The 251301-nt window shown below is 47.1% G+C and overlaps 14 protein-coding genes, 2 long non-coding RNA genes and 1 other non-coding gene across 23 annotated transcripts; 9 read left to right on the top strand and 8 right to left on the bottom strand.

Annotated features, from left to right (window-relative positions):
* Positions 1 to 19: 19 nt before the first annotated feature.
* slc25a4 (solute carrier family 25 member 4) lies at positions 20 to 2203 on the top strand. Its single transcript, XM_086157198.1, has 4 exons — positions 20 to 209; positions 791 to 1277; positions 1366 to 1506; positions 1601 to 2203. Exons 1-4 carry the CDS (start codon positions 99 to 101, stop codon positions 1756 to 1758), a joined length of 897 nt encoding a protein of 298 aa, XP_086013324.1. The 5' UTR covers positions 20 to 98; the 3' UTR covers positions 1759 to 2203.
* A 44-nt stretch (positions 2204 to 2247) lies between these two features.
* cfap97 (cilia and flagella associated protein 97) lies at positions 2248 to 9151 on the bottom strand. 2 transcript variants are annotated; one of them, XM_086157196.1, is made up of 5 exons: positions 9103 to 9151; positions 5660 to 6583; positions 5178 to 5446; positions 3269 to 3432; positions 2248 to 3123 (listed from the first exon to the last, which is right to left on the bottom strand). In XM_086157196.1, the coding sequence occupies exons 2-5, from the start codon at positions 6549 to 6551 to the stop codon at positions 3117 to 3119; spliced, it is 1332 nt and encodes a 443-aa protein (XP_086013322.1). In that variant the 5' UTR covers positions 6552 to 6583; positions 9103 to 9151; the 3' UTR covers positions 2248 to 3116. The 2 variants fall into 2 exon arrangements, with proteins under 2 accessions (XP_086013322.1, XP_086013321.1); XM_086157195.1 differs by lacking the exon at positions 9103 to 9151 and adding an exon at positions 8305 to 8501.
* A 1688-nt stretch (positions 9152 to 10839) lies between these two features.
* soul5l (heme-binding protein soul5, like) lies at positions 10840 to 16133 on the top strand. Its single transcript, XM_086157194.1, has 7 exons — positions 10840 to 10938; positions 12731 to 12793; positions 13226 to 13307; positions 13400 to 13520; positions 14468 to 14607; positions 14986 to 15149; positions 15355 to 16133. Coding segments are annotated over exons 1-7 (1002 nt in total). The 5' UTR covers positions 10840 to 10936; the 3' UTR covers positions 15785 to 16133.
* On the bottom strand, positions 16132 to 32422 carry LOC147228887 (calmodulin-regulated spectrin-associated protein 3-like). Of its 3 annotated transcripts, none has more exons than XM_086157191.1 (19): positions 32127 to 32422; positions 27647 to 27900; positions 27413 to 27553; positions 26905 to 26991; positions 26186 to 26221; positions 25601 to 25648; positions 24012 to 24150; positions 23799 to 23938; positions 22355 to 22448; positions 22223 to 22274; positions 21948 to 22009; positions 21836 to 21866; positions 19274 to 21671; positions 19084 to 19205; positions 18727 to 18995; positions 18564 to 18654; positions 17844 to 17944; positions 17639 to 17757; positions 16132 to 17566 (listed from the first exon to the last, which is right to left on the bottom strand). In XM_086157191.1, exons 1-19 carry the CDS (start codon positions 32260 to 32262, stop codon positions 17234 to 17236), a joined length of 4653 nt encoding a protein of 1550 aa, XP_086013317.1. In that variant the 5' UTR covers positions 32263 to 32422; the 3' UTR covers positions 16132 to 17233. The 3 variants fall into 3 exon arrangements, with proteins under 3 accessions (XP_086013317.1, XP_086013318.1, XP_086013319.1); XM_086157192.1 differs by having other exon boundaries at positions 19274 to 21569; positions 32127 to 32320; XM_086157193.1 differs by lacking the exons at positions 25601 to 25648; positions 27647 to 27900; positions 32127 to 32422 and having other exon boundaries at positions 27413 to 27626.
* A 946-nt stretch (positions 32423 to 33368) lies between these two features.
* LOC147228886 (uncharacterized) lies at positions 33369 to 35745 on the top strand. Its single transcript, XR_015106963.1, has 2 exons — positions 33369 to 33439; positions 33548 to 35745. It is a non-coding gene; the product is annotated as an uncharacterized LOC147228886 (long non-coding RNA).
* lpar2b (lysophosphatidic acid receptor 2b) lies at positions 34096 to 45552 on the bottom strand. Its single transcript, XM_086157190.1, has 6 exons — positions 45511 to 45552; positions 43487 to 43955; positions 38724 to 39211; positions 37781 to 38275; positions 36717 to 36976; positions 34096 to 35214 (listed from the first exon to the last, which is right to left on the bottom strand). Exons 3-6 carry the CDS (start codon positions 38977 to 38979, stop codon positions 35110 to 35112), a joined length of 1116 nt encoding a protein of 371 aa, XP_086013316.1. The 5' UTR covers positions 38980 to 39211; positions 43487 to 43955; positions 45511 to 45552; the 3' UTR covers positions 34096 to 35109.
* Positions 45553 to 51498: 5946 nt separating this feature from the next.
* On the bottom strand, positions 51499 to 62195 carry LOC147228884 (bromodomain-containing protein 4-like). Of its 3 annotated transcripts, none has more exons than XM_086157186.1 (20): positions 62019 to 62195; positions 61161 to 61401; positions 60971 to 61063; positions 59986 to 60123; positions 59776 to 59908; positions 59134 to 59462; positions 58696 to 59067; positions 58476 to 58604; positions 58058 to 58279; positions 57653 to 57888; positions 57389 to 57489; positions 57044 to 57301; positions 56807 to 56905; positions 56329 to 56727; positions 55031 to 55714; positions 54507 to 54604; positions 54035 to 54355; positions 53761 to 53951; positions 53335 to 53581; positions 51499 to 53131 (listed from the first exon to the last, which is right to left on the bottom strand). In XM_086157186.1, exons 2-20 carry the CDS (start codon positions 61287 to 61289, stop codon positions 53063 to 53065), a joined length of 4248 nt encoding a protein of 1415 aa, XP_086013312.1. In that variant the 5' UTR covers positions 61290 to 61401; positions 62019 to 62195; the 3' UTR covers positions 51499 to 53062. The 3 variants fall into 3 exon arrangements, with proteins under 3 accessions (XP_086013312.1, XP_086013313.1, XP_086013314.1); XM_086157188.1 differs by lacking the exon at positions 62019 to 62195 and having other exon boundaries at positions 51539 to 53131; positions 53335 to 53578; positions 54035 to 54168; positions 54241 to 54355; XM_086157187.1 differs by lacking the exons at positions 60971 to 61063; positions 61161 to 61401; positions 62019 to 62195 and adding an exon at positions 60290 to 60446 and having other exon boundaries at positions 59986 to 60177.
* A 4108-nt stretch (positions 62196 to 66303) lies between these two features.
* akap8l (A kinase (PRKA) anchor protein 8-like) lies at positions 66304 to 73746 on the bottom strand. 2 transcript variants are annotated; one of them, XM_086157182.1, is made up of 13 exons: positions 73602 to 73746; positions 72767 to 72805; positions 72278 to 72542; positions 70519 to 71101; positions 69400 to 69514; positions 69270 to 69319; positions 69066 to 69096; positions 68864 to 68981; positions 68627 to 68768; positions 68382 to 68487; positions 68159 to 68289; positions 67965 to 68060; positions 66304 to 67394 (listed from the first exon to the last, which is right to left on the bottom strand). In XM_086157182.1, exons 1-13 carry the CDS (start codon positions 73624 to 73626, stop codon positions 66870 to 66872), a joined length of 2226 nt encoding a protein of 741 aa, XP_086013308.1. In that variant the 5' UTR covers positions 73627 to 73746; the 3' UTR covers positions 66304 to 66869. The 2 variants fall into 2 exon arrangements, with proteins under 2 accessions (XP_086013308.1, XP_086013309.1); XM_086157183.1 differs by lacking the exon at positions 73602 to 73746 and adding an exon at positions 72971 to 73001.
* A 4685-nt stretch (positions 73747 to 78431) lies between these two features.
* On the top strand, positions 78432 to 102718 carry LOC147228882 (zinc finger protein GLIS2-like). The gene is made up of 7 exons (XM_086157185.1): positions 78432 to 79118; positions 91685 to 91873; positions 92915 to 93123; positions 98433 to 98618; positions 98959 to 99096; positions 99932 to 100046; positions 100804 to 102718. Exons 2-7 carry the CDS (start codon positions 91708 to 91710, stop codon positions 101484 to 101486), a joined length of 1497 nt encoding a protein of 498 aa, XP_086013311.1. The 5' UTR covers positions 78432 to 79118; positions 91685 to 91707; the 3' UTR covers positions 101487 to 102718.
* Positions 102719 to 104846: 2128 nt separating this feature from the next.
* LOC147228881 (beta-1,3-galactosyltransferase 1-like) lies at positions 104847 to 109007 on the top strand. Its single transcript, XM_086156215.1, has 2 exons — positions 104847 to 105036; positions 107593 to 109007. Exons 1-2 carry the CDS (start codon positions 105005 to 105007, stop codon positions 108707 to 108709), a joined length of 1149 nt encoding a protein of 382 aa, XP_086012341.1. The 5' UTR covers positions 104847 to 105004; the 3' UTR covers positions 108710 to 109007.
* A 10911-nt stretch (positions 109008 to 119918) lies between these two features.
* LOC147228880 (vasorin-like) lies at positions 119919 to 137402 on the top strand. The gene is made up of 2 exons (XM_086157184.1): positions 119919 to 120121; positions 132692 to 137402. Exon 2 carries the CDS (start codon positions 132713 to 132715, stop codon positions 134837 to 134839), a length of 2127 nt encoding a protein of 708 aa, XP_086013310.1. The 5' UTR covers positions 119919 to 120121; positions 132692 to 132712; the 3' UTR covers positions 134840 to 137402.
* An 8599-nt stretch (positions 137403 to 146001) lies between these two features.
* Positions 146002 to 148442, top strand: LOC147228879 (uncharacterized). Its single transcript, XR_015106948.1, has 3 exons — positions 146002 to 146048; positions 146931 to 147071; positions 147237 to 148442. It is a non-coding gene; the product is annotated as an uncharacterized LOC147228879 (long non-coding RNA).
* A 28574-nt stretch (positions 148443 to 177016) lies between these two features.
* Positions 177017 to 183159, bottom strand: LOC147228878 (dnaJ homolog subfamily A member 3, mitochondrial-like). The gene is made up of 11 exons (XM_086157181.1): positions 182931 to 183159; positions 181568 to 181704; positions 180652 to 180735; positions 180365 to 180574; positions 180128 to 180280; positions 179900 to 180047; positions 179678 to 179742; positions 179460 to 179588; positions 179251 to 179366; positions 178783 to 178877; positions 177017 to 177496 (listed from the first exon to the last, which is right to left on the bottom strand). Exons 1-11 carry the CDS (start codon positions 183127 to 183129, stop codon positions 177387 to 177389), a joined length of 1446 nt encoding a protein of 481 aa, XP_086013307.1. The 5' UTR covers positions 183130 to 183159; the 3' UTR covers positions 177017 to 177386.
* A 16045-nt stretch (positions 183160 to 199204) lies between these two features.
* Positions 199205 to 204453, bottom strand: pdgfaa (platelet-derived growth factor alpha polypeptide a). Its single transcript, XM_086156149.1, has 6 exons — positions 204243 to 204453; positions 203901 to 203997; positions 201747 to 201854; positions 201365 to 201558; positions 200256 to 200382; positions 199205 to 199879 (listed from the first exon to the last, which is right to left on the bottom strand). Exons 1-6 carry the CDS (start codon positions 204303 to 204305, stop codon positions 199869 to 199871), a joined length of 600 nt encoding a protein of 199 aa, XP_086012275.1. The 5' UTR covers positions 204306 to 204453; the 3' UTR covers positions 199205 to 199868.
* Positions 204454 to 216738: 12285 nt separating this feature from the next.
* trnac-gca (transfer RNA cysteine (anticodon GCA)) lies at positions 216739 to 216810 on the top strand. The gene has a single exon. It is a non-coding gene; the product is annotated as a tRNA-Cys (tRNA).
* Positions 216811 to 222543: 5733 nt separating this feature from the next.
* Positions 222544 to 230358, top strand: ftr84 (finTRIM family, member 84). Its single transcript, XM_086157178.1, has 7 exons — positions 222544 to 223575; positions 223756 to 223851; positions 224766 to 224999; positions 225761 to 225917; positions 225999 to 226055; positions 226185 to 226238; positions 226467 to 230358. Exons 1-7 carry the CDS (start codon positions 223003 to 223005, stop codon positions 227009 to 227011), a joined length of 1716 nt encoding a protein of 571 aa, XP_086013304.1. The 5' UTR covers positions 222544 to 223002; the 3' UTR covers positions 227012 to 230358.
* On the bottom strand, positions 228111 to 249616 carry LOC147228874 (cytoplasmic phosphatidylinositol transfer protein 1-like). Its single transcript, XM_086157179.1, has 10 exons — positions 249594 to 249616; positions 247157 to 247501; positions 243831 to 243979; positions 234077 to 234165; positions 233717 to 233724; positions 232851 to 232922; positions 232456 to 232551; positions 231356 to 231511; positions 230921 to 230984; positions 228111 to 230498 (listed from the first exon to the last, which is right to left on the bottom strand). Exons 2-10 carry the CDS (start codon positions 247202 to 247204, stop codon positions 230161 to 230163), a joined length of 1020 nt encoding a protein of 339 aa, XP_086013305.1. The 5' UTR covers positions 247205 to 247501; positions 249594 to 249616; the 3' UTR covers positions 228111 to 230160.
* Between the last annotated feature and the right edge of the window lie 1685 nt (positions 249617 to 251301).

The following is a 251301-nucleotide window of genomic DNA, read 5'->3' as shown; positions in this document are numbered from 1 at the left end:
GTATATTAGGGCACACGTCGGGGGGACCCCCGGACACTTGGAGGGGCGTCGGGTTTCCTTGAAGAGCGCCTGGGCAGAGAGAAGAAAATCTATCAGCCATGTCGGACGCGGTGGTTAGTTTTATGAAGGACTTTTTGGCCGGTGGCATCGCCGCTGCCATCTCCAAAACAGCCGTCGCTCCCATCGAGAGGGTCAAATTGTTGCTGCAGGTATTTCAATATTATAATTTTGTTTCCACTTGTCATTGAATCGCGTGTGCGTTAGAAGAAAAAAAAAATAGGGGGGGGGGGGGGGGTTGTCGTTTGTGCTGTGGTTTAAAAAAAAAAATGCGAGTCCAAATGTGTGAAGTGTCATGGAAAAATAAAAATGAAAAAATAATAAAAATGTAAAAGGTGCTTGACCAGGAGGGCCAGGGTGGGAGGCCTCTCACCAGTGTGGATGTGATTTTATACACATGGTTCTTATCGTGTTAAGGGCTCTCCATTCAACAGAGGCCTCCATACTCATTTATGATTTTTTTTTTTTTTATATAAATCATTTATCTCGGTCTCTCTCTATATCTCTCTGGTGTGAACGGTTGACCGCAGTAATATTTAGTGAAAGTAAGGAGCTATATTTAACCTGGACGATGTAACCTGATACGCAGCGGATTCTCAAGTGACCGGCGTGTGAGGAGCCTCCATCTTCAATGCCTTGAACAAAACCATGCATTATGTTAATATCAAGGATTTCAAAACCTGTTTCTATAAAGTACAACTTAATAATGTTTGGGGTTTTTTTTCGTCGTCAGGTGCAACATGCCAGTAAACAGATCACCGCCGACATGCAGTACAAGGGCATCATCGACTGCGTGGTCAGAATCCCCAAGGAGCAAGGCTTCCTGTCCTTCTGGAGGGGCAACCTGGCCAACGTGATCCGCTACTTCCCTACCCAGGCCCTCAACTTCGCCTTCAAGGACAAGTACAAGAAGATCTTCTTGGGCGGAGTGGACCAGAAGACGCAATTCTGGCGCTACTTCGCCGGCAACCTGGCGTCAGGTGGCGCCGCAGGGGCCACATCTCTGTGCTTCGTCTACCCGCTGGACTTTGCCAGGACGAGGCTCGCCGCTGACATCGGCAAGGGCGCAGCAGAGAGGGAGTTCACCGGCCTGGGGAACTGCATCACCAAGATCTTCAAAACTGACGGCATCAAGGGTCTTTACTTAGGATTCAACGTGTCGGTGCAGGGGATCATCATCTACCGCGCCGCCTACTTCGGCTGCTTCGACACGGCCAAAGGTGTGCGCCGTCTCTTAAAAATACCTTGTTTTTTTTTTTCAATTCCACTTAACCTGATGTTTCTTTCCCACCCTCACCCCCACGACAGGTATGCTGCCAGATCCCAAGAACACGCACATCGTCGTCAGCTGGATGATCGCCCAGACCGTTACCGCCGCCGCCGGCCTCGTCTCGTACCCCTTCGACACCGTCCGACGTCGCATGATGATGCAGTCCGGGCGCAAAGGGGGTGAGCTTAACACGCAACACGCCTGTTGTCTGCACTTGCATGTAAACATGCAGTCTCACGTCACGAACTCTCTTCTCTCCCCTCCCACGCACAGCCGACATCATGTACAAGGGCACAATCGACTGCTGGAAGAAGATCCTCAAGGATGAGGGGTCAAAGGCCTTCTTTAAGGGCGCTTGGTCCAACGTGATCAGGGGCATGGGTGGAGCTTTCGTGCTGGTGCTCTACGACGAGATCAAGAAGTACACATAAGGCCACGACACTACCTCTGCACAGTCCCTGCCCCCCCAAGGAAACCCTTCACATTGATTTGAGTCTTAACCCTAGGAAGCGGTAACATCTCCAGATGAATTTGTAGTCCACAGCCCGCAGGTATGTTGGCTTATTCTTTCCAGGTGGGTCGACTTGCCTCGAAAGAAATCTGTATATATCCCATCAGCAACTTGTTTTCTGTTGTTTTTTTTTTTTTTTGCTAAAAGGCGTTAACAGTCTTAAAAACAAAAGTGACTGGTGGTTCGGTTGTTGTGCTCAATGAAATGGATGAGGTCACTTCCTTTCGTGGACGCCTCATCTCGGTCAGGATGTGCAAGCAGCTGCGGAGGCCTCCCGCCCCCCCCTCCCCAGCGTGTTGTCCCGTTGTCATTCTTACTCCATATCCAACCTCATACGTTGTTTTAATAAAAACTCTAAAGATCTACTGGTCTGGTGTTTTCTGACGCACATTTTTCTGTTTCTGAGGGAAAAATAGGCACAAGTGAAGTTTTTTTTAACCAAAAAGAACCCAACTCATATTGGGATACCTGAACCTCAAAGATAAACTGTATTTTATATGAATACATGCATGCAATCAATCATTCTTGAATTCACGTCAAAATCACTTCAAACAACCGTCTTAAGTAATCTGTCTCTAAAATTTGGATTTACAGTGACGATGGAATGCTAATTTGTTCAATGACACAATAAGTTCAAACAAAAACAACTGAGAAAAGAGCACTTATTCAAGTAAATATAAAACATTTAAAAAACAGTCTTTTATTAAAGCTGAAATCATAAAGACAATAAAGAGTTGTCAGATTTAAAGTAAAGTTCACCTGGTGACACGCTCAATGAACGATTGTCATCACTTTGGAATCTGCTCAAATTGTGGAAAATGTCTTGCAGACAACAGGAAGAACTGTTGGGAAAGAGCCACTAAACTTTTCAGAAGCCACTGTTTACACTTAATGTGATTGCATAACAAAAGTTCTACGTCCGGATCGCAATCTTTTTTGGAATAGGAGAAATGAAAGCCGTCCAAGTTGGCCTGGTAATAGAAGCGCAGAACAGCTGAAGTGCAATTCATGGGTTGAGCTTCATACTGTCTATAGAAACTTTTACATGCTTTAAATACAAAGAGAAAAGATGGATTTTTTTTTCCTTGGCAAAAAATGCTGGTTTTACATCGTCCCAGTTTACACACCTTCCGCGTTAGTCCTTTTTTCATAAAAACGTTGCTCTTCAGGAGACGGCGGTGCTCAGACTATAGTTATGGCAGAGGAACACTGCTATTTTTTTTCCAGGTCACAATTGTTCTGCCGGTGTCAGGGGCGATGGAAGCTCAGCTCGAGAGGTTACCTCCTGGTGTGGACGCACAGGCATTTACAGTATTATAAAAATATCAGAACCCCATCCTTTCTTGTGATGCGTCATTTGGGGTACATTTTTTCACTTGAATGATCAAAACTCTTGAAAAAAAGAAGCATTTAAGACATAAGTCACCCACCTGCTAGCATCCAGCGTGTAGCTCTCTTTCCTTTGGCCAGACATCAACATGGGATGGGAAGGAAGGCCCCCCAGGTATCCGATTTGCCGCTGGTAGTTTGCCAACTGGTCTAAGCGTCTCAGTCCAGGTGTGGGCTTGACGGAGTCTAACCTCTTCAGGAAAGCCTGGAGATTGACACAATGAACAGATTTTTTTGCTGACTCACAACTAATATAAACAACGGATTGGAATGTATGAGATGAGCACAGGTTTGTCTGAGAAAGATGTTATTAGCCCTTGTAATATTCTACAATGAAAAGTATTAATGTTGTATATGATGCTCTAAGGGAAATACATCTATGGTTTAACTACAAAGATGTTAGGGGTCAATGACAAATTCCACTTCATTGTGATAAAAACCATGTAGAAATGCAGGAAATCAGCCATAAAACTAAGTAGATGCAGGAAGTATCACGCATAGAAATAACAGGTCCCATACAAACAGGATAAATATTGCGCCAAGGAGTGTGGACGTGAAGCAGCGAAGGTAAAAGGGTGAGTGTCACACAGGCAGTCATAGTTCCCCATTGCAGAATTCCGAAAAAAAGCAACACAGTTAGAACATCTAAGAGAGTCCTTCAGCGATTGTGAAAAGGAGTGGCTGGCTGGAACAATCAATACCATCATTATTCATCGGATTGGAAAAGTGATACTTTTTAGTAATTTAACCATCTCCAGACACACAGAACTAGTTTTGCCTGGGTGGGACAGGGACGGCATTTTACTTGAGTATGTGTATGTGTTTGTGGACCGGACACACTGATCACACGGCATATTCAGTTACTTCACTCTAAGAATAGAGGGAGCGAAAAGAATCTGAAGCAGGGAAGACTGTGGAGGAGGACAGTGTGTTCCAAGGAGGTGCCTTGATATTCCTTGATAAGACTAACCCCATAAAAAAAAAAAAGAAAAAAAAAGAAAAACGTCACAAGAGACGCTTTTAGTGGATGTGGTGAAGGGGGACTGGAAAGGCTTCACGTACAGGGAGAATATCATTTAGCTTATCTGATAATCACCTCTGTTTTATGTTAAAAGTTTTGCCCGTCTGTTGTCGTACGGATTCAATATATATGGAGAGAGCGCCTAAAGCCGCAGAGGGTGAACTTTTCACAATGTGTCAGTCGCTGGTGGACTCCACCTGCTGCCATCTGTCGGGGCCACCCAGTGTCGCCTTTTGGGAGTGTTTCTGGCCACCACTAACTAGTTCCTAGATAACTAGTACTTCTTATCAATGGAATATAGACTAGATGTAGAGGACAACTTAGAGCCAGATCAGTGCTGCATTTTTGGGAGTTGACACAAATATTTGACATTCAAGAATAATTGTAAGAATGAAATAACCGTTAATAAGCTGCCACCTTTGACAACTGCACCGGTAGCAATCTAGAATTAATGCATAAAGCATTTCTTTGAAGAGCCAAGTGTGTAATAAACCACAAGAGGAATAAAATATCAGCAATTCAGTGCTGGGAATATAACATAACAGAGGATTTATAATCTGAACCCGGCCAAACCTCGAGAAATAATAGTAAATGATATAGCAAATTTATTTTTTGTTATTCTAGAAAATGAAACCCCATTGAATTGGGACTGAAAATAAATTACCAAGACCTGACAATATTCTGGAAGTATGGGGCTATTCAAACGTCTTGAGATACATGCTAACATTCGCAAAAAAATTACTTCACAAGTGTGTTTACAAAATTGAGTCAGTCAGCTTATGGTGTAACAAATGCACAAAGGTCCTCAAGTAAAAGAGAAAATCTGGAATCTTTTCTCCTTCTACAGAACAATATGATCTTGCAAAAACATTTGGTACATCCAAAATCCATCCTGGCACTGAAGCAAAGGAGTATCAGGAAATACTTACTTGGTTCTCACTCTCGATGCGTCTCTGGTCCCGCTGCCTGTTCAGGGCACTGTGAGACGGCCGGACAAAATCATTATTGGGTTTGGACCTTGGCCCCACAACGCTTCTTGGCCTTGTCGTGAGGCGCGAGAGCTCCCGAAGAAGTCGCTGATTCTCCCGATCAATGCGCCGGACCTCATCATTGGAGAATGAGAAGTTCTTCCTGGTTCTCCTTCCTGGATAGTGGAGAAGCAGTTTTTCTCCCAGCTGGCTGTCTAATCTTACTGAGCCTGAATGATGGAGAGCACAGTTGTAAGTGTACAAATAACTACGTAGGAGTTACATGGATTTTATGTTGCTCACTCGATTATTTGAGCAAATCTATTACATCGATTACCAGATTTTAGTATAACATTATAAAAATCTGTCTTTATCCTCCATTATCCTCCACGCCCTATTTAAAAAAAACAACACGTACATCATAAAAATAACAGTTTACTTACACTCATCCATATCTGCGTACGAGTCGTCTTCTTGGTGCATGTTATTAAGGCCACTAGAGGGTGCGCTCCCCTCCTGCTGCGTTTTTGCACTCTGGTCTTCACCCTGCAAGCTGGCCTGGGACTGGCGAGGACTTACTCCACCAAAAGAGACGGGGCTGACGTTTAACTCCGTTTCTTTGGATGTGTGATGCGGAGCCAAATCTTGCGAGCTGAAACTGGTCCTGAACTTGCTGAGGGAGGAGGATGATTTGCGGGACATGGGAGTGGAGAGGCGCTCTGAGCTGCTTCGGGACTCGGTCTCTGCGCTGGCCTCACCTGAGGTACGCGATGGACTTTTGTAGCACTGTTTGGCGATCACTTTCCTGTGTGACGTTTCATTCCTCTTCCCTGAACCCACGTATGTCGGATGGGACGGTAGGGTTTCATCCAGATTCTCATTTGAACTCCGGCGATACATGTCTTTGTCCTCTGCATCACTGGTCTCGGCCAAAAAAGCCATAAATGTTCCACTGGATTTTTTAGAGTGCCAGTTTGACTCATCGATGTCGCTGCCGACGTCGATCACTTTTTGAGATGAAGAGGCCATCGATAATGCGCTAGATGCTCTGCTCCAGTCTTCTTCCCTTGAAAGGTTAGCGCTATCCTTGCTATCTGCCTCGCTGCGAATGCCTTCCTCCCTCTGATCAGGGTACTCTTTCGACTCATTTTCTGTCTCATCAGTCCTCGGGAATGAAGCCGTGGTTGTAGCTGCATACAGACTTTGATGGGTTGGGAGGCTCTTCTTTTCAGCCTCCAAGCTCCGACCCGTCTCTTTCTTTCCGTCTCCAGGTTCATCGCAGTCACTGTCGAAAAACGAGTGATCCACTTCACCTTCTAACTCACTGGTGTCCATGGGCGTCTTTCCAACACTTCAACTGTCATAACCTGTAGGGTGGAGTCCATGTTAATTCAAAGGATAGGTGATTTTCTCATCGCGTTCAATGTCAGTTGCTGATTAAAATCATACCAATTCATTCACATTAATCAACAATTGTGAAAAGTCCTAATACATGTTTTGACAATTATTCTATTGAAAATTAAAACTTTCTCATTCTTAGACTATACTCATATATATTCATCTGCTCTAACAAGGAGGGCGCTCTGATACATTAAACTGGGCAGGCCCTCAGAGCACGAGTCAATGAGCTGGTTGATGTTCTCACATCCATCTTGAACCTCTTCTTCAGCCACAGCATTGTTCCCTCCTACTTCAAGAGCAAAACCATCATCCCCCTTCCCGAGAAGAGCTCACCTACTGGCCCGAATGATTACAGGCCAGTAGCACTGACTCTGATTGTTATGAAGTGATGTCTTTCAATCTCGACTCTTAGAGCAACATACTGGTCACCATGGATCCACAGGAGAGCTGCCTCAATCGCTAAGAACCACCCCCACCCCAAACATGGACTGTTCACACTCCTACACCCCTGCCAGAGGTACAGGAGTGTGAAATGTGAGACATCACAACTGAAGAACTCATTTTACCCAATTGCCATTAAAAGCCCGAACAACTGACAGGAGTCCATAACCATGTTCTGCCTCAGGGCAATTTGATGCACCTCATTGTTCACTGCTCTGCACTTTACATTCAGCATAGTAAGAGCTCGCCTCAACTGTCCATTTAACTTGACCGTTTAATTATCTGCATACACCTGCACCTTGTGGATTTGCACATCCAAAGCTGCACTCAACCTTTAACATTTCAATTTGCACTATTTCAACTTGCACATCCTGTTAATACTGTTTACATTTCTCTGCCCTGTTTACATCTTTTTGTATGATTATTGTTTATTGTTTTGCTACGTATCTGGCTTCACTGTGGACAGCAACATAGGAATTTAGGGGAATTTAGAGGGAAACAAGCTTCCAGATGGCACAGATGACAACAAACATTGAATCTTGAAACTGATAAAGGCTAAAAGAAAGGGGACTTTCTTGTCTATTAGTTTCATCTTTTTTGGTAATTTTAAATTCAATCTCTGACTAGCTTTACCTCCAGGGAAAATTCTTCTTGTGGCAGCTAATGTTTTCATGTGGTGAAGAACATTATTTATTCAACATGAATTGCAAGGAGATTGTAATTTCAGACTAATGTCATCCTAAGGCAAATATTTTGGAGACTTTAAAGGCTTTTTATTGCTACTAGAAGTGAAATGTCTGCCAAGCACTAGCATAAACAGAATGAAGGTTGTGATAGCTTAAATTGAATAATTTTCAAAACACGAGGAAACTAATGCCAGGCTAGAAAACAAGAACATTCAAGTTGAATTGGTGAGTAGTAAACAAGCAGAAAGGTACTGCTTTACGTATTTTTGGTGTATTACTAATATCAGCCATTCGTTTAAACAATTAATTCGAATTCTTTGCGAATACCTACTTTTGAATTAGCTTAACCATATTGCACGCTACTTTTTTAGGCGCAAACATTTGACATGGTAATTATAGTTCTGTCAGTGGAGAAGGCTGTTACTCAAAATTTAATTTCGATAACCATGTTTTGTTCTATTTTGTTATAAATATGTTTGTTTATGCTACGGACGTGTTAGATGAGAAGGAAATGGGAATAGCTACCGCCTTGCTCCGTGACAACAGCACCTTAACGTTACCTGGCAGATCAGATGGCCGTACAATAAACAGCAACGTAATAACACCTTACGGTTCCATTTTCTGCTTCGTGTTTTTTTTAGATCATATACAGTCCTACGAGAAAACAGCGACGCAACGTTCAAATGAATGTCGTTTTCCCCCCGGATTAATGATCCCTGTAAGCCTTCTCTAGATCCAGCCTAGCGCATATGATGCGTTCACGTAAAAAGGCGGAAGTGAGAAATTACGTCACATCCGTCTGCTCATAAATAAAAATTTCTTCTTCGACGACTATTTAAGACATCCACCATGCTGCCGGTGGCAAACACTGCCGCCCTGAAGTTCTATTGTGATTCTGCTGTCAATAATTGTACATCTTCTTTTTCTTCCATAATTGCCATTATTTCGCTCCTTCCCACTGAGTTAGATAAATCCCACTGTCTCTGAAAAGCTCTCTGAAAATTCCTGGTTAAAGCAAAATACTGAGTCCCTAACTGCTCCCCTATCGCTGGTGGATAGCAGCCTACTGCTCATGGTTCTTCCATGATGGGTTAATTGCAGAGAACGAATTTCCTCACAGGGATTAATAAAGGATAAATTGTTATTATTATTCCACAATTGTTGCAATAACCTGATAGCCAGTATTTCTGAACAATGCATCCAACTCAACAATGTAATCATCATCTATCTTTCAGGCACATGTTTCCTGTATGATAAATAATATTTGAAATGTTCCATGCAACCAGTTTTATATAGCACTGGGAATGAAGAAATATGAATAAATCCAAGCCAGTTCAAACCACTTAAATTAAACCTACCTTTTTTGGCAAATCTGTCTTAACATCAAGCTGTGACAGTACCGAGACGAGCACTTGATTTATTTGTCCAAAGCAGTGGGTCGATGAACAGCTTGGTTGCGCAAAAGCTGTGACATCACAGGCTGCGCGTTTCCCCTATATGACATCACAACCTGTGATGTGCACGGTTCCTGTTATTGTGCCTCCTTTGTGCGACATAGCAACCCCCCCGTGTGACAACTTCCTCGATAACATTGCACCCTGATGTGATATCATGTGACAGTTTCCCGTTGCACTTCCTGCTCCAGTGAATCTCCTCTGCTTATGTTGTCAAAATTCAAATTTACCAACCAAATTCACAGCAGAATTTCATTCACCCTCCAAAAAGGGAATGTCTCTTTTGTCCTTTGGGTTAGGGTGCGGTTAATACAATTCTTTGGATGCCAACAGCTGTAGAGCTTGGAGTAAGTCACTTAAAAGACGGTTCCATACTACTGCTATGGCTACACAAGACATTCATAGCCCATGACACTGTGACATTGTCAAATCTAATTCAAGCAGATGTACCCCAAAAAGGCAGTTATGTAGATGATTAAAAGGAATAAACACCTCAAAATCCTCAAAAATGTTTTTTTTTTGTTTTCTTAAGCTGAATAAATCTGACTTGTCTGACAGACATGAAATTACCCATATTGGACCTTGGAATGTCACACTATTAGTTTTTAGAATGTGCCATCTAATGAGTATTTACATATTGCATCACTTTCTTTCTATACAAAACCTCATGGGCCAAACATTACACAAGTTTAAATATGTTTCTGTTTCAGACTCTTAATAGTTTCAATGACAGAAGTGAAATGAACTTGCCTTTCAGGTAGACTCATCCAGACACCCAGAAGCTTGGTTTTTTCAGGCCCTGTTTGTTTTTCTGTCCTAAAATTGAAATTCAAGCATCAGATGATGAGCTGTTTTTACAAGCCCTGTGATTCCCGCGTATGTTGGAAAACTAATATGAGGATGATGATGGAAAAAAAGCTGTGACATCACAGACAATACCCTATGCCCGAGGTATCACAGCTTCCCCTTTCACAATGTCAACGGCACAACACAGATCACCATTTCGTTGACTGCAGGAAGGAGCAAGCCCTTCACGCCCAACTTCACCTATATACATCACAGTGAGGGCTGAGGACCCACTTCACTGCCCTCAATGCTCCCCCAATGTCATCACAGTTGCCCCTTTCACAGAATACTGCACTTGCCACTTTTTATCACAGTCTGTCTTTCACACATTTCATATATGTTAAAATACTATGTTTGATTTTCACAGGCTAAGTAAAAGCATCACAGAGACGTATTTCTTGAGTATTTTCGCGTGTGTGACGTCACATGCAGTGATGCTCATTGTACCCCCTCGCGGACAGAGGCCGTAAAGAAAAGAAAAGACCTGCGTGACGTCATATAGTTTGATTTGGGGCGCGGCCATCTGTGGTTGGTCCACTGGTTACCTGAAGGAAAATGAAGATAAAAAGTCAGGAAAAAATGTGAGAGGTTTACAGGAGTGGATAAGTTTAAATTTTCTAGTCAGTTCTTTTTTAATAAAAAAAAAATATATATATATATTATTATTAATTATTATTCATGGTCCCATCGCGCTCCCTCTGCACCTGCGCAGTAAGTGACCAATGGCAGGCTCTTGCCGCCCCCCCCCCCCTTCTCTTTTTCCTCTTCTTCTTTCTCTGCCCGCAGTCCGCAGTCATACCGGCAGCAGACCACATCGCCCTCCACCACGCACACGCACTCACGCACCGCAACGCACTCCGCCCGCCCGCCTTCCCTGGGAAGGACCCGCACCATGTAAGTACGCCAGGCATGGAGGGGGGGGCACGGGGGGTCTCTTTTGCAACGCATGTGATTGACAGCTGCTCCGTGACGTCACGCAAGAAGTTATTAGAAGGAGCCGATAATCACAAACATTGATAGGCCTGAGCGCGTGCACGTGCACGCGGGCGTCCTCCGGCGCCCATGACCTCGGGTCGCCTTTGTCAGCAGGATGGAGATGATGCAGCACATCCTCCCTCTATCCTTCTCCCTCTCTCCCTCCCTTCCTCAATGACTCTCTCTCTCTTTCTCCATCTCTCTCTCTCTCTGAAGGAGTGTCAGGTCTGCAGCACCGGAATGCACCACTGAGGTTCCTGCTGCTCTGCAAACACATGCTGGCCCCCCCTACACACACACACACACACACACACTGCTCCGTCATCCCACGTTACATTCAGAGACCCGTTACAGTAAAAGTCTTGTGTTATGTTTTAACTGTTAAAATGTTCTTTATGTACATATATATATATATATATATGGCACAACAATTTCCTTCGGGATTAATAAAGTCATCTCATCTCATCTCATATATATATATATATATATATATATATATATATATAAAAGGTAAGATAAACTTTATTGATTCCCATAGGGGATATTCTTTTGTCACAGCAGCGTAACAGTTATAAATCTGAATATAAATATCAATAGATAGAAAAAAAAAAAGATATCCACAAATAAATAGAAAACAGGGAGACCAGCAACAACAACAACAACATCGGGGTTAAGAATGGCCAACAGAATGAAAAAAAGTAGGGGTGAAAATAGACAACCAAAACTAAAAGGCAACATTAGCAATGATGAGAACAAAATGAGTAAGCAAACATAGTCAGGAATCGAGTGGGCTGAGACCAACAAGGATAAAAAAGACAACAGTGAGAGCATGACAAATGAATGAATGGGTGAGGTTGTGAGGTTGTGGTACCACAGATGCACCTCAAGGTTGTGTGCCGTCCAGACTGCTGTTCTCCAGTCTGACGGCCGTGGGCACAAAGGAGCGTTTGAAGCGTTCAGCTCTGCATCGGGGAGGGATGCACCGTTGGCAGAAAGAGCTGCCCATCAACCTCAGCTCGTTGTGCAGGGGGCGGGAAGGATTGTCCAGGATAGCTCCCGGTTTGTCCTTCACCCTCCCCACTGACACCCTTTGGAGATTGTCCAGGTTCAGTCCCACCACCGAGCAGGCTTTCCTCACTAGCTTGTTCAGCCTGTTTACCTGTTGAGGTCCTTAGGGATATATACACATATATACAGTATATATATATAAATTCTCATCTTTCGATGTTCAAACAGTTTTTGCCGGTACCTATTCATATTTAATAACAACATAAATGTAATGACTAAATATATGTATAATCATGTGAAAAATACTGTCAAAAACTGTTTGAAAATCTACATGAAAATGTATGTATATGTTTATCTTTTAATTTTGTTCTGCTTGCTCTAAAAGGATTTTGGAAAGGTATTCCCTGGCTTGAATTTCTTTCTTTTTTGATTTTCTTTTTTAATATTTGTACATTGCTGTTAAGTTAGTTGTTTTTTTTAAAAGCGGTCTGAATTATTCATTCACCTTTCTTGTTTTATTTTTCATTTCTTATTATCATTATTATTATTATTTATTTAATCTTTTTTCTACCAGGTCTGACTTGGGAACTGTGTCAGCTATGAAAATGCTTGCTGACACTGCGCCCTCAATGTGTGTATGTGTGTGTGTGTGTGTGTGTGTGTGTGTGTGTGTGTGTGTGTGTGTGTGTGTGTCCTCCCTCAGGGCCCTGTCCTCGGCTGTGGTCCTGCTGGCGGCTGCCTTCTTCTCAGCGGACGCCAGCGTTGGGTGAGTCTGAGCCCCGTCCAGATGGTTGGACCTTCCAGGTTCCACTGCTTGGGTTCTTCTGGTCCTCAGATGCTCACCTTTTGAACTTAAAACCTATTGGCAATGAAGCAATAAAGGAAATGGCATGACAATAAAGTAAAATAAAATGATAAACATGAAAGAAAATAGAAATGTAAAACAAATAAGAAAATTATAAACTTTAATATGAATCATTCAATTCATTTTGCAATACTAAACATGAAAAATGTTAAGTTTTTGCATAGAAAAATAATAATTTGAAAAGCCTGAAATGGCTCATATTCACACACACACACACACACACACAAACAAACAAACAAACACACACTCACACACAAACACAGACATACACACAAACACAAGCACACACACCAGTCGGTGTTGTTGATGTGTCGGTCCTCATCCTTCCCACAGGCCGTGCACCAACACCAGTCTATGCACGGAATGCAAGGAGTGTCTAGAGTACGACCTGGTGTGCAAGACGGACGAGTATGAGGTGAGAGAACCTCCTCTTCACATTCACCCATCTTTGGGTGAGAGGAGGTCCCTATAGACCCTCTGTGTGTGTGTGTGTGTGTGTGTGTGCAGGTGAGACACTACAGTCCCACGTGCTGGGTGTCCACGGATGCTGAGGCGTACTTCATGGGCGTGGGCGCAGCCATGGCCTTCAGGAGGCTCTTCCAGTACATCTCCGGCGCCAACCAAGACGGTGACAACAACATTGTTATAACAGTGTTTTAACACATTTTTATACGACAATTATTTCCTGTTTTTTTTTTTTTTATTGAATCCTATTTTTAGTTTTATTTCATTTTATTTTATAAGGATTTTTTTCTGTGTCCAATTAAAAGGCATTTTGATTTGAATCATTTCCTGGTTTTATTTATTGAATTAAAACCCTTTTTGTTCTAATATACATTTTTCAAAAATACTTGTATTGTTATACACTCAATTATTTCCTTTTTTTCTGTACTGTTTGTTTTATTTAGTTATTTTTTCTGTCCTATTCAAAGGCATTTTAATTTGAAGAAATGACTTGTTTTTTGATTTTTTTTTTATTGAATTAAAACTTGTGTTGTTCAACTATACATTTTTCAAGAAAAAAAATGCTAAAAAATATAAAATATTTGTTATTGTAATTGATAATGATTATTTCATGTTATTTAGATTTAATTAAAACTGCTATATTCAAATATAGTTTTTAAAAAATAAATAAATAAAATACATGCAACTATTTCCCTTTTGTAAATGATTTTCTTTTTTTTTTATTATTTTATTTCATTTTGTAGTAATTTTTTTGTTTCACTTTCTCTGTCCGATTCACAAGCATTTTGATTTGAAGAAACTCATTACCCTGATTTTTTTGATTCAATCGAAACTGTTATGTTCAAAAATACATTTTTCCAAAAATTCTTAATTGTTATTCATATAACAATTTTGAAGAGTTATGAAGAATTCATTATGTTCTGATTTGTTTGATTGAAGACTGTGGTGTTGAAGAATATGTAGAATTTTATATTCTACATATTCTTCAATTTTTTAAAATCTGATTTATTATTAAATATTTTGTAAACTTTTTTTAAAAATTCAAGTCAAGTTAAAATTTATGAAAACAAAACAATTCATTGTGTGTGTATGTGTGTGTGTTTGCCGCAGGCGTCAAGATGGAGATGATGGCGCCCGTCCTGGTGAAGATCCCCGAGGAGACCAGGATGTGGGAGCCGGCGATCTACACTCTCAGCTTCCTGCTTCCTGCTTCCTATCAGGAGAAGCCGCCGACGCCAGACAACCCCAAGGTGGGCGGGGCCTCTTGGGCAGAGCGACGGGGAGGCGGAGCTTCCACCAGGAAGGATGATCCCCTGCGTCACCTAGGGAAATACAAACTTAAAATCTGATCAAATCTGTTTCAAAATTTTGTAGGAATTGAAAATGTATTCATTTAACTCTGTTAGATTCATTTATGAAGAACCATTTCATGTTTATAAAAAATATTATTATTATTATATATATGTTTGAGATATAATAATATAAGATAAAATGAAACAAGTCAGGAATAAAATGAAAAGTTGGAAGTTATATATATAATATATAAATATTTATAATACATACATAAATTTAAATAATCATCACTGATGTGCATCCGGATACTGAGCATTGCGTCGTCCCTGGCTCAGGTTTACGTCACTGAGATGCCGGAGATGGACGTGTACGTGCGCAGCTATGGAGGCTGGATGCTGTCGGTGACCTCCAGGCTCCACGCCCAGCTGCTCACAAAGGAGCTGGAGAGGGTCCGGGCCTCCTACAACCACAGCTACCACTATGGCGTCGGCTACGACAGGTCACACACACACACACACACACACACACACAATCTTGAGCAAGGCACCGCCGAGCAGCATGCAAAATTTGGCAGGCAAATAGCTTAGCGTAGCAATGCTACCATCAAACACACTCTGGAAAGTTTGGCATGCTTAGCTTCCAGATGAAGAGGGGGACCATCATTCGAAGTGTGTTTGTGTGTGTGTGTGTGTGTGTGTGTGTAGTCCTTTGAAGCTCCGGAATAGGCACAATGAAGTGTGGTACGTGGCGGAGGGGGAGCCAGTGTGTAAGGACCCGCAGGAGCCCACGCCACCGCACACGCCCAGGTCCATGCACGCTGACCCAACTGGATTCCCATCCGACGCCCCCCAGCATGCAATCACAGACTCCGCGACATCCGCTGCCGCCAGCTCCGCCGATGCCTCCACCCCCCCACTGCCTAGCCCATCCTCTCCATCCCAGCCACCACCAACATCCGCTAACATGGCACCGGACCTGACCACATCCAACTCCTCCGCGCCCGTCCCGTCCAGCCCGTCCCCGGCGCCGAGGGATGAGGCCGACGTGACAGCGGCATGGAACAGCACCGCCCAAAGCTCTGTGGACACGCAAGCAGAAAGCAGCCCGGTGGTGGCGCCCGTCGACACCCGCTAGGAGTCTCCACGTAGACCATCCATAATCCCCCGCCGCCTGAATCGTCCATCGCACAGTCAAGTAGAGCCACTGTTAGCTTGCCGTTTATTAGCTTTGCGTTGATTTGCCATCACCGTAAACCTTCTAGGTATAACATCATGCCTGTCCAGTAGGGGGCGACAAAGGCACCCTACCCATCTATCATTCACAACTGCTCCCACCTGTCCATCAGGACCGGCAGATCGAACACCCCTCCACCCACGATCAGAAAAACCCGATCAACTGATGCAATAATAAGAAGTAACGCCAAGCTATCGCTTCTTTCCGTCTGTCCTTGTTCTGAGGAACAATAAAAACATACCAAACCCTTCTTTGACTCGCCGTTGTCATTTATTAGCATTGTTGCCATGGCAATGAGAAACAACAATAAGATACCCTCCTCTACCTCCCCGGTCCTCCTTTCTTTTTAATCAGTAGTTCATTATTTTTTCAACAGATAATTTTATTTTTAAAATGTATGCCTGCAATACACTCTATACCCATATGGGGGAGCCAAAGGGTTTGGAAGGCACAATAAAACCCCAAGACAGCAATGGAGTGGGCTCTGTGCGCCCCCTAGTGGCCAAGAAGGGTACAAACAAGGGTGTAATAATTAGGAGCTATTCAGTAACACATTTATTAAAGTCAGGTTTTTTTTGCTGTTGTTTTTTTCTTCACCAGAGATATATATTCAGACTTGAGATGAAATGTAAATTCTTGAAAGTTTTGAAAAGTTTCACATAAATCAATAGAAAGGGGAAAAAAAAATCATTTATTCATTCATTGTCTATTTTGCCACTACATATGCAGCCATTCACCCTTTCAATCACACGTTTGGGAGTTCAGATTTATATTCTGATTCTTCTAGAGGAGAGACTGAGTGTGTGTGTGTGTGTGTGTGTGTGTGTGTGTGTGTGTTGCTGGAAACCAATTATTGCAAGAAAGCAGTAAAGTCAGTTTGATCAGAGTTTAATCAGGTCTGCTGTTTCATTCTAGGCCACCATAATCTGCGTAATCTGGCGGTCGCAGTGCCGCTGAGCACGACACCTCGGCACAGCATCAGGATACAAAAGTTGCTCGCAGGCACTGCTTCCCCACATCCGGCTTTGTTATTACTCTGTAATAAACAAATAACCACCACCATGCTGCTCCTAGGGCTAGCATTTAAGCCTCACTTTGTCATGGCAACCGGTAGAAAAAAAAAGTGCTTTCGAGGAGCATGGCGGTGGCAGTAAAAAAAAAAAAAAACCTCTTGTCAATAGTTTGTTTATCTAATGATCCGGGTTTTACTGCAATCAAAAGTCATACTTTTTAAAAGTAACTAAAAAACAAACACTTCCTGTGTGTTTTCTCCGTCGTCAAGGAAAGTTACAATTCAAATTTGTCTTTTTCTGCTACTATTACTATGTTATTACGGTATTACTATGCCGCTCACTTGGAAACGACAGCCTTCTTGTTGATGCTTGCCCTCCTAGCCCCGCCCCCTCCTCCGGAGGCCCCGCCCCCTTGCCACAGGTGGCCGGGGATGGTGAAGGCGTCCACGCTCATGCCCATGGTTTTGGAGGGGATGGCACTGAACTGCTTTCGGTCGGAGCTGTACTTGTAGATGGCGTCCACCTGGGATGCCCCGACAGTGCGGGGGCCGACGCCAGCAAGACGCACCAGCTCCTGGGCGTCGGCGCTCATCGTGTACACGCCACGGAACTGGCAGCTGGAGTCGCGGAAGAGGATCAGGAAGTGGTTGGCGGGGCTCTTCTCCATCTCCTGAAGGTCAGAAAGAAAGGTTAAACTCATTGAAAAGCAGGTTATGGCAGTCTCTGCCCCCCCCAATGGCACCTCCACAATCCTGGTCTTCTGGTTCTCGTTGACCTTCCCCGCCAGGCAACAGCGTGACAGCGCGTTGTGAATGATGAACTTGTTGGACTTCAAGCTGGGCTCTTTGAAGAGCCGTGGACCTGGACGGGAGAGGAACGCACCGTGAGCTCACACCCGCGATCCTATTGGACGGCGGCGGCGCCGGAGATGGCGTGCCAGCCCCTACCTGTGTACTCCAGGGACGGAGAGGGCCCATTGGAGCCGCCTTCCCAGTCCTTGTCTCCATTCTGATTGGCCAGCCGGCACCCGGCCGGGGATTCAGGGCGGCTATCAGTTGGTGAGCAAAGTATTTAACCGGTTAGCAGCTTTATCTCTTTAACCCCTTTAAACCCAGGTTTAGCATATTAGCATATTTGCGTTTTAGTATCTATAAACGAATGTTCGTATGTTTGTAAGTTCGGATGTTAGTATATTTGCATGTTCCCTAGTTAGCTATTTGCATATAAGCACATAAGCGTATTTGCATGTTCACATTCTAGCATGTTCGAATATTAGAATGCTCGCATGTTAGCATATTCACATATTACCATGATCACATTGTAACTATACACATTTTGGATATTCACATACTTGAATGCTTGCAAGGAGCATATTCATATGTGAGCATGTTTGCAAATTAGCCTCTTTGTATGCTCTCATGTTAGCATGTTTGTGTACACTATTGTTAGCTCATTTGCATGTTCCCATGTTACTATGTTAGCTATTTGCATATCAGCATATTCGCATGTTTGCATGTTTGAATGTAAGCATGATTGAATATTAGCATGTTTGCATTATTCTCGACTAGCGTGTTACTAACTCGTAGTTTTCTTTAGTTTCTGCTAGGGATAAATATAAATTTCAGCTGTGAGTGAATAAATACATCTGTCGCCATGGCGATTATCACCTGTGGACTCTCTTGGGTGCGTCGCTGCTGGGCTCCTCCTCTGCCGCCAGGTTGAGAGAGGAATGCGAGTAGACTTTGGTCAGCTTGGAGACTGTGGAGAACAGAGATGTTAGTGGTCAGCTGGCGTCCGGCTGATACGGTGGGCGGCGCGGTGCAACCTCACCTGGTGCTTTCCTGGCAGGGCTCTGGGACAGCGGTGGCGGCCCATCGCGGGTCGCGCTCCGAGGCCGGGCCCGGGCCTTCTTCCCAGATGGCCGCCCATGATTGGCGGGTTTCTGCCGCAGCACTTTCTCCAGGTCGTCCATGATCCGGAGCTGCTGGCGGCGGGCGTACTCCCCGCGGGTGAAGTCTCCACGGCGGGCCGGGGTGGCGGGAGGCGTCGGCGATGGCGAGGTGGTCGCGGCGGGGGGCGTGCGCGGCGGCGACGCTTGCCTGAAGATGGACACAGGCATGGGTATTCCAGCCACAGTTCAACCACAGATGAAGAACCCTGAAGAACAACAAATATTAGCTTCTTTGCCTCTTCTCTCGTTCCTGCTCGTGCCACTGCCTCCTCTTCCTCAGCTCCTCCGTCCTCCTCTGCTGCCGCTCCAGCAGAAGCGCCCTCCGCTGGGCCATCTCACCCTCGCTGCGCATGTCCTCCTGGAAATGTTGTCCCAGATCAGTACACAACCGTATCCGGTTTTGCTTCGTTAAAGAACCCCACTCACCGTGAAGAAAAACCCGATTCCTCCTCTGGTGGCCAGCTCACTGTTCTCCTCAGGAGGTTCTGGACCTGCATTCTGGTTCTCCTGCTCCGTCGCTGGTTCTGGAAGGTCCGCCGCCTCGCCAAGGGGATCGGGCTGCTCCGCGGATTCGGCGTTGACGGCCTCCGTCGCGGATTCCGTGCGGTCGCTCATGGAGTCGGAGGAGAACTCCTGCCCCTCGTCGGTGGGCTCGTCACTGCCTCCCTCTGGCCCCCCCAGGGACGACAGCGACACCTCGATCATGCTGCAGCGTTTCCCGGGTCCGTAGACGGCGGAGAGGGACAGCGTCTCGCTCTCGAAGGAGCACTCCGAGGGGGCGCCGGAGCTGCTGCCGCCTCCACCAACGGCACTTGGCTGATCGTAAATGGGCTGCACCGGCCCCTGAGGTCCCCCGGTCGCCTCCCCGTCCTCCAGCTCCAGGCTGAACTGCGTGGGCGTCTCGCTAGAGCCCGTGTCGGAGGCACTCTCATCGGCCTGCATCTGCGGTGCTACCTGGGGCGGCTCCTGGGGCAGCCTCTGTGGAGGCTCCTGAGGGGTCTGTGGGCCGCCAATGCGGAAGGACGAGGACGTCTGCACTTGGCACTTGCTCGGGGAGACGCGGCGCAGATGCGGGAGGGTGTCCACGTTCTGGGTGGGCGTCAGGATGCGGTTGAGCGGCGGGAACTTGAGCTCGGAGGGCCGCGGGTGGGGCGGGGGCCGCGGGTGGTGCTTGGGGCTGCGGGGGGCGGCAGAGGAGGAGGCAGAGGAAGAGGGGATCTTGGTTCGAGGGGCGGGGCAGGAGGAGGACATGATGGTTTTCGGGGAGAGGCCCTGGGAGCGGTGCGACGGAGAGGCGGCGGAGGACGACCCGGCTCCGGTCGGGATGTTCCAGGCTTTGCTGGCACTGACGGTGGGGTTCTTGGTGGGGGTCCTGGGGGGCGTCTTGGTGGGGGTGTGTGGGGGCGTCCGGGGCGGCACTCTGGCATTGCTCCGGGTCGTTGCCTTGGCTTTGTGCACGCTCCTGGGTCTCTGGTTGCCCAGGAGCTGCTGCTGCTGCTCAGTGAGCTTCTGCATGTCCTTCTGCAGCGACTGCAGAGCCTCACTCAGCTTCTGCACCACCTGGTTGTATTCCACCAGGGCCACATCACTCCCTTTCTCCTTCTCTGCTCCCTTTTCCTTATCCTCCCCCTTCTTGGTGTCAATGGAGAAGGTGACCTGCTTGTCCAACCGAGGAGGGTTGCAAACGGTAACCTTGTCCCTCTCTTTGTCCCTCTCTTTCTCCTTGTTTTCGCGCTCCTCCTCCTGCTTCAGCTGCTCCTCCATGCGTGTGAGGCGATCGTCGAGACTGAGGGCTTCCTCCTCCCCTCCCTCGGCGCCCCCTTCCCCTTGCTCCCTCTTCATCTGAAGGAGAGCGTTCTTGCCCAGCCTCTGCCTGTGCTTGGTGAAGATGGCCTCAATGCGTCTCTTCTGGGCCTCGATGCTCCTGCGCTTCTCCTCCAGACGGACGCCCAGCTCCCAGGCCTCCGTTCCGGGCTCTGGGCCTCGGGGGCCGGGGCTCCCCTGCTGGCTCTGGGCCCCCGCTGGCGTGGAGGGCGTGTGCGGCGTACCTGGGGTCGTCGGCGTGGCCGCGGAGCCTGACTCTTCGCCGGGGTGTCTCCTTCTACTGTCCCGTCTCTCCGCGAAGCTGGTCATGCGTGGGCTGCCAGCCACATTTTGGTTGGCCTGGCGACTGTTGCTAGGGCGAATGTTCCCCGGGGCATCGTCAGAGGTGTCGGATGAGTCCACACTGCCGTCTCGTAGCACCGAGTCGTCATCACGCGACATGTCCGAGGCGCGCGACGACCTGTCTCCTCGCTCGCCCCTGCCTTGCTTCCCATTGTCGGCTACTGGCCGGTAGAGGAAACCTGAACGGGTGGGGGCGGAGCTACTGAGCTGAGGGTTCTCCTCCACCGAGGAGTGCAGGAAGAAGCCGGCGGGGGCCCCCTCTGGGCACAACCTGGGCTCCGGCCTCCCCCCTCGCCCTCCACCCTTCTCCCCAACCCTCCCCTTTCTGCGCTCCTTCCCGCCGGAAGTGTGAACCGCCTGCAGCGCCTCCTCAATGGTGGGCAACTCCCCCAGGGGCGGCGTGTGAGCGTAGGGCCCCCAGGAGGACCGCCGCGGCGGCGCAGAAGCGCTGACCAGGTGGCTGAGGTCCTCGGGGGGGCTGTAGGGGACCTGGGTCAGCTTCGCCGAGGTCAGCGGCGAGGTCATGGCAGGGACGGCGGTGCTGAGGCTGTCCGTGCTGACAGAGCGAAAGACAGAGTCGATGGGGTTGCCCATGACAACATCAACATCACTGTCCAGTCCGAACGGAATACTGAAAGTCACTGCTGACAGCGGACGGCTGCGGGGCGGATGACGGCGGGGCGATTGCGCGGCGGAGGCGGGGATGACCATGGAAACGGAAAAGATAAAAGCAGAGAAACGCAGAAGCCCAAAGTAAGAAGACAAGACATGGAGGCAACGCAAGGGTTACCACGGGAACCACACAGCCTCTCACATTAATACCTGATCTGCTTCTTAGTCCAGGATTGGCTCTCTGAAAACGAAGTGAACAAACCTCAGTCAGAAACCTGATTTTGTGTCGATGTGACATAATTAGGGTGCTGATGTTTCTTGCCTGGAGACACCGGTGAGGAGATGGGCACAAAGGGCTGCTTGAAGATGAAGGAAGGGGAACCACTGCAAGGGAACAGCGCATCAGAACGTTGTACTTTAACAAGTATTTTTAGATCTTCTACATGCTCCTCAAGGCCACATCTGCTTGTTTTTTTTTTTTTTAATATGCCAAGGTGCAAGTTGTATTCATTCATCCATCACTGGGGGAGGTGCAGCCAATCACAGCATGACCTGCAGCAAAGGCACCAGGCGCCAGGAAGGGAGGCTGTCTCATACCTGTTGCTATTCCCACTGACAGGACTCGTGCAGTACAGCAATCCGGAGATGTCTGAAAGATACAGATTCATCGTCATCATCGTCAGATTTAATTCCAAGACCAGCTGAGGATCGACCGAGCGGTTCTTGCACCTGTGAGGTCCACCGGCTGTATTGGCTGGACAAAGTCGGGCTTCTTAATCTCGAACCAATCCAGCAGCTCGGCGATGAAGCTCATGATGTTCAGCTGGGGGGGGGGGGGTCAAGTCACAATAATAATAATAATTTACCCTTTATTAATCCCCATGGGGAAATTTGTTCTCTGCAATTAACCCATCATGAATGAACCAAGAGTAGTAGGCTGCCGTCCACCAGCGCCAGGGGGGCAGTTTGGGGTTCAGTGTCTTGCTCAAAAACACTTTGACAGAATACCAAGGAATTAAGATTAGAGGCCAACCTATGGAAATAAATGTAAATCACATGACATCCCCAGGTCGTACTCATCATGGAATTGCAGTGTGAGAACTTGGCCAGGTAGTACTAATCCTGTAATAGTAACGTGTGAGTACCTCCCCAGTCCGTAATAACCCTGGAATAATTAAGTACAAGTACTTTGATGCCTTCCTTGTTTACAGTGTTCCGAGATCCCAACCAGCAATTCCATTCCCTGATATTCTTTGAATACTTGGTCCACAAGGAGATAGTCTTTCCCCAGTGCAGTTCCCCTGTTACCTTGCTGCTCAATGTGCAGATGCTCTACAAGAGCCAAAACTCCAGTTTCCACTCTGGGTATGCCACAAAAGATGGAATTCCCAGAATTTTTTTACACAGAAAAAAATCTCCAAGTGGTTGCTCCAAAAACCTGAAAGATTCAAACTCCATAAATAAAACCCATGCCTTCCTGGTTGACATGCTGGTCAAAGGCAATCATGGCCAACACACTTTGGGTGAATAGGAATGGAGAAACATTAAGACACTATCTCTTGAAAATATGTAACTATACAATGCTTCATTCTAATAAAATCATACAACTGCTGCAGCGGGGCACCCCTGAAGTCCACCCCAGAACACAGAACGGAAAACACTGGAAACACAGTGACAAGGTACCAGTGACCAAAGAGCATGATATCAAACAACAGTCAAAAAAAGAGTCCACCCCACTGTCTCTGTAAGCGGCTGAGTCCAGAAGATCCATGTTTGGACATGTGCTAAGGATGCAAACTGACACACCTGCACAAAAAGCCCTAGAACTGGCTGATTACGGTCTTCCATGTACAAAATCTCAAAGAACAACATGGCACAAGCCTAGTCAGGTCACTGACCTCAAGGACAGTGGACTAGAAATTTTGAGAACTTTGCGAGCTACTGAAGACTATGGGACTATGACAGGAAAAGCTACTGAGCTACTGAAGACATAGTGGAACGTCATGACAAAAGACTAATTGTAGCTGCACAAGGTTCTTTACCACTCCATACTACGAGTCTCTACCTTCTTGAGTCAAGTAAGCCCAATAAAAACTTGCCACAGGTGCTCCCTGGTACCTTTCTCCCTGGAACATTTGGGAACTAAAAGTTCCATGGGCTATCGGAAGCTTACATGCAGGACGGCCGGAGCGTAGAGGAGATCCTCCACAGGAAGGGGGCAGCAGCCCTGCAGCCGGGTCTGGCAGAACTCCTTGATGAGCTGCAGGTTGTAGAGGCTGTCAGCCACCGACATGGTGTCCTTTAGACATACGTCTGCAGGGATGTACCACAGATAAGGATTTGGAAGTGTGTGTGTGTGTGTGTGTGTGTTGGTCGGGGTCTGTACCCTCTAAGCGCAGCAGACTGGGGCAGTAGTAGTGCAGCACGGCAGCTATGGCGCAGCCATTGGACAGATCTTTGACGGCAGAGACCAGGGGGAAGGTGGGTGTCAGCTTCGACTGGACCTTGTCCTTCCTGTAGCGGATCTAGCGGAGGGGAGGGGAAGGTGGAGGAGTTAGAAAATCGGGGGGTGGCGGTTGCGTGATGGCGAGCACGGAAACAGAAACGTGCACCGACCCACAGGTTCGACCGCTTCTATGAAGGCGAGCGGTCGAACTCCAGTTCAGAAGACTCGGTCTGAGTAAGTTCCAGGAGAACCTCATGGGCTCAACCTGATTGTTGCCCTCTCAAAAGAGGCGGGGCTCAAAGTCACAGCTTTGTAAAACCTTTTCTGGCTGCAATCGGAACCACTGGTGCACGGATCTGATGTTTTCTTGCTCGCAAGCACAGCAATGGCCTCCGTGAGACTGGAGGCATGTGAGGCCCGACATCTCATTGACAGTGGCAACAAACAACTTGATGTCTTTGGGGTTTCGCTACGACACTGAGGACGTTTTCTCTAGATCGGGATTGAAAGAATTTTTGCTGGCGGAACTGAACAAAGCTCCCGATCACTGTCATTTGCTCGGGATCAGTGGCGCTACGTTGTTTTGATTCGGTCCCGAACACCTTACAGTTAGCCGAACCTGAAATGGAGTCATAATTAGTATAAGATTAGCAGTGTGTACACTGATGGTGTTTAGCGTAGCTTGCTGCAAGGTCCAACCCCGGCTAGTTAGCAACCAGCACTTCCAAAAAACTTCTGGCGAAGAATTGGGTCATGTGAACCGCGGCTCAGTTTTGGCCCCGCCCACTGAGGTCGCGGTTGGCTAGTGGTGAGACAAAAGAGTTTTTTTGTGCTATTTTGGTGAAATTGAAAAGACAGCACGGGCCAGACAGCTCGGGCCAGATGGCGCAGGCCAGACGTCTCCGCGGGCGCTGGCATAAGTGACATGGAAGGACGCCGCCATTTTAACCCCGGAAAAAAATAAACAATTTGAGATTAGCTCGCAGAGATTTGTCGTATGGGACTTATTCCTGCATTCGGAGGTGAGGAAGAGGTGGATCTTCCTGTACCTTGAGCAGGGGGTGTCTGTTGCCACATCAATAATACACACACACACACACACACACACACACTCACAGGGTGCATTTCCAACTAACAAAACAAAGGTGCTGCAAAAACATGAGAGCAGACGCACACCTGCAGCCGGAGGGGACGTTAGTCAGGTGAGGATGCAGTGTGTGTGTGTGTGTGTGTGTGTGTGTGTGTGTGTGTGTGTGTGTGTGTGGTCATGCAGCCTTCATCTGATTGGTCAAAACATACCAACTCAAATAGAAAATGAATAAAAGGGGTCAGACGGGTTTGACGGTCACTACCGGCCAAGCCCCGCCCCCCACCGCCTTGTAGCGCAAACAGATCCCAATTGTCTCTTTCCAGTGGATCCATCCGACCTCTTGGGTAGGAAGGGTTGAATCAGTCAAGGAGGGGGGGGGCTGTTGCTACCGCGCCGGAGGACGAGGGGTTGAAGAGAAGAGCGAGGTGTTATACGTTACCACTGGCGGTTTGTTCCCCGACTCCTTCAAACAAAAAGCGATGGCATGCTGGATGGGGGGGGGCAGAGAGAGGGACACAGGCGTCAATGACAAAGGGGAAGATGGAATCCCGAAAAAAGGAGGAGGAGGAGGAGGAGGAGAAGGTCAGTAAATGGCGGGCTATGTGGTCAGCGGGGAAGTGAAGGGAAGAAAAACCCTCTGAGGAACCTTCCATCTGACAGATGGAATAAAAGCCCCTGAGGGTCAAAGTTCAGGGGCTTCAGGGAAGGTGGGTGTGGTGGCGGGGCGTCCAGAACATGGGTCCACGAAGAAGCAGTAGCTAGAACCTCAACGCTTTTGCTCAAAATCCACCTTCGTTTCAGCTCCTCCTCCTCCTCCTCCTCTAGATGAAGTCAGAAGCTCCTCGTATTCCAAAACATCACCCGGTTGGTGAAGACCGCAGCAATACAAAGCTAATACACTCTTTGTAACTACATGTGTGTGTGTGTGTATGTGACATTTCCAGCAGGCACGTTAATGTCGGCCATGGCGGACGGATGGACTCAGAAGGAGGGGAAGGAGAGATGAGGAAAGGAGGACACTTACGGGAACCAGTTTCCAATACCAACGGGAGGACTGGCACTGAAGGAGAGAGACAAAGAACGAGGTGTGAGATGCTTCAGCAAAGCCAGTGCAGTCACAGAACATGTGTGTGTGTGTGTGTTTGCGCATGTGTGTGTGTGTGCGTGTGTATGTGTTTGTATGTATGTGTGTGTGTGAGTGCATGTGTTGGAATGTGTGTTTGCGTGTATGTGCGCGCACCTGGATGGGTGTGTGTGCACACACGTGTGTGATATCTGCCGGCTTGCATGTGTCTTTCTGCGTGCATGTGTGCATGTTCGTATGTGTGCGTGTGTGTGTAGGGGTGCGCACATGTGTGTGTGTGTGTTATGTGTGTGTGTGTAAATTTGCATGCTTGCATGCATATGTTTGAATGTGCATGTGTGCGTGTTTTATGTGTGTGTGTGGGTGTGTGTGCATGTGCACATATTTGTATGTGTACACGTGCGAGCGTGCGTGAGCCTGTGTTTGAATGTGTGTGTGTGTGTGTGTGTGTGCATATGTTTGTATATGTGCATGTTTGTATGTGTGCGTGTGTGTGTGTATGTACATGCATGTGCATGTGCGTATATTTGTATGTGTGCAGGTGTGTGTGTACATGTGCGAGCGTGTGTGAGCCTGTGTTTGTGTGTGTGTGTGTGTGTGTGTGTGTGTGTGTGTGTGTGTGTGTGTGCGTGCCTGTGTGTGTGTGTGCGTGTGTGTACCGTCTCCTGAGCAGGCTGCAGGTCTGTGCAGGTCTGTGTCCTGGGAGTCTCCCCCTCCTCTGTGCTCTCCCTCAGCCTCTGGTTCAGCTGGAGGCACACAGGAAGACAGGTTAACTCGAGGAGATCACCAGGTTAACCCTCTTATTATGTTAAGGGTCAATTTGACCCATTTCACCCATTGACCCAATGGGTCAAATTGACCCTTAACATAATATGAGGGTTAACCAGAGGAAAACACCTAGTTTCCTGGGCCAGGTGACCTGAATGAGATCAATGGGTTAACTAGATGAGATATCCTAGTTTACTAAATCGGACGGGGTTACCTGGAGGAGATCGCCGGGATTACTAGATGAGTTTACTGTTATTTTATTTTGAAAAGCCACCCTGTCCTATCATGGCGACTAATGCTAACCACTTCCCTTTGACCCAACTAGTTAAGGTTAACTATTTCCCGGGTTGAGATCTTTGCTCCCCATGAATGAGGATGCGAGTGTGTGTCCGACCTCACCCTGTTCACCCAGAAGAGGAGCGCGTTCTCCCAGGGCGCACCTGCGCCCATCTGCTCCGCCTCCGCCGCCATCTTCACCCGGCCCACCGTCTCCTGGGCGCCCAGAGACATCAGCGCGTCCATCAGGGCCAGGTGGGCTCTCTGCGGCGGGGGAGGGGACAGGAAGCCACGCATGAAAAAAAAATCGTCCACACACACGGCCGACCTCCAGGCGCACCAGCTCGCTAGCCGCACCGTCTTGATGGGGGCGTGGTTGAGGTCGCCCTCCGTGACATCTTGGTCCTGGACCTTCGGGCCGAGACCCTTCTTGACAAGGAGCTGAAGCAGGGCGGCGGCGTCGGATGGCGGCGTCGGCGCACGGCTCAGCCGGCCAGCGGCGCAACAGTAGACGTCGGCAGCGAGGAGCAGCGAGGAGACGGCCGGCTTCAGGTGCTCCTGCTCGTACTGGTCCGTGTAGAACGGATCCTGAAGCTCCACGGGGACATTCTCTGAGGAGGAACATCTTGGTTTGTGAGTGGAGACAAACTTTTATTCCTCTCCTTTCCACCTCTCTAGATTTTCCTCAACCTGTTCTCCGCTCTCACTTAAGATCACAATGTCATCTGCAAACATCATGGTCCATGAGATTCCTGTCTAAGCTCATCTGTCAGCCTGTTCATCCCCACTGCAAACAAGAAGGGGCGCAGAGCTGATCCCTGATGGAGTCCCACCTCCACCTTGAACTTCTCTGTTACCCCTACAGCACACCTCACCACTGTCTCACAGCTAGCATACATGTCCTGCACCAGTCTAACCTGCTTCTCTGCAACTCCAGACTTCCTCATACAATACCAGAGCTCCTCTCTTGACACCCTCTTGTATGCTTTTTCTTGGTCTACAAAAACGCAATGCAGCTCTCACTGGCCTTCTCTGTGTTTCTCTTTTAGCATTCTCAAAGCAAATACCGCATCTGTTGTACTCTTTCTGGGCATGAAGCCATACTGCTGTTCACAAATGCTGACTTCTGCTCTCAGTCTAGTTTCCACTACTCATTCCCATAACTTCATTGTATGGCTCATCAACTCTAGCCCTCTATAGGTGCCACAAGTCAGCACATCCCCCTTATTTTTAAAACGGGCACCATCACACCTCCTCCATTCTTCAGGCATCTTCTCCCTCTCTAAGATCCTGTTGAATAATCAAGTCAGAAAGTCTATCGCTGCCTCCCCTCGACACTTCCATACCTCCATAGGTATATCATCAAGACCAACTGCCTTGCCACTCTTCATCCTCTTCAATGCCTTCCTCACTTTATTTTTACTAATCTCTGCTTCTTTGTGGTCTACAATTGTCACCTCTTCTACCCTTGCCTCTCTTTCATTTTCCACATTCATGAGCTCTTCAAAGTACTCTTTCCATCATCCCATCCCTCTTCTAGTATCTCTCAATACATTTCGCTCTCTATCCTTTATCAGTCAGGCCCATTGTACATCCTTTCCATCTTTATCTCTCTGTTTCGCCAGCCTGTATAGATCGTTCTCTCCCTCCTTACTGTCCAGCCGAGCATACAGCTCATCGTACGCCCTTTGTTTTGCCTTTGCAACCTCTATCTTTACCTTACGCTCTATCTGCCTGTACTCCTGTCAGTTCTCTTCAGTCCCCTCAGTGTCCCACTTCTTCTTCGCTAACCGCTTTCTCTGTAAATCCACATTCCACCGCTGAGTCTCCTTATCTACTTTCCTCCCAGATGACACACCAAGTACTCTTCTACCTGTCTCCCTGATAGCACTAGCTGTAGTTGTCCAATCACCTGGAAGCTCTCCCTGACCACCCAGAGCCTTTCTCAACTCATCCCTGAAAACTATACAAAACTCCTCCCTTTTCAGCTTCCACCACTTTGTTCTCTGCTCTGCCTTTGTCCTCTTGATCTTCCTTGTCACCAGAGTCATCCTACAAACCACCATCCTATGCTGTCTGGCTACACTCTCACCTCCAACTACTTTGCAGTCACTGATCTCTTTCAGATTACCTCGTCTACACAAGATGTAGTCTGCCTGCGTGCTCCTACCTCCGCTCTTATAAGTTACCCTATGTTCCTGTCTTTTCTGGAAAAAAGTGTTCACTACAGCCATTTCCATCCTTCTGGCAAAATCTACCACCATCTGTCCCTCTGCATTCCTATCCTGTATACCAAATCTGCCGATCACTTCTTCACCCCCTCTATTGTCTGCACCAACGTGCCCATTGAAGTCTTCACCAAGTACCACTCTCTAATCTCTGGGGATATTCTGCATCACTTCATCTCGCTCATTCCAGAACGTCTCCTTCTCCTCAAACTCACATCCCACCTGGGGGACATAACCACTAATAACATTAAGCATCATACCTTCAATTTCATGTTTCAGACTCATAAGTCTATCTGACATTCTTTTCACTTCCAGAACATTCTTAACAAACTTCTTCTTCAAGATAACTCCTACTCCATTTCTCTTCTTGTCAGTACCATAACAGTACAACTTAAAGCCTGCTCCTAAGCTTCTAGCCTTACCACCTTTCCACCTGGTCTCCTGGACACACATTATATCCACTTTCCTTCTCTTCTCACTCTCTACCTTTTCCTGTCATAGTCCCAATATTCAAAGTCCCTACTCTCAGTCTCAGACTCTTGCCTTTCCTCTTCTCTCTCTGCTTCCGAACACACCTTCCTCCTCTCCTTCTTTGATCTACAGTAGCCCAGTTTCCACTGGTTCCCTGTGGGTCATCGGTACCAATGGCGGTCGTTGTTAACTCAGGCCTCCACGGATCCGGTATGATCTGGTTATTATGATGATTCAAATGTTTGGTTTTGGCAATAGTTTTACACCGAATGCCCTTCCTGACGCAACCCTTGGAGGGTTGGAACGGGATAAATAATAGCATGATAATAACATGTTAATATGGCTTATGATGCCCTATTATATTGGGGTATTTCTCTGATTGTAACCCCGCATCAAAAGGAGTCAAAAATACCATGGTGGCGGCAGCGGCGGCGGTAAGGGGACACGAAGGCCAAGGGATTTAAAACGGCAGCTCATTCGACATTTGGTGACAGTGAAGTGATGGATCCTGAGGAGGACGAGGAGGAATGGGGTTAATGCCATCTTCTGCATGAACAGCACTGCTAGCTTAGCCCGACAAAGCAGCGCCGAGACGACACATACTTCTGACCCATATCCCGGCTCCGGAAAAATCCCGGAGCGTCTACATCCTTTTCATTCGTCCATCCGTCCCTCCATTCACCCCGCAGCTCTGAGAGGAAGCACGATGTGCCGTTTCCAAAGTCTGCCTCACAGCAGACAAGGGGGGGGGGGGGTCGCGCTGCCACCGTGCTGTCGCTATGGGAACGGTGGAGGCAGCGAGCCCGGACCACTGAGTGGGAAACCGGGCTGACCCACTTGACGTGGCCGGGCCTGAGGAGGGGAGGCGGGGGGAGGTCTCCATTTTCCTATAACGCGACAGGAACGTCTCACGCAAGAGGATGTGATCGCCGTGGAAACGAATGTTGAGGGTTACCTCACTGTAATACAGATAAGATGTAATCCATAGCGGCCCGAAAACCCGGGTCCAAAAAAATAAAGAAAATGACCTTAAATAAGCAGGAAATGCTCAAAAGGTTCATTGTTAGAAAAGCAGTCTTTCAACCATCTTGGACTCTTTCCCCAGAGAGGGTGGGGGGCACTGAGTTGAGAGATTAAACGTATTTTTAAGGATTTAACATGGTAACGCTGAACATGGGTTCATCAGCTGGTAGCATCGGTTTTATCAGTTATTACCCAGCTATTAACGCGTTATTACACGTTACTCCACAGTTGGCACTGTGTTATGACACTTTGCTTGTGCTCACACTTTTCCCAGTGGATTACGGTTTCATTTCAAGCGTCCACCATTGCGAGGGGAAGGCGCTCAGGGCCGGCTCAGGGTCACCTCGACTCATTCGTTCATTCCTTCGCCGCTGTCTGATTGGCTGCCGGATGGGGAGCGCATCCCGGGTCCCTTACATTCTTAAATCCTTCCTGGATGCCATTAAAAATCCATGAGCCCATGAGCCGCCCCCGCCGGTGGGCATTTTCCACTCGACAGCAAAGCCAGACCCCCCTCCATCCCTCCATTCCCCCTGGGTTGGTCTCCCCTCTTCAGATCTGCGAAGACTTAAACCTCTCCTTAACTCGGATGACGAAACCCAGCCGACCTTTGACCTCCCCACGTCCGCCATGAACCGATCAGATGTTTTGATCGATTGATCGGTGATATCGATCAATCAAAACGCGGGGGACACGTGCTATTAATAAGATTTACTAATTAATAATAACAATAGATCAACTTGCACTCCCCACCACCACCACCTTATTTTAGCCGTCATATGACGTCATCCTGTCCAGCCACCGCATGCTGCACAAAGACCAGCACACGCACAAGCACACCGATAACACACTCTTCATCGTCACCATCATCGAATCCAATTCCGGATCCACGTTCGTTCAGTAGAACAGACAGTGCACGCGCGCGCGCACGTCATTGATTGGTATCGTGCAGCCGCGCGTTTTACACGCGTGGGGCGTGGAGGACGGAGGATGGAGGATGGAGGATGGAAGGGGGGGGGCGGGTGGAGGTTGGTGGTGCAGCCGTGGCGAAGGAGGCTCCATCCAGCCCCACCCAACCGAGGAAGGGTGGTGGTGGTGGTGGTCGTGGGGTCTACCTGCACCTCCGTGGGTCGTGGACAGCAGCCACCGGACGCTGGCGCGGATCTTGGCGCGGCCGAAGTCGCACTGGTCCAGCGGGGGAATCTCCGGCACCGCGGGGGTCCGACCGGGGCCGCCGGCGGGGGCCGCCATGCCCGCACCGGGTGGGGGGTGGGGGGGTAGAGGTGGACGGAGGATCTGGAGATGCGTGGATGCGCTGAGGAGATGCACCGCACGACTGTTAATATGCGTTAATTACACGCAGACACGTACACGCAGAAGCACAAAAGCCGGTCATTACCTGAGAGGCGCCGCTGCATCCGATGCAACGTGGAAACGTCACGTCCAAAACCCCGCCCACGTAACGTCACACGCGGTGCGGCGTGGGGTGGAGGAGGAGTGGGGATTCGGGGGTCACGCAAGGGTTGCGTCTCGGAGATGTTTTTCTGGAGGTGCCGTTTTTGGGGGGGGTTTGTTTTTCTGGAAAAAAAAAAATCCGGAAATGGGATGAAAAAAAAAAAAAATCACCGGCTGCAATGCGGAGTTTCTGCCACACGAGGGCGCTGTTGAGTCAAGTCAGGGAGAAGCGGTGGCAGCACGTAAAGCCACTGCTTCCGGTTCTTCAAACGCCCATCAACTGCAGAAATATGAATCAAATGAAATGAAGAACATGCATTTTCTTTTTCATTGAATATGCATTTTTTTGTTTCGTCATGTTTAAATTTTGTTTCATTTCTGTATAAGTCCTTCACTTGTGTTGTTATATTAAAAATTCAATAAATATATTGCCAAAAAAAGTTACAGCATTTTTCCCTTTATGCTGATCATAGTGATAGATACCCAGGTATTGATCTCCCTCTTAATAAGAAATCACCGTATTGATTCCTTCCGATTCCCTTTATAAAATTTTGTTAATATACTGTCCCCTGGTCTGTTGTTGTAATTCTCACAGTGGCCAGACGAGGGCGCCAAATCCAACCACTGACTTTGACTCCTCGCTTTCCACTTTGAATCCGTGTCGATCTTCGGGTTTTGTTCAACAAAGGATCGAAAGGGCATCGATGAATGGGTGCTAATGAAGCACGACAACCAATGAGACAAAAATAATCTTTTTTAGGTGTCAAAGAAGAGATTCAAATGGTAATACACATATTCCTGAGTCTTTCTGCAACTTAAGGAATGGAACCGGACTGGTTTGTCCGCAAAAAATCCGCCAAAGCTGGTTTATCAAGGCACCTGGCTGCCAATCGAATCCAATCCGTCACCTCCTTCCTCCGACGGAGATCAGAAAGACTGCTTCTTGGCTCCGAACAGCTGCAAAGGTGACAGAGTATGTATGAGCTATTTCTCTTTAATTTGGGATACTCTAGAGGTGTTCAATAATGAAGGAGAGCTTTTGTTTTGAGTAACTTTAGGCGGCTAACGCTTCCCCTCGCAGGTCCACTGATGGGCGGGTTCATGTCCAAGGTGGGTCGTGGCAGACGGCGGTCGCCCATGAGAAGCCTGCAGAGGATGATGAGGAAGCTGCACCGGAGACAGTGCCGGCACAAGAGGCGCCAGCGCAGATGGTTCCAGTTCCGCAAGAAACAGATTCGGAAGGAACGAGTGAGGAAGCGGAAGAAGTCACTGGCGGAAAGCCTGGGCTGGGAGGGCTGAGGAATCCAAGAAAGATGGCAGAACAGGAAGTCAATACTGACTTCATTTTTTCAAAGGGGATGAATTTTTTTTGCTTTGCTAAATTAACTGTTAGGAATTCAGGGCCAATGAGGCTAGCCTAGCACAGTTCGCGTAGCATGCTAACAGGGGGAGACGAAGCTTCTTCAAGCCATGACTCTTCATCCTCCAGAAGAAATGCGGTGGCGCTGATTTCCCACCACAATGAAAATAGCAGAACGCTAGCTTCAGATCGTGCAGCATTAAATTCATCTGAAGTAGAAGAGGCGGCACATTGTCAAACAAGGAACATGAAGAAAAAGCAATGTGATGTACAGGCATTTCAAGTCTTTATTGTGACAGGCGGCGCCCCCGAGGGCCAGATTGTGGACGGAGAACTGGAAAAGTGTCTTTTGGCCGGATGTCCTTTCGGTGCCTGCAGCCTTGTTTGCACTTCTACAGCGACTTTCTCAATATTTGTAACAATCACATGTGAATTTACTCTTTAAATGATTTCATGAATTTATTACAATGTAATAAATAAAATTTAAAAAGCTAACAATCTGGATATTTTTTATACATGACGACAGTGGATTTTTCACAGGTTTTTTTTTTTTTTTTTTGGTTTTAATCTAAATATCTGATCACTGACAAATATATAAATATTCTATAATACGATTCTGAAGCTGTATTTCCTCTCATTTTGAGAACTTTCTTGCTAACCCCCTCCATGGGCTGAGTCACTGGGGGATGATCTGGACTATACGTTCAAGAATCCAGATAAAGAAAAACTAAAATGATGCTTTGCCCTTGTCAGGCAAAGTAAATGTAAAATCCACAAATGGGAGATGAGGCGTTAGATCTCCTGTCCTCCGCTCCCGGCCCCAATCTCCTGCAAACATGAAGCTTTTACGCTAAACCCTTTCAGTGCGACCGGGTTCTCCCCGGCATCCCGCAAGTTTGGTACCTGGTGCCCTGCACTTTTTGCAGTAATCTTCAGAGCTTCAGAGCGATACCACATTGTGACGTCCACAGACTGCCAACAGTCCAAGTCTGCATTTTTAAAGAACCCTGGCACTACACGCTAACATGGTAGCCTTCTCCAGCTCTTCTTTTGCGGACAAGTCCGCCATCGCCAAAGCTGTCATTGTGTTTAATGTTGCCGGATGTTGAGGGCAACATGGAAGTCAGTCGTGATGGAACTGCGTTGGGAAAAGCACTTAATAAAACACTTGAAAACATCTGGATTCCTGCTAGGTCCTTCAGGTCAAGACAAGACACACTCCACCTGCTCCTGGGTCAGCTGTGCAAGTCTTTGGTGTGTGCGAGTGTGTTGACCGTCCCGGGTCAGTTCCAGCTTCCTGAAGAAGCCTGGGCGCCTTCTGAGCCTTGGTGGATGAGTGACTCCCCGTTGCTCTTCTCAAGCAGCGCGACACTGCGAGAATTATTGCTCTACGAACAGAGGTGGAGACACAGAGGGCTGGGGATCACATGGGTGCAAAAGCCACTTTATATTCTGCAGAAAATGGTAATAAAACAGTAATAACACGATAAATACTTCACACCATCTGTGGAGTTTAACTATGACGTAGAGTTTTTTTGAGGGGTGGTCAAAGTCAAAACGGGGAGGAAGCAAAGATGTTAAGGCAGATTCACGCATTTATTTGGTTACAACAACAGTTGTACAAAAATAAACCCATGTAATTTTATATATACATATATATATGTGTGTGTGTGTGTGGAGGAAGCTTTGGCACATGAAAAGTCTAGTCCAAAGGTAGTTGGGACGCACGGTGTAATCCCTGGATATTTCCAGTCTCGTAGTCTGGATGTATTTTTTTAACAGTGGCCGCCACAGGGGGTGAGCGCTCATCACGTGACGAAGATCCACCACAGAAGCGACATTGCGAGTTGTGGGGCTGCATGCTAACTAAGATGCGAACCCCTAGCCCCCATAAATGTAATTAAAAAAAAAAAAAAAGACAGGAAATGGACGGCTCCCTCCTCTAACCGCGTCCAACCACAAGAGTTGATCGCGTAAACCGAGGATTTCATTCGACTTATTCGGCTGCATTTGGTAAATCTATGTCTTTAAAAACAAACAGAAAAGAAAAATGAGAGGAGGATTTATTTCCTTCTTTCCTGTCTTTGGATTCTGGATTAAAAGCTGGGTTATTTCTCCGGGGCAACGGACTGATGTGGGAAACATAACCCCGGAGACGACAGCGAAACAAGAGGAATTCGCTGTGGAGTAGAAACAAGAAAGTTCCTGCTAGCAGCGCTAACAGCGTGTGTGTGTGGGAGGCGTGCACATTGGTATTCTATCTCACACACACACACACACACACACACACACACACACACACACACACACACACACACACACACACACACACACACACACACACACACACACACGAGGAAGGATTCAAAGACATTGTGTCGGGCGACCGCCTTGAACCACCAGCGCACATCTGGACGTGTTTAAGGCACTAATGGTTAAAATACAGCGGCGGTATGGAAACGCTGTCGCTACAAACATCCTTGCACAAGACTGTATTCACCAAACACACACACATAGCAACAAACATGTTTACAGTGGGTGTCTGTGTTTTTGAAAGATCTGACAATGACTCAGCGTCTTTTCCCGCCACATCGGGAGTTCTTCCTGCCGATAAACAACGCTGAGCGGGTCGGTGGGTGTAAAAACTCGGGCCATCAGTTGGGGTGGGCGGGGCCTGGGGTCGATCCGGTTAGCGACGACCATGAAAGGTCAAGTGGGTTGGATGATGCGCCCAAAATGTCTCCGCTCTATTCGGCTACAGTCAGCGATTTAACCGAGTCTTCGGCGTGTGGTTTTCGCGAGGCGTTCGAGGGCCCCACTGAGGGGCCGTGCTTTTTCCGCGGTTCTACTTGTGACCGAGGTTGTTGCTGCCGTTGCTCTCGGACAGTACCTCGTGCTCCAGCGTGTTAAAGTGAACATCTGACTGGCTCTTGCGGCTCTTCCCCCGCCACCACTGGCACTTCATGATCTCCTTGAAGGTCTTCCTCATCTCCGCGTCCCGGAAGCAGTAGATAATGGGGTTGACGAAGGAGTTGCATTCGGCCAGCACCAGGCAGTACTTCTCGTAACGCAGCACCTTGCACCGGTCGCAGCCCAGGCCGTCCAGCAGGAGCACCACCAGCCCTGGCGTCCAGCAGAGCACGAAGCAACCTGCGAGGAGGACAGAGGTCACAAGAAGGTCGAAGTGGGCCCGTCTGGGGAACTTCACTGAGTTCTCCTCCTCCGGGCCAGGGTTCTCCTCTAGCATTAGCTTGTCAAGTGCGAATGACATGCGACTCTGTGATCAATAAGTGACCGGGTCGGATTAAACCCCGCCCTCTTTAGGGAGCGTATCCCAGGATGACTGCGCCGCGCTTTCAACCCTCGCTGAGACGGGACGCGGGAGGACGCTCCATCGCCGGCTGCCGAGTGACGGCAGGCAGGAGTGCGGTTTGAGAGGCTGAGGAATTTGACCGAGAGCTGAACAAGGCAGAGCGGGAGGAGGAGGAGGAGGTTTACTCAAACAGAAACACGAGGCGCTAGCCGGGAAAGAAGTGCAGGACGAGCCGACTCTGCTTTGACATGTTGAGACAAGCTGCGAGCTGGGAAGGGAGAGGAGCGGAGGGGATCATGTGCGGTGGGTTTTTAGTATTTTGGGGTAAATTAACAGAGGTTGGAGATTAGAATTTGATCTCTTTGATTCTGAGAAGCAGGATTAGAGGACTCCTCATTCTCAGATGTGTTATTCCACATTTATTACAATTCACTTTCGCATCTCTGCAATGGTTTATAACTCTTTCTGGACAATTAGGCGCCGGACAGGTCACAAAAATATGACTTCTGGCTTTCATGATCAACTCCTGTCATGTGCTGGAAATCACACATAGCCTCTGTGTGTGTGTGTGTGTGTGTGTGTGTGTGTGTGTGTGTGTGTGTGTGTGCGCGCGCGCGCGCCCAGCCCAGGTGCAGTCTCACCCAGGATCATGGAGACGGTCTTCATGAGGTTCAGCACAGTTCCCCTGTGCCTGATCTGCGTGGTGTGCTGAGATATCTGCTTGCTCTTGTGCCGGACGTAGATGAAGATGCGCGTGTAGACGGCGACCATGATGGAGAAGGTCAGCAGGTTGAGCACGCCCCAGAACACCAGGTAGCTGCGGCTGTAGAGCGGCGCCATGGTGGAGCAGTTTTCCAGGTCGCACAGGCAATGCCAGCCCATGGTGGGGATCAGGCCCATGATGATGGCCACCACCCAGATGAGCACCATCAGTACAACTACCCGCCGGATGCTCATCTTGCTGTGGAGTTGCATGTTGAAGATGGTCTGGTGGCGCTCCACCGCCACCGCCAGCAGGTTGAGGACAGATGCCGTCAGGCTGGTGTCGATCAGGCTCTGCCGCAAGAACCATTGGTACTCGGTGAGCTTGATGGTCCACGGCCCCGTGTGGAACATCAAGTGGAGGTAGGACACACCTGCAATGGAGAGCGGCAGCTTTCAGGCGCCTCGGCAGAGAGGAGCTTCAACCTGGCGGACGTTAATCTGGTGTTCCCCTCCCTGTCCCCTTGCTGTTATCCCTCCCTGCCACTGAATCGGATTGTTTTTTTTATTGAAAAAGGGGGATAACTTGGGATAACGTTCACTTAACACAGAAAGATTTAAAGATACTACGCCAACTATTTCTGAGAAAAAAATTAAACAGAAAAACACAGTGAAAAATAAGGGGCATGAATCCTGCAGCCAAAAAGACTTCAAATGTCCTCCATGTTTGTAGTTTTTATGCCCTTAATAGCTATCGTGTTATTAAAGGTAATATGTTTTAGCACATTTAAAGAAAAGATGCAGGGTATAAATCAGTCATATCGGGTGGACTTGAGTACTTTGCGGTAAAACCCCAGAGGTATTTGAAGTAACGTCTGGTACCTGAGAAGAGGTCCGCCAGTGCCAGGTTGCCCAGCAGGTAGTAGATGGGAAAGTGGAAGCGTTTGTTCTTCAGGATGGCGAGAATGACCAGGATGTTGGAGAAGATGACCACGAAGCAGACGGCCATGCCCAGAGTCACGATCACATAGTCCCGCGTGCGCCAGTGGTCACTGATGTTCTTGCCGCTCCTCTCGTAGAAGAACTTGACGGTGCGGTTCTGGTAGCAGCCCTCGCTGTCGTTGGAGAAGCTGGCCATGTTTGTAGGGAGGGAGTGGGGGTGGGACGTTGGATGGACGGAGACGGGATCAGAGCAGGCCCGGCGAGGTCAGACGCCTTTCAGTCAGGGCCAGGACAGGGTGGGATTTGGGCGTCGGTCAGTTTCGCCCTCTCTGGTGAGATGAGGTACCGCATGCCATCAACTGTAAATGGGTGGGTCAAATCTGACGTCTTAATCTTAATCCAAGGGATGCTGGATGGAGGGGTTTAACCTGTGGGGGGGTTTGGGGGAGGAGCAGCGTTAGAGGCATCGGAATACTGATTCATTTTCTCTCTGGCATTTTGGAACTGAATGCACTTGGTTGGGAAAAAAAAAAACTCTTGAAGAGAGCAACGCAGGTGACAATTAATTACTGTTAAAACAGATCACGGACGCAAAAAAATAAAGAAATAATATGAGAGTTTGTCAAAGATTCAGTCCATCAGCTGAACCGGTTTCTTCAACATTAAGAGGACTCAGAATCCCCTTGTGTGTAACTACAATAAAACCAGATTTGTGTCAGAAAGCAAGAAGAGCTACTTTAGAAAACGGGCTACATTGGGCGAGTCACAGCCTCAGTGGCTGCAAACACACAGTAAGAAAAACAAGTGATTTTATGTAAATGTGCGGTTGACAGGCCAACTGAGTGGCAACTGGGGATAAGAGGTAACATGAAACCCACTGGAGTGAGCGAGAAATGTATCAGAAAAAGGGGTTCGGAATAAAAACTCTCACATCAAGGTCACTCAAGACGTTCGCCAGCACAACTGTCAGCTCGGAAAATCACCCCACCCTTTGTGACCTCCGTCGTAAACCAGAAAATCCCGACCGGCAGCAAAACCACGAGGACAGGGATCTTTTCCTGCTGGGACCCGTCGCCCCGACAAGCCCCGGCAGAACCGCAGGGGGGGGCGGAGGTGGGGGGGCGTGGAGGAGGGGGTGGCGCTTTCAAGGAGAACGGCCGAACCGCCGCTTTCAAGAAAAACATCCAAAGATGTGGCGGACGACAAGAACAAGAGTCTTCGGCCCAGAGTAAACTGCTGAAGACCGCGCAGGCTGAGAGTCAAGAGGATGTGCATGCACACTAACACACACACACACACACACACACACACACACACACACTTGCACAAAAACTGAAAAGACACGCACAGTAACATCAGTACTATTCGACAATAGAGAACGGCGGAGCAGCTCCCTGTAGCAGAGACACACCTCACAATTACACAATCCAGCTATGTAACCCAATCTCAATCCAAACATGCACGCACGCACGCACACACACACACACACGAACAAGGAGACTCGGTGACCCACTCTCCTAGAAGGGTGTGCAGAAAAAGGGATGCCAAATCTAAAACAGAAAAATGTGGGGAGCAAGGCACTTCAGAAAATATGAAAATAAAACAAAGATGGAGGAGGAACACCAGAGAACGTCCACCCCTCCGCTTGAGTCGGGCGCTGTGGCAACGACTGATGAGGGGGCTCTCACGGCTGCAGATTCTGCAATTTCTGGCAGATTAAAAAAAAAAACACTTCATAGATTATACCTGATTTCAAGGTTAGATTAATGGTGTAAGGGCGGATATCAGCCACTACAGGCGCTACAATATTCATATATATATATGTATATATATATATATATATATTTACACACACACACACACACACACCCCCTTCACAACTGCAAAATAGGAAACCTTTATCAAGCTCTGACTATGTAATGAGACTAGCATAGGGTAAAACAAACTCGAAATAAATGAACTACTTAGTCCAGCTCTGATTCTGTGATGAAGTGCTTAGTTTCAGGAAAAGACAAGAACTTCAGTACTACAGTACTGAGTACATTCCTAAGAGTAATACTAGCTGTTTGGGCAGGTTTGCAGTTAAACGAGAAGTTTTCCTTGTTTTTGACTTGTAGTCCTTAAAGAGTATATCAGTATCAGAAATATTTACTAAATTGGCCACAAATCGTCAAAATGCGAAGAGCAGATGAGCTGTTAGCTTAGCATAAGGCACACAAAAAGCTGACTTGCCTGTTCAAACCGCTCAGACTGACAGTTAGCAGAACATACTCTTAACAAATCAACTGAGGTGACCTCATAACGTTTGTTCTGTTAACCCGGAGGAGCTCGGCTGGACCTTGGACCCCAGCTGGCTAATGTGTGGTGGGTTTAAGGCTCCGGGGCTTTATTACAACAATAAAATACAATTTCAAATTAAAAGTCCTTTCATGTCCGATAAATTGGGATTCATCCTTGTTCAAAAGCTTGGGTTAATTAGGTTCCCCCCAGGCTTTGTCTTTAAATACTGCCCTTTGCAAAGGAGGTGTCGGACCACAACGGAAGATCAAACACCCCTTGCAGTGCAAACACGCTCTCAAGGGAACGTGCATGTGCGTGTCTGCAAATGAGGACAGCGAAACCACTGATGCGAGTCACGACAAAAGATTGAGGCGCTTTTGAAACTTTCAATTTAAACATGACAAAAAACAAAAAAACTGTCCGCCTTTCAGTCGGCGTTTCTGCGTTTGGAGGTGAAAAGCTGCATCTCTTCTGCTTCCGCAAAGACATTTTATAATTTCGAAGGTGGTTAACCACTGTGAGCCAGAAAGGACATTGAAAATTAAATGAATTAACAAATTAAAAAAATAGAAGATGCTGGAGCTACATTGATTGCTTTCAAACCTGTTTTCCAGGTAAAAATTTTTTTTTAATTATTTCAAGGTTACGTGCCTGGAAAATTGCCCAGTAGTTTTCCAGGATGCAAGGAAATGCCATTAAAATAATTAAGTGAAAAGTCCAGATGGCTTATGCTGTGACGGCGAGGGAGCTAGCTTAGCATAACCCCTCCAGGGGGCTCCATCTTCTGGTTAAGAATAATACAACTGCTGCGCTAGCAACGTTTATCATCTGCACAGTTGGGAGTCGTTACCCGGGAAACGGGTGCAGACCACTGGAAGCCTGGCAGCGCTGCGCCGTGTCAAATGGAAAATAAACGGGACTTTTTTTTGGACCCTGGTTTTGGTTACCGCTCCCTTGCAGCGCCACGCCAGCGCATTTCAACAAGCTAAAGCAAATAAGCGTGTTTTTCCCCTCAGAATGTCCCCGTCTAATTCAGAAATATTAAAACGGGGGCCCAATGGACGAGTAGGTCAGAGGCTAATCTAAGTTAACAACTTGCGAGATTGGATAATGTCATTGTCTGACGAAGGTTAACTTCAAAATGAGCATCTTGGGTTTCGCTTGTAAACTAGGTTCAAACTAAACCCTGTCAGAAGAAGAAGGAGGTGCTTTTGCAGCAGCTGGAAGGGACAGAAGACAAACATGACTTCAGGTTTCACGCATGGCGTGCATGTGAACGCCGCTCAGCAGACGTCGGTTTGAATGCAAAGCCATAATTACCGGGGAAGCCACACCCTCACTTCCCTCCCCCCCTTCACCACCGCTCCCTCGGCAGAGGACATTTTCACATTAGACAGTAGAAGTGGTGATCTAAGCTGGAGAGGCGGCCATGGCGCTGCGCTCAGGTTGCAGGTGAAAACAAAAAGGAGGAGGGCTCTGCTCTGGGTGAAGATCGGTGGATGTGTTTGTTTAAAACACACTCCCTCCTCTATAGAGTCTAACCAACTGTGAAGGACGCTCAGGTGGGGGTTGGGGTTGAAGGTGAGATGAGAACTTGCAGTGCGACTGGGTGCCGGGTGGGGGAGGTTGGTTGCGAGGTTGGCATTTAAAGTGCGAAATAAATCACTTGTTATTCATATCAGCGGTTATAAGACACTGTCAATGGCACCTCCCTCAACCAGTTTCACCCAAAACAAAATTATTCTTATCGGTTGTAACACCTTCCCCCCATCCCTGTCCACCAGGCCGAGGACGCCAAAAAAAAGAGGAGTCGCCGTCACTTTGCAAAGAAAACAGTGAGGGGGAGACAAGTTTGAAAGAACAAAATAAATTTCAGGCTGTCCCAAAACGGTGTCTTTGCAAATACGGTTTCCTGAAATTGCACCAAAGAAGGGGGAGGTGGTACCAGGTGACCCCAGGGTGGACCTCACCTGGACCTCCACTTCCACGGTGGAACCCCAGAGGTATTTATCAGTTGATTTCCCCCCTTTAAAAAAAACTATTTTTGCCTTCAGAGCACAACTACAAAACGCCTTGTAATTTATTGCAGTGCCCCCCCCCCCCCGCAACTCCGCTGCACAGGCGCAGTACGCATTTAACCGCCAATCCTTCATTTTTACAGGCTCCACATCCGGATGGATTCTTACTTTTGTTTTAGTAAGTAAAGTTTTTTTTAAATTTTAACAAAAGTATAAAATTAAAAACAACATTCGGATGCGCGAGCCTGCGCTGCGACCTATCAGAAGATGTATACCCCTCCCGCGAGCTCGATCTCTATGTAAAGTCCCCTGACCCCCCACGCGCGAGCTGTCCATTCACACAGCAGGAAGAGAGCGGGGGGAGGGGGGGATCACTCTTTCTCCAAGACGTAAATACTTACGCACCTTTAACTAGTTCCGGTCAATTAAATCCTCGCCGAGTTGGAGAGCTCTCGTGCGTGCTCCCGACGGAGTCACGAAAAAAAAAATCAATTTTTTTGTCTTTTAAATAAAGCTTCCCTCGGGTTCTACCGGCGGTCCATCCCGGGTCTTCTTCTTCTTCTTCTTTTGGCTCTGACCAACTCCGGTGCCTCCGCCACCTGTGCGTACTAGTTTTTGTTCACTTCCTCCGTTGGACTCTCTTCCGGTTATTACCTGCGCACGGTGAGTCGCTCGGTAAGTCCCGGGAGGAGCAAGGAAGGGTGCGGTTTGCCTCCGCTGCTGCTGCCGCCTCTCTCCCCGCGAAGGAGCGGCCGGACTCCCGGCTCCTCCGCCTCCGCCTCCTCCGCGTTTGCCGCCCGGTGCGGCCCCCTCCGTTGGATGAGCGTGAGACGTGGGTGGCCAATGAGAGAGCGAGTTCGATGGTGATTGACAGCTGGATGGTTGACACAAGGGTTGAGGCTGATGATTTGAACATTTTTACAAGTGACATTTAAAAAAACAAATCATTTTATTATTACTTTCTTCCATTAATGTTACCAATTTGTTTATTATTATTATTATCATCATCATTATCATTATGAACATTTTCTTAGTATTTCATTAAAGGTTTTTTGTTAGCACTAGCGCTTATCTTCACTTGACATCTTGCTGTCAGGGTTGTTTCTGTTACATCATTATTATTATTTTTGTCAATATTTTGATTTTATCAACATTTTATTAAGTTTATTTACCAGTATATATATTCATATTTGTTAACGCTCATTTTCACTCAACATTTTGTTTCAGCATAATAGCTGAAGGTGGAAAATGAAAGAGAGGCAAGGGTAGAAGAGGTGACTCTTGCAAACCACAAAGTAGCAGAGGTTAGTAACAGTGATGTGAGGAAAGCATTGAAGAATAGCATACAGTCATTTGGCAGACGCTTTTATCCAAAGTGACTTACCGTGGACACGCCGGGGGTTGACAGTTCTCATAATTATTATTTTATTATTTCCACTTAATTATCCTAATTAGGATTCTTGCGAATTTTGAAGTCACTGTTTACTATTTGAAAAGTACTTTTTATTAATATATCATTTCTTGCTGGCTTTCTGTAACATTGAAGTTACTGATCTGTAAAGTTGTTTGATTCTAATTGTTTAGCTTGCTGTGCAGCTTACTTGGTTTCTTAATTTTTCGTAGTTTTCTTATTGTTTTTTTTTTTTTGTTTGTTTGTTTTCTCGTTATTTGTTGCTTCACAGACTTTCTTGCATGAATATAAAATGTAAACTTTGAGAGAAACTTGTTATTTCCTGTCTTGTATATACCTTTTTTTCAATTTTCTTGGTATTTTTGTATATTTTAGGGATACTTTGAGAGTCTGGTCTAAAAACTTGTTTAAAATCAAAATAAAATTAATTTAAATCACTAAAGCTGTGTAAACAAAAGTTGTGAATCCTAGTGCTCCAGTCAAAAGTTTTCCTGTCTGAAACAGGGTTGGAGGGGAAAAGTACTGTGAAAACAATGTTGAGTACTTGAAAGTTGTACTTCTGCAAATGTACTTTCCACAGTCGATAACCCGACCCAGATACTTCAGTTTGCTGAATGTTTGACCTGGAAGGACTCACTCAAACTTTTCCTTTGTGGAAAACCATCAACACCCTGCCAGGAGGGACGCGAACAATAACAATAATAATAACCCGGGGCCAAGAATTCCATGCATTAATGCACAAGGCGTGCACATTTATCTTGGAAACGTGCGGGCAACAGATAAAGGAGAGGTCGGGGATAGCTCTCTTGTTTGCAACGAGGGGACGAAGATGTAAAGGAAAAAGGAAGATCGGGGAGAAGTTATGGAGGCCGAGGCGGAGGGGATGGCAGGAGGTCACAGCGGGGAGACTGTTTCACATCAGACGATGACAGACATCAAAAATATTTCTAACGTCTGTCCAACCAAGATGTCAACCAGACCCCTCGCATATTTGTGGTGGTTTACAAATGGCGCTTACCTGAGAGGCTGATCAGACCAGGGGCCAGGTTGGGGGTTCTTGGAAAGGGCACTCTTGTCAAAGTGAAGGAGAACGATAGAAAAAATACATAAAAACAAGTTATCTGACAGCTGCTGCACGCGGCACGTCGCTAAACGGGCCGAACCAATCCGAGCAATACCGGGTTGGGTGGCAAGGTGCGCATCTTCCAGTCGAATCGCCACTTGTCCATAAACACCACGGAAGAAGAGATGAAGGTGAAGGCCAAACGAGAGATTGGAACAGACGCTCATCGGTGAACATTGTCGGGTTTGGCCGCAATGTTCTCTTGCTATCACCAGTGGGCATCAAAACACAGGTACACAGGGAAAGTCAAAGGTTAAAGGACGTTTTGAACCCATAATGGACTCTGTCGTCTTGACAGAAAGACACAGTGAAGTACATGGATGGAGTACATGGATGAAGTACACAGATGAACTACATGGATGGAGTACAGGGATGGAGTACTGAGATGAAGTACTGGGATGAAGTACTGGGATGAAGTACACATCAGAGGAAGTAACCGAGCTGTGTAGTATACACTATAATATGTACTTTGGTATGGTTGAGTAAATAATAAAGCCACAGCTGCCAGACTGTGTAATGTCATGTATAATGTGTGAGATGAGTGTTAAAGAAAGGAAGAGACGAAAAGAAAATATGTGCAAAGACTGGTGGGAGGTTGCAGGAAAACCCGTGTCTTTCCTGTTTATGTGACTACTGGAGTGAGTGTGTGTGTGTGTGTTAGTGTCTGTGGGGGGGTCGTCATGTAATGTATTTGCACTTTGTTCCAGCTTGTTATGCTTTCCAGTTTGCCCTGAGGTCTCCCTCGTTTCCCCTTCACCCTCGATATGTCACCATGGTAAGGATGATGCTGCCCCCCCCCCCCCCCCCCCCGGATAAAACGCATATTCCCTTTAATTTAGTCAAGTTGGCGATGTTTCCAATTTAATTGTTTCACTTTAAGTTTCATCCAATCACAGCCGTCTGGGGGGGCAAAGCAATGCGCCAACACTGCAGGGGTCATAATCCGGAGATAAGGTCACTAAATCATCACATATCGGATTAAACTAAACAAGATTTGGTGATTTAGCTTCGCAGTAGAAGAAAATGTTAGTTAAAACCTCCCCAAAATTGCTTTTTTGTCCCCTTGAGTGATATTTTTTTTTTCTGTGAGAACACAGCTTTAGCTCACACAGTTAACCAGAAAAGATTTAAGAATCGCCTTTTGAAAGAGGAAGTGGGAGTTAGCATAGCATAGTGGTGTTGTGCTCAGGTTCTGCTTCTTCAAACAGACACCTGACTCTCTGTTCTCCCAAACGTCCTTGGTGGGTTTCTTAAAAATGACAGGTGGAACGAAGCATTAACACTTGGGGGGGTCGACGAAGGTCACCATGGCAACCTGAAGGATTCATCGACAGCGTAAACATTGACACGGCGACCTTGATGTTAGCAAAAGCTAAATCTTTGGTCAGGGAATATAGGGCAGTAGTCTGGTGATCGTGAAGTTTTGAAACAGGAAGTGATATCTCGCTGGTGAGTAGCTACTTCCTGTGACAGTTACATCCGACTGTTAGATCCTCAGTAGTAGCCCTGTGCCTGGTCGGGAAAGAAACAAAAAAACACAAATATAAACAGAACACATACAAATAGAATACATGCAAATACAAATGTGATACAAAAAATACAATCAAAATACATTCAAATAACAAATACAACATGCAAACACGCTGGCCCTGAATAAGAAAAGCTAATTCTAACAGAATACCTGATCCAACCTCAAGGTGGCCAGCATTCTGCCTCGACCACTTGGTGTAGAGAGAGAGAGAGAGAGAGTGCGATAGAGAATACACACAGAATACACGTAAATCCAAATCAGATACATGCAAATACAGCCCGGATGTACTCATGTAGAAACTGGATACACATAAATTCGAATGAAATAATCACACAAGACCAACGCACACGCCATCTGATATTCAAGTCTGCAATTGTGTCACCCAAATGCACATCTTCAATCTAATTATGGGCTGGTGCGTTGCTCTCAGAGGCTCCCTGCCTTCAGTCACCACAGGTGAAATGGAAACCCTGACAATGAAACCAGACAAACAGGAAGAGGAGGAGGTTGCGGAGACGGCGCCAGAAGCGGCAGCCATGAAATGCTGATGCGAGTGCAGAAGAATCTGCAAAGATGTATCATGTTTGTGCGGTGTTGTGCAACGGCTACACTCAAGAGTGTCTTCGTGCACGAATGAGCACATGAGGAGTCACTTATTGACATCTGGAGCTGATCTGGTTGGAGCCTTGATGTCCCACTAATTGCCCCCATCACCAATTTCCACCCTCCCACCACCACCTCCGCCGCTGCTCGTAACAGCGTTTGCATGATGACTTCTTGCTCAAGCACACAGGAAGTTAGTGGTGTGCTGCATGCAGCTGCTACATGTTCCTGTGCGTTCGAAGCACACAAACACACAAACACACACACACATACACACACACACACACACACACAAACACACAAACACATACACGAACACACACACACACACACTTTTTCTTTTCAAGCGATGACATCACAAGAGGAAAGGCAAGAGTCTGGGACTGAGAGTAGGGACTTTGAATATTGTAACTATGACAGGAAAAAGGTAGAGAGTTGGTTGACATGATGCACAGAAGGAAAGTGGATGAACTGTTTGTCCTAATAACCAGGTAGAAAGGTAGTAAGGCTAGAAGCTTATAAGCAGGCTTTAAGTTGTACTATCATGGTATTGACAAGAAGAGAAATGGAGTAGGAGTTATCTTGAAGGAGGAGTTTGTTAGGAATGTTCTGGAGGTGAAAAGAATGTCAGATAGGCTTATGAGTCTGAAATGGAAAGGTGTGATGCTCTATGTTGTTAGTGGCTATGCCCTGCAGGTGGGATGTAAGTTAGAGGAGAAGGAGAAGTTCTGGAATGAGCTCGATGATGTGATGCAGAACAGTGGTATGAGAGAGTGATAATTGTTGAAAACTTCAATGAGCATGTTGGTGCAGGCCATAGAGGGGATGAAGAAGTGATGGGATGCAGATTTGGTATACAGGATAGGAACGCAGAGGGACAGATGGTGGTAGATTTTGCAAAAAGGATGGAAATGGCTGTAGTGAGCACTTTTTTCCAGAAAAGACAGGAACATAGGGTAACTTATAAGAGCAGAGGTAGGAGCACGCAGGTAGACTACATCTTGTGTAGATGAGGTAACCTGAAAGAGATCAGTGACTGCAAAGTAGTTGTAGGTGAGAGTGTATCCAGACAGCATAGAATGGTGGTTTGTACAGGGAGATGCAACGTTAGGGTAAAGACAGGCAAAACAACCACAAAGGCAAAACAACGAGCGTACGATGACTTGTATGCACTGTTGGACAGTAAGGAGGGAGAGAATGATCTATACAGGTTGGCGAAACAGAGTGATAAAGATGGAAAGAATGTACAATGGGTCTGACGGATAAAGGATAGCTCAGATGGAACAGTGAGGCTACAGGGAGTGGAGATCAGGAAGTTGGAGGATTTCAGGTACTTGTGGTAAACAGTCCAGAGCAATGGAGAGTGTGGAAAAGAGGTGAAGAGACGGGTTCCAGCAGGTTGGAATGGATGGAGAGAAGTGTCAGAGGTACAAAGAGATAGAGGACTATTGGCCAGAATGAAAGGAAAGGTGTACAAGACAGTGGTGAGACCAGCAATGCTGTATGGACTAGAAACAGTTACAATGACCAAAAGACGGGAGGCAGAGCTCGAGGTCGCAGAGATGAAGATGCTAAAGTTTTGTTCGGGAGTGAGCAGGATGGAGAGGATCAGAAATGAGTCTATCAGAGGAACAACACGTTAGATGTTTTGGAGAGAAGGTCAGAGAAGCCAGACTGAGACGGTTGGGTCATGTACAGAGGAGGGATTGTGAATATATTGGTAGACGAATGCTGGAATTGGAGCTGCCAAGCAGGAGGTCTCGAGGAAGACCAAGGAGAAGATTTATGGACGTAGTGAGAGAGGATACGAAGGTAGTTGGTGTGAGAGGAGGACACAGAGAATAGGGTTAGACTGAGAAGGGTGATTCGCTGTGGCAACCCATGAAGGGAAAAGCCGAAAGGAGAAGAAGTGTATCTGTGTGTGTGTGTGTGTGTGTGTGTATGTATTAACTGGGGGGGGGGGGGGGTTGCCAGTGGTTGCCAGTTCCCTAGACAGAAAAGAAGCATTTTTCCATCCAGATTTCCCACCGATAAAATGCGAGGTCATTGTCCGTTGACGTGGTAACCTCCGGCCTCCAGGTGTGCGATTAAAACTCAACAGCTGCAACGCTGGCGAGGGTTCTCGTGCACCGACACGCCTGTAGGAATGCTACCACGTCCAGGGGTGTGTATCCCGCTTCTACGACCTGCCCCTGCCATTGCTACCTCTTTAAACTGGTGTCTCAGAATCTCATCCACGGGTGGAGCACGGTTTCCATGGCTGCAGGGTTATCTATGTAAGCAACCACTTCATAACTCTGAGCCACGCGTGATGGATAAGCCGGTTCCGATTTGACCATTTCCTGCAGGATGAACCTTCTTCCTGTGTATGCATCCAGCTGTCCCACCTCCAAAAACCACGCCTGTAATTTGAAACGTGCATGTGTGTGTGTGTGTGTGTGTGGGGGGGTAATCTGGGGCGGTGCCGTACATTAGATTAAGGGTGAAAGAGAACCTCCGGTCTCCAGTAATCTAAGGATGAGAACTGCTCCTCACATTGGCTTCTGCCCCGCTACATGTGTGTGTTTGAAATCAAGGCTTGTGTCCCAACACGCTTTTTAAACATGTGTGACATTGGAATGTGTGTGTGTGTGTGTGTGTGTGTGTGTGTGTGTGTTTGAGTGAGATTTCTTCCTGCAGGTCTGGTTTCAACTAGTCTTGGCCACAACATCCTCTCTGGTGGCTCTGGAGGCCCACCCTGGTCCACTGTCTCTCTCACACACAGGGATGGATATAGATGGATTTGTTTATAGTGAGTTTTAGACCTCTACCTTGCTCCTCCTCCACAGACATACTTCTTCTACAAACTCCTGACAATGTGTGATGTTTCCTTTTTCCTTTGTGTCAATAGTTCAAAAAACGAAAAGCAACCAGGCGGCAGACTGAGTCATGAGGGCTGAGGTGTGTGTGTGTGTGAGGATGATGAAGAAAGTGGGTCAGTGGTTACACGTTGGTTGTTCTAGTGGTATGTTCAAGTTTCAGTATCTAATCCCGTCAAATCTCATATAATCCATGATCAAATCAAGGTTGTTTGGTTTAAAACACATGTGCTCACATCTTAAAGGTTATGTTTTGAGGTGATAAGGTTGAAGGCCAACTCCTATTCAAACCCTCATCCTTTGCGACGGAGATCTTCTCTGAGGGTTCTGGACTGGAGCGCCTGCTCTTCACAGCCGGTTCCACCTGCAGGTTCTAAGAACTTCAACACTTGGTCACGTTCTTGTTCTGGTCCCTGGGCTCATTGAGGGCACCTCCTGATCTCCATCTGCGGCGGCGGGAATCTTTCTCGCTGATAACAGGCCTCAAGCCTTCCTTTCAGACAAAGCTTACAATTAGTATTAGCCTAGCCCCTTGTCATGCTGCCATAGGCTGACCCTGTTGAGGGGCATCCCATGATGCACCCCATGCATCCCATGATGCACCTCTCTCCTTCCTTCTGTCCTATCTGATAGGAACCACGAATCTTCTCCTGAGAACCTGGGCTCTCGGGCAGTATGCAAAAGGGGCATGGCTTGATCCACTGCGGGGTCTTGCTCAGCACCCATTATTTCTTTTATGTATATTGAAGCTAATATTGTATTGTTTTAGCTATTAGCATGTTAGCACTACTAATCATCACCTCAGCCACCCACACTGATGTGCGCAGGATTTCTCCGCAGTATATCTTCAACAGGGGGCGGAGACAAACATATCACCGACAGGAAGTGAAGTTTTGTTTTTTTTAAAATATTATTTTAATACTTTTTCTTAAAAAAAAAAAACAAAAAAACAAAAAAAAAAAAAACAACAGACATCTTCCTCCATAATCTGAACAAGGTGAATCTATTGACCTCAATGCCTCATCAACATACCGACATGGCTGGTCTGGATAGAATAAATCAGGGAAGAGGAGAAGAAGAAGAAGAAGAAGAAGTAGAAGAAGAGAAATCATTCAAATATGAAAAGAGAAAAAAAAAATAAGAGCGAGAGAAAATCAATGAGACATTTAAAAAAAAACATGATTATAGATTTTTTTTAAAAACACTCACGGGTCCTCAGGGTGATCTAAGCAAGGAGAGAAAGGAAGGGAAGGGAGGGAAAGGAAGGAAGGAGAGAAGAGAAAAGAGGCCCCCCCACCCACCCGTCACCACGGAAACACCTTTCCAACCCCACCCCCCTGCAAGAAAAACCTATAAAAGAGACAGGATGGCGAGCGAGAGCCGACGAAGCGAGGTGGAGAGGAAGAACATGGGAGCATGGAGGAGGGTGGTGATGGAGGGCTTTAAAAAAAAAAAAAATAGAGGGGTGGAGGAGAGGGTGCGATTCACGTGATTTTAAAATTAAATAGCGATTAAAAAAAACAAAACACAGGAGATGCTGTTTTTTTAAACATGTAGAAAAGATGAAGAGGATGAGGAGGAAGCGAGGGATGGTTGAGCGCCGGCAGGCGGGTCTGGGTCAGGAGAAAAGGAAAGGAGGGAAGAGGAACGACAGAACTGCCCTCCTCCGTAGAATCATAAAAAAGTTTTTTTGTTTCTTTTTTTTCTTCTTTACAGTAAAGTTCTACAAAATCACCCGGAGCTCCGAGGCCCCGCCCCCTACCGCCGGCCCCGCTCCCTCACGGCTTCTCCCGCATCTGGCTTCTCCTCATTATATAATATATATTCACGTATCTGTTTATATATAATATGTATAATCTGCAGGGTGGTCGCCACGGTTACAGGCCAGAGTGCTAAGGCAAAGGGGACTTACTGCCATGCCTCTCCGGCAAAAAGGGCGTTGTCGCAAAGTGTGTGTGTGTGTGTGTGTGTGTGTGTGTGTGTGTGTGAGAGGTGACGAGGGGATGTACCGGCATGTGATTGGTTCGTTCCAAGCCCCGCCTCCTCCCCTCGCTTCCACACTGCGCGTTTTACACCTGGAGTTTGGATGATTGGCGCTCACATCCCGCCTTCTTTCAAATGAAAAAAAAGAAAGAAAAAAAGGGAGGAAAAGGAGAAAAAAAAACAAAACAGCAAGCCGGACCCCTGGGCATCAGAGGTGGGGGGCAAGGGGGGGGGGGCACGGCTGTCAATCAAACCCTCCCCTATTCACATGACAGAGAGGAAGGACAGCGACCGGGGCAAGCAGCGGCTGTGTGTATCAGAGCTTTCTGTGTGTATGTGTGTGTGTGTGTGTGTGTGTGTGGTGTGTGTGTGTGTGTGTATGTGTGCGTGTGTTTACAGGTCCTTTTCCCGCATCCCCCCCACCCTAATTAACCTCACCCACCCATCAAACTCCCCCACCCGGAGATGCATCTCAGAACAGGTTCTCCTCAAAGATGGCCATGAGGTCGCTCTGGAAGTTGATGTCGATGGTGTCGGCCATCTGCGGAGGAAAACGTCGACAGCTCAAGATCATAGCGTTCATTTCGTATAAATATATTAAATCATATTTTGGTAGATAATTGATACATCATGATAAAAATACAGCTGCATTATGGTGAAAAAAAAAATTATGTTTTAGTTAATTAAATAACAAATACTGAAAATTTCTTTAATGACTATTATCGCAACGCAATATTTCCTCACCGCCTCCCTGTGGCGCCGTTCCTGCTCGCGGCGGCGCGCCATCTCCCTCTGCTGGTCGAGGGCGTTCTGCGCAGCGGAGGAGGCTGGGGGTGGGGCCGGGGGCTGGCTGGGCGGGGCCTGCGGGGAGTGGGTGGGCGGCGTGGAGGCCGGCGGCGTGGGGGCGAGCGGCGACTGTTGCTCCTGGCGCCGGCGGGCGTCCTCTTGTGCGCGGCGGGCCTGCTCCATGGTGTCCTCGTCGTCTCGGCTACTGAACAGAGAGGTAGATGGGAGGCGGGCCGTCAGAACCACTGAACTAGGCTAAGACTTTCTCCGCACAATCACAGACGGCTCACTGGCTTTGAAACACACATGCCATAATTTCAAAGCAAATTACTCCAACGGCAAACACCCCGGGGGCAGTTACTGCGCCGACTGTCAATCACCCACCGTAGCTTCTCCTGCTCTCTGCGCGCCTGCTCTGCCTGCGCCTTCAGCTGCCGCTCCCGCTCCTCCTTCTCGCGTGCTGCCCGTCGGAACTGCTCAAAGCTGTCGCTTGAGGAGCGGACGGAGGACGCCGGCGTGGACTGGGAGCGCTGTGCCAGGCTGGCCCACGAGCCCATGTTCTTTAACTTCACATCCTGCAGGGAGGGGGGAGATGGTGGGGGGGATGTCAGAGGAAGCTGCGTGTGTGAGGGGTGTGTGTTTGTGTGTGATTACCAACCGGTGTCTTCTTGGGGGCAATGGGGGTTTTGGGCTCTTGCTTGATCTTGCTGTCTGGCTGTGAGCAGGGGGGCACCGGGGGCTCCGGGAGGCGGGGCCCAGGACGAGGACCGTCCAATGGCTTCAGATCTAACCCTGCGGGAGGAGGGAGACCCATCAAACGTGAATCAGATGCAGCGCCACCCGGTGGCCGACCCAGATACTCACTGTGTTTGCTGTCGGGCTTGTGCGCATCGTGTCGCAGGCTGGGGCTGAAGGGCGAGGGGGGTAGCACGGGCGAAAGCTTCTCCTCCTTCACCCCCACCATGTTGGACCTCTGGTCCTTCAGACACACAAGCATTAATACATGTGTGTGTAGAATTCAGAATTCATATTCAACCTGCAAACCCCAGAACACGAACACACACACCCACACCCACCCCCCCCACACACACACATACACATACACACACACACACACACACACAACTGACGTGTTTCTTGATCTGTGGGGGCGACTGTCCTGCCGCGTGGAACTGAGGCATCTGCGGCGAGTGCATCATCAGGGGGGAGGGACTCTCACGCAGGCAACCTGGGGAGCCAACGACAGTTACTCCATGACCTTTGACCCCACAGCAGCATCTGTACTTTGACGCAAACATCAACTAGCTTTGTCTGTGGCCGGTGGTTATTGGGTATTCTTTAGAGCTCGTGCCGTTTGCATGGATACTGGACTTAACCATTCAGAACCCCCCTGACATGTGAAGGCTGGTTTAATTTTTTTCAGAGGAAACAATAAACATTTAAAGACCCAATCAAAAACAAGAAAACATAAAAGCTAGGAGGCCTGGACTTCCTTCGAGGATATTAACCGACTGGTGTTAGCCTGCTGGTAAAAATATCGCAGTGTAACTAATAAATCATGAATATGTGTATATGGCAGTGACAGAGGGAGAGGCTTGTTTGTGTTTCCTCCCGACTTGTGCGTCAGGCGACCTTGGTGTTTTGTGCGTCGAACCTGTGGAGAAGGGCTCGGCCTTAGCGCGCGGCGAGGGTTGCTGTTGCTGCTGCTGGTGCTGCTGCAGCTGCAGCTGCTGCACCTTCTGCTGCAGCACGGCCCCCTTTTGCTGCTGCTGTGGAGGTGGTACCAGCGCCAGTGGCGGCGAGGTGAGCGCGTGCGGGAAAGGCTGCTGTTGCTGCGGTGGCGGCGGCGGCGGCGGCTGCAGGATGTGCGTGGGGCCGGCGGCGTGCCGCTGCGTCAGAACCGGGGCGGACGTCATGGAGGCCTGGGCCAGTATGGGTGCCACCAGCTCCGCGGCAGCTTGCACAGGTGAGTGGGCGTGCAGCGTCAGCGGCTGCACCGAGGTCCGAGTTTGTAGCGACTGCAGGAAGGTCTGGACTTGGCTGAGCGGTGTGGTGTCCGAGCTGGCGGGCGCCGGCTCCTCGTCGTCCTCCAGAAGCGCTTGGGGGGGTTGTGCCGAGAGCGTGCCCAGGATTCCGTGTGACGGGGGCGAGGGGACACGGGGGCGGGGCACTGGCGGCGGCAGGGTGAGCGGGAGCGAGGGCTGGAGCTCGGGGGATGGCGGGGGCAGGACGGGGAGGGGGGCTGGTGGCGGTGGCGGTGGCTGCGAGTTCTTTGGGGGGAGCGGGGCGGCGTGGTTACTCGGCCTCGACGGCTGCTGGGGAAGCGCGTTGTGGATCGCTGAGGAGACAAAGCCAGCGGGTTGGATAAGTAGTAAAATAATCATTTACAGTAATTTCCTGACTCAAGATTGTAAATGGTTCCGTGACCGATCTCCTAACTCGATTCGCTCGTATAACAAATTACATTTCCCCTGTCGAATGAACTGAAACGCTACTAATCCATTCCAGCCCTATGGTTTTGTGACGAAAAATGTATCTTTAAAATGTCTTTATAAATGAAATGTAACATGTAAACTTTGACGGAGAGAACATCGCTCCTCTTTGTCCCCGATCAGCTTTGAATGACACTTCCGACGCCTCGTCCATTGGCGTTCCTGCCGTCCGCTGCACACCAAATCCCCTTAAATGTCTCCTGCCTTCTCACAGATGATGCTCTCCATCACGGTATCTCACCGACAAAAAGTCCTGCATCTCTTCATGGACGAGTCCACATGCTTTCCCGGGTGGCGGTGGTGTGTCAAATACTAATCCTGCTCGCTCCTAACTGGTCGCAAAGCGAAAAAACACTGAGCGACGGCTCGTATCTCGGAAAACTCGATAAGGTCAATGCACTTGTACCAAGGTTCCAGTGTACAGATGTTGAAGGTATTTTCTCTAGACAGGTCAACCTACCTGGCGAGGGTATGATGGGATGCTGGTTGAGGAAGGGGTGCGTCTCGGTGGGCGTCTGGCCTGAGGCGGTGTTTGAGCCCAGGAGGATGGAGGAGAGGGGGGGGCCGGCAGCGGCGGCCAGGGCCGGGCCAGGCTCCGGGTTCTGCGGCGTCAGGTGTGGGTTCATGAAGTGGGCCAAGGGGTCGAAGCCGGGGCCCAGCAGCTGGGAGGGCTCCAGGGGCGGGACCGAGACGGGCACGGGCGGGGGCGGGACGAACGGCGGCTTGGACTGGACCACGTGAGGCTGCGCCTGGGGCTGGAGCTGGGGGGCAACCGGGCCGGCGCCGCCAGCATGGGGCTGCTGATGGGGCCTCTTGGAGTCCTTGATGGACGAGATCTTCTGCTGCTTGGGGACCAGCCCTGAGGAGACACGGGGAGATGGTTGAATTGATCCACCAAGAAGTCTGAGAACAACTCCGCCTCTATCGCCTTGTCTCACCATTCTCAGAGTCTTCACTGTCAGAGGAGTCGCTGCTGCCCGAAGATGAGGAGCCGGTCTTCATCTTTGTCACATTTGTCATTTCCAGGGGCTTCTCTGCTGCATGGACGCACACAAACACACGCTACTGTCAGAAACTTTAGCCTTATCTTTAACGTGCTATTCTAAAACGATTGGACATTTCAGCCATGCTGTTTCACGTTCGAATGAGTCATTCGGTCTGGATCTGTGGCCCACCTGACGGCTTCTTCTTCTTCCTGAGGCAGCTGGAGACGTACTTCTCCAGCTCCCGGAGCGTGGAGGGCTTCAGCGTCTCGAAGTCGATCTCAATCTCGTCCGGGTTGGAGTTCTTAAGCGATGGCTCGCGTGTCTGGATGATGTGCACGACGCGGCCCAGCTTGTCGCCGGGCAGCTTGTTGATGTCGAGGCTGAGCTGGCGCTTCTCCTCGTACGTCATGGGCTTCCCCCGGTCTGCGGACACGCCCCCAAACAGGTCTGAGGACAGAGAGAGGGGGCGGCGGGTTGGAAAGAGCGGGCGGTTTTGTTACATGAACCCCCCGCCTACAGACCAATGATCCATACCCAGGTCGTCTTCTGCTTCCAGAGAGGCGGAGGGGACTAGCGGCGTGGGCCCAATCTGAGGGGGCGGCAACGGGCGGCTGCTTTTACCTCCTTCCTTCTTGCTGTTTTTTGGAGAAAGCCACAGCATTAGCAGAGGTGCTAACGTTAGCTCCTACAACTCACAGCTCACAATATGAGGAAAATACATTGTTTGCAGGAAGGAGCTGAACACGACTGCAAACAGAAGAACTAATTAACCTCCGAGGAATGTAAACGGCCGCCTACCTGGGCTTCTTCCGCTCCTTCTTGACCATGATCTGCTCCTTGCTGCTCTTCATCTTCTTGGAGTTCTGCAGCAGGGCGTTGGGCAGTGGTGGCGGCGGTACCTCAATGGGCTCCTCCGGCCCCTGCTTCTTCTTGTGCTTCTCTTTCTTCTTCTCCTTCTTCTCCCGCTCTTTCTTCTTGGGCTTGCTGGCCTGTGGCTGGGAAAGCGCCGCCAGCTGCTCGTGCACGGCCTTGAGCTGCGGGACGCGTACAAACGACAGCACACAAGCACGCAACGTAGAGACATAACGTTACTGTCTTAGGGGCCCCCGAACGCCGCCCATGCTCGGCGGAGCTGCTCTGCGAGGCCCACCCACCTGTCATGTCTCAAAAGCCCCCCTCCCCCTTCATTTGCCATCCTCTAACCTGTTCCTGTAACTCAGCCAGCCGCTGCTGCCGCTCGTGTTCCGAGTCGGCCGCCGACGACTCTGACTCGGAGGAGCTCGAGCTGTCGTCCTCCGAGACGACGGAAGGAGGCGGGGCTTGCCGAGTGGAGGGGGCGGGGTGGAGGGCCGACGATGGGGTGGGGACAGGCGCCGCCTCCTCGGGCTCGTCGGGCATTTTGGCGAAGCGCATCTCGAACACATCCTGCCGGGCCGGAGGGTGCAATGGTCAAGGTCTACCACATAACCGTATCTCGTAGTGACCAGGAAACACGTGTATTGTGGTGTGTGACTCACTATGCTAAGATAATGGCAAATCCAAAGACAGGTGTGTATATATCCTAAACAGAGGGTTGTGGAAACCCTCGAAGGGCACATTTAGAGTTAGTGTCAAGACTCACCTGTAGCTTCTGCGCCATGGCGACAACGTCGTGGTTCGGAGGGTTGTACTTGTAGCAGTTGGAGAACATCAACCGCACGTCGGCGGCGAACTCCTGGGCGTCTCGGTACTGCCGGTTGTCCAGCTTTTTCTGTGGGAGAAGCACAATAGCGGGCGTTTAGGTGGCTTACAGGGGAAAAAAACAACAATAAAAAACGTGAGGGGCAGCTCGGCAGCGCCACCTTGACGGTGCTAAGGTCCATGGGGTGCTTAATGATGTCATGGTAGTCGTGAAGGCCCAGGGACTTGGCGTCGACAGGCTTGTGGAAGGGCCAAGCATAGGCTAAGTGCTTTTTGGACAGCATCTCCTTGACGATGCTCATGCAGGAGTGCAGCTGTTCCTGCCGTTTGGGCGTCGCCATGCCGCCCGTCTCCAAGCCGCCGCCCGGGTGGTGCTGCGAGTCCGGCTGCAACGCGTCTCTCTTGGGCTGCTTCGACGGGCGGCTGCTCTCCCGGCGTGGCCGCATCTCCACAGAGATGGGGGAGGACTCGCTGAGCTGGTCATTAGCGGTGGGCGTGGTGGTGTCCGCTTTCCTCTTCTGGCTCTTCCGTTGCTATGGAAACACCAGAGTTTAGGAGGTGATGGGAGATTGAATCAGTGGTGTTCCAGCAGCACTCACCTTGATGAGGGCGGGGGCGCTCTGCAGCAGCTGGGTGGGGTGGAGACCCGGGTGTGCTGGGGCCGGGGGGAGCACTGAGGTCATGCCCTGAGTCAGGACAGCGGGGGCCGAGAGGGGGAACGGGGGTCCCAGTTGGGGCGCGTGGGGGGTCGGGGTGGGAGGCACGCGGGGTGGGGGCTGAGGCTGCGCCAGGGGCAGGATGGGGGGGCCCTGTGGGGATGGCGAGGCGTGAGTCTGAGCAAGGGTGGCAGGGGAGGAGAAACCTCGGGTGTGGGGAGTTGTGGAGGGGGACGAAGAGTCCTGTCCCGAGTCCGACTTGGTGATCAGACCTGGGGGGGAAGAGAGTCAACCCCCGTTAAAGCCGTCTGCAGGCTCTTTCCTTCGAAAAAAGAATCTGAATGACTGTAAATTCCGGACCATAAGCCACTACTTTTTTCACACGCTTTGACCACTGTGGCTTCAAAAACGATCCCTCTTCACATTGGACCAGTGAAATTACCATAAAATTCTGAGGCTTTTCAATTCAATTAGTGCGCAGGAAGAAGACCAAGATAGCGATCAGCTCACCAGTGCGTCTTATAGTCAAGTGTGCTCAATAGTCCAGAAATCATGGTAAACAATCAAATAAACAAACAAACCTACCGGTGTCCCGCCTGACCCCGCGGCGTCCCTTGGACACCAAAGCAATCTCCGACTCCTCCTGGGGCATCTCTGCCACTTTCTGGAGGAAGAGCTTCTCCAGGGCCTTCGCCATCAACACGATATCATCCCCAGACTGCACACACAGACACACACACACACACGTCAGCTCTCCATGGCGACCAGGGCCGCAGTTGTGACCCGGCGACTGACCTTGTTGTAGATGTAGCAGTTGGTGAACATGGTGCTGAAGTCTTGTATGCACTCCTGTGCGTTCCAGTAGTAGTTATTCTCCAGGCGCTTTTTGATGGTGCCCATGTCCATTGGGCTCTTGATGATCTTGTAGTAGTCCTTGGGTGGAGATGAGGCATGAGAACACTGGGAGAACCACCAACTGGCCTCCACCTTTAACAAAGCCATTATTGAACTACCATTCCGCCGACAACACGGATGATTGGTTACATTCCGTGACTCATGACGCCACCTGGCCGTCCAAGATGGCGGCTGCGCAACTTACACAGCGCTTTGCACTGGATGACATTCACCCAGATGGTGGTAGAGCTGCGCTTGCAAGGTGCTGAATGGACCATCAGTGCATCGCCCAAGAAACCAGGGATCAAACTATTAACCATCTGATCAGAGGTAACCTTATTTTGCTAGTCATCCATGAGGTAGGATTTGTAGTGTTCCCCCTAAATGTGGACACGGAGAAACGTCCTTTGGGCCGTCAATGCCTACATTAACACCTACATGAACAGGTGACTTTACCCTGTCAGCCAGAACTCAGAGGAGAGAAGGTGGGGTCTGTGATCCTCAACCAATCATAGGACGCTGTTGTACATGGCTGCTTCCTCTCCAACACATCTGCATTAGGGGATATTTAGTGGCGGGGGGGTTCTGATGCTTGTAGGCGTCGACCTATGTGACCCTTTTGCCTCATCAAAAACATCTAAAGTTTATCTGCTGAGCTTTTCTCTGCAATTCATTCGTTCATTCATTCATTTGTTAGCCATGATGCTAATCTGACCCCCATTCAACGGAAAGAAACCAACTACAGGTCCCTCTCAGGCGACAAAGATCTCTGCTGAGCTGTGGCAGGCGGAGATGACCACACACGCACACGCACACGCACACACACACACACACACACACACACACACACACACACACACACACACAAAGAGAGAGAGAGACTCACAGGCAGGCCCAGTTTGACTGCATCAACGGGAGCCTGGAAGGGCCATGCAAACTGGTGTTTCCATAATGTCTTCAGCACGACTTTGAGCAGGTACTGAGAGGAGGGGGGGGGGGGGAGAGATGTTAAACTCCAGTCAGCTGAATCTAGAGTCCAGATAATATTATAATACATATTCCTCGCGTGGCCCCACCTGCAGCTGATTGGTCTGTCTCTTGGGCCTGGCGGCACTCCATGTTTCTGGGGCAGGGGGGTTGAAGGGGAGCGGCTGCGGGGCCGAGGGAGGGTTCTGGCTGCTGCCCGCCTCCAGTCCGTCTCCCATCGCAGAGGCGCTTTGCAGTCGCTGAGCACACAGTTTGGGCAGGTTGGACCTGACGGGGGCAGGTGGGACCGGGGGGACCCCCCTCAGGCCATTACACTCCTGGCTGGACTCTCTGGGCGGCACAGGAAAAGCATGTAGGGCTCATTACACTTTCCACAACTGTACATGACTCATATGGCGCACCCCCCCAGGACGTGGAGGTCACTACAACAACCTCAAATGGACCCGGGATCACCATCGGCGCATAACCCGGGACAAACTACAAGACGTCATGCACCATTTTACCCACGATTCACAGTTGGTCTCCTGTCAGAGCTAGTCAAGGGCAGTGGGCATGGCTAGTCGGCATGCCAATCTCCCGTGAAAAAGAGGAGGCAGGTTGCAGGAAGTAGCGGCGGAAGATGAAAGGAGTTAGCGGAAATGTCAACAACAGTGGTGAATAGGGAAGGCAGGAGAGGGCCAACGGAGACAATCTGGACTACGACAATGGCGGAGATAGCAGATGGCTGTCGTGGTTGCTAGCACAGCTACCTGGTGTCGGCCATATTTGTTTACCCTCTAAAAACTGTTGCTCTGGCGAGTTTGATGCATCCAGTCGACCAATCACGTGGTCTGTGACGTCAACGGTCGTTAATGCTCTCAGAGTCTTTTCAACATCGGTAACCACGGTGATGGTCGTGCAGTGTGCCCTCAGACTATCTTGAAAACTAGACTATCCAGAGGACTTACATGTTTGTTGCTGTGCCGCCGTGACTCAGTTCAGTGGCGCGGTCATATCGCCGAGCAGACGAGGCAGCGTTCTCCTGTGGCTAAACGGACGGGCTGATGGCAGCGCGGGGCGGGGCGGGGCGGGCGGGGCAGGGGTTAGGAGGTTGAAAAGCGCATAGAGTGCATCGAGTAACACCTAGGAGGCAAGGAGAGAAGGAGGCACCGTTTAGTGTGCGGGGCAGAAAACGCAATGCTGATAACCAAAGAAGGAATCAAGTTTGAAGTCAAAGGCCCATCGGATGAGGTCAAGACATCCTGGTAAATCAGCCAACTGACAACCGCCAGGGTGTGAACCTTGTGAATGTCAAACGACCGAACCACTTATGAAAATGTGGCCGCATGCCACCAAGAGATACAAGCCGTAATATTCCCAAGCCTGTTTTTCAAGGCAGGACGTCATCTCAGACACGTGTAAAAAAAATAAAATAAACGCCTCCGCGTCTTTGCCAGCATTGTTTGGGGAAAACCCAAACTCAATTTGAGTCATTTATTGTGTCAACTGCTTAACGTGTGGGGGCAGAGCCAATCCCAGCTGCTTTTGCGAGAGAGGCGGGGTTTAACCTGGATAATCACCTATCAATCACATAGAGACATCAGACTATTCACGCCATTTGGAGCCTCCGGCCAATCTGCTGGTTGTCTTTGGATTGTGGGAGGAGCCCAGGGAACCCGGGGAACCTGGAGAACCACGCAGGGAAAATGTGGGGACTCCAAAGCAATGTTTCGGATTAAAAACCATAACCAGTGGCACAATGACACTGGAAACCCGGGATCTGAGTTTATGGCCCTTTAAAGTTGGATAACAACAATGGTAAATTTGTCTCTGTCACAAGGCATCAAATTCTGCTTTTTAAAACAACCCCATCTCAATTGGTCCTTTAAATAATGTATCTTCAACATTTAATATCCTGCAGCTGCTGACTAATTTCCCGTCATTGGTTGCTGATGACTCTTCATGGATTTTTTTCTTTTCTTTTATTATTTGGGGTTATTTTTGCATATTTCCTAGTTAACAACTGACCGATTAACTGATCCCAGTGTTGTTTTCGGACTCAGTACCAAACTCATCATGGCCTCGAAACCAGGACAAACAATAAGGTGGATTTATTAGCAAGGATTCATCCAATGTCTGGAGGCTAGATTATGGAAGGCAGTTAGTATGAGATTTAAAAAACATCCAAGGTACATGAAGTGCTACAAAAGCAAAGACTGAGCCGAATTTTGCCCGGGCTGCAGGATACGGTGCAGCCACACCGCTTGTGCGCTCACTGGACTCGTCTGAGCAATATGCACATCTGCTCATCACACTTCCCGATAAGAGCCGGAGGACAGCATGGTGACAGGATTGAATGTTGCGTCTTCTTAGCACTGGGTTAAAAGGGGAGGGGAAGGGTGCAGAGAAGATACTGGTGCCAGGTGATTTCACTGGTTGACACTGGGAGATGTTTTGTGGTATTACTACTCGCACTATTCATCTGAATATAAAATTATTCAGATAAAGTAACAATACAAGTCCAAGTAATCAGTATAGGTATTGATTAAATGTGCCTTTGTACTGTGTGGTATCGCAGATTATGAACACGTTATACTTAAAATATAAAATATTGTTAATTTCAAAGAAAACGTGTTAAACCGTGAGGAGGCTCCAAAGGATTCAATCTCGCTTCTAAACTGTGATAAAGTGCAAATCTTTCAGGATTTTAAAGTCACCAACAGGTATTCACACCTCTTCAGTGTCTATGAGTGATATTTGAAAGAAATAAAGGATTTAACTTCTTTATTTTACATAAATCTAAGTTATGAATTTGTGTCTGTCCTCTGGTGGCTGATTTTTTCATGTATGATGGCATTTATGATACAAGGTGTGATGGCTTAAACAAAAATTATATTTTTTTTAAAACGGGAAAACCTTCAGAAACTTTCATAAATATAGTTATGCTTTACATATCATATTAGAGTTTGGGGATCTCTGTTTGATTTTAGCAAGGACAGTGATGTGAGCTAGCTGGCTAATTACTGTCAACAAAGTCAAATGAAAAAGGAACAAGAAGAGTCATTAAGAGTAGGAAAAAAATGTAAATAAGTGTTTTAAACAACGGTATATCCGAGGTCCAACACAATTTCAGTTACTTTAAGAGAAAATATGGTGGAGAAATATCCGGGACGTACAAATACAAAACAACAACAACCGACTAGATGCTAGCAGGTATTAGCCGAAGAGCCGCGGCTCCGGAGCCTCCGGCCGAGGCGGCGGGTCGAGTCCGGCCGTCACACATCGAACCCGGGAGGCGATTAAACAGCGGTCGTTTACCAACAAAACCTTGGGAATGCTAAATAAATCAATCAGCCATTTTGCTACAAAGCCCGCACCACGTAGCCTCCGTTATCTCAACTACTTCGAGCCCGAAAAGGGAGGGGGGGCGTCGTCGGTTCGCTTCCCCGTGCCAACGGTGAGCTAACGCGGCGGTTAGCTCGTCCGACAGCCGCGGCGCTTCGCCGTCGCCCCGCTCACCTTCTGTGACAGAGCGCCGCCATGTCCGCCGCCAGCGGAGTGACAGCTCTGGACGTCAAACGGCCCTTCTCCGGAGCGACACACGACAGGGGTTGGTATTCTCGAAAGGTCGTACGTCACGCACGGCCGCGGCTCCTGCGCCACGGCGCGTAAACTACGCCGCCGAGGGAGCGTAAGTTATGTCACGAATACGGCCTACGGGGCTACAAACAAACAGCCGAGCGGTTAGCATGCTAGCGGGAGCCCGTCCTGCAGCTAGCTTGCATACACTGACAGCGCGGGCTGCCCGGCGTCGCAGGGACCGGGCCGGGGCCGCCCCGCCGCGCGCCGCGGGGACACCGACGCTGGACCCAGGCGGTGACACGGACCCACACTGGCTCAAAACCCGGGGAATACCTCCATACCGTGCGGCTAAAAAACCGGTGCTGGGCCTACGGAGACAGCTCATGCTCGGCTTGCCGAAGCGCGCACACACACATATAAGAGCTTGACAGCGCGCGAAATACGCCACCCGTGCCTGCACGGGAGCCCACCCGCGGGGTCGCCGCGGTCACGCACTTTGGCTGGACACGCCGGTGCGGCCCGCACGGCCACGCAAAACGCAACACCGTTACCTTATCCAGTCGTTCGCCAGGCGCCCGTAGACCTTCCTCGCCCCAAATCCAGAACAAACAGTCCCGTCCGACGTCGGTGACGTCAGACGCACGGGGTTGGGGGAGGAGGGGTGGGTGGGCGTGGTCAGAGACGAACGCGTCACCGGAAGCCCCGCCCCCTCCCGTCCTCCGGGGGCCATCATGCAACACCGTGCAACGATTTCTGCCGTATAGGCTCCGCTCCGCCGCAAACAAAAAAAGGCTTTCAGGGTCAAAGTCGTGGAGCGGAAAAGAAAGGTGCTTTTTTTATTTAATTTTATTTTAATTCAAAGTTGACCTCTGCATGATTTTCATGATCAAGGGAAAAATCAACTTTCGACAATACATATACACTTATATACATATATATATTTACACACACACATATATATATATATATATATATTTATTTATTTTTTTTGTTTTTTGTTTTTTTTGGAGGAGGAAGGCACATTTTTATGCACCTCAACTGCAAATATTAAGGTCATTCGAGTTTCATCACTGGCGTCCATTGGAATGGATATGAAAATTAAAAAAAAAATTTGAATTAGCAAAGTTAGAATTTGCTTTTTGTATATTGTTTGTATGTGGTACTGAAGGGGTAAAATCATTTTTTTAATTAGAAAAAAAAACAACAAAATAGAAAGTATAGATCCCTGATGACTTAATTCTGGCCAGCTCCAATAGAGAGAGCAATGTACCTCTCTGTAATGTACTAGCAGTTTAAACAGGATGTGAATAATACGAACCAACTTTTTAAGATTAGCATCTTAAATGTATTTTTCTGCGTGGTGTTAGTCATATGAGGCAGATATGAGGGTCACTCGGTCTCCGGCACACAGGAGGATATAGGCAGAGAGACAACTAAAAGTTTACAAGAGCTAAGGGATTATTCCTTTAGGTTACTCATTCTGATCCAATTAATTAGGAATTGCCCCCTCCCCAACACAGTTAGATGTAACCAACAGTATAATCTGAAGCAGATAGTCTAAAACCATCACATTCCTGGGCTAAAGTTGAGGTTCCCATACTGAGATGAACAGGTTTTGTTTCGGTCTCTGCAGAAAATAGACGAGCAGTAAATATCACTGACGAGTGAGAATAGGATGTACAAAACAGCCATTTATTCAACAAGATCATCAGTGAAACAACAGTCATGCTAACCTGATGACGCTGGCCACAGAACAAGCCCAACTGTCTCACATTTGACTACCAGTTAGGAAGAAAAAAAAAAGGGAATCATCCATTCACCCTCACCGATATCTGCAACCAACATTTAGATGACAGAGTTTGGACTCTTGGCTAAAAATGAAATTAACAAAACCTTTACAATAAAGACTCCCAGGAGACAGAAAGAAGGGGAACTAAAGTAAAGGCACAACAAAAAAAAGTATTTAAAAGCATTGCTTGACATCATGGGGAAATGCGCGCGCACCCGCCCGCACGCACGCACACACACACACACACACGACTGTTCAAAGAAATGATTGAAACCTCCAAAATGTCCGACTAGCTCAAAAAAACTAAATAAAAACAAAATAGCATTTCATAGTGAAGACAATGGAATCGAAGGGAGGAACCCTGTCATTAATTGGATGAATGTGCCTGGAGATAAATGGGGGGGGTCGTCAGGGACTTGAAGGTCGAAGGTAAATCAGGGGTCAAGAGTCACTCGTTCGTCTTGTCTTCCTCCAAAACCTCTGCGACCTCCACTCCCTCCTCCTCCTCAGCCTGTAACCCCTCGTCACCTATCTCATCATGCACAACATATCCCTCCTCCTCTTCCTCCTCCCCAACTTCAAAACCTTCCTCTTCTCCTTCCTCCTCCTCCACGTGGTGCCCCCCTTCCTCTCCCTCCAATCCGGGTTCCTCCTCCATCTTTTCCTCCTCTTCCTCCGGTGCTGCTGCAGCTTCGGCTTCTGTCGCATCAACGGCTTCTGCTTCTGCTGCCTCTACGACCTCGGCTTCTACTGTTTCTACTTCTGCCTCTGCCTCTTCTTCTTCAGCTGCTCCTTCTGCTCCGGCTTCATCCTCCACCGCCGCCACCTGCTGTTGAGCATTCTCCTCAGATGCCGGTTCCTCTTTCTCCTGGCCTTCCTCCTTCTGGCTGCTCATCTCCAGCTCCGAGACCTCCATCACCATGGAGTCCTCGGCGTCCTGCTCCTCCTGGTTGCCAATGAAGGGGTTCTCGCCCTACGGGGGGTGGGGGGACAAGGGTCAGGTATCGATGATCATTTATATCACCTCAAAACATTGTCATCGCCACCCAGGGGCGAATATGATCGGAGACAGGCTCAAAAAAATATAAATTGTAATCTCATTAAATTTAATAATCTAATAAATATCTAATAATAATTTAATAAATAATAATAATAATAATTTAATAAAAAATTAACTTAAGGATATCAAGTAATGGCTGTTTATAAATGTCATGTGATTGCTTGGATGGCAAAATTACCAAACAAATCAAAAAGACCCTCAGAGCATCTCGGTGGAAATCAATTTTGAAAGTGGAAACATGACTCGGCAAAATAACCTACTGGTCCCTTGTACAAAGGTTAGCTCTTAATTAGCACCTATGGAAATGTGATTAAAAAAACATCGCCATGAGGTGAAATCTGTTCACAACTTTGGGAACAAGGTTCTGCTCTTTAATGACCGGTTAACTCCTGATGAGCAGCTGGATGATAGCGCTGTGTGTGTCACCAAAGTAGGCAATGAATAGTCGGTCAGTTCTCACCATGGAGACAATCACCCCCATACCTTGAGGTAGCTCTCCAGCTTCTTGCCGATGAGTTTGTGGTTGAGGATGCTGCGCGCCACAGACACACTGGCCCTCTTGGACTGCTCCATCATAGCCTTGAATCAAAGGGGTGGGGGGGACAGGGTCACATGGTACACAGGGGAAGGCTAACGGCTACACCCGGTCTGCTAACAGAGTATTGAGGGGCCCGTACCTTGCGGTTGTAGCTGTGGTCGGGCGACTTGATGTGCTTCTGTATCAGGTGGTGCTGCATGGGAATGAAGAGGTCACAGGCTGCGCAGTGGGCCGCTTCCACCTTCCTCATGAAGTGCTCCATGCCAAGCTCTAAACACAAGTGAGACACATGGTCTGGATGTCTGAGATGGGAGACCGCTTGGACATGCCACTTCAGGCTCCTGTGTGTGTCTGCTGCTCACCCCGGGTCAGATCCTGCTCTTTGTACACCTGGCAGATGGCGGCGCTGTGGTTCTCCAGCTGGCTTACCCTCTGCTCTGTCTTCTTGAATTTGTTCTGGAGGTACTCCTGATGAAGCAGCGAGGTTTATCTATTTATTTACACCACCTGCCTTCCAAACTAGTTGACAATCAACTTGTATGGCAACCAAATTAAACCTCCCACCATATTTATAAAAATCAGGATTAATGATGAACAAAGGTTTCACCTGCAGGAAGTCTGTGGTGGGCTTAGACAGCTGGCCTGAGAGAAACTTGAAGTGGTCCTTGTGGAAGCGGCTGTCGAGGTGGGCTTCCATTTCCTCCTTGTAAAATGAACGAAACTTGCACACGGAGCAGGCAAACATCACCCTAGGGAGGATCCAAGGAGAAGTGTCATTTCAAAGACATGGCAGGGGAAAAAAAAAAAGACACTTTACTTAAACACCTCCAACCAGATCCCTCACCTTTCCAGGAATCCCCTCCTCTTCCTCATTTTCGGGGGTTTGTCCTGACCCTGGCCCAGGTTTTGTTTGCCTTGAGGCTTCTTCTTGGGCTGGAAACCCTCCTCCTGCTTTGGTGCAGCTGAGAAAAAAAAGAGGCAAAAGGAGATAAGCCTTTTCAGAAGGTCATGAAGCGGAGCATGTTTCTACAATGGGGGAATTTTACCTTGATCTCCGTCGTCGACAGGATTTGTCTCCTATGAGAGGAAAGCATCAAAGATTTACATTCACATCAAGTGCAGAAGTAACTGGGGATGCCCATTCATCTTATAATCGAACACTGGTTTCTGATTAGAACTCCGGATAATCAATACATTGGAGAAATTCTTTAAGAAACGAATCAGGGAAATGAGGAAGCCGTTCCGCTCACCTCAACCTCCGTCTTCGGTTCTTCTTCATCTCCATTTTTCTCTGTTTGTTCTGGAAAAAGGAACCACGGCGTAAACAGATGCTTGTGTGTTTCAAGTGTGTGTTTTCCAGAGGTTTCTGTCGACTCTTGCCTTCGCTGGCTTCCCCCATGCCTTCGGTCTTGTTCATCTTGGACTCGGGCTCGTCGCCCTCGCTCGGCGTTTGCTTTCTCTTCTTCTGGAGTTCCCGCTGAGGCCTCATCTGTTGCTGTGAAACAAACCGGCAGAGATAAATAGTCATTTGCACTCCAGCCACCAAGACACTGGAACTCAAAACGCCAGCCGCTGTGGGCCGGCAGGACCGGGCCCGACACAGAACCAAGGACTATTCCAGACTGCTGGCTGTCTGACCTCTTATTTACTTTTTTTAAATAAAATACAACCGTTTCATTGAACTCCCCACCACAAATTAGTAAGTGGGAGGAGAAAAAAAATGTTCTTTGCTTTACATCCATGCATCAATCCATCCATCCATCCATCCATCCATCCATCCATCCATCCATCCATATTTTTGGCTTTACAATACAGGCACAAATATTTTTTAGGAACATTTTAGTTATGTATTGTTTTCATATATTAATACAGTGAAAGGGTGAGAAGACGAGAACAAACCGTAGCACAGTGGAATGTGCTGGACGTTTGAATTCTCTCTTTTTTTGAGAGATCCGGGTAAATCTACAAGAACCCAGATCTGCCACGATATCGATTTTTTGAGGGTGTCAGTAAAGATCTGATTGGAGAAGTCAGAACCTCTGCAGGGAACCAAGCCCCTTTTTTCTGGTCAGTTCCTTGCCACTAGCATTACCTTCTCCCAAACACTCCCTTGGGTAGGGGCCAAAAAAAACAAAACAAGGTTGACACTTCCTTTGTTGTTACAAGACATAAACTTGAGATTAGACTAAAACATGTTAGGGACGGGGAGGGCCAGTGTTTCCTGGCGTTAACGGAAAAGAAGGGGTGGTACTTTGACACCGTTTTGGCCTGGCTGAATTAAAGCTGGGCCCAAGTGAAGGGCCAGGCCAGAAGTCAAATGTGTGTCAGAGGTGTTTTGTAGCCAATTCCTTTAGATGGCAGATCGCAGGCGCTAAACTGTGGGGCTCAGTGGCCCGCTGGCTGAAGATACAAAAAAAGAAAAAAAGGGGGGGGTCAGAATGGGCTTAAACATTGCCCAGTGTCTGAGGAGGGCTTTCCTATTTGGCTGGAGGTACTTACTTTGTTGAGGGGTCTCTTGCGGCCTCGCTGGCGGCCGGCCCGTGGGCCCCCTCCAAAATGCCTCCCAGGAAAGTCGTGAGGCCCTTGAGTGGAACCCTGATGGAAACCGCCACTCTCGGGGTACATGCGGTTGGATAGGAGGGATGGGAGCTTTCCTCTACCACCTCCTGGAGAGTGACTGCCTCCCCGACCACCTCCACCTAATGGAGCGGGGTCGGTCCTGCGGCCTCCAAACCCTCCACCAGCTCCTCGACCCCCAGCGCTTCCACCCCTTCTGGGGGAACGGCGGCCTGCTCCAGCCCATCCTCCACCTCCAGAGCCTCCTCCCTGGCCACTTGAGAAGGAGTCCCTCATATTTTGTCGCATTTTAGCGACTCCATAGGGAGAGGAGAGGCCGTCGAAGCCGCCTCCTCCTCCCCCTAGCCCCATTCCCCCTCCGAAGCCTGAGCCTCCTCGCTGACCCAACAGCATGTTGTCCCCACGGCCATCGCCATAACCATAGCTACTGCCGCCAGATCTGTAGAGATCTCGGGAGGAGGTGAGAGCAGAGGAGCGCGAGTCGAAAGACTCGTACTGGTCAAACCTGCAGGAGGGAGGAAGAGGGGTGATAGAAGAGAGCAGAGAGCAAGGGAGGCAGGGAGGGCAGTCAGGTTTGGATTTCTCCACCTGCTATTCCTTCTCCTCCATGGTTTGGATTTCTCCGTTTGTGTTCTTGTCTCTCCCAGTTTGTTTCATTTTACTTGTTACAAAACACAGAGATCAGACATTGGTGCTCTGAAACAAGGTAACACTCTGCTTGCAGTTTTCATGGTGGTGCAACTGATTTCCTCTGATTGCTGTGTTTACAGAAACTCATCCAACCAACAGCTTAAGTTGGGGATCAAATGTTATCCTGCAGAGGAGAGGAAATGCAGTTTTGAGACCTATTCCTTGGTTAAGGATAGGCAATGATCCTACGACAGACAGGGGCGCTGTCCATTAGAACCAATCATGTCTTGAGACAGACGCAAGGGGTGAAATGTACTAAGAAGTGACAGGACCATAGTGAGTACTCAAGAGAGGGGGCAAAAATAGGGGGTGGGTCTTGTTTTCCACAAGTGAGAGAGTAGACAGCAGACAACCTTCAACAGACAACTCAGTGTGACATGGTATTTATCAGGCCGACACCTGTGAAACTCATCATTTGTGCGAGACCTAAAGCCAGAAGGGAAGGTTAGGTCGCATGGATGAGAGATGAGTGCGTGTGAATGAATGAACAGCTGGGACAAAGTGGAAATGCTCAATGCGTACAACTTAAGGTGGGCTCCATAGTACGTGATACCATGTAAATCTAGTAAAAAGATTAGTATAATGGCGTGTGTGGATGTTTTGGTTGCACATCATTCAGTTTCCAGTCACTATAAGACTTAAAAAACAGAGTACAAAGACTTTCCTGGTAAAAGCAATCCATTCCAGGGACTTTCAATGTTAAATCAATACTTTTCAGAGGCACAGTGGATTCTTTGCATCAAAAAAACAATGCTTTCATGGCTACATATGTTTGAATCTGTGTGCACCCCCGACCATGTGTCACGGTGCCGCCCAAGGCGAGTTCTATCGTAAAGATCGCTAAATATGCCAATGGATGTATTCACACCAGTCCAACATCACATTTCATGATTAATAAATACCCACAGCTCTAACTGAAATGTGTTTGTAGCAGCTTATATGTGAAGATGTAATGTAGCAAGAAAAACAACCAAAGGGATAAAGATCTTACCTGTCACCACGACCCCCTTTCATACCCCCTTCCAGCTGAGTGAGCATGTCCAGGCGCTGGTTAATCTTGGCAATGACTGCATCTGCATGTGTACTTTTTCCTGAAAGCAGGGACGCTCCGGACAGCCCTCTCTTCATGTGGCCGCCGCCGCCACCACCGCCGCCGCCGCCGCCACCACCACCACCACCGCCGCCGCCGCCATAGCCCCCGAGCCCGGACATGGAGTCTTTATAACCTCCCCCATACAGGTCAAAGTTCCCAGAACCTTATACAGTAAAGAGGTAAGACATTTTACTTTATCCACTGACTTGTCAATAACTAGAAAAAACAGTATTAATATCATAGCAGTCTAACTCCATCGAATACCTTAGTTGATGGTTTACAAAGGATTATTGACAATGAGCATGACCTTGTCAACATAACTTACTTCCAGATTAGTCAGATATCAAAAATTCATTATGCATCTTAACATCCCATAAGGTCTCTTACCTCTATTGCCTGACCCTCCACCTCCCCAATTTGAGTAACCTGCAGGAGATAAAAGATGGATACAATCGGAACTGAAGGGCAATGCAAGACATCTGAGGAGAAAATGAAAATGTGGACGACATCAAGATGCCAAGAATCCCATGAAACCACAGCACAAATTAACGCTAAAACATCTGATGATCGGCAACGGCATGATTTACTTACAGTAATTTACTAACATTTACTAACAGTAGCACGGGTGGCTTCAATGTTCAAAATAAAAGGAAAAGGATACGCACGACGGTAGCCGTGTTGCAATGACAGCGACCGTTTTGCACAGGCGGCCATTTTTACATGCAACCAATCCGTCCAGATTTTCCTCAAGATTTCTCCGCAAATGCAGTAATTTGGCAGTGCAGTGAACACACCCTTCACAAAGCCGCCACAGGCCTACATTAGCATCAAATGCGAGCAAGGTTGGCAGCACTAAGCACCACACAGCTATCAGATGAGTTACAGGCTAACGGAGTCGACTCACTAAACCCCATAACGTTAGCTAGCGGGAACAGAGAAAACGTTGGGTCACGTTGGTGTTTCCTGTAATCCGACATCATCCCCACACGCACCCATGGCGAATTAATAATAAAAAATAAATAAATAAGAAGACCATTTAAATCCATGGAAACGACATTATGCGTCGGGCCCTTCGGTTTGCCGCATTTGCTAACATCGAAGCAGTGAGGAGCTAGCGAGAATACCGATCGAACGTAGCTAAAATAAATGCAATTATAACACTGTAAACGCAGCTATTTAAATATATACACAAACAATAATCACTTATGTATCGTATATTCACCAGAACCGTAGCCTCTGCCGTCCATTATGTCTTGCTTTCTTGGTCTAAGTCGATCCGATCGACGTATGCAGCTGCTGCCGCTCGTTGCCTTTTAGCTCAATTAGCTTTAGCCACCGGTAGCTACTTTTTTCTCCCGATGGCCGCAACAAGTAAAAAAACACCAACGCACTGCGTTAAAAAAAAGGCACGTGACCAGAGCTTCTGCTGTTACGTCACAACGCGGAGGAAGTGTGAAAGGGAGACAAGATGACGGGAGAAGAGAGGCGGGTGGCGTTATTTCCGGTTTAATCCACCGAAATCTAACATAGAAATAATTATAAAATTATTATACAATAATTATTATAAATATATTCAATTATAACACTAGAAATAAATCCGCAAGAAATTAGATATTTTTGGATTGGATTATGTCTGGGCGAATATTGAAAGATCTATCGTCGCACCAAAAGGGATCCCAATGGCTGTGCGTCCCCTTCAATACACCACCACTTCGAGGTGTGAAAGAAATGAGAAGAGGTTAGTTAGGGCCACATTGTTGATGATAGAATCTGTTAGGGCAGAGAAGCCCACCAAGCTCGGTCAAGCGCTGTCTTGTGTGTAATTCTGATCTAAAATTTATCTGCCACTGGTGTTTGTTAAGTCTTTTAAAAATATACTTGATTGTAATCCATCAGGGAAATAAGCCAAAAAGTAATTAAATGATGTCGAACTGTACGAACAGTCCATTTAAAAGTTAATACCACTATCTAAAAATAAATGTAAAAAGTAAGACGAATTGCTGAATCGTGGAAAAATGTGACCAGCTGGGGTAGTAAAGGGAGAGAGAACGCAAGAGAGTGATGGAAAGGGGAGGGACAGGCTCAAATCATCTATTACCACTAATAGCAGTAGCGCTAACAGTTACATGCTGATAGCAGAAGGATACATGACTGTATTTTCACGACCATAAGGCGCACCGCACTAAAAGGCGCAGTCACAGTTATGTGTGCCATGACTGTATTCAACAAACACATAGGGTGCACCTGATTATCGGGCGCAGGTTTTATATACAATCCACGCCCACACTTCCCCCTTTAACGTTCTCATGGTAGTAGTCCATGTTAGTGATGTGGCTGAGCTGGATGTGTTTGTTGGCGATGTGTTTGCTGCAGTAGGAGCAGAAGATGGACAGCTTTACATTATAATCCACTGGAAGTTACTGCGCTACCGTGTCCTGGTCCGGGTGGAAAAATGGCACTGTTTCATGAAACAAAAGCACCAAGACGGACCTCCTTGGAAATGTTCAATTTTCATTTCCTCAGCTAGTGTTACTGCTTTTAGTCGAATGGTGACCGTCAAAACGCTTCCCCCACTTTTTCTTTGCTCGATGATCCACTGCTTGAGTCCTTCCTCCAACTCGGGCCACCTCGCTTTATGTTCGCGGAAACTCAGCTGCGTCTTCTTGACCTGTAGCTCGTTTTACAGCTTCCTCCACTTGCGAACCACTGATTCATTAATCTAAAATGTATAGACTTTGACATCTATAAAAGAAATAGCAATGATGGAGGTTACTACCATGCATGGAGGAAGGGACATGAGAGTAGGAAGGAAAAGAGGTGCATTATGGGATGTCCCTCAGCAGAGTCAGCCTGTGACTACCCTAGCGCCAACTATAAGCTTTCTCAGATATGTTTTAAGCCTGTTCCCAAACAACGAGAGGTTGTCCAACCCCCAGATGGAGATCAGAAGATGGTTCCACCTACGCTCCAGCTCAAAGCTAAACTGTTTTTAGTGTTCAAAATGTCTCGTGGTTCCTGCTTTCTTGCCCCACGCCCCATTTCATGGCCTCCGGCATCAGGTCACCCAGGCGGATCTGGAGCGTTTTTTTTTATTTTTTAAACCATCATCGGAAAAACATTCCCGGGGCTCTTGCTGACGGTGCGGTGAGTGTTTGCAGCCCCGCCCCCACAGGCAGGAAACAGTCAAGAGGCGTTTGGACGAGAGCCACGCGGTGAGGCCCCCGGTTGGCCTCTTGACGGGATGGCGCTCCCGTGGTTCTCGCAGCTTTGCCGCTTTATTAACCGGCACATCTGTTTGTGAGTCGATATGATCGCGCCCATGTGGTAAAAATAAAAGCTCGGGTTCCGGAGTTCCAACGAGGGGAACGGTGTTACTGATTACAGCCTAATGTGACTCGATCGACCAGGGGTCTGTTTACCGTTGGCGTTCCAGAGAAAAAATGTGGACGCCAGAGTGGTCCTTATCTGGAGTCAGAGAGCGAAAACATGGAGACACTCGGCATTTTAAATGGAGAATCAAGGCACGGAGAAGCTTTTTGAGTTTTTAAAAATGCAACTTTCAAGAAGGAATGCCGCAAACGGACAAATGCAAACGGTTAAATACGATTTGATATTCATAAGTGTGTTTGGTGAAAGGACTAATGCTTCTTTTGAAAAAAAAAAGCTACAATCCTAAAAAAAAAAATCAGACGGAAATAACAAGCCACTGGTTTGTAGCCACGAGAGGGCGACAGAGCGGCCAGAAGGAGCCTAAAGCTGGGAGAGAGTGGAGCTTCTTCCACCTTAAGGGACCTGGATTCAGGATATCTGGATCAATATCATCTTGATGCAGGAGACGAGAAATGACATGTCGGAGAGATTATATAGAGACTTCGTTAGCAGTTTTCTCAGCGACTCTTACAAACAAATGTAAAAAGGCACAATTCACCCACCAAATTAATCTCAAACAAGGTTTAATGAATTGAAGAGAGATTTTTTATTAATTTGCCAAACTCTCCCGCCACTCTCTACTGGAATCTGACAATATATCACAACATTACTCCTTTTTTTGCAATACTGCTTCTTTGCACTGTCACAGAGAAAACCATCATACTGCTATTGTACCAGATACCATTATAGTTTTACTTATTGACCGTTTGCACTAAACTGTCCAAAAAACAAAACAACCTCTGCTGCTACTCAAAGTATTCAAATTACATGTATTTATGCACTTCAGTGTTCATGCCGTAAAAATGTCTGTCATCTTCTCATCTTACCAGCCATTTGTATCTGCATGCACTTTATACTTTATACCTTAGAGTTTAATGTTTACTGTTTAATGTAACAACGCACTTTACTGTTTAATTTACACTCTATTATTATTATTTATGTATTGTCGCTTTGGGATTGTGAGAAACAGCTTCTCTATTCCTCTGTCTGTCCAGTACATGCAGAGAAATTGACAATAAAGCTGATTTCGACTTTGATCGAACCAGAGAAGAATAGGAACCCGTGGAGAATCAAAGATTCCTCTCACATTTTCCTGAAAACTCTTACATTGAAAGAATTTGGGTGTCCAGTTCAAAGTTCCATAAAAATAAAAAAAAACTCCAGAAATGGTCATGTTTGGATGTCGAGCAAACAGAAAGAAAATAAAAATATTCTAAATATGTGTAAACGTGGGAGGCACGTTGGTGCAGCGGTTAGCACTTCCTCCTCATAGCGAGAAGGTCCCTGCCTGGATTCCCATCGGGGGGGCCTTTCTGTGAGGAGACTCCACATTCCCCCCCTCGTCTGGGGTTCCTCTGGGTTCCTCCCACAGTCCTAAAACATGCATGAGGTTCATTGGAGACACTAAAGTGCCCAGATGTGTGAACGGGAGGGTGGACGGTTGCATCTCCCTATATGATGTGAACAAGTGAATGGCTGTATGTCTCTAGATAACATGAGAATGAGGATTTATGTCTCTATTTCACATGTGAGTGAGAGGGTGAGAGGTTGAATATAAATTAATTAAAATCAAGAATACGGATAATTTAACCATAAAAGTGAGAGATGAAGGAGAGAGAGAGAGAGAGCAGGTAAAACCCTAAACCCTATATCGGGGGTGTCAAACTCATTTTCACTGAAGGCCACACCAGCATAATAGTTGCCCTCAAAGGGCCACATGTAACAGTAACACTATAAATGTAACTAAATGTAACGTTGTGGTGGATACTGAGGGGCTTGGCCTCTCACCCCACAGGACTTGGGGCTGGGGGTGTCGTTTAAGTCGGGGTTATATCTGCACCTGGAAGTTCACTGTATGCAGTTTTGTGGTTGGTGCTCCTTGATTAAAGTTGGACTCGTCCAAGACTCCCCAGACTCCGTCATCATTTCCTCGCCAAGCACCACAATATAAAATGATTGTAATTGCTCCTTAATGTTAAATAACTCTGAATTTATTACTCATTCAAATCCAAAATGTTACATTTGCATTACCACCTTTCTTGAAACAGCCTTCCATCTGCATTCACTTTTCTCTTCCTAGACATTTAGGGATCATTTGTATTTCTCAATTCCACCTGTTGAAAATGGCACAGATGTGGATAAACTGCAGTGTAGAGCAATCGCCTTTAGAATCGATCATTCCTCGTCCGATTCCCGGCTCCTCCTAGTGTGTCGAAATGTTGTTGAGCGAGACCCGAACCCCTGAATGCTCTCCTGACGCTGGTGGACGGCAGACTACTGCTCTCGCACAAATTTCCCCAAGAAGAATTAATAAACAATAAATTATTATCATTATGGTCAATACACACGTTTGACTTATTTATTTGAAGACAAGCAGACCTTTTTAAGGTCAGCATTTGGCCCGCGGACCTTGAGTTTGGCCTATATCGTCACCTGGATGCAGAATCGGTTGCTAGGCAACCAGGACTCGTCAAAATCAGCCACTTTAGTGATGCCTCTGCGGAAGTGCGTCAATAATTTCCCGTTGTTATTGTTGTTATTCGCGGTCGGTGTGTATTACAACTCCCGTGCGCTCTTTCGACAAGTTACTGCGTGTGTGTGTCTGTGTGTGTGTGTGTGTGTATGGGGGGGGGCAAACCGGAAGCGCCGATGTCCTCTCTGAGGAACCCTCACCGGTCCTCCGAGAGAAGGCTGGACGTTGAGCCCAGACTCCAGACGCCCTCCCTCCCTCTCTCTCTCTCTTTCTCTCCCTCCCTCCATCCATCCCTCCTCCTCCTCTTCCTCCTCCGTCTCCGCCCGCCGGAGACTCAGTCGACCAGCGTCGCAACTGAGCGATGCACCTCAGGAAGCCGCTCTGCACCTCCACCGCGGCGGACCGGACCGAGTGACCGCAGCCGGAACGCCTGACCCCGCCTCCGGTCTCCGCTCCTCCGCCACGGCGCGGCGGCGAAAACAAACAAACCTTGACGAAGAAGGGGGGGGGAAAAAAAGAGCAAAGAAACAAAAAAAAGCAAAAGTCTTCTCCAGGACGAAGGTTCTCAGTTTGAAACCTGACAACTCAACCAAAGGTGTTGCTTTCGCACACACACACACACACACACTCACACACACACACACTCACACACACGGGAGCGGTGTTTTATTTTACAAAGCTGAGCTGAGAACTTCGACCATGGCGCGGGAAGCGACCGAGCAGCGGGCTTGAACGCAACACCACCTCCACCTCCATCTCCACCTCCTCCACCGTCTTTTTGGAGGTTCTACAACTTCCGGAAAGAGGCTGACCCCCTGTCTGCAGTCAAGTCTCACGGTAAAGAAAATGCAAAATATATAACATCTAAAAAAAAAAGTATCTCTATAATACATGTATGTTCCAGTTGAACGGGTACTCATGGTTGAACTTTTGATTTTTTTTCACCTTGATATTGGATGAAAGTTCACGTTTGGCCATCGTGTGTGTTTTCCCTGGGCAAGCCTGTCGGGACATGTGCGAAGAATTGCAAAGGTATTTGCAAAAAAAAAAAAAAAAAAGAAAAAGAAAAGAAAAGAAAAGAAGTGGATTAATTTCCACGGAGCTCCACAGGGCACCCTCACAGGGCCTCCGGGTTTGGGTAAAAGTTGGTGTGTTCATGTGAAACTTTACCCGCCAGTCGGATTTAGCGTGAGCCACCGTTAGCATCTATTGGAAATTAGCTCAGAGCCGCTGCGCCTGACCTTCCCGGACAAAACGGATGCCATTTTGAATTAATTATTTCACAAATGCTTACGTATCCCCCATCAAATGAGATTGGTATAACTTTTTTTTTTTAATTATCACTCTCACCCTAACATGCCATTGCGTTGCGTATGTTCTGTTCAGCCCTGCAAGCCCGACTTTTCTAGTATTGTATAAGCGACAACTACTGGGTTTTTTCTTTTCTGGTCTGGAAGGCTCTGTGCTTGGACAAACGAGGGAGTGAACAATTGGTGGAATGAAAGGGTGAATAGTTGTGTGTCTCTAGATGACGTGTGAATGAGTGAGTAAATGGTTGCACATGTCTGACTGCAGCAAGCCACTGTGAGGAGCTAAATGTTGACCTGCTACGGCCATTTTAATTTATTAATGCTATATATTAAATGTTTACACATTGTTCACCATTCATTCAATCATCATTCAATTGGTGGGAATTTCCTTTTTAAATTTCAGATTTTCATACATGCTAACACGCTCGCCCTGCATGCCTGACTTTTCCTGTAGTTATTAATATTAACGACGAGAGCTGATTGGGCTTTGTCTAATCCCAGTGCGAGCCGGTCGGGACGAAGAATCATGAGTGATGGAAGATATTCGCCAGAAAAAAAAGGGTTTTGAAGTGGATTTATTTTTCCTGGAGCTCCTCAAGGCACCCTCCCGGGGCCACCACATTTATGATAAAAGTTGTCTTCTTTCACTTTCCTCCCCTCTTTACGCTGTTCTTCCCTGTGTGGAAGGCTTCGTGTTCTGACAAATTAGAGCTTGAACGCTGGCAAATTGCGGTGAAATTCTGCGCGGCCTCCAGACGGCTGTGCAGGAAGTGGCGACACGAGAGATGAGGAATCCGCTCCAGGAAAGGAGGGGAGTTTTTCGGCTGGCTAATCAATCTTTCCATACGGTCGACTGGAACCCGGCTCGCGGCCTGCAGATGTACCGACTGCCGACTCCGCCTTCTTTCCACATACTTCTGTGCGGTGTCTGCGACTCCTTGCAAAGTATGGGTTTCACGCTCCCGGCTTCTTGGATTTTATTTACCGACAGGCGCACCAGGCACCTGAGGCTAAACTGAATGAGCTAGTCGGTTAGCTTGCTCAACCCACTCTCTGAGGAACTGCTGCAAAAGTTGTTTTTACTCCCGGAGCAGTTTCGTGCACGAGCCAGAGAGCTTCCCTAAGTGCACAAAGCTCCGTGGAGGTCAAGGCAGAAATGCCGGTGTTGAGGTTTATCCCCCGCGATGCTTTGCGTAATGCGGTGAACTGCCGAGGCCTGACGTGGGCGCACGTGACATGTGCGCAGCCATTTTTTTTTGAAAACCGCTAAAGTTCAGAGAGCCACTCGATGCCGGCGAGACCAGCGCCCCGCTTGGGTCATGTGACGTATTGCCAAAGTAGCTAACAATTTATCCAGCAAACTGAACCCTAACTTGGGTTCCAGCCCAGAAAAATCTGTTTTTTTTTTCACGTGGCCCAGACTGAGGGGGACTTCCAGGGGAGACCGCGCCAGGTATTTGGTGGGAGGTCAGGGGTTAAGGCGTCGCCTGGATTGAGGCGGGGGCTCGTATGACGGCAGCGTCTCGCAGGTTGCAGGCTCCTTGCATCATGCAGCTGCTTTTTTTTCCCCTTTTTCTTCTTCTTATGTTGGAAGATTTTCGTAGATGGAGCGAAAAACATGGAGTCAAGTAAAAACTCTTTTCCTGTTGTTGTTGGGCGCGTCTGCAGCTCGGCCCCCTTCCACCCACGCTGTCTGTGCCGGGGTGGAGGATGGTGGGAGGGCGCTCATGTATACGAAGTATATGAGTGTTTATGCTGAAAGGAGAGAAATGAAGGAAGGAAGCGAGGGAAGCAAATAAAAGCGCAAGTAAACAGAAGCCGAGTGTGAAGGAAGAGAGATGAGGCGGCGGCTCATCTGACGCTTTTCCCATAGAGTGGACGAGAGACTACTCGCCGTTTTCACGGGGAAAGGTAGTGGAGGGAGGAGAAGGGGGGTGATGCCAGGAGATGAAGGGAATGAAGAGCGCTCGCATCCCAGAATATCGCAGGTGGCACAGATTGTCATGTGCAATCTGGACGGATTCATACGTTCTATCAAATATTCATATATTATAAATTTATGTTCAGTTTTCTATTGGCTTTTCTCAAATAAATAGATAAAAGACTATATGAAAATAGTCAATTAAATAGATAAATAAATGAAAATAAACAAATCAGATAAATAAATAAAAATAGATGAATTGGTAGATAAATAAAAAGAAAACTAGATCGATAAAAATAGATTAATCGATTGAAAAATCAATAGATTTAGATATATAAATAGATAGATACACACATACATAAAGATAGATGATAGATAGATAGATAGATAGATAGATAGATAGATAGATAGATAGATAGATAGATAGATAGATAGATAGACAGATAGAAAGATTCCATTTGGAATATTCTGTTCCATTCCATGGTAACTAATATCTCCGTTCTGTAAAAAAAATTGGACAGATTATTGCCCAATGGCTAAAGGGATTATGTCTTAAAGTGCGAGCATCGCAACGCGACCGACCCCGAACCACTGCTCCGAACCGACCCCTCCCACCCCACGCGGCGGCGAAGGCCTCCATCGTCTCCATAATTTCCCCGCTGTTTGTACATGATAAGTTCAGCGGGTTCAGTCCTGCTATAAAAGCACCCCCCTCCTCTTCCTCCTCCTTCTCTTCTTCCTCCTCCTCCTCTCCCCCTGCGGCGGAGGCAGGAGCTAGCTGGCCTCGCACGAGGAAGAGGCGGCGGCGGCGGCGGATCAGGCCTCCCCTGGTCCTCCTCCTGCTTGGCTCGCCGGGCCAGTTGTGGTATCTCTCCCGGGCCCAGCCCTGGACCAGACGCTCATTTTTCTCCTCTTAGTTTCTAACCGCTAACTAACCACTGGCTCCCTGCACCCCCCCACCCCACCTCCTCTTCCTCCTCCTCCTTCCCAGGAATGTCTCATTCACCTCCTCTCTTGCTTCTCACATGCGTCCGTGCCAACATCTGCAAATAAACAGGCGAGGCGACGCACAAACCCGGGGCCTCGGCGCCGGTAACGGCCCTGGCGTGCTTACACAACTCGGCAAACACGCGCAGTTTTTTTGCCCCAACGCACAAAAAGCCCCCCCCTCCCACTTACACCCCCCATCGGCATGTGTGCCGACCACCTGTGAGGGTACACACACACACACACACATCCATAAACCTCCCTTTCTTCTCCCCTCTTTTCCATTATCCTCCTGAGAGCCCAGCGCCGGGGCCTGCGCTTCCAAACCAAACATAGACCAAATTCCGCAAACCCCACCCTCCTCCTCCTCACCGTCCCCCCTCCATCTCTCCCCCGAAAACTCTCTCCTTCCTCTCGCCGCTTTCTTTCGGCCAGAGGAACGGAGAAAAAGGAAAAAAACTTCCGTTAGCGATGGAGGGAGCGTGATGTGTAAGGGAAGATAAAAACAAAACATTTAAATGAGGACTGTTGGCGTTAGCATCAGCCTCGCTGCAACAATCACAACCCGCTAGCTTAGCGGAGAACTTTCCATTCGTCATGCAAGGCGCAAACTGGATCATTCGGCGTCTTGCCTGAAGGCATTGAGGCTTTCTGATGCTCCACAAACTAGCTAGCAACTAGGGTAGCCTTGTGTTAGCTAACCGTGGGGATTGAGCCACCAGTTAAGCTACACAAAAAAAAAAAAAAAAACCCGTGTCAGAAAGTGTTTGTTTTTTTTACCCGATTTTTTTCCTATCTCCATGGCAACAGAGTTGGGGTTTGTAACAAGAAGAAGTTTTATTTAGTGGCTCGTTTTGAGTGATTCTGGTGATTGTTGTTTTCCGCCATCTTTGAAGGGGGCGCCCCGAGCGGCCTCTCGATTTCAATCCTCCGGGGAAAACTGGGATGGATTAAAGTTCCGAACAATCCTCAGCTCTGTCAAGAGACGCCATGGCGACTATCGTCCTCCTCAGACAGTCCGATGATGAAGCTCCATCATCTCGCCTCCCTGAGGACCAGGATTTGAGGCCGCACTTCCTGTTTAGCTTGGGACGCTAGCGGAGGGCTGGCTGGTGATCAGCTAGCTTTGATTGGCCTGTGCTCTTCCTGGTCGCTATGGCGACAGCCAGCCCTGTGACAACAATAGCTCTTCCAAGCAGCCAATCCGAAACCAGTATTCACCTTTCAGTGTTACTGCTGGGAGCTGATTTGGCCACCAAATATCGGCATTCTAGATCCTCAGCTCGCCCACCGTTGCAAATGGTGGCTCTCGAACCCCGGAGGGGCCTCCGTCACGATCTCCGTCATGTCTGTCCGCGCGGAAAAACGGCGCCTCCGTCTGTTGCCGTTTTCTTTTCCACCCCCCCATCCTCTCGTGATACGGCGATCTGACGGCGCCGCCATTTCTCCTCTCCTCTCCCTCTCCACCTCTTTGTCTAACCAAATGAGAATAAGAGGAACAGCCCGCAGTACAGCTGGGATTGGTTATTATTTACTGGCTTGGCACACACACACACACACACACACACACACACACACACACATGCACACACACGCACGCATGCACGCAGTGGAAACAAATTGCGTGAATCTGCTCTGCACGTAGGAATGTGAGGCGCATGTGTTTGTGTGTTTTAGGTCTGGATGACAGCGGGATGGAGGGAGGGATGGATGGATGGAGAGATGGAGGGAGAGGGAAGGATGAATTTTGGAGACATATTGGTTTCTTGTCCTCTGCTTAAAAACAAAATTCTCATCCCCCATTCCCTCTTCCTCCATCCATTCTACACCCCCCCACCCATCTCTCACTCCGACCATCCCTCCGTGCTGTCCACCTCGGCCGACCCCCCCGACCCCTGACCCCCCCGTTATGACTTCATCGGTAAAGATCAGAGGGTTTCGGGCGACGCCAACAAAAGCTTAAAAGGGCCGCGGGTTGTTTTGTAGTTTTTCGGACTTCTCCTCCGCCCATCCATCTTTGGCCCGTCTCCCTCCCTGACCCCCCTCCCAACCCTCCCTCCCCTCGGCGGATGAAAGGATCAGGGCGGGGGCTCCGGGATCCGTTGCTCCGCTGACGGCGAGGAATTACGGCGAGGGGAGAAGCGAAGGAGTCTCTGTGTTGACCTTGTCCCACTGCCAAGTGGATGGGATGGTGGTGGAGCGAGGGATTATGGGTGGAGGAGGAGGAGGAAGGCTACATGGCGAGGAGAGCTAATATGGAAGAAGGAGAAGAAGCGGGGAGAAAAGAAGTTGAGAAGTTTCAGGGCCCTGAACTAAACCGCCATGTTTTTTCATGTTTGGCTGTTTCTCCTGGGGCGTTATAGGGATAAGCCCCGCCGCCAGTTAGTTTAGTGCGCATTCTAAGCACATTCCCAGACGTGAAATGATTCGAAGCCGCCGTGCCCGCTGGTCATTGAACGCATCGTAAGCAATGACAACCGCTGACAGGGAGGATTCGTGGACAAGATGGTGCCGCTTGCTAACATCTGCACGCAAGACAGACTGATTTTGGATCAGTGGTACGGCTTCTCTTCCTGTGGCGGCGAAACAGAGTCAAAGATTCGCTCGTTCGAGGATTTTTTTGGAGGGGGATTAAGTCTTGAAACTGGAAGCTTACAGTCGTTAAAGCACCTGGCGGTGCCATTAGCTTCCAACTAGCATATGCTCGGGGAATAATAATGTAAAGATGCAGTTTACTGGTTTTGGCTCTGGCCCTGCAGAGGTCCATGACAATGTTGAATTTATTTTTTTTGGATTGGGTATCCAAACAGGAAGCTGAAAGTTGCAAAAGCGCCTAGCGGCACATTTAGCTTCTGATTAGCATCTGTCGGCCTTTGCTAATCTAAAGCCTTGGACTGCGGAGTAGCAGCTTTCGGTGGCAGTTATGCAGAGGCCCGTGATGTCCTTTCTTTTTTTTGAGTATCCAAACAGGAAGCTGAAAGTTGCTAAAGTGCCCGGCTGCGCCATTAGCTTCCAACTAGCATCCGCTCGGCCATTGCTAATGTAAAGCTGCAGAGTGACAGTCGGTGGTCCCACAGAGGCCCATGCCTTCTGTCTTCGGGGAAACGGTGAAACAAGGTCATTCAGCAGAGCCCCCATACCAGCCAGGACCATACATGGTGAAGTTTATCTTCTGATTTACGGTGGGATAAACTGGAATGAGGCGGCATACTCCTTTATTACTGTCTGAGCTTCCATTAGAGCCAGATCACCGGCACGTCCGGGAAAGGGGGGGGGGGGCTAGGAGGCGCCGCATCTGAGCCGGCGGCGAATCAGATGTGAGAGGCTATTAAAAATAAAATTACATATTTAATTCAGAAATGTGCCAGCCCTTCCCCCCATAGGCCAGTCAGCGCTACTACATCCTTATCTGCCCCAGAGTGGCGAAGGTGGTGCGATCGGAACACATGGCGGCAGGTGAAACTCCGCCATGGTCATGTGACGTTCTTTGCCAGGTTGTCAAATGTGACAGTTTTGAACGTCAGGATGACGCGGGCCATTACTAGGTTATTACTAATTAAACAAAGGCGGCTAGTTGCTAGTTGCAAGGAAATGTTTAATTTGATTTTTATCCAAAATGGACAGGAGGTGACGATCTTGATCCGGGAATGATTTAAAAAAAACTTAAGAGTTAAAACCCTCCAAATTTTGTTTTGCACGGATGGATATCAGGATCAGTTAGCGTGGATCCAGGGGACCCGGGCCTCTGCGTGCGAGGCGTTCAGGAGCTGCCGGAGGCCACAGTATTGCAGGACGCCGCTACAGAGTTGCATCACTCTTTGCTGTCAAGACGCAACAGGGAGGGAGAGAGAGAGGGAAGGAGGGGGGGATAAAAGTGAGACAAATAATGGGCAACGTCTGAGCAGAGGAAAGGGTGGGAACCACGTCTGACTCCTTTGGTTTCTCTCTCTTCCCCTCCACCCTTTCTCTTTCCCCTCTTTCTTCTCCCTCCTTTGCAGCTCTTCGCCGCCCGCGTACCCCCGCAGGCCCCTGAGGGCCCATGGGGGCCCCCGCCCCTGTCCCGGGATGCCATTTTGCTGACGTCACATAAAGCGGCGGTTTTCGTGATAGATCCGCAAAAAAAAAGAAAAAAAAAACGATGGCAAAATTTCTAATGGCGGGGAAAACACCCGAACGCACCGTCTGTTTTTCTTTCTTTTTTTTGTTCTCTCTCCGGTTTTCTTGGCCTGCAATGCGATACATTTGCGACCGCTGGACGAGGCGGCTCTCGGGTGTTGGAGATCATCGAAAACACATTGTGTGATTTTGAAGAGGCGCCATCGGCGTGGACCTCGTTTGGGTTTTTGTCTCCCAGATGTTTCCTCCGTCCCTCTGTCTTCCTCTTATCAGCCCAAGCCACTTCAGGATTCTTTCACCCTTCCCGTCACATCAGGTGTTCGGTGTCATGGCAGATGAGCTGGTGAGGATGTACGTTGATGTTGGACATACACGTTGGACAGAAGGGGAGGACATGGTTGACGGATAGGACAGATATGTTGGATTGGTATGGTGGCCACAATGGATCGATGGGGCTGAAATATTGGACGGATGGGGTGGACATGTTGAACGGATGTAGCAGACATGATGGACGCATGGGGTGTGCATGTTGGAAGGATGAGGCAGACATGTCGGACGGATGGGGCGAACCTATTGGGCAGATGTGGTGGCCATGTTGGAGGGAAAGGGAGTACATGTTGGACTATTTAGGCAGACATATTGAATGCATGTTGTTGCCATGGTGGACATGTTGGGGGAGTGGGGTGGACATGTTGATTGGATGGGACAGACATGCTTGACTGATTGCTAGACATGTTGGATGATTGTGACAGACATGCTGGACAGACATGTTGGACGATTTGGTAGGACATAATGGGTGTATATGGTGGCCAGATGTGACAAACGTCTGGACAAATGGGGTGGATTTGTTAGATCTAATGGGCAGATGAGTTGGATTGGTGCGGTGGCCATATTGGACCGATGCGGCGGACATGTTGGACCGATGTGGTGGCCATGTTGGATGCGTGTGGTAGACATGTTGGATGGGTGGAGCAGACATGTTGGACAGATGTGGCAGCCATGTTGGACTGATGCAGCTGACAAGTTGGAATGATGTCACTTTACTGATTTACTGTTTATATTTCACAAATCCCACCAAACTCTGCGGGAAGGCCCTGTGACTTTTTCTCTGACAAATGTGTTGTCACGGTAACGTGCGACAGCAGCGAACGGCGGCAGGCGCCTTCCGCTCAAGGCCTTCCACGGGGGGATGACGGGAATCGAGAGGAGAAAAAAAATGGACGGAAAATGGGAGTTGAAAAATGCGCAGGAAAGTAAGAAAGGAGGGAAGAAAAGGGAGGAGGAGGAGGGGGAGGTATGCTCCGCTGGAGGACTGGGAGAGGAAAACCACAGGAAGGCGTAAGAGGGAGAAGTAAACGCCAGGCGAGGGGAGAGGCCAGATCAGGGCGCCGTGGAAACCGAGGCTTCCTGTCAAATGTGCCGCGACCAGGAGTCGCGGGTAGGGGTGGAGGTGGAGGTGGACGTGGGGGTGAAGAAATACAAAAAAAAAAGCAGAATATGAAAATAATTATTAGTGATGACGTTCCAACCAGAACCCCTTCCTCAGAGGAGAAGCACCCCCGCCTGCCTGCCGCCGCCGCCGCACACTGAAAGAGCCCCAAAGAGCTCTCGGAATAAGGGTGTGACCGAATATCGTTTTTCGTGCACGCTCACTGCTGGTGGGTTAACTACTTCCACCGGTCCCCACACACACACGCACACACACACACACACACACACACACACACACACATACACGAGTAGCCAAAGTATGTGTTTTGCTAGGCAGTAGGGGATCCATAAGAGGTTCTGGGCATGCTGCCCGAACGCAGGTCATTGAGGGAAAAGACAAGGGAGGAGGAGGGGGGGGATCCTTGGGTGGAGGGGAAGCAAGGGGGAAGCAGGGGGTGGAGGGAGCAAGGGGGGGGGGGCTCACGTGTGGTTAATGTGTCTTGCGCATGCCTGCCGCTGTGGTTCTAGCCTGCATGCGTGCCTGGATACATATGGTCCTGTATGTGCGTGCCCTCGCGCTAACTCCAAATAGCAGTGTGTGTATGTATGTGTGAGTGTTTGTGTGTGTGAGACAGAGGGAAGTCAGCGAGGTTGCCGTGGAATGTGAAACCAGTGTGGCGAGGTGGATGGAAGGCCGGCGGAGGGACCTAAACACTGACTTCATTGTGGTTTAGCCTTGGCCTCATATTACGGTGGCGGCGGACGGCAGATGGGAGGTGCACGCCGCCGGGAAACCCGGGACGTGACACGGCGAAGGCGGGTTTGGGAATCGGACGCCGCGGTCGTCGCCTGAGGATGATCTTTGGCCGCCGCTAGCGTTAGCCCCCTCACAGCCGCCATGGCTGGAGCTAGCTCGGCCGTCAGCGGGCAGTCGCTAATATCTGGGAAGACTGACTATTATGAGGATGAAGAAAAATAAAGAAATATAAAAGAAACCAGGTTGGTTTTCCAGGGAAGGAAAAAAGAAACATTGGAAAAAAAGGAGGTTTCTGTCAGCAAACGCACCAAACTGAGGTTTTTAAGTCGTGGATTTGGAGCCTGAAAACACCAGGGCCTCTGATGGTTGTTTTCAGAGCTGTGTGCGTGTGTGCGTGTGTGCATGTGTGTGTGTATGTGTGTGTGTGTGTGTGTGTATGTGTGTGTTTAGGGGGTGAAAGCAGGGGGAACAGCTGCAAACAGCAGCCAGAAAGCAAAATAAGCAAAGATCACGAAATGTAAAACTATTCTTTAACTGATTTGCCCTCAGGTTTTCTTCTCTCCCTCCTCTTTCACTTCCTCCTTTTCCTCCTGCTTTTCCTCCTCCTCCAGCACTGAGCTCCTTCTTGCGTCTCCACCTGAGGAGGCTCAGAAGATCTGCCTCTCACCTGCATTCAATTTCTAGATCTCCCTCCCCTCTTTCTTTGGGACCCGACCAGCTGGTCCGAGATCATCTTCAAACACACACACACACACATGCACACACACACACACACACACCCACACACACTGAACTAGCTGTTAATTAGCGTAGCGTCATGACCGAGCCTTATAGCACTAATGGAAAAAAAACGTAGCACGTGCGCTGTGTCAACTTCCCCTGGCAGCTGTGGGTGATTTCCCCCTGCAGGTTTAGCAGCCCCCCCACATATACACACACACACACACACCCTAAGATTCCTTCTGTCAAAATGTTTTTTCTTTTGAAGCAGATATCTGGGCTTTGAGTCACGCCGACGAGTAAGAACTCAAAATTTGAGTCATGAACCCAGTGAAGAAGAGGAGGAGGAGTAGGGAGGAGGGGGAGGAGGAGGGTCACACCATGTGTCGCACTTCTGCGGATGGAAAACTACTGCGAAACTCTTGTTTGGCCCTTTGGTGCAGGTCGGACCGCAGAAATGCCGAGGGTGGCGGGAACACGTCCGCCTGGCGACGTTGCGCGGAGGCTCAACTTTGGCAATGGAGACGAGGAGGAAGGGGCGGGGGGGTTACGAAAAGAAAAAGACCCACAAGCGGACACCCGATACAAAGTCTCTGTCCGAAGCTGAGTTTAATTTTTAATTTTGTTTCATTCATCGATAGAATAATCATGATATTTGGTAATACCACAATACAAGTCATTATGTCACGATATGTGTCAAGCTATCACGATATGAGTCACAATATCGGGATATGACTCGTAATGTAAGGAGTCCCACTGTCCCGATATGAGTCGCATTGTTGTGATATGAACTGTGATATGAGTCAAAATATGAGTAGTGAGTATGAGTCACCTTGTCATGAGTTGCACGTTGTGATAATATGTATTATCACAAAATGAGCCTTCGTGTTGCAACATGAGCCGTTATTTCACGATATTAGTCGTGCTGTTGTCATATGAGTTGTAATATCATGATATGAATTGTAATGTCATGATGGGAGTGATACTGTCCCGATATCAGTCGTACTGTCATGATGAGTTATGATGAGATGTCACAATGAGTATTGAGTCACCATGTTGTGATGGGAGTTGCAGTGTTGCGATATATGTGCTGTCACAATATGAGATGTCATGTTGCAATATGACTCGTTATTTCATGATATTATTGTTGTGATATATTTACTGTCATGATATGAGCCCATCTATCACAATGTCAGTCGTAGTGCTGTGATATTATAATATGTATAATATGTCGTGAATGATGCATTTGTAGTTGCGCCGTCGTGATGTGAGCACCAATGTCACGATATGAGTTGTGACGTTGCGGAACGAGTTGCGATGTGACTCGCACTGTTGCGATCTCGCAATACAGGTCGTGTTGTTGCGATATGTGCACTGGTGTTGCAATGTCTTGCTATGTCAAAAAGAATCATAATGTGAGTATAATATCATGACATAAGTGATAATATCACAATATTAGAGATGATGAAAATGAGTTTGTTTAATTATGGCGTCAGTTAAAAAAAAAGCAATTTTCTAGAAAATATCTCATTGATGCGGAAAGATTAAAAGACCAACACCCAAGCCCTCCCTGCGATATTGACGCAGTTACCGGGGCAACCGCCTCCCCCCTTTCCATTTCCCGGTTTCTGCTACGTGACCGGGGACGCTGACAAACAGCATGAGTCACAGGTGACGGCGATTTAACGCGAATGGCCATTTTCGCTCTTCTCTTCCCAAGACTTGAGGCACGCGTGCGTGTGTGTGCGTTCGTGTGTGTGTTCAGGGGGTTGACGGGGGACGTCCTGACGATGCGGAGCGATTCCCTCAGAAGAAACCCGCTTGGTTTCAGCAGGGAAAATACAAAGCATGTGTCGCTCTGGCCAGACGCGATGGAGGGAGGAGTAGTAGGAGGATGAAGAAGAAGAAGAAAAAAACTTTTCTAATAAATCCCGACAGCCTCCGCCTGCATTCCTCTGCGTTCCTCCTCCTCCTCCTGTCTTTGTTTTATTTTCATGCGTCCTGCCTCTTGCTCCTTTCTTCTCCGTCCTTTTAATTTGTGGAAGTTTCCCTCTTGGCGCCTGTCCTGATGCCACCGCCGCCGTTGGGCGCCTCTGCAGCCAATCAGAGTTAAGATCGGCCATCTTGTTAAACCTGCCTGTTTTGTCCCCCCTTCCCCCAGGTGTGCCGGGGTCGCCGGGCGCCATGTTGTCCCTGGATGAGCCGCTGGACCTGAAGCTGCCCTCGGGGCGCGCCGATGCCGCCGTCAGGCCCAGGAAGAGGGCGTGCCCGTCGTCCATCTGTGCGCCACTTGGCACCGCCAGGCCACGCCTAATTTACACCACCTTCCCGTCTCCGCCCTCCTCGCCAGGTGAGAGGCGGAGCCCCAGCCCCCTTTCCCTGCTCGCCGCCGCCACGCTGCAGTGATTAGGGATTATCGCCTGTCTAATCCAATAGTGCGCTAAGTGGATTCAGTGTTCTCGCTTTGCCGGTAATCTAATCAGAGCCGGGCCGTCAATGGACGCCCTCTTCTGGCTACGTGCACGCGGACGTGCACACACGCGCCAGCGGGGCTGCTAACAAGAGCAGCGTGACTTGGACGTGAGGAGGGGCGGAGTCACACAGAGCACTGGACGCCTTTGTCCCCCGGGACGCACTGACACGCACTGTGTGTGTGTTCTTATTGTTCTGATCATGTGCTTTCTGCATGCTCTATTATGTAGCTTAATGTCTATCAAGCCACCCACCCCTATCTATCTATCTATCTATCTATCTATCTATCTATCTATCTATCTATCTATCTATCTATCTATCTATCTATCTATCTATCTATCTATCTATCTATCTATCTATCTATCTATCTATCCATCCATCCATCCATCCATCCATCCATCCATCCATCCATCCATCCATCCATCCATCCGTTTCTACCTATTCATCCATCATCCGTTTGTCCTTCCCTTTATCTATCTATATCAATCTCTGTCTCTTCTATCCGTTTTCCCATCTATCTTTTAATTTCTCTCTGTCCTTCCCTCATTCATCCATCCACCTACCAATCTATCTGTCTATCTATCCATCAGCCTGTATATTCATTCTCCAATTTATCTGTTTGTCCATCTATCTAGCCGTCTCTCTCCCTCCAACCATCCATCCATCTATCTAGCTATCCACCTGTCTATCTATCTGTCTGTCTGTCTGTCTGTATGTCTATCTATCTATCTATCTATCTATCTATCTATCTATCTATCTATCTATCTATCTATCTATCTATCTATCCCTCCCTCTCTCCTTTCCTGCATCTTTCTCTGTGGTTTGAAAATGTCCTGTTTTTTCCAAATTAAAAGCCTATCAGGACAAACAGGAAGTTGTGAGTGTTCCGTTGACGCTGTCCTCCCGCCATCCCCCGCAGACTCCCGATCCCCCCCCCACGAGCGACCCGGGTCCTGTTTCACGCCTCCGGCCATGGACCTCAGCCTGTCCCCCTCGTCCCGCCACGCTGCCTCCCTGTCCCCGTCCCCGCCCTCCCCGTCCTCGTCCTCGTCCCCACCCTCCTCGCCCCAGGAGCCCCCCCACGGCGGCAGCAGCAGCAGCAGTCCGCAGCACCAGCTCTTCTCCCGGGTGAGTCTCTTTTTCCAGCCGTGGCTCCGCCCACTCCGCCCACAACAAAGTCCGCTACATCGCTTAACTATGAGAAGAAACATGGCACCAGGAGGTGACCTCTAATCTGGCACCCAATCTGTCCGCTAATATGACCCCTTATCTGCCCTCCAACCTCCCCGCCTAATCTTATCTCTAATCTGTCCTCTAATGTGACCCATAATCTGGCCTCTTGTTTGAGCCCCTAATCTGACCTCTAATATGACTTCTAATCTGTCCCCAAATCTGTCCTCTATTATGACCCCTTATCTGGCTTCTTGTTTTACCTCTAATCTGACCTCTAACCTCCCCCGCTAATCTGAACGATAATCAAGTCCCTATTCTGGCCTCTAACCTCACCGGCTAATCTGACCCATAATCTAGTCCCTAATCCGACACCTAATCTGACCTCTAACCTCCCTGCCTAATCTGACCCATGATCTAGTCCCTAATCCGACACTTAGTCTGACCTCTCTTCTAAATAACAGCATCCCCAGTTCAAATTGAACACCACTTCTATCGCAATAGATTTTTTTTTTTCATTTTGTGCAGTATCGAGCTTGTTTTTTGCTTCAGAACACTTAACGGCCTGCTGACACACACACACACACACACACACACACACACACACACACACACACACACAGATTTGTGAAGGTTAAATTAAAGATTGGCAAAGATCAGCGTCATTGAGGAGAACAATCTCGAAGGTGTAGATTCTAATCACCTTGATGAATCTACGTCTGCCGCCGAATAATGGCAGACATCCTAGTTGCCGCAGCGACCACTCCGAACCCCATCAGTGAAAAGCGTTCTCATCCCGAATGCACCGAGCGCACTCTCACAGAAATAGCGACGCTAATTTGGTTAGCGGTGAGAATTTCCCCTCTCAGGCCCGGACTCCAGATCCTGGGTTGGAAAGCGCTTTCATTTAATCATCCGTCGCTAAACACACAAAAGGGTGTCCTGTTATTTTATTTTGTTTTACTTTATTTCCTGATGCCGTCTCTTTCATCCCCCTCCACTGGCGCCGAAAATAGAGTGAGAGAACGCGAGCCGAGCTGTCAGGTGACCGTTGCCGGCTGGAGTGGTCGTACATTCAGGCGTTTTGATTTTCACACACTTTATGCAACAGTATATTTATAAAACTAATTTAAGACCTTCTTTTATCGTTTTAAAAACTCAGATAAAATCATTTCCATACTTGAACTGATATTTTCAAATTGTTATTGTTCGTTAATTCTTTACTTTTAATTTGTTGCCATTTGAAACCAATTTTCTGATTTATTCATTATACGCTTGGTGAAAGAAATTCTTTCTATTTTTGGGGTGTCCATTTTTAACCACAATACTAACAACAACAATAATAACAACAATTCAAAGAACATAAATCAATGTTTCTATTGAAAAAAAGAAACTGTCGATAATTTCCGTGCCTGAACTGATTTTTATTTATTTATCTTGAATTTATCACCAATTGAAACCAATTTGGTGATATATATTTTCTTTGTGTATTAAAAAGCAGTGATCATCATTTTGAACTACAATACCTACCACAACAGTAACGGAATTATTATAAGGATGATGATGCTGGTGCTTATTATTACTATTGTTGTCATCATCATCATCATCATCATCATCATTATTATTATTATTATCGTCACAATTATTTGAATATTTAAATGCCTGCAGAAAATTATCTAAGTCTTCTTCTTCTTTCGGCTTTTCCCGTTAGGGGTCGCCACAGCGAGTCAACTTTCTCCATCTAACCCTATTCTCTGTATCTTCCTCTCTCACACCAGCTACTTTCATATCCTCTCTCACTACGTCCATAAATCTTCTCTTTGGTCTTCCTCGAGACCTCTTGCCTGGCAGCTCCAATTCCAGCATCCGTCTACCAATATATTCACTATCTCTTCTCTGTACATGACCGAACCATCTCAGTCTGGCTTCTCTGACCTTCTCTCCAAAACATCGAACATGTGCCGTCCCTCTGATAGATTCATTCCTGATCCTATCCATCCTGGTCACTCCCAAAGAGAACCTCAACATCTTCATCTCTGCAACCTCTAGTTCTGCCTGCTGTCTTTTGGTCATTGTAACAGTTTCTAGTCCATACATCATCGCTGGTCTCACCACTGTCTTGTACACCTTTCCTTTTATTCTGGCCGATAGTCTTCTATCACATAGTACCCCTGACACTTTTCTCCACCCATTCCAACCTGCTTGGACCCGTCTCTTCACCTCTTTTCCGCACTCTCCGTTGCTCTGGACTGTTGACCCTAAGTACCTGAAATCCTCCAGCTTCTTGATCTCCATTCCCTGTAGCCTCACCGCTCCACCCGAGTTCCTCTCATTCACACACATATATTCTGTCTTGCTGCGACTAACTTTCATTCCTCTCCTTTCCAGAGCATACCTCCACCTCTCTAGATTTTCCTCTACCTGTTGTCTGCTCTCACTACAGATCACAATGTCATCCGCAAACATCATGGTCCATGGGGATTCCTGTCTAACCTCATCTGTCAGCCTATCCATCACCATTGCAAACAAGAAGGGGCTCAGTGCTGATCCCTGATGGAGTCCCACCTCCACCTTGAACTTCTCTGTTACCCCTACAGCACACCGTACCAGTGTCTCACAGCTAGCATACATGTCCTGCACCAGTCCAACATACTTCTCTGCCACTCCAGACTTCCTCATACAATACCAGAGCTCCTCTCTTGGCACCCTGTCATATGCTTTTTCTAGGTCTACAAAAACGCAGTGCAACTCCCTCTGGCCTTCTCTGTACTTTTCTATTAGCATTCTCAACGCAAATACTGCATCTGTAGTACTCTTCCTAGGCATGAAGCCATACTGCTGTTCACAAATGCTGACTTCTGCTCTCAGTCTAGTTTCCACTACTCTTTCCCATAACTTCATTGTATGGCTCATCAACTTTATCCCTCTGTAGTTGCCACAATTCTGCACATCCCCTTTATTCTTAAAAATAGGCACCATCACACTTTGTCTCCATTCTTCAGGCATCTTCTCACTCTCTAAGATCCTGTTGAATAATCTAGTCAGAAAATCTACCGCTGCCTCTCCTAGACACTTCCACACCTCCACAGGTATATCATCAGGACCAACTGCTTTTCCACTCTTCATCCTCTTCAATGCCTTCCTCACTTCACTTTTACTAATTTTTGCTACTTTGTGGTCTACAATAGTCACCTCTTCTACCCTTGCCTCTCTTTCATTTTCCACATTCATCAGTTCTTCAAAGTACTCTTTCCATCTTCCCATCACTCTTCTAGCATCTGTCAATACATTTCCCTCTCTGTCCTTTATCACCCGGACCTGTTGTACATCCTTTGCATCTTTATCTCTCTGTTTCGCCAACCTGTATAGATCATTCTCACCCTCCTTACTATCCAACCGAGCATACAAGTCATCATAAGCCCTTTGTTTTGCCTTTGCTACCTCTATCTTTACCTTTCGCCGCACCTCCCTGAACTCCTGTCTGTTCTCTTCAGTCCTCTCAGTATCCCACTTCTTCTTCGCTAACCGCTTTCTCTGTATACACTCCTGCACTTCCTCATTCCACCACCAAGTCTCCTTATCTACTTTCCTTCCAGATGACACACCAAGTACTCTTTTACCTGTCTCCCTGATAACACTAGCTGTAGTTGTCCAATCATCTGGAAGCTCACCCTGACCACCCAGACCCTTTCTCAACTCCTCCCTGAAAACCATGCAACACTCCTCCCTTTTCAGCTTCCACCATTTTGTCCTCTGCTCTGCCTTTGTCCTCTTCATCTTCCTTGTCACCAGAGTCATCCTACAAACCACCATCCTATGCTGTCTGGCTACACTCTCACCTACAACTACTTTGCAGTCACTAATCTCTTTCAGGTTACCTCGTCTATACAAGATGTAGTCTACCTGCGTGCTCCTACCTCCGCTCTTATAAGTTACCCTATGTTCCTGTTTTTTCTGGAAAAAGGTGTTCACTACAGCCATTTCCATCCTTTTTGCAAAATCTACCACCATCTGTCCCTCTGCATTCCTATCCTGGATACCAAATCTGCCCATCACTTCTTCATCCCCTCTATTGCCTTCACCGACATGTCCATTGAAGTCTGCACCAATGACCACTCTCTCATTTCTGGGAATATTCTGCATCACTTCATCTAACTCATTCCAGAACTTCTCCTTCTCTTCAGATTCACATCCCACCTGCGGGGCATAGCCACTAACAACATTGAGCATCACACCTTCGATTTCCAGTTTCAGACTCATAAGTCTATCTGACATTCTTTTCACCTCTAGGACGTTCCTAACAAACTCCTCCTTCAAGATAACTCCTACTCCATTTCTCTTCTTGTCAGTACCATAATAGTACAACTTAAAGCCTGCTCCTAAGCTTCTAGCCTTACTACCTTTCCACCTGGTCTCCTGGACACACAGTATATCCACCTTCCTTCTCTGCATCATGTCGACCAGCTCTCTACCTTTTCCTGTCATAGTCCCAACATTCAAAGTCCCTACTCTCAGTCCCAGACTCTTTCCCTTCCTCCTCTCTCTCTGCTTCCGAACACGCACTCCACCTCTTCTTCTTGTTCTTGTTCTTCGACCCACAGTAGCCCAATTTCCATTAGTACCCTGTAGGTCATCAGTACCAATGGCGGTCGTTGTTAACCCGGTCCGCGACCGATCCGGTATGGTATAGTTTTGGTTGTCTCGCATATTTGGTTTTGGCAAAAGTTTTACGCCGGATGCCCTTCCTGACGCAACCCTCTGCATTTATCCGGGCTTGGGACCGGCACAGGGAGACACTGCTCCGTGCCCCCCCAAGGCAGGCTTGGAGAGGCACGGGCCAGTGCCGCCCTGAGGCTGCATTGCAGAAAATTATCTAAGTAATTTATGATAATACTAAAGTTTGATACTATTACACAAACATAATGTATATGCGTGTGTGTGCCTATAATATTAATAATATTAACAACAACAATAATGATAACAGATATGATTTGAAAGGGCCTTTTTTGACATCCAAGGACGTACATAGTATCATTTGTGTGCGTGTGTGTGTGCGTGTGTGTGTGTGTGTGTGTGTGTGTGTGTGTGTGTGTGTGTGTGTGTGAGGACATACAGATATGACACACGTGATACTTATATACCTAATCTATATTTGATAGATTGACACTACGTCACAGACTAAATGCATATATATAGATAGATCCAGCAATTTAAGAGGAGGAAGTTGCAGCCCATAATTTCTCCCTGCTGCGGTGTTCTCCCTCCAGGAGGTAACTCATCACCATGGAGTCGAGGCAGAAGCGTCACCTCAGGGTTTTCCCTTCTACCTGCCCATGGGCAGCCCTCCCCGCGGATACGCCTTCCCCTCCTCCGTGTTCCTGGGCCGCAGCCGGGAGAGGCACCTCTCCTCCGCCGCCTCTGCCGACGGTCAGCTGGCCTGCCGCTGGACCAAGGTATGATGGAAGAGTGGTATTAATATTGTTATTACTCTGTTCGGAAAAGGGGAAATTGACCTAGTCGCACAAGTCCGAATACCTGATTCACAAGGAATCTGCCGCACAGAAAAATACAAAGGCTGCAATGTGAACTTTGACCACTGGGAAGCGCTGCAGCCCACATAATACAGCATACATCCAGTTTGATAGATAGAAAGATTGACTAGTAAATAGATAGATGATAGATATATATTTCATATTTGCTTTTAATAGGACACTTTGTGACAGCCTTCATATTTCAAATAATTGACAAGTATGAAACTCACTCTCTCTTTCATTCCCGCTCTCTACCCCACAGTGCCACCTGCTGTTCGACTCCCTGCAGGACTTGGTGGACCACATCAACGACTTTCACGTCAAGCCAGAGAAGGACTCGGGCTACTGCTGCCAGTGGGAGGGCTGCGCCCGCAATGGCCGTGGCTTCAATGCTAGGTACCTGAACGCACCGCTACAGAGCTGTAATAAGCTAAGAGTCCCCGTCATCATGGTTACCAATGACGAAAAGGGCCAATGAGGGTCACACGCTGGATATAATTGGTCAACGGAATGCATCAAACTCTTGCGAGAGCGAGAGCGAGGAAACAAACATGGCTGATGGTTGACTAGTTGTTGCTGTTGTAAGCACAGCTATCTTGTCTTTCCTTCATATCTGTACTCCAGTTTTATTTCCCCTCTCCTGCCCCCTCTTTGCTGTCCGCCACAATTTCTGCCATGTTCTGTGGCCACTTCCTGCATCCTGCTTCCTCTTTCTCATTGGCTGTTGGTGACACGAGTCTGAAATTCCAATATATTTGACTGCCAGCGACTGAGATCTGGTCCCTCACACACTAGCAGGTTTCTTGCCCAACTAGCCACGCCAACTGTCCCCCAACTAGCCTTGCCCACTGTTCCAAACGTAGCCATACACTTGTCCCCACACTAGCCATACTCACTGTCCCCAAACACGCCATTCCCACTTTCCCGTAACTAGCCTTGCCCACAGTCCCCAAATAAGCCATACGCACTCTCCCCAAACTAGCCTTGTCAACTGTCCCCATACTAGCCACACCTTTGTCCCCCAACTAGCCTTGCCCATCCTCCCCAAACAAGCCCTACCCACTGTCCCCAAACTAGCCACAGCCACTGTCCCAAAACTAGTGCTGACTAAGAAAAACTAAACACCCTTGAACAATCCTGGAAAATTGCAATCAATTAAAAATCGATCATAAACATTGGTGTGTCCTGTGAATGCACCATTCTCCGTGCTTGACTTCCATTTTGTCGGCAGGTACAAGATGCTGATTCATATCCGGACGCACACCAACGAGAAACCCCATCACTGCCCCACCTGCAGCAAGAGCTTCTCGCGGCTGGAGAACCTTAAGATACACACCCGCTCACACACCGGTGAGTTTGGGGGGGAAATATTCAGACTAAACTGCCCATCTGGGGTTGCTGTGGAGCTTGACCTATACCTTGGACTGGTCATTCACATGTCATGTAGAGATTTAAAAAAAAGCAACCTTTAAATAACAGCAGGAAATGACTCGATAAATTAGCAAACACTGACTTTTAAATTACCAAAAATATACCACTTATCCTTTTCACTAGCCTCATAAAACAGGCAGGTGAAAGGCATTAGATAGACAATAAAAGCGGAGGTATAACAGGAATAATAAAATTATAGTTGGCTATTAGCTTTATGTCTTCCTTTTTTTTTTTTTGCCTTTAAATAAATGCAAATTTTTCTCAACTCATTTGTCGAAAGATCAGACTTTGCGTTTGCTGTGGCTGTGATGAGACACAAGTGTGACACAAGTACTGACTGACAAGGGCGTGATCACACGACAAAAAAGTCAACAGGGCCCGTGTTAGAAGCAGTGAATCAAGATGAGTTTATGGCAATAACCTCCCAGCCCAAGGAACACATTCCACTAAACCAACACACTCACACACACACACTTGACAAATAAAGGGGGTTAAAGTCGAGGTTAAAGTCATTGGAAATTCGGGGATTGTGTAACATTATGTGTGTGATGTGTGGATGGGCGTTTTAGTCAGATTGTGCAGTTCCGCTGTGATCGCCACATTTAACATTCAAATAATAAATTCCTTCCTTGGTGCCTCTCTTATGAGCTTTTGCCGTTTTATTGCCCCCCTCCAGGGGAGAAGCCGTACATCTGCCCCTACGAGGGCTGCAGCAAGCGCTACTCCAACTCCAGCGACCGCTTCAAGCACACCCGCACCCACTACGTGGACAAGCCGTACTACTGCAAGATGGCCGGCTGCCTGAAGCGTTACACCGACCCAAGCTCGCTGCGGAAGCACATCAAGGCCCACGGCCACTTTGTCACGCAGGAGCAAGGCCCCGCCCCCAGCCGGCCGGGGGCGGGGCAACAGGGTGCCGCCGATGTGGCGCCGCCCGGCGGGGCTCACATCATCATCCCCGGCGCGGCGGCGGCGCTCCTCGGCGGGCTGGGGCCTCTGTCGGCCTTCTGCCACACCCGGGCGCTGGCCCACCACCACGGGGCGCCTCTGTTCCCCCTGGGGGGGCGTGGCAGCGGCGGCGGCCTGGGGCCGCTCGGCCTGTCCGACTCCTCTCTCTTCCACTTGAGACTCTCGGCAGCTTCCATGCTTGGGCTGGGCGCCCTGGGAGGCCTGGGACGGCTGCCGGGACGGGAGCCGGCGGAAGGCGGCGAGGAGGAGGAGGAGGCGGGGGCGGACGGTGAGCTGGAGGGGGAAGCGCTGAACCTCTCCGCGGGGGTGGGGTCCACAAGGAGCGACCCCTTGTCCTGGGTGGTAGTTCCCCCCAGGGCGCTGCTCCTCAAACCAGCCGTTGTCAGCTAAATGTGCAATAGAAGGAGTGTGTATGTATGTGTGTGTGTGTGTGTGTGTGTGTGTGTGTGAGACTGGGAGGGGTCGTAGGTCGCAGTCGCATTCAAGAGCCATAAAAAAAAAAAAAAAACTTCCACCATTCCAGTCCGGGAACAAACTCAAGCCGGGAGACTTTTCCCCATAAGAAATCGCGGGTAAACCGGCCTTTTTATTTTGAAAAAACCCGATCCGGAATCGCCCCGCTTCCTCTCACGACGGTGACAATCACATTACACCCAACTACCAACTAACAACGCTTCAGGTGTTCGACGACGAACCCCCCCCCGCACAACGACTCCGTCGGGCCAGGGGTGCAAGAGGGATTATCGGGAAACGCAATAACCCCGCGCATCCCCTGCCAGGACGAACCGAAGAACGCTATGGCGGACGCTCGCACTCAAGTATACGCAGAACCTTTCGTCTTTTAGCCTCCAGCCACGTTTTATATTTGTAATCTGTCGTCTGTTATCCAGGTTATCAGTAATCCGCTAATCCCCTCCTCTCCCTCCCACCTCCGCCAGAGTTCTATATCCCGCTGCAGCATCCGCTAGGACGATGTGATTTACCCAGTCGCAGGAAGTAAAGGAAACTGCTCCCCCGCTTGCAGATTTATCGTAGCTAACCCTGCGTCCTATTAACCGCCCGAGACAAGGATCCGCCAGGATCTGCCGTGCTTTTATTTCGAAACTCAACTGAGGGAGAGGGGGGGATCCTTCTTTCTCTCCAAAGTGTGAAAGTCAGCGGTACGCAGGAAGAAGCCGAGCGCTTTGGCTTTTTTTTTGTTTGTTTTTGTTTGGTTGTTTGTTTTCGTAACCCCCGACGACGGCCGCACGCGGCCAGGAAGCTCCCTGTATGCTAATCAGCGTTTTCAAAAAAATAATAATAAAAAAGGTGTCCAAGTGCCTCATCCGGAGTATATCACGCCCTATTAACGCAAAAAATATGTATAAGTAAATAAAATAAACACACTAACAAGAAAGTAAAGTGTATAATTGTGCTCCTCGTTACATTTTGGGATTTTATTATTATTATATATATATATATATATATATATATATATATTATATATACATATATATGTATAAATATATATATATATGTATATATATATGATGCCGACCGGGGATGTGATTTGTACATCCGGGCGCCGCCTCTGTTCACGACGACGACAATGATGGAATGTCAAATAAAGACAGAAAAAAAAACTCTGTGTGTGCGTGTGTGTGTGTGTGTGTGTGGCTGCCAATCTTATAACAAACAAACACATTAAATATAAGATACACATGCATACAGGGACTGATGAAGTGTGTTACAACAGATGTGATCACTGCTACAATTACAAGATTATGGTAAAGATAGAGGTAGCAAAGGCAAAACAAAGGGCTTATGATGACTTGTATGCTCGGTTGGATAGTAAGGAGGGTGAGAATGATCTATACAGGTTGGCGAAACAGAGAGATAAAGCTGGAAAGGATGTACAACAGGTCCGGGTGATTAAGGACAGAGAGGGAAATGTATTGACAGATGCTAGAAGAGTGATGGGAAGATGGAGAGATTATTTTGAAGAGCTGATGAATATGGAAAATGAAAGAGAGACAAGGGTAGAAGAGGGGACTATTGTAGACCACAAAGTAGCAAAAATTAGTAAAAGTGAAGTGAGGAAGGCATTGAAGAGGATGAAGAGTGGAAAAGCAGTTGGTCCTGATGATATACCTGTGGAGGTGTGGAACTGTCTAGGAGAGGGAGCGGTAGATTTTCTGACTAGATTATTCAACAGGATCTTAGAGAGTGAGAAGATGCCTGAAGAATGGAGACAAAGTGTGATGGTGCCTATTTTTAAGAATAAAGGGGATGTGCAGAATTGTGGCAACTATAGAGGGATAAAGTTGATGAGCCATACAATGAAGTTATGGGAAAGAGTAGCGGAAACTAGACAGAGAGCAGAAGTCGGCATTTGTGAACAGCAGTATGGCTTTATGCCTAGAAAGAATACTACAGATGCAGTATTTGCGTTGAGAATGCTAATAGAAAAGTACAGAGAAGGCCAGAGGATTGCATTGTGTTTTTGTAGACCTAGAAAGAGCATATGACAGGGTGCCAAGAGAGGAGCTCTGGTATTGTATGAGGAAGTCTGGAGTGGTAGAGAAGTATGTTAGACTGGTGCAGGACATGTATGCGAGCTGTGAGACACTGGTGCAGTGTGCTGTAGGGGTAACAGAGAAGTTCAAGGTGGGGATGGGACTCCATCAGGGATCAGATCTGAGCCCCTTCTTGTTCGCAATGGTGATGGACAGGCTGACAGATGAGGTTAGACAGGAATCCCCATGGACCATGATGTTTGCGGATGACATTGTGATCTGTAGTGAGAGCAGACAACAGGTAGAGGAACATCTAGAGAGGTGGAGGTATGCTCTGGAAAGGAGAGGAATGAAAGTTAGTCGCAGCAAGACAGAATATATGTGTGTGAATGAGGGGAACTCGGGTGGAACAGTGAGGCTACAGGGAGTGGAGATCAAGAAGCTGGAGGATTTCAGGTACTTAGAGTCAACAGTCCAGAGGAACGGAGAATGTGGAAAAGAGGTGAAGAGACGGGTCCAAGCAGGTTGGAATGGGTGGAGAAAAGTGTCAGGGGTACTATGTGATAGAAGACTTTCAGCCAGAATAAAAGGAAAGGTGTGCAAGACAGTGGTGAGACCAGCGATGATGTATGGACTAGAAACTGTTACAATGACCAAAAGACAGCAGGCAGAACTAGAGGTTGCAGAAATTAAGATGTTGAGGTTCTCTTTGAGAGTGACCAGGATGAATAGGATCAGGAATGAGTCTATCAGAGGAACAGCACATGTTAGATGTTTTGGAGAGAAGGACAGAGAAGCCAGACTGAGATGGTTGGGTCATGTACAGAGGAGGGATAGAGAATATATTGGTAGACGGATGCTGGAATTGGATCTGCCTGGCAAGAGGTCTCGAGGAAGACCAAAGAGAAGATTTATGGACGTAGTGAGAGAGGATATGAAGGTAGTTGGTGTGAGAGAGGAGGATACGAAGAATAGGGTTAGATGGAGAAAGTTGACTCACTGTGGCGACCCCTGAAGGGAAAAGCCGAAAGAAGAAGAAGAAGAAGTATGTGTTTGTGCATCACACACACACACATATAAAGACACACGCTCATACAAAGGCCCACTCATACACAAGCAAATATCCATGCGCAAATACAGAAAAACACACACACAGACGTATAGGTGTGCACGACAAAGCGCAAGAACACACACGCACTTCCTTCCTTCATCCTCCTCCTTCACGTCAGGAGGATGAAGTGGCCACTCCCTCACTTGTGCAAAGGTCTGCTGAGGTCTTCTCTCACACGTTCTTCGCAAGGACAATAAAACACAACAAAATCCCACGTAAACCTCGTGGGAAGACGGAAAGAAACCTCGTGGGAAGACGGAAAGAAACCTCGTGGAAAGACAGGAGGAAACCTTGCGGGAGTGATGGGGGAGCCCAGCGGGCCCGGTCAAGCTGGGTGAGGTATTTTTTTATTTATTTAAACAATGTGAGTATTTATCTTTTAAGAAAGAAAATGACAATCTTGCCCCCTCCCTGGATAACCCTGGATTATTCGGACGGGATTAGACACAGGTGGGCGTTATTCTGGTCGACAATCCAGAATTTACTCGTCATTTTTTTTAACTATTTTGAAGTGGGAATACGGTGGGAGTGGTGCGCGCGCCCGACGCACGGGCCGTCAATCCGGTCGATAACCGTTCAAATAAGTTTAATTATAAGTTTGATTTTGTTCCAGGATGTTCAGATTTTTATTTTGTGATTTTTTTTTATTTACAATTTTAAATTACAAGTTTAAAAATAAATGTAAAGTTTAAAATAAAATAAAAAAAAGTTAAGGGTTTTGTGTGTTAATTTGGAAGGTCCGGTTGATGTGCTGCGTTCAGGGGCCTCTGACAAACTCTGAAATTACAGCACTAGACACGCAGTAAAGCAGACCGGTGTATTGCTCGCCCCCCGACGTGGTTTCCATTGGAGACATGATGGCCGCAGTCCAGATCCGGTCACCGGAAGGTGGGGTGGCGTAGGGAGGCGGACGCACCGGATTAAGCTGTCCCGGTTGCGGGCATCTGTTTGTCCAACTCAAAATCTGTCTTCAAACATTTCATCTGAAAGTAAGGCTTTTAATGCGATGTTCAAAGACATGGAAAAAAAAAGGAAACCTGGATCACGTTGGGTTGCAATATTGGCCAGGTCTCACACACACACACACACACCCACACACACACACACACACACACACACACACACACACACACGGTGTACAATGCAACAATGCTTAAGTATGTGTGACATCCTGTCCCCCTGCGCGCTGATTGGTCAACGATGATTGATGTGTTGTTTGTTGATACTCCATAAGTGGTTGCAACCTCCCCACACACGCACACACACCCCAGTGGATCATTTGCACAACTATGGGAACATTCAAATGTCAAAGGCATCCAAATGATTGAGATTTGGTTGAGATCCGGTGATTGCAGTTGCAGAATATTCCACTTTACTTAAAAAAAACTCCTGGGTTGCTTTTGCAATATGTTTTGGATCATTGTCCATCTTCACTGTGAAGCACAGGCCAATCAACTTTGCTGCATTCAGCTGAATCTGAGCAGAAAGTAAATCCCTATACACTTGAGAATTCATCCGTTTGCTTCTGTCACATCATCAATAAACACAAGTGACCCAGTGCCATTGGAAGCCATGCATGTCGTGCCATCACACTGCCTTCACCATGTTTTACAGAGGAGGTGGTGTGCTTTGGATCATGAACTGTTCCATTTCTTCACCAAACTGTCTTCTTCCCATCATTCTTGTACAGGTTGATCTTAGTCCCATCTGTCCAAAGAATGCTGTTCCAGAACTGGGTTGGCTTCTTCAGGTGTTTTTTGGCAAAGTCAATTCTGGCCTTTCTGTTTTTGAGGCTGATTAATGGTTTGCACCTTGTGGTGAATCCTTTGTATTTACTCTCACGAAGTCTTCTGTTTACACTAGACTTAGATACTGATACACTTACTTCCTGGAGAGTGTTCTTCACTTGAGTGGATGTTATGAAAGGGTTTTTCTTCACCATTGAAAGGATTATGCAATCATCCACCACTGTTGTCTTGCGTGGACGTCCAGGCCTTTTTGAGTTCCCAAGCTCACCGGTGCACTCTTTTTTTTCTCAGAATGTACCAAACAGTTGATTTGGCCACTCCTAAAATTTCTGCGATCTCTGATGGATTTCTTCGTCTTTTTTCATCCTTAGGATGGTCTGTTTCCCCTCCATTGAGAGCTCCTTCGACCGCATGTTGTGTGTTCACAGAGACGGCTTCCAATTGCTAACGCCACACCTGGAATCCACTCCAAACCTTTTAACAACTTAATTGATGACAGGTTACCTACGGAAGAGCCCATACAGCCCTGTTATTATGTTTTTTGCAGCCCTCTGAGTCAATTATCCAATCACTTTTGGTCCCTTGAAAAAGAGACATCTACGTATTAAAGAGCTGTAATTTCTAAATTCTTGCTCCAATTTGGATGTGAATACTCTCAAATTACAGCTGAGAGTCTGCACTTTAAGCCCATATTGATTATATAATTGTATCCTGAATATGTTTTCATAAACAGCTAAAATAACAAAACTTTGGTCATTATGCAAATATTTCTGGGCCTAACTGTACGTATGTATAACATCCTGTTCCCCTGCGCTCTGATTGGTCAGCCATGTGTTTGCTCTGCATGTTTATGTGTGTGCCCGTTGATTGAAATTCTCCGTAAGTGGTTGAATAGACCATTTGTACAACTCTGGGAACACCCATTTGTCAAAGTGAAGGGCGGAGCCTCTTCTGAGGACGTCCACGCCACGGCATTCCCTCCCCTCGGTAATTGCGGCGGCCTTCGTGCAAACAGAATGTGCCTCCTTCTTCAGGAGCCACTCGCGCCCCTTGAGGAGCCCGTTGTCGACTTTCTATCAATAACCAGCAGTCGACCTCGTGCTATGAAATCAAAACCTCACCAACATTTCTTCTGCTTTCAGTCCTCATGGCAAGAACCCTAACCCCTGCAGGAAGCAGCCGTGGAACGTCCTGTTCAAACTGCTGCTCCTGCTGTGCCTGGCTCTCATCGTCTGCTACTCGGTGACGAACCTGTCATGGGCCGAGAACAGCCATCACAACCGAATCCCAAAGGGGTTCTTCAGCTTGGCGGTGTCGGACTACAGGCCCCCTCCATACCGCGTCGATCCCAAACACAAACAGGCGAGGACCAACGCTCCGACCACTGCCGCCGCTCCTGAGCGCACTCAGTACCACCAAGCGTACCCAAAGAACTACGGCTTCATTTTGGACGCCGCTGATGCCTGCAACCTGATGGCGCCCTTCCTGGTCCTGATGGTGCCGGTGGCGCCAGAGGACGTGAAGGCACGCAACGCCATCCGTCAGACGTGGGCAAAGGAGAAGGTGGTGCTGGGTGAGCCGGTGCTGACCCTGTTCGTGCTTGGCGTGCAAGGCGGCGCCGAGGTGGAGGAGGCGGTGCGGCGGGAGGCCATGCACCACGACGACGTGATCCAGAGCAGCTTCCAAGACTCCTACCACAACCTGACCATCAAGACCATGGTCATCATGGACTGGCTGGCCACCTTCTGCCCTGCGGCGCCGTTCGCCATGAAGGTCGACTCAGACATGTTCCTGAATGTGGACAACCTGGTGGTGATGCTGAAGAGGCCTGAGACGCCCCGCAGTCACTACTTGACGGGGATACTGATGTGGAACCGGCCCGTCGTCCGCAGCAAAACCAGCAAGTGGTACGTCCCAGAGGAGCTGTACCCCGAGTCGACATACCCTACCTACGCTCTGGGGATGGGCTACGTCTTCTCCAACGACCTGCCAGCCATGTTTGTGGCAGTGTCCCAGGACATCCGCCCATTCAGCATTGAGGACGCATACATCGGGATGTGCATGAAGAAGCTGGGGCTGAAACTGACGCCGCCGCCGCAGGTCTCGCAGTTCAAGGCCTACCTGGACAAATATGACCGCTGCTCCTTCTCCAAGGTCATCACCTACATCCTGCCGTCCGCCGATGACCTCCTGAGGTACTGGGCTGATCTGAAGAAGCCCGGCTCGCCATGCCCGACCCAGAAGGAACCCCATGGGTGAAGCGGAGGTCGGTCCGCTTTTTGCCTGTGGAAGTACTGCAAGGAGTATTTGTGTATTTCTGTTTCCACACTATATGGTAACTGATTACACCTGGATTAAATTCTGTGCTGACAGGAGAGGCGGAAACGCACGTTAAAAAACTATTCATCAGGGTAATTCTTTTGCACAGCTTTTTTAAATTTATGGTGAATTTATTTCATAATTTATTCTAATAAATGAGGGTTGGACATGTAATATATATATTTATATAAAACAGAAGTTGATGACGATTACAAATAAAAAAAATGATTGTAATAAACCATTGACAGCATTTCTCTACTCGTAACACTGGCATTCACCAGGGTGGGATCAAAACACACAGGTATTCATTGGGCGAGGATCTGCAGTCAATACACTGGAATTAACTCTAGCGTTTCTTTCCTCTTCTTTTTCTCCTTTCAGCTTTTCCCTTCGGGGGTCGCCACAACAAATCGACCTTCTCCATCTAACCCTATTCTCTGTATCCTCCTCTCTCACACCAACTAACTTCGTATCCTCTCTCACTACATTCATAAATCTTGTCTTTGGTCTTCCTTTAGACCTCCTGCCTGGCAGCTCCGATTCCAGGATCCGTCTACCAATATATTAACTATCTCTCCTCTGTACATGACCCAACCATCTCAGTCTGGCTTCTCTGACCTTCTCCCGAAAAACATCTAACATGTGCTGTTCTTCTGATAGACTCATTCCTGATCCTCTCCATCCTGGTCACTCCCAAAGAGAACCTTAGGATTTTCATCTCTTCGACCTCCAGCTCTGCCTCCTGTCTTTCAGTCATTGTCACTGTTTCAAGACCATACAGCATCGCTAGTCTCACCACTGTCTTGTACATCTTTCTTTTTATTCTGGCTCATAGTCTTCTTTCACACAGTGCCCCTGACACTTTTCTCCGCCCATTTCAACCTGGTTTAACCCGTCTCTTCACCTCTTTTCCACACTCTCTGTTTCTCTGGACTGTTGATCCCAAGTACCTGAAATCCTCCGACTTCTTGATCTCCACTCCCTGTGGCCTCACCGTTCCACAAAAGTTCCTGTCATTCACACACAAATACTCTGTCTTGCTGCAACTAACTTTCATTCCTCTACTTTCCAGCGCATAACTCCACCTCTCTAGATTTTCCTCAACCCGTTCTCTGCTCTCACTGCAGATCACAATGCCATCTGCAAACATTATGGTCCATGGAGGTTCCTGTCTAACCTCATCTGTCAGCCTGTCCATCACCACCCTAAACGAGAAGGGGCTCAGAGCTGATCCCTGATGAAGTCCCACCTCCACCTTGATCTTCTCTGTTACTCCTACAGCACACCATTCCACTGTCTCACAGCTAGCATACATGTCCTGCACCAGTCTAACCTACTTCTCTGCAACTCCAGGCTTCCTCATATAATATCAGAGCTCCTCTCTTGGCACCCTGTCATATACTTTTTCTAGGTCTACAAAAACACAATGTAGCCCCCTCTGACCTTCTCTGTACTTCTCTGTTAGCATTCTCAAAGCAAATACTGCATCTGTAGTATTCTTTCTAGGCATGAAACCATACTGCTGTACACAAACGCTGACTTCTGCCCTCAGTCTAGTTTCCACTACTCTTTCCCATAACTTCATTGTATGGCTCATCAACTTTATCCCTCTATAGTTGCCACAATTCTGCACATCCCCTTTATTCTTAAAAATAGGCACCATCACACTTTGTCTCCATTCTTCAGGCATCTTCTCACTCCCTAAGAACCTGTTGAATTAACTAGTCAGAAACTCTACCGCTGCCTTCCTCAAACAAGTGTATTCTTTGGTTAATTCACACAAGCAGATATGCAGATATATTACATGTTTTATATAGTTATGACATGCAAATGAGAGGGTGAATAGTTTTTACATATCTATATGGTGTGTGAATGAGAGTGAATAGTTTGAAGTCTCTATATGAGCGGTCGGAAACATATGGCTCCCGAGCCATATATGGCTCTTCTAGTGATGGCATATGGCTCCCAGACAATTTTGAGTTGAAAAAAAATCAATTTGGAACTGATTTTAAAATACTTGTGATATTTATTCATATTACTGTGTAAACAAAAATTTGTTTTGAAGATAAATTTCACGGGTCACCCGTTTGTCAGGTCGGGAACCAATGGCTTCTGATCATGTCTGGGTCATTGTAAAGGTGAAGAAATCAATTTTATCAGATAGCCAACTAGTTTATCTGCTTCAACCCTGATGTTGAAAAAAAAAAGGCGATGATTACTGTGCATTCCAGAGTGCGTAAACAGAGGAATTTGCATTTGTGGAGAGAGCAGGATCCGCGGTATGTCTAATATGCAATGATAAAATTGCATCGATGAAACGGTCAAATATAATGTGGCACATCGAACAAAACCATGCAGCACCAGAAGTGGCATTAAAAGCAAGACATATTTATTCCATTATACGCTAATAATACTATATGGCTCTCAATGAAATACATTTATAAATATTTGGCTTTTATGACTCTCCAAGTCGAAAAGGTTCCTTTCCCCTGCTCCATATTAACATGTGTGCTGATCAGGAGTCAGCATGATGTGAAACAGTGCCATCTAGCGGTGGGTCAAATCACTGCAACTAAAATCCTGAATTCAGGCGAAGCGCCGCTTTAGAAATTACATCATGATATATATGAATGTCTATATATATGTGTGTATGTATATATATATATATAAAATTATATATAATTAACTATGCGTTAATTAATAAAACTTTAATAACAATGATGAAGGAATGCTAAATTGAAGTAAATGGTTACAAAAAAAATATTAAAGAACGCTTCCAACTGGTTTCCTGCTGAGGAACCAGAACCTAGCAACAGCAGATTTCAACTTGCGTTCACTCGGGCAATCCGGGGATTATGATATCATCTTCGATCTTGTCTCTCTGATCGACAATAAAAAACAAATACAAAAGTAATTCGTCTGAAAAAAGACGTGGCGCTCCGGTGCAGTTCCTCGTTTGACCCCAAGATGGCGGTGTTTCCCGGGTATTGTTCTGCGCTGCTCGCCCTGCCGGGGATCAACCCAAAGGCAAGACACTTATTTTTAGACGATTTAGGGTTCATTTATAAAACACGGGGAAGTTTAGATCCCACCGTCCTTCAAAATAAAAGCCTTGCAGATTCCAGCTGCTGTTCATGTGGATTCAGGGGTTCATCTGTTCTAACACCTCAGGGCACCGTGACCTGACATAAAAAAAAGGAACAGGTGATGGACGCTATCAAGGGTTTCAGGCTGAGCTTTGACAAAACAGAAGACATCACGGCTGGACAAGCTCTGCTTCCTCCTCCTTCATCTCCAGCTGACTGGGATCTGCTCTCCCTCCGTCACATGAGGGAGGATCCCTCCAGCCAAAGGGCCTCGCTCTCTGTTCTCCTGCTGACCACAGCCGCCATCAATCACACAAACACACACACACACACACACACACACCCTCCGAGCACCGTCAATCTCTGACTCGCTGCACAGACAGATATGTTTTCACCCGCTCACGATGCTTTATTTACATCTGCATCTTGTCACATGCGTATCCTGTTTTCAAAATAGGAATCCAAAACAAAGTTAATTGAAATGCGGTTAAGACATTCAGAGGTGAAGCGTGACTACCCATCGGGGGGGTGTTCCACAACTTCCTGTGACATCATAGCCAGTTTGCATGCGAGTTAACAACTTCCTATGACATCGTGGCTGTGCCGCTTATCAAGTGCACAGCTTCCTGTGACATCACGGGTAATTCAGCATACAAGTCAACGACTTCCTGTGACATCATTGGAGTGGAGGCAATCCCACTGTTGGACACGCGCTGGGTTTAACGCAGTCAGGTGTCGTCCAAACATGCAAACATTTTCCTTCTGCTAATTTTCCCTCCCCTCCAGAGCCTGCAGGGCTAACAGCAGCTGATAATACGTATGGGTGATTTATCGCGGTCATGCGGCAGTCATAACCGCGGCGTGGCGCGGGGTCGAGTCCGCGGACAAACATTATTTTTGGCGCGGGCATAATAATTCGAGCGCTTTTACGACCGTCACATTATCAGACGATGAGCGAATAATACTGTGAGCTGATGTCCAATTAGACAGAGGCAGGTGATCAATCAGCGTCTACAAAGCATCAATTTCAGGACTTTGTCAAAAATATTTTTAACAGTATTAATATATATATATTCAAAGATTATACACATGCCCCCCCACAAACACACACACAAATGTGCACTTAAGCAGAGGATATTGCTCATCATCTGCTCATCATGGATTGCACATTCCGTGTGTGTGTGTGTGTGTGTGTGTGTGTGTGTATGTGTGTGTTTGTGCACGTGTGTCTGTGTGTGAGTGAGTGTGTGCGCCGTAGGGTCATCAACCTACAGCTCCCGCAGGACTTTGAGTTTGGAAACCTGCTGTGATTCCCTCCCCCCTCCTCCTCTCTACAGTATCAATGATAATCAGTAATCAATCACATCTATTGCTAAACTGCAGTTGCTATTGGCAACCGCCCCTGTAACCCCCCACTGACCCACTAACTCATAGTGAACTTTGACTGACAGTTCAATTGAAACATCACTGTGTTTTTGAAGCTTGTTTCTGTGTGTGTGTGTGTGTGTGTGTGTGTGTGTGTGTGTGCATGTGTATGCGCGCTTGATTGGCCTGTTGATTGACAGGAAAGGAGAAGACAATTCAGACAGGAGAGAATTGAGAGGTGATCTGTCCTGGAGCCGGATTACTAGCGCTAACTCAGATTAGCATAGATTAACAGAGATTAGCAGAGATTAGGGAAGTGTGTTTCTGTTCATCATGGGATGATCAACACATCTGTCAATGGCTCAGAGACCTGCATCTTGTTTATTCAGATTATTATCTAATTTAGTTTGATCTCACTCAGATTATTTTAGTTTTAATAAAAACTGATTGTTTTAATTCTAGATTATTTCTGCGAAATATGAAAACCAGTTCGGTCTGGTTTCTCACTTCCCTTCTCAAGAAAATGTTATCGAGTTCCCCAAAAACCACAAGGACCCCCGACCCCCCCCACTCAGGTTCTCACGGCCCCTGTCAAAAAGCCCTTCTGCAGGCTGTGAGAACCTCAGAGAGCACACACACACACTCACACACACACACTAAACGGCAGCCGAGGGCCTCATGCTGTGACCCGACCCCCCCCAGCACACACACATACAAATAACGACATATCACAAATACGTCAGTAGTCAACAGCCAGCTGCGCGCACACACACACACAGACACATATACACACACACACGCACATATTTGCACACACACACACACAGTTGAGTGTGTCACTCCTCGCTCTTCCACTATTCCTGCAAACATCTGGTCGGATGGCCGCCATTTGTTTTCCAAATGGGTCACCTGACTGAGAAGAGGCTACCGTAAAAATTGTGTGTGTGTGTGCGTGTGTGTGTGTGTGTGTGTGTGTGTGTGTGTATTTGTGTGTCCTTCTCAAATGCATCTTGATGTGTCTGTTCCAGAACCCTGAACCCTCGGGTGGCCACCTCTGGCGGCCAATTACTCAATGTAAGAAATGAACGAGTTGAATTTGAACGAGAGTGAATTTGTGGTTATTAAACATTTATAAGCAGCTCGCTACTGGTAAAAGTTACCATGGTAACATTCGTGCGGTTGTTCATCTTCCTCCCTTATCCCCCCATTTCACTCTCACCCCCCTGCCCACCTGTCGACCCCCTACGCTCTCCCACGCCACTTGCGACCTTTGACCTTTAGCAAAAATCCGTCAGAGGTGAACAATGAAGTCACAGAAGAAGTAAAAACACACAGACACGTGCACGTCCACCCCCACAGACAAGTGTGCGCTATATGAAAGGCTTTTGCAGACACAACAGGTGTCGACTCAGGCGGAAGAATAGAGATGAAAATAAATGGTAATGTTGTCCTTGAAGAGACGTGTGTGTGCAAGTGTGTGTGTGTGTGTGTTGTGGCCTCACCATAGGTCCATCATGAGTTCAACCATCGAAAGTGGGCGGGGCTTGTTGGGTTTCCCTGCCCAGATTCCGCCCTCTCATGCTAACAAAGCTAATGCTGTGACAATGCAGCTATTTAGTGTGTGTGTGTGAGCGTTTTTCCCCATAATTCTTTGAGCATGATGTTCAGATGGCTTGCTACCATTTCACACACACACACGTGTACACACACCTACACTGGCATCCACATGGGCCCGGAGAGGCTCAGCGGGGGCGTACAGACGGGGGTGGGGGATCCGGGACAGGAAAACAGAGTGAGTCAAAGGAGAAAAGAAAAACAATCCTCTGTTCGGATGAAAAGCGGGAGAGAGAAAGAGCTGGATGGGAATAAAAGAGGAGAAGAAAAAGAACCCAGACGTGGACGTTCTGATGTTCCTTCGGGGTTCCTGGCTCCGAACCCAACACTCAGCGGGGTGAGCTACTCCAGGCCCGAATTCCTTCGTGTTATTTCATGTTTTTCTCTCCGCAGCAGCGCGATATTACCCCCCCCCCACACACACACACACACACAAACACACACACATCTTTGAGACAGCCTGCCGCACCAGCCCTCATGCGTTGGTAACGAGTAGGTAAAAACACCCTACGGTGCCTGCGTGCGAGAAATACACACACACACTTGTGTCCCCACACACACACACACACACACACACACGTCAACGCCTCCTTTCGACTCTTTTACTGTACTTACATCGCTGGGGAAAATGTAAATATGATAAACACAGAAGCCATTTCCGCTGAGTGTGTGTGTGTGTGTGTGTGTGTGTGAAGGGTCACCCTCCCCGCTGCAGTCAGCCCTCTGGCTGTGTGAATCACATAAACTCTCCTCCTCCGACACTCCCACCGCCGACCGCGCTCACACCCACACGGTACTTTGCACCAAAATACTCCAATACTTTGTACCAAATTACTGTGGTTGACTCCCGCTGTGAATCCCGCCTCAGGAACAGCCCATAATATTAAACATCCCTGACGACATAGATCGAGTCCTGACGTTCACTTGGCGTTCCTGCCACTGTCTTAGCAGAACAAACATGGCCACCAACAGATGATTTAATTATTGTAAAGAATCACTACATACAATAAACTGACAAGTATTTTTGTCATTAAGTAATAACTATCATATGTATTTGCATGCAATCTTAGCATTCAGGATCTCCAGTGAAGCTCCTGCATGTTTTTGGGCAGCGGGAGGAGCACAGAGAGCACGGAGGAACCCCACGCAGACCCGTGGAGAATGTGGAGACTCCAGGCAGAAAGGCCACCGGTGGGAATCCAACCAGACTTTCTTGCTGCAAAGCCGAAAGCTAACCGCTTCAGCCTCTGTGTCGCTCTAAAGGATATGAGTAATTATTTGCAAGCACGGTTTACGGATTTAATTCATTCTTTGACTTGGTTCACAAACCAAAATGTTCACTAATGTTTCCCCCTGAAATCATTGTAAATCCAACTGATCCCTTCTCAGCCACGAAAACCTACTGCCATCTTTTGAAACTTTTTATGGGTTTAATTGTGGCAAAAACACGGAAAAGAATTGAAGATAACCTAAATTATTACTGAGTTTCTGTTGTTCTTTCTCGTCTTGCCAACACTTTTACTTTTCCTTCACTAAATCAGCAAAAGTAAAGCCTTCTGACGTATGCTAACGCTAACACTATCTCCAGCAAGATGTCTGTCATTCATCCAAACTAACGGTAACTTTTCTACTTCTTCTAAGACTTGGGATCAATGCTCCTTCCAAGCTGCACAACTGCGCAATTATGCAGTGCTCGCACACTCTCAATGCACAAGAAAACCTATCCAGCGCAGTGGGCGCACAATGAATTAGATACATAACATTTTTTTCTGTATCATTTTGCTGTGTAACTCTGTGCGTGACAGGTGTCCAGCCAATCATATGATGCAATGAAATTACGCAACCAATCACGGCATTGACAGTACTCGTGCACTTGCTCTGCCCATACACGCTATATAACAATAATAACAGAGTGGCGGAATTAAGTGACGCTAATGCTAAATGCTAACCCCTTATCATGGCGAAACGAGCGGGCAGTGAATGTGATATGCCCACTCACCAAACCAAAGTAGAAAAGAAATGCGGTTTCTTTTAAGTTGGAATGGCTGTCAGAGTATTTGCAAATGGAAGAATAAGCGGTGAAACTGCGGTGAGATTTTTTTCTTTTTTGAGTGAGAAAGGTCTGCTCTGCAAAACATGCAGCGAAGCTAAAGCAGTAAGCGAGTATTGTGATGGAAAAATATGGACTAAATGGTTATGATCCTAGGTGTGATACTGCTGTGTGGCCACAGCGTGCACATCTAATGTTGCTCACAGTGGTCCTCAGTGTGCTAAGCGAGGTTGTCTGAATGCCCAAATATATGAAAAATTAGAGGGAACATTGCTTGAGACCTTTGCTTTGTTAATGTAGTCGCCTCTTTAGCCAAATCAACCATCTGTATAGCACATCTTTGTTCTTCAGGATCGTACAGATCGGATCTGTAAAACGAACACCACGCTCACATTTAGCAACTATTTCCTTCTTCAGGTTGACTGTAATTATTAACTTCTTCTTAACACACGCTAGTACTCGCATTTTTTACCTTTTTTGAGCCATAATGAGGGCTAACTTACTGAATAAAGCACAAAAAAGCGTTATTACAGAAGAACACAACAATGAACGATGTAATGATGTAAACAACACGGCGTAGCACACACGGAAAGCCTGTGACTTTTTTTTGTGTGTTCATGCACCAAGGCTTGTTCACAGGTCGATTTAAATTTGATTAAAACGCTGTTCATAGGATGATTTGTATGTGATTAGGTGTGTTCGCAAGGTCTACTGTATATAATATGTGAGAAAAATTACCATTAATAGGGAAAAAAAAACAAACTTTCCTTGTATAGGTGAAGACGTCCAAGAAATATAATCAATTAATTTGTCCCAAATTACTTGTAGATAAAAATTTATGTAAAATGCATCGCAACAATCATTTATTTTATCATTATTAAATTAAAAATCTGGGTGCTCAGGTTGCACTGATGACCTGGACCCCCACGCCCCAGAATTTCCATCTGCTGGGTTTGACTGACAGCTTGGGGGAAACACACGCACACACGCACGCACACACACACACACACACACACACACACACACACACACACACACACACAGACTCTCCTGTTGTGACTTGCCTGATTGACTGTCTCCTTTTAGACTCACAGGTGCCAAGAATGTGTCTGCGTGCATGCATGTGCACATATGTGTGTGTGTGTTCACTCACATGCGTGCAGGGCAACTTTAACGTGCTTCGGTGTTGTGTTATATTTTTCCTGCAGAGACTTTTTTACAATAATGAGCAAAATCTTTAGCTTATTACATAGTAATAACCTGAGCACAGTTACATAGTAATAAGTTAAAGTCACTTTTATGAAGATGTTGCAAAGGTTACAGGTCAGCCTTCCCCTGTGTGATGATGGCGTAAAAAAAAACAGTCGGGTCGACACGAGCGTCACTTCCTCCACGCCGTTGCGGCCTGTTCAGCGAGAATAGAGAAATAATGGAGGCCTGGTTCTGCTCTGCTTGGGTTTCCACGGGTAATGGGGTTTTTTAAATGTCCACATCCCTCTTCTCATGACCTCTGGCGCCACGGGATTATTTCCTGGATTGAGCCGCGACTGAAATCTCGGTCTTCAATCGAGAAGCTACGCAGCTGGAAAGAACAATATAAAAATACTAATTATAATCCGGCGGCAAAGCCAAACTTGGCGCTGCGCTTGCCGCTTGATTTGTGGTGAGGACGTGGAGGGGAGTGGCGTGCACATGCGTGTGTGCGTTTGTGTGTGTGTGTGTGTGTGTGTGTGTGTGTGTGTGTGTGTGTGTGTGTGTGCACGCGCACAGGAGCCCATCACATGATCTAACCAGATGGGAAACTTTTCCCTTTTGCCACCGCGGCGCCACAATCCTTGTCCACAGCTGAGGACAGTCTGGCTGACGCTGGCGGTGCAGGCTAATCGCTGGACACGTCCACACGCCCACTGCCCATGATATGACACGATTATCCAGATGCGTGGATGAGTGAATGGTTAGATGGCTCTAAATGACATGAATGAGAGGGTGAATGGTTCCACATCTCTATATCATATGTGAAGGAGAGGGTGAATGATTATTTGTCTTATTTGTTTGGGTGCCATGGAGTGATCACTGTTTGCAACCGTTTCCATGGAGCCTCAACCATTGACCAAGAAAAAAAATATATACATGTAATATAGATGGGCCCGAGTTTGTATCAGCTGGCTTTGACTGACAGCTTGAGGGAAACACACACACACACACACATATATATGTATAGATATAATATAATAATATATATACACTGCTCAAAAAAATAAAGGGAACACTAAGGTGCTGACAACAAAATCGCAAACATATTATCACTTATAATAAAATTTATTCACCCATGGAGGTCTGGATTTGGAGTCACAATCAAAATGAAAGTGTTAAAACACACTATAGGCCGATCCAACTGATGTAATGTCCTTAAAACCAGCAAAATAAATCAGTGTTGCTTCCCAAGTGGACATTTCATTGATTTCACAGAAGTGTGACTTACTTGGAGTTAAACCCGTTGTTTAAGTGTTCCCTTTATGTTTTGAGTAGTATACACACACACACACACACACACACACACACACACACACACACACACACATGCCCTTACCCATTAACCATGAAAAAAATATATGAATATAACATGTATACACAAGCATGCATGTATACTAATATGATTTTAAATCCGGTGCATCCAGGTGTTGTAGACGCGGATTAAAAATAAACATAAAAAGGAATTGTCTCCCCCATAGGAGTTCCACGGGGCGCCACTAGGGGGCGCCGTGAGCCACTTCCATTCACACTTGTAAACAGACAGCATATTTCTATATTTATATTTGTGTAAAAAAAACGTTTTTATACACATCAGAAAAAGTCTTTGCATTGGAGTGTAGAAGAGGCTCTCTACCGGAAACAGGGTTTATTTCAAGTGAAATTACAGATTACACGGGATTAGGGTGAGAGAGTGACGGGGGCTGTCCGTCGGCGTCGGGGCCGCGCATTGCGCGCTCCCGCCTCTTTTTAAACCCCCCCCCTCGTCTCAATGAGCGCTGTTGCGGAGTCGACCGCGCGCCCTGGACTCCGCCGGAGCTCGGATCCGGACCCGGACCCGGAACCGGAACCGGACCTGGACGACGCGCCTCCCGGTTCGAGTCATCCGCGGGCGGGGGAGGGGCGGGGGGGGGACCGGCTTGTGGCCGCGCACCCACGGACGCCCACGGAAACCCGAGTGGATTGAAACGGGATTACCGAGCCGAGGTGAGCCCTAATCCCGACTCCGGCACCTGCCGGGGACCCGGTTGTAACGCCTCAACACGCACGACCGGGCGTGCGTGTGTCTTTGTGCATGTGCATGTGTATGTGTGTGTGTCAGTGCAAACTCCACACGTGAAAACTTCTCCCGTGCATTTTTTTTTTAAGTTTTTCCCGGGTCTTTGTGAGCAGGAAGAGGAACGCGGGATTCGAACCCGGTAATCTAATCCGAGATAATCTAATCTGCTATATTTTTGGTCATTATTTACGATCAGATTGAAAAGTGACGTCATCCTACGACAAGTTATCCATCGATCGATCCGGGAGCCAACTGGGAAGGGGGGGGGGCGGTTTCCACGGCGACGACGCCGGTAGTGCGAGCGAGCTAACGAGTCCAGGAGGTGTGTATGTGTGTGTGTGTGTGTGTGTGTGTGTGTGTGTGTGTGTGTGTGTTGGGGGGGGGGGGACTGTCCGCGGGTCCACGTGTGCGTGGGTTAGGAGAGTGTGTGGGGGAAGAGAGAGGAGGGATAGAAGCAGGAGTGGGGCAGAGAGTTAGAGAGAGATGGAAAGAAAAGAGGAGAGAGGGAGGGAGGGATGGAAAGAAAGGAGAGAGAAAAGAGAGAGCAAACATTCCTGACTTGGTGTCTCAGCAATTTAATTAAAGTTTCTGCGCTGTGTTGCAGCAGAGCACCTCCAGGTGGAGGCTTAACCCCTCCAGCCCTCCTTACACCCATGCATCGCTCCATCAATCCCTCCGCACTTCCATCCCTCCACCTCTCCAGCCCTCCTTTCACCCCATCCACCGCTCCCCCCTGCAGCTTGGACTAATCCCAAGGGTCAGCTAATAAGTGTTCGGGTCATGCCACCATGACAACTAAATAGGGTGGTGGGGGGGTTAAGGAAAGCCCCCCTCCCCAATCAGAGAGTTAATAACCCCGTGAAGGAAGTTAAGAGGTACAAGGTGAAGAGGATTGAGTGTGTGTGTGTGTGTGTGCATGATTTTGCTTGTTATCATCCGCGCTAGCTAAAAATCCTCTCCTCTTAGAGTGGTTTAAGTGTGCCCCGCGGTGCTCTGATGTTATGCACGTGCACGTGCGCATGCACGCATTCACACACACACACACACACACACACATACACACACGGGTCAGATGTTGGTCACAGGCTGAGTAGACTTGAAAAAAACTTTGCTGTTGTTCCTCCTCAACCCCCCATATAAAAGGTCACATGACTCCGAACGCTGTGTTTCTATTGGTCAACAGAGAGTCCCCCCCCCATATTTTCATTCTGTCCATCAAACGACTGGACGCCGCGTTCAGGTGCCGCCGTTCGGCTTGTGAACGGTGCGTTCACTGACACTTAGGGAAAAGCATCACTCAATCATCGCTTGAAAAAGACTTTATATTCTCAGATTATTGAATAACAGGCCGGTATTATTACGCCAATTGTTGCTCTGAGAATCAGTTATCACCCACTGGCCCGACATCCCGTGGGATCATGAGATGCGGTGTGTATTCTCAGGTTTTTGGCCTGTTGGACTAACAAATTTGGTTGGAATGAACGGTGGATTATTAGTGCACGTGCGATGGGCTGTGCTCCGAAACTTACAGCAGAAAGAAGCCAAAGTCTGAGGATGATGAAGAGTTTCTTGACGTGTTAGCGTATGTGTGTGCGTGTGTGTGTGTATGTGTGTATATGTGTGTGAGAGGTCAGAGGTTAACATCGGTGACTGAACCGGGACAAGTTAGCTTCTGGGTTAGCGACAACCCTGCAATTCATTGACATACAAGCTAAAGTGGATAGTTTCATGACTAGCTAGTACTAGCTGACAACCTATTTTGCTAATGGCTAGAAAGTAATAACTAGCTGGGCTAATGTAAGTGCTTTTAACATGCTTTTTTTATACAGATTTAGAAAGAAGACGACCCATGATTTAGCAATTGATTGATCAGCCCTGATCGAGCCGCCTCTTCCTGTCAGAGCCCGTGATGGGGGAAGCTGCCAATCAGGAGCTTCACCGGGAAGCCATTGAGTCCTGACTTGACACGTAATCCTAAGGTTACCCTTAGGGTATGTGTGTGTGTGAGTGTGTGTGCATGTGTGTGTGTGTGTGTTTCTGCCTTCCAGCTCAGTTTGTCTAAGCCCCTTTTCCAAGCTTTTTTTTTCCCCAAAGTCCTAACACATACACACACACCCTTTCATCCCAATTCAAGAGCCCTCATTCCACTTCACATACACACACACACACACACAGACAGTAGCCTGGGGGCCCTGCTGAGCTCTTCAAAGGGCCGGGGGTCCGGACCCGCCATGTTCTGAGCACGTCGATGGCACGACAGGTGAGGACAGGCGTGGGAAGGCCGGTGTTTGTTACGGGCGGCGCGTGTGATACGCTCGCTGCTCGTGTGCGGCGGCGGCGGCGGCGGCGGCAGTGGCAGTGGCGCCGTCCGAGTCTTGACGTGCGGGGGATTACGGCTCAGACGCTGGGGAATGCAGTGTGTGTGTGTGTGTGTGTGAACCCAGGTGCTGTATTACATTTCCTCCTTTTGTCGCGCGGTTGTCATGCAAACCCTCTGATGTGCAGGTCCATATTCGCCCGTTTTGTTGTCCCCCCCTCGTTGAAACTCCATTTTGGAACGGCCCCATCTTTAAAAATATCTATATATACAAGAGCTGGAAGAAGAATCACGACATCTGGTAATCTGAGATGTTTGAATATTTAAAAGTTGTGTGCGTGTTTATGCTTGAATTTCTGCTGATAATAAGAGACAGACACAGAAATATCCCTTTTCTATTGAAATTAGCCCAACCCTCCGGCCCGGACGTCTTCATATCTCCGTGTACGACGGGACTGTTTGATTTGTTGATGTTTTGCTGCAGACAGTGTTTTCAGGACCCCCCATTCTGGGACCTCCTGTGCCTGACCCGAATCCCGGAGGTCTTTATCTCACCATCTAATCTGTTCTCTGTGCTCCAACTCTGAGCCTGGCTCACAATCTAACCACGGCGGTCCCTGTCTTGGTCCCAAAAACCTCACAAATGAGCCGATCAATAGAGGGGATTAACAGTTAATCTATGATTCGGCTATTGGACGAGATTACAGCCGCCAGTAATCCAGGAAAAGTCAATCTAAAGAGCAGCGGCCTCTTTGACAGCCCGAGTCTGGAGGCGTATTTGCCACAAACGCAGCCCTAATCCCGATTGCTGAAGGAACACGGAAGAATGGCACTGATCAAAGGGCACGTCCAGTCCTGCGGCTGACGGGGGATTAATGGGTCAGGAGCCAGAGGGGACGCCAGTCAACCCAACGGCTGCCTCCAGAAACTGACCGAGCAGGAAAAAAAAGGAGATTTGAATTCATAATCCAGATTATCCCTCTTCGAATCAAGAAACCCTGATATGGATCCCTGGGATCGGCTTTTGCTTCCCCGGGCCTGAACTCAGGAAGATGAGAATGATGACTAATAGTTAATTAATCATAAAGGCGGCCAACCTAATTTTTGGGGGGAAACACTGATAAACACCGCCTGACGTCCAACAGACCAATTAGCTGTAATCCAGTCATGACTTGATGACAGCTTGAAGAATGCAAAGATGTGTGTGTGTGTGTGTGTGTGTGTGTGTGTGTGGACCAAATATCATGCACCTGAAAGCAAACTGCAGCTGCATCACACTCAAGATTCAGAAACCTACCAATAAATGTATTGGGTATCAACGAAACATCAAGGTAAGGGAGGCGTCGCCATGCCAACGGCTGCTACGCCTCTGGCAATCTTTGAGGATTTACGAGAGCGATTTCACGGGAAACTTCGCGGATCGCCGTCCGAACTCACCGGCCGGCACCCCCTCTAGCCCGCTTCCCCCCGGCGTTTAACTTTGACGGCGGCAATTACTCAAAGGGGAAGCAGCTGTGCGGGAGCGAGATGCCGGTCAGCGGCGATTAGTGTAATTTGCTCGGGCCAAGAAAACAACAACTGACTTCTTATTAGCGTCAGCTGGTTTGTTTGTTTTCTGTTTCTTTTTTTTTGCCTTTTTTCCACCCCATAATTTTGTCCCCAAGCCGGGGAGGGCAGCATTGTTTTTCCTAGTCTTTATTTATATTGGCCAAAAGTTCCTATGGATCTGCATCACGTGACCTGCAAAGATACCCACCCCCTTTTTATAAGATTTGGTATAATCCGACGTAAGCCCCAACTCATGTCCTGCACGCGGAGAAACATGGCGAGGTATCTGCAGCGAGAAGCCCCCCCCCCCCTCGTATATGCATACCTATGTGTTAGCTCCCCTTTAGCCGCGGTCCACGCTAACACGCGCAAATCCGTTCCGACCTCGCGGCTCGACCTTCGGCCAGGTTCACCCTCACGATCGGTGCTGCCTCTGGCGGGGGAGCGGCTGAAACTGATTTAATCTCTGGCAGGGGCAGCGATGGAAGAAAGAAAGAAAAGGAGAAATTGATTTCCTGCCCATTTCCCCTGACGTTGAGGTGTTCCTTACACTTCCTGTACTTGAAGTATTGCAGTATTGAGGAGGACAATGAAGGTGTGCATGTAGTATTTTAACCCGAACAATAAAAAAAACATGATACATTTTCATAACAAAGTTTGTTAAACAAATTGTGCAAGTGGCATTAAAATGCTTTTCTTCCCCTTAAATAAAAGAGCACTTTGTGCATGACACCTACTGAGCGAGTTCAAATCAGCAATAAAATAAGTATATTTCAGCTGTATCACGTACAAAAACCTTGCCAAACTCAGAAACCTTCCTGAGGGTTGTTAGCTGGGCAACATTAGCTGGGCTCCGTCCACCTCCACGCCACCACTGCTGTCAGCACATTCAAGATTTGGGAAAAATGAGATGTATCACACTGACTCTTTTCATTGGCTACAGCCAATGGAAAGAGTCAACCTGTTGCCAGCCTGTTCGCTACTACATTAGCCGGCGACTGCATGCCAACTCAATGATGCAGCCCTACTTTGCACATTTTTTTGTGTTTACTTTGTGTTTATTTGCGCTGTTTACTCCTTTATATAAGCTATGCTACTTAGCCACACCGTAGCTATTTAGCAATTCCTGATTTTGTCAACTGCCCTTTTGGAAATTGATGCAGTGCCATTCCTGCTTTAAAAAATGAATGTCGTACAGACACTCGACGCTGTTAAAGACAGATGACTTCCTTTACCCACTGAAGGACCATACCATTTCTGAACCTAATAAGGAGAGACATTCTTCTTCTTTGTTATCGCTTTTCTTGTTGCCAAAGGCCGGTGGAATTCACGCTATCAGCGTCAAAAATCAAAAGTGGGTCACTTGTGGTTCTTGTGGGAGTGTGTGCGTGTGTGTGCGTGTGTGTTAAAACAGCGCAGTCCTCCCCCCTCATTCCAAGCATCCCTACAAACTAATTTTCCACGCCGCTTTTTGGCACCTGGCGTGTGAGGGGAGCAGGTCGTGGCCGTTTCCTTCTTCGGCACGCAAGCTGAGGCGGTGTGCCGGCGTGACCTCTGACCCCTCGCACCCCCAGTCAGTACTTGTACTGTATTTGTATCAGCGCTGCCATCACTCGTGGGCGGAAGACAACTCCCCTTTGCTTTGTGGCGAATCTCGGTAAGCGTGTTATCCGTGTCTAACGACAGGGAGTGTGCGTTACGGGTTTCAGGCCCAGGCCACCTCGCCGGTCGAGCTAATTCAGTCCTGCAGCATAGTGGGCTTCGGGGTTTCCACGTGGCGGAGGCCCCGGGATGGAGCTCGGAGTGATTGCCGGCTAGGGATTGCGGTCGTGACAAATTTTCGATGGCTGCTCAAGCTAATACTGGCTAATTCTATGATTTTAACATATTAAAAAACATTGTCTGCACATTAACAAATCTGTTTACGCTTTTTGATTCTTAATCCCCTCATGCTTTTAATTATTACCACGGGACGTGGCAGCGATTCGTAGCCGTAAATCATGGTGTGGAAGAAACAACTGGAAGAGAGTCGGCAAGGTGGAGAGACGAATCCCCAACGCCATAACATCACCAGAAAACGGGTGAACGCTAATGCTAAAGCTATCGTAACAGTTTACAGCCAATAAGACAGTATTGACTGAGTATCGGATGATTTCCATGCAGAGTCCTGGCGTTTTCCCAATCCACCCGCAGGGCTATTTTTAGACAACCATCTACTTGATCCAAATCGGAAATCAGTTCTGCATCTTCGGATTTTTCCGATTACCAGCGGGACACGGAAGCTGCGGAAATAAAGGCGCCCGCGCACATAAGGCGAGGAGGGAAAAGGCTTTTGGTGTGTTAGTGTGTGTTAGTGTGTGTTCTGCTGTAAAAAAAACACAGCCTTTGTTTTCTCCGTGAACCAGCCAAGGTCACCACACACACACACACATGCACACACACAGACACACGCACGCACATGCACACATACACACACACAGCTCAGTACGCACTAATTGATTCCCTTGTCCAGCAGACACAGGAATGACTGCCAGTGTGTGTGTGCGACAAACAGAGTGTGTGTGTTTACTTTAAAGGATCTGTGAGGAGTTTAAGTAAACAGATAAGTGACAAAGTAAACTACCGACGCAGAACAAAACACACACACACAAACACACACACTCGCCACTCTTGCTAATTCTTCCCAGCATCTCCCATTCCTCCTGCCTTCATAGTTTTCTGAACTCATTTGCCAAATATGTGTGTGTGTGTGTGTGTGTGTGTGTGTGTGTGTGTGTGTGTGTGTGTGTGTGTGTGCGCGCGCATTCACGTCCTCACTGGCAGTTTCTCTCAGCGGTAAATCTGTCCACACTTCCTGACCTAGCGCTGGGTTAATGAGGTGATCCAGCAGCAGGGGGACAGTTAGCAGAGGATTTTCAGCGTGCTTCAGGTTGTGTGTGTGTGTGTGTGTTTGTAAGTGTGCTGTTCTTGGCTCGCCAAATCCCCCCCCCGGGGGGGGGATGCTAACCAGTTTGCGCGGCTAGGTTTGGTAGCCGCAATTCCGCATGTGGCGGATTGACAGGTGGACTAGGGAAAATATCTGACATACAAAGTGCTTAATAGTTAATCTGGAACAATTTGGACAATTTGTAATTTGGACATATTGAACACTGAGACGATTGAAAGGGGCATTTGGAAACATTTTAAAAAAAAATCTAAAACACCTTTATCCTCTTCTTTTGGCTTCCTCCTCAACCAGGAACCTTGTTTTTGAAAACTAACTGCCATCTTTGTAATTTTATAAAAGATTCAATCATCTGAGTTTTTTTGCTTGTTTTGTCGATTTCAGACGGCATGCTCACGTGGATCCAATGTTAACAAAGTCACAGTTTAATATTTGGAAAGAAAGTATTAAAATAAAGGGGGATATAAAAACAGACGTGTCTTTAAGACCCCCCTCTTAATCCCAGATGAAGATTGACTATTGATATTCTGGGGATAAACAGGACCTTTAACCGTCAGCAAAGGGTTGGATGAAGATGTAAAAAGATCAGCCAGAAACTAAAATTCAATTAAGAGCTGGCCAGAAAAGCAAGGAAATATTAGAAATGAGTAAATAATCCCTGAATATAATGCCTAACAACAAATCCAGATGATGATCCCAGAACAGAATTTCAGAAAATAATCCCTGACAACTATTCCAAGAAATAATCCCAGAACAGAATTCTGGAAAATATTCCAGACAAAAATTTCAGAAATGAATCCACTTTATCTGCATTTAAAAAAGATGTAAAAAATCATTTGTGTCCCCCCGACATTTCTCTAGGTTTTTGTCATTCTTTCTCAAGAACAGCACACACACACATGTAAAACACATGCACAAGCGCCTTAACAACCCTAATTACTTCTGGCTGAGTTTTCACTGTAATAAATCCCAGTAAAGACAGAGGTAAGAAGTCAAGGATGTCTTCCTCATCCCCCCAGTGTCTCCCACCCCCCACCGACGGAGCTGGTGCGAGGTGAGACGAGCAGCGGCGGCGCACCTGGACGCTGCGCCACATGTTCGTCATCGCTGCCATTCCTTAGAGACGCCACGACACACCCTGGCGTCGCCCCGACAAGGACGCTGTCGGGTGATGAGTGATTGTCAATACGCCCAAATCCTGCTCTAATGCCGTTTATTCGAAATCCAACCGCCAAGGCCAGACTGAGAACTCGTCCATAATACTAAGTCACAACACTGGGCAACAGTACTAGTCCATTTTACCGAACCATAGTACAACTCTACAATACTGGTGCACAGTACAGAGAAACAGTGGTAGTACACAGTACTGGTCCACATTACTGACCCATAGTACTGATTCACAATACTAATTGTCAGTACTGGTCATTAGTATTCATCTATAGTATTCATTCATGATACTCCTCCACAGTGCTGGTGAGTACTGGCCTCAATCCTGCAGAACTGTTGTTCTGTGACACTTGGTCAAAGGTTTTGAGTTTACAGTATTTCCTTTGTCCTTTGACCTCTGTCCTCTCAACTCTGACCTCCGACCTCCGCACGACAGCTAAAAATACTTGCTGGGGCCGTATAGCCGCAGGGCTCGCGCTCCTTCCAGCTGGTTGTTTCTATGTTCTCAGGACATCAAACGTAATATGACCTGATGTGGTGAACAAGATTCATTCATTCATTCATGGAGGCAAAAGTGGAACAGTCAACTGGAAACAACCAAGAATGAAGAAGAAAACAAAGGAAAAGCTTACCATATGTTCCGCACTACAAGGCACAACTAAAAGCCTTTGATTTTCTCAGAAACCGACAGTACATCTTATAATCCGATGCGCCTTATATATGGGTCAATATTGGTTAATTATGGCTATTGTAGTCAGGGGGCGTTGCTGAAGTAGCAGCGGCAAAAACGGTAAAGGGCAATTCCAGTCCCGCACCACTTGTGTGTGTATAAAGACCCCAAAATGGCACCTTTCAAGAGACACGCTTACGACACGCCTTATAGTGCGGAAAATACGGTATAATGAATTTGATTTACTCATCCATACAATTGTATTAAAGATTTCTATTATATTATTATTTTAAAGGTAAAAATTAAAAACGTTTTAATTTCAAGCAAGAATTTTTAGCAGAAAAATTCATAAAACCGGATTGAGAGTAAGTATTATCACACTTGTGTGTGTGTGTGTTTGTGTGTGTTTTCCAGAATGAATCAAACTGAAGACGGGTGTCGAGTTAAACCCGAACAGATGACGATCCCGATAGAGAGCGAACAACGGTTGCCATGGCGCCGAGTTGACCACAAAACATTGAACGCCCAAAAGCTGTTTTACTTTTGTTTCTAATTCATTTCATTAGTATTTATGGATGAATTGGAAGCAGAGATTAGTAGTCACGGCCTCCAGGAACGGCTGTCCGGTCTCAATGCAGTGGAAACAACCACACACACATCCACACATGCCCACACACCCACACACACATACACACACAAAGACACACAAACTTGCAAATGCAAATTTTGGCTTCATCCGTTCTTGTTTTTGCCACTTTGTTTTTACTTTGGAAAAGCTTGACGTTGCAAAACAGTTAGCAGCTCGCAAACATACACACACAAACGCACACAAACACACACATGTAGAGATGAATGAACCACTGTGGAGCGCATTGGTAAATAAATAATTACAAGCAGATGCAGAAAAAGACCGATGTAAAAGTCCGAGGCCTTTTTGGTTGATTTTAACCATAAAACAAACCAAGTACATGATTATACAATCTGTGCATCGCATGCGCGCGCGCGCACACACACACACACACACACACACACACACAGAACTGTAGAAGAACATCTGGGAGTATCACGTCGGATCCCCAGAGCTGTAAAACAGCCATTAGAGTTTTACTTCTTTAGGTTTTTCCTTCAAAATGAGTCTCCGCCCTCTTAGAGGGGTCTCTCCAGGCAATGTGTGTGTGCGTTTGTATGTGTGTGATGCATGTGCCTCCACATCCCCATGAAGATATGTGTGCACGCTCTCAGTTCCGGGGAGTCCAGGGGTTCTTATGCCTGGAGCTCTGCAGGCAGGAGGTGACGGGAGATTCCATTGCAGGGGGGAGGAGGGGCAGGGGGGTCTAAAAGTTCGGCTTGTACTACTAACTCCTCTTTTATTTACCCTCATTGGACATGAAGTCATCTCCCCGTGGACATTTTATGAGACCCCCCCTCCCACCCCCCAATTGACTTCTTTCGAGCTTCCTCCTTGCCCCCCCCCCACCTCCCCCCAACATTGGAAGCATTGGAACATTCCTAACGCCCACTTCCTTCAAGTGGAAATCCAGGAAATCTCATTTATTTCTTCTACTGGCAAATTATCTCATATTTATTTATACGTGACTTATGACCCAATTTTTTAATTTGTCCTTCACAGGGGTATTTGGTGTGTTCTATGCAGTCTGACTTGAGCATAAATAAATAAATTAATACATGTAATGTTAAAAAAAGCAATAATCTTGTGCTAAAGCTTGATTTACTGCAGAATATGTCCAAACGTACAGTTGCAGGCTCCAGTGCTGAGACTCCCTTTGGATCAAGTACTGCTTCATATTTGTGCTTTTTACTTTTATAGCATTCATGTAAAGTACTCTCACACACACACACACTCGCAGACATGCACACAGTGTGTGTGTCCTGCAGACGGGCTACAGGGTGAGGCTCCAGATGTTGGTCTCTCCTTCCTCTTAGTGCTCCACACTTCTCTTCTTCTCCGGTGTCCCCTCTCTCTCTCTCTCTCTCTCTCTCTCTCTCTCTCTATCTCTCTCTCTCCCTCCGTCCTCCTCCCTCACCTCTCTCTTGCCGGCGGGGGGACAGAGATTTATTCGGTCTTTCTTTCTGCCTCACAGTGAGGGATGGCGGCAGTGCATTGTGGGTAACGGGATCCAGCTGTGTTCGGACTGAGCATGTTCACTGTGTATATGTGTGTGTGTGTGTGTGTGTGACTCGCCTCATGTGGCTCCGACGGGTGTGTTTCTGTTTTGACGAGGACTTTGTGAGACAGGCGGGTTTCGGAGATGCTTCATTGTGATTGTGTTTTGCCTGCCGTATTAAATATGGTCGATAGCAGCGTGCTGGCTTTGTGATGGGGTGACCCGGTCTCACACACACAGACACACAGACACACAGACACACCCACACACACACACACACACACACACATACAGACCAGTACTTTTAAATCCTGGTTTTCATCTGGTAAAACTTCACTGCATTACAAGCTGCGTAATTTACAGGGAACACATAAACCTGGTGTCTATGTGTGTGTGTGTGTGTGTGTGTGTGTGTATGTGTGAGTGCGTGTTTGTGTGTGTGTGTGTGTGTGTGTGTGTGTGTGTGTGTGTGTGTGTGTGTGTGTGCATGTGTGAGCAGACCATCGACCATCAACACGCAACTAGACAAACGCCTTTCGGTAGCAGGGAAATGCCATAGTGTGAAGCATCGAATGACAGGTGTCAATCATGTTAGATGACAGGTGTCAATCATGGCCGGTCCAAATTTTCACTTAAGGACAAGCCCACCCATGTTTGCGTGAGCCCTTCAGTAAACAGATCCTTTCACCCCTTAGCTTAGCATGCAATGCTACCAACAACAGCGTCCTAGCAGCTAGCATCGCGCATTGACACCGAGCTGTCAATCAAACGTAGACGCCTTGTTGACGGAGCTCGAGTGGAAAAGAAACCGAGGTCACTGAAACGTTTCCTTTCGCTCGAGTTCCATCGTTGCAAGTGAAGAGGGAGGACAACTTTTGGGTGTAAACAGGAAGTGACGTGCAAAACCATGCACTAATTTGTTGTGTACAACTGTCTGGTGTCAGTCGAGGTCACTGAACAGCTCCGGCCTTAATCAATTTGCAGGGGGCCATTTTTCAGTCCCCCCCCCCAGCTCCTGGACATGATTTCAAATTAAAAAGAAAAAAATAGCTTTAACCCTAAAAATTTTAGAATTGTGAAACTATTTTGTTTTGGCAGCGTCACATCTGTGACCTTCAGAATGACACTCACTCCGTCCTTATGGCGTGTGTCCATGCACTGTGTGTGTTTGTGTGTGTGTGTGTGTGTGTGTGTGTGTGCGCGTGTGCGAGGGGCTCCAGCCGGTCTGCGGTCATGCGTTTGATCCTGTCACACTCAATCACGGTGCTGGATTTCAACGTGTTAGTACACCGCGCATCTCCAACTGCCCGCATGCCCGTGCGCGTATGTGTGTGTGTGTGTGTGTGTGTGGTTTACAAATCAGTCCGCAACAAATGTCCCCAAATGGTGTGACTTGTGGATGCGCCGCTTTATCGTTTCCGACCGCAGCCAAAAGCTCGGCTGCCCCCGGAGCTTCAGAAGAATGGGAAAGTCACATGCTCTCTTACTTGACCACAAAATAGCACACACACACACACACACACACACACACACACACACACACACACGCGCGTTTACTGTGACGCTGCAAGTGTCCCAAGTCGCCCCCTGGTTTCATCAGGGTCTTCAAGAGTTTGTTTCTGTGCGTGTGTGTGTGTGTGTGTGTGTGTGTGTGTGTTAGCGTGGAGGACATATAAATTCCAATTATTTATAGCTTGTTTATTTCCCTCTGCTCCTTTCCCTCAGGGCTCCGGGCCTGACGTCACCATGCCTCCTCATCTCCTGCTCCTCTTCCTCCTGCTCTTCATCTTCTCCTCGGGTCTGGTCTCCTGCTCCGAGTGCCCATCGCAGTGTTCCTGCACGGCCGAGGACTCCATCTTCTGCATCCACCGAGATGCCGGTGCGGTGCCACGGGTCCCCGCCGGCACCCGGCAACTGTACGTCTTCCAGAACGGGATCCAGAGTCTGGCCCAGGATGACTTCAGGGGCTTGACGGAGTTGGAGATGCTGGACCTAAGCCAGAACGAGCTGACAGAGGTTCCCAACGGCGTGTTTGAGATGCTGTCCAAGCTGAGGAACTTGGACCTGTCATCCAACCATATCACCCACATCTCCAAGGCCAGCTTCTCCGGGCTGGTCCAGCTGGAGAGGCTGTATCTCCACGGGAATCGCATCCAGAGCATCCACCTGGAGGCCTTCAAAGGTCTAGAGATGCTCCTGGAGCTAAAGCTCCAAGGGAACCAGCTCACAGAGCTGCCACCCCTTCATCTGCCGAGGCTGCTGCTTCTAGACCTCAGCCACAATAATATTCCGACACTGGGGTCCTCGGACCTTCAGACGCCCCATTTGGAGTCACTTAAGCTGGCCTCTGTGGGGCTCGTCTCCTTGGATGAGGACCTCATCGCGTCCCTGGGGAACCTTCACGACCTAGACGTGTCCATGAACCAGCTGGTGGAGGTTCCCCGAGCTCTGCGGCAGGACTCTCTCAAGGGCTTGATCAAGCTCAGCTTGGCCGCCAACCCGCTGGGCGAGCTCCGGATAGAGGACTTCCAGAAGCTAACGGGGCTGCTGGAGCTGGACCTCAGCGTACTCAACCTGCAGGGGTTCCCCCAAGGTTTCTTCCACGCCTTCCCCAAGCTGACGCAGCTGACGGCAGCCGAGAATCCCTTCATCTGCCTGTGCCCGCTGGCCTGGTTCCCCGGGTGGCTAAAAGAGAAGAATGTGAGCCTCAGGAGGCCCGAGGAGACACGGTGCCACTTTCCCCTGGTGTACGCCGGGAAGATGCTCTCGTCGCTGGAGCACAAAGACTTCGGATGTCCGCCCACAACCACTGTCCTGATCGCCTCCCCCGCCGGCAGCACCCCCGTCCCCCCGATGCTAACGACGCCCCCTGAAACCCCGCACACCAATGCCATACCTCCTCCTCCGCCGCCCAGCGAGGAGGCCCTCTTCTCAGAAACCGACAGCTACCCCCTTCCATCTGAGCCTCCCGTCTCTCCGAGCTCCACCAGCGGGGAGTACGAGCAGCACATCTGCCCCGCTAACATCTGCCTGAACGGCGGTGTCTGCAACTTCGACCCGCTGGGGCAGTTGGACTGCCTCTGCCCTCCTGGGACCTCGGGCCTCTACTGCGAGAACGTGGACGAGGTGCCCGAGCCGCCCAAAGCCCCTGAGGTGGACGACGGGGCGCCTCCTCCGCTGCCCGCCGAGCTGGACGCCATCAGCTCGCGCCAGGTGACCTCCACCTCCATCCTCCTGGACCTGCACCGCTTCATCCAAATGCGGCCAAACATCCGCGGCATCAGACTAACCTACCGGAACCTCTCCGGGCCGGACCGCCGGCCCATCATCCTGAGCGTACCCGCCTCCTACCCCGAGTACACCTTGCGCGGTTTGAGGCCCAACTGTACCTACTCGGTGTGTGCCAGCCCGCTCGGAGAGAGAACACCCGTCCGGGCCAACAGCTCCGCAGAACCTCAAAGCTCCTGTACGGAGGCCCGGACCATCGGGGTTCCACTGACGTCCCTGGAACCCCGGGTGGAGACACAGAACCAGCTTACGTACACGCTAATACCCGCCCTGGCCGCTCTGGCGCTGGTGCTGGGCTTGGCCATGGTGGCAGCTTTGATCATCTGCCTGCGGCGCAGGAGGCGGAGCAAGGCAGGAATGGAGCTGGAGCTGGGCCCCGCCGACCCCGAATCCCTGGAGCCGGACGGCGTCAAAGCCTGCCTGGAAAATGGAGGGAACGGTGCGCTGCCCGGCAAACAGCCGGAATCGGACGGTCGGCGCACGCCTCAACCGCAAAACGGAGGTTTCGACTATGAGGTGCCGCTGATGCAAGGGAACTCCCCGTCCAACAACAACCTCTCGCCTCTGAAACCGTCTTACTTCTAACACCAACACTCCAGGAGACTTTGACGAGAAGGTGAAGAGATAGGGAGCGTCCCCGGCACAGCGGCACTTAGCATCCTCCGTTTCCGCTTCTTACTGGACGGCCTCTGCGGGGATGCCCAAACGAAGGAGTTTAACGGCGTGTCGCCGAAACACGCCGTGCCGACCCGCCGCCAGACTGGAAGTGGCCCCGACCGGTGAAAGCTAACCGAAAGTGCAATTGACCGCAGTGGTCTGGTAGCAGACTAGCAAAACAAAACGAACAAGAAGTGCCTTTTCCTTGCGTTGACTGTACACAATCGCTCGCTATTAGAAGTTTTTGTGTCGGGCGCCGATTGGGCGGCGTCTTGTCTTGTTTCCCTAGGTCGCTGTTGCTGGATCCAGAGGACGGCGCCTTTGGACCGCGGAAAAAGCACAAATGCAAAGCCGTACGAACAAAACTGAAAGCCCCGGCAGGCCTCGGCTAGGGTGCGCCCGGGAAAAAAAAAATTGGAATTTCAACCCGCCGATCTTAGAAGAAACAAGAACCCTCTCCAGAGGCGCCGCCGGAGGGGAATTTGCTGTGAAAAGCGGTCGAGCTGCATGAAGGGTCACCGAGGCCGGGCTCCGCCTGCGCTGGTGTGACAGGAAGTCCACTTCGTCCGACTAATGTCATCGTTTATGTCACCTATGTCTTTATTTCGCTGTGCCTTTTTGTTTCCTTTTTCCCTGTTTTCTACTCAATATTACGAACGGTGGAGCGTGACCACGCCCCCCGCACAGATCCATTCATTTGATCTAAAAGAAGAAAAGCAGCTGGGAGTCTCTTTAAGATAAACACTAGCTGCGTTTGTGGAGCGCCGGCGTGCACGCGAGGCCGCACCGAAATATCTTCTAAAAACGTTGGGACAGAAATGGTTCCCCCAATTAGAACCGAGGGAACCTGTGAAAAGAGCCGGACCGCCCGCTTTCAGACACTCTATTTGCAGCCCAGAGGACGTGGTAAAGACTACAAAGCTCCTACAAAGCAGTTTTCCTTCTCCTATGGGCCACCACAGCCAATCATCTGTCTCCATCTAACCCTCTCCTCTGTATCCTCCAGAAGCCATTCTTTGTCTTCTTTTTGGCTTTTCCTTTCAGGGGTCCCCACATCCAATCATCTGCCTCCTTCTAACTCTATCTTCAGCATCCTCCAGAAGCCAGTTCCTTTCCCTTGTTTGTCTTCTTCTTGTTTTCATTTTGGCAGCTACCTTTCAGGGTCGCCACAGCCAATCATCTGCCTTTATCTAGCCCCCTCCCCTAATCTCCCAGAAGTCATTTCCCTTTCTCTTCTTCTTTAACTTTGGCCTGCTCCCTTCAGGGGTCACTACAGCCAATCATCCGGCTCCTCCTAACCCCATCTTCAGCATTCTCCAGAAGCCATCCTTCTTCTTCTTCTCCTTCTTGTTTTCCTTTTGACAACAACCTTCAGGGGTCGGCCCAGCCCCAGGGGTCATCTGTCTCCATCTAATCCCATCTGCTGCACCCTACAGACGTCATTTCCCCTTTCCTTCTTCTTCTTCTTCTTCCTTTTGGGCTGCTCCCTTCAGGAGTCGCCCCAGCCAATCATCTGCTTTCATCTAATCCTATCTTCTGCGCCATCCATAAGCCATTCCCCTTTTTCTTTCTTCCTCTTCTTGTACCGCTCCCTTTCTCCCCAGCTAATCATCCGCCTCCATCTAACCCACTCCCCTGTGCCTTCCGGAAACCCTTTTTCGCCAACATAAGGCGCTGGCACGCTTGCCTGGTAATGGAACGGATCTCCGTGCCCTTTGTTTCCTGCCCGGCCGGCCCGCTATCACCCGAGATACCGCGCCCCCAGACCCCGAGGCTCCAGACACCCATCGGGCACATTTTGAAGCCCGGAGTCCGACACGCAACCAGAACGTGAAGCAGGGCGGCTAAATATGGCGCACGTCTACTCCTTCCCGTCTTGACCTCGGAATGTCGCACGCTCTCACAGATATCCGACTCGGGAATCTCAAGCGGCTGAGTCCGCTAGGCTTGCAGAGATGCGCCTCGGCCGCGCCGCTGCAGATGGCGTTTCATCGCCGAGAACGAGCACGCCTGAGAGTCGGCGCCGCGTCATGTTTGGTGAAACAAAAGTGAAACTCTGCGAGCTGTAATGAAATTAGCCATCAGTGCAGAATCAATTTGGACGGGGGTTTAAATATAGAACACTCTTGCTTATCAGGGTGTTATCTGTGTGTGTGTGTATGTGTGTGTGTGTGTGTGTGTGTTATAATTGAATCCATGCACTACGCCCCCCCCCCGGCCCCGCCCACTCTGAGCACTGTCCAAAAACAACGTAGCGCCCTGGGCCCAGGCTTGGGGCTCCAGTGTAAACACAGACACCGGTGGGTCCTAGATCTGGAGGTTTCCCAGATATTTTGAAATAGTCCAACCCATCTTCTTTGTGTATTTTTTTCTGTAGCGTCCTGTCTGTTTGTAAAGTCGTTTTCATGCGTTCGCTAGAAAATCATTGCTGAGAGAGAGGGAGAGAGCAGTATTAAAGAAAAAGAGAAATAAAACAATAACCTCAGCTGGCCGGCTGTGTCGTCTTTTTTTTTTTTTATCTCCCGTGTGTGTCTTTTTCACGCCATTCCGGATCTGTGACTCACTGCCGCCGTCTGCCTCGCCGTGCACTTTTAGACCTCACCATGGAAAAAAAAAAGGAAATTCCTAGCTTCTTGCTGGCTGGATTGGCCACGTCTGCCGAGAATCTTAGCCATAAAGGTCAGGAAGAGTTGAATTAGGGGTGGAGGGTCAATTGGCTCCAGTCCGGGAAGCTCCGCTTCAAACACTCACTTCGGCGAAAAAAACCTTTAAATGTACTCGTTTGGATCCCATGACCTGTCAATCATTGTGGTAGCGTGCCAATGTTGGTTAACTGCTGCCAAAAAAGGAAAGCGAAGCTTTGTGCGCTGATCAACCTCAGTGGGAACCGCTAGCATCCTCCCTCCCGCTTGGCTGGCACACGCAGTTTATTACTTTCAAGATCAGTTCAATTCGACATCGACAACCAATCAGCAATTGAACCATCATCCTGTCAATCATCCTGGGGGCTGAGTATGTTAGCGAAGGCACGGATGGTTTGAGCGAAGGCTGGATGATAGATGTATGAATCAAGAGTCAGACTAGGGTTGCCGTGGTGGTGTGGTGTGACATCCCATAATAAGTGTAAAGATGCGTGAATCAAGAGTCAGACTAAAACCAGAAGACGAAGATATGTAGCTGCTGTATGAGCAACTCTGTTGCTATTGGCAACTTCTAGTGTTGCCGTGGTGATGAAAAAACATTTTAAAATACTCACCGTAATGTAGATCATACTAGCCGCGATATTTGTACCATCCTATGATCGGTTTTAATGTCACAAATGTCCCCAGGACTACTTTCTCATCTAGAAACTACTTTGTTGTCCTTCCGCCCACTTCATCTGTGCTTCCTGCAAATGCTGATTGGACAAAATCACTCACACACCTGGTTGCAGGTGTAGCCCAATATTGCCAACCAAACAGCCTGATTGGTTGTGAGCAAAAAGAAGCAACTCTGATCACTCCTTCGCCTGCTACTTAGCTTAGCATGCTGGTTAGGTTAGTATGCTAGTTCCTGGAATGTTCTACACAAGTCATTTACCTCAAGAAGGACAGGAAGGAGTAGAAAGGAGTGCTAATCTGTGCCCCCCCCCTTCAAGGTAATTCGATTTGTTTATCTTATCAAGCTAAGTTAGCTTATTTGCATGGTCGCAGAGGCCAGTAAGCATCGCTTTAGCTCGGGGGAGAGGTAAATGGGGGGATTGCGGTTTTTTCTTCTGTCTGGCTCTCGCCCAGCCGTGATTTAAGGTTCCCTGCGGCGTCGGACAGGGCAGCTCCACCCGCTTCTTGGAAAACGCCTTTTCACAATCGTCAAAGGAAAATAAAAACAACAACATGTCACCGAAGCTGAATGACAGTTGTCAAAAAACGATAGCGCAATGATGAAAAACAACAACAACAACAAGGAGCCTGTCGGCCTCCTCAGCCACGCAATCTGGTTCTCATCTACTGGAGGGGTGCTGCCAGACGCGGGGGGAGGAAACGGGGGGAGCACAAGGGGGGGGGGGGGGTGATTTATTTGAAAAATCTGGTTGTAATGAAGGAAGGCAGGAGTTGCTGGGGGTGGATGGAAGGATGGGCGGATGGAGCGAGCAAGCAGAGGAAAGAACAGATTCGGGCGAAGTCCAACTGCAGACAGATTGCTGGACTTGATAATAGCTTAAACGGACCTTGCAACCCCATATACACACACACACACGCACACACACACACACACACACACACACACACACACACACACACACACACGCACACATATGCAAATTTACCACAGGCATCCCCCTGCTGAGCCTTGTTGCTGCTGCAATATCGGATTCCTATCCGTTCTGGGGTTCCTATGTGATATTTAGAACTTGCTGGGGGTATGTGTGTGTGTGTGTGTGTGTGTGTGTGTGTGTGTGCGTTTGAGCTCGGGTTGAGCAGTTTCAAAGAAGTCACTACATTGCGATGTTTTGTTTGGGATGGTGGCCATTCCTCGAACCTCTGTCGAACTCCTGTCACTTCCCGTCAGTCAGAGACCAGACGCTGGGAAAAAAAACGGCATCCGACACGACAGGGTATCATTAGCGCACGTGTGTGTGTGTTTGTGTGTGTGCAATCCCACGGGAGCTCGTGGGGCCAAGCAGACAGAAACAGAAGTTGCTTTCTTTCTGCAAATAAATGCCGGCTATTGTTAGTTGGCTAGCAGCTAGCGCATGAAAGCCCGGCTACTTTCCGAGCATCTCTACAACCAGAGGAGTAGTCAGTCCCCGACTGATGATATCAAGCCTTTGAAACAACCAAGTAAGCCTGGTTCAAATCTGCAAGCTGCGCGGCGGGATTAAAATCCAATTCTTTATTCAAAGCCAGATTTGGGGTGGCTTAAACTTCCTCCCACGGTACCTTCAAAGATGCAAGTATGCTAATTTGCAGCCGTAAATGCCCGTAGGTGTGAACGGCGGCCGAACGTCGATGCACGCTGGCCCAGCTTTGACCCCTCCCTTCGACGTCAACAGGGTTCAAAATAGGATTGACTTTCCAGAAGTCTCTCCGGAATCGGACTGGAATGTTTTACAGACGACAAAACAAGCTACAATGTTAGCATTCTGTGTTTTTATTTATTTTCTTCTATGGTCGCTGTCCAGAGCGCTAACTAGCAATTTGCCCGGCGGAGCGCGGCTCTCCACTCTCCGAGCGCTCAGGATGCTAAATTAGAGCATCCGCATATGAGAACGGCCCTGGCAGGAAACAAATAACCCGCTGCGGTCCTCGTTCAAGGCGCCATGAACCCGCGCTGGAAATTAAAGTGTGTGTGTGTTTGGTGGGGGGGGGGGGGTTAAAAAAAAAAAAAAAAAGATGGCGACATGTGTGTTTACATTGCCGTTTTCAGACGACATTAATCACTTGGAGGGCCTCGCAGGCACTCGGAGAGAGAACACACACTCAAACACAGGCCATTTAAAACCTAGTTTAAATTGAATTATCTTTAATCGCCCTCCATTGGCTCGGCTCTCCTCTTACCCTTAATGGCCTCCATCTTCTATTTGGGCAGATTCTCAATCAAACGGCGCCTTTTTCGCCCCCCCTGCCACTTTATCTCCAGATCAGGAGAACACACGGAGATGAAACCGTCGCTCCCTGACCAAACCGCTTTCCCGTCGGACCCCTGCCGCTGCAGGATTGCGCAGCTCCTGCCCCGGAATTCCGAACAGGGCCTCGTGCCCTCGGGCCAGGCAGCGCCGTGTTGTGATAAGTGACAGCGCAGCTGCACAGAACCGGGATTACTGGCACCTTTTTTTAGACCCCCCCCCCCCCTTTATTTTTCTGGGCGGGTTGACCCACGACAGACGAGTGTGTTCCTACAATATGAGCACATATGAGATGGCGCAGTCATGCACGTTGACACGCCATGTCCTCAGAAAACTTCTGCTAAACCACATCAATAACACTGATATACATATTTTTTTAATGGATATAAATAAGGGGTATTCAAAGTAGTTTTCATTTCAAAAACGGTAAAAAGGGTTAAATCAGCCAGAAAAATGCACAACAAAAATTTCATGGCTTATTTTTATATCAATCATTTACATTTCATAGCCGTAGAAATCATGTAGGTTATATAACAATAAAAATCACATCAATTAAATAACCAGCGAATTTAATAAGTCAGACTTTATCTTGAAAGCTTGGGTGGTGAGACTGCTGCATGGTGTGTGTGTGTGTGTGTGTGTGTGTGTGTGTGCATATTCACCTGCCTTTTCACAGAAAGTGTGTGTGTTCTCCGCCCACCCGTCGTCAAACTGATACCAATTGAGTTATTGGATTGCCCAGCAGCAGACCCCACCCCCTTTAGTGTGTGTGTGTGTGTGTGTGTGCTTGTGTCAGGCTAGATGTGAAGCAGGCTTTGGATGCGACCTGGCAGGCAAAGTTTTGCATGGAGGAGGAGGATATTTGGAAAATGTTGTGTCCTTTATTTGACAACCCTCCCTTCCCTCCTTCCCTTGTGCTGTGCTGTGTCCTTGGCTCCTCCTTTCCTCGTATCATCACCACCTGCCTCTGGAGCTCGAGACGCCCCAGAATGCTGAATAAAATAAGCGAACTGCTTCTTCGTTTCATCTGTTGATAATGATAATGAGTATATGAGATAATAATGAGAATAATAACGTATAATCATAATAATAATGCTAAAAATAGTAATAGTCTTGTCAAGAAAAACGGCTTCAAATAAAAATGCTTTACGATGATGATAATAACAAAATAATAATAATGATAATGTGATAATAATGTAGTATAATTAATGATATGAAGATTATAATGATAAAATGGTAATAATATGATACTATAAGAAAAAGAGGAGCAACAACAACAAGGGTCAAGGTAGTATTTCCTGTGATAGTTGAGCGCAGGCAAATGTCTGTGCACGTGGTCGCTGATTGCCGTGCATCGCGTCCATTTTTACTCCACGCTCCACCCCCTTTTTTTGCAATGATAAAATTAGAGTTTTCTGCACAAATGCTGAAGTCACAGCTGGAAAATGAATGTATTTAATCAATCAACTGATCGTCAATTAAGGGGAATTGAACTTTGGGGTGAGAAGTTATCACACACAAACAAACACACACACAGACATGCACACACACACACGCACTCCCGGCTCGGTATTCAGCCCATTTATTAAAGAGGACCCTCCTGTCAGCTGGAGCAGTTAGTTATGTTGTCATGGTAACAAAGAACAGGCCCGTTTTATTTTGCTTTTTTCCTCCAAGCATCGACTGGGAGGGAAACGGAAACTGCGTGAGGGACATTTCTTTAGATCTAGTGCGAAATTAGTTTATGAATCATTATCTTCAAAGGCCGGCGTGCCGAGCAGCGGGGGTTCACGGCGGGCCGAGCCCGTCTCTAATACTTTGCCCCCGCTTGCTCATTACATCTGGAAACACACTTATTCTTATTCCTCTGCTCAGAAGAAAAGTCAGGATCACTCCTGATCCCTGAGGCTGAGGAGGAGGAGGATGATGATGATGATGGCGGTGGCGATGAAGCACAATACGGGCTCCGCTTCCTGGGTAACGGCCACCACCCCCGGCTCCCGGGAGCCGCTAGACAAACTGGCGGTTATGAGTTTGTTCCTTGGCAAACAGTCGGAGGGGAGGCCGGCGAGGGCGCCCGACGCCATCTTGCGCAAACGGCGGCGGAGCAGGTGCAGGCCGGCGGGAGGGGGCGGGGCTACTTCACCTCGGAGACCAGACGGACGAGGTCAGCTATGCTGCCAGTGTTCTGGGAAAACACACTCCAAGTGCAGGCTGAGAGCATGAGCGCACGCACACACGCGCACACACACACACACGTTCTTTCAGTCTGATCCACTATTTGTTCTGAAAAGTTGCTGCCACTCAAGTTTTATTAAAAGAAAAAAAAAGGAAAGAAAAAAAACTGCAGTATTTGTCGTGATTTTCACGCAGTTAACTCCAATAAGAGTACCCGTTCCCACGCTGGGAGAAATACTCCAATACCAGCGACGGTACTGCATTCTGCAAGTACTCTGGGGATTCCCTAAGCAGTACCAAGACATACTTTATTGATCCCCTTAGGGGAAATTTTGTCACACCAACTCTGAAAATATCAATAAATATGGTTATAAATATAGAGACAATTAAAAGATAGCAATTAGCAACTAGCAATACAGTATTTGTTTTGCAGTAGAATCACAGAACTACACAGAATGGAAAGTACTTGCACTTAAGGACTCACAGCAGTCAGACAACTTGTAGCAGTTGTAGTATTTTTTAAAACATTTAAAAGAGATGGACTTTCTTCTTCCTCTGCTTCAATGCCATTTTGATTAGTCTCTGTGGATTCAGGCTCCTCAAGATAGCATTTGCACTCTCTGTTCATAAACCCTCTCTTTGTCTTCCCCTTTTTTTTTTCCAACACTGGAAAAAAAAAAAAACTTAGAGTGTAATTAGGTTGTCAGGAGTAAAACCACAACAGCAGCGTTTTATTGAATCTCCTCCTCTGCTGACAAAAAAGGATCAGATCAGTCTTGCACTTCATCAAAATATGGCGGCCCAGCTTGATGTCAAGGATTCTTTGCGAAGTGGACAAAATTGCTGCTTATACACTTGTAATAACACCCGCAAGTGTAATAACAACATTAGTGCGGGATGAACAAATAGCCCCCTTCCCTTGGTCAACAGTGTCTAACGGGCGTTTACGGGGACGGACGAACTCCGCGGGTTCACCCATCAATCCCAGAAATGATTCTGCCTGTTTATACAATACTTAACGGTCATTTAATTAGCGGATAACGCACCGTTACACCCGTTAACCGCTGCTTACAGTTAGCAACACTGATTCTGCCATCAGATTTGAATGGAGATACACATTAATGGGGAGTCTGTGCGTGTGTGTTAGTGTGTGTGTGTCCGGAGGAGATGAGGGTTCAGTCCAAAATCAGTCAGTGGAAAAATAGACTTCATCATCATCATCATCATCATCATCATCATCATCACTGTCATCCTTCCAGGCTCCCGGTGTGGAGCTGCTCGGCACTTCAGCGGGCCACACGTGCACGGACGAGATGAACTCTCCCGGGGCCGGTCTGGTTTTCTCATCGCCCCCCAACCCACCTCTCAGACCCCTTCCCCTCCCACCCCCCCCTTCCACCGCCTAGCGCTGACTGACGTCTGGAAGCGAGGCGACGCTCCTCGCTGCACCTCATCATATTTAATCAAAACCGTGGCCGGTACTTGCCCCCGACTTTCCTACACCGCAGGTCTGGCAGCGTTCTCCCGCACAGAAATTAAAGCAACTCACCCTTCCCACCCCCCCAACCCACCCAACCCTCCTCCTCGTACTGGAAAGTTACACAAAGGAGAGCCTTATCCCCGGAGCCTGCCGTTTCCCCGCTGTTTTCCAAATACCTGCAGGATGAAATCAAACTCCCCTTTTGAAAATTGCATCACGCACGTGCACACGCATGCGCGCACACACATGAATACACGCCAATCTTTCCCCCTTGCCCCCCCCCCCCCCCCCTTTTTGCGTTTCCTTTGAGCTCTTCGGATCAGCGCAGCTCTCCAGGTAGTGGTGGTGGTGGAAGAGAAGAGCAGTGATTGGTCAGAAATGATGACATCATCCTGGGGGGGTTGTTGGTTCAAAACCCGATGGCCTCCGATCTGCTCCACCCCTGAAAGTGACCCTCTCTATGTGACAGGGCGCCTCTCGTCCCAAACACACAAGTCACACTTTGTTTCCCCTTAGTGTTCCTCTCTTGGACTCATTAAAACCCCAACATCTGGATTTCACTGATGAATTTTTTACGGGATCTCGGGTTCCCGCATTGCTTCGTGCACGCCCGTGTTTTTTTTTTTTTTTTTTTCGAGTCCACAGCTTCGGACGAGTCGGGGAGAGATGGACACTTTCCGCTGCCCTCCGCTCGCCGGCGGAAAAGAGATAGCATCTGTCTGTGATTAAAACAACGAGGCGGAGGAGGAAAATGTGATTCGCCCTGGATTGTCATGATTATTTTTATCATTTCCTGCGGAAGTATTTTTTGACACCGCTCAAATGGAGTTACCAGGTGACATGACCGATGATGAAGAGGAGGCCTTCGATGGGGGGTTAGGAGGAAGCAGGCATTGGCGCCATATTTGTAGTTCAACAGCCATCATTGTTAGCGCCGCTTGCTTGGCCGCCATTTTGGTGCCAGTGTCCTACTAATTTGCTAATTGCTAACTGTGAGCCAACATGTCTGCACAGGGGAGACTAATTATAAATACATAAACATTTAATATATACATATATGACTTACATTGTATATGTATATATATTTATATATAAGAATCATAAATAAGACTTTATTGATCCGCAGAGTAAATCACAGATGCACCATAAATAAACAAATAAATAAATGAATAAATTAAATGAAATAAAGTAAAATAAATTAACAAAAATACATGAAATAAGATGAGAGGAACACACGCACACACACACACACACACACACATATATATATATATATAAAAACTCTACATAGATTCACATAGTTATATAGACTTTAAAATACTTGCATACATTATCACCAAATATATCTATTCATTAAGTTAGACTTATGTGTGTGCGCGCGCGCATGTGTGTGCGTGTCTGTGTGTGCGCCCTCTACTCGCTACATGGACAGGACTGAGGCGAGCGACTGTCAAACAGAGGGCTTTTGTTTGTTGTGTTTGGGTTAGCTGCGACGGTTGTGGTCCGTGTTAAGGGTCCAAATGTGTGTGTGTGTGTGTGTGTGTGTGTGTGTGAGGTGCCAGAGGTCCACCGCTTCCCTGCCAGTCATTACAACCAATTACCAAGGCGCAGATCGTCTCCAGGGTGAGAGACGGAGCCAGAACCCGTGAAGACAAACAGGCGGGTCAAGGCGTCACATGACCCTGACAAACTGAATCAGGCAGGCAGTGACTGATACACACACTCGCGCACACACACACACACACACACACACACACGCCCCTGACAGGACCCCGACGCTGGGCCACCCACTTCAAAGGGGTGAGGCTCCTCCCTCTTCCCCCGACTAAAACTCAGCGGTGTTCTTCGGCAGCGGCGAGGAGAGCGCGAATCCTGTGAGTCGATCTTCCTCCCTCCTCCTCCTCACGAGGCAGATCACTTTAATCCAATTTCCCACTTTTTGATGTTTTCTATCAAAAACCCCCGCGGGGGCAGATAACCGCGGAACCATCTTAAGACCGGGGCTCCATTATAACACGCTTCCTCATTTAATCATCAGCCTCCTCCTCCCAGCAGCCGTCAAAATTTCTCCATCAACTCCGGTTTGATTTACACGCCGTCATAACCCACTTCCCCCCGCAGCCCGACTCGCTGTCGGCCTCATCCTCGTCTTCATCGCTTCAACTGTTGGGACTGAATTGAACAAATAAACGTGCCGTGTTATTGGTCGCTGTCGTCACGCCTCATCTGTAACACAGAATGTTGCTTTACTGTGGCGGGACTGTAACCCCTTCCCTCCACCTCTACTTCCCACACACGATGGGTCAGAGGTCACGATTGTCTGGGTTCCTCTGGCTAAACACACATACATCCATCTTCTACTGTGTTGAAGATTCGTTCGAAGCTCCCGTGTGTTCCGATGCCTTCACCCGATAGCTGCCGGGCCTTTTCGTGAAAAACCTCACGCTCCAGGGGTCCTGACCACCAGTCCAAAACACTGGACTTTGACAATAAATTCCACTGTGGCTATTTTGCACGGTTACAGTAAAATACATCATGCTGCTACCATATCAAATACCATATTCTGACTTTTTATTCACTTTATTTTCTCACCTGCTATTGTATGGTTTTACTTAATGACTTTTTTTTTTGCACTTAACTGCACAAATAACTACTGCTGCATCTTCTTCATTCCTCTCTATGTCTGGTAATAGTTGAGAAATTGAACATAAAGCCAACTTTGACATTTTGACTTATTTTTTTCCCTACTCATTCAGGCACGACTTTACGCTACTACACCTAAAACGCTCCCTGGATGGGTAACTGCAACATCCAACCCGACGCAACCCGATTGGACTGTTCCATATCCAGGCCCCGCCAACCTGGCGGCGGTCTGTGAAGCCCGACATGCGTGAATTGTGAGTTTTTAGTTATTAGGTTTGCTGCCATTGCCATTGTGTGTGTCAGTGTGTGTGTGTGGTGTGTGTGTGTGTGTGCGTGTATGCGGGCAGATTTAAGGGGAGGGGGATTCTTGAGAGTCATGTGATGCATGAAAACTGATCGCTTTCTCCTATCTTCACCAGTCCTCCTCCTCTTCCTGACATGCTTCATTGGAACTCACAAGATCAATACTGGCAGCAGCAGTTCATCCACTGCATGATGCCACAATGGAAAAATACTTTTCTTCTCTATAATCTGCGTCACACTTGCAACACACATACACACACACACACATATTTTGCCATTTCCCTCTAAAAATAAAAGCCAGTCTCAACACACTGATCCACGGGCCGAAGTACCATGGGCCGTTCGGGAATATGCTGTCGGAAATCGGAACCCTTGGGCTTTGAAAAAAAAAGATTACCAGTTAACTTAGCATAGATTTTAGCATCCACAGACATGATAAAGATTGCAGGGTTGTCTGCCCTTTAACGCCTGACGCTAACGTTAGCTGTTGGAGCACCGCGGAAGTGATGCTAGACGTCCGGGTCAGCCGGACTCTGGACGGGCTCCAGACGGCCCTGCAGCATTTCCTGGGTGATTGGTTTTTTTTTTTGGAAATTGGCTTAGAAATGGGAACACTGAGTCTTTCAAGTTTAAATTTTTTTTTTTTTTTTTTTGCTTTTTTTTTTTCTTATCTCCGCTTGGCATGTTTGGCTGTCTACTATTTTTATCTTGGAAAACAAACTCGAGTGGCAGGGCGGCAGATCTGCTTCTTGGAAAAACACTTACAAGAACGTCAATCTTCGTGCCCCCATCCCCCACCACCATGCCTCTCACTGCAAAAACATTGCAGCTCACTGATATTAGCTTCTACCGTGAGGCGGCGAGGCTCTGGAAGAAGTGGGCGGGGAACAATGGCAGGCGGCGTCAACGTTGTGATCGATCACCAATTCTTTACTTAAGCAGTTTGAGTATGAAAGCGGTATTCTGTTCCAGGGAAGTCACATGATGCTAATAACAGTGCAGACACCAAGTCTACTATAGCGATGACTTTCAGCCGCCGTCGACGACTGCCGGTGGGCCGGCGGTGAAGCGTTACCATGGCAACAAAACGATCCTGTTTCCTGGCTCCACACCGGTAACCAGGCCGGTAACCGTCCCCTGGTTATCCCAAGGCTCTTAAACTGTCTGTTTAGGTGTCTGCACCTGTGATAGACAGGCCATTTTCGGGTTAAGAGCCGCCTCTTTGCCTGAATGCCAGCTGTGATTGGCTGAAGCACCAGAGTCCAGGGCTCGAGCTATTGAGAATGTATGAATGAATGAAAGTTGATTATTTCATTAAAGAGTTGAGCAATTAGCCTCACCTTGTTTTAACGGTTACTGTGGTAATTCTCTCTGTCATTCAGTATTCTATCTCATCGAACCCCTGACACTTTTCTCCACCCATTCCAAACTGCTTGGACTCGTTTCTTTACCTCTTTTCCACACTCTCCGTTGCTCTGGACTATTGATCCTAAGTACTTGAAATCTGACGTGTTGATCTCCACTCCCTGTCGCCTCACCGTTCCACCCAGGTTCCTCTCATTCACACACATATATTCTGTCTTCCTGCGACTAACCTTCATTCCTCTCCTTTCCAGAGCATACCTGTTTATACATATTGTTAACTCTATTTATTGTTTATTCTTAGTTCTTCTATTTTTGATAACTTCTCTTGCACTTTCCACTCTCTGCTGCGTGTGGTTGAAATTTCCCCTAGTGGGACAATTCAAGGAATATTCTATTCTAGAGACATGCTGTGTTTGCACGCTAGCAGGGAAGCAGCCGGGCAATCCTATATTCATATTTGACCACGGCCACATTGTCCAAAGAGGACACAACCTTCACTCAGATTCCAGGAAAGAGTCAGTACCCTTTATCTGTTTAGCCTCCTCCTCCTGGCCTGCAAAAATGGCTGACTGACTAATCAGCACGAGCTGCCAAACACGTCTAAATTAGCAATTACGAGCCACAGGAGTGAAGTTAACCTCATTACCCAAGCACCGGTACTAAACTTGTAAAGACGTCTTTTGTAGTCGTTGCGGTGGTGGTGGGCAAAGGGCAGCGCCGCTGAGCTCTGCAGATACAGAGTTCCGAAACAAACACCTCATTCAGCCTGGAATTGCATCCGCAGGGCAAAATTACTAGCCTTGCTCCGATTAAAACAAACAGCTGGCGGCAGGCCCGGCGGTCGGCCCAGAGCACGCCGAGGGAGACTCGGGCCATCTGCTGGACTTCACATCACATTTGACGTTCTTCAATTGCCCTCAACTACAACTCCTTCTTCTTCCCTTCCACAGATCGCTCCTTCCTCCCACTCCCTCTCGGGTAAACGTCTCCTCCAGACTGCGAATTAAAGCTCAACGTTCTGTGAAACCGCCAGCCAAAGGCAACAGCAGGAACCAGCGGGCTCCCAAATAATCGCTCAGCTAATGGCTGTCCAATTCCCGACGGTTTGATCCTCAAGTGGAGAATGGATGTTTTGGATTTAATTGCTGCGGCGTGCATAACCCCAGCGCCACCGTACAGACTCCGGAACGCCACCCCCTCCTGGCGCTACCGCAGTCCCGATATTAGAGCTGCTCTGCCAACGCTGGAGACGCCGCCGGCTCTAATAGCTGCTCGTAATTCACCCGTCTTTTGGGGGCTCTCGCTTTACCGTCATTTTCCGGGAATGGCAGTGCGGTCGCCTCGAAAATTTGCTAATTATTAGACGTCTAAGGAAAATTTCCCCCTTTTTATTATTGGCAATCAAAGCTTCTGCTTCCCGGTCCGATTCCAGTCGGGTTCCCATCCTGGTTGTCTCCCAGTCCCTCCCACAGCCCAGAAGGTTAAACTGGAAGCTCCAAATTGCATTTTATGGGTGAATATTTGTGTTTAGGCCCTGTGATTGACAGGTTAAGCCCCACCTCTTTAGCCCCGCCCCCCCAGTCTTCACAACAAACATGAAAGTTGGATTTGCTAGGAGTTAGCTTGATAGTTTTTCAAATCCGCCCCCTCTGACCTCTTAGCTAAAACATTAGCCGGATCACCGGTGGCAGCGGTGGCTCCCTCCCCTCGCTCCTGATTGGCCAGGGGATCTGGCCGGAGACATCGGGGTGCTCTTATTGGTCTTGGCAGCGCTCTGGGCGCCACAGCGAGCGAGAAGGGGGATGGGTAAAAATGTGCTGAGTAAGTCCATGTTGCAAAAGAACCGTGGAGATAGAAAAAGGCGCAGATGCTCCACCGCCTCCTCCTCCACCACCAACCTCTGTTCCTCATCTTTTTCTAATACCACAGAACGCCGCACCATCTGTGTAAACGTTCTCCGGCAGCGGTTGTGACGCCGGACGCGGGGGATGAGCGCCGCCCAACTACGTTTTCACGCCGCAGATCGCCGTTGCTGATTCGCGCCTGTTTTTTTTTTGTTTTTTGTCCCGGTTACTTCCATCTTATGAGGTCATCGCTGCGCACAGGGCCGAGCAGCGTGCTGGGTGGCGTCCTGCGGCCCTGGAGGGGTCGGGGTACAAACACACACACACACCACCACCCCCCTTCATCTTCACCTTCGTGTGTGTGTGTGTAAAGGCTTGCTGTCCATGTTGAGCTTGGCCGCCAGTGTGTGTATTTAGGTGCAGGCATTCTGTACTCGATGAGGCATTTGTATGCGTGTGCTTGTCCGTGTGTGTGTGTGCGCACATGTGGCCCCGACATATGTTTTGTGTGTGGGTCCTGCTGAGCGGAGGCGTGTGGCAATGTGTGTGTGTGAGGGTAAATTATGTGTGTTGGAGATGGAAAGGGGCAAGGGCAAAAGAATACAAAGACAAACACTCAACTCGTGTGTGTGTGTGTGTGTGTGTGTGTGTGTGTGTGTGTGTGTGTGTCTGTGAGACACCGTCCCACTCGCCCTCAACATTTCATCCACCTTCTTTCATCCACCTTCTCAGCGTTAACCTCCTGACTCGGCTCTACCGTGACCTCCTTCTCCCTTGCTTCATCCCTTGTTTCCTTTCTCCTTCCCCTTGAAATCATCCCTTGTTCCTCCGGCACCCACGCGTTTCCCTGCTGCTCCCTTGTCTTTTTCCTCACCCTCCTCATACTCAGGAAGTTTTCCATATAGGCATTAAGAGCTGCGGTTGCCACCGGTTGGCATGCTCTGCTTCGCTGACGTGAGCTTAAAAGTCTTTGGTTGTTATGCGTTTAGCTGCCGTTGCTAACAACGTAATGGTCAGTGTGCACAAGTTTGGGGGATCTAAATTCCTCAGCTTGGTAAAGGTAGGTAGATGAAGGGAAGATCTGGAAGGGCAGAGCGGTTAGCAGTTGGCATGTAGCAAACAAAAGTCAGTGTTCTGTGGAGCTGGAAAGCCTCCATACTCAAATAGGAAGTGGCGTCTTGGAAGGTGCATGTGCCAATCCATTAGCGTCGCCCACCAAACAAACACACTACGGCTTATCCAGACTTTCGGAGGGAGTTAGCCGCTAAAAACTATCCAAACATAAATGGAGAAGCCACAAGTGAGCGATGGTATGCGATTGGGCTGCACAGCCAACAAAGCACACAATGCTAACTTGTTCAAACTTGGCGAGTGGGGGGGGGCAACCGGGACTAGCTTGGGGTTAGCTAACCCGCTAACTACACCAGCCTCCTGACTAGGTGTGAACATGTTCCAGAAAGAGCAAGCTTAAATCCCACTAGCCTCGATATGCCACTTGGGGCCACTCTGGTGACACTAAAGATGTGGGATATGCTACTCAGTTGTCACAGATGACATGACTGGTTGAGCGCATCTATGTCTATTAGAGCGACAGCTTGGGGCTAAACAGACATGGCAAGCTGTCGCTGTTGTTAGCCCAGCTATCCGCTCTTTCCGCCATGAGTGTAGTCCTGCTGATTCCAGTCATCACCGTCTTCTGAGCTACTTCCTGTGCCCCCCCCCTCCTCTTTTTTCATTGGCTGTTAGCGTGTGTTAGCGATTGGGCCAGTGATCGTCACTCACCACCCCACTGAGTAAAAATCTTCTAGTGTGTCCTCAGCCTTGCCGGACGACAGACTGCGGAGGAGGCTAACAAGTTAGCAGCAGCAGTTGGCTAGTGCAAGCTAACCTGTATTGCGATTTAAGAATCCAGGGGGGAAAACCTCTGCAAGCGTTTTGCAGATCTAGGTGGTTACATGGATCGTTTCTGCATATTTGTCAGTCCAGTAGCGGGATGCTTCTACTGACAGGGTAAATTCCAGGGAGGTGTAGCTGAGCATTTCTTCCCGTGTTATTTTTTTATATGTATAATATGGAATATGACTTACGGCGGGAAAACACCAAGAATCAAGTGTCAGGCGTGAAAGTGAATCTGCAGCGGAAGGCTTTTCCAGACGGCCGGCAATAAAACCCTCCAAGTGGAAAAACATGTGCAGATTGGGATCTTTACGCAATCCTGTGCTTCATTCATTCATCCCCTCCTCCTCTTCTTCCTCCTCCACCCCCTCTAATTAGAACCAGAGCCCCTCGTTCATCCTTCGACATCTCTCTTGCTCTGGAGATGTGTGTGTGTGTGCGTGTGGTGAAGCAGAACCTTGCCGAGACTTCCTGTTTTATTTTGAAATCTAATTTTCCCAACTTCCTGTGTGATTTCATGACCCCCCTCCCCCTTCCTCCCACCCCACGCATCACTGAGCTCATATGCGATTTCCTTTTTTACTTTGAAAAGTAACCCCACTTCCTGTAGGGTTAACCCGACCTAATCCTGCATAGATTATTCACTCTGAAGAAAGTTGTTTTGTTTTTTTCTTCCTTCTTATGCTGCATTCCAGAAAACGCGGAAAACGACGATGACACACAACTTAAAACACCAACGATGTCCGTATTTTCTATGTAATCTGTGCCGCTCATCCTGCGGCGGGATTATTTACGCTTTGCTCTTTTTATTTACATATGCATGTGGTTTATTTTCAGACGGGCGCATCTTCCCATGCTCCCTCCGGCACGCCGCCAGGAGGGGAAGAAGAGGAGGAGGGCGTCACACGGCTAACGGAACACGTCGCCGAGTGTTAGCGTGATTTCCCCCGCAGGCTCGCGCGTTGCTATTTGGATAAAGACAAGATGTAACATGAATACAAACGCAATTTGGAACAGGAGGGTGGCCTGTAACAGTAGTACTTTCCAGTGTAACCTTCACTTACAGTGGAACCTTGACATTCGAGCGCATCAACTTTCATTAATTTGATTTGAGGCGAGATCTGTGTTAGGAAACTGACGTTGCCACCGCCATGAAGTGGGGTCTAAAACCAGTTAGTCATGCCAACTGCCACGAGGTAGCCCGGAAAAAAATCATTGAAAATCATGAGCGAGGTGTGTGTGGTTTGGACCTGTCCAGGAAGAGATTGAGAAGTTGTTCTCATTGAGATACCGTGACGGAAAGCACCATCTATGAGAGGGAGCGGGACATTTACGGGGATTTGATGCAGCAGATGGCAAAAATGTCAATGGATGAGGCATCACAGAAGTCATTTAAAAGCCAGTTGGAGATGGTTTGAAAAAGAGGAGCTAAATTAAGTTTAGCTTTAAAGTGTAGCAAAGAGTGCAAGTTACATTTAGCAACACATTGTAGCTTTAAGTGTGTAGCTAGTAAGGTTCAGCAGGAGAGCACCTAATGAAAAACCCGACATCTTTACCCAATCAGTGCCCTCAATAAAACCTGTATATTGCTTTGCGGTCTCCTTTATTATGTATGAATATTTTTTATACACCATTTGTTATTTATAAAGTACATTTTTCTTATTAAAAAATACGTAACAGAACCGAGGGGTCGCAACGGATCAATAGCCTTTACATTGATTTTATTCAGTTTGATATAGGAATTACTGTACTTGTAGGTAAAAAAAAACTTTAAATGTAGCTACCCGGCGAATCTTAGCTTGTTTCATTCAGAATTCATTGTTTTGTGAAACCAGAGGCCACGGCGTTGGCCGGCACACACGCCGTCTGAGCAGCGGGGAAACTGGCCTCCGTGCAAATCGGCAAAGTTGTCCTATGAGACTCTTCTCCAGATCGAGAGAAGGAGGACGTCTCTCTCTGGAGTGGAAATCGGAGCTGTCTGGCTCCTTGCTGACCCGCCGAGAGAAGTTTGTCTGGTGGCTCCTTTTTTAGATCCGAAGTTTGATTAAAAAAAAACAAAAATAAAAACCAACACTCGACAGTCCAGGAGACACGTCGGTTGCTCCTTGTACAGGAAGTGGCTCATGTCTGAACAAAATTTCACAATAAAAGCCTCTTATTTGCCAGCAAATCAGTGTCATCTGATTTCACACAAGGACGTTTGAAGACTGTCGTTATTTGACACTTGACGTCGCCGTGGTGACAGAGGGCTTCGTTTGGTATCCGGTGCGACACCACAAAATCGAGTCAATCAACAGCAGCTCGCAGAGCACGGCGTTCAGAATACGCTGCTTTTTCCTCGGGATCCCAACTGTCAAGCTGCTTCCATGGACTGTGTCCCGGTGACGCCCGGGGTTTGTTTGCCTCGCAGCGGATGCCTCAGAAGAAGCTCTGAGATGTTTACCTAGTTAAGAGCCCCTTACCGGCTGGTAGCAGGAACAGTCCAAGAAGTAAAACCGCTGGAAACTGGCTACGTAATTTGTTGCTTCTGGAGCAGGAAGGCCCTGCGGTTGCAGGCGCGGGGGGAAGGGGAAGGTTGCTCAGTACAGCTCGATATTTTCTTTTTGGGCTAATGAGACTCGTCGGTCGTCAGCGGGATCTGACCTTTTTTCCCGTCAGACGAACGGAGGACGGTCTGGTTTGGGCAGCAACACATGGAAACCAAATAAACCCAGGGTTGAAAAATAACACAGAAACCTCACAATATATCCAGCAACTCGGTAATTAGAGTGACAAATGCTAACGGTTAACGGCTCCGTCTGGATGGGACGACCTGCAGCTCACCAGAGGATTCTTCATTCACACGATGAGATGCTTCTTTAACGCGCAAGGATGCTTCACTTCCATGCAAGGCAACATCCTTCACACACACGAGGATGCTTCATTCATAAAAGAAGCTTCTTTCACACTGCAGGCGATGTCATTCACATGCAAGGATGCTTCTTAATCCACATTTAAGGATACTTCAGTCACATGAGGTTACATCATTCACACACAAGAAATACATCATCACCTGGAAGATGCTTCATTCACACACGAGGCTATGACGTTCACACACAAGCATGCTCAATCCACACTCGAGGATGCTTCATTCACGTAATAATTCACATGAGAGGCGACGTCAGTCACAAGTGAGGCTGTGTCACACCTGTGCAAGAATACGTCAATCACATGTGGCGATGCTTCATTCACAAGCGGGGCTACGTCATTCACAAACTAGTTGCTTCATTTCCCCCCAAGGATGCACAAATCACACCTGAGGAAGCTTCGTTCACACCAGAGGATGCTCAATCCACACCTGAGGATGCTTCGTTTCATGGAGAGGTCTCGTGAGAGGCGACGTCGGTCTTATGTGAGGTTACGTCTCGCCTGTAAAGGACCCTTCATTCACAAGTCAGGTTGCTTCGTTGACACGCCCTGATGCTGAATTCACGCGCAAAGATATCTCATTCACATTTGGGGGTCACTTCATGCACACACAGCCCTAGGGGTAAATCTGAAAGGAATGTGTGTGTGTGTGTGTGTGTGTGTGTGTGTGGGTGATAAATTAATCCATCAGTGCGATGGATGAGGGGAAAGTCTCCTGAAGAGGGGCACAGTGGGGTCGGGCTGGAGAAAGAGGAGCAGGCTGGAAGAAGTGAGTCAAGGCCTAGATTTGTTATTGTTGGAGAAGCAGATGTTGGAAAAGTGGCCGTGGATAGTAACTGTGTGTGCGTGTACGTCTGTTTATGCATAGGAATACTTTTTTTTTTATGTTCCACTTGCTGCCAGCTGACCTGATACCGTCTATTTTCTGGGGGGGGGGGGTTCAATTCCCGGTGGAAAATCTACGGCGTGAAACTCGATGAGTTGGAGAAAGAAAGAATAATCAATCATTCCAGCTTATTTTCTCCAAAATGTCCGGACACAGTCATAACACGATAATAACCACCTTCGTGCCAAAATAATATTAACTCAATTGCACAGGGTAATAACATTTTCTGTCCCCCCTCCTTCAAGATAAAAGTGATCCATTCATTTATTTTTTTTGGAGGTTCCTTCTAGCCTCGGAGCGCCTGCAGCCGCTGCATCGGGACCACAGGGATTATCGGGCCTTTGCTCAAGGGCACCTCGGCGGGGGTTCGATAATTGTCTGGATTTCGGCTTCACCTTCAAGGAGTTTCCTTACTCTTCAACTTTCAGACCCAGACTTTCGCTATTTTCCAACCGGCGCCATCGATTATCACGCTGCAATATAATAACATGCTGAACTATACTCGATTTGACAATTGTTTTCAAACCTACGAAGGGTTTACATCGTACCATGTGACCACTTATTATTCGGTTAGTAATTTAGCAACCATAGCTGCACAAAGTATGTGCTGCCGCATCAATGTTGCGGAAGCAGCCTTGAACGCATACCATCTAAGAGCAGCTCTGTAAGCTACAATTCTCATTTCCAGGGCAGCCAGACACTCCTATCGTGACAGCGGACAAACAATAAAAACAAGAAAAAGGACAGAGATGTCGGTATCATAGTTAAAGCATCCCATAACTCGGAACCAAGGGTGGAATATGGCTGCCCTGAGCCCCAGGTAACAACCTTGTTTGTTTCTTTGCATGTTGCTAAAAATACCTCTTGGTGCGTGAGCACACCGCCGCTCTGACGGCGCCGAAGACGCTTTTCTCACCGGTTTAGTCTTCCCACCACCTTGGCACGTCGTCAAAGACATCGAGCGCGGCATTGATTCCATCTCTGAGGGGGAGTTTGAACTCCAGAGGGGTGCCTACAGGCGGAGACAGAAAGGAGAGTGACATGTCTTTTCACATTCGTCTCCACAAAAAAACATACAAATGGCTTGTAGCTCTTTATTTGTTGTTAGTTTTATTGCAAATGTCTCCATTTCTCTATTTCACAGTGAGGAGAGGCCTTTTCTAAAAAGAGACTGCTTCCAAAAAGAATAACTTCGGAGCTGCATTCAGATTTAATTCTGCAGGAGGTAATGACACAGGGCAGCACAGAGGGCAAAGTTCATCCATGTTCTGCATAGTGGGAATAATAGCCACGCACATCAGATGTGTGTTTTTATCTTCTCCCTGCACTGCTTCACTGGATGAAGGACACTGTTAGCTAACTCCGGATTTCTTTTGGGCAAAATGTTGACATTCTCTGCGAGACCCGGAAACTCCTCTGAGGAGAAGCAGGCTAGAACAGCTCAAACCTCCTCGTCGCTCCATTTCCAGGCTGCTTCTGTACTTTTTGTTGCGAGAAACAGAAAAGCTGTGCTTCGTGGAACGTATCTGGTTAGTGGTGTGATTTATGAGCTCCACCAAGCACCTTTGAACTCTGGGGAACCGTAAAAAGACAATGACCTCGGAGCTGACATGGTTCTAGGAGTTAAGGTCAAAGGTCCCACTCAATGCACAGAAAATCAGTTTAGTTCCTGAAAAGGAGCAGCAAAAAGTTCCTACACTGGGAAAGTGTACACTCCCTGCAATACCCTTTATCACCTGAGGGGGCGCCAGAGCTGCTCCCTGTGGCAGCCTCTCACATCCCCCCCGCCAGCCATATGGAGGAAATGTAATACATTGACCGCAAACGCAGCCCGGCTGCAGCGCTCCGGGCGTAGCGGTGGCTACTCATTCCTCCTGCTCCCGATTAAGGCCAAACAAAACATGGAAAAGGCAAAAACAATTGTTTTTGAGTTGTTCTGTGAGCTTTGCAGATGTAGTTATTGCAGTATTTGACACGGCGATGTTAACAGATCCATGCTAACGAGATCACATTTGAGGAAACATGGTTATGAGTATGTCTCACACACACGCACACACACACACACACACACACACATACAGGGCTAGGAATGCCCAACCTATGCTATCCACGAGGATGCAGTGTCGGGCCTCCTAGTGCCAACTGAGCACCCCATGACACCATGACTCATGACGATAAAATAATTACATTTTTTTAATGGAAACATCTGACCTGGAGAGACCGGAGAGGTGTTCAAGAACGCAACAGTTGCGGAAAATGACATGGAAGGCTTTGGGGGGCAGGGTTAACATTCTACCTGTCCGACAAAAATTCCAGGAAGTATATTTATCGGTTTCTGGGTTGAACCCGCTACGTGTGAACAAACATGCAAAGAGAATCTTACACACACAAACACCAAATTTGAAAATCAAGTTTCAGCTCATTGGACAGCTTGTTCCAAAAAAAAAAAAGGAAAAAAAAAAAAAAAAAAAAGACACACCTCAGATGGTAACACCTTAATCCTGGCTTCATCCAGGAGGTGAGTGATTGATGATCTGAGGGATCTGATTGGACACTGGCCAGGGGAGGGGCTGCGATGTGTGTGTTCCTCTCTCGCTTCTTCGGTTACTACATGCCGACCTCCGGAGCCTGGGCTTATTTTTCCTGCTTTGGCATTCTCTTATACCGGCGTATCAATAGGAGATAAGGCAATGATGGGTAACGTGAGTGAGTCTGTATCTGTGTGTGTGTGTGTGTGTGTGTTGTCAACCGGATGGAGAGCACTGATGCGCCAGAGGCTAGTAAATGCAAACGAATCTCATTTTCTAACATAAATCACAAAACTTCTGAAACAAAACATCCTTCCTCCGCCATCACAAAACCTGCAGGGGACGAGATGATCGCAAAATTACAGTCATTAGTCTGCAACTGGAAATCCCGCCAGCATCATATACTGTAGAGACAAACAACATTCACCCTCTCATTCACACATCTGGGGAATTCTGGGTCTCCGATAAACCCACTCCATATTTTTGGGCTGTGGGAGGAACCCAGAAGAACCCCACGGGGGAGAAAATGGAGACTCCACACAGAACGTCCCATTCGGACTCGAACCAGGGACCTCTATGCTGTGAGGAGGAAGTGCTAACTGCTCTGCTTTGAAAACAAATACAAACTGAGACTATAAAAATACTCTATTTTCCAGACTATTGAGCGCATCTGAATATAAGCCGCACCGGCTAAAGATATACTGGTCTCACCACTGTCTTGTCCACCTTTCCTTTCATTCTGGCTGATAGTCTTCTTTCATATAGTACCCCTGAAACTTTTCTCCACCCATCCCAACCTGCTTGAACCTGTCTCTTCACCTCTTTTCCACACTCTCCATTGCTATAGACTGTTGACCCCAAGTACCTGAAATCATCCAACTTCTTGATCTCCACTCCCTGTAGCCTCATCGTTACACCCGAGTTCTTCTCATTCACACACATATATTCTGTCTTGCTGCGACTAACTTTCATTCCTCTCCTTTCCAAAGCATACCGCCACCTCTCTAGATTTTCCTCTACCTGTCTTCTGCTCTCACTACAGATCACAATGTCATCTGCAAACATCATGGTCCATGGGGATTCCTGTCTAACCTCATCTGTCAGCCTGTTCATCACCACTGCAAACAAGAAGGGACTCAGAGCTGATCCCTTATGGAGTCTCACCTCCACCTCGAACTTTTCTGTTACCCCTACAGCTGTCTCATAGCTAGCATACATGTCCTGCACCAGTCTAACATACTTCTCTGCCACTCCAGACTTCCTCATACAATACCAGAGCTCCTCTCTTGGCACCCTGACATGTGCTTTTTCTAGGTCTACAAAATCACAATGCAGCTCCCTCTGGCTTTCTCTGTACTTCTCTATTAGCATTCTCAAAGCAAATACTGGATCGGTAGTACTCAATCTAGGCATGAAGCCATACTGCTGTTCAAAAATGCTAACTTCTCCTCTCAGTCTAGTTACCACTACTCTTTCCCATAACTTCATCGTATGGCTCATCAACTTTATCCTTCTAAAAAATGGGCATCCCTAGACTTCGTCTTCATTCTTCAGGTATCTTCTCTCTCTCTAAGATCCTGTTGAATCCAGTCAGAAACTCTACCGCTGCCTCTCCTAGACACTTCCACACCTCCACAGGTATGTCATCAGGACCAACTGCCTTTCCACTCTTCATTCTTTTCAATGCCTTCCAAACTTCACTTTTACTAATCTCTGCTACTTTGTGGTCTAAAATTGTCAGCTTTTCTACCCTTGCCTCTTTCATTTTCCACATTTATGAGCTCTTCAAAGTACGCTTTCCATTTTCCCATCACTCTTCTTCCATCTGTAAATACATTTCCCTCTTTATCCTTGTCACTCAGACCCATTGTACATCCTTTCCATCTTTATCTCTCTGTTTCGCCAACCTGTGTAGATCATTCTCTCACCTTACTGTCCAACAGAGCATACAGGTCATCGTACACCCTTTGTTTTGCCTTTGCTACCTCTATCATTACCTTACGTTGTATCTCCCTGTACTCCTGTCTGTTCTCTTCAGTCCTCTCAGTATCTCATTTCTTCTATGCAAACAGCTTTCTCTGTATATACTCCTGTACTTCCTCATTCCACCAAGTCTCCTTATCTACTTTCCTTCCAGATAACACACCAAGTACTCTCCTACCTTGCTCCCTGATAGCACTAGCTGCAGTCGTCCAATCATCTGGAAGCTCTCTCTGACCACCCAGAGCCTTTCTCAACTCCTCCCTGAAAACCATACAACACTCCTCCCTTTTCAGCTTCCACCACTTTGTCCTCTGCTCTGCCTTTGTCCTCTTGATCTCCCTTGTCACCAGAGTCATCCTTCAAACCACCATCCTATGCAGTTGGCTACACTCCCATCCACAGTCACCTACAACTACTTTCCAGTCACTGATCTTTCAAGTTACCTCGTCTCTACAAGATGTAGTCTACCTGCGTGCTCCAACCTCCGCTCTTTTAAGTTACTCTATGTTCCTGTCTTTTCGGTAAAAAAAGTGTTCACTACAGCCATTTCCATCTTTTTTGTAAAATCTACCACCATCTGTCCCTCTGCGTTCCTATCCTGTACATCAAATCTGCATCCCATCACTTCTTCATCCCCTCTATTGCCTTCACCAATATGCCCATTGAAGTCTGCACCAATTACATCTCTCTCATCTCTGGGGATATTCTGCATCACTTCATCAAGGTCATTCCAGAACTTCTCCTTCTCCTCTAACTCGCATCCCATATGCGGGGCATGGCCACTAACAACATAGAGCATCACACCTTCAATTTCCAGTTTCAGACTCATAAGTCTATCTGACATTCTTTTCACCTCCAGAACATTCCTAACAAACTCCTCCTTCAAGATAACTCCTACTCCATTTCTCTTCTTGTCAGTACCATGACAGTACAACTGAGAGCCTGCTCCTAAGATTCTAGCCTTACTACCGTTACACTGGGTCGACCAACTGTCTCCTTTTTCCTGCCAGAGTCCTAATATTCAAAGTCCCTGCTCTCAGTCCCAGACTCAGTCTCAGTCCTCTTCTCCCTCTGCTTCCAAACACGCCTTCCTCCTCTCCTTCTTTGACCATTGTAGCCCCGTTTCCATTGGCTCCCTGTTGGTCATTGGTACCAATGCGGACGTTGTTAACCCGGGCCTCGACCAATCCGGTATGATCTGGTTATTATGTTTGATTCGCATGTTTGGGTTTGGCAAAAGTTTTACACCGGATGCCCTTCCTAACACAACCCTTTGCATTTATACGGGCCTTGGGCCAGCTCAGGAACACACTGGCCCATGCCCCCCTGAGGCTGGCTCAAGGAAACGCTGGCTCGTGCCGCCCTGAGGCTACATTACCGATAAACACAGACTGAGTGCTATTATTTTAATAACAGTTAAATACACAGAAAAAAAGTTGACTTTCTAACAACATTAGCTTGCTGCTAGCAGAGCTGCCACTGGTTCAGGTTAAACCTCACACCTCAGCCCACAGACAGCTCTAATTGGCTCAAGCTCCAACCGGATCCAAGACAATGTATGATTGAAGCATGCTGCTTGTCTGTCATGTGACAATCCGATCCGGTGGTATGTGTGTGTGTGTGTGTGTGTGTGTGTGTGCCTGCTCTCACACACACACACACACACACACACACACACACACACACACACACACACACTAGTTTCTGCCATGTGTAAATTATGCTGCCACATCTTTTCCACGCCGATGATTCCGGCCTCAGCCGTAAAAGCGCTGTGTATTTAGTTTGCCACCCCCCACCAACCACATGCACATACATATATAACACACACACACACACACACACACACACACACACACACACAAGCGTGCATGCGGATCCAGACTGAGCTAAAGCAGGTCCCTGTCTGGAAAACATCGACCATGAGCGGACCGAGACTGCTGGACGGACGCTGACGAATCAGCGCTAAGTGCGTTCGTCACACTCGCTGCTCTGAAAACTCACACACACGAGCAGCTCTAAGGTCCATACCCAGGTCTCCGAGGTCCAGACCCAGGTTCTAGCTTTTCTAGAGCGTAGCGAAGCTTAGAAAGGAAAAAATGGGGGGAGCACTTTAATTTGGAATCATGAAAAACCAATTACTCCTATTCAAATTTTATTATAAATGAAAATCTGGAGGCGGCATCCCCGTGCAGTTCTTATGATATTGATGATTCTCAAGGCTGGAGTTAATGAATTAATGCACGTGTGTGCGTGCATGCACGGACCACATGTTTGAAGCAGACGTGCGCGGCAAGCCCACACCCATCAGATGACAGATGATGACTCTTTGCAGAAAGGAAATGAGCTAATGAGCTGGATCAGTCGTAGCAACGGGCCTGTAACCACGTGAACGCCCAGTGTAAACACCGGCACCGCACGCGCTCTCTCTCTCTCTCAATCTCTCATACACACACACACACACACAAATCTGATGCCTGATATTTTCAGCTCGGGTCACTGACAGACTCCTTGCATGACCTATTACTGAACCACCATGGGTGGATTCTCTCGCAGCTTGCTAACACCACCGTGATTCTGAGACGGCAGCGGAGTGATTGCGCTTGGCGGGCGGTGGCGGGTGGGGGCGGAGCTTAAGGTGGAGGGTTAACCTGAGGGGAAGGTGATGAGGGGGCGATACTTTAGGAGGAACGAAAGAAAGATGGGCAGAGAGAGAAGGATTGAGACAAGCAGCAGGGCAACGGTCACATCTGGCTGGAGTTAATGTACGAGGGATGGATGGCCCAACAGGGGGCCTCTCACACACACACACGCACACACACACACACACACACATATAGATGCACACATATGCAATGCAAAAATATGCACAAATACAGAAAGAAGCATGTTATTATTACTACGTCTTTCAAATTTACTGATGCATAACCCATGCAGATGCACATACACACACTCTCAGATCCAAATTACAATTCACATTCTTTTCAGGCAGCATCTGATCCGAGCTGCATCGCAATAAGCTGAGCGTTCTGTCCGGCTGAGTTGAGCTGGAGTTCAAGGCCGAGCCTTGAGGTTTTCCAGGAAAGATAAACGCAGGATCTGGAATCTGTGACATCTTCAGAGAGAAACAGGATTTCAATGTGAATATATGCGAATTGAAAGGCTGTGGACTTTTTTTTCCCTGAATGCACAGCCGATGACGTTTCACACACCTGCAGGTCTTAGACAATAAAAACAGCTCGCAAAATCCCCAATTTCCCCCTGGACCTTTGAATTGAAACAGTAAATTTTTTTCTTTATATTTTGTTTTTCAATTGAACCAGATCTTTTCATGCTAATGACCGCCTATCAATGTAATACCAAAATCCGCCACTAGAGGGAGAAGTCAACCGTCACGCATTACTGTAAATGCTGATTTTCAGTCATTTTAGTTTGAAAACGCTTTTTTCATTTAAAAGCAAAAAAAAACAAAACAAAAAAAACAAAACAAAACATTGCTTTCTGAAAAATGGAGGTCAGGACCTCAGAGGTTTTAAAGCAGTCAATGCCTTGTACCTGCCCAACGTCGGCAGCGTGGTGATACTCGGATGATACTAAACTGGCTTCCTTTATCTTTAAGGTTATTTAGGTCTTACTGTTACATACTCCGGTCACAAAGGGGGACCAGGGGCCGGCAGAAAGACAGCCTCGCAACCCCACATTCAAATGCGTTGCTTCCCTTCTACTTGAGGTGATGAGAAGCAGCACTTCTGAGAGATGGTGGCGAACCTTGGTCTTTCTGACACACACACACACACACACACACACACACACACACACACACACACACACACACACACACACACACACACACACACACACAACGAAGCTGCAGCTGTTACAACAAAAGAGGAAAAATAAACCCCCTCTGCGTCCAGTATGCACAACGTTTATGTTTCCCCTCTCTCCTTGTCCTCCATCTTCCCTCCTTTCTAGCTCGGTTATTTAATTTCTTTTTTTTTTTTTTTTTTAGTTCTGCATCAGCATGCGGCCCGTCTTTCTGGCGGTGGAACTCCAACTTAATGTTCCGTTGCAGGGCCATCATTAACGGCAAAGAAACCCGCCCAAACACGCAGCCCCGGCGGTTAAAAACCAAAAAAACAACAACGCCGAAGAAGAAAACAGGGCTTTTTACGGCAGCTTGTAAAGTGGAACATTTGCTCTCCATCAGGTCATGGAGATCAGATCCAGGCTGCTCAGCTCCTACTGCCAGGAGAATATTATTTCTAAATAAACGTTCAGGTTTCACGTGGACATCCCAGAGGTGTTGTGGTTTCCATGCACAGAAGATACATTTCCAGCATGACTACTTTGACAACATTTTGACACAAGTTGGTGTGACAACAAGGCAGGTGTGTGTTAGCTTCCATTGGTCGGCGTGACAGCCACTTCCTCCCCTCCTGCGGTGCGGGTTTCATGGTTGTCGAGCAACCTGCCGTCACCTCGACAACAGATGCGCGGAGTGAAATATTGATGTAACCCAAACATCGAAACACGAAAAAGGGGCCCTGAGTTCTTAACCCTTAAGAACCCACAGCCGTTTCCCCTTAACGGATAACCAGAGGGTCCAAACTGCTGCCACCATTTATTGTCAAACATTACTATTTACAGCACATTACATCACACATGTATTAATGTACTTCTCTGATTTCCACACACACTCGCAAAATTAAAAATCCCTTTCATTGTTTTGACAATTCACTTCAACATTAAGGCAGAGCAACATGGTCACTGTGCAAAGTAAGTCCACAGTGCTGACAAATTGCTAAATTGCTAAAAATAACAGTAGGAAGTATACCTTTCACAGGGACATCTGCATTGATGTGGTGGTACAGTCAGCATTCTGCGAGAACAAATGGATCAACAGCTGCTTTGGTGAACCCACAAATGATTTTGATGAACCCATCCTCAGTCTTAAACGCTTGATGTGCTGTCACACACCATGACTTGTCGGGAGGAGGAAACACCACCACTGCGTATCACAGAGGTCTCAACCCTCCAATGAGTCCAGTGCACTCCTTTACTTCTACAAATGCCCTGTCTTCTAAGGCGGATGAGATAAGGGTAACCTCTTGGTTCACTTTCTCCAAACTTGGACCAGCAGGTCCTTCGCCCTTCCTCCCCTGTGGGACTTCTCACATCTTCACACTGTCTGGACATCACTGACAAAAATTACTGACAGTGGTGGCACTAACAAAGTGAATAAAAAAAAAACACCTGCCAAAATTTTGAAGTATCTGACAAAATTTGACATTTGACAACATTTGAACATAATGTTGAGCACATTGCTTAACAGTTCGAAGAACCCCACGACCGGGGACTTGAAATTGAAGCCTGATTGACAGGTGCAAATTAAGCACACTTCCATCTTAGATACAACCAAGATTTGTCACATGACTGAACAGGAAAGTTCAGCAGGTACCACAACGAGATTTCTTAAGTTGATATTGATGGCGGGATTCAGCACTTGTGCCCTTGTGGGCTTCATAAATTACTCTATTTTGCCTGTCTTAAACCTGCTGTCAAACCTTATATATGCTTTTCTAATACAGTATCATGATTCTACTAGTGGCTGTAAATGTTGGTAAAACAGAGAACAACCCATGATCTGGCTTTAATAAAGGAATTTATTTTGGAACTTTTGCCTGTTACAGATATAAAACAAAACTACGACACTTTTTTTTCCAAATTGCATAATTTTATATGAGAGATGAGATTTCTTCACTAAACCTTCACATCCAGAAATCAGAAAGCAAATACAACACACAAATAATGAAGCATGAATGGAAAGATAGTACCTTATCCAATATTGAAGCTCCAAGTCACCGCTAACACAGCAACAGTCCGTGTTAGAGTAAGAGGGATTGAAAAAAGCATTTTCAAGGCGAATCTTCGGAGTTTCCACGTCTGAAACGATGAACACAGACCTTTAGCGTTAAGCATGGTTAGCCGCACATGAGCGAGGTGTCCATTCACTTTGCTAACGAAAGCAAATTATAGTTACGCTAACAGGCTAACTTGGGAAAAATCAAAGAAAATAAAAAGTAGATTAACTTAGTAAATTCAGTAGATAAAACGTGGGGTATAATATGCTTCCATCTTCTAGGGAACACGGAGGAAGTGTTTTTTTAACGCAAGCAATTTCAAAAAACGACAATAAATACTACTGTAGCTAATACTTAGCTTGTCCTAACATTCACCTTCACGCACGATCGTGTCCGTTTTTCCGCCCCACCCACCGACACAGCTCGACCAATCAGAGTCCGGCGTTTGGCTGCTCTCGCACACACACGCACATCCATGCAATAGCGATGTACTCTTCAAAATAAAAACAAAACACAGCGTTTGTGAAAATAAAATAAGTAATTGGTGCATAAAATAGAATAAAATAAAATAAAATAAAATAAAATAAAATAAAACGTATGTGACCCAAAGTGGCAGAGAAACTGTTTGAAACTGTGCAAAATCTAATAGTAGTTGTAGTAATAGTAGCAGTAGTAGTAGTAGTAGTAGTAGTAGTAGAAATAATGTTTTGTGCAGGAACATTTGGAGTATGCAAGTTGTATAGCATGTCATGTATAGCATGACATAATCAAACACAACAGCACCTCTTTAACCCAAAACATCATTTCACCAAGTTACCATATTTGGGACAGCGGAAACCGAGCTTCGGAACAAAAATAGAATAAATCCAGCCGAGGATTGTGCAACGCCCTCGTTGTGCAGAGTTCATGCCTGCAACGTGAACCCTTGCTCCGATTTGTTTGGCGTGTTGTCTTTCCCTTTTCTTCGCCAGGGGAAATTGAGATGGATGTCGCAATCAGAAACACGCTCTCTCATGTGCTCACTCGCTCACTCACTCACTCATTATGACTCCGACTATTTTCTTACCCCCCTTGTCCTTCCTTCTCCCCTGTTTCACTTAACGAGAACCAAAGCGGGGGAGAAATGTCGAAATGTTGGGCCAGGTTACAGAACAACCTCCCCCCCAAACCCCTGGCTCCCACCTTCCATCCTCTCTTCATCAAGCGTCTCTTCATCACTTCCAGCAACACCCTGTCTAATTTCCACATGCACACACACTAAAGAGAGGCTCTGGATTTCATTGGGGCGCACAAAAGAAAAAAATTAAGATTTATGGTTCCATTTAGCGCATTTACAAAGGACACAGAGTCGATCTGTTGCTTGGATGTATTACACTGGAACCTTGACTTACGAGCTCATCAACTTGTGAGTTATCCAAGATAGGAGCTGTCACTCGGCGGAGTTTTTGTTTTGCGGACACGCCGCCCGCCACGAGGTAACCGAGCAGAAATCATGGAAAAGTATAAGCAAGGTGTGTGCATTGTGGACTTGTCCTTAAGGAGATGGTTAAGTTGTTGTCAGTGAGATGCTGTGACGGAGAGCATCATCTGTGAGAAAGCAGGAGACAAATGGGTGGCATCCACTCCGTCGCGAAATGAAGTTTAACCATAAAGCGTAGCAAAGTGTGCAAGTTACATTTAGCAACACATTGTAGCATTTCGTCTGTATCCAGTAAGTTCAGCGGTAGAGCAACAAATCCGATCGTAGAGGTCAATACACTCAATAAAACCACTTCAGTGCTTCACATTCTCATTTATTATGTATACATTTTTTTAAAACACTATTTGTTATTGATAAAGCACATTTTTTCTTATTTAATAACACATAACAAAACTGTGGGGCTGGAACGGATTAATGGCGTTTCAATTCATTTTAACCAGGAAATTTTGTTTGATATACGAGGGGAATTGAGTTACGAGCTCACTCATGCAACAAATTAAACTCGTAAATCAAGCATTTACAGTTATTTTAGTTGAAGAAAACTTTAAACGTAGCTACCCGACTGATCATAGCTTGTTTCATTCAGAATTAGTTGAGGTGTTGAAGTTTTGTTTGTTTTTGTTAGAGCATTGAATGAAAAACTCCATCCTCCTCTACCGCTCCTGGCATCATCATCCGATCTTACACTTAATAAAAACATATATTTATCTCTTTATACTATTATAATTATCATAATAATATGTCATAATGTTTTCCTCTTTTATTCTATTTTTTTACATTATCTGTTATTTAAAAGGTACATTTTTCTAATTCCAAAAACAATAACAAAACCAGAGGGGCTGGAACAGATTAGCAGTTTTTCAATTCTAATTTAAGATTTAAATTAAAAAATTACATTTAATTTCAGTCAAAGCATCACTGAATGGGGTCCAAATCCTTATTATCACATCGATATGAATACATGAACCAGTAACTCTGGTTTGAGATAATAATCTAAAGGCTGCAGAGGTGCCAGCTCGGCAAGCATGTCCGTCCACGACCTCCTCTCACCACCATCGTCACCCCCACCCGTATTTACACCTTGTCAACATCTGTGTACATTTCAGCCAAACAGTTGTGTGCATTGCTCAGGATGAGGGCAACCATCTGCTGTTCAAACTGACAGGGCAGACGGGGGTGGGGGTTCTAGAGTCCAACACACACATACACATGTGCACACACACGTCAAGACAAATGCTTTTGTCGCATGGGAGCCCGAAACCCCTGCAGGCCATGGCAAACGGCGCCACCACAAAGAGCCAGCTAAGGATCGCTAGTTAGCGCCGCGAGGAATCAGCAGGTGATACTATCCAACGACATCTATTGTTGTTGTTGTTTTTTTTACCGTCGTTGTTGAACGCAGCCCATTCGCGATCGTTGGTCAATTTTTAGCAACAATGGCACATTGCATGCAAACACTGCTCCGTTACGTATGATCGTTCGGGTCTTGGCAGGTCTGAGGTGATAAGTCACTCGCCAGGTGACAAGGTTGTTCAAGGTCACGCATCCCCGAATGTAGTTCCCACGCCAGTGTTTCGTCAAGATGACATCGAGCTTGCCCGATTAAGATAAAAACAACTAAATAACAAGAGTGACTGGCCTGCAGGCATCTGCGTCTTTTTCATGCCGCTCCAGTGATTGCTTCCGGAACCCCGATGGGAAGCCTGAGTGACAGCTTCACTGTTAGAGAGACAACACAACTATATTTTCACAGAAGACATGTTGCAAGAGGATGTTTCTGTTGAGATTCAGTCCCACCACTGTTGATTTATACATTTAGTGATTGACTGAGTCCTGACATGACAGTTGTGGCTGAGGCAGAAGCTCCCAGACCGTTGGATGATTTACTCATGGGCGGTCTTAATCCCCTCCATCCATCAAAGATCTTCTCACCGATCAACTAAACCACGGCTCCCTGCAGGCCCACCACTGCTATCCACTCTGAGCGCACTGCCAAATTCACAGGGAAGTGGGGAGAGGAAAACACTGTGGCGAGGAACGCCATCTGGGGCCAGACTTTAATGAGAAAATGGACATTCCCTGCTTTAAAGGTCCTTGTATGTCTTTTATTATCCACCCATCCATCCATCTAATAATCCATACATACATTACAAACATCTATACATCCACACATTCATACAATGAGCCATCCATCTATCCATCGATGATTCATCTATCCATCCATTCATCCATCGACTGATGATCCATCCATCCATCCATCCATCCATCCATCCATCCATCCATCCATCCATCCATCCGTTCATCCGTTCATCCGTTTATCCATTCATCCATTCATCCACCTGTTATAGCTGATTGCTGCAACCTGGGAAGCTCATCCACAAACTGGGATTATACAACCTTGGATAGACAGACAGCCGGCTGGATGGATGGATGGATGGATGGATTGAGAAGAACATGCTCTAACTTTAGTCATCTCTAAAGAAGAACAACAGAAATTTGTCCTTCAGATTTTTCTTGAAACGGAGGGATTTCTTCCCTCCTTTCTTTTTCTTCTGATCCTTTCCCACCCCCTCCATTCCATCAACCGAACCGGACATTTTTTCCATTTGTCTATTTTCCCTCCCTGCGACTTCAACAGTTTTCCCATCTCCATCATTCTCCGACCAGACGATCACCATAAATAATTAGCTCTTAATTGCCCGTTCTGGCTAAACGGAGAGAAAACAGAGAAGTGCAAGTGAACCAGAACCACACCTGCGTCGAGGGAACAATAACACGGGGCCGGGCTGCATTCCTGACCCGGCAGAACAGTTCTGGCCGACTGTGCCGGCGAATAAATCAAACACGCCCCTCCCAGGCTGCGCTGGCAGGCTGACCCGGCGAGCTGAGGTGTTTCCAGAGTCGCCGGAGGGGGAGACAATCCTGATCCCCACATCGGTGCAGTAATTCTGGAAACACAGTTTTGGACTGAGTTGATGACACACACACACACCCACAATGCCTACACACAGGCACACACAGGTAATGTGGCAGAGTTTCTTTAAGCGCTCCATAAAGTTGGAGTGAAATTTAACTGCTGTTTTCTGTCAAATGCAAATGGTTTCCTTGGCAACCTCTCAGGGGTCATCTCATTCACCCTTTCATTCACCCATCATATAATAGGAGCTGCTGCGATTGATGGATTTATACATGCAAAAATACATGCAACAATTCACCCTCTAATTCACATCAGTTGGAGACAAAAGTATTCACCCTCTCATTCATACGTCATTGAGAGACTCTCATTCACGTCATATACGTACATGCACAATTTAACTCTCTAATTCACATTAGTTGGAGACATAAATATTTTAACCCTCTTATTCACTTGTAGAGCGGGGTGGGCAATTTTTTTGCTGGCGGGCCACATTTCTTATCAAATTTTTATACACAGGCCAACTAGGTTTCATGTAAAATGAACAAAATGAATGTGTCATTCGTAAGTCATCACACACAAGTCATAAGAGTAAATACGAAACTCCCCCTTTCATTTACACGTCATATGAGGACAACCATTAACCCTCTCACTTTCCAGTCATATAGAGACATACAAAATTCACCCTCTCATTCACATGTCATATGGATAAATGCAAAAATTCACCCTTTCTTTCACATCAGTTCAAGACATACAAGTTTTCATCCTCTCATTCACATGTCATATGGATTGACACAAAATTCACCCTCTCATTCATATGTCATATGGATACATGCAAAACTTCGACCTCTCATTCACATTAGTTAGACATAAAAGTTTGCACCCTCTCATTCACTTCTCACATAGTTACATACAAAACTCACCCTCTCATTTGAACATCATCAAGAGACAACCATTCACCCTCTCATTCACACGTCACATAGAGACAAACATTCACTCATTTACACATCATGTGGATATAAACAAAAATTCATCCTCTCATTCAAATGTCACATGGAAGCATCCAAATTCACCCTCTCATTCAGACATCCAATAGAGGGTTGGCAGTTGGGTCATCTCAAGTCTGATGCAAACACGAGGTGTGTGTGTGTGTGTGTCCATAGATGACACCTAACAGATTGGTAACTTTCTTTCTACTGGAGTGTAACATAATAAACACATCACTAACGCGCATGGTCTCTTAAAGGGACAGTACACCTTTTCTGCTTGAGAACACACAATTCACGCCCACGTTATTTGCGTTAGCGCCTCAGCTCCCAGCCTCAGCTTCACTCCGGGTTCCCGGGCCCCCCGTCCATCATGCTGGCAGATATTTGGCCAACCCAGCGGCGTCCAGGAGATGGATTTCCTCAACCGACCGTCCGCTTTCACCTTTATATTTACCCTCCCATAAATACATGAAACGAAAACCCAGAAAGTATATGTTGGGGAGCGGGGGATTCGGTAGGCGGGCTGACGGCAACCAGGCTACTTAGTCAGCGTAAAAACATCAGCAGGGGGGAAATCTGGAAATCTGAAGACCGTCACGCGGGATGAGGTCACCGTGATGAAGCCGGCCAGGGCTCCGCGGACCGCACCATGTGGAAGACATTAGGCGATCTGGAAACTGATCGCTGAAACCTTTGGTCAGTCTTTTAATAGTCTGCGAGGCAAGAAATGTCTCCTTGACCCCTTGAGAGGGACATAAAAATACACGCACACACACACACACACACACACACACACATGCATGTGGCAGCGATCTTGAGCCCTAATTAGCCGTAGACGGGGGTGGAAGGACGGGAGGGCCAAATTGGACAAGAAGGTCCTCTGATTGAGGGGAAATGGGAAACAGGCTGGAAGCACTCCAAAAGCAGCACACACACACACACACACACACACACACACACACACACACACACACACACACACTCACACACGCCGTCACCAGTGAGGCCATGATTTCAGAATGAATCTGCGGCTAATCTGATCTGGATCGCTCACTGAATTTTTTGTTGGATTTTTTCCAATGCTCCTAGCGCACAGCAACACTAATCAGCCATATTGCAAAATGGCCGTCGTGTGGCGGAGAAAATTGCGGCACAAGCGAGGCGCTAAAGGGGAGGCGTGCTGGGACACGTGGAGAAGACATGGACACCAATCCGGGAAGGAAAGAGCGCTGGTATATTTCTCGTTTCACAAAGCAAGGTGGCGAACCAGACAAGATGTGTGAGAAAACACACCCGTTAGCCATCGGAGGGACTTGACCGAGTGTGTGTGTGTGTCTGCAGTGGGTCCAGCTGATAGGAGTGTGTTATAACCTGGTCAAAGCCAGGTTGAGGGGCCACACACACTTGGTTACCCACCTTGGTTCTCCCAAACATCCAGTGGGCTAACTGATCAATACGTCGCACCATGATTGACAAGTGGTAGGCACAGGTTAAACCCCGCCTCCTGTGCCAATTTCAGCTGTGATTGGCTGAAGGCCCCAATCCCTGAACTAATTGGACAATGAATGAATGAACGCATGAATAAATGAATTCCTTAAAATGTGCAGATAAACCTGGGAAGCCCCCTTCTGCCAACTGCCTATGTGTGTGTGTGAATTTCAAATTCCACCGCGTTGTTGGCCTGCTCTGATTGGACTCAAGTTATATTTCAAACCAGACTCCACTTGTCTCTTGCGTCATGCACGCTGATTTTGGCCTCCAGCAGTTAACGACTTGATTCTCAACACGAAGCAGAAACAAGCAAGAAAAGCTGAGTCAAGTTGGTGCGCCGGAGTTGAACCCTCACACCTGGTGATAAAACCCTCATCTTTTGCACGTGCGTGACCTTCACACTCGATGAAGACAAGCCCTGCTTATCAGCACCAAACTCCATTCAAAAAACAGCCAATTTAACAGTTGGGCCACCTCTGGGCATCAAGCGGCAAATCTTCGTTTTCTGCGGAATCGTTGCTAGGATCTTGTAACCTGTCATGAATTCAGATCAGTTCATGACAAACAGATATCTAGTGGGGTCCAATTTTGTTTTTTTCAGCCCCCCTACCCAAAGAGCTCAACCGTCGCAGGGGCAAACTGTTTTTCTAAGAAATCGATGGAAGTTCTGACTGAGCAGGTAGAATGGCAGCTTTCACTTAAGATTACATAATTTGAGGCCTCACTTCCAATGACCCCCCCCCCCCCGAATTTGTAACCCTGTTTCCTTGAGATCCTGTGAACCCACCAGGAACAAAGTGGACCAAGGCCTCTTGACATCCCCCCATTCGACTCCCTTTTCCCAAGGGACTGACCTGCAGCCCTCCCGCTAAGCCTGGCCAGGGATGGGCGGCTTCCAGACATGGAGGGTCCTAAATCTAAAATCTCACGCGGCGTTGCTAACTGCAAGACACACTCGGATACGCTCATCACCCCCCCACCTCACGCCCCCATACACACACCTCCCCAGGAGACACACAGCCTGTCACTAAGAGGAAACTATTATGGGCACTTGAGTTTTCAGTCAATCACAGAGCCTTTGTCCAAAGCTGACAGCGTTTATAAGCCAGGAATGTTAGCATAGAAAAAGCCCCCCCCCCCCCCAGTCCAATTACCCTTCTGGATCTACTTTTGACCCCCCCCTTCACACACACACACACCACCTGTGTACTGTATGACAAATGGTAACAACTCCCATCAGTGCTCCTTGTGATGCTTTGCCGCCCTCCCCCCCGGGCAACCACCTGTCAATCACAACTGATTGACAGGCTGGGGGCTTTATCCGCGGCTCTGGTCAGAGGTCGTCGTTCTTTCTGCTTCCGAGGCCCCGGACCGGGTGGCGCAACACGACTCGGCATTCAGGCGCCTCTTTTAATTGACTGTGGTCAAGTGCGGGGCCCGCGGAGGAACTCGGCGTTCTCGGCGGGGTGAAAAGGCGTTCCCAGCCGTTCCCGGTCTGCTTTTGACATAACCAGCTGCCTCATTTGCAACACCCTGGAGTTTGTCTTTTTGAAAAGTTAAGGGGATAAATAGGCGAAGGACGAGCGTTTCTACGCAACGGCAGCCATTTTCCTGATTCGGGCTCTGGTTACCTCCCCTTCTTCAGGGTGGCTTTTTTCCTTATGAAACTGCAAGCGGTCGGTCGATTTATTGTGTTTTACTTTTGGAAAATAAACAAAGCGATGGCAGATGACAATCTGTGTGTGGAACCCTCTTTATTTATAAAACCGTTTTCTTAAAATCTGTTAGAATAGAAAAATGTCTGATAAGATAACAGGAAGTGACATCATAGGTTTGTATTAAGAACAACTATCCACTCGTCATACAATTCTCCCTCTCATATATGTCATAGATATAGAACCATTCACTCTCATTCTACTTTTGGACAATGTAATGTCTCCAATGAATCTCCTGCATGAGGAACCCGGAGGAACCCCATGAAGACACAGGAGAATGTGGAGACTCGACGAAGAAAGGGCTCCTGTGGGAATCCAACCAGGGACTTTCTAACTGCAAAGGCGGTAGCGGCCACCGTCGCCCCCTTCACCGTATTCAAATATGCAGCGGTAAACAAATACACGGATCCCTCCATATTCTCCCAGGAGGCCTCACACACACACACACACACACACACACACACACACACACACACACACACACACACACACACACACAGTCGTCAATCACCATCATCATCACTACTATTTATTATTATTATTATTATTATTATGACTTCTCGACAACTTATCTCAGAAATGACATTTGTTTTCCTTTATGAATGTTATTTTTGGCCGACGTCTCCCCGCAGCCTCCGTATCCACCGAATGTTTGGTAGTCAAACACTCACACTTCGCCGCAAGGGAGACGCGTGTGTTCCTTCTCTCACAAAAGGACAAAAAAACACTCTCCTGTAAGTGTGCTTTTTTTTTTTTTACACTGCTTTGTTTTCTGTTATTTATGTTTTTTTTCTATTTGGAGACAGTTCTTCGTAACGACGCTCTGCCCTACCCCCTTTTTTTATTTTAAGGGAGTTTGCAAAAAACCACACGTTAAGAACAGAGGATGAACTGTGGCCGTGTAAAACACACACACACATGCACACGCACACACACACACACACACACACACACACACACACTCCAGTGATTGGATCTGAGTCACTGCGGTTCTGGAAAGCCCCGAAAAAAGGGAAGATGGATGGATGGAAGGAAGGAAAGGAAGAGAAGAAAAAGAATATCTGGACTGGATGGTGCTCACAAAGCTTCTGTTAAGACGCAGGGCCGAGTGGGCGGCGATGGGGCCAGAACCCAGAGCCCTTTTCTCCTTTTGTAGGGGCTGTTGGGTCAAGAACGCCCCCTAGTGTGTGGATGTGGTACTGCATTGTGATTTGATTGACAGGCCGGGAGCAGGTCAGAGGGGGCATCAGACTGGTGGTCGTATGACGAAGTCTGGATGGTACAAGATGTATGCTGGGGTGGTGCAGGACGTGGATGAGATTTGCAAGGGGTGACTCAGGCCGGACAGAGGATCTTCAGGTGGAGATAGAGGTGCATCAGGGATCATCTCAGAGCCCCTTCTTGTTCGCTTTAGTGATGGACAGGCTGATAGATTAGGTCAGACAGGAATCTCCATCGATTATAATGTTTGCAGATGACACTATAGTGAGAGCAGGAAGCAGGTGGAAGTATGTTCTGGAGAGGAGAGGAATGAAGGTTAGCCTCTTTAAGACAGAAAGCGTGTGAAGGACAGGAACCCAAGTGGAACACTGAGGCTACAGCGAGATGAAGAAGGTGGAGGGTTTTAAGTACAACAGTCCAGAGCAATGGAGATGGTGGAGAAAGATGTGCAAGCAAGTTGGAATGGGTGGAAAAAGAGTCTGGTGGAGAAGATGGAGGTGAGAGCAGAAGATGTGCAGGTCCTTCACCAGGAGCGAGGAGGACGGAGAGGATTGGGCACAAGTCCATCAGAAGGACAGAACATGTTGAATGATCTGTAGATAAAGTCAGGACTGAGATGGTTTGACAGTGAAAATCTGGGTGGGAGGAGGTTTATGGACAGAGGGAAGGAGGACAGTTAGTTAGTTGGTGTGAGAGCAGAGGCTGCAGAGGAGAAGGTTGGGCCACAGACCTTCAGACAAAGCCTTAACCTCCACCCTTTACCAACCCCAAGAGAAAAAACAAAAAAAACAAAAAAAAAAAAAACAGCGACACTTGATTGTTAAATATCTATTGCACATTTATGGTACAGAATGCTCATCCTCCCAGAACTCCATCTGGAGACACCATCTTGAGAGGAGACCTCTTCCTCCACAACGTCCAACGCGTTTGCGTGTGTGTGTGTGTGTTTGCGTTTGTTGTCCTGCCTCTGCTGTTCCAGATCTTGGGCAGTGATTAAATGTTGAAAGGGCGCTTTGACAGAAAGGTGTTGTGTCACGTGGCTGAAAAGCATCTTGGTGGCTCCCTCTGGTGGACGCGGCGCTTAAGTTCGGCGCCGCCGTGTCTTTCCGTACCTGCCGAAGCTTCAGCTTCGACGCCGGCCTTCCATTCTCTTGTTTCCGTGTTGAGATTCTCCACCTGCTCGTCAGCTGAACATCTTCTTCAGCTTGGAGAAGAAGCCACCTTCCTCCTTCTGTGTCTCCTCTGCACCGGCCGGCTTTGTGGCAGTGCCTGACGCTCTGCCACCACCCCCTCCTGGACACCAACACACATTGCATCAGAATGGCTAGGTAGTTACTTTACCGATTTCTGATTCATCGCATGTATGTGTGTGTGTGTGTGTGTGTGAGTGTGTCACAAATTACTACTTACAGTTGGCAGGGTGTGTGCATGTAATTCTACATACTTTAATTTTGAAGTTTAATTGAAGTGGACTAACGAACGCATCAACTTATGAGATTTCCAAGATACGAGCTGTCGCTCAGTTGATCTTTTTGCTTTATGATTCGAGTCAAGATCCGAATTAAGAGCTAGTGGAATGAGTGTTTGACCCCGACGTGGCCGCCACAGTCTGCGAAGTGGCATTTAAAAACAGTCGAACGCGTTGCCCGCCATGAGCTAGCCAAGCGGAAAAAACATGAGCGAGGTGTGTGTGTTGAGGATTCATTGTGGCGTCGATAAGATACTGTGATTGAGAGCATCATCTGCGAGAAGACAGGAGATATTTAAGGGGATTTTGGTTCAGGGGACGATGGGAACGTCGGAAGGCGTCAGAAGAGTCATTCAAAGCCAGTCAGGGATGATTTGATCGTTTCAAAAAGAGGAGTGGCGTTCAAAGTGTGGCAAAGTCTGCACAATATATTCAGCAACACATTGTAGCATTAAGTGTGTAACCAGTAAGTTAAGCGATAGAGTATCAAATGGAAAAACTCCCCCAACCTCCTCCGCCCTTCCCCTCCATCTTCATCAGATCTTTGAGGAAAATACATTTAATAAAACCATTTTATCCCCCCATTCTCTTTTGTTATTTATTATTATCTTTTAGAAATTATTTGCTATTTAAAAGGTAGATCTTTCTTATTAAAACATACATAGTGAAACTGGGGCTGGAATGGATTCGTAGCATGCTCCTTAATTTTAATTAATTCAATTTTAGCAACACCATGTAACATTAACAGCGTAAGCACTAAATGGAAAAACTCCAACTTCCTTCACTGGTGATAGCATCATTGTCCAGTCTTCATGGTAAATACGCTTATTACTTCACGTTCAATTTTATTATGTATCATTTTTTAACATTATTTGTTATTTATAAAGTACTTATTTTCATATTTGAAAACATGTGACAAAATCAGGGGGCTGGAGCAGATGAATAGTGTTTCAATTAATTTTAATAGGGAAATTCAATTTGATATACAAGTCCTCAATCACGGAACCATTAAAACTTATAAGTAAAGGTGTTACTGTGTAAGTTTGGAGCTTTCAGGTTTCTTCCCGTTAGTGTGTTTGGAGGCGAAGTTTCACCTGACGGAGCTGCTCACCTGTTGGCGGACTGACGCCGTTGATCGTCCCTTGGACGTCTGTTTCTTCCTCAGCGTAACTGAGTATGAGGGAGCGCTGGCGGCGGGTCAACTTCCTGCGGATGAGGAACGGTTAACGATCTCCACTTATAGAGCTCTTTCACAACTTTATTGTTTCATCTCGCTTTGCAAAGGAATCGAACCGGCAACCTGCTGATTGGAGGGGTGCCCGAATCTTACAAACCGCCCCCCAGGGAGAAACAAATAGAAATAACTGAAAAATTTTAAAAAAATGAATGATGGAATGAATATATAAATGAATAGATAAAAAGCACCGGGGATCTGTGGCATACAGATGCTGATGGACGAGTGCTAACGCTTCATTGACCACTATTCGCTAAGCTAAGCTAACTAAAAAGGCTGAATGTCTGGATCCCATTCTTGTGCGAAGAGGTCTTATTGTGCGGTTCACTTGGCTGAAGCTCCTACCTAGGCACCCTGATCTTGATGTGAGCGTAGTGATCCCCGTAGCTGTAGCTGTTCATCCTCCGAATGCCCTTCCCCTCCAGCCGGATCACCTGGTCTGCCTGACAACCGGCGGGAATCTGTGAAGGACGGGCCCGCGGGCATGACGTCAGGGAAAGGGTTGAATCTGCTGCGGCACAGGGTGACTCAGAGGGGCGGCATTTGGGTCTCACCACGATGTTGATTGCATCATGGAGGCCCGTCGCCGTCACCGTGCCGCCCAGGACGGCCTGGCCCACGGAGATCAGGACGTCCGAGTGGATGTCCACGCCGTTGCGCCGGAACACCGGGCTCCTCTGCACCTGCAGGCGCACACGTCTTCAGCGACATACCGCCACTGCCGATCCGACATCCCACAAGAATGAGTCGATGGCAAACAGCGAGCGCTCACCCTGAATGTGATGAGGATTTCCCGTTTTCCCACCGCCATGCGCACTGTCTGACCATTGTCGACGCCTTTTCAAAGCAAAAGCACATGATAAGATTAACAAGGAACAACTCGAAATATGTTAAATAAGGAAATATAAGCTTCAGGTCTAACAAGGCTGGAGAGGCAATAAGCTTGTGTGTGTGTATGAGATGGCAAAAACACGACTTTGGGATACAAACGTACCGGCAGGAACCGGCACGGTGACCGTCTGCCTCTTCTTGGTCTGCCCAGACCCCCGGCACATGGCGCAGGGCGTGACAATAATGGAGCCCTTCCCGCCACAGCGCCGGCATGTGCTTCGCATCATGAAGGGGCCGGTGTTGAGCGTCTCCTGCCGGGGCGACAAGGGGGGCCGCGTGGTCACGGGGAGGGGGAGCAGCTGAGACGCATCGACGAAAAGACCCAACCCACCATGCCGGTGCCGTTGCAGTAATGGCAGCGTGGCACCTTGGTGCCCGGCTCGCTGCCGCTGCCACCACACCTCGGGCATTCATCCTCCATGTTGACCGCCAGCTCCTTGTTGGCACCCTTGGCTGCCTCAGCAAATGTCAGCTCCATCACGAACTGCAGGGGAACATCGAGGTGTCAGGAAAATGTTCCCAGCATTGCCAGGATTCTGCTGTCCGATGGTGACGAGGCTCATCTTACCTCGGGCCGCTGCTCAAACATGCTGCCGGCATCTCCGAAGCCCATGCCAGCGGTGAAGTCCCCGAAGATCTTCCTGAAGAGCTCATCCGGGTCCACGCTGGCGCCCCCGGCCCTGTAGTACTGTTCCTGGCCCGGCGAGGCGCGGCTGGGGTCGAAGCCAGCAGCTCCGTATGTGTCGTACTGCTTTCTCTTCACCTCGTCGCTCAGCACCTTTTTCGGACACGCGGACCTTTAGCGCACAGGTTACCACATGCCCATTACAGCGCTACGCGATGAGCTTTCCCTACCTCGTAGGCTTCGGCCAGCTTGGCGAACTTCTCTTTGGCCTCGGGGTCGTCTGGGTTGGTGTCCGGGTGATACTTCTTCGCCAGCTGGGGAGGGAAACACCGGGGTGTTATGCTGCGCGTCATGCCAAACATCAAGCTTCATGATATAATGATTTGTCAGGACATTGGAGGGCAACCTGACAGCAGTTCAGGTTGCCGAGGGGCCATCTTATTTGCCGCACACATCAGCCTATGTCAGTGATCCCGACGTCACTTACTCGGTGAGTTTGAAGGCTCATTAATGTTCTACATGTGCGCAATAATAGAGCCACATATTTTGAAACACTGGGAAGAACATTCAGCAGTGTCCACTAGGGGGGGGTGCTTGGGGTCAAAAGATTTTTTCATCACAAGGAAGAAGATTGTAAAAATCCAGCAGCTATTTGGTATTTCCTGCTAAAAAGGCAAATGGGGAAGGCACAGCAGCAGACGGCGACCGGTCTGTGAGGCCACTGAATGCCTCACGACATGGCTGGAGGATCATTTATGTTGGTGGAGAAACAGAAAGCAAACGCTACTCCCTGTGTTTCCGCATATTTCCCCGTTGCTCCCGTGATTTTGCATCAACAGGTTTACGGTTTTCCAATATCTCACAGGGCCTCGCCTAATAAACATCCGCCATTTTCAAATGCTCCTGCAATTTTTTTTCTAGTTTGAAGTCAATGTTGCCCACCCAGGAGACTGACTAACAAACATGTGGAATTAACACGTATTAATGGATTCTTCTATCAGTGCCTGTCCTGTTTCGAGCATAAATGAGCCTTGACAATTAAAAAGTACCCATATTTACATCGCACTCCTTTCATTCCTTGAAACATCAAATGGGCAGACAGACCCCTGATTTCCTATAAGTAAAAAGTGAATTTTTCCCTCAGACCTGATAGTAGGCCTTTTTGATTTCCTTCTGCGAGGCGGTGCGAGCGACACCCAGGACATTATACAGGTCTTGGCTGCTTGCATGTCGCCTGCTGCTGCTGTGGAAACCACAGCTGGTTGTGAGGTGTGGTCTCGGCCCTGCAGAGAAAAAAAAATTTAATGGTGAAAATAGATTTTTGGGGGGAGTTTCCACAAATTGAAGCCATTGGCAACTCAATAACTACAGACAGGCAGGTCCTGTGTCGCAGGAACAACCTGCAGGTGTCTAGGTTCTTCCATCTCCCAGGATCTAAAGTGGACCTCCAACCTAGATGACCTTCTGTAGGAGCTCAGGAAGTTCTGCAGATTGCACCTCCATTGGTTTCACCATCCAAACAGGGACAGATTGGAACACTGATGGGGTGCCAGAATGCTGCCTATCCAGGACATACACACTTCAAGAGTTGGGAATCGGGCATCAAACATCTCTGCATAACCTGGTCACTACCTTCTCCCGTCCGGTAGGAGGTGCAGGTCACTGTTCGGCAGCACTACCAGACACACGAAAAGCTTTTCCCACAATTGCCTTCACTGAAATGAACACATATTACCATTGACAACTTAAGGAGCATGTCACACATGTACAACACCTAATCACTTTCCCCTTCTTACAGATTACACCCTAAACATTGAGTACACCTTCTCATACATACTGAATCCATATGCCTGGTGTCATAATATACATAATATATTAAGACCATGTTGTTTTAGCTCTGCATTATTACACTGACCACCGTACTCCTATGGTATACTGCATGACTGCATTTGTAGTTTGTAACATAGACTGGCCAAATAAAATTTCTTTGTAAGTGCAAAGATAAGTGGCCAATAAAGCCGAATCTCAATATTCAGTATTTGGGCATTTCTGCCAGTTGAAGATGAATAGGATTTGGTATCATCATCTTTTGAGGATCATTGTCCTGCAAAGAAAGGGAGGGACACTGATGGGCATGGCATGTACACACATTACATGACAAGGTTACATGAGTTTTACGTTTTAAAACACGCTCATGGAACCAGAGAAGAGTGTTGTGGATGTGCAAACAGTGACGGATGAACGGTTTGGCCGTGCCAAAGGTAGTTGAATGTCTGGAGGGGCTTTTAAACGCCATTACAAACGCATCATTCGCAGCTTGAACCAAAACCTGGTTTATTCGACAACCTTTCAAGTTATAAGCGGTTATTCCGCAAAAAGCAGCCCCCGGGAGCGGGATATAGGCGTCTAAACCCCCTGTCATTGTCGCCGGAACCGGTAACAGACGCAAAACTCTTCGACATGTTTATGTTATGCTAGCAGTTAGCTAGCTGGAGGCTAATTAGCTCACCGATTCCCCCTGTCAATGTCACGGCGTGCCCGTGTCGTCCGCCAGCCACCGGCGTCCCTCCCCGGTTCGTCGGCCGGCTCGATGCAGAGCCGAGCCCCGCATGTCTGACGGACGCAGTGGATAAACCGCTGCAACGGTGCCGGAGGGTTGCCGAGGCGGTGAACCAGCGTGCGGTGAACCGGCAAGCGGCGGACGCCATCTTTGGCGTCACTACCGGGGTCACGGGTTCAGCGGAAGACTGCGCAGGCGCGGATCTAAATACGACAATGTTAGTATCGCGTTATGTTAGTGACGTTATTTCTTTCTTTATTGTTCAGATTTTCTTTGTACAATTTTTATAATTTATATATTTGAAAATTTCTTTTAATGAAGAATTCCTGATCACACGATTGAGCTAATGATTGATTCATTGACTTTCACACGTGTATATACATTACATATATTTTTGCATACCTTTAACTTTATTTTTGTTTAGTTATTTCGATCTGTACTGTTCTTTTTATTTATTTTTATCATTCACTATTTTATTCTTTGTTTTTGTACAGAGTTCTATTTTGATTTTTTCCCCACTTGACTTTGTCACAGAAGCTACTTTCAACAAAAAGTTATTTCCTCCTGGGGGATCAATAAAGAAATATGATTCTGATCTGACTTGATCCGACATTTTCTTCCTGCAGACTGGAGGGTAGCGACTACAAAAGGCCAAAAATAAAAACCTGAACAACAAGCACGCAAGCAAGTCTCATGCAAATCGCAGACATGCGTTTCCCAATTCCTATTTAAATTCAAATTCAAAGGTTTACAAATGGGGAATGAGTGATTCCTGTAACTGCGGGCACATGACTTGAAAAAATAATCCTCAAAGCTTGTTGTCAAAATATTTTAGTTTTTTTTTTTTTGCTTCCATTTCCTGTAAACTCGCATGGATGTTTTTCTTGCTGAGCCCTTGCATACAGGATAAGGACTTTGTCAGAGCCCTTGTCTTGTTAGGAGTTTGGGCTTGGCTTTTTGTAATGATTGTGTAATGATGACAGTGCAGAGTTCAGCACCAGGAGGCCTTTTCCACATTTGCACATTTAAAGAGGGAACCTTACTTAATTTCTTTGATTTTATTGTTGAAATTCAATGCTTTTCATCAATTTGCACTTTCAATCTACTCAGTATTTGCCGGTGAAAGGGAGAGAACAGATGGCAACAGAGGGAATTGATAGGAAGGGAAATAAAATCTGGTCACAAGCAGAGAAATCACTTTTGGGTCTTTGCCAAGTTCAGAGTCAGGATTAGGTTTAATTGATCAGCTGATGGCGGTTCAAGCTTCGCAGAGGATGAAAGAGGAGGCCACAGCGACCCGACTGTTTAGAGAAAGGGAAGAAAAACAAAGTTGAGCAGATCCCAATTTATGGATTAACAAGAGATGGGCAGTTGATGTGAAAATATGTAAGAGATGCTGTGATTGCTTCAAAAATACAGTATTTTCAAATTCACTCACCTATTACTCTCCATCATTCATTCATTCATTCACTTTCTGGACCGCTTATCCTCTCAATGTGCGAAAGGCAAGGCTCACCCTGGATCCATCATAGAGAGACATTTAGCCATTAACCCTTATTCACATGTTATTGGGGAAAAAGCAAAATTCCCTGTCTTATTCACATGTCACATGGAGACATACAACCACCTACTCACTCAGTCACTCATTTATCAATCAATAAACAATGATGATAATACATTTTATCAAAGGCGCCTTACTTGACACTCAAGGATGTCATACAGACATACACAAAAAAAATAGATTTAAAAGAAACAATGGAATTAAACACAATAAAAGTGACAAAGTGGTAAAAAAATGTAAAAAAAATGTATTCAATTGTCTCGTCTTTAAAAACAGGTCTTTACTTAAATTGCGGATCACAAACTTTATTTTCATTCCGGAATTATTTACTTCGGTTTATCTTTAATGAGTTGATGAGCTGAAGTAGATTGGTGGAAAACTGTAACAATGCAGTATTGCAGTGTGGCCAGCAGGCGACGCCCTGTCGCTGCAGCATGATGGTCAGCGGCCAGAAAGAGAAAATCGGGTCACGGCCCCTGCAGCCAATTAAGTACATACTTAAAAAAACAAGATGCAAAAAACAATAACTGCCTCCCGCAGAGGTCAGTCGGTTCCCAGCGATCATGGGATGGCGGCGAGACGCTGACCTTTGCATCTCAGGGTCAGGGGTCAAAGGTCACTTATATGTGTGTGTGTGTGTGTGTGTGTGTGTGTGTGTGTGTGTGTGTGTGTGTGTGTGTGTGTGTGTGTGTGTACGTGTGTGTGTTTGGTGGGGGGGCGTCAGCTGTGTGTCAACACCAGGTCACGCTTGTTTCACACGATCTGTGAAAGAAGTACAATCAATGAAATACAATCAAACCATAATTCAAAAAGTGGATCAAAAGTTCGATCGAAATAGATCAAAAGGTGAAATGACAGGTTGTTCATTTGCTTATAAGTCAAATTAAAATCAATAAATATCTATATTGACGACCATTAACTGCTCCTTTGTACTTATTGGACACAGAAAGGCTGGGGTGTGTGTGCGTGTGTGTGTTACTGAGTGCATGTCAGTGTGTGTGCATGCGTGACGTGATGGAAGACAAGCTCACACTCCCTTTCAATTCGCCGCCGTTGTTCGCTCATTCCCACTGCTGTCGTCCAGGCAACCGGCGACACATCATCCCAGCTGTATCAGCAAACGGCTCACCAGTGTTAAAAAGAAGAAAAAAAATACAACAAGCGATGAGAAAATCATGGGTTTGTTTATTTGACGTTATGCTAGCCAGAAATTTGGGATTAGCACGTGAATGCTAAAATGCTACATGCCAAAGTTAGGATGATTGGGGGGGGGGGCATGTGACCGAGCTGCTGTCTGAGCTGGTCATTCTTTGCCGTTTAATCTCCCTGGCTATGGAGATGGAGGGTCCGGGGTCAAGTCATTGGATCAGCGGGAGGTGGGGCGTCGGTGCCAATCTTCTACGCGACTTCACCTCTGCAAACACACACACACACACACACACACACACACACGCAAGCCCGTCACTTTGCCACGAAGTTCAAAGCAGGAGGACAACCCGCGGCTGCAGACCTGAGAGAGTCGGCATTTCTGGAGGATGACAACGGGGGCCACCTTATTTCACCCTCGCCCCCCTCCCACACACACACACACATGTACAGTTATTACCAAGATCTGGAGCAACTCAGGCGAATCCTGCCTAGCACAGCGGCTATGTTTCTACAACCGAACGGGAACGACAGCTTCACGACCAGGATCTTGTGATATGATTGACGTAAAAAAAAGGGGGCGGGACTTCCTGTTTTGGAAAGGCCTGTGGTGTCACATGACCTTGGGGGTAAACAGCTTGCTGCTTTGGTGACAAGAAGTTAAGAAGTTAGCACAACACGTGAGCTGTGATATCCTCACACACCCCTCCTCCTCTTCCTCCTCCTCCTGGCGGTATCATGAGATCCCCCCCCCCCATAGTGATGTCACAGTTTGACGATTCCAGAAACAAACAGCTGCCGACGTGGCCAGAGGGCAAACGAGAAGTGCGCCCCCCGCCCCTCCATCTTGCTCCCCCTTCCTGTTGCGAATGGCATCTCACGACAGTCCGCTTCTGTGAAAAAAAATCCCTTAAAAGCGTTGGTGGCTCCGGCCCCGGACACTCCCGCTTTGTTTCGTGTTTTTGGCCTCTGTTTTGAGTCTGATAACCTTTGACCTCCCCAACTGCCTTTTCTTTTTTTTTTCAGTTTCCACCCCACCACCAACACATGGGGGGAGCATGGGAACTGGTTTGGAGGAAATGTGAGGACATTTTTTTATTTCGTTCATCACGAGGTAACGCTGATACATAATTTATATGATGCTGATAATGTATCATGCCAATGCGCCGTTGCCACGGAAACGCTAAACAAACAGCCAGATGGGGTTAAAATTAAAGTCAAACGCAGACATCTGTCTTCTCCGTCTCGTTACATGCCAGCAGATACATGGGACGTTCTACCCCCGCCAGTGCGTTGGTGGTCCATTCCATTGTCACAGACAGTCAACAAATCAATGTCGCGACTCAACTTTCACGTGCTTTATCCAAAAACAGTGGTGACTAAACTGTTTTCCAGGGAGCCCCGCCTCCACCCCATTTCAAATGTGATATTTTCTGAATTATGGGAAGAAACGTAAATTAAGGTTAGAAACAATATCGAGAAAGTGCTTTACACTGAGCTACATTGCAGCTTCAATGTGGAAGCCATTAAAATGTGATGGCTTTTGTCGTGACCAAGACGATAATCGGGAAAATGCCAGGCTCAAAGTCTCACGGGTGTCTCTGGACAACATCTTAGTTATTTTCTTGCTTTTCTTCAGTGCATTTTCTGAAATTTAAGGCACATTTTGTGGGATTTATGATTTTCAAGCTCTTAAATCTGTGTTTTTCATTCATTCATCCATTCATCATCATCCATCACAGAGCCACTACAACAACATTCATCCTCTCATTCACACGTCTGGATGATCAAGGGTCTCCAATACTTCGTATTCCATTGGAATCGCATGGTGCCTTTGTCACTTCCTGTCACAAGGTTTGGGCCGGTCCTCTCAAAGCCAGCATAAACTATCCAACGAGGGAGGGTGATCTCATGTGTTGAATCTGCAGTGTCGCCATGCAGCTGAAAAGAAAAACATGCACGGAGATCTGGATCTTAAACCCACAGCTGGGGTTTGGTGTTTTGTCCTTCGCCGTTGCGGTTGCTACGGACGATGGCGTCGCTCCAGAGCGCGAAGCAACCGTCGGGTCGTTTTCTAATTTTCCTTGTCAACCATTCGATATGCCGAGTTTATTTGCGATGAAACTGGAGCAGGAATCGTCACAGACACTCGAGGGAAAGAAAGACAAGCCTAATATTATGTCAAGGCCAACGAGACGTCACGCTTTCCAAAAATACCAAATAAGGAATAATCGTGATCATCCTGGCAACTTCATTGAGTCTCTCTCACCTGGTGGAAATCCTTTTCCAGTCCAAGTAGATACAGTCACTTGACTGATAACATAGCCGTAGCAGACTAGCCGCATCGCTAACGAGAACATGTATACAGCATAGCACAGGATAGCATTCATCTGTTCACCTAGCGATGGTAGCAGAGCTGCACTAAGTGCATTGTCTTGACATGAAGACGGGAGGAACCGGGATAAGAAACATCGACCTTCCAAGTGAGGGATGGCCGCTGTACCCACCAAGCCACTGGCCCTAAACTGCCATCCCATAATAACCAAACAAGGGGTTTAAAGGAGTTGCCAATGCCAGGAACCACTAAAAGGTCACATATGGAAGGGGAAGTGTCTGCTCCTCTCACATGGCTTCATTCGCTATCATTCGCAACACTCGCTAATATCCCAGACAAACAAACGGAAATGAAGCTAGCGGGATGTCAGTCGGGAACATGAGTAAAGTAGGACAACGGCACACTTTGTCGGGGTTGTTGAAAGCCACTTATTGATGAATGGAAACAAAATCCAGAAGTCGAAAGGTCATCTGAGGTCTTTGGGGATAATTTTGTTTTTAGCCGTCGGCTAACAACAATGACTTTGCATGCATTTGTCCCAACTTGTACGGCCACATACTTGGTCATTCATGGAAGCGGGCAGCGGGGTAACCAAGGCAACGCCCAAGGGGTTTTAATGGGGAGACGATGCCAAGATGCCTGAGCTTCTTGCTATGTTTAGTCAATTGGCTTCTAGAAACCAAAGCAACACATTTTCCAAAGAGACAGTTGTTGCTAAAGGACTCGTCTGGGTGTCCTGCACCCTGTCACCTTCATCAGGAGGCAAAGTCCGGAATATGAGCCCTGCAAACTTTTTCTGGTACTGTGAAGTCCTCTGCATACACCTCCCGTGTAATCATATATGTTCTCGGGGACTTCAAAGATGCTCAGGGAAACGCAGCTTTACCATTGCGAGTCATGGGGGCAGCATTGGCCGGTATGCTCAAGAAGGGAACAGTGAAGAAGACAACATGGCATCGGTATGACCAGAGAAGAATTTAATGACCACCTTTTTCTGAGCTGCCGCTTTCTTAGAACAAACATCATCAACAGCTCCATGACCTCTCCCCTGCCCCCTAGTGGATGCATCACTTAGCAACCGCAAAGAACAGCATGGGAAGTAACTGGGCGGTGAAGTTATGACAATGTTTGAGATGAACACGTCTGTTTACATTCACAACATAAGCATAAATGAGCCTTGACGTGGGGAGCAGCCATCCGCTGCACCTTGGCGCCGCCACACACGTGACCAATGGCGGCCTTGCAGCTTTTACGCCTCCATTTGTGTTTTTTACCGAGTGATCCGCTTGTCAATACAGGAAACTGAAAAATAGTCTGCGCTTTTAGAACCAGAAACCAAATGCAGGAACCAAAACAACCGAAAGGCCGTAAACTATGCGCGTATGTTTAGCTTACTAGATGTGCCGCACATTGTGCAATTAGACCCCGAGTTAAAAAAAAAACAACTAAATTATATAACAACTGTGGTTAGTATCCGGCTCCTTCTTCAGCATTTTCCCTGAACGCCACATCGGAGAAAGGCAGCCTTTGTGTGGTTGTATTAAGTCATTAATCTGTGGAGTCAACAGACGGAGGTTCCTCTGCCCCCGCCGCCCTGCGGCCGCTGCCTCCTTCACTGATGGCTGCCATGGGGCTGCTCCAAAATGTCTCTGTGGTTTAGTCGAAGCCAGAGTGTGTGTGTGTGTGTGTGTGTGTGTGTGTGTGTGTGCGGCTGATGGATATCTGCCGCTTCAAATGACAGGGTCTCCGAGCTGGTAGGACTCGGAGTTTTGGGCCATCTACAAATTATACCATTATACTGAGGTTGTGTCGTGCATAAGTGTGTGTGTGTGTGTGTGTGTGTGTGTGTGTGTGTGTGTGTGTGTGAGATTAGGGATTAAGTATAAAAGTCCAAAGTCAGCGTTGAATTCTTTGAATTGAATTAGGTCAAAACACCAATTCAGCAAGATGGAGGTAGTGGGGATGAATGGTATCTTGTAAAACTCCATACATGTTTCATGCAGGTCGTGTCAGGACGGCGTCCCATCATGGTGGACGCGGCGAAGAGGATAGAGGCAAGGGGTTGGCATTTTTTCTGCTTTGTTTTTTAAGTCTGGAGCTTCTCTTTGGTACTGCAACCGGAGATGCGTCCACCCGGAGAAGGTCCCAGCTCCTCTTTCATACACTCGGGCAACCGAGAGGAATTGTGGGTATGAACTAGTTGGAACTGGGTCAGTAAAAAAGGAAACAATGAAGATAATAATAATAATAATAATAATAATAATAATAATAATAATTCAAGATGACCAGGAGGAAGGTGTTGATACATCAACACACCATCAGCAACCGCCATGGGAGGGATGACACCTCACCTGTTGACAAAACACCATGGACAAAGTAATGTCCTGCCAAGTCCTGTGTGTGATTGTGTGTATGTGTGTGTGTGTACGTGTGTGTGTGTGTGTGCATGTGTGTGTGTGTGCCAGGCGCGCATGTCTTTCATCCCTTTCCAACCACTGCCGAGTGATAATGGAGCCCCGCCGGAGTCCAGGCTTTAAGTGAACTTGTCAAATTCCCAGAGATGAGGAGCTTTGGTGGTCTGTGTTTTCGAGCTGGAGGCTACGAGTGTGTGTGTGTGTGTGTGTGTGTGTGTGCGTGTGTGTGTGTAGGAGGGAGGCCGAGAACACCTGTAATACCCTGAGAATGCTTTCTTACCTCAACCTGACATTTGGTGCAATTTGTCTCTTTGTTTTCGCCCCCTGCTCTGCTGCTGCAATTGTTTTTGATCACGAACACAACCCAGGTGAGGGCTTGCTCCGTCATCTGGCTGGAGGCTGACCTGAAGGTTGACCCTGAAGGTCAGGGACAATGGAAATAAGCTGCAGGGAAAAGGTGGTGCAGTTTTTTTTTTCCACTTGTGCTGATTGCTTCCTCAAGGGGGAAGCAACCACTTTTTAATTGCTTCAAAAATACACTATTTCCAAAAATAATATAATTGTTAAAAGTTTAAACTGGATTAATCATGGCATTTTCATGCGATTTACTAAAAAGTAATTTGAAATTCCTGAATTGTGGCAAAACTATTTTTGATCAATATTCTCTCCTGGTGGAACCAGGGGCCTGAAAAAAAATAGTAATAATAATAATGATAATAATAATAGTAATAATAATAATAAATGAAAAACTCCCCCATCTTCTCTGCTGCTTCTGGCATCTTAACCTGACCTCCCAGGAATATATACGAATGAAACATTCTTTTTTATTCTCTTTTCTTATGTATTGTTATTTTTTAGACATGATTTGCTATTTAAAAGGCACATTTTACTTATTTTAAAAACAAATAACAAAATTGGGGTCTGGAAGGGATAAATGGCATGTCAATTAATTTTAACAAGGAAATTGAATTCGATATTCGAGCAAATTGAGTGAAAGTCATGCAACGAATTACACTCATAAATCAAGGAATTATATTGATGTTAAACGCTCAGATTATGTTTATTTGCACAAGCTTGCATCCGGAAACCCCAGCATACTTGAACTAGTCATCGCTGAATCCATCATGGATGGAGATAGCAGCCAGCAGCTAGTGAGTGTAGGGTAACCTTGTGATAGCAGACTATGTTAGCGCCCATTAGCGCCCGTTAGCACCCATTAGCACACAGCAGTATGTTCGCAGAATGGGGAGCAGGGAGTTGTCCAGCAGAGTGGGAGTCCTGGGAGCTGCCCAGCCCCACGTCTCCAGCGTGGGTGGCCTGGTCAGAAACCCACACATGTTTTTTTTTTTTTGCGCAGGCCACGCATCTTTACACGAGTGTTGGCTAAAAACACACAAAGAAACACGGCACAGCAGCAGCTTTTTATCAGCTAATATGAAAATGTTTCCCCAGTGGAAACCACCAATTTAGTGACCACAATCTGGGAGCCTGGCTGGCGGAACGCTGCGAGCGGTCGGCCCGCCAGACATGGCTGCACCGCGGCGAGGGCCCGGAGTCTGGGATGAAGGGAGCGTACGGGATTCGACGCTGCGGCCAACACAGCAACCTGACAGATTTGGGTCCCGGCGGAGAAAAATAAAAAAACAAAACATTGCGGCCTCCTTCGGTGTGGTCTGAAAGGCTGATGGTTGTGTTGAGGCTGTAAAACCCCTGGTGGTCAAACAGTGGCTTTACACCAGTGTGTAACTGAAAGAAGAGGCTGTAAAACTCGACAAGGGTTCTTTTGACAGTCCAGGTTAAGCCCCGCCCCTCACCAGGTGATCAGCGGGAATAAAAGATGGAAAAGGGGATGGCTGAGGGATTGATCTTCTCGCCACGCAACACTTACCGCTGTGCCTGGCACCATAAGCCTTCTGAATGTGGAGTCTCCTGCTCCTCCTTCTATCTCCTCCTCCCTCCACGAGGACCTGGGCTCCGTCGGTTCTGTCTATTTGCCGGCGGAGGCTTGTGGACCCGTCTAATTGCTGCTGTCAACATCACTGAACGCTTCACAGAGAACACCCTCTGCCAGATGCTATGTGCATGTGTGTGTGTGTGTGTCTGTGTGTGCACAGCGGTTGGTTAATCCCACTGGATTAGGGAATCAAGAACACCTGGATTGTTTACCTGGAGGGGTACTTCCTTGTCCCGCTGCAACTTCCAGCGTGGTTGGAGGCAGCTCCTGAGGAGCGACACCTTCCTGACGGCAGGACAAGACTTGATGCATCGGTGGAACCTGTTACCACGGAGATGGCGTGGATCGCCGGTCTGGCCTCCGAAATTCTCAGGATCCCAAGGGTGGAGCTTCACCTTCATCGGCGATGACAAATCACAGATTTATAAACATCTACCTCATCATTTCCTCTTTACCCCCCCCGCTCCCCCGCAAACTCCCCACCCCTGCCCCGCCCGAGGGCCGCTGTCCCGTCATCCCCGAGTCTCCCGGCCTTAATCCTCCACGGGCTTAGAAAACAGAGAGAACCCTGCGCTTCTTCCTTCGCTCCCCCTGGCCCTCCCTCCCAACCCCCCCACCATTTGATCTCCCATATTGCGCTCGAAGGAGACACCAGATCTCCGTTGCCGAGACGGAGATCCTCTGTTTTTGAAGTCGGGGATTATTCGGCTTAATCCAGAAGATTGAAGTTCTGATGTTGTTATTGCGGAGGGTGACGAGGGCCGGGAGGGCTTGTGGGGGGGCACGATATGAATTCCTGCCGTATCGAGGCCGGCGGGCAAATTCGATTTGCCGTCTTTATAGAGAATGATATCTCTGCGGGAGGGAGGGGGGGGGGGGGGGGGGGGGAGGGCAGACATATTTTCATATTGCCGGCCCGGGAATTTCTGAAATTCTCTGTTGAAGGGTATACGGAAAAAAAAACCTCCTTTGTCCGATGGAGACAATGTTCCCTACACACACCCCTCTGGACATCTTCTCCTGATCCCGAGTTGGCACCTGACGTGCGTACAAAGCCCGGGTCAGGAGGTTGTGTGTCAAAGGTCAGCCCCCCCCTCCGGGTTTGAACACAAAACCAAAGAAGCGCGGCGAGTCTTCTCCGTCCGAGAAGGGAACGGTCGATTTCCTGAAACGCCATTTATTCCAAAATGTTCGATTTTTCGTGGAGAATCACATGGGAGGGGGATCTGGTTTTTGCTCCCCCTGAAGCTGTTTTGGGAAAGAATGGTTGTGAGAGCTGTCTAGCTCCAGGCATTCGTAGGGAGCGGTGCGACGTGCACACTCAAAAACAAATCACGGTGAAGATGAGAGTCATGGATGAACCAAAACATTCATCCATGTTGATGTGTTTTTATCTTCTCCCTGCTCTGCTTTGCCGTATGATGAACCCGTTAGCTGTTAGCTAACCCCGGTCTTATTTTGGCAAAAAGGTTGACGTTCCTCTGCGAGCCCTGGAAACCCATCTGAGGAGCAGCGGGCTCGAGGAACTCGGGCCTCATTGTTACCCCGTTCCTCGCTGCTTCGGTCAGAAAAGAGCTGATGGGTGTCCAATTACGTAAACAGGACGCTCCAGGAAGTGTCTGCTAATGGGCTGGCTTGTGAGCGCCACCAATCACCTAGTAGCTACATCAAATGGCTTCCTGTGGAAACTTAAAAAGAGCCTTGGAGATGATTCTCAGAACTGAGGTCCCTGGTCCCTGGTTCCTGGTTCCTCCGCTGTCCGAAGGCATGAAGGTACAGCCTAGTCGCTGAATAGTTCCTACAGAGTGACAGGGGTTGTGCTTATTTCGTCAGTTCCGGGCCGCCACTTTCTTGAGATGATCAACAGAAACCCAACGTTCCCCCAGGAGCAGCCAGCTGGGAAACACTGGACAGCTCCCACCTCAACGTGGGCAGCTTTCTGCCTCGGGGTATTTAAAGGAAGCATGTGGATTGGGGAGTACTAGCGCAATGATGCCCAACTTGCAATAGCAGCGGCACTAACAGTTACACGCCAGCGAGCCATCGCAGGAGACTTATGCGGCAAAATGGATGAGGTTTCCATAGAAACACAGTGAGGTCCTGCAAACGGGGCAGATGGCTGGTACCCCTTCTGACCACCCAGGGGAGGGAACTCTCAGAGGTCCGGTAGAAAATGCTTGAAATACAGTGACGAAGTGTCACCCCCCCCCTCACGGTGTTCCGGTTAAGTCTCGCGCACTGGACCCGGCTAATTCCTGGGTTGGCGTGCAAATTGCGACACTTCCACTCTGCTGATCTTCCGTTTATCCCAGATCAGGGACATGTTCCTGAGAAAGACTGAAGCTGGGCTAAACACACGTGTGCGTGTGTGTATGCTCACATATACCGTAGTAGTGAATAAAAATAAATGCCCTGGCGGATGTCCCCCCCGCCCCCGCCATCACAATGGCGCTTAATGGCTTTGTGATAAATGAGGGATTAGAGCGAAAGGAACGCGGCTGAGTGACATAAAAATAAACCACCGTGGACGGACTTCGCCCGCGGTGTCACGTGACCTCAGGATGGGGGACTTAATCCCCCACGGCAAGTAGGTTGGAGGGAAGTCGCGTCTGCTGGGAGGATGGCGCCAACAGCTCCGGCGCACCGCCATGATCGCGCAACAGTCCCAGTATCCATGGTAACATACCAATGGGAAGGATGGCATTGGTGGGGTTGGTGAAGACCTCAAAGTAGATGATGATGGCGGGCCGGTCATGCATTGATTACTTCATCGCCCACACCTTTGTCCTATACTCGTGGTTATGGGGCGGCCCTTGTAGAGGTTCATTCATTCATTCATAATCCACCAGATCTACCTTTGAGAGGTTAATTTCTTCATTCATTTGTTCATTCATTCATTCTTCACCCAGACCCCTCGTCCTGTACTCATGGCCCAGTGAGACCGTACACTGCTGTCACCTGTGAGGAGTTCATAAATTCATCGATCATAGTTACCTTTTGGAGGTTCATTCACGCATTCATTATTCATTCAGGTATCATCTACCATAGTCACCTTTTAGAGGTTCATTCATTCATTCATTCATCACTTACACTAATTTTCTCATGGTCGAGGGGCGCCCCAGTGTGACTATCTACTGTTGTCACCTCTAATAGGTTCATTCATTTATTCATTCACAATTTAAAATAGTAACCATTTCGAAGTTGTTCATTCATTCATCTATCGTCCACACCCCTTGTCCTGTAGTCAAGGTCAAGGGGCGTCCCATTGCGACCCTCTACCGTGGTGACCTCTAAGATTCATTCATTCATTCAAAGTAGTAACGTTTTAGAGGTTCATTCATCCATTCATTGCCCACAGCCCTTGTCCTGTACTTGTGGTTGAGGGGCGGCCAATTCATTCATTCATGATCTATCGTTGTCACCTCTAAGAGGTTAATTTATTCATCCATTCATCGTCCTGTGCCTATCCGGCCAGTCTCAGCCAACACTGGGGTTGGAGGTGAGGCTTATTTTGGACGGATCACCTGTCAATCATGTGTTTCCCAGACAATTCTTGAGGCGAGCGGTGCAGACGCGGCCTTTGATGCATCCAAAAAAAAGCACCTTCACCCTTCAACCATTTACCCCCCCACGGTGAGTGGATTAAAAAGCACTTAACGCCCCCCTCTCCTCAAAGCCCCCTCCTCACCTTTTGTGTCTCCCACCGGTCCTTTTAACCGCCGCTGCCAAAGACAATAGCAGCGCTGCAGGAGCTGGCGACAGCCGGCGTCAGGGAGCAGAGGGAGGGGCGGCCATCTTTGTTGTTGTTGTTGATGAAAAACCGACATCAGGAGCCGAGAGTCACGCGTCCCACACCGGTGTGTGTTTTTATTTCATGGTGGCTTTAGCAAAAGGCTTTCACCGACGGCGTAGCGTGGCCCCTCGCCGGGCCGCAGCGCCTGGTCCTGGTTACCAAACATGTGTGCAGCAGATCGGGGCGTTCGTTGTATCGTGGGATGCCAGGTAATTTGCCGCAAGTTCACTTCTTTAATGCTCGTGCCTGCCCTTCACCTCGCATCACCCTTCTTCTCTTTCTCTCGCAGGAAACACTCGGAGCATCTAGCTAGGTGTTGATAGTTGCCATGACTACAGCAAGGGTTGCTGGTTTCACCTCACAGCTGGAAGGTCCTTGGTTCGATGGCAACAAAGGAGAGCCTTCATGTGGGGAGTCTCCATCTGTGTGGGACATGGAGTTGGAGACAGGAGACCTTTAATGGTCCAGACGTATGAATGAAAGAATGAAAGGTTGCATGTCTCAGTATGACGTGTGAATGACTGAGTGAATATTTGCATGCCTCTGTGATGCATCATTATATGAGGTGTGAATGAGTGAATGTCTGCATATGCTTTTGAAGGGGAGGATGAATGGTCGAATGCCTGTATATGTGGGTGAATAGTTGTTTGTCTGTATATGTGTGAATGAGAGGGTGAATAACCGTATGTCTCTTTTTGATGTGCGAATGGGAGTGTGAATGTCTGCATGCCTCCATATGATGTGTAAATGAACAAATGGTTGATTGTCTCTATATGATGTGAATGAGAAGGTGAATCGTTGTATGCCTCTTTATAATACGTGACTGAGTGAATGTTTTGATATGATGAACGAATGAAAGAATGAATGCTTGTATGTCTCTAATTGACATGTAAATGAGTGAATAGTTATATGCCTCTATGTGATCTGTCCATATATGACGTGTGAATGAGTTGTATTATTTTGAATGAGAAGGTGAATGGTTACATGCCTCTATGTGACGTGTAAATGAATGACTGAATGTTTGCATGTCTATATATGATTTTGAATGAGAGGGTGAATGGTTGCATGCTTCTATATGACATGTGAATGAATGAGTGAATAGTTGTATGCCTCTATGTCACATAGAATGCCACTATGTGATGTGTAAATGAAAGAATGAATGGTTGATTGTCTCCATATGACGTGATTGAGAGGGTGAATAATTCTATCTATACATGATGTGTGAATGAGTGAATGGTCCTGTGATGGTCTGGGTGAACCCCGACCTCTGCATCCCTGAGCTTAGGATACATGCTGCAGATAATGAATGAATGAATAAATGAATGAATAATTGATTGGATGTCACATAATTGTGCCACAGCCTTTGTTCAGTGCATCCTTTTTCACATCCAGTGTAATTTTATAGGGAGGGCGCAGCTTCCCTGGTATAGTTTAGCTCAGGTAAGCATAGCTTAGCATCAGCAGTGGATAACATTGTGTTTTTTTTCGCAGATTTCAAACAGCAAGTCCAGAAATATCCATGACGGCGAGGCGTGGAGGGGTAACGCCATCCCGTTGGCTGTTTAGACTGAAGCCTCTCTAGAATGCCATTTTCAGCCCGAGACCGTTTCAGCCCGAGATTGATGTCGCGGTTGCTAAGCCCTTTTACTCGGTAACCTCCCTGACCAGACCCGCTCGATTCCCCTGGCCAAGTGTGGCGTTGCGTTCCGGCCAAGAAAGTGACTGGAAAAACGTTGGCCTGCCAGCCCCCCCTCCTCCCCCGGATCGCATACACTACCCACGGCAGGATGGGGGCCGCTAGTTAGCGCCGGACATCCATCGGATTACTCCAGGTCTGCGGCCGACCTCCGAGCTTTCGGCGTTTTAGCCTCCACGCTGCTAATCTGCTTAGCTGAGCTTTGGCGAGATGGGAGTCTCTGTCACACACACACACACAAGCGCTTACATCCCGTCACACACACTCATTGTGCTGCCATCCTGCTCACCTTTCAGATCCCATCACACACATCCTCCTCTCCATCTGCCCTCCCGCCCCTCTTTGTCCCGAAAGCGTTGGCGTTAAAGCCGCTGTTTTTTTTTCACCAGAAGGTAGCAGCGATGCTACGAAGCAACCGACTGTCCTGCGAACGGGTTTCCTTCCCAGCGGCGTCCTGGACGGCTCCGTCGCGCCGCAGGCCCTCAGACAGTGCCGTCTTTGTGTGTCTCGCCCGGAGCGCGCACAATTACACTGTTTATGTATTTAAACCAATTACGCCGTCTGCCTCCGCCGTTGGCCGGTCGCTTCTGCCGCTCCAAGAGCAACAGGGCCGAGTGGCGGGTTGGTTTTCCGGGACGCGCCGAAGGGCTGCCGCCGCTCCACGCTGGAATGAGGGAAGGAAAGAAAAGAAAAAAAAAAACGGACAATGTCCTCTTTCATGTTTACAAATTGGCCACTTCTCGCAAAACCGGACTGTTCCATAAAAAAAAAAAAAAAAAAAAAAAAAAAAAGGAGAGAAGGAGGTCTGGGGGGGTGATTGTCCTGCTGCGGCGGCCATGTTGGGGATCCAAGGGGGGTCACGACCCCTTAGCATGTAAAAGTACACTCAATAACACAGGTCTTGTTTTACCTTCCTGATCATGGCTTAAACTGATGGGAATTGGACCTCAGACCCACTGCTGGCCACAGACACACACACACACACACACACAAACACACACACACACACACACACACACATTTCCACGACGAGGAGAGACAGTGCATTTTGATATGAGCTCACCTTTCTCGCCCCAGAATAGTGATGTCGTATCTAAAATAGGATCAAAACGACGTTTTGCATATGTGTGTGTGTGTGTGTGTGTGTGTGTGTGTATCTGCCCCATTATATCCCCCCCCAGCCATTATACCTCCAGATGATCTCCCTCTTCACCCATCTCTCATCATCATTTTCTTTTTTTTTCATAAATCCTGGACAACCCCTACTCCCCTCACCGACCCCTGACCCCTGACCCCAACCCCCAAAATCCATCCTCACCTCAACGCTTTTTATATAAATAGTTTATTAGTGTCTATATAACGTCAAAGATCTCCCCCCCCACCGCTCTTGAAGCCGCCGAAATACCAGCAAATTTAAAAAAACTGATAGAAAATAAGAGGTTATAAAAAGGAGAGTATGTATATGTATGTATATATATATTTATATATATATTTATATTTATTTATACGTGCATGTGTGCTTTCGCCAAAGGAAGGAGACTAAATCGTGGAGTATAAAATCCTAATCCCAGTCACTGCTGCTAGAAGGGATTCTGCCCCGGTTTATAATCCCAGTTAAAGGAGTCTCAAGATGATAAGTCCGCCGCCGCCGCCGCCGCCACTGTCAGGCAACGTTCATCGTCCAATGAACTCCATCAATGTCAAAGCTCACAAACGGAAGGTCACCGGGAGCCCAAAAACAGTCCAAAGAAGCATCTTCGCCGCTACAAAAAGTAACAGTTTTATAATGCAGGGGTTGAAATTCGGGGTGTGTGAGTGTGTCTGTGTGGAAGAGGGGGGTTGCATCTGCACCACCCACCTCCACCTCCACCTCCAACCTCCAGCACCCCGCCCCGGAAAAAAACTCTGCAGCAACTCGCCGTCGGGTGGCGAGGAAGTCGCTTCGTCCTCGTTTCCTCACCGCGCCGTCGGACGTCCGTGTCTCCTCCTCACCTGATACCTGATGGATGCAGAGTGGAGGTGGGGGGGTGGAGGAAAGATACAAAAAACATCTGAATGTTAAAAAAAAAGAAAAAAAACTGTTATAAAACTAATAAACATGTATTAACAAGGAAGTTGTGTGATTACAAAGGAATGAAACTGTTTAGAGAGCGCGAGGTTGCATTTTTGAAGGAACGTGTGTGTGTGTGTGTGTGTGTGTGTGCATGTGTGTGTGTGTGTGTGTGTGTGTGTATCCCTGGGGGGATGCAAATGGAGAGGAAAAGCATCATAAATACTTTAGATCTGCTATCAGCTCCTTTTGTTGTGACGAGACATTCAAGCCACCCCCACATCCACACATACATACACATACACACATGCACACACACGCTCACCATTGTCTGTGTCCAAGCTGGGGCTGAGGTGGTGTTTGTTGGAGCACGTGCACTCCAGATGATCCTCCAATCTCACCTGCACCTCCCTCAGCTTTGGCCGCCGCCGCACGTACTCCACCTTTGCCACCTGGTGGAAAAGTAGCAAAGAAGAGTGCTGTCCATTAACCCCCCACCCTCATCACCCAGGCGTCACCTGTCGTCATGGTAACCCCCCACCCCACCACCTGTGTGTGTCACCTGAGGAAAGTCATAAACAGGAAATGCTGATTGGGAGAACTAAACGGTGCCCCTGCAGGAATGCGCCCCCTCCCCCCCGCCCGGCCCCAGGTATTTAATAACGGCTCACACTCCTGCTGGCACGGCAACAAAGGCCAGGGGGGGATGAAAGAGTTTTTTGGGACGTCCAGCAGGAGGCCTACGCCGACCACCTGACCCTCCCCAACCTCCTTCTGTCGTCCGCCAGAAATCCCCGCCATATGCGAAGCCTTGGATCGCAAAGCGGTCAATATCGGAATATCCTGTCCGGCCGCCCGTGCCAACACCCTCGCCACGGTGGAGCGGGGCGGCGCCTCCACCCGCCGGGGCCGGAGGTCACATCCTAATATCGCCGCGTTAGTCTGGTCAGGAGCGTGTGTGTGTGTGTGTGTGTGTGCGTCTGTGTGCGTGCGTTGGGGGGGCGAACGCCTCCACCTGTCATTTCCCCTCCGCGTCTGCAGGCTCCGTCCTCCGAGCGCCGGATCCCCGGCACATGTGAGCGAATTTATTTTTGATTTCCTCTCCGGCGCAGACGAAAGAGCGAAAGGCCTTTCATGTGATATTGGGGCCAAAGCGCGGAGAATTAACCTCTCCACCTTCAACCCCCTCCTCCCCGATCATCCTCTCATCGCTAGGCTTTCAAGTCCCCGCTCCTCCCCGGCCGGTTGAAACACACTTTTCACATTTATTTGCATCAACTCACGTACGTGCACTAACCGTAAAAACACCGGGATGCTAAACAGCGCCAGCGGAAACTTATTCATGCACGTCACAGAAGAATTCTTGCTTTTCGCACTCGTGTGTGTGTGTGTGTGTGTGTGTGTGTGTGTGTACGTCATCCGGGGTCCACATACCTTGACGGTGCGGTGGTGTTTGCGGGCGGGTTGGCAGCGCATGTTACTGGTGTTGCAGCAGCCCGTGCAGCGCTTCACCTCCACGCACGGTGGCCAGATGAGGAAGTTGGCGGCGGTGGGGTCCACCTGGCTCCGGGGGATCTCGAAGATGGCCGTCCGCACCTTGCACACCGCCGGCAGCGCCTCCTCCACCACTGCGGAGAATGAGGTGATAAGGTCGGAGATGACCCCGTTCGGTCTCCCGTGGCAACCCGGGGTGCAAGGGAACTGGCCAACCATTAGCGTAGCTGTTAGCGCACCGTGTGCTTATCTGGCAAAAATCCACATCTGGGTTCTCAACTTGGCGAATGTGTGTGTGTGTGTGTGTGTGTGTGTGTCTCACCCGTGCTCCGCCTGTGCCGGGTGTGTGTGTGCGTCCTCTTCAAGTCAAGGAAGCTGTGTGAGAGGTCCTTGTAGTGAGTGTGTTTAGGCTCCTCAATCACCTCGTTTTCTGGATAGGAGACACAACAACAACACACACGTTTGGATGTCTCACACACACAAACACATGCTGGTAGATTCGTGACTCGCAAACACGCAGAGCCGAAACACACATTTTAATCGAAATCCCTCCAAAACCAGCGGAGTTTCAGGGTCAAATTGGAATTTATTGAAGCTGAATGGTGAAAAGAGTCAGAATGCTTCATGTCTGCTTTTTTTCCCAAGCCTGAATATTTTTTTTCACGTTAGTAGATGCATTATTACACCTATAAGGAGGATTTACAACAAGTATCAGGTGCAATATTCCCGACACCCAGGGGTTCTGGGTTTTCAGATACGACTGCGCTTGTGCTGGTTAGACAGCGGCCGCACAACCGCCAAACACACCCACACGCACGCAGACTCCGGCAGAGCTTCTCACACAATCGACCGACGTAATAACACTAACAAGCCTGCCTTTTCGACACAATGTGCTCCCGCAACACAACAGAGTTCGCCTCCAGCGTCACCCCCCCAAAAAACGCACACACACACACACCCCTTGACCCCCCCAGCCGCCGCCACTGCTGCCTCCCCGTCCTGACACGCAGGAATTTGGGCATGAATTATACATAGCAACCCAGCAGCCTTCCAGCAGGCCTGGCTCTCAGGGCCAAGAATGGGGCGGCATGACAACGGCATAATGAAGTGAGCCACTTGACCCCCGCCATGCTGGGGGGGGTGATTGGGAAAGGGGGGGTCTGGGTCAGGGGGCGGGAGGGGTGGGGAGGGGCGTCACACACAACATTTGCATTTCAATGATGCCAGGATTAATGGTGGCACTGCCGCCGACATGAAAAATGAATTGGCCCCATAGCCGACAGCTAGCCAGACCATACAATACGCTAGCAATCCCATGTATGGATATGCAAGCACGCCATAAGTTGCTCTATCAACGACATCATCACCGAAGCCCCGCCCCCTTAAAAAATCAGCCATGGGCTCACGCTGCGTGGGATGCCAGCCTCATTGAGTTTGGCGGGTTTTTCTTTTGAGCCTTGAACCCCTGCAATGGTGTGACATCATCAGACCCAAGCCCCGCCGCCGTCTCACCGACGTCACCTTGGTGGCATTTCTGCCGCCGGCAGTGTCCGATGGTCACCCCCCCACACACACTCCCCGGGGTTTCACAGAGGGCGCAAAGAGGGGGTTCACCAGTTTCCTAGCAACATCCCCCCGAGGTATCCCAGCGAGTGAGATGAGAGGACAGCATCCTCTTCCTGCGTACTCAGCCAGATGCAACTAATACTTCAATTCACTCTTTCAGTGAACAGACGGGACGGCACAAGGGGTGGGGGGATGAGGGTGGAAAAGAGGGCGCAACAGTTACACTTGCTAGACAAGTAGTGGACATGAAGTGTGGACATGAAATAAAACAAAATAAAATGAAACAAAATTAACTTAATAAAGTAAGAGGAATTGATATGAATGGCTATTAATTCAAATGAAATGTAATGAATTAAATAAAATAAAATCAATCGAGATTAAAATGAATAGAAATCAAATAGAATGAATTTTGAATGGATAAAATGATGTAAAATACAATACAAATTAATTTTCATGAATTAAAATGAATGAAACTAAAATACAAAAAGTACGAAATTAATTAAGTAAAATTCAACAACATTAAAATAAATTTTAATGAATTTGGCAAAATAAAGTAAAATAAAATGAATGAATTGAAAAGCATTGAGATGGATAAAATAAAATAGCATGAAAAAGTAAAAAAAGAGACAAGTGAAAAAAGAGTCAAGTGAATGGAAATTAATTCAAATGAATCTGAAATCTGACATTAAAATTAAATTACATAAAAATGGACACAATTTAAAATAAAGTTAAATTAAATATAGCAAAAAGAAATAATACAATAAAATGCATTGCATTGAGGTGAATTGAAATTATAAAATAAGACAAAATAAAATAAAATAAAATAAAATAAAATAAAATAAAATAAAATAAAATAAAATAAAATAAAATAAAATAAAAAAGAGGCCGTATTATGAAAGAAGCGCTTTACCTACGGTTTCTATCTCTAGCAGCCGCTGGAGGTCGCTGATGCTGCGGATCTCGCTGCGTGAGAGACGCTCCAGAAGCTCCCGCGGCAGCGGAGACTCCTGCGTAGATGGGGTGGAGGGGTGAGGGGGTTAACGGTTTGAACTGGCATTCAGAGATTAAAAACTCCGCGATGCGTACAAGTGTCGCGCACATGCAATGCAAAGCACACTTGCTCATAAAACGCGCGTCCGGATGCGCAAAAGGAACGCTTGTGCGTAATTACGCACAGCTTGGCGTCACCGTATGAGAATAAAAAATGAATAATAATCATAATATAAGAAAAGGAATAATCTGCAGGTATTACCTGCGCGGCGGTGCGCAGCAGGCAGAGGCAGCCGGCGAGGAGCTGGTACACCGGGACCCTCATCTCCTCTCAGGGGCGGGGATCCGCGAAGAGGCGCCCAGGTCCCGGGGGCTCAGACTCATCACTCGGCCACGGAGCGATCTGGGGCCCGGGTGGGTCCGCGGGGTGAGTCGGGGGAAGCCGCGCTGTCGCTGGGGGTCGAACCGGGGAGGAGCGGCGGGGCCCTGGGACATTTGAGGGTCCGGGCCGCCGGTGGGGGCTGGAGGGGGGTCGCCTCTTTCTTCTTCTTCTTTACCGGGATTGAACGCATCAGCTGTGGAAGCTCACCTTGTTTCTGCGTCCGAGGACCCCTGACTGCAAAAAGCGATTAAAAAGTGACCCTCCTACGGAACCGGGGCCCCCAGCATCCATTCGTCCCCGGAGTTTAATCCGCCCGAGCCCGCAGACTCGTCCCGGTCCGGTCACTCGGCATCTTGGCCCCTGATCCCGGTGGAGTGTACATCCGTTTGACTTCCAACTTTCAGATTTGAAAAAGAGGTGAGAATGAAAGAGAGAGGGAGAGGAGCTGACTGTTCGGCCCCTGCAGCCTCAAATGGAGCCGGGGATGCTCGCCGTCACAGGATATAGCCGGGCGCGTCCCCGCGGCGGCCACACCGTGAACGTGAACGCGCTTCTTTTTTTCCCTTTTTGACAGAGAGGGAGAGACAGAGAGAGAAAGAGAGAGAGAGAGAGAGAGAGAGAGAGAGAGGGAGAGAGGGAGAGAGTGAGAAACACAGGACCAAAAAAACTGACAAAAAAAATTCTTTACTATAGGTTAGAATAGGAAAAGGGTGTCATCGATGGATAACTCTGGTTGTCCAAGTCATGGAGGTCAAGAGAGGTTGGTTAGTGAGTTAGTTAGGTAGTTTGTTCATTAATACACTGGCAGGGTTATGTAAAATAACACATGGTTAAATTAAAAACTGAACTCAATTGTCGTTTTGAACAAGCTGGACAGATGAATGGATGAATGGATGGATAAATGGAAAATTGGATGGATGGGTGATGGATGAGCTAACTTTACTGATATGTAATACGATGGATAGACAGATGGGTTGATGGCTGACACAACTTTGTCAGGAGCAGTAGGATGGATGGATGGATGGATGGATGGATTTCTGGATGGATGGATGGATGAATGGATGGATGGATGGATGGATGGATGGATGGATGGATGGATGGATGGATGGATGGATGGATGGATGGATGGATGGATGGAAGGACATATGATGGATGGATAGACAGAGGACTGAATGGCTGGAGAGACAGATGGAAAACCATCTGGCTGGCTGGATGGATGGACGGATGGATGGATGGATGGATGGATGGATGGATGGATGGATGGATGGATAACTTTACTGATAAGTAGGAAAATTGATAGATGGTTAGATGGATGGACAGGCAGACAGATGGATGGATAGACGTATGGATGGAAGGATATATGAGGGATGGATGGATGGATGGATGGATGGATGGATGGATGGATGCAGATGGATGGACGGATGGCCAGATAACCGGATAAATGGAGAACAAACATGATATGTTCCAAAACACTTTGCATCATACGTCCCTTCTGATTGGCCCTGGGCTGAATATGACTAATGTCCTGGTCCAGATAAAAAGCAGCAGCAGCACGGGTTGTTTCCTAAAATACTCAAAAATAAACTTTATTATTCCTAACAGTGCAAGCAGTGTCTTGGAGTGTTTTTATTTATTTATTTTTGTTTTTCTTAGAAGAGTGAATAGGTGAGATCATGTGATGGAAAAGAGAGAGGTTACTATCCTTTCATTCCTGCAACTGTAGGTTCAAATCCATTTACCAGTGATGGCGGCGGAGCTAAGGCGCTAACCCTGCCATCTAGAGCAACGGGATGGCGGGAACACCTTGACATGCAAACTTGAGGAGCAGGAATTGCACCGCCAGCTTTTGGATTTGGATTTGTTATGTCCCTAATACACACTTACACATCTGAGATTATTTTTTTCGGGGAGGTAGGGGGCAAATAATCCAGAAACAAGAGCTTCTGGTGTTTTGGGCGACTTTCTGTTCTCATCTCGGTTTTCGGATGATTTCCATTCCGCTTTTCTGGGCGTGGCCAAAAACCTGGCCTTCGTTTTTTTTTCTCCCTCCATCTTGCTCATACCGTTTCATCCCAGAGGTGTGTGTTGGTTTTTTTTTGAAATAGCAAAGTACTAACCTACATTCTATCCTCCAAGTTTCCAAAATGGACGTCCTGCTCTGCCCCGCGGCACCTCTGGCCGCGGGAAGTCCGGAAGGAAGTCGAGAAGAAGATAACAGAACAACTGGGGAAGCAGAAAGGGGGGGCAGCGGCTTCACGGCACGCGAGTCACCATTCAACAACAGGGCTGGTTCTGACCCATTTCCCCCCCGCATCATTCCGGTTCTTTGTCTGTCTTTGTGTGTGTGTGTGTGTGTCGGTACACTGAAGCCTTTCAAGGGAGATGGAGTGAGAGAGACTGAGGTTGGTTTCTGTTGTGATGGTTTTAGCCTCTGACAGGATAAATGGGCTTTAATTGGGGGGAGTGTCTGGACCAACAGCAGCCAGATTTTCCCAACACGCATAGGAACACACGCACACACACACACTTTTTATTGACACCAAGACTTTTCCGGCCACTCAAGCCAAATCTTTTTTTATACACAAAAAGAAAAAAAAATATACCATGATTCTTGCCCACCCAACATCCCTGGCTTTTACAGTTTGTTTAATACACTACAAACACTCACACATACAAATACAAACACGTCAGGAATGGGTCTGTCAGAGGAACAGCACATGTTAGATGTTTTGAGGAGAAGGTTAGAGAAGCCAGACTGAGATGGTTGGGTCATGTACAAAGGAGGGACAGAGAATATTTTGGTAGACGGATGCTGGAATTGGAGCTGCCAGGCAGGAGGTCTCGAGGAAGACCAAAGAGAAGATTTATGGACGTAGTGAGAGAAGATATGAAGGTAGTTGGTGTGAGAGAGGAAGATACAGACAATTGGGTTAGATGGAGACCGTTCATTTGCTGTGGCGACCTGAAAGGAAAAGCCGAAAGGAGAAGAAGATACATATACATATACATATACATATACGTATACATATACATATACATATACATATACTTATACTTATACTTATACTTATACTTATACTTATACATATGTGTGTATGTGTGTGTATATATATATATATATATATATACATATATTATCATGTACATATAAACACACATACTGATATATGTATGTATATATCAATGTGTGCATGCATTGATACGTATATATATGTGTGTGTATATACATGTATATATACACACACATACTTATAAATTTATATATATGTATGCCTATGTGTGTGTATGTGTATATGTGTGTAAATATATATGTAAAAATATATACATATAAAATATATAAACATATAATTATTTATGTGTTAAAGAGCCCTTCCTATCTTCCCCCGTCCTTCTCCCTTTGCTCTCTAAGCCATTTTGGTCCAGTCATTTTAAAATCGGATGTGAGTTGGCGTGATGGCTAACGAGGGTGCTAAGTGCTGCGAGCAGCCGCAGTTCGGGGAGAACGAGGAGTGTGTGAATGTGTATGTGTGTGTGTGTGTGTGAGTGTGTGTGTATGTGGGACACTGGGCCAAAAATGCCATGTGTATGTGTGAGAGGGTGAAACAGGCAGCGGGAGGTTAAATGTGTACGTGCATGTTCAAGTGCTCCAGGCTGGATTTCCAGATTCCAGCGCTGCTTTCTGAAGCTTTAGCCGTGGAGTGTTTTCGCCCCGGCCCCCCCGCTCCTCCCCCGGCCTTGTACTTCACTGACCCTCGGGATTTTAACGCACCGCCTGGTCCACCATGTTTACGGCGAAGGGTCGTGCCACATGGAGACACGACGGGCGGGGGCGCCGGGCGATTCTCTGAAGCCTCCCAGACGAGGGGCCCCTGGACGAACCCTGGGATGCTTAGGTTGCCATGACAACATTATGGCCGCTAGTGTGACCCCGGGCGGCAATCGCCCCGTCAGGCAGGATCAACGGTCATACGACGTTTTCACCCCGAATGGGTTTTCTTTTTCCGACCCACCCGGCTGGGGTTTGGACCCCTCTCTGCCGAAAGGAAACTTCCAGAACTGAAACGGCTTTCCAAGCTTCTCGGCTGCGGGGGCCAGGGCTGGCACGGCGGGTCGGCGGCGAAGAAAACTCGTTTGAGTGACGGAGAGGCAGTAAAAGTTAATCCGGCGGCGGGTTTAAAAAAAACAACCCTTTACAGGCAGGGTGGGGCAATGTATGAGTTTATTCACAAAACCCAAGTAAGGGAAAAAATCTTTATTACCTCCCCCACCACCCAAACACACACACCCGCTTCAAACCAGCCGACGGTAAAGCCCTTTGAGAAAAAGAAGTGGATCCCACCATTAGAGCTGGCGGGACTGGACAGCGTCCAGGAGCCGCTGTGCCCCGCGTGGACGTTTGGTCACCGGCCAACGTGCGGACTTATCCTGGATTACCATCTCAAATATGTTGGCATTCACCTCGCAGGAATTCTTAAACGCCCCCCAAACCCTTCCCCGCCGTCACCTTGGTTCACAGCAGGCCACAATGTCCTGGAGGGAGACCTTCTTCTGGCTCTGCATGGGAGATTCGGCCTGCATCCGCGATACCGCGGCGCCGCTAACACGTAGCCGGTTGCGCAAGCTAAGCCCAACCACTGCTAGCCTCACGGTCGCCCAAACCTTGTGAGGTTAAGTGTTACTTTTAGTCTCGGGCTAGCGAGTCGGGTGGTGAGTGTGTCTGAGTGTGTCTCCTGTCACTCACACACACACACACACTCAGACACACACACCCATGTACAAAGTATTGTTTGATTGGACATTGGTCAGTTTTAACAGATCTTTGCCCATCTGCAGAGTTAGCTTGATCCTAGCCTGGTGAGTTTGGCCAGCTCCTGTGTTGGTGTGTGTGACAGCACACACACCCACACACAGGGTATCGTTATATTGAAAGTTGGTAACTATATACAGATCTTCGCCCTTCTGGAGTGTTAGCCTGCTCCTAGCTTGGTATGTATGGCTCCATTGTGAAGGTCAAGCTAATGCATAGGGGACAGCAGCGCCTCCCTAGGGGAGACATCGACAGATGTCGCTGCCTCCTGCAGCTGGAGGGATGAGCGTTCCCGCTCAAGCAGACAGACGCTGCTATCACCTTGAGACTAAATATCAAAGCGCCGGTCCAGCAGGAGGTACTTCCTGTCCTGGTGCCGACATCTGCGCGCCTTGTGCTGCCAGGCGGTGAAGACGCATTTCCCCCCTTCTCTTTCTCACCAACACACACACACACACATAAAGCAACATCTTTAGCATCCTTAGCCTGATTAGCGTTTCTGTTGGCTTTCCTCCCGACAGAATCCTGGTTAAACGGTTGAAAAAAAACAACTTCCTGTCCTCTGAGGGCATGGTGGTTAGAACGAAACAAACACACACACACACACACACACACACACACACACATCAACGTTGTGAATTCTAACGACGATGGCACCTCGAGCGTTAGGAGCTAAATGGCGCGGAACCATTGCCAAGCGGTGATTCACTGTCTAACCCTTCGACTCAAGTGCCGACGTTTGTTGATCCAAACAGCGGCGGGCGGGGATCTGCGCAGAGGTGATTCGTTCCAGGCTAGTAGTTTATCGGGAATAAACAAAAGACGATACTTTATTCCACGCCGGCAGCCACTTCATAAACCAAATAGACGACATGCTCATTTCAATGTCTTGGAGCGACGCTGATGTCAAGAGTCAAAGCAGGAACGAGACACATCGTAAATCTGAAATCTTCTCTCAACAGGTTCTTTGGGAACGGCTTGTTTGTTTATGACTGCATGATGTAGGGGTACAGCGGTTAGCATGTCAGCGGTTAGCTCTTCAGCCTCAAAGCATGGGTCACCATGGGTTCTCCCACAGTCCAAAAACATGCAGGAGGTTCATTGGAAACCCTGAATTTTCCAGATGTGTGAATGTCAGAGTGCATGGTTGTGTTTCTATCCAATATGTGGCCTTGTGATTGGTTGGCCACTCATCCAATGACAGTTGGGATAGGCTCCAGCACCCTCAAGCAGTATAGATAGTGAATGAATGAATAATCTGACTGAACTGCAAACCGAGGCTGTAAACCATTTAAAATAAATTTAAAAAAAAAAGAAGTTGTATGTATTAGAGGTTCCTGAACATCAGTGTCCCCTAAGAACATAAAACTTGATAAATCCAAGGTCCTCCAAGGTGAACAGACAATGTTTGCATTTTGCACTTCAGACTTAAAAACTAATTGTACTTCACCCCCGACATCAACACACACAAACCCACACACACACACACACACACACACACACACACACACGTATGTTTGAAAGCATGTTTTCCCGCCCATGTTGGAGAGAGACATGACTCAGGATACCTTCTGGGTTATTTTCAGTCTCTCTCGGCTCGGTGTGAATGTTGGGTGTCCCCGCAGCGGTGACGGCAAGGTGCTCTGGCACCTCCATGCCTCCGTCACCGCCGCAGCTGTGTCTCAAGCCCAACCGCAATGTGAACTCCGCTCTGGATTTATCAGTGTTTTTCCCAAAACATGTCCGTGAAGGAGGAAGGTCGTTCAGTCCCTGATCTGGTCTTCAAAGTGGCTCCACTCAGACTCAACAATCTGTGCTTCTGTGTTTCGACTAGCCTGTGAGATCCATCCTTTTCTGGATCGTCTTCCTCCCGCAGTCCAGAAAAAGCCGGCGGGGTCATCGAGGGCTAAATCGTCTGTAGGTGTGAAAGAGAGCGCGAGTGGTTGAACGTCTCTGCGATTGACAGGTCCGGATTAAACCCCCCTCCAGCCTTGTGCAAGCTGCAATAGACTCGGCCCCCCTGCCCCGTGCAGCCCTTGGCGCAGAAACAAACAGGATGAACTGATGAGTGGATTAACTCAAAAGGATGTGTTGCTTCAGTTCAATTTAATGGATCAAGATTTTAAAAAAAGATAAAGCATTTTCGCCTCGACCGGTCGGTGTAGAACTGGTGTGAAGGAGACAGACGGGCGCTAATGATCCAATAGTAGCACTAACAACAGCATGCTAAAAGCTGACATGGTACAATGATAGATTTGATATTCATAAAAAAAATAAGTAGCTCAAGCTGCGCTCCCTGGGAACCTGCCCAGTGAGAAAGTGTGGACAGGATAGGAAGAGTGGGCGGTTCAGATTTGGGATGTTTTGGGGACGAGTTGAAATAAATGCACCCAAAGCCCTCTGGTCCACAACCATACAGGATACAATTAAAAAAAAAAACAACATTATTATTTCAACGTAACACACGTGTGGGGGTGGAGGGGTCTTATATTTAATTTTAATTGTCTCTTTGTGTTTCCTTAGCCCCGCAGAGGACTCACGCCTCTTCCTTTTTCCTCTTCCGCCAATTCTATCACCTCTGCTTCTGGTGTTCGGCAATCGCGATGAAGATGATAAGGTGATGATGGGGGGGGGGGGGGGGGGGGAAGACGGGAAGAAAAAAAAGGAGGGAAGGCACAAGGGGGATGGGACGGGAGGAGGCGTCCCAGCTGACAGCTGTTCGGGAACCCTGCCTCACCAAGTGTGAGAACAGGTGTCCAGTGGAACATCTGATGCGAGCACCCGTCTGTCCCCAATTGTTTATCGTTTCAGTTGGGAGACCTCAATCTCCTCTGCGGAAATAATCGGGAGGCGGCGAGGGAGTTAATTGTGTTTTCCACCGATGAGTCATCGGGGAAGTGTTGGTGAACCCCGCCGACCACACACGCGCTCGCCTGTGCGCGGCCAGGGGCGGGCGTGCACAATCCTCGATTGTTTTTAATATTGAGCGGCCTGCGCGTCTTCATGTGAGGAGTTGTCCTGAGGATTTTTGGAGCAGAGCACCTCCAGGTTTGGTCCATGACCATATAAGTATGCGTCGTCGTCGTCGTCCAATGGCACGGCCGAACGATACCTCACCGAGAACAACTCAGATGATAGAATCGCTCGGTCATACCGGATGGTGACGTCACGTCTGATCACTCCGACTTGACCTTCACTGATTCAGTGAAACTTCCACTTGCTTCTCATGAGTAGGAGGAGAAGACAAACCCTTATTAGTCCAACAACGGGGGCAGGGGGGTAACACAAGTGCGCGCGCACACACACACACACACACACACACAAACATATGCATTCGCTTCCCCTTGCAAATGTGCATGTGGTCCATTGTTGTCATGATAAATGGAAAGGACTCCGGTGGGGAAATCTCCTCCTACCAGGAGGCCACGAGGTCAGCGGTATTAGAGCTGCTGAATAGATGACTCAGCGGTTGTAAATGCGGAGAGTACGATGCCAGGCGTCTTCTCGGAACGCCGATTCAATGGCAGGTGAGTCTCCTGCGGCGTCCCTGGATTTTTCGGTGGCTTCACACCCTGAGATCTACCATCATGGATAGTAAGGGCCATCAGACGGCGGCAAAATAGCAACGGCGGCGGCGGCCGAATCCCGAATCATGTTCTCAGTCTCCCACCTCTCACGCTGTGCCATTTGAAAAGATTAAGAGGCCAATTAGTAAATCTCTCACGCCGGTTATTACCACCCTGGGAACTGGAGGGAGAAGAAATCCCCTTCTCTGCTCTTCCAAAAGGAGGATTTCTGCTTCATTGTCGCCGGGTTGAGAGAGAAGGATGTATGGGGTGTACTTGGAGGGCCGATGTGGTAATTTTGGCTCGGAAACAATGCTACGCTGTCTAAAGAGGGGTAATGGAGGGGAGTCGCGGAGGCAGTGTTTTCCCTCACTGTGTGCGTGTGTGTGTGTGTGTCTGGTGTGAGCGTGCGCGCGTGTTCACATGATACGCATGCCGAAAACGCACAAACGCCGTGAGGTGACATCATGGCATCACTAAGGAGACCACGCCGGGTTCCAGATGAAGGAGGAAGTGTCGTATTAACTCCAAATCAGGACGCTGAAATGGACGCTTTGTGCGATTGTAATGAGCACCAGAAAGGACAGAGCGGAACAGGGACTGAGGCCGTTCCTCCCAGGGTGTGTTAATTCACTGTGAAGGGAAAAAGTCCAACCGGTCTTCTTACCTTTGCACACACACACACACACACACACACACACACACACACACACACACACACATGAAACTGCCACCAGATGACAAGAAATACACTGCTGCAGAGAAATACAAACCGGAAGCTTCCATGTGTCCCAATCCCAAAACCTTATCTGATACCCCAGCTTCAGATAAAAACTTTTTTACCTGTTTGCTCAACACCAGCAAATTCTGTGCTGAATGATATGTCGTGAAAATATGACTCCCTTACAGGAGAGGAGAAACGTCACAAATTTGCCTCTTGTCCATATTTGGACACCAACATTGGGGGAGCAAATCAGCGGGCACGCTCACTTTGAATTGCGATCGAAAGCATCACAACAATGCAATCCTCATGCAGCATATCCTGTTGTGCAATCCATGCTATGGCCGTTAGATGACCTGGCAGAGTTTTTGAATGGCGGAAGTAATGCAAGTAATGACCAGAGAGACGGATCCGGAGGTATTTTTCATTTTGCAGAGTAACTCACGACAGTTCGCTTGTTATTGTTATTATTATAATTATTATTATTATTATTGAGGGGCTCTGTCTGTGTGCTTGCATTATCTTAGTCAGTTGTAAACATGAATTAGATTAATGCAGTTTAGACATCACACTCAAGTGCCTTCATGCAATTTAAAGGAATTTAAAACTTGGCCAACTTTGATATGATGTCCCAAAAACAAGTCCAAATGAATTAGCGTTCCTTCCTGGATGGATAGTTTGATTTCACAGAAGTGGACTTGGAGTTACATTGTGTTGCCTTTATTTTTTGAGCAGTATATTTATTCAGTCATTTATTTATCACGAAGTCACTCCACGCACCACAAACGTCTTTGGGTAATTACCCATTACCACCACTAGGTGTCGCTGTCGAGTCGAGTCCGCCTGAGTTCAGGCCCTCAGCCGGTCAGGGTCACCACAGAGTAAGTGTGACACTCAGCTGGACGCCCGCTTGAGAAACCCCCGGTCCTGACTCGTCCACGGGTAGGTAAAACGTATTGCGAGATTAAACATACGTATACTGCTCAGCTGTCAAATGATCTTATAGATAATTCGTGTGTGAAATAAGCAGTCAAAAGCGAGTGCTTAGAAGCTGTGGGGAGTTTGTTTTAAGCTAGCAGGCGTTGCTTCCAATGCTAGCAGGCGCCATCTTCCATGCTAAGAGCCGTAAGTGAAGCTGCCATGTTGTAATCCTGTCCTAATCTGTAATGTAGAACGCTAAATTGTATCTCATCGCTTTTAAAAGGCTTAAATGCTGTTTGAGAAAAAGAAGGCACAGACATATATTTGTAAAATATTGATGTTATACATGCTGTAACAGTCAAAAGTGTCATGATGCAGGAAGCTAAAGCAGCACCTATTCAATCACAAACAAAACTGTATATATGTATGTATGTTTGTGACTGGATGTTCTCCCATGACACATATGTATTATCAGTCGTAAGGAATGTTTGTGGAGGTTCTTGTCCATCCAGGCCATGGGTTAATCCTTGTCAAAATCTTTTTTGTGGCAACTGTACTTGAATTTCTTTTGCGGAAGACATTTCACCTCTCTTCCAAGAGTTAGAATGGACTGTTGGGAGTTTTCCATCTCAGGGTTGGTCTAACTTGCAATGACTTGTTAATTTAATGTAGTTGGGATTGTACTGTTTATGCAGAATGTCCAAAAGGACAGTTTTTTTTTGTTCAGCAACTCACAACGACTACGTCCTGTTGTACATTTCATCTTTTCACACTCAGTTTTGTTAACTGTTTTGTCTTTGTTTTTGTTATCAGTCAAAATCTGAATGAGACCCTTATTAAATTAAAAAAAAAAAAAAAAAAAGCACTAGAGACCATTGTATTGCCCCCCAACCCACCCACCCCAAACCAGAGCTTGAGGGCTGTCTCTCTGTACGGGACTTTCCGCTGTAAACAAACGAGGTGGTTTTTATTTGTAAAAATGTAGTTCATTAATCAGGGCTGTGTTGTTCTCACTTACACGGCTTCACATGGATGAAAGTCTTCTGTGGATGAAATACTACCTTTCGGGGCCTTCCGGAGGCGAGCTCGTGATCTCTGAGGTTGTGTCATGTTCGTGCATGTTATTTCTTAGAATGAAAAAGTAATTTGTTTGGACACGCATTGTGTCAGTCTGCCAAGCGAGTAAATAATGTACTTTTGTTCCAAGACAGGAGTTGAAGCTCAGTGGTAGAGCGCTTGACTGCAGACACAAAGAAATGCCAAGTTCTGCTTTAACCTTTAATTCATAGATTTGATTTGCACTACAACGGTGTCATTATAATCACAGAGACATCGTGAGGATGTTTCAGATTCCCTTTTTATTCTGCCTTTAAGCTGGCTAAAGCTCGGGGCAGGCCTACTTACTCACCACCTCATATCGATTCTGCATATATGGTGTTATAGAATATTACCCTGCATAACCAGAGGCTATCAGACTCAGAGGAAGTCTGGTTTTTGATCACTGTCTCCCTCCATACACACTCAGTTATATTTCAATTCAAAAGGACACCAGATTATTGCAGATGACTGCTATGTGACTCAAGACTTTGTAGCAAAACAGTTTTTCTACCGCGCTCTGGATTGTCAGGGGGATGTCTCGGTGGCAGAGGGTCCTACTGCATATTTTTTTTCCCGTCCGCCTCCTGCAGAGCAATCGCAACACAGTAGGGCAGAAAAGGAAAAACACAGGATATGCACACTGCAAAACGTAACCCCGAAGAACGGTCACTCAAGAGTTTTACCTTCTAGCAGTGGAATGGGAATTGTCTCATCTCGAGAGGCCCCTTCTGTGACATGTAATGTCGTGTTGTTGTCGTTGGTTTATTTGGTCGGTTGTTTTTTTTTTTCACTTTTTGTGGAGATGGCCTGTAAAATAGGTTGGCTCATTTGTAAGTTGAATGCATTTGCGCTGAATATTTAAGGATTATAGTAAACCTGCAGAGTATTTTAGTTTGGAGTAGGCTTTACTGAGAGACGTTGATCAGATTACTGCACCTAGTTCACATGTGCTGGGATTGTGACCGAGATGCTGTGATTAAAAGTACTATTTGTGCCAAAGTCAGATGTCCTGGAGCACCTCAGACATTGGCCTTTTTGTGAAGCTATAGCTCAGTGACAGAGTCTGTCCTCACATCATGAGGTGCCCAGTTTAGATCTGGGCGTCCAAGGGAGTTTCCTTGCACTGTGCCCTATGTCTTCCTAATATTACTCATAAATGATTAAATGCGGATTTTAAAAGAGGGCCGTATTTCAAGTGATATTTGATTGTACCAGTTCACTAGCAGAAATATTTGTGAGATACGGGTTGATGGAGGACAGGAAGGGGGTGTAGCTCAGTGGCAGAGCATTTGACTGCAGATCAAGAGGTCCCCAGTTCAACTCTGGGTGCCCCCTGGATTTAACAATGGCCGAGATGTTTTTCTTCATTGTTATCTTTACGCTCGATCTCCCCCGCTACCTGCTCCGGGAGCAGGAGGGAGATGTTCCTTTAAATGGGAAAGTACAAATACTTGATGGCCCTTAAAGACTTTTTTTCATGCCGTTTCAGTGGACATTTTGAATGAGCAGCATTAGTGACTGTCCTTCAATACACCCCACCTCCTGTTTGAGAGACGCGCTCTCATGCTTTGATGGTCATAGAAGAGATGTTGAACCAAACCGGACAATTCTGAGAGAACTTTGTAGTGTTTGGTGATGTACCAGCAAGTGCTACTGGCTGAAGAAGCGATATGAGTTCAAGTCCGGAGATCGAGGAGAACATCAGTAAGAGGATCTTGTACTTGACCTTCGGCCCCGTGGAGATATTCACACGGTTGGGGTGTGTCCATTCCCTGTCGACATGATCCAAAGCTACCACTAATTTATTTTAATAAATCATCAACCTCACAGGCGTTCATATAGGAAAAGCCTACATATGCTGGTGTGTGTTCATGTGTTAATCATACAGTGTTTTCACTCTCTGCCTGCCAACTCCTCGCAGATTCTCCCTTGGGTTGGGACACGAAGAGGCTCTGATCTCCTTTTAATTGGCCTTCATTATTATCCTCCACGTCTGTGCGGTTAAGTCATTAAAAACCCCGGGTTACGACAGAGACGAGAGCTCAACAAGCCCGAGCCAGCGGGGCTGAACGGGGCGGCGGGCAGATGGCGAACGGCAGAGGGGGGAAAAATGCGTAAAAGCTGACGAGGCCTCGCCGGATCGTCTCATTAACGTGTCTGGCAGCGGCACTGAGCCGGTGAGACGGCTGGCTTAATTAAAACCTCTGTGTTGCCACTTGACTTATAATTGCGCTTAATTACGCTTTAAGAAAACCCACTTTTGTTTAAAGAGTGATTTAATCAGATTGGAGTGTCGTTTAATGTCAGTTAATCCATCAATGACAGTGACAGTAACTAATACTTTTATCACTTGCCAAGTGTATGTTTGTGTGTGTGCCTATGGTAGGCATACAGTGGATCCATACGGGGGGGGGGACACTTCCATTTGTGTTGAAAACTAACTGCGAGAATTGAAACAGTAAAGATTCAGGTTGTCAAACCAAAAGAAAGAGCTGAAAGGCACTTAGGGGAGAACCACCAACTCTTTGGAAACTGGGAGACGTTTACCAGGATCCTCCGTGAAAATTATTACCTGCCACTCGGTAGCTTCGCACGATGAATGAATGGAAGTTGTTAGCTTGCCACCTTCACAACCCACAAAACACACATGCCAGTGATGCCAAAGTGACGGTGTGTGTCATTTATGACTCTCACGTTCATCAAGCGATGAAATAATTGTTTGCTATAACGAGAGGCTGTAATTTCACTTCGCCTCTAGCCGGAACTTTTCTAACACAAACCGCCGCCAGTTGTAGTGATGACCTAAGATGGTGCCCAAATAATTAGACGAAAATGCTGATTCTTGAAAAAGAAAATTAATTCCTCAGACTGCTGAGACCCCAAACGATCTTCTCAATGTTGGTTCTCTGAAAAGCGTTCAGGTCCGATCTCCAGTTTTGGTGGAGAACAGGCCAGTTTCCAGAGAAACAAGCTCCTTTCAGTTTGTTGTTTTGGTGAAATAGACTGAATCCTTTATGTTTTTGGTTTTTGAGGGAATGAGATTTTCACCGGTGGAGGCTGTACAGACGCGCTGTCAGCCCAGCCGAACGGTGTTTCCTGTCAGGAGCCAGCCCAAAGCTAAACATCAACACAACAACTTACCCGGATTAACGCGATCCCAAAGTAAGGCGGGTGTCGATCTGTTTTGAACCACAACACATTTTATCTTCTCATATCTTAGCCGATCGCTTGTTGAAAGTCGTGTTTTCCTGCACTTCTGCCAAATGACAGTCAACATCAATTAACTGGATACGATTGGGGTTTATCTCCGGGCATGACATCTCTGGATTCACAATGGTTCTCTGAGAAAGTGTTATGAAACATTTTTGGGTAACTTATCTTCTCCTTTGAAAAGAACAGAGCAGAAAGGACAAATTAACGACCGCAGATGCTCCTGATCTCTGCCTGGATATGTCGAGATAAGAAAAGATCAGACAGAATAAGATGAAATTCACATATCTGACAGAAATATGTAACCCTCTCACGGCCAGATATGATCAAACCTCAGATGAGCGCTGCCATGAATAAAGTTGAAACAGTTAGTGCATGAATAAAGCTTATATACTCTCTTAGGTTTTTCCCTATAAAACCACTGCATTAGCTTGTGGTTTCTTTTGAAGTGGCTCCTCTTGTCTCTTAAATTGTCCCGGATTAGATTTCTAATTCTTAATTCTCTTTGCTGCAACTCTTTTTTTCGATGCTTTAATTTACGTGGGCGGCACTGTGACGCAGTAGTAAATGCTTTTTGCTTCATAGCAAGAACGGCTATGTTTCAATTTGGGTATGTAGAGTTTGCATGCTCTGCGAATTTACTCCAGGTCATCCAGTTTCCTCCCGTAGTCCAAAAACAAACAGGAGGTTGATTGGAGACCTGAAATTGCCCAGAGTTGTGAATGAGAGCGTGAATGGTTGTATGTCTCTGTGTGATGTATGAATGAGAAATTAAATGGTTGTAATTCTCTACATGTAGCCATGCGATGGACTGGTGACCAGTTTCGGTGTGAACTGCAGGCTGCAGGAATAAATGAATGAATGAATGACTGCTTGAATTCATGTTAATTACCATTAAAATCTCTGTGGAGGTTCTCAGTACTCCAGGTCATGGTGAATTCTTCTTGAAAAACCTCCCGGGTGGAGCTTCTGCAGTCTTTCAGCCTCCTGAATGTGGGGTAAAATTCTCCAGTTGCCATTACAAGAAGATTTTGACAAGAATTCAGAATTCAAATAATTTGACCAGTTCAACTCTGCCTCCAGGCTGTCTCTAGATTAGCCCCTTAATGTATGCCAATTGTTTCTCTGAAATATAATAAAAAAAGCTGTGTTATACATGTCCTCTGTTGCTCAATCGGTTGAAAGTCTCCTCCCAAAACATTAGCAGTTGTTTGATCACCTCTCAACGTCAGGTAGTAACTGGCGAGGTCATAAGGTCGTGACTGACCTTCGCATCAGGAGAAACCCGAGATGATCTCTTTCCATACAGTTATTGAAGTCCCTCCTCTGCACAAGTAAAGACTGTCTACATTAATTTGAGAAATTTGGCTGGAAACCGCACCTGCGGTGGAAACACTCAGTCCTCGTCTGAACGGTAGTTGGGTTTTCACACACACATGAGGATCTGACTTTTCAGCAGCTAAGTTGCATTACGAGCTGTGATTTTGTTGCGGCGTTCTTTAATTCGCCTGGGCTGTTTCCTGCACCCTCGGTGGCCTTGCTTCACATGCTCCGGCTTCCTGTTTCTTCAGTGTATTTTGGCTGGATACCGAGCCCATCTAGGCAAACACACACACACACACACAAACACACATACTGCACCTGTTTTGGGTGCCGAGCGCTTTCTCACATTGTGTGTTGAGTTTCCTCTGGTTTATAATCTGAGGGATCAGCCGGAGGGAGAAATCCCTCGCCTCCGCACACATTTCCCACATCGGACTGACCAGCAAACAGCGGAAAGTATTACTGTACAGAAGGATCCCGCTATGGCGGTGCGAGGAAGAGCAGCGGGTCTCATTGCAGAACTCCGGACACACTTCAGTGCGGCGGTGGCTCCATCTGCAGGATGTACTGCTAGTTACGTTGTGTTAAAAGTAGTTGAGCTGAAGTCTTGTTCAGACTGACTGTTTTTAATCATAAGAATCAGAACAAAGTGCAGGTCAGAAGGTGTGGTGTGCTTGGATTTGTACACTTGATGTAATTTATTTAATTTCTTATAAGTGCTGGCACAGTGGTTGGTGCTTCTGCTTCTCAGCAAGAAGGTGGCTGGTTTGATTGCAACTTGGGACATTTTTTTTTTCAGCCCACAGTCTAAAACCATGCAGTATGTTAATTTGCTAACCTAAATAGCTGAGATGTGTGAGTGAGGAACAGAATGCTTGTACATCTCTATGATGTTTGAATTAGAGAGCGAACAGTAGTTTGTCTTAACATGATGTGTGGATGAGAGTGAATAGCTGTATTCTAGATATATGGCCCTGTGGCTCCCTGGAACCCTGTCTCACCCAACAACAGTTTGCCCTTTGACCCTGAGTACCTAAGCTGAATAGATAATGAATGAATGAATGAATGAATGAATGAAAAGAAGAATTGCAAAAAGGTTTATCTGTGCAGTTTGTGTGTATACTGATATTGTTTTATCTTGTTTGCTCATTTATTACTTAGTTCATTTGGTGGCAGGAAAATTGTACATTCATAAACAGATCTGCAGATGACCAGAGGCAGCCACAAGACTCGCAGTGCAGTCACTGCTAATGTTTACAAACCGACTGAGGGGATGACAGAGCATGAATTATCCCATATATCAGACATAAATTTGTATACTTTGAGAGGTTCTCCCAACTTAAAGGTCGGTATCACAGTGGTAATATCGTGGTGGTATCTTAACTTATGTGTTGTGACAGATTTTTCACTTTGCTTGTTTTTCTGGTTTTATAAGTATGTATGTTGGTACCCTCATGGTGAACGTGAAGCTCTGCACATTGATGACAGAGTAAACATGGTTGTTATGAAATCAAGCCCTGTCTTGAAACTCGCTGCTGAGTCAAATGGAAAACTCAAGGGGTATGAAGGGCTTTTTCATCCCCTTTGGATTTTTTAAGTGGTAACATTTCAGTCACCTGAGCCAATTGTTTGGTTAAAGGAGGAACATAAAGGGAAACCGCTATTAAAGCTCATACCACCAGATCTCACCAATCAGCCTCCGGCATGATATTTGACTTGCTGATCACCTGTTGTTCATATTTCATGTTATCTGAATGGTCTTGTTTTCTTCTTTCCCAGCACAAGATTTAGTCATATTACTGTTCCGAGCAGTAAGGAGTAATCACCCAGTGTCTGGTCGATACCAACAGTACATAAGGAATACATTGATACTTCTTATGAGATGTGAATAGATTACTACCAACATTTTTAACCCGTCATCTCGGGGTGGGTTTTGGTTGTTTTAGGCAAAGTCCTAAATTTAAAAATGTTTGTAAATATTAATCTTTCAGGCAATATACAGTAGTTTTGAAAAGCTATTCTTCATTATATCATTACTGCAGTCAGGTTCATGCAGTAGGGCGGGAGCCAGAACCTACCATTCATCATGTCATGGCGAGGGGCGGGGTACATCCGGGAACCGTCGCTGATCAGTCACAGGGCCATGTAGAGATTTACAGCTTTCAAATCTCATACAGAGATCTTCTTTTCTTTTTTTTTCTTTTTTTAAAGTTTATTAGGACAGTGTACAATTACATTAAGCACAGAGGCAGAGATGTTTGCACCAGATTGTAGCTCATAGCTGATTTCCATCTGTAGTCCTGGGAAGACAATACAAAATAAATTGTACAAATAGACAATATATATAAAATGTACAAATAGGCAATAGAATAAAAAAATATACAAATATGCAATAAAATAACTATACAATATATAAACAGGCAATAAAATAAGTAAAACCCAAGTTGAAAGTGATATTGTTGTGATATTATTAGTTCTCTTATGGGGGAATACACCCATTCATGATATCATTCACATGTCTGGGCATGAGGCCACTCCATGTTTTTGAGCTGTGGGAAGAAACCCAGACGCTCCACACAGAAAGCTCCCCTGTTAGAATCGAACTGGGGACCTTCTTATTGTGAGGCGGAAGTGCTACCCACTGCTATTGTTCATTTGAAATTTATACTGTTGTGAGTGAGAAGCACCTGAAATCCCTGTTCACAAACAGTTTCCTTCAGATAATGGAAAAAAAGGGCTGACAATGGTGAACCGTCTGTTTGTTGTAAAAACAAAGCTACCCATATAAATGTCAAACCCGCACCAAACCCACTTTGTCAAGTTTGGTGACCGCTGGTGCTTGTTGGAGTTTAGACCCGATATTTACCGACTTCATTTTTCGTCACCTGGCAGACAGTCACCTAGGAACCGCTCGGGGGATTTTGCAAACCAAGTGAACAGAATCTCGGAGATCTTAGTGCTATTTGTTTCCACCCTCGTATCCTACCAAACATCATGGCGGAGTCTAGCTTTCCTTTACCAAACGACAGTTTTTGTCCACTTTGCATGGATGTAGTGAGAGACCCTGTCACTATCCCCTGTGGTGACTCCTATTGCTTGGAGTGTATCAAGATTTACTGGGACCAGTTCGACCACATGGGAGTGTACAGTTGTCCGCAGTGTCATGCAACCTTCACTCCGCGGCCCGCGCTGAAACGCAGTCTACCAGACATTCACCACGTGCCTCGGCAACAACTTCCAGAGCTCAATCCCCCCACCGGTGTGCACAGAGAATCTTACTGCGACTTCTGTATTGGCCATCGCAACAAAGCCGTCAAGTCCTGCCTCATGTGTCTGGCTTACTATTGTGAGAAACACGTCAAGCCACATTACGAGTCGTCCACCTTTAAGAGACACAAGCTTGTCGACGAGACCGGCCACCTGGACAGGAAGATCTGCCCGCAGCATGAAAAGGGCCTGGAGCTATTCTGTCGGTCGGATCAGATGTGCATTTGCGTATTGTGTACCATTCGAGAGCACCGTGGCCACAACGTCACCTCAGCAGAGGAAGAGCGCACTGAGAAACAAGTAAGTGCCGAGTGGTATGCCTCTGTATGATGTACTATATGTGAATACTGCTTTTAGCAAAGACTCAATCTCCTGTGTATTTAGATGTGGTAACTGTCCCACAGAAGCCAAATTTCTATTTGTTACACTGGCATCTCTGCAGCTCATAAAAAGCTAACTGCTATCGTATTATTTCATCAGAAAATCATCGTGGTCACGCAGTCCGAAGTGGATCACATTATTCAGGAAAGGATGAAGGAGCTTCAGGAACTTAAGCACAATGTGGACATTCTCAAAGTAAGATCACACAAACTATTATGTTTCAAAGTGCAGTCATACCTTGACTTATGAGATTAATTTGTCCCGTGACTGAGTTCCGTGACTCAATTTGCTCGTATATCAAGTTAAAGTTCCTCAATCAAATGATATGAAACACTATTATTCTGTTCCAGAGCCTTGTTTCTGTTATATTTTTAAATAAGAAAAATGTAATTGATGAATAAAAAAGAGAAAAAATTAAAAAATAGCAAATGTAAGGAAAGAAACTGGTCTTATTAAATGTATTTGAAGATCGAACAAAGATGTCAGCGGTGGCAGAGGAGGTGGGAGGCCTTTTTCAGTCAGTGCTCTATCGATTAATTTACTCGCTACACACTTCAGGCTGCAATGTATCGGCGGACTTTATGTTACTTGTACTTTTAAATGTTACTTGTACACTACGCTACACTTTATCACTAGGCTTAATTTAGCGACAGAGTGAATTCCAGTCCTTTTTTATCAAAGTGATCAAACAATCCCTGACTGGCTTTGAAGGGCTCTTCCGATGCCGCCATTTGCTGCACCAAATCCCCGTAAATGTGTTGTGCCTTCTCACAGATGATGCTCTCAGTCACGGTATTTCACCAACAACAACTCCTTGAATGCTTCATTGCCAATTTGTCAACACGCACACCTCAGCAGGCTCATGTTTTTCCATGGTTTTGTCCAGGTGGCCCATTGGTGTCAAGCGTTTTTCCCTCACTCGCTCAGACCCAGACCCAGATTTCGGCTCATATCATAAAGAAAGATATTGACCAAGCGACTGCTCGTATCTTCGAAAATTTGTAATTTAATGCACACATAAGCCAAGGTTCCACTGTGCTTTCATTCACCTGCAAAAACTTGAATGCACAACTCTTGAGAAACCATGACAAGTTGACCTCGCCTTTTAGAGTTGTGCCCAGCGAGCACAGGCAGAGAGCGACAAGACATTCCATGAAATACAGCAGGCGGTGGAGCGCTGGAAGGCAGATATCAGCCAGCTGATTCTGGCCAACATGCAGGCGGCCATGTCACACGGGGAGAGCTACATTGACCGTCTGGACCACGAAATACAGGAGTTGAAGAGGAGAGATGCCATGCTACGACAGATTCTGGAAACCGAGGACAACATTCACTTCCTGCAGGTGCCCTAAAATGCATTGCACGGTATCCCAGGGTGATCATTGGACTGCAATGATTCATGGTGTCCAGTGTGGAGTCAGAGGGCCTGAGCTACCGCTTTCTAAGTGTGATGAATCTATATTAAAGGGTTCAAAAGGAATCTGGTGCTATGTTGCCTTCTATTGGACTGGATAAGTCATTGCAGTTCAACAGCCACTCCAGGATACAGTGTCTTGTTTACAATGTAAAACCTGAATGGATGTAGTGTCAAATTAAACGAAAACCCACAGCCTAGCAGTTTGTGACAAATGAATTCAGTCATCCTCAAACTCGTGTCCAGCCCTTCAAATTTGGCCTTTTCGATATAACACGCATTAATGTGCAACAGAAATATACCTATATCGTTGTTTTTAAATAGCATTAAACATTCCAAGAATACACCACAGTGTACAAGTCACTTTTCACCAGTCATTTCCTGACAACTTGTTAAAAGACGACAGGATGACATTATACACCTGACAAATGAATCGCATGGTTAATGCCATATTATTTTCTGTACACGAAAATGATATATCAAATTAAATTTGGGAGTGTTGTGAAATAAAAAGGAAAACATCAAAAAGGGTTTCATTGACCACTAGCATGTCAATTGCTAAAGATTGTGCACCTCCTGAAAAGCAGATACTGATAATGATAAATTAATTATTTGAGTTAGTACAAGATCACTGGTAACATTATTTCTGAGTTTTTGACTTGGACATGTACGCTATCTTTTGCCGATTAGAATTTTCCGACCTTTTGCGTTCCACCTGATGCCCTGGTGCCGAAAGTGCTCATCAACCCTCAGTTCTCCTTCGGCGAAATGAGCAAAACAGCCACCGAGATAAAGGAACATCTGAATGAAATATGTGAAAAAGAGCTGAGCAAAATCTCCAAGATAGGTTTGTCCCTGTTCATTATCTATTTTTGAACAGCTTTCAAAATCGCTCTGTTGAAATACCCAATGTGTATCGTTTTTGTAGTTAACGAAACCCCAGCATATATCCTTTTGCCACGAAATGGAGAAAAGCGACTGAAAGGTATGTGGTCATTTAAATATGACATTCACAAGTAACAGATAATTGAGTTGGGTTTAGAACAGTGTTCTGAGAAATAAATTCAACTGAGCACTAAAATGTGACATTTCCACATTCCCATGTTGAAAATAGCTCTGCCCAGGCTTCATTTTCAGGAGCCAAAAACAAGAACGGACTTTTTGAGATGTAAGTATTGAACGCTGTTTTCCCGTCGCAAACATATTAGGCGCAAACTGAGTTGTTATTACCGTTTTAAATTTTACATGAACACTTAAATGAATGTGAAAGAACTGGTTTCATTATCGGTGTGTATCACTGCAGGTCAGGGAAATACACACATGCATGCATATAAATACACACATGCATGGATGTAAATACACAATGCACAAATGTATTTCTTCTCTTCCTTCTCAGATGCCACCAAAATGTCCTTCGACCCCAACACCGTCTTCAAAGAGTTGGTCCTGTTAGATGGAAACCAAAGGGTCACCAGAAAGAAATCCATTCAGCTTTATCCCGATCACCCTGAGCGCTTTGACGGCTTCTCGCAGGTCCTCTGCAGGGAGCCCCTTTCCGGTTTCAGATTTTACTGGGAGGCAGAGTGGAGTGGGGAATTCTCTGTTGGAGTCACCTACAGCGGCATCAGTCGCAAGGGGAAGAATTCCAACAGCTTGCTCGGGTACAATGAAAAATCCTGGACTCTTCTCTGCTCGAATTCCAGTTATTCTGCATGGCACAACAAAGTAGACCACGACCTTCCTTTTACATCAAGGGCTACACGAATTGGTGTGTACCTGGACTACGTTGGGAACACGGTTGCCTTTTACTCCGTTTCCAGTTCAGAGACGATGAGCCTGATCCACAGATTCAAGGCTCAGTTCAGTGAGCCTTTGTTTGCAGGTTTCGGCGTTGGCTCCTCAGTTACCCTTTGCCACCTTGAGCGTAACAGTGCAACATAGGTGTGAGGAGCATTTCACCGTCATGGAGGGGTCAGTATTCAAATGCCGCCATGTGCAGTAGAAGTGGTGTTGTCAAGAGTTAGAACTGAAACTCCCTAAGCTTCAGTATTAATTCAGTGTGCAGAAGCGTACAGTGTGAAGTGGATCACATTGACACCAACATTCATAGAGTGAATGTTACCCGTAATTGTTGGAGTACACTATTATTGACATATTGATTGTATATTTATTTATAGAGCTACTACAGGGTTTCCACGATTCATTAAGAAGTATTTAGTCATTTAATAGATTTTGCAAAATTAAGGCCATTAAAAAAGCCTTTTAAATTCAACGTCAAGAGGCATCACAAATGGAAATACACTTTATAAGAAAACAGATTGTTATTCGCACTTTATTTTGATGAGGCTAATTTTGTTGGGAATTGTGTGATGATCGTTGATGATTGAAAAGCAGAACTCACATCAATTGACTATTGTTTACAGCCGGTGCACGAAGTTGAAACACCAGAGTTGGAGCGAAGAGGAAACAGACTTAGAAATATGCACAAATAATCAAACAAAGTAAAAGTACGATTTGTTTTTTTTTTAAGTTCAATTGTCACTCAGGTCATCTGCACATATCTGCTAGTGTCCAAAATGTACCCCACATATAAATGATTGACATAATTGTAAATAAACCTATCTGCCGTCGGACATGGTCATCAATGTGTTTAAAGTGGAATTAAAAGCCCATTAAAAAGGAGCTGATACCTAAAGAAACCCTGTAATAGCAGAATCCTGATTGGCTTCACTACTGACCCAAAGCACTATCACACTTGGTCCCACATACAGCACACACGCTGAGCATGTCTGGGGGTCTAATGACAACCTAGCTCACTTCTAATACCAAACGCTTATGTGGGAGAATTTCTCTTCACAAAAAGAGACACAGTTGTCCAATGTATTTGTAATATATCAGTACACAGATGTATATGTGTATATATATGTATGTATGTGTGTGTGTGTGTATATATATATGTGTATATATATATATATATATGAGACATCTTTATTTTATAGAAGACTTTGACAAAAGGTCCAGAAATAATTACATTTCTCTCTTTCTTTAAATCTTTTTTATTTTTAAAGAAGTCAATCAGAAACTGTACAGAAGTAGTTCAACTTTATAGCAATACCATTCCGGACTCATTAAGTGTGCCGTGTGATGGGACTCCGGTGCAGCAAATGAAACAGGACACATTCCTTCATTGTCAAAAACCGGGAAGTGCAAAATGCATAAAGGCAGCGGTAACTGATGAGACGACAGTAAAGTAACACAAACTCTGTAATAACAAGTCAGCCCTGTTGGTCAAAGTGATGTTACCGAACAGATTGATTTGAACTGATCATGCTACAGGTCAGACACTGTATGTGTGGCTTACGCCCATTTCTATTATTGCTGAAATGCAGCATCTAAGATAGAAAATGTAAAGAAATACAACTAAATGATGTCTCTGTAGCAGAAATATATTTGTTTATTTACATGTCGGTGACAGTGCAATTTTTTTTTTTCTTTTTTGCACACAACTGCATTGTGTGCAACAGCCCATTGTGAGGTGAAGCGAGAGACGCACACGCACTCCACGTGCATTCTGTCTGGGGATGCTTCATTTTCATGCAAAATTCACCTCTTTTCATACAAAAGAACTGAAGAGTGTCACCCTTCCTGTTTTACACGGTTGCATTATCAAACATTGTTAAATTCTGATTTTCCTTCCAGCCGCTCCAATCAGGGTTCGGCACAGCCAATCACCTCCCTCCATCTAACCTCTTTTCTGCATCCTCTTTCACTCTCTCCATAAATCTCTTCGGTCCTCCTGCCTGGCAGCTCCAACCTCAGCATCTCTCCACCTAGATCTTCACCATCCCTCAGATTATGTCCAAACCATCTCAGTTTGACATTATCTCTAAGAAAAACATCTAAAATGCGCCCTCCCTCAGACGGGCTCTTTCCTGATCCCATCCATCCAAATATACATTGGTCCACATAACATTCATATATATTTTATAAACATTCTAAGCAGCTTATAAAACCATTTTCTCTGATTATCATTGTATGCGAGTGTTTCTGCTGTCACTTATTGGAGGACAGGTAGCATTGAGCTCATTGCATAGGGTGCTCTGGTTTCAGGTACATCTTCTGTACCAAAACACCGCTTTGCAAGAGTATCAGTATCAAGACAGCATGCCACTATTTTCCAACTCAACCTTCGAGTTTCCGTTACCTTCACGACCCTCCGTCCGAGGGACAAAGGTCCCCACCATGGCTTTTGTCCCGTCAAGTGACATTAAAGTGATGTGCTTATTTTCAAATGAATCACAGATGTGACACATTTAACATCCAGCATTGATTACAGATACCTGTGTATCCGTATGGCCCAGAGCTGTCGTTCCTAAACACCTTCTGCCAATTAAAAACAACCAAAAAAATGTCCACACCCAATATTTGACCTTAAAATGGCAGTTGTTCCGAGGTTCTAATGTGTAAACGTTCTCAGGGTTTAGGCGACATCAACGGTACTACCAACAGCTTGTCCTGTAACATCAAGATGTAAAATGTGTTAGGGATTCTTCTGTGGACGAGGAGGTGTATTAACCTTTCCTCTGTCGTTTAATCGGATATTTGGCTGTGTTATCCTGTCCTCGGACTAATTGTCAACGCTTCGGCTAAAGGGTGCTAACAGGTAAGATTGTGTATTTTGTTGTTTTTCCGCCATGTTACTTCAACATACTAACTAGCAGCCATTCTGCAGTGTATTTGATATTAACTAAAGCTACAGTGGTTGTTGTCCCTGTCTTCAGCTTTTAACCAAGGGCCAAACGATAATCAATAATTAATTATGGATGTTTTCTACTGACGAGACAGCAAGGGGTGTTTTAGAATCATACCTGAGACATGTGGCGGTCAAAAGACCCGGGAACAAAAGCCAGTCTACTGGGTGGGCCAGACATCCGCGGCCCTCAAGAAAATCTTGAGGACAGGTGCTTATGGCAGGCCGTGAATGTTTGGGCACTGGTGTCTGGAGGCTCGACGAATTGTAACGGACTATTAAGACAGTTGCGGGAGAGGTTAAAGCAAATGCTGCGGAAAAGACGGTCCCAGCTTTGGAACTATTCTCCCATTTCAGCCAGATCGGAATTGGAAGAGGAGGGCGTGGATAAGTAGAGGTGATACGTTATGCTCAGAGCAGAGTCCTGGGTCAAACCACTTGGGACTGGACCAGGGTGGGACGGGGTTTCCGGAGCGGTGTTTTTGCAGGGCCTCTCCTCAGCGACGGAGAGAGACTCCGACGAATCGGTGGACGGAGGAGTGGCGGGGCCGCCGGCGAGGGGACAGGAAGACAGGGTGGTCTCGCCGATGGAGATCGGCGGGGGAAACAGTCCGATCTTTTGGTTGGTCGCCTTCTGGATCGTGCGCTCAAACTCTCTCACCTCGTCCATCGTCATGTCTGGATCGAACACAGATGGAAATGAATGGATGAAAATTGAATTTTCCCCTTTTTCTCTCCTCTCATCTTCTAGCTCTAGTTATGCCGCCATACTTGGGCTGCTGAGGGATATCGCTTAACCTGCACATTTCAAATAAACAGCGGCTATCTGACGCTATGTAGGAGAATCAGCTGGAATGCGAGGTTCAAAGGTTAGTTGACAATCGTGACTGCAGGCACTCAAAATATGGTACATATAATCCGGAGGGTTGTGTTATAGAGACTTGCGTATAGAAATGTATTATTCGGTGACACCTGGAGAAGTTTATGAGTATCTTAGTATCAAATTTGATGCTTCCGTTATTTTAAGCCAAAAATGTGAATATGGCTTTAAATTTTCAATTTAAACAATTTAAAGAGGGGAGTGGGAGGTGTTACCCTACCGATCCATTCATCCACCCAGGCGAAGGCCTGTCTGTGTCCCAGCAGCAAAACATCCCGGATCACCTGAAACAAAGTAGTAAGAGGTCAAAGCCAAATGACTACCGTCCGTCGTCTTACTTGTTCTCAAAACGATTTAATTATGTTTACTTTTCCATTTTTTGATGACCTGTTGAATCTTTAGACATCTGTTTATAAGAACAACATTGATAAAATACATTTATTGATAAGATCGCCACACAGGCTAAAGCCTTTTGTGCCTTCATTCTTATCCGTATTGATTTTGACCAAATTATTCTAGTGCTCTGAACGTTTGCTTACATCTGTAAGGGATAAGAAAACAACTCAGAAAAATGTAACCTAAACACGCTGAAGACTGTAAGGTTAATATAAATACAAAATATTCTGAAGACTGAAGCTCCATATCCATATTTCACCTTGTGCACAAACTGCTCCACCCGTGTCTGCAGACCCCAGACCTCGAATTTGACTGTGACCAGTTTGTAAGAGCACATAATGGGCTCCTGCGTGTCTCTCCAGCCCTCCTGGAGAAGTCCCCGCGACGTCTTCTCCGACTTGAAATACCTTAAGTCCTGCAACGACACAAATACACCCGAGGTTATAACAACAAACGGAAAACCTTCGTTCGTCTGTGTTATTGGAAGCCGGATTAAAAAGGGACAGAATGGAAAGTTTTAAGGCTGATGCTTCATGCGTAAATAAGTGCGTCCATTGAGTCCACACGCCTGCTTTGCTTTGTCAAGCTGGACACGATGATTATTGCACCATAAAGGTTGGGTCATTTTGAGACTGTCTTTTGGATGACAGTGTCAGGAACCTCGGCAAATTCTATTTGCGGGGCGCTGTCTTCCAACTTTCACTTTAAAGTGGTCACTGGAGTCGATTTTTTTTCCAGCTAACATCAGATCTGCCTCGTCACTAAAGTACACAGAGATGCTAATCCAATGCGACAGGATTATTGTAATGCCCTTCGATCCGAATTCCCAATGAGGAGGGCCCAAGGCTTGCAAATTGTTCAGGAGGCATCAATCTTTGTTTATAAATTTGAACATATTATTCCAGTGGTGGACTCTCTCCACTGGCTTACCGGGCGAAAGCAGACTTCAAGACGTTGCCTCTCAATGGCATTACAACATCTTGTCTGTCTGACTCGGTGAACCGGTGACTGCCTGGAAGGACGCTGCACCCCCAGAGATCTAGTCTCTAGTGCATCTCCAAGGTCTGATGGCAAGAAGGCCTTTTCTTTTCATGCACTAACGTGGAAAAGTTTGCCACTTGACATCAAGAAGGTCTACTCTATTGATGTCCTTAAAGCAAAGGCTGACAACGCACTTGTCAGCGAGTCCTCATGGGTCTAGAGTTGTATGCTTGGGTTTAAAGGAAGTTTTACAATATTTCATATCTCAACATCATCATCAGGTAATGTTGCTCTTCCACTATAATTCCAATTGAAATCAATTCACCCTGTTCATCTCCAGTAGGGGTGAAATATTTTTACGAGCACACACAGACTCACCTCAGACTCTTTGTAGTAGTGGTCAGGGATGTCGTCGTATGCAATGTCAATAAAACACACCTCCTTCTCATGCTTCTTCAATTTGGTGTCAAAGATCTGAAAACAAAACCAGATCCAATCGTAAACCGCTGTTGACGTCCGGTTACCGTGACGATATTTGAGAAGCTGTGATCCGGATGAGCGAGACCCTTCTCTGACCCTTTAATTCAATAATGGAAATGCATTTTTATTGGATTACTTTAAGCTGTGTGAATGACTATTCAATGAGTTCTGCTGTCAGTTGTTGTCTTGTGCTGTTTCTCTGGTGCGCGTCACCTGGCAGCATTTGGCAGAAAAAGGGTGGGAAACTTTCATTCTGATTCAGAACACAAGAATAATACTTCTTTCGTACTCACGTTATCGTTACATCCCTTGTTGTCTTCATATTTTGTTTCTATGTGGATAGAGAACTTGGGCAGAAATGAACACTGAAAAAGAAGGAAATTCATTAGGTGCGTACTCTATAGAAAAGTAATTTCAGCAGACACTACTTCTTTTAACACTCACTTCATACCCAAACCACTTTCATCTAAGGTAGACAAAGCCAAGACAACTCATGCAGCCTTTTCCTCGAAAAACCTATATCAATGAGTTTAGCAGCCACACACATAAACAAACAATACCTATCATTCTGTTGCTGATACCCCAATTTCCTCTTTCCCATGTGTCCTTGCAACCTAAACAGTGAAATTATGCATAGTAGCGGTCACTTGAATCTTGATGGCCAAATGTAATGGATTAAAGGGTGTGATTTACAGTAAGAAACAAGTTGAATAACAACAGGATAAATAAAGGATACCGCAATGTTGTTGTACAATCAGACGTTGCTCCGGTTGGTCGGTGAAGAGTTTCAAAAGTCTGAAGGGGCTTTATGTATAATTAAGCTATTGCAGTTTGAGTAGCAGAGGGTTACACGGTAAGTACTGTCCCCGTCCTGCCCCAAAGCATAGAAGACTTTAACAGAAAGTCCCAAAATGCGTGAATTATGTGCCCCCGAGTTGCAACTGTAAGGCCTGCCTCTGTAGCCGTGTCCCTTTTCATGCCTTACATGCTTGAATGAGATCAAAATGTGAACAAATGTCTACTGAGCTTAAAAGCGTCGGGCTCTTTTTATACCCACAGATCTACAAAGGTAATTGCTGGATGTTGAACATTTTGTTTTTGCCACTTAACAAATATAGCTCCATAAAGTTGAAAAAAACGAGCATGCAAACACTCTTACTGTATATTCTGGAAGCAGTGTCGTCGGGTTCACCAGCGATCCGGTTTCGAGCAGAAGAAAAGATAAAGGGAACAAATGTTTTCAAATTAAATCTTCCCAAATGTAATACAAGCTGCATGATACTTGTGATACCTCAAGCTAGCATCTCCTAATGACTTTCCCACACCTATAGCAATTACGTTTCAATAAGCAGTACCGTTGAAAGTAAGATCAGTTTCTCCACGAGCCATTTGGAGATACAAAGTGGGGATTTGATAGAGGATTAGATAAAAATGAATGACCATGCGAAATGAGAGCCAGGTATGTCAAAGAAATATGTTGTCCATATGAACCAACACCTTGCTGGGTTGAAACGCTCACCTGTTATGCTGTACGGGTAATAATTCCAAGCTTTCTCTGTCACATAGAAGATGTTGGGAACCACTGCTCGAGCCCAGCTGGGTAATTTACTGCAAAAAAAATACTGTAAGCATGTCGCACCTAAGCAGAGTTCATGAAGGATTTTTTCAATCATCTGATGATGATTCAGTAATCTTAGCATGAAATCGTTCATCCTACTAGCATAGAATATAATTAAAACAGAAAACAGCAACCAAACCCTGAGGGGAGGAGCTACAGGACACCTAGCATTGTTTTCTGGACACAGTCTGGTGTTATCACATTACAAACACAGAGGTGAAAAACCAATGTCCTGCAAACATTTACAGCTACCTGTAAAACAACACCTTTTATAAAGGCACGAAAAAAAAACAATTACCCAGTTTTTGATAAGCGGACAAATAGCAGAGAGTACTGGAAAGTGGTGATAATGATAACAGACGGAGCCTGGACCAGAGACCCTGCGGTCCGCTCAACTTGCAGTACCATAGTTCCTGTTTCAGCACCCTGTTGTATGCTTCTAGACCAGCAAAGGCACAGTGCAGATCCCTTTGACCTTCGCTGTACTTCTTTATCAACAGTATTAAACCAAAAACTGCATCTTTAGCCCTCCTTGGGATGAAGCCATACTGTTGCTCACAAATGCCATCTCCTGCTCTGTCAAGTTTCTCCTACTCATTCCCTTAATTTCACTGTATGTCTCGTCAAAGGTGCTCCTCTGCGGTTCTGTTGTTATTTGTGTTCCAAAACCCTTCTAGCCGATTTCTCGACCAAGTCCCTCTTAAAACAAACTTAACTCAGTGAGGTTATATCTGGTTAATCTGGTACTACCGCAAAGTGTAGCACCAACCCTGCTTGGTACAGACTCGAGGAGAACTCTGGCTTGTGCCCCATTTTGGGACTGCATTAATGCACAAGCACTAATAAATCAACAGATTCTAACAACAAAATGCAAATTTGGAGAAATCTACTATGCCGAATCAACTTCGTCCTCCGTATGTACGCTTTTGATAAGCAGTCACAGCCGTATTTGCTTCAGGTGCTCGACGTGAATCGGGTCATCGTAACACCTTACAGTTCAAAGGACTCAGTTTGTATGTGTTTGCGACAATCTGTAGCAGTAATGCACCTTCTCGCTGCTTTACCACCCGTTAATAAACACCAGCGAAGAAGACAACAAATAAGAGAACCATTCATCTATTTAACAGCGTAAGGAACGGAAATCCCCTTCCATCAGTTTATTGAATGAGCAGGACCGGCGACACCGTTCAACTGTGCCGTTAAAACCCTGCGCCGTCACTCTAGTGGATTATTTTTAATCCTTTGCTTGATGAAGCATCGCTTTCAGTTCCACTTGTGCTCTTTGCTCTAGACCAAGTCCGCTTGCTACCTGACCTGCAACGAACCGCACCAGAGTCCGACTGAAAGTGAACCAAGGCCCATCTGTCGGACCTGACCAGTTTATTTTGAATATTCGCATCCGTCTGGCCGTACCGGACAGTCCGAAAAAGCGCAGTGGGGTTCGTTTCAAGCCGACCACATAGCGCTTGTGTGTACGCCATCTAGGATATGACCTGACATTTTTTCATTATGTGCATCTCCGGTCCCGACCGGCTGGCATCTGTGGCGACAACATTGATCCCGTTGCTCTCTTAAGGCCGATGTTTAGAAAGAATAAAATTGTTATTAGCTTCATGTGATGGCACACTCGGCGTCACCTTGTTATTTTGGTGTCTTTGGCACCCTCTTGTGGCTGCGAGACATAAATATCCAGTTATTGTTGTGTGGTTGATTATGGTCATGTGACTCCTGGGTTAAAGGTCAGACAGGAAATGTATGTGAAATTGTTCCATGTGGTCAGACAGCGAGCCCCCACGATTGTGAGTTGGGTCATGTTTTCTGTACTTTGAACATGGTCGCATAGAAGTTTGTTTAGATTGGGAAACAAACGTGTTTGTGATACTTTTATCCACTATGGTTAAGATTATTTGAGACACTGATAATAAGGGATTATTAGCAATTTCGTCATCATTTCATTTATCCTTTATTAATCCTCGTGGGGAAATTTGTTCTCTGCAATGAACCCATCATGGATGAACCGTGACGAACCATGCCGTCCATCAGCGATAGCTCTACCTCCTCCGCCACGGCGCCCCCAGAGGTGGGGATCGTCCGAGATCCCCACAGGGGCGGCGTGGCATGGATTATGTTGGCAAGGTGTCCTCAGCTTGGCCTTCTCTCCACAGGAGCATGTTCTCTAAACCTCCCTGAGGGCTTCACTTCAGGGAAGGGGTTCTCCACAGAGCTGTGACTTGTTGCACTTTCACCTCCCCCATAATGCCCCCTCCTCAAACAAAGACCGCAATCCCTGCAGATGTTCGCCATCGGGCAAGAGGTCCAGGTCTTCATGGATGCTTTGTGAAGTTAGCTTCTCACTTATTAGCTTATGGTTTACCAGTACAGACTCAAGGGGAGTCGTTTCAAAATCTGAGGGACACGTGGGGTACTTGTTTGACTCCAGAGAGTTCAAATGGGTTCCACTTGTCAACAGGATTGTTGTTATTTAGCATCAGAAGAAGAACAGTGTCCTCCAAGCTCCATGAAAGGAGCGCGGCTGCTGTGGTTTCGATGTAGAACCGGTAATGAGCAACACAAGGAAGGTCTGGCGCCGCAGTCCCCCGCCAGATCAAGACACTTGTCTGATGTGTCTACAAAAGTCAGTAAAAGGCAGGTTTCTCCAATCTTTAATGTGAAGGATCTCCCAGAGCAGAAGCAAAGGCTCCTCATTCCTCTGGAGAAAAGGCTTTTCCATGTCTTGGAAACGTGCAAGTCCTTGTTTTCGGGTCACTTCCTGTTGTTGACCTGAGTTCTCAGGGGGGTTTCTTGGCGGTGTTTGTTGGTTGGTTTGCTCCCTGCAGGTTCCTCCCCTTCTGATTCATTGACTCCTCCTATCCTGAAATTCATTGACCCAAAAGGGGCAGAAGCTTCCAATGAAGCTCCTGCATGTTTTTGGACTGTGGGAGGAACCCCATGCAGATTCTGGGATAAGGATAGCATGGCTCCAGACAGAAAGGCGCCCTTTGGGAATCCCACCCGGGACCTTCTTGCTGTGGGGAGGATCTAACCGCGACACCCTTGTTGTGCTGCCCCAAGAGGAAGTCGTGGTCTTATTTAAATCCATGGATTCTGGGTGAACCCTCCAAGGTTCCAGCTGCTGGCCTTCAATTGCACAACCAGATGAGACGTTCCCCGTGGAGGTACCACTGACAACCAGGTCCACCAGACTGTCTCCTCCCACAGGTTGGACGCCAGGTAGGATTTTCTCACCCTGACTATTCTCAGACAGCTTTGGGAGAGGAACCAACAGCAAGAGAAAACCCAGGAACATCATAACCATCCTGAAGAGGAGGTCCAGGTAAACCTCAGGGGTTCATTTCCATCTTTTGAGTTTGTCCACCGGTACGAGAGCCCATCTCCCTCTAACTGTGGGTCAGCTCCTACAGGGATAGCCATCGAGGCTTCAGAATCTGTTGTTCGGGGTCCTGAGATTTCTGCTTGGATCCCATTTCCTGGAATGAGGCAACATCGCAAAACTAAAGGCTTTGAGGATCAGAAGTGCGGCGACTTCCTGTGATGGTCAGAATGTTTGGAACCACGGCAGATTCAGGGACGATTGGTTGATCAAACATAACCATCAGGAGAAACCACTATGAACCCCCTGAGACGTGACACTCAATAAGCAGGAGGTCATCAGCAAGAGGTCAAAGAGGTCCGGTTGTGACGTGCACTTGTCCTCTGCCTTACAGTCCTGTCCAGTCTGGACCTCCAACGCTGACATCTTAAACCAACGCGGATTCAAAGACCTCTGCTGTCTGAAGACGGCTGAAGAGCCTGGGATCTTTCTCGAAGGAACCACGGAAGAGAGGACGGCTTCCTGTTGGGGTGTAAAACAACCAGGTATTCTCCATGTTCTCCTGCTTCCATCACAAAAACAGGTGGTGTAATGATCAGTGTGTGTGTTCTTCGGATATTAGTCATGCCGGCCTGTTGTGAATGCTCCTTTCAAAGCTCCAGTTCCTGGAAGTGCAGGCATCCATCTTGTCTTCACACAGAAAACACACTGATGGCTGAGGGCTTCACCGCCAATATCGTCATCGCCGCCATTCAGGTATTCATTTATTTGCCACTGATGTCAGGCGACCAGAGGTGACTGATTTTCTCTGGAGAAAACACTCCAGGGGAAGCTATGTGCAAATGCTAATTAGCTTAGCATGTCAAAAAAAAAAGCCTCCGATTGTGTAATTTTCAGACAGGATTACTGGAGAACAGTGGTGAGGTGTTTAGCTTTGCAAATAGCCTCATTAGCTCAAGGCTTATGTACAAACGTCACTGAACAAAACTACTGGACATCCAGTCAGTATCAAACTGGATGAGGGAGGAAGCCTCCAGCCAGTGAGGCAGTTCCGACCTCCAAGAAACTGATTCAAGATGGTTCCTGGGACAGAAGTTCCTCCATTCATCCTGGCGCTTATGTCAGCGAGCACTGGGGTGAGAGTTTAACCTGGATGGGTCACCTGCTGATCACCCAACCATTCACAACTACACACAGCTTTGGTTTGATCTTGGTTTATCCTGGTTTTATCAAACACAGCCTCGGGGTCACAGTGTCTTTGTGAGTGTCCCAAGCCCGGATAAATGCAGAGGGTTGCGTAAGGGTGTAAAAAACGAAATATGCAAATCAAATTCGCAACTCATACCGGATTAGTTGAAGCTCAGATTATGAAGGTTAGCAGCAGCTAGACAGAATACGTGTGTGTGTGTGTGTGTGTGTGTGTGTGTGTGTGAATGAGAGGAATCCGGTTGGAACGGTGGGGCTACATGGAGTGGAGATGAAGAAGCTGGATAACTTTAAGTACTTAGGTTCAATAGTCCAGAGCAATGGAGAATGGAAAAGAGGTGAAGAAATGTGTTCAAGCAGGTTGGAATGGATGGAGAAATGTTTCAGGTTTGACAAAAGACTATCAGCCAGAATATAAGGATAGTTGTACAAGACAGTGGTGAGTCCAGCGATGCTCTTAAGGTTTGGAGACCATGGCATTGAAGAAAAGACAGGAAGCAGAGCTGGAGGTTGCAGAGATGAGGATGTTTAGGTTCTCTTCGGTGGTGACAACAATGGAAAGGATCAGGAATGAGTCCATCAGAGGGACAGCACGTTAGATGTTTTAGAAAGAAGGTCAGAGAAGCCAGACTGAGATGGTTGGGTCATGTAGAGGAGGGATAGTGAATATATTGGGAGACAGATGGTAGAATTGGAGCTCCCAGGCAGGAGGTCTAGAGGAAGACCAAAGAGAAGATTTGTGGATGCAGTCAAAGAAGATATGAAGTTAGTGGGTGTGAGAGAGGAGGATATAGAGAATGGGGTTAGATGGAGAAGGTTGATTCGCTGTGGCGACCCCTGAAGGGAAAAGCCGAAAGGAGAAGACAACGACATTTCGTTGACATTTCAGAGTGGATACTGTTTGGGTCTGTGTTGACTGTTTTTTGGTGCTGGGGGGAAATTGCAAGTCTTCTATGGAGCGGGGAATCTTGTATAAAACATAGGTTTGACACTTGAATATCAATTCCTGAATAAAATCCCATCTTTTTATCACTTTTGGATACCACTGCCTCTCATCTTCCTCTCCCCTATAGCTCCGAAACATGATGCCTCAATTTAATTACTTCCCCTTCATAGCCGATGCTGACACAGGTGCTTGTTATCGGACAAATAGCCTCTAGCTTCTCTGCCCCCCACCCCCGCCCCCAGTTCTTTTATATGCACACACAGATCCTAACAATTATCTCTTCACAAAGAAGTAGACAGGAAATGCTGCCCCGGGGGGCACAAGCCACTATCCTCCTCCTGCTGGTCCGACACCTGGGTAAATAGAGGGTTGTGTCAGGAAAGGCATCCAACATGAAACCGAAGCCCAAATTCAAATAAATGAATCAAACCTATGACTTTCATCCCGGATTGGTCGAGGCCCGGACTGACAATGACCGCCGTCTGTGTTGATCACCTACAGCAGACCTGGGTACTTTATGGCCCAGGAGCCACATGTGGCCCTTTGGGCATCCCTGCCCTGCCCGCAGATCATGAATGACAAAACATTTATTCCATCCATGTTATACAAGTGTTGCTTTTCTGCTATCATTAATTCAGCCCTCCAACAGGTTTCTCTTATTGCCCCGTGTAATAATAAATGCCCACTCCAGACCTCCAGCAAAAAATAGGCTACTGTGGGTCAAGGAAAGTGAAGAGTCTGGGACAGGGAGTTGTGACTTTGACTATGATGACAGGAAAAGTGAAGGTTGGCTGCCTATGATGCAGAGGAGGAAGGTGGATATACTGTGTCCAGGAGACCAGGTGGAAAGCCTACAAGCGTAGGAGCACGATTTAAGTTGTTCTATCATGATACTGATCGGAGGAGTGAGGTCTTATCTCGAAGGGGGAGATGGTTATGAATGTTCAGGAGGTAGAGAGCGAGATAGTTAAGGGTATGAAGGGAGAAACCAAAAGGTGTGGCGCTCAATGGTTTTAGTGTTGATGCCCCACAGTGAGCTGAAGTGATTTAAATGAAGTGATGCAGAATATCCTCAGAGGTGAGAGAGTTGTAAATAGTGCCCACTTGAGTGGATACATTTGTGCAGGCAACTGAGGTGATCTGAAGGGCGACTGCAAAGTCGTGGAAGTGAAAATGGGAGTGTTGCCAGATAGCAAAGGATGGGGGGGGGGGGGGGGGGGGGGGGGGGCAAGGAAGATGAAGAGGACACAGGCAGAGCAGAGGACAAAGTGGTGGAAGCTGAAAAAGGAAGAGCTTTGTACGGTTTCCAGGGAGGAGAGTGTTTACAGATAGGAGATTGTTTGGTGTGTCATCTGCAAGGAAAGTAGATAAGGAGACTTGGTGGTGGAATGAGAAAGGGCAGGAGTATATACTGAGAAAGAGGTTAGCAAAGAAGTGGGACACTGAGGGGACAGAAGAAAACAGACAGGGGTACAGGGAAATGTAGTGCAAGGTCAAGGTAGAGGTGGCAAAGACAAACAAAGGGCGTGTGATGACTTGTATGCTCAGTTGGACAGTAAAGAGGGAGAGAATGATCTATACAGGTTGGTGAAACAGACAGATAGGGATGGGAAGGACATGCAGCAGCTTTGGGTGATTAAGGACAGAGAGGGACATGTACCAACAGGTGCCAGAGGTGTGATGGGAGAATGGAAAGAGAATTTTGAAGAGCTGATGAATGTGGAAAATGAGAGAAAACTAAAGTTAAAAGAGTTAACCATTGAGGACCATGAAGTAGCAGAGATTAGTAAAAGTGAAGTGAAGAGGGTGATGAAGAGTGGAAAGGCAGTTGGTCCTGATGATATACCTATGGAAGTGTCGAAGAACAGCACATGGCATTGTGGGCTTCCTTCTCCCGGATCTGGGCTCTATCTATGATGCCCGGATGCAGAAGAAGGCCAAGAACATTGAACGGATCCCTCCCATCCGGGCAACAGCCTGCTTGTACCGCCCCCATCAGGAAAGCAGTACAGGACAATCAATACATCTCAAGAGCTGTAAAAGCACCCCCCCCCACCCTCCGGCAGAGCATTCACACTCACACCTGGACCCCTGCCTGTTCAACCACACACTAATACAATTTCCCCCTGCTGACAACCACTCCATTCTCAGACCCCTACAGAGAGAATACCTTGGACCATGCTGCACTTTAAACTCAGTCATACTCATATCACCCTTCATGCCATCCGTACAATGTATATAACTGCACACTATGCATATGACTTCTCCAATTTTTTTTTTAACCTGTACATACTGTGAGCTGGGAGCTCTCATTGCAAAATTTCACTGCCTGAACAATAACAATTAAAAATCTTGATTCTTGAGGTGGCAGTAAAGATAATTCCTGAGGAATGGAGAAGTACTAAGTTGTGATGACTACAGAAGGATACATTTCACAAGCCATAAAATGAAATTATTGGAAATGCAGAGGAAGCTGGCCTGAGAGCAGAGGTAAGCATTTGTGAACAGCGGTATGATTTCATTCCAAAGAATGTACTATAGATGCAGTATTTGCTTTGAGAATGTTGATAGTATACAGAAGAATAGAAAATATAGAGAAGGTCAAAGGAGGCTGCACTGGGCCTTTGCTGATCTAGAAATAACATATGACAGGATGCCAAGAGAGGCACTGTCATATGAGGAAATCTAGAGAGGAAGAGAAGTATCTTAAGAGTGATGCAGAACACAGACAGTGATGAAGTTTGACACAAGTGTGACCGAGGTGTTGAAGGAGGAGATGGCAGTGCATCGGGGGATCAGCTCTGCGCCCCTTCTTGTCCGCTATGGCAACGGACAGGCTGACACATGAGGTTAGACAGGAGTCTCCATGGATCATGATGTTTGCAGATGACATTGTGATCTCTAGCGAGAGCAGGGAGCAGGTGGAGGACAATCTAGAGAGGTGGTGGTATGCCTTGGAGAGGAGAGAAATGAAGGCTAGCCATAGTTAGTTAATTAGTTAGTTAGTCCTCTTGCACAACGGGATGCGTAGAGCCAACCGTGGCTACCAGGTTTCTCCATCTGGGTCTATACTGGGGCTAGCCATAGCAAGATAGGAATACATGTGAGAGGGACCCAAATGGAACTGTGTGGCCACAGGGGGTAGAGATAAAGAAAGTGGAGGGCTTTAAGTAGTCAGGGTCAACAGTCCAGAGCAATGAAGATTATGGAGAAGAGGTGGAGAAATGTGTGCAAGCAGGCTGGAACGGCTGGAGAAAAGGGATGCTGTGATAAAAGAGTATCTGTAAGAACAAATGGAAAAATGTGCAAGACTGGGGAAAAGACAGGAGGGTTTTTTTTAGGAGTTAGGATGGTGGACAGAGATTGAATCACAGGGGCAGTTAGATGTTCTGGAGTCAGACTGAGATGGTTCAGACATGTGCAGAGGAGGGACAGTGAAGATCTGGGTGGAAAAATGCTGAGGTTGGAACTTCCAGGCAAGAGGGCTGGAGAAAGACCTGAGAGATTTATGGACGATGTGAAAGAGGAGGTGAGGGTAGTTGGTGTGAGAGAAGATGAGGCAGATGATTCTCCACTGCTTTCTCTCGCAAAATTTCATTCCACTTATTACTTCAACATTCAGATCAAGTGCCACTGAAGCCATAATTGTTGCTCTGGGACTTTGGTCTGGGACTAATAATTGTGGTACGGGTAATTTTTTAATACTTTTTTGGACTTGTTAAAATAAATACTTTGTTGCGTTCAGATGTATTTACAGGAAGGATGTTTGTTCATCCGTTTGCCCTCTTCCTCACTCCTCAAACAGAAATGCCTCCATTGTAAATATGGCATTACATCCAAGAAAGAACATGTAGCTCAAAGGTTGATCTGGTCTGAATTTTTTTTCTGACAAGGGAGTCCTAATCCCACCTACGCCCATTTTTGTTCCAATATCTGACTAATCCTCAGGAAATGACAAAGCCAAAATGTGGAGAAGAGCTAGTCTTCCTAAAATGTTACCCTTCACAGTTAAGTTGCAGTTAAAACACCCCGATAGCAGAATACAGTCTCTGTTTTCCACCAGTGCCTACGCCGTGTCATGTGGACGGGCATTGAGCTCTTCAGTGTGAGACAGTATCCAATCCCACCAATGGCATGGAGATAACAAAACCCTGTCGACACGCGTCACTGACCTGTTGAGGTAGAGTCGTTTCTCCGTGAACTGCCCCTGACCATGCAGCGGGTCTTCATAGGGCTCATTATGGACCACCTCCACGCCTTCCCCTTGGTCACTCTGCTCATGGCTGTGCTTACTGATCATGTACAGCTGTCCAATTCGGTACTGTGTAACAAAAAAAAAAAAAAAAAAAAACAGGTCAGGGATGACCTTCTGGCAATAATCCTCTTAGTGGACATTTTCAATTTATTGAATACAGACTCAAAACAAATACACCAAAACATGCATGCTAGGACTGTAAGATCCATAAGTATGCAGATGATACTGTCATATATATATATATATATGCAGGCAAAGGGCAAACAGCAAGGTGCGTGGGAGTTCCCAGCGTTAGCGGCTGATATGACACGAGTTCCACGGAATTCCTGTCTTAAAGATAAAAACAGTCTGTATGTCCTTTTTGCTAAAGGCCCACAGACAACGATACACCAGATGTCTCTGTTGCAAGAGTAAAAGCTAGTGATGAAAACCTCCGCCCTCTGCAATTCTCCGCCACCACATATCAGGAACTCGGACTCCTTACCAACTCCCCTACCACTAAAAACATGTGCAATAGGTCAGGATGAATGAGAGTGTGTTTGTTAGCGCAACCGTGGGACAACGAATGCAAATTAGCCCATGGCTACGATCTGGAGTGGTGTGTTTACATGCATGTCTCATGTGTGTTCATTGACATGCACTGTTCAGACCAAATAAATAAATAAAAACTCCTAAAGGCACTGTTCAAAGCCTGTAGTAGAACGTCGGCCTACGAATTTAATTCATTCTTTGACTCTGTTTGCAAACCAAAATGCAAACTGAATACATTTTTCCATTGAAATCAATGTAAATCCCACTGATCTGTTCTCCAGACCCAAAAAACATTCAGTGCTCTTTTGAATCATTTCCATGGGTGTAATTGTGGCAAAAAAAACTGGAATTAAATATAACTTAAATTATTTTTGTGTTCTTTCTCTTCTTGCCAGCACTTGTACTTGCTGTTTTCTTCACTAAATCAGCCAAAGTCAAGCTCCCTTGCTAACGCTATCTCCAGCAAGCTGTCTTTCATTCATCCAAACTAATATTAACTTTTCTACTTCGTCAGAGACTCGAGACCTTTGTCTTGTAAACGTAGTCGCCTCTTTAGCCACATCAGCCGTCTGTTGCGCATCTTTGTTCTTCAGGATCGTACAGATGGTTGACTCAGCCATGCCGTAGTGCCTGGCGAGATCTGCACCACCAACACCACGCTCACGTTTAGCTATTATTTCCTTCTTTAGATCGACTGTAATTCTGAAGTTTTTCTTAACACCACAAGCACTTTTAACTTTTTGGGAGCCATATTGGGGGCTAACTCACTGGAAAAAAAAAGTACAAAAAAGCGACAGAGTTTATGGGTTAATGTACAAAGGCTTGTTCATGGGTCGATTCAAAATGGGATTGAAAACTTTGAACGATTTGTTTCGTGATTAGGTGCGTTCGTAAGCCGATGTTCTACTGTGCTTTATCTTATTCTGTTAGTCTGTTACATTGTAAAGTGTCTTTGAGTGGCCTACAAAGCGCTTTAGAAATCCAGAGTATTATCATCATTATTGTAAATAAAAAATGCTACCTAACTCCCGTGATCACAAACGTGATTGAGGTTGGGTGCAAGATACGATGTTCCTACTTGAAAAGCAGAGTTACAGATGAGGAACCAGGCAAAAGGAAGCGTTCTAGAGGCGCGAGGGCTAATTAATACGCCAGATATTTAGCTGAACGATTCCGGCAGCCTGTTCCGCAGCTGTTTATGGACTTTGTTAAAACACCGTAACACATCCGCATCGCCGACGTTGCGATGACGCAATTCCCAACGTGAAGCAGCTGGCCGTCTCCCTCCGGAGGCGAATTGGACAGACGTGTCCTCGCATTCCTCCCCCGGACTCTTAACTCCGAACGCATGACCGGAGTGCTGGCCTGTCGGAGTGGAGGGGGGGGATTCTCAGACGGCCCTTTCATGGTGTTAGTTTGCACACTGGTTCGTTTCATAGGAAAATCTCACTTTTTTCATCCAACAGCTCACGCCGCTTTGCCCCGGCCATCCCTCTCAGCCCAATATACTTTGACCTTATTCATCCCCAACCTCCTGCATTCCAAACAGTCCTATAGCCTTCTTCCTCACCCCTTCCAACAGCCAAGAAACGGACACCATTTTTTTAAGGCCTCGCCTCACCATGTGGCGTCACTACGAAGAGAAATCCGATCATTTATACTTTTTCTTCCCCAGTCGGAGAACAAACACGGACAAAACCCCGCTCCCTGAGGATCCTGTCCAAATGGGCTTTTGCCTCCGCGAAAAGAATGAAAGGATTTAGAAGGAAAACAGTGAGGCCAAACACGGTGGCCATTTGAGCAAGCGAGGACGACCGGTCTACCTCTTGTTTGCTTTTTTAGATCATCCTATCTTGGCCAAGGGACAAATCGGAATCAGTCTCATTGGCCGTGCGTGTTCGCGCACACAAGGAGTTTGGCTGACGTTGACGGTAAACAAAGACGGGGCAAAAAGGGAACGTTTCAAAGCAAAATGCAAAGTGCAACTTGAGTTCGGTTATTCAGTCATATCCCGAGGATAACCGTAAAAAGGGGCTAATCATGGCCATATATACAGCAGGGAGGGATGTGCAGATAGTGACAGCACTATATGGACAAGGGAAGTGAGGGTCAGTCACTGTTGGTGCTATTTTTCACTGCAAGATGTAAACTATCTACAGATGCACTGCATAAACACAAATGCACAATTGCACTGCACGACAATATGTAAATCCTCCTGTCTTCATATTTACTTTTAAGGTATTCATATCATCGCCTTCTTGAAATAATTCCCTTAGTCATTTTATGACTTTTTTTTGCACTCCTTATTCAACATATGGCTCCGTTTTTTTCAGTTTTTTTTGAAAAGCTTGAGAAAATCACAGATTCAGGCAATTCTTTTAAGAAGAGGACGACATGTATGTTCGTGTACACAAGATCTGTATGTTCACTAGAGTCCAAATTTATATTTATATTCACATTTACACTCCTTACACCTGATCCACTTTACAATACAGACAATAGATTTTATTCTGTTTTAGTCTTTCCTTGTTTTACACACAGTTCTTGTTTCAGAGCTGGAGAGCACTGCACAACATGTGCACTCCAATAATAGAGACTAATCTTTTGTGTTCTATTCTCTACTTATTACCAGCGATCTTCACCAAATCTGAGTTTCGTGGGGGGGTTGACACGGACACAAAACGCACGTCAAACGCCGGTTGGGAAGCTCACCTCCTCCACGGTGAGGGGCATACATATCCTGTACTCCTTCAGCAACATCTTCCTCCTCCCGGGACCACCGACAGGGAGCCACGCCGGTCCTGCAGACGTTCCCTCGGGCGGGACGCGTGTCCAATCCCCGGCGTCGGTGTCAGCGCATATGGGAAGGAAGCTTTAGGTTTTTTTTTGTTTTTTTTTTGTTTGTTTCAGGAGAGGTATTTAGATAAAATAAGAATATCAGGAGGGCTCTTTCGTCGAGGCGAGTCAGGCAGGAAACGCGAAAGCAAAACTCGGTTGCAGGATCACCCCTTCCTCTCCTCCCCTCCTGAGGTTTAGTCAAGTTAGCGTAGCGCAGTGCTGGGAAGAACCGGATGTGCGAGAGTCAAGGCCTTCAAAATAAGAGCATGATGCTTTTCAAGCAATCAAGAATAAGAATGAGAACAACTTTATTTATCCCGAAGGAAATTGTTGTGCCAGAGTTTCAAGTAAAACATAACAATAATAAATAATAGTAGGAAATTGTATAAATGCTAAAAAAAAAGGAAGGAGAATAAGAAATACAAATAAAACTATAAAGTGTCAAAGTCAAGGCTATAAAGGGTTTTAAGGTCTTAAGTACAAAGATTTGTAAATTCCCTGCAGCTGAAGTAAGAGGAATTAAAAAGTCTGATAGCCTCAGGTAGGAAAGCCCTCCTGTGGCGGTCAGTGGAGCTCCTTGGTGGAATCAATCTACGACTGAAAGAGCTCTGACAGGATGTCAGTGTGGCATGCAGGTGGTGATGGACGTTGGCCATGATGCTGAGGAGCTTCCTCAGCATCCTCCTCTCTGACACCTGCACAACAGACTCCCGCTCCACTCCCAGGACAGATCCAGCTCTCCTGATGAGCTTGTGGAGTCTGCTGTTGGTGTCAGCTGTCTTGAGCCTGCTGCCCCAGCACACAACAGCGTAGGAGGCTTTTATTGTTGTTACACAGAATGCAATGATATTTAGAGACAGCAGCTCCCAGGTTCAGTGGGATTAAAACAGACAAAAAACAACATTAAAAGGCAGGACACAGCACAACAATACAACCATAGCAGCATCTCTGGGTTAGAGATATAAGACAGAAAAAATATAAGACCAAAAATATATATATTGTGGTGTGTCAACGATGAATAATATCATATAAGATATATAAATAACCAGAAGCATTAATAGATCAATACATCACAAGAAAGAAGTAAAGAAGTAAAAATGTGAAAAGTAGAAAAAAAATGGTTTATTGCACTGTACTGCATGTGAGGTTCATGTGTTCAGGGTTGTGCCGAATTTAGTGCGATGACCGCTCTGGGGTAAAAACAGTTTTGTAATCTGTTAGTTTTTGCCTTGATTGTCCTAAGCCACCTCCTTTATGGAAACAGTTGGAGTAGCCGGTGTGGGGATGGATCTCTGAGGATGCTGTGGGCTCTCCTGAGGCAGCGTGTGTTAAAGATGTTACTGCTCCTAGTGGAAATGTCTTAAGGTCTTAAAGGTCAGTAAATTTTACCATGACAGCAGGATAATATCATTTTTTTAAACGTAGTATAGTTTCATCTTACTGGTAAAGGGGTGGATGGTTGTATTTATATTCATTACATGTGAGTGAAAGGGTGAATGGCTGTATGTCCATATGATATATGAATGAGCGGGAAAATAACTAGAAAAGAATCAAATTGATGATAATAAAATTTATTTAAGGCACCTCAAGGACACCATGACGAGATATATTCATACACAAAATACAGATTTAAAAGAAACAGAAAAAAACAATAAAGGGGACAAAGTGGTAAAAAACAACAACAAAATAAATCAAAATAAAAAAAATATTGCAGCACAAAAACGTTTAAGACAAACACATGCTGTCCAGGTATCTAAGAACTCAGTGTGAAGCTCAGCATAAAGAATAGCGGGGATATTTCAAAGCTGTTTCGCTATATGACATGTGAATGAGTGAAAAGTTTATGGAGTATTTCACTCCAGTTTTCATTCATTTACACTTTTTCTTATCTTTTTCTTATTTTACCCCTTTATATTTTCATTTTATATATCTATAGATGTTGGTTCTACTTTAAGTTGCTCTGCTACCCCTTGTGCCCTCCAGTTGCTGAATGAATGGATGGTTGGATGGACGTATGGATGAATGAATGAATGAATGAATGAATGAATGAATGAATGAATCGTACAGTAATTTCCAAACTGTTATCAATAAGGACCAAATATACCACTCACTACAAGTATCACCTCTAAAACCAATCAAATGTAGATAAATTAATCTTTACTGGAGAGCATCTCGTTTCATTGATGGACTAGTATTTTCATCGTTACTTTATTATTTTGAAAAGTCACTGGCCGGATGTAGAAAATCCTTCCGTCTATTAGTAAAGTGCGATGTGGGAGATATTCCTAGAGACAATGTGAAAAATGCTGACCTTGAAGATATGGGCCTTTTCCGTGACAATGTCAGTGCACGTCGAATCTGCGCCTGTACGCTGAGGAAACGCAGGGGAGGTTTAAAGTACAGTTCGTTGTTTTGTTTTCTTCCTTCTGTCTTGTTATCCCCCCTCCCCTCTCCTCCTCTCATCGTTTTAATTCAGCTCGCAGAAGAGTTGGAAAACTGATGTTCACCAAAGCACACTTCCGGTGTGTGAGAGGGAGGCTGAGGCAGCACCGGGGGAAACACTGCAAACAGGGGGAGGAAGAGGGAAGACACGACAGAGGGAGAGAGAGAGAGAGATGCATGGCAGGATGGATGCAGAGATAGAGAAGGATGGATGGAGAGATAGAGAGGGGGGATTGGAAGTTGAGTGATAGATGGACAGATGGGTAGATAGAGAGAGAGGGATGGATGGATGGAGAGATAGAGAAGGAGGGGTGAGTGGATGATAGATAGATAGATAGATAGATAGATAGATAGATAGATAGATAGATAGATAGATAGATAGATAGATAGATAGATAGATAGATAGATAGATAGAGAACAGGATGGATGGAGAGGTGGGTGGGTGATTGGATGATGGCCAGATAGAGGTGGATGGATGGAGAGGGATAGAGAGAGAGGGGGATGGATGGATGGATGGAGAGCTCGAGAGAAGGGATGGATGGAGGGATAGAGAGGCTGGTGACTGAGTAGATAAAGAGATGGGGCAGTGGATGGAGAATGAAAGAGTAGACAGTAGACAGAAGGAGAGAACAGTGGGCAGATAGATAGATAGATAGATAGATAGATAGATAGATAGATAGATAGATAGATAGATAGATAGATAGATAGATGATGAAGAGCGACAGAGAGAAAGACAGATGGATGGAGAAATATAGACAAGGACAGAAGGTTGGATGATGGATAGATAGAGATAGAGTCTGTTTGCTAAAAATCAAAGAAAATATCTAGAAATGACATCATGTACATGGCATGATCATACAAACATGATTTATTATTGTATGATTATAAAATAATGGACAAAAAATGTCGAAAAATGTAAAGAAATATGTGGGGGAAATGAAAAATAAAAACAAATAACAATTGATCTGGAGTTTACGACCACTGGACGGTCAGCTGCACTCCACTGTTTGCATTTCACACACCATCTCAGTATATTCCCGAGTTTTCTATGTTTTGTACGATTTATACGTGATTGAAAATGGCCAGTTTTTCATGTTTTCCACTCGAACATGAGACATGTGTTTAAATTGACTGGCGCTTTGCACGGAGTATTATGGCAATACTACCGTAATATCAGCAGGTTTGTGCAACACAAGTTCAAAAACACTCCTTCCGAAGAATTTCATATATATTTTTTTGAACAACTGGAAACTGCTTTACTGATTGTTGTTGTTGTGTTTTGATAAACTTTGATTACGTCAAAATTCAAAGCGTTTACTGTCATACGTGCAGCCTGGAAATGTGTTTAGTTGTATAATGACTTTTTAAATTTGCTGTCCACAGTGACAACAGTCAGACAGACAAAATAAAACAATAAATAATAAACATATTATTGCAAATAATTGTGAACAATCGACTGTCTCTTTATAACATTGCAGATGCCTTGTTGATAAAATCCCCTCTGAGGTCACGTGGTGTTTGGGACGCAGGAGGGTCAGGAGGCTCTCTCTCAAGGAGTCCATTTCACTCGCCTGACT

This window comes from Fistularia commersonii, chromosome 12, assembly GCF_037954325.1.
Source record: "Fistularia commersonii isolate RoL2024-O1a breed Wild chromosome 12, RoL_Fcom_v1.0, whole genome shotgun sequence".
Lineage (NCBI taxonomy): Eukaryota > Metazoa > Chordata > Actinopteri > Syngnathiformes > Fistulariidae > Fistularia > Fistularia commersonii.
Note: the sequence above shows the minus strand (reverse complement) of the source record. Positions and strands in the feature narration are given on the sequence as shown.

Coding starts and splice junctions, on each gene's coding strand:
- slc25a4 (XM_086157198.1), top strand. CDS start 99: ATGTCGGACGCGGTGGTTAGTTTTATGAAGGACTTTTTGGCCGGTGGC. Junction 210..790: donor GGGTCAAATTGTTGCTGCAG/GTATTTCAATAT, acceptor TTTCGTCGTCAG/GTGCAACATGCCAGTAAACA. Junction 1,278..1,365: donor CTGCTTCGACACGGCCAAAG/GTGTGCGCCGTC, acceptor CCCCCACGACAG/GTATGCTGCCAGATCCCAAG.
- pdgfaa (XM_086156149.1), bottom strand. CDS start 204,305: ATGAGGGTCCCGGTGTACCAGCTCCTCGCCGGCTGCCTCTGCCTGCTG. Junction 203,998..204,242: donor TGCTGCGCACCGCCGCGCAG/GTAATACCTGCA, acceptor CCATCTACGCAG/GAGTCTCCGCTGCCGCGGGA. Junction 200,383..201,364: donor AACACCACCGCACCGTCAAG/GTATGTGGACCC, acceptor CTTTTCCACCAG/GTGGCAAAGGTGGAGTACGT.
- soul5l (XM_086157194.1), top strand. Junction 12,794..13,225: donor TCAGCGGACGCCAGCGTTGG/GTGAGTCTGAGC, acceptor TCCTTCCCACAG/GCCGTGCACCAACACCAGTC. Junction 14,608..14,985: donor CGACGCCAGACAACCCCAAG/GTGGGCGGGGCC, acceptor TCCCTGGCTCAG/GTTTACGTCACTGAGATGCC.
- LOC147228882 (XM_086157185.1), top strand. CDS start 91,708: ATGTTGTCCCTGGATGAGCCGCTGGACCTGAAGCTGCCCTCGGGGCGC. Junction 91,874..92,914: donor GTCTCCGCCCTCCTCGCCAG/GTGAGAGGCGGA, acceptor CATCCCCCGCAG/ACTCCCGATCCCCCCCCCAC. Junction 100,047..100,803: donor ACACACCCGCTCACACACCG/GTGAGTTTGGGG, acceptor GCCCCCCTCCAG/GGGAGAAGCCGTACATCTGC.
- LOC147228887 (XM_086157191.1), bottom strand. CDS start 32,262: ATGGCGGCCCCCGCCGGCGGCCCCGGTCGGACCCCCGCGGTGCCGGAG. Junction 22,275..22,354: donor ACAGCCGGTGGACCTCACAG/GTGCAAGAACCG, acceptor TGTATCTTTCAG/ACATCTCCGGATTGCTGTAC. Junction 18,655..18,726: donor CCCTGCCAGGAAAGCACCAG/GTGAGGTTGCAC, acceptor TGTTCTCCACAG/TCTCCAAGCTGACCAAAGTC.
- LOC147228878 (XM_086157181.1), bottom strand. CDS start 183,129: ATGGCGTCCGCCGCTTGCCGGTTCACCGCACGCTGGTTCACCGCCTCG. Junction 180,281..180,364: donor TGTTTGAGCAGCGGCCCGAG/GTAAGATGAGCC, acceptor GTTCCCCTGCAG/TTCGTGATGGAGCTGACATT. Junction 179,743..179,899: donor CACCGTGCCGGTTCCTGCCG/GTACGTTTGTAT, acceptor TGCTTTGAAAAG/GCGTCGACAATGGTCAGACA.
- LOC147228881 (XM_086156215.1), top strand. CDS start 105,005: ATGGGGGAGCCCAGCGGGCCCGGTCAAGCTGG. Junction 105,037..107,592: donor AGCGGGCCCGGTCAAGCTGG/GTGAGGTATTTT, acceptor TTCTGCTTTCAG/TCCTCATGGCAAGAACCCTA.
- LOC147228880 (XM_086157184.1), top strand. CDS start 132,713: ATGCCTCCTCATCTCCTGCTCCTCTTCCTCCTGCTCTTCATCTTCTCC.
- cfap97 (XM_086157196.1), bottom strand. CDS start 6,551: ATGGACACCAGTGAGTTAGAAGGTGAAGTGGATCACTCGTTTTTCGAC. Junction 5,447..5,659: donor GTACGCAGATATGGATGAGT/GTAAGTAAACTG, acceptor TCCATCATTCAG/GCTCAGTAAGATTAGACAGC. Junction 3,433..5,177: donor GCATCGAGAGTGAGAACCAA/GTAAGTATTTCC, acceptor GTCAATCTCCAG/GCTTTCCTGAAGAGGTTAGA.
- lpar2b (XM_086157190.1), bottom strand. CDS start 38,979: ATGGCCAGCTTCTCCAACGACAGCGAGGGCTGCTACCAGAACCGCACC. Junction 38,276..38,723: donor ACTGGCGGACCTCTTCTCAG/GTACCAGACGTT, acceptor TCTCCATTGCAG/GTGTGTCCTACCTCCACTTG. Junction 35,215..36,716: donor TTAACACGCTGGAGCACGAG/GTACTGTCCGAG, acceptor CTCTGTTCGTAG/AGCAATAATTCTCGCAGTGT.
- akap8l (XM_086157182.1), bottom strand. CDS start 73,626: ATGGACGGCAGAGGCTACGGTTCTG. Junction 72,543..72,766: donor TGGAGGGTCAGGCAATAGAG/GTAAGAGACCTT, acceptor TTACTGTATAAG/GTTCTGGGAACTTTGACCTG. Junction 67,395..67,964: donor AGCTGGAGAGCTACCTCAAG/GTATGGGGGTGA, acceptor CACCCCCCGTAG/GGCGAGAACCCCTTCATTGG.
- LOC147228884 (XM_086157186.1), bottom strand. CDS start 61,289: ATGGGAGACGGACTGGAGGCGGGCAGCAGCCAGAACCCTCCCTCGGCC. Junction 58,605..58,695: donor TGGACCTTAGCACCGTCAAG/GTGGCGCTGCCG, acceptor CTTCTCCCACAG/AAAAAGCTGGACAACCGGCA. Junction 53,952..54,034: donor TTGCCCCCAAGAAGACACCG/GTTGGTAATCAC, acceptor CCCTCCCTGCAG/GATGTGAAGTTAAAGAACAT.
- ftr84 (XM_086157178.1), top strand. CDS start 223,003: ATGGCGGAGTCTAGCTTTCCTTTACCAAACGACAGTTTTTGTCCACTT. Junction 223,852..224,765: donor ACAATGTGGACATTCTCAAA/GTAAGATCACAC, acceptor CTCGCCTTTTAG/AGTTGTGCCCAGCGAGCACA. Junction 226,056..226,184: donor TGGAGAAAAGCGACTGAAAG/GTATGTGGTCAT, acceptor TGTTGAAAATAG/CTCTGCCCAGGCTTCATTTT.
- LOC147228874 (XM_086157179.1), bottom strand. CDS start 247,204: ATGTTGCTGAAGGAGTACAGGATATGTATGCCCCTCACCGTGGAGGAG. Junction 234,166..243,830: donor AAACGACTCTACCTCAACAG/GTCAGTGACGCG, acceptor TTTTTTTTGCAG/TAAATTACCCAGCTGGGCTC. Junction 230,985..231,355: donor TGGAGCAGTTTGTGCACAAG/GTGAAATATGGA, acceptor ACTTTGTTTCAG/GTGATCCGGGATGTTTTGCT.